The following is a 288,358-nucleotide window of genomic DNA, read 5'->3' on the forward strand; positions in this document are numbered from 1 at the left end:
GCTGTTTCCTGTCCGGACTCTTCGCTAATGAGCTCAGAGGAAAGCAGAGGTCAGACTTCTGCTGCTGCTTTTAACACAGCACTGGTCCAGACCTGTTTAAGGCCCAGCACGCCGGTGGATAACCCACTGCTGCATAGAATAAAACATGCACATGACTTAGATTTTACTGAAATTATAACTACATAAATTACACATTCCCACAAATAATCAGCTGGTCATATATTTGCCTTATTTCTACTCAGAACTGCCCAAACGCAGACGTCAGCCTGTCAGATTTAGAGATTAGGAGCTTCTTTCTACAGTCAGAAGAGATTCCAGCATCTTCAACAACAGCCTCAGTAGATCAGAATTCACTGCAGCTACAGGAGGTTGTGAGATGAAAAGGAAATTAAATGGGCTGCATTGGGCCAAAGATTTATCTAACCTGATTTGAGGAAGGGATATATATGCCTTGTTATTTCTAACCTGCAATGCAATCAGTCTCCAGGAAACTGAAATAAATATACAAATATTCTGGCCCATTAATAAGGATGAGATGCTGATGCAACATTAAACATCCACTCACGTATGAAGTGATGATGTGGGCTTTTAAAGAGTTGACAGTCGTCTTGATATCTCCACTGGACTTCCTGTTGGTTTTCTTAAATTCTATATAACTAATGGTGCCATTAAATACATGAGTATATGTCAAAATTGGATTAAGTCACCAAGTAGTACCAAGATGTTCTGATGTTCCCTCAGAAGGTCAGTTGTCAAATAGTGATGGTATCTGCAGCCCCCAAAATGTGCCCTCATGTGACCTGAAATTCAGTGAAGTCAAATAATATAAGGAGAAAATATAATATAAAAAATATGACATTTACACGAATCATGTGGTTTGTCCAGAATTACCTTTGCAGTCCGTTCTTGTGTGAGTGGAAACACTTAAATTGACTAAATAGCCCCAATTAAGGACTTAATTGACAGCTACTGGGCAGCGATGACACACCAAACAGCAAGGTGTGGTTTGTTCTGACGTCTTTGGACTTTTCCCAGAACAGCTTCAGATTCACATAATAATACAAAAGACGGAACTGAGGTGACTTCCTTCAAAATAAAAGCACAAATTTAATACTTGATCAGTGCTGGGCTGCTCTTGACCATCTGAACACTGCCTGCAGTGAAAGTGTCTAAATGTTTCTGCAAAATAACTGTCTAATGTTGTGGCTGATTTTTACAATGCTGATGCTGTAAGGATATCACACTCAGAAGAGATGCTAATCATAGGTCATATATATATTCACACTCTAGTGTTTTTTAGGCAATAACTGCACACTGGCCTATGACTGTTTTGGTTAAATTATAGCCGTAAAAATATGTTTCATAATGTGGTTGCAAACTAAAATAAACTAGTGAAAATCCTTGTCTCCTGTCTCTTTTAATTGGTTTAATGTTTCATGTTTAACAATGTTGAAGCTGATGCCATGTTCATGCGTCACTGATTATATTTAAGTTATTATACATGATTCTGCATAATGAGTATTTTTAGTTTTGGTATTTTTAAGGATATTTTGATGCAAATACTTTTGTACTTTTACTTAGACTACAAAAAGGTATTTTAACACAGTGGCATTACTACTATAATTTAAATAAAAGATCTGAGTACTTATTCCAAAAAAAAAAAAAGAAAAAAAAGAAGATTAAATCCAGGGGTAGGTTTTATTTTGAAGGTGCTGACCGGATCTTATCTGTCTTATTCTCTCCGCCTTTACAGCATTTCCCTGAACGCAGCCTGTGGCTCGGCTCCGGGCTGAAAGCTGCGGCTGACTCTTATATGACTGTGGGAACTTACTCGCTGCTCGGCCTCTCTGCAGCTCTGAGCGGCTTCACAAACTATTTATCTCACTCTCCACCGGCACGCAACACCGCAGCTGGACTTTTCATGGTCTGACTGGTGTTTCTGGAACAGGAGGTAAGAGTATCTCCATGTTTATTAATGCAACTTACTGATGTTTGCGTTGAAGGAGTCGACGTGCAGCTCTACAGGCAGGATATTAAACTGAAGTTCCGACGGTGCCGCTGATTTATTGTGAAATATTAGTAGTATGCATGCAACTGCGTGCATCCAACATCAGATCAGACTCAAACTGCGTCTTTTACTTAGACTGATTAACAGGTGACAGAATAAACTCCGACAAGAAATCATTACCCAAGTGGTGAGATATTTAAATCCAGAGTTTATTACAGGGGACTTCTTGCAGGGCTTCTTGAAGAGTTTGATGTATTTGCAAAGTGATGGCAGTGCACCATGTTGAATGTGTGCAGATAATTAATGCAGCTTATCATAATAGTGTTTCACCACGTTCAACTCCTTTAACCTCTCCTCTAATATTTCTATGCATCCACAGCCATAGTGGATGTCCATATGAATCACTGGGATTTTAGGCCCTGATTTGGGTCTGTATGCGGGCCTCTAATGTGGTCCAAGAATCAGGCTGGTGAGCCTTTTTGTAAATACTAGCCTACTTCAAAAAGTACTTATCACTGTGTAAACAAGCGGCTGCTATCAGCCAGCTGCTGTGATGCAGACAAGCTCACAGGGAGAATTCCCTTTTCCCTTGTTTGAACATGTTTCAGGGTTTTTTTTAGTTACAAAGTGCTCAGCTGATTTGGGCGTCACTGCGTTTATTACACTTATTTCACCACAACATTTTTAATTAACGCTGACAGCAAGAGTAATTTTGATGCAGTTACATCATTTGTTTGAAGACTGTTTTGACTGTGACTTTTCTTAATGTGTACAAGGTTGTAGTACGGTGCATTTTAGAGCTTTTATTGTACTAACGATGAAGGAATGAAAAGAAAATGAAGGTAACATTGCTGGAAATTAAGTTAAACCATTAACTGTGGACTTTCCTATTGGCAGAAGTTGTGCTGGGTTGACCTGACTTTTCCTCTTAGAATGTATTTGTTTGTCTGTTTATTCGTTAAGATTTTACGATCACACAACCTGGACGCTGTGTGAAACATAATTAACAACATAATGCAGTCATTTGCAAACAAAGTGTGTTCATGAGCCCATGTAGTAACATCCTTTCTACAATCATGTGTTCACAAAGTGGTAAACTTCGCTCCATCCTCGCTTGTGAACGACGGGGCCTTTCCAGGATGCTTCTCTCATACCCAATCATGATACTATCACCTGTTACCAATCAACCTGTTTACCTGTGGAATGATCCAAACAGGTGTTTTTGGAGTGTTCCCAGTCTTTTGTGGCTCCTGTCCCAACTTGTTTGAAACATGTTGCTGCATCAAATTCAGATTAATCACATATTTACTGAAATCAGTGAAGTTGAAGTAAAATATTAAATATATTTTCTCTGTGCTGTTTTCACATGAGTATATGTTAAAAAGGGAGATTTTAGGCTTTTTCACGCCTGATCTAGACAGAAATGACCAACCATCCTCTCAGTTTCTGCCAGCAAAGTGCCAGTTTAGATACTCAGTAAACGCTGCAGCTTTAACAGGCAAAATTCTTCAGGGAAATAGAAACACAATTTTTTTTTTGTTAGGAGATTTTATTTTCAAGGTTGAAACCTTCAAGATAGATGGAAAACATCTTTCTAGTCTTTTTTTAATTATTATTACCTCGACCTCCAGCTGTGTTCCAGGCCGCTGGTCGAGCTCAGTTAACACTGAGTTGTGGCATATTTTATATTCAAGGCCGCTGCTGACGTGACCGTGTCAGAGAGGTGCAGATTCAACTCTGGTCATTTTGTACAAATGTAATCACATGAACTCTTTCTCTCTCGGGGTAAAAAATTGTACTTATATGGTTGCTGTATTGGATTGCTGTAGATTGCACAGGTGTGCCTAATGAACAGGTAAATCAGTGTTTGGCATCAGGGCTGAAATATCAAGCGGTCTTTGATGCTTTCTGTTAAAGTTGAATTTTTCTTTTGAAAGTAATTGCAGTCAGTGTAAATCTTAAACCAAGCACACAAATCTCTCAGCTTTTTCTGCAGCAAGAATTCAGTGAGATTTTTCGGATTCTCCGACACTGACACTCTCCCTGGCTGTTTACAGCAAGCTGCTGCTGCTCATGCAGAGCTGCTTCACATCCGTTTCCGCCTGACTTTAGGGAGGCAGCGAGCTTTTCGGATGGGAAAACGACATGGCCTTGAGCTTTTGTGTAAAAGGCACGCACTTCTGGCTAATGACCAGGAACCACTCTATCGCTTCAGATTTAGCTTTATTTGGCTTTGACCTTTGTGGATAATTTTGGGGGAATACATGCTTTGTGCATGCGTGTGTGTTCGTGTAAATGGAGATGAGTATGAGTAAGGATGTTCCTTAGTGCCTAAAGCCAAAACACTGTGACTTCTACGGTGAAGACCAGAATCAAAATTGTTTTAGCATGAAAGATATTTTGCCATATAAATGTCTAGTGCTGTAACTGCACTCTGGCTCGTTAGCGCTAGCTAAGCAGGTAGCCTCAGCTTAAGCTAATCCACCCACTTTTTCCTGTTTCCTGCAGTTGAGAAATCCATTTTGATTCTCAGACTTCTTCTAATTGAGTTTGTACTACCACAAAAGTAACACTAGATGAACTGCTATAAGCTAACTAGCCTAGCATTGCAGAGGCTAACTGCTGCCTCAGCCTCCAACTCTTCTTCTCTTCATTGATGTGGTTGAGCTGCGTTTTCAATCACATATTTTAATGTAACATGTTTTAATTCAAATAGATAAGAGACCTGAAAAAACATATATTTTTATACATTTTATAAATGTATATATGTTTTTTCTACATCCTTGAGATTGTCCAGACAGGCTTTTTGTGATGCATGTGACACTGATTACAATCAGCCTGAACAGAGATAAAACTGAGACCCTTCAGACTCTCCTCTTCATGTTTCTACTCTCTGCCTTTGATGCACAAGAGCAAATAGTTTTTATGAGGCAGAGCTTGAAGTGCAGCCTTTATAGTGGTCATACAAAGCAGTTAGCTGGGACCACATTGTATTGTAAATAATCACAATATTAATCTGCTTATTGGCTTTCTCTGATGTTTTTTTGCCCTAATTGAGATTTTTAAGTCTCTGTCATCTCTGTTGCATGACTGAGTGAATTCAGAGATGTGCTAAAAAAGCTGCTGTATCCTTTGAAAATGACCTGACTCTGCAGGGTCGTGCATGTGGTGTGATCGCCCTGTCAGGCAGTAATGGTTCGAGACCGGATGGCCACGGAACCGCTTGTCCCAGAGTAACATTTCCCAACTGGTGTGGCGCTCTTCAGCAAGGCGTTTAATGCACAGCTGAGCCTCACACCTTCAAAGTCCATCTCCATAAAGAAACCAGGGTTTACTGTACGTGTCTTAGCATTTGTTGTCTGTGCGAGCTGGCTTTAGTGGCGGCAGGATGAGAAGCGTTGTGGAGGAGTTGGGAGGTTTTCTCTCACAATGAGCTGCCAGCTGCTGGAGACTGTGACAGTGAGGGGGTTTGAAGGCAAGGTCAGAGCTTCAAAGGAAGCTCTTCCACATCTGCTTTTTACCCTCAAAAGGTAATTAAAGAGGTATAATCTTGCCACAAAGACTTTTCTTTTCTCTTAAAGTGACTCATTTGTTTTAGGAGTCAGTCCAGGTCTGCAGAGGGAGGGTCACTGGAAACTTGGTGAAACTTGAGCTCTTTGCTGCAAAGCATGTTTGCTTTCAGCAAAATATAAGCTGAAGATTATATACAATGTCGTCAATAAAGTGTAATTAAATGCTCGTGTCTGTTTGTGCATTGTTGCACATGTTGTAATTGGGGAATTCAAGTAGAAACCGATGGGCTGGCATGCACTGTAATTAAACATGAAACAGAACAGCTCAAACTCCTTCATTTCCTGGCATGTCGTCAGTGTGGATGTCAGGTGAGAGCTGATAAACTCGTAGAAGACAGAGGTAAAGCCTTCCTCCCGCTGCCAAGACACACTCAGTGTTACCAGCCAAAAACAGATCGTTTGTCAAACCAAATGTCGTTAAAAAAAGCACAAATATTCAGCAAAGGCTGCCTCAGAGCTGTTGGAACGGCTGAGAGGAATCTGCTTTCCAAACTGTCCGCTGTGTGTTTGAAACAACACTGAGAAAAAACAATCACAGGCTAAATCACAGTCGCTATAGAGCTGAAGTGGCTAGTTGCCTTTAGCATCTTAAGATTTTCTGTTAATGATTAGAAATTCGCTTGCAAACGTGCATGAATGGATGTTTTAGCCCACTTGATATTGCAAACTTGTTAGTTAGCAGATATGGAGCAACATTAGCCTTCATTTGAAGTCCTGTTTGTGTCCACCTGATGAACGTAAATCCAGTCTTCACCCTCCTTTTACCACTAATTTGATTTTCTTTAAGTGTTAAATGCTCCACTGTCTCCAGTGTGCCTGTACATCTTGGTGTATTTTTAAAATGCAGCAGCCAAAATTTATTAAAGCTTTTTAGGACATTTGGTTGAATTCCTGGAACTTGATTTTTCATGCCGCGCCCTGCTCATGGATGAAGGCTTTTCTCTTTGTTTCACTCCTCAAAGAACGCCAGCGGTTGTAGAAACTCCACTCGTTTCTTTGTTTTTCATAGTTTTTGTCGAACAAAATTAACATTATTTGCCTTGTTTGCAGCTGTTTTATCCAACAACAGTCTCTATTTCACAGTTAAAGCCATGTGCTTATATTTACTTTGTAAAATATAAAATATAAAGACCTCACAGTAACAGAAGTACGGTTACAGGTTAAAACACCACCTGATGCATAAACACGTTAAATATAACAAATAAAAGGTCTTAAAATCAGCAGTTCTGCCCTATGACGCCCTCACCAAGCCAAAAGTTAATTTACCAAAATATATATTCTCTTAAAATCCAAATCAGATCAGTGAAATCTTACCTGAAATCTGGGATTTACAAAGAGCTAAACTCAAGGTTCTCTTACTAACTTGTTCCAGAGCTCTTGACTGTATCTGATGGAAGTTGCTAAAGACAAGAGATTATGCATGAGAGTTGGCAGACACAGCCTGAAGTCTGAGAACAAACTGAATGAAAATGCTGCAGTTCAGCGCTTCCTCTCTGGCTTTTCTCTTCCAGGTGGAAACGGTTGCCACACATCTGCGTAACGATGAGAGACTCATGGCTGGACGGAGACTGAGCGCTGAACATCCTCCTCCTCCTCCGGGCCGGATGGGCTGCGGTCCTCTGGGTCATTTCACAGCATCGACTCTCTCTGCTCGTCAAGTTGATCATGTGATGCATCCCAACGGCGTTAAATCACAGTCAGCCACAGGTTTGACTGGAGTTCTGTATCGTTCTGGGTATTTACAATGTGAGCTCATGAGTATCAGCGACTGTGGCCTGTGTAGGTAGACCTGCTCTTTAATCTGTTTCAGGGTCAGTACTTGTAGATAGTGACATTACCGGAGTGAACCCCGGACAAAAAATGACTCTGTTCTAGCTCCGTATTCCTTGTCGATGATGTGGTAAATCTAGTGATACTGAGCGCGTCCGTAGTTGCGATGGCCGTTGCCTCCTCCCCAGAGAAGGATCAGCCCCTCCTCCAGCTCCAGAAGGTGGACTCCAGCCGGGTTGGCAGTCGCGTCCTCTCCCCGATCCTCAGCTCCTCCCTGGAAACGAGCCAGCCAATCTGCATCCCCTCCCCCTACACCGACCTCGGCCACGATCTCACCGCCATACCTTTCTACAGTCCGACCATCTTCAGTTATACCAGTCCGGGCGTTTCGGACTGCTCCTCCGTCCATCAGTCACTGAGCCCGTCCTTATTCTGGCCCAGCCATGGCCACATGGGGACCTCCATACCCGTGCACCAAACTCAGGCTCGGCCTCAGCACGGACAGCCAATCCAGAGCTCGTGGCTGGAGCTGTCGCCGCTGGACAATGTGTTCACAAGCAGGTAGGATGCTCAGGAGCAAGGCTGCAGCTAATCATTTTAATTAGCACTTCAGGTTATTTTTACTATTAATTGATTAAATGTTTAGTTTAAAAACTGTCAGAAAACTACTGACTGACTTGTTTTATCTGACCAATAGTCCTAAAACTCCAAAATGTTAAATTATAATGATACAAAACTGAGACTGTGAAGGTAAAAGGACTTAATTGACTTAACATATATCTGTTAACAAATTTGCAGATTAATTGACCAATCGTTAAATCTCCAGTATTCAGTTGCATTTATATCGAAATTGTTCAACATGTGCATGAAATCATTCTCCTGGTCTCTCCAAATCTTCTGTTTTGTTTCATTATCACCTGCAGTAAATCAAAATAATGTGTCATCATACTGCTGATGTGGTGATTATTTATTAGCATGCACTGTGCAGCACGCTTAATTAAACTGATTTTCATGCCGAGGCCAGGTTGCTTAGTCCACGTGTTTTTCTCTCGGGAAGAAATGATGACTCACGCTTCTTTGTTAGTAAGAGTGCGAGGAGGCGTTCTCAGGAGAACGAGGAGGGCGTGGTGTCGTCCGGCGGGAAGGCGGACCTCCACTTCTGTGCCGTGTGCCACGACTACGCCTCGGGCTACCACTACGGCGTCTGGTCGTGTGAGGGGTGCAAGGCCTTCTTCAAGAGGAGCATCCAAAGTGAGACACAAACACATATAGTATCTCTGCATGCAACACGGGGGTGGAAACAGCCAGAGGAACACCAGTTTGGTGCAAAAATGTCTTCTTACCACAAAGACAGTTTTTTAGCCATGCTAATGCTGTAGCCCTGGAGCTAAAAGTGTCGGCCTGTGGGTTAGTCCGCTGCTTTGGTCCAGACTAAAATGTCATGAGATTTCGTACATGTGCATGTGGTCTGTAGAGGATACTGACTTTGCCACCTGCTGGTCAAAATTTCAACTTACCTGATAAAATATGTCAAAATCTGTCAGATGGGATGGCACAAAATTTAGGATAGGATCGAGTTTGAATGAAGTGTGTTTTATGGTGATTAAATTGCTGTTTCTGTGAATGGAGTCTGGTGGCTTTAGTGTGAGTGATACAGTGGCTGTTTCTGGTTTAACAAAAAGGATCTTACTCATTAGTATCTAGTGATCCTTCCAGTAATGTTGTCAGAATAACAATCTGAGCCTGTCCGGGCAGGAACAAGCACTTTTGGTGGACGTACAGTGATGGCGTGCAGCCCGTTTTCGTGGCTGCCTGCTGCAGCCTTTTCACTTAACATTGGACCAGTTTTTAAAAACTGATGTCTCCATAAGTCACTTGGACTTGGACTCACTTGAAAATGGAGTCTATAATCACATAATATGTGACTGGAATGTCTTCAGTTTGTCCAGGACATTGAAATCCTCAAGGAAACTGCACAAAACGTTACTAGGTCAAGCTGATATGAGTGAGTAATTCAACAACATGGTATGGGACATTATTTTATTTGTTTATTTTGTAATGTGTTGGTATGTAGATTTGTCAGAGTGCTCTACCGAGGTAGCTATAACGTTACATAATCCAACACTCCCACGACACAGACCCCACCGCCAGCATTGATGGTTTTCAGACTAGGTTGGACCTGGACCCTAGTTGCATGCAGCCTACCGGCAATAGCTTTTTTCAGGCTTCTGATTGGCCAAGTGCCTGTTTGGGACAGGATTTTTTTTTATTTTTTATGAGAACAAAAGAGGACAAAATACCCCTCTACATGTGGACTAGGCCTCAGTATCTTAACATTGTCACTCTTGAGGATGTTAGCGTTTAGCTGAGAGCGCTGCTTTGTCTGCATCCTCGCAGAGCTGCTAGCATGTTGATAAAATAATTAAAATAATAAATGAATGCACAAATCCATGCATGTGCATAACTCTCACCGGACACTGGGCTTTCAACACTCACACCTCATCTCACTGTCTTTTAAACCGTATTGATGAGTTGAAACACTTTTAGCTTTGGGGTTTTGTTGTTTGACATTTGCTGCAGCTGAGTCTCTGTCTGAACTGTAGTTTCAGCATGTAGCATAATCACAGTTCACTAAAGGGCTTGAAACGACCCCAAAAGGGAAAAAAACAGGAGCTTTTCATTAGCGTCCTGCAGCAGGTGCTCAGACGGTGCTTATCTGGGTCCTCAGCACAAGGATTCAGCTTTCTCTGTCTCTCTCATCCATTTATTTCTTCTTTACCTTCTGTCGTTCCTCTTCTTTTCGTTTCAGGACACAATGACTACATCTGCCCGGCAACCAATCAGTGCACTATAGATAAGAACCGGCGTAAGAGCTGCCAGGCCTGTCGCCTTCACAAATGCTACGAAGTCGGCATGACTAAGTGTGGTTAGTGTCTGTCTTAGTTTTGTCCTTCTTTTCCCATCAGAGGTTGTTTGTGTTTAATTTTTCTGCTCCCAGCGATTAAGCTCATATGTCTCGTTTCGTTATGTATATATTGTGAATATTTGATCTGCATTTAGTCACAGATATGCTCCATGCCTTCTTCACGTTTAAATAGATGAGTGCTAGTAAGTTCACTGTATCAACTTTAGCTTTAATTTTCTGTACATGCTTTTGCTGCCAAGTAGCCAAAAAATGAATAATAGTTGTTATTTTATTGCAGTTTTAAGTAGAATTTAATCCATGAAAAATAACAAAACATCGGCATATTTCACAAATATGGTTAGCAAGATATGGCTGTTTCTTTGCCTCAGGTATGCGAAAGGAACGTGGAAGCTACAAGAACCCCCAGACGAGGCGAGTGACCCGTCTGTCGTCACAGGGCAGAGCTAACGGGCCAAGCGTGTTGACTGGACCAGCGGCGGGTTCGTTAAGTGCGCCGCGCCCTCCTGCGCTGACCCCAGAGCAGCTGATTGAGCGAATAATGGAGGCAGAGCCGCCAGAGATCTACCTGATGACGGACATGAGGAGGCCGCTGACGGAAGAAAACGTCATGATGTCGCTCACCAACCTGGCTGACAAGGAGCTGGTTCACATGATCAGCTGGGCCAAGAAGATCCCAGGTGAGTGTCGGGGTGAATCCCTCAGCGACGCCTTTTTTTTTAGCTTGTTTCTTTGTTGTGCTACAATTAACTTTCTGCAGCAAAAAAAAATTGATTTTCATCCTTTTTTGCTACAAACAGTGGGACTTCTAATTTCCTGCTGTCCTGTCTTTATTCATACACTGATGATTCATAAAGTAGCATGCTAAATATGAAGCTAGAGCTAAGGTGTCATTACCTTAATTGGTTTAGCATAAAATCTGGAAGCAGGTAGAAACAGCTAGCCTAGCTCTGTCCAAAGTTAACAAAATACACTCACCAGCACTATTTAAACTGATTAGCATGTTGTGTCTTGTTAGCTTAATCCTGCAGTATTTACTCGTCACTGCACTCAAGGAATAGTTCGCAAGCAACTCGTAACTCCCCTTAAAAACAACAAGTTTATTATTTTTACATTTCTGTTTGTGCAGAGATTAAAAAACAAGATACATGTTAACATGTTAGCTGCTAAACTTCAGAGGCTATTTTTGACTTTTGGACAGAGCCAGGTTAGCTGTTTCCTGCCTCCACTGATAATGCTAAACTAGGCTGATCCACCCACAGAGAAACTTTCCACTAACACAAATCTCATGAAGCGTATCAAAAACACACAAATGAGTCCAAGGTTTTACTCTAAGATTACAGGACACATCTCCAACCTCAGGATAAAGTTGCTTTAGTGACACCCAGAATGTCGTATCTGGATTATTTTATGCCTGTCATCTTTTTGAACATCCCTGCAGAGCCGCTCAGTCGGCTGAGTTAATGACTGGCTGGACACAGCAATTGTCTCTGCTTAATTAGCATGTGAGCCGAGTCCTGCAGAACTGAGTAGCAGTGTTTTTGGAACTGGAGGTGGACAATGAGCTGTGACATAACTTTTATTAAAGTGCGTCTGCGTTCATTAGACACGCTGCTTGATTCAGACAGCTCCTCTGCACAGTGTGAGAGCTCTGAAACGATGTTGTGGACCGACGTCAGGCGGATATACTGACACAGAAACCTTTTACCTGACCCTGAAGTGATGTGTGTCCTTGACAGGGAGAGTCACTCATTACCTGGCTGAAATCAGATAACGGCACAGGCTGTACGCCACAGTGTGGACATGACCCCAGAATTAACCTGGTTGTAACTGAATTTGGGGCCTGATACATGATGTTGTGAATGAACGTTTGAATGAGGCATGCAATAGTGTGTATTTTCTTCTTATTATCACTATTGCTTTATTTTTGATCAATCGTTTAGTCTAGAAAATGTGTGAAAATAGTAATAAAGACAATCAGAGTTTCACAGAACTGAAGTAACAAAACTGAAAAAAACAACATGTTATAAATGAGAGAGTCAATCTGATAAAACATTTGCAGCAACTTTTCTGCATTTTTTCATGAAAGATGACTTAAATGATTCATCAGTTATCAATAAACTAATTGTTTCAGCACCGGTTTCAACAATAAGACAGTGATAGTTCATACTGTGAGTACTCTGAGGACAGGTTAAGGTACAGGGCAGCCACAGATTACAGTCAGGATTTTGTCTGTTGCTGTCTGTGCAGAGCAGGTCTGGCAGCTCACAGTCGTTTTCTTCTGCTCAGGGTTTGTAGAGCTCAGTCTCCTGGACCAGGTGCACCTGTTGGAGTGCTGCTGGCTGGAGGTGCTGATGATCGGCCTGATGTGGAGGTCAGTGGACCATCCGGGGAAACTTATCTTCTCCCCCGACCTCAGCCTGAGCAGGTACCACCGCCAGAAACTCTCATCCCCACTTCACAAGATTAAAGGGACAGTTTGTCGTTTGGTTCAGTGTCACCTGCATTTATAGAAGCTGTCACTGAAGTGAAGTGTTTGTTATCATAGACCTCAGATTGAACATTGTTGGAAACACAACTCAGCACAATTTAAAACATAGATCAAGTTGTTTTTAGACATTTCAATGCAGAGCTGTTACACACTACACCTTAAAGGATTACAACTTTAAGTGATCCTTATCAAAATGCTTATGTTTCATGTATGTTTAAGTTTCAGTGTCAGAATCAGCCTCCCAGTGTTAGTGTTGCTGTGCGTCTACAAGCAGTCTGCTTTGATCTGGGGCAGAGAAGCTGGCTTGTGTGAATGCTTCTCTTTCACAGCATCGTCATTGTGAAACCGCCGCCATACGAGCAGCTCTGACTACATCTGTGCTCTCGTAGATATCTGCTGGCGCTCATCTGCTTCACAAGCTGGAAGTGTCCTGACCTCTTTCATTGAGGGCACGTTTGTGCAAAGCGAAAGTTCTTTTTGTGGTGGCCTTGATCATCGTCTCATATCTTGGAAATAGTGTCGCGCACGCTGCAGTGCATCGGTCGTGGAGGATGAATCTTCCTGTGGAGGAAGAAGTGTTCAGATAATTAACCGCTGCTACAGCAAGAGTAGCACTGCCACACTGTGCACATACTCCTGTACTAATACAGGAAATACTATCAGCAAATTTAAACTACTTATAATGCTGAATGGAAATCTGAGATATGTTGTTACATTTTTGGATCATTATTATTGATGCATCAACATGTAATCAGTGGTTAAATGTTGCAGGTGGTTGAGTTTCAGCAAACTTTAACTGCTTCTTATTGTTTTAGATAGTTTAATCTTTATCAGATCAGATTATAAGATCATTATACATGTTAATCTAAAAGTGAAACGTAATTGAATTTGTCATATTAGTAGTACAGTAAAATATATATAATAAAGTAGCATAAAATGGAAAATAATGGTAAAGTTGATAGTAAAGGAAGCACAAGTACCTCAAAATTGTACTAAAGCATAGTACTTTAGTAAATGTACTTTCCAATATGCACCGAGATGCACCGATCCACTTTTTCTTCAGTGTTTTCATGTGATTCTGATCCTGAATATTTGCCGATACAAATGCTACAGGACACTGTCTTAAACATAAATAAAACAGATTGTAATAATTTGCTAATCCTCTTAGACATATAGTCAATTGAAAACAGTCCAAACTTTTACACAGAGTCTAAATTCTATGAGTCAGGGTTGAAGCAGTTGGTCGTATTGTTCTTTCACTCTTTCAATGTTGGTCTGACGCACATTACTGGGGTCTTGTTTTTCTGTGTTTTGAGACTAAAATAGCTCAGAGTTAGCTTACTGTCGCTAACCCTCTCCGGTGCACTTTCTCATGTTACGTTACAGCAGGTTCGTGGTCCAGTGCAACAGCTGCCTGTATGTCAACTCAGACTTCTAGCAAAATGTGAGGATTTTGTTTGAGTAGAAATAAATTAGTCTGTTTGTGCTACAACATCTTGGTGATGGGCTTAAAGTTGCATCATTACAAACAGTATTTACAATTCATTAAACCATCAGGCTCTGAATCTGAATCAGATGTGGATCTCCAGTGAGTGAAATATGTCAGTGGATCGTCTTCATTTCCTCTCCTTTATAATGATGCTAACTGCGACACAAGCACTGCTTCGTTGCCGTCTTTTGGATCTTCCCCGGCTGTTAAAGTCTGTGCAGAATTTTTGTAAAATGTCCCATGATTTCTGCCTGACTTGGTGAGGCCAGAACAGAGAGCGCTTCCTGCTGACCGGCTAGCTGTGCTGGTGTGTTTGTCCGGCAGAGAAGAGGGGAGCTGCGTCCAGGGCTTCGCGGAGATCTTCGACATGCTGATCGCGGCCACGTCCAGAGTCAGAGAGCTCAAGCTGCAGAGGGAGGAGTACGTCTGCCTCAAGGCCATGATCCTCCTGAACTCCAGTGAGTGAGTGAGTGTGTGTGTGTGTGTGTGAGAGAGAGAGTCTGCACAAGGCTGGCCAGGGGACCAGCTCTGTAACGTACCTAATGGGAACACTGTGTCTTACAGGCAGTACCCGTTTGAAGATGAACAGGTCCGGAGGTGGTGAGGAGCTGCACTGGGCAGTAATTAATGTCTTAACGTTTTGTTTGCCTCCAGCAGCACAGAGGAACAGGACTCGCTCATTCCTGCTTCTGTCTGTTTGAACCTTTGTGTGTTAGCAACAAGTAAGAGCCAGGCAACCTTTGACTCCCTCAGAACTTATTCAGACTTAATATTTAGCTACTGAGGGCCTGAAGCCCAGTCAAAATTGTCTTATTTGGAGCCTCTAGTGGCTGTTTGAGGATCTGCATCATGTGATTTACTTTTAAAAAGCTCTCGCTGTTCTGAGTTTTTTTTTTTTTTACTTCATGTCCCTTTAAAACACTGTCAGCTGAATTTGCGTAACAGGGCTCGAAGGGAACAAATTACCTGTTGAATGATTGAATGAATGGCTTTACTTTACAGATGTGCAGGAGCGGATATGCTAACACATGCTTACAACACGTTGAACAAAACTTCTACTTCTTCTAATCCCTTTTATTTAAGATAAATGTGTATATATATATAAGTATAAGTGGCTTTTCTTCCAGCTAGTCCTACTGTGGTGGAGTCTTACATGGGACAGATCGAACGTGTTGGTGCTAGTATCGACACTCAAAAGAAGCGATGGAATTGGCGGATTAAAACCTAAAGTATCGACTTTATTTCGTATCATTCAGGTCATCCCTGCTGGCTGCTTATTTTCATACAGCAACACGTCTGATTCGACACTGACTCACCTGGACTGTAGCTCCCATGCAAGGCAGCTCCTTGTTCCTCTAACTGCTAATGGGCCTTTTTCACAGAGACATTTTGACATGTCACAGCAGGAGAGGCACACTTGTAAATAGGTAAATTAATGATGGCTGAATTATATTTAGCTGCTTCAGTTTCTGGGTCCTGGTCTTGCGCGTGCTGGCTCACTGTGAGTCATTGTTAATGTAATTAGTTACACCTGTGCTTTCCTAAAAGTCAAAATACTCACATCGTGTAATGATTCTGTCCCTGTTTCACATTAATTCTCACCTTCTAAATAGTACTTACTGCTCATTGTGGGCCCATTTTCCACATTTTACCATTCGAGATTAATATTTTAAAGAAGAGCTGCAGTTCTCTGTGGTCACGTTGGGCGTCATTCTTCATTCACAGTCAGATTTTCCAACAATCTGAGGTGAAATGCTTTCACCAGCTGCGCAGCGCTTTCCACAACTGTGGCTTAATCCTGCTGCCTTGTGGAATTTTTCAATATTTGCTTTGAAAAATGACTAAAATAAAGGGGAAATATAGCAACTTATCATCTTATCAGCCAGAGATGAAAATCAGCAAAAGCAAACCTGTTTGTTAACTCCAAAATGTGTGTGTGCGTGCTCCCAGACATGTGCCTCAGCTCCTCGGAGGGCAGCGAGGAGCTGCAGAGTCGCTCCAAGCTGCTGCGTCTTCTGGACGCTGTGACGGACGCCCTGGTGTGGGCCATCGCCAAAACCGGCCTCACCTTCCGCCAGCAGTACACCCGCCTCGCCCACCTGCTCATGCTGCTCTCGCACATCCGCCACGTCAGGTAAAAGGACCCCACGACATGCCAGCGATGCTGGCGTGAGCTTGTTGATCTGCTCATCAGCTTTACCAAACGACTGATGTGCCCCAGAAAAACTAGCTCCTTTATTACTCTTCTCATTCTTTTCAAATGTGCAGCAACAAAGGCATGGATCATCTCCACTGCATGAAAATGAAGAACATGGTGCCTCTCTATGACCTGTTGCTGGAGATGTTGGATGCCCACATCATGCACAGCTCCCGTCTGCCTCGGCGGCCCCCCCAGCAGGAGTCCGAGGACCAGGCGGAGGCTCCCGCTCGGCCGCACAGCTCCGGCAGCGGCCCCTCAAACTCCTGGACTCCCAGCAGCAGCACCGGAGGTGGAGGTGAACTGCAGTAGTGGGACCAGAATTCAGATCGCGATTAATTTTCTAAGCTTTGCACAAAACTAGCCCACGAGTTTTACTGGAAGATTCTGCTGAATTCTGTGAACTCCCACTGCTGAAGCTTAACCTTTCACACACTGTTCAAATCTTCAACGTTGAACCTTAAGACGTTATTCTGCAGACACGGCAAACTTAAACCATTCATTGATTCACCACCACTTATTGTAAAGCCAGAGAGGAACAGGAACATCAGAATTTGGCCAGCACCACCAGCACTTGCTTAAATGTTCATATAATGTGTTGATTTCGTATCAGATATTAGAACCACTTCATGTGTTAAGGCAGGACTGTACTTCACTCATCACAGTAATCAATCAGGGCATCAGCAGACCTGACATGTTACCACAGATAATACAGCTTGAGCTGGACAGTCATCTCAGCTAAATATAAATCATTTTGTCCATGCAGTCACACATTTCCCATTGAATTGTGTGTGTAAATAATGACTGAAGGGAACCAGGCTAGCGAAAAAGTACAAAAATACTAATGTATTGTTCAGTACAGTAGTAGAATATAGACAGAAATGTTTTCAGTGGGGCCATTGTTTTTTTTGTTTTTGTTTTTTTTTTTTTACTGTCAAAGCAGGAAGTTGATCAGTTTTGTCATGTTTATCGGTCAGAAACAAGCCCAGCATTGAACGGTATCTGAAGTCTGCTCTGACGGCTGATTTGTCATTTCTGTTGCGTCACAGCAGACCTCCAGTTGACCACTAGAGGGCGTATTACACCACACACTCTCACAACTGAAGGCCTTCCTGGCTTTATTGTCCAGGACACCTCACCTGTTTCCTGTTAAGAATCAGTATTGCTCTGAACACAAACTTGCACTTTTACTTGTCAAGTTTTGCTTGAAGAAAAGGGAAATTATTTTTGTATCTTTAAACTCTTCACAGTAGCCGTCGTGTGCACAGCCGCGATGCAGCTTCGACGATCAGCATCACTGCAACAAGAGCGCGTATTGTAGAAATACTGCACACTTTGAAAACATCCCCCGTGAACTGATGAAACATGGCAAACTGTCACTGTGTACATGTCCTTCTGTATGTTCTCAGAAAGCTCGTCACAATGCACGTGGTTCAGTTCTAGTGATCACTTTCAACAGTGATGTGTAACCACGTGACCTGCTGGTCGTTCCGTCAGTTATCGAACGTTATCTGCGTCCGTCAGTTTGCAGGTGATCATTTGTTTTGGTTGTATTTTTATACATTTGCCCATTCTCTCTGGTTCACACCATGAAATAAAACCAAAATATCGTACAGACAATTCAGTGACCTCCTTCAGTTGTTAATTAAATTCCAGATTGATGAAAAAAGAACTCAGCAGTCGTGCGTTTTTATACTTAAATTATTTTATCGTAAGAAAAACACGAGTGAAATATGAACAGCAGTACGAGATTTGAATAAGAGTCCCGGTTAACAGTGTCCCTCAAATGCAACATACACTGTAACAGGAGTGCTTTCTCATTGTTTGTCTCGCGTTTTTTAGGTCACGAATGAACTTGAAAGCTCGCACCTCCGAGAAGATTTTCAGTTACCTTCATTTTTTTAGTACATTAGTAACAGACTGGGTGTGGAGCTGAGAGTTAGACGAGAAGATCGATACCACTCTTATGCTTGTGCGCTAAAGGTGGAGCTGGAGGGAGTTAGCTTAGCTTAGCACATATAGTGGAAGCGGAGGGGGAAACAGCTAGCCTGACTCTCTCAGAGGTTTCTGGTTTTAGGAGGAAATTAGATGCTGTAACTCTGACCTGGTGAACAACAAACAGGTGCATCTTTGTTTGTACATTTCTGATTGTGTTGAGATTAAACCAATGAGATACTTATTGAGTATATAGAGTCAGGCTAGCTGTTTCCCCCTGCTTCCAGTCTTTACGCTAAGCTAAGCTAATTGCCTCCAGACTGCAGCTCCGTATTTCATGAGCCATCGTTCGTGTTATTGATCTTCTCTTCAGATGAAGAACCTAAATCTTTTTATTTTGTTTAGGGCTTTAAAAGGTAATTTCACACCTAAAACATCTTCACTCTGGTTTCAGATTTTTGGTTGTAATTCTGATTTTAGGTACCCATGTAATGTATCTTTCTGTCAAAGGCATATTTAGGTGCATTTGTTCATCAGGACTTCAGGCAAAATGAAAAAATGAGCTTTGGGTAAATGGAGTTAAGACAATCAGTGTTTACTACCAGAAAATTAGGAGCAGAAATCCACTGTTTGATGTTATAAATAAGCATTATATTATTACATTCTGTACATACACATCATCCTGCTAAAGCTACAGCATTTCAACACAAATGCATAAAAACATCTATTCAAGATAAACAGCATCTAAAAAAATATGGATATGTGTAAAAAATTTGTACTGCTGGCCTTACAAAGACTACATTCAAATTTAACCAGTGTCTTCTGTTGTCAGAAATAAGCCTTTTCTTTTTAGTTCAGTCAAAAGCTTTCTTTGTGTTTAAAAGGTCAAGTCACGCAAAATGAAATGTCAACAGTTCATAACGTAACGAACGATTACGACCGCAGCAGGAGTGAAATCTGAATATAAACATGTACATAACAAGAACAACTTTTACATTTGAATAAAAAAAAAATCTGATAAAAGCAAAGCAGCGACGTATTTAGTGTCCACAGTACAGATACAGCCACTGTTATGTTTGGATGGCAACGCAGAGACCATGAAATTTAAGGGACAGTTTTACCTGTAGTGATATTTATCCTCCTACATTGTTTTGGTTTGAGCTGCAGAGTTCAGAGGAACATCAGCTGCAGAGATGTCAACCTTCTCTTCAGTATAATGGAACTAGAGACGCTAACGTTAAAGCTAAATACATTTGAAAAACTCAACAGCAGCGTCTCTTTCCAGAAATCAGGACTCAACTCTGCTTACTCAAGATAACCCACAGACCTCATTGTGAGCAGTGTCATGTAGGAACTTTCTACCAAACTACACCCACCAACCGTATCACTGCGCAGAAGGAAATGTGCATCTACTCCCTCACCCCTGGCCTGATATTGCTATCTTGCATAGCGAACTGATGCTGCCAGCTAAAGTAGCAGCCCAGCTGAGCAGGACGCCATTAATGTTTCCATCCCGAGATGCTTACGTCATTCTGCACAATGATACAGTTGGTGGGTGTAGTTTGGTAGAAAGAAAGTAGTTCCTACATGAAACTGCTCACAACAAGATCTGTGGATCATCTTGGGTCATGATTTCAGGAAGGGGAAGAGACATTGCTGCTTCTAATTTGATTATAATGACAATATATAGATGTATAAATAGAACAACAGGTAAGGGGAGAAAAGGTGTGTTTTGATTGTGGGGTGAACTGTCCCTTTATTGTTATCTAATCATCATACTTGGTTTCGACCTCTCAGTTATTATCCAATAAACTCACAGGAATATGTCAGCTGGCTTCTGCAGTAGCTGTTAAAACGATCCTGCCTGTGACTGCACGCCTCTCTGCTCTGTAAGAGTCACGCTGTCACCTGACCCCTGAAGGGGAAATGTTCAGGAGGCTGCAGTGACTGATTTCTGGGCGAGATGTTTGCATTATTAAACTAAAAATATCTGTTTTGTTTTTTTAAATGTAGACAAATGGGTTTGTTAATGGAATAAATACAATCAGATTTTTTAAAATAGACACTTAAATACATTTCTGCACTTTGGACTTTTTTTTGGGACCATCGTTTCATTATTTTACATGTCAGTCAGTTTGTTCACGTGTGTCAGTGTGATAAAAAGGTGACGTGTGTTTTCTCAGTGTGCTACCAAAAAAAAATGTCTTCTTTTCCAAGTGCGTTTCCATCAGGTGGGCGGTGGGCCGTTGGTGTAGCGTAACATGGGGTAGAGGGACCAGGCGAAGTTGTTGGCCCCTGTGCAGCCGGGGTCGCTCTCTGACAGGGGAATCAGGCAGGGGAGGAGCAGGACGAACAGGAGCAGGAGGTGGAGGGGGAAGGCGGCGCGAAGGACCCGGTAGAAGAAGGACCGAGGAGGTGACGCGTCCCTCTTCTCTCTGCGCGAGACACGTGGAAAAAGTTTATTACATCAAATACGCTGCAGTCAATAGAGCTTTTCATCCACAGGTCACTTTAAACACAGTTAAATAGTACTGTATTAATGAAATAGCGATGTCTTCTGCAGACCTTTGAGTAGAGGGACCTTGCTTTGAGTTTGTGGCCTCCTGAGAAGCCTCTGCAGAGGCACTTTGGCTGTTGACGTCCGATGCAGATTCACCATCCTGAATTAAAGACAAAGGAATGTTTAACGTCTCCTATTTCAGAGAACAGAATCTGACATTTTGCTGGAACTATTTTCTTGTGCTTGCTAAAGGATAAAGTCAGTAAGGTGCACGTCGTACCAGACGGTGCTGCAGGGTGTTGAGGTCCTGTTCCACCTGCCTCAGCAGCAGCTTCAGCTTGCTGCCCGTCACGTGCAGCTTCTCCTGGGCATCGTTGCTCTCCTCGGCCGCCTCCTCAGGCCGGAGCTGGGACCACAGAGCCTGGATGGAGGCTTGCTGAGTCTGCCTGCCCCGCAGCTCCTCCTGCAGACCCTGCAAACCACAAACATTAGAGATGGTGACAGTGCGTCCCAGCGGGACAGCGAGTACTCGACTATACGTGGTTGTATGTGCTTACCGTGAGCGTGCTGCGGTGCTGTTGCAGAGCTCTGACAGGTGTGTCTGGGTCACTGATGTCCACTGCATAGCGTCTGCTCTCAGCGTGGGCCAGCCACAGCAGCAGAGAATGGAGGGTTTCATGGAACTCCTGCATGGAGGATGAAGAGACAGAGTCGTTTTTGTTACCGTGCATAACATGAGTTACAATAAATTGATCGTATGAGTATTTCCTCTCACCTTGCAGCGCATCAGCGTCTTCCTCAGACTGGTGTCCCACTGATGGAGGCCTGTCGACGCTCGGCTCCAGTCTCGGTTCACACCCGCCATTCTCTCCTGGAGCTCTGGAGCCTCCTGAGCTCGCAGGTTCGCCGACAGCATGATCGACTTGTAGCGAGTAAACCTCTTCTGCATCTCCTGCAAGAGAAGATCCATGAATACGAACAGAAAACCAGAATATTTAGCGTCTGATCTGTCGTATTGGTCCTTGAGTTTCACCTTCAGTTCTTTGGCTCTGGCTGCCATGTCCTCAATGCTGGCTGCAGGGTCGGACTGCAGGTGGCGTTCCAGCTCCGGCATCACGTTTCCTAACCAGGAAGTGATGTCGTCGAGGTCAGACGTGAGCTGCTGTGGCTCCTGAGAGCCGGCGTGCTGGTCACTCCTGGACTGAGCCTGCAGCAGCTCCCAGCGTTCAATCACACCTGAGAGAGCACAAACATTTACTGATGGCCAACTTCAGTGAATCACCATTATTAGACACTGACCATTAGCATTAGCATTAGCCATGTAGCCTGTGGAGGCAGATATCCTATTTGAGCTTACAGCTTGTCAAACAGCTGGACTACAGATGCGGTGTCTGGTGTTGCACTTCATCACCGTGAACGTCAAGCCATTAATCATGTGACGCTACAAGCGTCTCTCACCCGACTGTTTGTCCGAGGCGCCCAGTCCCGTCAGGCCGAGCTCCTCCGGCTGCTCCTCATCATCCAGGATCAGCGAGACTCTTTTAATGTCCTCGATGCTGCCGCTGCACTGAGACATGAGACGCAACTGGAGACACAACAGACACACTGTTAGCGCTGACAGCTGCACTCCTTCAGAGATCACTGGTATTAACTGTCATTGGTTTGGTTGCATCCATCGTGGGGGATGTATCTGAAACGTACATAGCCCTGCTTTAGAGGGGTACTGGTGAGGGTGGGTGGGGCTTTGATGTGGCCTTCTGAGTCCAGCTGCAGAGACCGGGTTTCTGCGTCCTCTCCCTGTGATCGCCATCTTGGAGACTCGTGCGCTGCCAAAGACCTGCTTGAAACTGAAAAACAAAAGACACAGGCATGAATGCACGACACCTTCAGCTATGGCAAAGTCACTTCACCTGATGGTATTTTACTACCACAAACATCTAAGTTTGATAGACTGAGTCAATTCTGAATGCTTCCTGGTTGGAGTTTGTGGTTTTAGCAATTAAATTCTACACATTTCTCTCAAATCCTTTTTAATTTTATCTCTCTTTTGAAAATTATAGCTCACTCACTGTTTACCAGGATATGACTTGTGGCACAAATATACTATTAACTTAATTAATGCCTCTGAGGGGAAACAGAGACAAGCTGTAAAACTTAATACTAAATTCCAGCCAAAACTTGGCTCTAAATAAAGAAGTAAAGATGCCACCCAAGCGTAAATCAAAGCACCTCCTGTGTTTTACTTGTTTGAGCAGCAGGAGAGAGAGAGATCGTGACCCAAGCAGGGAAAGCTGCAGCAGGAAACATCAAAACCGGTTCACACCGGTCCTTAAATGATTAAATAAATGATGCTGTGTTATGATACCTTGTTGCAATGACTGTGAACAGATAAAGGTGAAGAAAAAGGCTGAGCTCTTGTTCTGTGCAGTAAAACAATAACTCAGATTGCCCTCAAAATGCCACCAGAGGCACAAAGTCAGCAGCCAGCGAAGTTGGCCGATCATCTCAGAGAGCTGGGTTTGTGTATGTAAGTTAGTGGCGGATTGAAGTGGACAAACAGAACAAAGTTTGTGTCCAAAGGATTTTCCAAACCACACATTCAGGAAGTCTCAGCACGACAAGCAGTAAGATGCAAGCGATGCTGGAAACGTCTTCCACCATGAAGAGCTGAGAGTGGATTTATTAAGCTGAAGACGTTCTGTTGCCTACCCGGCGAGGAGGCCCAAAGGGCCTCTGGGGCCTCGACAAATTCCTCCTGGCTCTCAGTCCACTCCATCTCTGGGAGGAGAGAGGAGTCAGACTGGAGGTGTATGGATGTCTGTGACTGTGTGTGTGTGTGAAATGGGTGGGAGAGACTCAGAAGCCGAGGGTCTCAAGTTGTGGTCTTGTCTTGGTTTTTCGACCTTGTAATGTTTAAAACCCTTATGGCATTTAAAAAAAACGTTGCTGTATATATGACGCTGTAAATCTACCTGAGAGTGCACTGAAGTAAGCTCTCTCCTCATCTTCCTCCTCCTCTTCCTCCTCGTCATCCTCATGGGACGACGACCCTCCTACATCGCCGGTGTGGTCCCACTCCAGAGGCAGGGAGTCCACGCTCACCGGGGTCTCCCTGCCCGAACGCTCCAGCGGAGAGGCCAGCAGGTGTGTGGGTGTGGCCGGGAGGCTTCCGTGGCTCCGCCCCAGCCACGGCCGGCCAATCAGCTCCAAGCTCGACTCCAGTGAAAAGGTGGTGTCAGAGAGGTCCGGTTCTTCTTTGATCTAGTTGCAGAGCGAGATATTGTCATCGCACTGGAGAGTACACATCGATACACACTCACACTAATTTTGAATTACAGTTCGAGTTAAAAAAAGGGAGATTTGCCTGGTTTGAAATTGCATAAATCAAGTGAATGGATGCGGTGTTTGTGTGCGCTCCAGCTCACCGGGGGCTGGCTGAGGCGCTGGTGGAAGCGGACCAGTCTGCTGAAAACCTCCTGGCAGTAGGTGTGCAGCTCCTCCAGCTCGTCCTCTATCAGTCCTGCGTCCTGCGGCGAGCTCTTCTGGATCAGACCCTCTCCGAACACGATCAGGCCGTCGATGCGCTCCGTGTTCAGGGTGATCTCCTTCTGGAAACTCTGCGGCAGTCGGGAAAATGAATGAATGTTGAAAACCAAAAGGAACCAAAACACGACCGCTAATAGCATCTATAAAAGGGCTTCATCATTCTTCAATGATGACGCCACCTGACTGGTCTGTCCAGGTCAAACAAAGGTTGTTAAAAGACGACTGCGTCCTCACATTGAGCTGTTGGATCTTGTGATGGACGTCGCTCTCTGAAAAGTGTTCGACGTTGGTGAGCTGCAGGTCCAGCTCGGTCAGCCACACCAGCATGCTCTCCCTGGTGCCTTCAAACTCCTCCCTCTGGCTGGTGAAATGCTGAGAGAAAGGTGAAGGGGAAACAGGTTATGCATATTTTTCATGACTTGTAGCAAACAGGGATGACAGGAAAGGAGGAGAGGGCGAGAGAGAGATTGGTAATGACATGCAACAACGAAGGTAAACTGCAGGTAAAATACAGGCTTTTTTCTAAATAAAATGTTTTAATGTAACAGAAAAAGTTGTCAGTTCATGGGCTTGATAAATAAGACAAAAAGGCAGATACAGATACAGTTTCTGTCAGAATCCATCATTCCACTGTTCCTTTGGTGAACATTAATTTGTCTGTCTTTTTAGCGTCGTGTTGGAAATCTTGGATTGTTGTGTTTTGTAGTCCTCTATATGAATCATATAACAAATGAAAAGGTAAGAGGAAACATGAGACATCAAAACAGTTTCATTATGTCAAAATAATTCACTCAAATTAACATATTTCCTTCTGAGTTGTTGGGTTAGGGTTCATATGTTAAGTGTGTGTGCACACAGACTATGTGTGCACAGCAGCAGTGTGTCAGGCTCTCCGTCCTGCACTGTACCTTCAGTCTGCGGAGGATGGCGGCCACTCTGCGGTGCAGCGTGTCCCAGCGCCGGTTGCCTTCGTGGACCATGGCTTTGAGCTGGCTGGCTCGGTCGGTGCGGTTCTCCCTGGCCAGCCGGCGGTACTGGTTATTGACCAGTTCCAGCTGGGTCAGCCGCTCATGAACCTGCCTTTGGAAACCCTAAAAAGAACATGGAGGATGGGATGAATCGTGGAGTTGGAGCGATAAAAAGAGATGACGGCTCCAAATATTGGAAACATCTTTGTGAACACTTTGCACTCGTTTCTGAAACAACTGGCTGATTAATGAATCACACAGCTGCTTAAACTCTGCTCCACCTGACGACCTCACGACTCACCTCGAACTTCTTGAGCTCCTCCTTGGCGACCGTATAAAGGACGTCTGCAGAGTTGGGGCTGGCCGCGGTGCGCTCGGCCATCTTGAGCCAATCCTCGAACCGCGAGTAGTCATCGAGGAACTTGCACCAGAGTCTCCACGTCTCCTCGATCCTACAAGGAGGCATCAGGAGTTACAGTCTGCTGTGAGGTTATTCCGGGACTCTGGCGAAGGCTTTTCTGACCAACAGGTGGAGGTTTTTTAGTTTTAACAAGTAAGCACTGCCTGGATCTTAGCACTATTAGACTTTAAATTTAACTATTTGATTAAAGGATTAATTTGATTACAAATTGACTAAATGGAGCAGGATTCTTGACTGCAGTGATGCAAACTCACTAAAAGTAACTGACAAGTTAAGATTTCCTAATGTGAAGCATCACATGTTTGCACTGATCTGCTAATCTAATTGATATGTGGTGGAAAGGTGTGATGACACCGTACAGCTCATGTGTTTCAGTTCCTACCTGAGCCTCCTGTCCAGGGCCATGGCACAGATGGTCCTCCAGCGCTGGTCCAGGCTGCGGCTGGTCTCCTGCAGGGAGTCGCTCTCCGCCTCGGCGCCGCCGGCGGCGTCTTCGTCCCGCAGCAAAACGTCGCACAGGCTGAGCACTGACGCTACGCCCTCCGTATGCTGCTCAATGTCCCTCTGCAGCTCCTGGACGGACACGAACACAGACATCGCATCAGCCCATAGAAACCATTTGTTCAACATCGATCCACAGGCGGAGACAGAGGACAGAGGCTCACTGCATGAGACCACTACTCCCAAAATTAAACAAAGGACAGATATGAATTATTAACTATGAAGAGAGACAAAGAGAGGGAGTCACAGTGAGCCAGAGAAACAAAAAAGGAAATTAACACAACACAGTTAGAAAAATATCACAAAATAGAAGTTTGAAATCAAACAAAAGGAAGAGGACAATTTTAAAAGAACTAACCTGAAGAACAAAAGTCCACACTCAGTTTAAGCCACTGCTGTGCTGTCTGAGCAGCAGCAGCAGAGTGACCAGTGTGACCTGACAGGTGTGGTTGTGTGTGGTTCTGCGTACCTGCTGCTCCGCCAGCCTCCTCTGGATCTCCTGGTGGTGACAGACGCTGTAGGTGATGGGTCTGGACAGCTCGGCCTCCATGCGAGAAAGCCACGAGCGGAGGTTGCTCATGTTCTTATCCAGCTGCTGCACCGTCACCAGAGTCTCCTTCAGCTTCTTCACCCTGAGCACACACAGTTAGGCAGCATATTTTTAATAATTGCGTGGATTAACCAACATCTAACCACGTGGTTCTCAGCCCTTTTCAAATGAAGTGATGTCTGCTTGATGCTCATTGCCAACAGTTGCATGTGTGTATGAGAGTATTGTACATTTGCAACATTTTTCATATGTTGTCAATTTGTGCTTCTTGACGTGCAGTTCTTGCTTTCATCTGTCTTTCTTCTTGTACTATTGTTATGCACCAAAGTACAAAGTATGTATGTAATAAACCTGATTCTTAGCAAGTGAATTAAAGTTACTGAGTAATTTTCCAGTAATTAACAAGAAGACATAAGCAAGCAAATACTCAAGGAATATTTAAATGAATAAATCAATTTGAGTGGCAGATACTCTTTTTTTTCCGTTTTTTCCGCACTTTAGATGTTGTGATCCAGGTCTGAGTCTGAGACATTAAAAGACTGAAAGAAAGAGAAGAACAAAAGAAAATCCAGTGTTTCTAATATTTCTTCTTGTACATGATCTGACAAATAAATGTGATGAAACAAAGAAAATAAAGAAAAAACACGAAGAAGGAGAAAAACAAAGAGAAAGAAGGAAAAGAGAATAAAGGACAAACAGAAAGAAAAAACGAGAGAAAGATAAAAGATAAAGAAGAGAAAAATCAACCGGTAGACAAAAAACGGAAAGACAAAGACAGGCAGAAAGATGGAAAAGAAGAAGAGAAAAAGAAAAACCGAAAGACAGAAAAATAGATGGACAAAGACAGGAAAAGACGAAAAAGAAAAAAGACAGAAAGAATAAACAAAGGAAGAATGAAAGACTGAAAAACAAAGACAGAAAGAAAAATAAACTAAATAAGAAAGACAGACAAAGTGAGTTTATCTGTTCACTAACCTGCAACATTCTCAGGTATCTTATACTCGAACTTCCAGTCACCATGGCAACTGACCCCCTTGTTAGTGCACACACACACACACACACACAGCGCCCCAGTGACTGGTGTCATAGCAACGCCTGGGACAATACAAGCTCTCTTCTGAGGCTTTAAAGCCTGAAGTGTGCCCCATTCGGGAGTCTGAGTTAATTTCCCCATTTGATCCGTCCTCTCCTGTCGAGGTCCTGCAGGGCCCGTCGGGGCTGAGACGGAGACGCTCTCCACCGAAACAATCGGCTCTGGAAACAGCCGTGGGTGTAAGTGGCAGGATGGAGAACGCATGAAAGGGCCCCATCACATGCCGCACTTTGGGACGACCATAGATAAGACGAGTGTGTGAAAGCAATTTAGATCTGGTCCTGTGAAGACCGCTTTGAGCTGCAGACCTCCAGAGTTTGGACTATTTGTTTTGTTGGATGGTTCTTCAAGAGCTTAGTTTAGACTTAAGAGCAGAATTATAAAATAAGTTTAGTGACAGCGACAACTAACATCCTGGTGTGTAGCAGGTTTTAGCACAATCCTAGTTTAGCATGGCAGCATGCTAACATTTGCTAATTGGTATGAAACAGGAAGTACAGTGGAGGTCAACGGGAATGAGGTCAACTTTGCAGGTATTTGGGTCAAAGTAGAACAAAGTACTGGACGACCAACCTTTCCATCCATGTAGCCATGCTAGCAGCATGAGTTCTGCAGGAAGACAGATTTATTCCTCATAATCAGGTATCAATGAAGTAATGTTTTGGTACTTAATATCAAACAATGTGACGTCCTGAAGGTTAGCATCAGTACTGACAATGCTGGCGATTGGTCTCCACCGCTGGGTCATTCTTTCTTGACCAGATATTTCCTGATTTGAATGACCTGCTAAGTTAACACTATTTAATATAGATGCAGCTCTTATATGGCAGCCAGTGCTGAGGCAACATTAATCAATCATGCACTAAGCACTTTGTCATATTTTGTATATGTAAAAAAAAAGATTCCTTGAAATTAAACTGTGTGTTGATCGTGTTTGTACCAAAACTCATGACTTGGATTCACACCAGAAAATGTATTTGATTCCAAACCCTGGTCAAAGTTCAGGCATAATGTGCCCTATATATCTATGGCTAAAAATGAAGCCAATGCAGAAGTGCCAAAAAACTGCAGTTCCTCGAATGGCCACTTGAGATTGGCTCCAAAAGTGAGTCACTCCCCATAGACCCCCATATTAAAATTCTCAAATTTACAGCAGAAATAAGCATGCTTACAGACTGGTATAGAAAGCAGTTTTGGTCTCTGTAACTAATTTTCTGCAACTCTGCAACTCCACCCAAGCTCCACCTCTTTGCCCATTTTAGACTTAGCCGATAGTTCGGAAGAGTCAGGCGCTGCCAAGACGGTGACAGCTGGAGCTGCTGTCACTGAGCTTCATAATGGCTCTTCAGAAACCTGGTGACGTCAGGGAGACCACGTCCATGTTTTATACAACCTGAGTATATACAGTGTTCATGTGGCTTCAGGTTTATGGCCGTGTAATGAAGACATAATAGAGTCAGCATAAATTCTGTCCAGAAAATACCCCACCCCCTCCTCTGCAGATGCAACCATCCTGGTCAACTACATTCCCTCTTTCACCCCCTCTCTACCTCTGACAGCCTAACAAAGACCAGCAGCTTCATGCGGAGCCCCAACAAAGAGACAAAACCCGGGCAGGGGTCCCCGATGAGGAAGAGGACAAGAGCAGAATGGATGGAGAAAACGGAGCAGAAAAGAGCTGAAGGATGAGAGAGGATATATGGTTGGAGGATGAATTTAACAAAGTGCAGCTGACCACAGGAGGGCTCAGAGCTACTCAGACTAAACTCCAACTGACATTTACTCTCATCATGGTAATTATGCAGCTCTTCACTGCACATGTGCCTTTTCAGGTTTTTTTTTTAATCCATCACGTTATTCTCATGCTATTGCTACCATCAGCAACTGGTTTCCAGTAACACGAAGCACATTAAACAAGTTCGCAACTAGCTTCTGCAGAAAGTAGCATCTGGCAGCTGAACAAGCTCGTGTTTTCTCAGGAGGCGGTGGAGCCCAAAACAGAGCTAAAAGCAGAGTTGGAATTGGGTTTTCTTCAGTTAGCCAGATTCATGACTCCAACAGGATGATAGCGTTGTTCCAGCTCTGTGCCCCCTTGTGGCCAAAAATCAATGAATTCAGCTTTAATTATTGTGAATTTGTACTTTAACAGGGCTACTTATGTATAACTTACCAGTAATTATTAATGTTGTATAGCTGAACTGTGTAATGTATTGAAATAAATAATATTTTTAGTTGGATGATTCCTCACATTATTTTGGGCTGTAATTACTGTTCTTGCATTATTGCTCATATTATTATGAATTATTACTCCATGAAGAACTCAGGGTTATAATATTCCACGTCTTGCCTGCATGGGTTGAATCTTTAAGGGGACCTCGCTGTGAGAATCATGGATTAATGCATGCCGACAGACCCAGCCCCTCCCATTTTAACCCACCCTCCCTCATGCCGTCCCGCTCTGACACAGTAGAGCAGGGGTGGGGGAGTCAGTGTGGACACTGGGACATATGGTACTGTCTGAGAATTAAGCGCAGCTTTTTTTTGTGGTGGTTGGGTAGGTTGGGTTTGCAGGTTTCGGAGTCTAGCCCCAGTTCTTCTACGGGACTCTCCATCTGTCTGAGGAGGAGGGGGGCTAACACAGGGGCTTGACCTACAGTCTGTACATTAGAAGCCATGTATTCCTGACAGCTGCAGAGCACGAAGAACAACAGCAGGTGGATGGATTCACGCTGGAGCTCTTGTTTAATTACAGACTCCCAATTAAAGCCATTCACTCCTTGAAGATGCTCTTTAATGTAGAGTGGCATCGCTGGGAAAGGTGCTTGTGTGGAAGGCTAATAATTAATGTGAATAATGAATTTCATTATTGAAGTGAACTGAAGTGAACTGAAGTGTGTGTTACTCAGCAAACCTGAAAAGCCATCCCCTCTCACACACACCTACACACATACACACATGATTTTTAATCCAGCAACCCTTTTAGCTTTGGAAAGTGCTTCCTCAGTGACACCCACACACTATTTAATAATTTCCCATATCATTACCTTCCTTTTGGGTGGTCTAGAAAGTGTCTGACTGACACAAACACACACACACACACACACACGTAAATGAGTAGCTAAATCAGACCTGCACAGCTGGGGCTGCCCTCACCTGGCTTCGATGTGGTGGAAGAGGTTGTGCCAGCGCTGGTTGATCTCCATCAGCGAGCCGCGGACCTGGGTCTGCTTGGCCTCGTCACTGGCCAGCAGCAGCTGCTCACCCAGCTGCTTCAGGTGGCTCTTATTCTCACTGAACAGGTTGATTTCCTCCATGCAGTCCTGTAGAAGATATTAACACTCAATTATCATGAAGCACAACATTGCTAATGTGTTTGTTTTCTGTTCACCATTTAACTGTGATCAGTTTAGAGCCAATCACGTCAAAAGGACGAGAAGTTACAGAGTTAAACAAAAGCAAAGCACCAAAACGTGGATTTCAGTTCAGTTTAAAATACAGCAGGATGCTTCAAGTCGTCAGCGTCCCATTCATCCAACATGCCAAACACCTGTTTTCAAGCCCCGGAGCGGTTATGACCAGGAGGTGCCATCGTTAGCGACCCAAACAATTCAAAGGCACTATCATGTGCCTCTAATTTCCTCATCTCATCTAACAGCCCAAAACAGCGATCCTGCGCCGTTCAAACCAATCATTATCTCTTTGACTAAATGAGCATGCTTCGTGATGAGACGGGAAGCTACAAAAGGCTTTCAGTCGCAGAAAGGACAACTGTTGTGTATGAACAAAGAGCATGCAGCCATTCCGTTCCAGGCCGCCATCTGTCATAAACGGCATAATGCATGTTGCTCATGTGTGGAGTTTAGCCCACAGAAGCCATGTTTCTAAACTATGGGCTGTTTCTGGGCTTCACAGAATGTGATACTGATGAAGAATAGTGTGCAAAATCCAGAGGTCATATTAGAAACTCATAGAACCGACCAGTTTAATGCAAATTCATGGAAAACAATCTGTCTTTAATCTGTTGTGCCCTGATGCAGTGTTGTGTGGACAGTTGTACGAATACACTCACATCTATCTCTTAAAGTAGAAATTCTTATGTCTTATGTGTCTGTTTTGGAGTCCTGTCACATGCAAACACCTGCTCTTCCATGTGTTTGGGTACGAAGGTCTTAATAACTCTTAGGTCTTGTACCTTCTTCAGCTTCTCCACCATTTCCTCGATGCTCAGCTCCCCGCTGTGGCACACCTTGTTCTCCATCTGAGTCAGCCAATCGCAGAACTCCTTGTTTTTGTCGTTGAAGATGGTCCAGGCGTTGAGACGGTCTGCGACTTCCTGCCTGCGCAAGGACACCTGGGAAGAGCGATAAAAGTGGCGTTAAGCACACTGTTGCACAGATTTTAAAGCATCATCGCTCAGATAATCGCCATTTTATGATTTCACGCTGAGCCGACAGGTGGTAAAACCTGCATGATGCCATTTCAAGAGCCATTGAAGCACTTGATTTGTAAGAAATAAAAACCTGTATTGTGCTGGTAGGACGTCCGATGTGTTGGTTAAGCTGCAGTTAGAGTACGTTCTGCAGCATTTAGGTATGAGATGAGTATTTAATGTTAACACTAGCGACTTTTGATGCCACTATTCTGCTTTAGAGGGTCTTTCTGGGACAAACCGGCAATGAAAGTGACAACATTTACATCAGCACAGCAGCAGCGTCTCAGTTAGAAAAAACAGGCACTTTGTTTAGAAAAACTAAAACAGACAAGCATGCGAAAAGGTTTTCACCTAAAAGAAGCACACTTGTCTCTGGTACATAGATTACAACAGATCACATGAATCAGAATAAAAACAGTGAAATTTATTAAAAATTTAAAGTTTTCTTTTATTGCATTGAAGCTCTAATCTCTGTCAGAGTCTGTATCAGCTGAATTGGGAGAATTCCCCAAGAGACTCTCCCTGTTTGATAAATTAACAAGGTCCACTTTCCTAATGACAGCTTAATGCCATGAAAACAGGCCATTACACAGCCGAGGAGGGGGCTGCTGATCTTTTTGAGGGTGAAGGGCTTAGTGAGCCCACGGGGCATGTTTGAACCAGCTATATTTTACAGCTCTGTGGCATTTATTTGATTTAAATGAGCCCTGCTTTGGGTTTTAATGTACTAACACTGCTGGGACTTCTGGACTCTGGAGAATTTAGGGCGCATTGTGAGCTGCTGTCACCCCGCGAGGACTTTGTGCTGCCCCCCGAACAATAGAGCCTGTCCCCTGAACCCTGAATCCCTTTAGCCCAGCCAGGCCATCTGCTCATTGGGCCCATTCCAGCGGCTTCCCCCACCTACAACCTGTTAGCTCTGCAGAGGAAACTGTTGTGGCCCCCCCATGTCAGGAATTAATAAGGATGAAAAATCTTGTGTGTTTTAACAGCTGAAATTAGTCTGTGCTTTCTCAAATAACTTAAGTTTCATTATTTAGCAAAAATTATAATAAAAATGTTCATTTTATCGTAACTTTGTGCTAAAAAAAACGATTCATGCAGGCTTTTACATTTGTTATTCTAAACACTACTAATCAGTGACTGGTACATCTTTTCTTCAAGACATCAAATGGCTTTCAGGGAATATTTCAGGTTTGTTTTGCTACAAACAAGCGTTAAACAGCGAAGATGAGCAGCTAGCATGGCTGCACAGATAACAGAAGAGACTACAGCATACAGGACACTGAACATCAACGGAAAACTTCACGACTGGACGAACTGGCTGCTGCTGCTGCATCTGCGCGTCCCAGCAGCTCCTGCCAAGACGGGGGCAGGTGGACGCTGCCGGCCTAACTGGACGGCCAATTAGCACGAATGCAAATTATGCCACAACCCTAATAACTGACAGAAATGCCCCGAGCGTGTCATGACCGTTGGTTTGCAGAACAAGACTGCGTTTGTGTTTAAGCCAAAAGACTTAACTATAGGAATTTGAGCCCGCGTGCAACAGAGCTACTTTCACATATAATGCAGTTATTGGTGAAAGTGGAATGAACAGCCTGTTCTGTCTGAGGGTTTCATGTGATTGTTCATATAGCACACCGAGTCCAAGCCAGGAGCTAATTGTAGCCTGGAAAGCTGTCAAGTGACTATTTCCAAACATCTGAATTAACCGCAGAAGGCTTCACTTTTCTTTACGCTGATGAAAGCAGAAAAGAAAAGACTTGGAAGCCCCACACAGCATTCATCCAGCCCGAGCAGAAAGCCGGAGTTTTGGCACTTTTGCACGAGAAATGTTGAGAAAACAAATGAATTTGAGCTGTGGGGAGGAAAGTTGCGCAAGTGTTAACAAGGAGACACGACGTTGTAGTTTTCCCTCCATAAACCTGCACATGGTGGCTCTTTTCTCAAACAAATGAGTGTGTATGTGTGTGCGTGTGTGTGTGCAGAAGCTTTGTGCTGCTGGTCACCGCCAAGACACCGCTGGTAGCAACTCCTTCTCTCCCTCTCAGTCCTCCCTCTCCACCTGCACCACCTACAACCTCTCACCTGCTTCAGTTTCTGGCCTCTCTCTCTCTCTCCTTCTCTACTTTCTTTCTTTTTTTTTTTTTTTTGGTCAGCTCTCACCTTCATACACAGCTCTTCCCATTGGCCGTGGAGTTGTTCCAGCTGCTGCTCCAGCAGCGCCGAGTCACCGGCGGCGACATACTGGGATAAGTCCGTCTTCATGGTGGCCAGTTCCTTCAATCCACTGGCCAAACGCTGCAGAGAGAGCTCCGTCTCCTGCATAACACACACACACACTTTAACACCCGGTCAGACAGCCATGTACGAGCCGCGAGCTCACGCTTCTCTCCCTCTTTCTCGCTCTGACTGTCCAGATTAAAGGGCTGTGGACGGGACGGGGGAGGGTAGAAGGGGCAGAAAGGGGGAGGGGAGTGAAAGCATGGGGGTATTAAATAAGGGAAAGGGGGGGAACTCAGAGGCGCTCTGGTGGGATGGGGGGTGGCTACTGATGGAGTTGACTGGTAGAGGAACTTTGGCCAGTTTTCAGATCAGAAAGATTCATGCTGCTGATTTATCGGGACTTTACTGGGATACTTTATATAATGAAAACTCATTTTTAGCAGAATAACTACAACAAAACTGTTATTATTATTATTATTATATCAGGTTATGCAAGTACCACATCTGCCTGTTTTTCTGCAAAATCAAGCATGGAAGCAGAGAACTACTTTAGGCTTTAGATGGTGGTTTGGGCTTTTTCAGAAAATGTATCCTAACATTTTGGGATTTATGAGTCTCCAGCTGTGGTGAAATGGACTCACACTCTAGTCCTTGGAATAATGCACCTGAATTTTTATTTTTTTCTGTTCAGTTAAGTAGCTGTGGACTCAAAATGCAAAGTCTTCTCCACATGGCCAAAACAAACTTTTTTGGAAATACTGCGTCTTTTAATCATCTTCTTCTTATTGACCTAACAGTAGTAAACTGTTATATGACCTCAGTATCCTCAGTGGTGGCCACTAACATTATTTTAAACATGAGGAAACTGGAGGTACTTTTGAGGCAGTTTTGTGTAGAATTGATTTGTACAAAATGTATTAACTGTTGAAATAAAGAAAGTAGCTCAAAACTGTTTTTTTAAATAGTAAGCAAAGTTTGAAAAAATAAATACAATTGTTGATTCTCTTTAAAAATGGCTGTGAAACAACTTTTTTTCCTTCCATTAGGAGTGAGTGGTGGCAGAAACACCCAAAGTCTGTGATTTAATTAGTTCCAGTAGTTAGGACTAGAAAGACAGTCGAGCTTATACACAGACCTGTTTGCTAAATACCTGAATGTGTTTCTCGTCCTCAGAGTCCTCTGTTCTTTCAGGTAGCGGCTGTTTCAGCTCTCTTTCCAGCTCATCCAGTTCAGACACGAGGCTGGTTATCCCATCCTGACACTGAGACCACTTCTAAAAACCAGCAGAACACAAAGGAAGGAGTCACATTAATACGTATCTGACACATTATCTGTAATATGTAACCACAGAGGCCTGGGCTGCTGGTGATGTAGGAACAACATAAATCACTGCAGAGTGTTCCTGAGCCCATGTAGGAACATCTTTATCCAATCATGTGATCAGAAAGTGGTGAACCTCGCTCCATCCTTTCCAGGATGCTCCTTTCATACCCAATGATGATACTCTTACCTGTTACCAATCAACCTGTTTACCTGTGGAACGATCCAAACAGGTGTTTTTGGAGCGTTCCACAACTTTCCCAGTCTTTTGTTGCTCCTGTCACAACTTGTTCTTTAAATACTGCACTGTTTTTTGACTATATTTATTTATTTTATTTATTTTATTCACTCTAGTAATCCCAAACTGGGAAATTAGTCTCTGCATTTCACCCATCGCTGATTTACTGAAACACACACATGCACATGCAACATGCAGTGAGACACACAGGAGCAGTGGGCTGCCGCATCAGGCGCCCGGGGAGCATATTGGGGGGTTAAGTGCCTTGCTCAAGGGCACATCAGCCGGCTAATGGAGGGGGGGAGTGAATACTCCACCACACCCAAGTTTCTCTGCCAGTCCGGTGGGGGGAATCAAACTGGCGACAAATTATCTTTTATCTATGTTTTACGAAGTGTCCCAACTTTTTTGGAATCGTGGTCGTATGAGGACCAAGTTGGTCTCCCGCTGTCAGTTCTGCTTTGTGCATGAGTGCAGCTCTCTGTGATCTCTCACATGTTGCTCTCAGGGATTTCCATCCCTGTTGGGTGGATCCTGTTTAGCCGAAAGGGGTTAACATAACTTCCCCTGACCCCCCTGAGCCGGGCACCAAAACATTCAAATCCTCTAATTACCACGGCTCATGAGGACGGGATAGCAACACTGATCAGTCGCACCACTTTAACTAATATATCAGCAATGTCATTTAAAGTATTAACCATTAATCAGTATTAGTCCAATATTTATACCTGACAGCTGGGCAAAACAAAAAAAAAAAGTGGTATGCTTTGCTCCTGTACATTGTATGTGTGTGCACTTTACTCTTACAGTATTTCATGAGATTGTAGGCATGTCAGTGCCCTGCTGTATGAAATATGAGCACTGCAGTATAACAGTGGTGGCATGAAAGCGACAGTCAGTGGTAACCAGCTGTCTCTGGATGTGGATCATAGATAGATTTGAGCTTCTCTTTGATCCCTCTTGGCTGGAGGTCTGCGGCAGGGCAACACACCAGCTCCTGTGTGTGAGAGTGTGTGTGTGTGTGTGTGTGTGTGTGTGTGTGTGTGTGTGTCGGGGCAGGATCAGATCATGGATATGGGTCATGCAAAGCTGACACCTCCTACTCCCTTGTTAATACTGTAGCACATGCTGTTCTTTTGGATTTGGTCAGTCCATAGCTGCACTCCTCCGTACGCTGAAGTTTCACTGGATTCTGCTTCCTGTTAAGGAAAGCTAACTGGTTTTCAACCACATCCGCAGCAGAGGAGTGTTAGTATTTCTGCACAGAATTAACAAAACAATTTCTGAACATGTGCATATTCTGATTTGGCATAATAAGCCATTAAGTTAAGAAGAGGAAGTTGAATCCATGCACATATTAGGAAATGAGTGAGCATGTAGTCAAGAGCGATTTTGTATCCTGTTGCTCCATGATTTGGTTAAATTTATAGAAAGATATAAGGTATGACAACCATGTTTGATATTTATTAGCATTATTTTTCTCTTATTTAGTCGGCTGATTGCATGAAATTATCAAGTTTTCTTGATACATTAACATATTCTGTTAAAAAAATATAATATAACTTGAACAATTAAAATACTGCATGAGTGTTTGTGTGTTTAGTGGAAATACGTTACCTGAACAGTTGTGCGGACCAGCTCTCTTCTCCTCTCCAGCAGTGCGGTGGCTCGTTCCCAGGCCTCCTTCACAGCCTGGAGCTCTGACTGCAGTCGGCTCTGACACTCGGACTCGGTCACGGTCTCGCATAAATGTCTGCCAGCCTGCAGCGTCTGCGTGTACACGGCGGAGTGCACAACCAGAGCGTCTCCGACACACTTGCAAAGATGTGGAGAGACATAGCGCCTGGTTTCAGCATGTTACACACAACTTTATTATTGTGCTGCCACAAAAGATTTTCATTCATTAATAAGAAGCTGGCACACATAATTAGGAGTACAGCACACTTCCACCGGCATGCACACATACTAACCTGGTAATCATCTACACAGCTCCGGAGCTGATGCAGTGCACAGACAGCAGGTCCAGCAGGGGGCAGGAAGGGGTCAACGTCCCTCAACAGCTTCTGCAGAAGTCCCAGGCCACGATGGAAGACTCTCCACTGGCCCACTTGTTCTTTCATCAAGGACCTGCGCTGGCCAACCAGAGCCAGAGAGCTGAACCAGCTCTCCCTCACACAGGTCACTTGTGCCATGAGTTCAGATCTGCAAGAAGAAACACACGAGTTTCAGCTTTGATATATTTGGAGAAAAATATCTGCTGGCAAACGCGCTGACATCCCTCCAAAGACATGAAATGAATTCAATATAAAATGGAGGGTGAGTGGAAAAATTCAGTGATCTCTGTGGAGATATTAGATTTAGTGAAATGGAGTTTAGAATAAAAACACATGAAACGGTGGAGGTAATAAAACAAAAGCAGCATTACAAATGGGTCTGTCGTAGTTCATTTACGGGCAACTGCTGAATAAACAGAAAATCAGCAGGATTTTAAGACCGTCGTAAAGTCGAAAGTACTCTTCTCAGGAAGAGTAGGAGAAGACATTTTTAAAAGGAACTAAAGGAAAGTTCAAGAGCTTTCCAAAGGCTGCCAAAGACGATTTAGGAAGTACCGAGCAAAGAGATGTACAGCAACTCTGGCAGGCAGGAAACACCTGAACACACCACATTTTGTCGTGTGTCAGCGTTCACCTGATATGTGTGATTCTCACAAGCTGGGAAAGGAATGCAACCGCAAAATCTCAAATCTAATTACTTTATCAGGTGACAGGGTCTGTGAAGAATACAAGACCAGAAATCAGCACGGCTGGACTCAGGTTACTACCACAGTTCCTCAGAGCTGACGGCTAAATGCTGGTCCCTGATAGCTTCAGTCCAAATACAAGAAATTACTTGATGTAGCACATATCCTGTCATGATTGTAATATTCAGTGAATATAAAGCTTTACCCAACGGTGGAATGTAAATCAGTACATTTACTCAAGTACTGTACATAATACATAACAAATACTTTTACTTTTTTGATACTTTCGGTCATTTTTGCTGATAATACCTGCATACTTTAGGACTTTAATGTGACTTGTACGAGTATTTTCACAGTGTGGCATTAGCACTTCTTATTTCAGTAAAGGATCTGTGTACTTTTTCACCACCAGCCCTCCTTAAAACCATCTTTATCAGTCATAGCTCCGCTTTTCCTACTGACACGCTCCACTCAAACCACTGTCATGATCACATGACTGTCATTGTACTGCTAATTGGTTACTGAACGTCTTATCAAAAATCACAGTTGGGAGAAAGCTGCGAAGTAATGAGAAGCTCCTTTTGTTGAGGCTGTGATGGACAATGAATAATAGTATTTTGGTGTAGTATTTGTACCATATTCTGAAACCAACAAAGCTGCGAGTGCAGCAGAGGATAGCGTGTAAGTAGCCGCTAAAGCTGTGAGACTTTGACACAACAGGAAATGATTTCTCCAGTACTTGGGCCTTGACACAACTAAGACGAAAATACATCTTCTTAGTCTTTCAATATTTCAACGTGCAATCATAAACGCTTTAATAACTGAGAATTATGGGAGCCAAAATGGTGCAAAACACCTGCTGTCCCAGTGAATTAGACTGAGCAATCAAACCGAGGAGTAAGCCGAACTGAACATACTCCTGACACTGATCCACTGTGGATTTATTAACCCCACTCTGCCTTGAAAGGAGATGTTTTTTTCTTTAAGAACCAGAGAAAACTGGGGCTTACAGGAGGATGCTGTACAGGCAGGTTTAGTTTGGACTAAACACTCATTAAGCTCGATTCATGTGTATATATGTGCATTTCTGTATTAAACTGTCATTTAATGTCTTCCCAGACTCTTCCATCACTTGCCTCCTCTCTCCCGTTTCTTTTTCCATGGACTCGACTGCATGTCTGAGGAGGTCCTGCAGGAGCTGGTGTCCAATAGTGATTTCAGCCTCAAGCCGCTGTGGTAGTGACAGACACCAGCAGGAGAGGGATCACAAAGAGATTCATGCATCAAATATCTCATCTGATTCGTTACTCAGCAGTGACACCAGACAAAATAACATTCACTAACAAGCCTCTTCAAGTCCTGCTATAATCACAGTGATATATTAAAACAAGGGTTTGTCCTGATGAGGCACAGTCATTCAAATACCTCAAGCTGTAATTACCAAATATTACAGCCGTTCATCAGACTACTCTGCAGGTGCAGTGGAGGGAAAGCCTTTATTGACAAGCAATTTATCAATGAAGCATTTAACACACTGTGTTTCAGAACAAATGAGAATATCTGGAGAGTAGACTTAACAGGAAGGAAGACTAAACATCATTTTCAGTCATTTAAATTGAAGTTATTTGTTATTTCTGACCATAATTCTCAGGGAGTTTTAGAATTAGGCCCATAACAATGTTATATTTGAAGCCTCTACTGATGTTTCCAATGGAGGTGATGCAAAGCGGCACACAGTGCAGCACAAGTGTCTTCGCTAGTTTCAGACTGACGCGGTCGTCATTTTCATGCCCAGCGCCCACGCTGTGTCAGCAACAAATGTAATCGCACCAATCTGTGCACCCTTGGACGTCTTAAAATGAGGTGTGGTCAGCTGCACATTGTCGGGGCATTGCTATGATGTGGCAGCAGAAAGCGACTGCGACCTTTGTGAGCAGCGAGCGGGAGAGCAAACAGCCTTTCGACCACCATGAAAATGCTGTTTTTGAAAGGCGAAACGCAAACAAATAGACAGAAGCAGAATATTTTATCAGATACAAACATGTTGTGAATTTTTGTCTCTTTCTCATTAAATTTAAACTTTTGGACGCTCTCGAGTTATTGGAAAATTGGATCTCACAGTCAGAAACATTCCCACGCAGCCACCGCTGGAGTCTAACTTTACAAATAGTATAATACTAATAATGTTAGTGTAGCCTGGGCTTCATCTGTAACTGTGCAGAAATACCAGCTTTAAACAGAACGAAAAGACATGCAAATAGTTTTGATTTTTGATAAAGAATTTGAATGTAAGTAAAGACTTAAAGCTGGTTACAGATTGGTCCCAGTTAGTAATTAATGTCTCTGACATGAAAGATTTGTAGAGAGTCTGAAGTGTGTTGTACCTGGTGGACAGTCAGCATCTCTTGAAGGCTGGAACAACCCTGAGGATTTTTGGATGCTGATTCGTCCTCAAGCTTCTTCTGGATTGACGTCAGGTTCTCACACTTCTCCTGAAAGCTCAGGGAGCGCTGACGCTCAGCCTGCAGCTCTCTGGAAATAAGAAATATGTCACTTTATACCGGACAAGCACAGTTACACTATAACTGGAAGCTTCTTTGAAAATGCAAATACCTCCACTGGGTTCCATCAGAAAAATAGGCACAAACATCACACTAGACTAAAAACAAAAAATAACTCTTCATCTTAAAGGACAGCTGGTTCACGTCATTAAAACAAGAGAAAAGAAACTTTGGATTCAGCTCCAGCGGTAAAAACACACAACACGAATGCACACTATGGATTTTTATTTGCGCATCTTTTCGAGCCGAGCTTTCTCACCTTCTCTTGTCAAACATGCGAGTCGTGCTTTCAGCCCACTGCCGGCTGAGCATGCGCAGTCTCTCGGCCTCGTGGTCGTTAAGGGTCACGCGGCCGCTCATGTCCCTGATGTCAACCAGAGACGCAAACAGAGCACTCAGCTCCAAAAGAATCTAACACAGCCAAGAAAAGAAAAAAACATATAGCACATTTTCAGTTCGTGAGCAAAAGGTCTCAAATGATCCAACTGGCCCCAACACCCCACCACCATGGTGACCGGACACTCTGAGCCAAAAGCATTGACAGCACAACATGATTAAAGTTCATAATAATGGATTTAGTCACTTCTATTGTCATTCTTCATCTAACCTCTATTTGGAGCTGATTGTGCTCTAACTTTTGGAATACAGCTCCCATAATTTGGGGGTTTTGGGAAATGTAAACAGGAGGTATCATGTTGCCATGGAGTCAGGTAGCTAACTGTGGGCTGCAATGTGAGCGCTGTTTTTGGCCTTTAGCCAATGTATGAACAGACAACTGTCACTGGTGTGCTTTGATACTGAAGAAAACCTAAAAATGTCATGATTTTAAGGCAAGTTCTGGAGTTATAAGAAGCGTCTTATTTCTATGATTTCTAAGTGGATTTAAGTGCCAAAAACTGCAGTTCCTCAAACGGCCACTTGGGGCTGGTTCTAAAAACAAGTCACTCCACATGAACCTCAGTATTAAAATGTCCATCTTTACAGCAGAAATAAATATGCTCACAGCCTGGTAGAAAAAACTGTCTTGGTTTCTTGAGCTATTTTCCCTGTGCATGACAACCAGTGAATTTTTATATAACTCACTCATTTAAACTATCTTAAGGCTTAAAGTTATGCTTGGTTATGGGCAGGGCTGCTTTGAGTGACAGCTAGCCACTAGGTTTCAGCAACCAGGCTTCATTAAGCCACCTCAGCTCCAGCCATGCGCTACCTCTCTGCTCATTTTTGGATTAGGCAGGGTTTGGTGGAGTCAGGCAATGCCAAGATGGCGACAGCTGGAGCCACTGTAACTGAGCTTTACAATGGGTCAGCAGAAACCCATGGCTGACATCAGGGAGACTACGTCCATGTTTTATACAGTCTATCCTTGGGAAATATAGGTTATGCTGAATCTAAAAAATTATGTATCATGTGCATGATGCATAGAAGTAATGAATTTATGGGATAATAACAAGGATTGTGACCAACCTTCACAGAGTCTGTGTCAGTCAAGCTGGTCTTGAGTTTATTCTGTATGTTCTGTGTCTGCTTTTCAACGGCCTCCAATCGAGTGTCAAACAGTTGCTGTTGCTCCAAACCTTCCTGCAAACAGAGACAAATGTGATGCTATTCTTAGTCTGGATTTGTAAAATTTGACAGTTTTGCATGAAACTTCAGGGAAACTGGTCTCTGAGTCCCTACTATTCAGATATATTTGCTATTGTTGTGGAATTGCAGTGATATTTATGCTAATTTCCTCACCTGAAGACTTTTCTTTTTTCCTGACATTGCCTTGCTCAGCAGCAGGACATCACGTGACAGCAGTCTGGTCTCTGATTGGATCAGCTTTGCAGCCAGTGGCTCTAACCGTCCAATAAGAGGCTTGGAAGCTGCAAGTACATCTCCCACACTGCTTTGCAAATCCTGAGCAGCATCCAGCAACTGCTGATAATGAGTTGGAGAAAAAACAGTTAGATGGAGGAATGAGAAGGACAACAATGGAGAACAAAGCAACGGCCCCAGCTTTGTTCATTGCGGGTCAGCCAGTCACAATCAAGAACCGGAGCAATTCATTTAGAAATGTTGCTCATGCTGTGACCTTTATTTCATGTACCAAACATGAAAGAACATTGCTGCTTTTTTCCACTTGAAAAATGGAAATCTTGTTTTCCACGAATGGTTCTGACTCAAGTACTCTAAAATACACCTTTCAGTGTACTTTTGAAGGGGACGCAATGGAAAAAAATGACATGAATGGAGGCCACGAGTAGCTGTTTATTTCCTGCACAAATGTGCAAAACAACATATAATTCAGCATCTGTACTAAGTAAGAGATGAGATGAATGAACACAGAACAGACCATGGCTGATATTTCAGTCTATAAGTGCATGTTGTTTGTTCCTTTCCAAGAATAGGAGACACAAAACATTAAATTGTGAACATGCCTGTGAATATTCTCATTCATCCAGGTCATTGTAAGCTTTAGGGCATTCAATCGTTCGCAACTGGACCTCGTCAGTTTGTCTTAGAAGACGTTTCGCCTCTCATCCGAGCAGGCTTCATCAGTTCGTACGCAACCAGACTAGATAGGACAGCTCTAGTCCAATGCAATGATGTTAGGTTCAAGTATTTATCCCCTGAGTGAGACCAACCCACAAAAACAAGAATGGTATCACTCTATTGTGAGGACTATGCCCTGAATGCCCTAAAACATTAAATTGTGAATGTAATGCATAGAGACTCTCAATCTGCACCAGGTTTCAGGATGAGTCAAGCAGGAAATCTGATGGTTATAAAAAAAAAGGCCTAATAAGCGTGTTGCCAGACTGCCTGCTCGCTGTGGCCTTCAACAACAATAAGGACAAGAAATGAGTTTCAATTCAACTGCTTAAAAGACATCAAATTGTAAAACGTTTGTTTACCCAAAATAAACCGACTCTTGTTGACATGAATGTACGAAGACGTGGAAAGTTTTGATCATCCTCATATAAGCAGCGGTATAAGTTTTTCAGGGAACCTAAACCACAGTCATTCTGTTTGATGCTACTTTTAGATGCAATATGGAAATAAATGCACCACCAACTCATAATTGTTTCTGCATGAGTGTTAGATGTGTCAACATGTACTTCAAAAGAAAAAATGTCTTTAAGTAGTTAAATGCTAACCGATAGCAAATTGTGTCTTACTGTAAAATGTCTCACTCTGTTTCTTCACTTCTGCTGGGTCTGCATATTCAAATTCTGCTGAAAGGACCCTGAACTCACCTCCACTGAGTGAACCACAGCCTGTGCGTCCCGTTGAGGTGTAGCTCTCGCCAGCTCCTCCCACTGACGCCACAGTTCTTGCAGGTGAAGGGAGCATTGATTAGAGAGATTGGCGTACTCCTGCCAGAGGGACAGCGTCTCTCCTGTCTTCATGTGCTCGTCCTTTAGCTCCTGCACCACGACCCTCCACCTGACACACAACACATTAGTCCTCTATGACTCCATAAAGTCGGGCTACAACTGTGTGATTATGCTGGAGGACAGGATGTGATCATGTGGCCCATCTGAACACATGTCAGGATGATGTGTATATCTGATCTGACTGATCTCACAATCCATAAATGTGTGATTACACTTTAGTGCAAGTAAAACCATAATGGAATCAGGTCCGTGACAGCACACAGTATTTTGTCTTTGAAGATAATTTTTTACCATTTTTAGTTTACTGATCTGTTCATGGAGAAAAGGCTGATTTAAGGGAAATAGCAATACACTATTTCTAACAGATGTTATGTATGAATATAACAACATATTTAATTGCTATTGTCTGAAAACCATGCATCTCCTAAACTTAAACTTTTCTTGAGCTGAGCAAACAGGCCAGTTTTCAGCCTAGTGACAATGCATTTGGGTTTTAAAATGTTTTCATTAAGCTTAACAGAAGGATATTTTTTCAGTGATTGATTGACTGATTGAATTTGATCCGCTGATTCTGTTTCAGTAATTTCAGGCCACTGACCGTTTCCGCTCCTCTTCCAGTTGATCATGCAGAGCCTGAGCTGTTCCACGATGAAGTGTCTTCACAAGACTCTGATAGGATTTGTCCACAGATGCCCAAACCTCTTCCCCTTTTCCAGCCTGCTCCTGAAGTAGCTGCACATGAAAAACAACTTTCACATTTCCACTTCAGAGGTGCATTTCCAAAACTTGAGTCTAGTGCCTGGAAAGAATGGAGAACTTGACGTTCACGAACGCCACACCTTTACTGAATCTGTCAAAACTAGATGGAAGGGCTTTCAACGTCATACATTCACCACTGGCTCTCTCAGAGTAACTTTCTGGCTTTCTTAAATTGTAGCTTGTAGATCATTATGACAAAATACAACATGTGATCATTTATTCTTGTAGCTGGAGAGCAGTTATGTGCACATGTGTTCAGGATATAATGATCAGTGCTTTTGCTCACCTGGACGAGGTCCATGTATCCTTCTGCCTGCTTTAGTGAGAGCAGAGGCTGATGCTGCAGAGCACATTGCACCCTAGTGGTGTGCAGAGAAACCTCCCTCAGATCTCTCTCAAAGCGTCCCCACTCCTCCACAGTCTGTTGCAGAGCTGGTCTCAGAGCTCCCATCTGCAAATTACCACAAAAGAAGGCATCCCTGACACTTGGATTTACTGCTTGTTTTAAAGAAATGGATGACTGTCCTGTACCTTTGCTTTAATATTAAGAACACTGACCAAAAAAATCACAAAGCACTTGACACTTTATCGAGCACTTTATGCACTTTACTCCTCAAAACGAAACTCTTATGGTCTCCCTACCGGTGGGCAAGCTCTCAACCCACAGTCAACCTGCATTGCAAATTATTTGTATATTATGGTTTGTGTTCCACAATGTGTTTTTTTTTTCTTCCCACTGTTAGTACTTGTTTTATGTTGCAACTGCTCCTTTTTTCTTACTGTGAAATGTTGTACTGTCTTAATTTGATTTTTATGTATATGGGACTGCGGATGGAAATTAGTGTCAAGCTACAATCAGGCATCTTTACATGTTTTAACATGTTCATCAATATGCACTGTCCCATTCAAATAAACAAATAAATAAATAATAAATAAATAAATCCTGCAAGTAATTCTGGTAGATCGCTGGCTCTGGTGTTATCAAAAGCATGAGGACTATACTTGAGTTAGAGGGTATGAGTGGTTTGTATTTGGCATTGAGAGCTATAAAGGCTTAAAGGTTTTGGAGTATTTCAGCTGAGGCGATGCATATTTGCTGATTTGAGCTCTACACATACAAAAACTGGCAACCCATTTGCTTTTATTTGTGCTCCATTTTGTGTGAATTTTACCAAATAAGCTGCAAAACATGGACAGAAATAAGCTTTACTGAAGTGTGCTATTTTGCTGCTTCAGCTTTTAATTTCCTCCATTTTCAGATAATTTTGTTCACTCACTGTCACGTTATGCTTAAAGCAGCTGAGGGTTTTTTAGCCACTTGGAGGCAAAACTAGAAAACAAGCCGAACACCACCTGATGTTTGACATATTATAGTTGCATAAAGTTGATATGGCTAACGTGTTAGCAAACAGTTGCCATGGCTAATGTGTTGGCAAATAGTACTACATACTAATGTTTCCATGTCTTTGATTGCCTTAACAGACGTATTTTTACCTGCTGACCCAGATCAAGACAAGCATGATAAACAGTCTCCGCCTGGCCAGAGAAGGCGATATCACAGGGGTGACCCTCTTCCTTTCCAACATGCACTCGCATGGCTTTCAACTCCTGCAAAGCTGCAGCCACCTCCCTCACTCTGCCCACAACGTCCTGGAAGAGAAACAAAGCAGTCTCAGATCAGAGGACAGCAGCAAGAGAGACAGTTCAAACATTCACCTGCTTGCATCGTGTTATTGTACCTCCAGCTCCAGCAGAGCCTTCCGAGCCAGAGTTTGACCGGTGGGACGTTTCCTCTGACTCAGCTGCTTTTTGTGCTGCTCTATCCAGCCATGAAGACGCTGTAACTGTTTCTCTCTGTCTGCACAAGTGTGATGCATCTGTTCAGCCTCACGAATCTGGGGGGACAAAGCCAAACAGTGGCTGATTTATGTGCAGGAATAAAAGTCATTAATGAAAAGTTACGTTTCTTTTAGTCTGTTTGGAGATTCACGCAGCGCAGGCTTTTTCCATCGCTGTTGGCATAAACTGAATTAGATTTATGGTTTGATTAATGGATGCCAGTGATTATATAAATCATTAGTAGTTTTAATAAAAATATTACACCAGAAAATACAGAGAAGGTTTGTTGGATCATTTCATTTCAGACTTTACTGTACATTGGTAGCTGAAGAACAGACCTGGCTCTCCAGCTCTCTCTGAAGGTGCAGCCACCACAGTCTGAGGGCGCCAAGTTTCTCTGCAAACTCTGTATGCTCGGAGCGAAGAGCCTGGACGTCCACTCCAATCACCTGAGGCCCAGGCTGGCACAGGAAATCAAGAAGGCGCTGCCCACTGACCACGCCTGCCTTTAACTCCTGAGAAAGAGCATTACATATCAAGAAATTAAAACAAATGCTCATATAAAAGACGGGAAAACAGAGCAGGTTGCTAGTTTTTTGTTGCTCTGTTTGCTTTATTGGTATTTCTTTTCATGTCCAGTGTGTTTTTCACACATTTCCTTACTGTTGCACTGTAAATCATTAGTTTTGCTTTTATTGCATTCATGGAAATTAATTTTTTCCTTTATTATTGGCTTTAAAAGTAAACTTATTTTGATCAAACTGTCAGCTTTAACTTAGTTTCCTTGTGCAGAAAATGGTTGGCTGATTTCTCTTGTTTGCTAAATGTAACTGCAGAGTTTGTTTGTATCTTAGTTGCACAGAAACAAGTGGACAGTGGGGGTATTAGTACCTTGTGCTGCTGCAGGATTTCATTGGTCTGAGCAGCATCTTTGACCTTGAGGACTGTTTCTTTGTTCTGGCTCAGCTGAGTCTCCAGCTTCTTCAGCCAGTCCTCCAGGTCAGACAGCAGCTTCACCGGTGGCCATGCTCCCAGCAGCCGCTAATGCGCACAACGCAACAGAGAAGAAAGTGACGTTAACTCCACCTGAAAGCTTGAACCCTTCATTTCCATCTTTTGCATTACATCAGTTGTTTTATGTGACTTGTGTGCCCGTCCAAATGATTAGGTCTTTGGTAGATAAGATCTTTTAATACTCTCCAGGGGTTATTGCCAAATTGTAAGACATCAAAATGAACCGTCTGCCAGACAAACCTGTAATCATTATGATGTAGAATATCTGGTTCCATTCACTGGTGATAAATGGTGAGGAATAATTAAAAAGTGTCCTTCAAGTCCTCCCAAATTCCCTGTCCTCAATCACCCCGAGGCTGATTTCAACAGGGTTTCCACTCCCCTTCACTGGAGGGGATTTCTCATTGTCTAATTATTTTTGAAAACCAACAGCACTTGGATGGAATTTGGATCATTGCATTTTAATTCAGTGGAGGACTGGAAAACAGCAAAGTTTATAAGACATGTGGTCCAAAATTTGGCAGCCACTAACAATATATGTGATAAAGGTTGGAGATCACTTTGACCATTTCATCATTTATTTAAGATAATTTTCAACAGTGCAATCACTGGTTTTGTTCTCCAGCAGATGGTGAAAGCTCTTTGCAGACACTGTACCTGCTGCAGCCGCTCTTGTTTCTCGGACAGGTCAGAGGTCAGCCGGTTCCAGTCGACCTCCAGCTGGGCGAGCTGAGCTCTCAGCCCGGGACAATCACCTTCCCTCAGGTGGAGCAGCTGACTGGCTCCTCTGGATGCGGACTCCCTCTTCGCTGACATGGCTTCAGTCTCCATGGAGAAGTCCTGGGGGAAGAGGTCAGAACTGGTGTCAGAAAACACATCTGTCAGGTGTGATTGATGCTTTTTAAACTGCTGCCTGTGCCATTTCAGAGTCAACCAGCTGGTGAAGTCCATATGAAATTTCTCTGTTTTCAACATTTAGATCCTGAACTCAGTTTGTAACATGTTGAGATGTTATTTTTACTTCATGTCAATAAAGTTGGATTGGTGCACTTTAGGAGTCTAATTTAAGACTAGAATGCATTTCTGAAACTTAAGAAAAACGTATTTACTGACTTACAAAAACATAGTTTTGTTCTTAAGCAGACAGCTTATGTTTCTCGAGGCTTTGATATGTTAATCTGAGGCTACATGCTATAAGCAACATCCCCATGTTTCTCCTGCAGATTTATGTTGCTTTCAGGGACTCAAATCACCAAAAGGTTTGAGAAAGCATGTTTTTTTCCTGGGTGAGGAGGACATAGAGCACAATAGTCAGCTTCTGTTGATGATGCATGAACATGCAGAGCAGACGAGAGAGCCTTACCAACAGCCTGATCAGATTGTTGTGAATACACTCCTGGTTCAGGTCAGGGGTGTCGGCCAGGTTAGACCAAGTCTTCAGGTGTTTGCTCGCACCAATCAGCCATTCACTGACCGAGGCAAAGTCGGTCTGGAACCTGTGGGGAGGATGAGAAAGATAGACCATGTGAGCAAAGAGCGACTCAGGTGTGGGTCTAACACTGCTGAACAACACAGCAGACGGCATGTGTTTTGTTTGTTTCTGTGTCATGGATTTACATTATAGTGTAATTTAGGAATTCATCCCATGTGCTTTTCAGGAATACTTGTGTAAAAATATAAATCCAGATATTTGAGATGCAAATTATTACTCTCACAGTATGAATATATATTAGAGGAGAAGAAGGCAACACACACACACACTACTTGCTTTGTCTCTTTTGTGGTGCAGGAAATCAAATCCCCCCCAAAAAATCTCCAAAAGTTGCACACTCATAACCTCTGCATTGATTTATTAAAACCAAATTGAGCCATTAATAATAAATCAATGCAGTGTTGATACACGTGTGCAGGAACTGACATTGCTCAGTATCTATTAGCAAATTCACAGATGTGATTGTTCCATGCAATCAAATTTGTCAAACAGCTCAAGCAGCAATCAAAACCTGCTGTCCTTCACCGATAGATAAAGTCTTCTACTGCAGAAGGAGCTTTTTTTTAACATTAGTTTGGTATTTCTGAGCCTGGCCCACCTGGCCCAGCTGTCCTGGACAGCTCTGCAGCGCTGAATCTCCTGCTCTGTCCGCCTGTAGGCGCTCTGCCATCGCAGCTCCAGGGCGCCTCCTGCATGACTGACTGTGGCAGCAAACTCTGGCTCGGTCTGCAGCGCCTTCCTCTGATCCAGGAGCAGTCCTAAAGCAGCTCTGCTCTCATCCAGCTGGACCAACGTTCGCTGGGTGAAAAGGAGAAGCAACAGTGCTTACGCTGAGTTTACATCAATCTCAGCGAGATTCCTCGTGACAAGCCAATTTCACAATAACATTTGAAGCGACAGCGTGGAGCAGCTGTGACGTAATGTAAAGAAAGTTGCAAGTTAAGGAGTGTGAGTCTGTGAAATGTCGCTCAAATGGCAGAAATGTGTAAAGAGAAAAGACAGCGGGAATAAGAAACTCTTTACAAAAACTCTTTACAAACACACAACAATCTGCCTGATCCCATCTGAGAAACTATAGACACCATTAAAGGAAAGAGAGGAGTTTAAAAAAAACAAAATGGTCCAAAAGGTAAGTGTAGGATTCATGGCTGGGTCATCATCAATCTGCCCACCACCACAATCCTCAGTCTGGCTTTCATTACTTGTTCAGGCAGAACACATCCATTATTCTTTTTATTCCTTTCAGAAAGAAGACTGCACCAAAACAATGTCACACTAAAGTTTTTTGGCATTAATTCTCCTGCCATACTCTTTATTTGATGTTTTTATTAAGTAAAGTACCTCAAACATTAACAGCAAACTTTAAATCTGTCAGTCTCTCACAATGGAAAAATGGCAGAGGCTCGTTTTTAGCCCAAAAAACACCAAAACATTCAAACTAAGCTCATTGGAGCTGTGGCAGAAAAATCAGCTTCTACACAAAAGACTTGGCAGCAACAGGATGAGTTTCAAATAATTCTCTCTACAGTTTCAGAGTGGTAAAACAATCCTGCATTTTGGCTGCAACATTATATTGCAAATATACACAGCAGCGTTTATAGTAGGTATAGAGACATAAGCAAAGCAAACCTGTGAGAGAATGTGATTAAAGGAGGTAAAATAAAGCTGAGGAGGTGCAACAAGTAAAAAACAAAACTTAAACTAAAAGAAGGGATGACATGAGCAGAAGTTTGATCAGAAAGCAGTTAAAGTTCAGCCCATTTGTTTGCTGTGTGATAGAGTTTACCTGGCAGCCATCATGTCGGCGCAGGGCTGACTTCTCATCGTCTCCCTCTGGTTCCGCGCTGCTGATGAAGGCTTCAAGATCATCCAACAGCCCGCTCAGCCGACCACAATTATCCTCCCACCGGGTCCATTCCTGCAGCAGGTCCAACCATAAACCCACTCATCAGTTTCAACTTTTGATGTGTCAGCACAAACGGCCAATGCACGAAATTGTTCCACTAGAAAATTTCCTTTTGTTTATGTATGAGTTCATATGGCCCTCAGCAAGAGTGCACTACAAACCTGGATCCTCCTTTGAGAAGCCACTTCCTGTTCCAGAGCCTGTTGCTGCAAAGCTTTGGCTCTGACTTCCAGCTGTACCCGCTCATCCTCTTGACACCTGAGCGCTTCTGGCTCACGCTGGAACAGATGCTGCACAAAGGCCAACTGAGACCTGAGGAGCTGCAGGAGCTTCTGGATCGCCAAGAGAGCAGAAGAGGAAGGAACTAATTGCAAAGCAGGACTGACAAATAAAGAACAGTTTAATATCGTCATGCAAAGTCTAATCATTTGTTTTTTCAAGTTGTTTTAGCACTAGACGTCTTTGAAAATGATCAAGAAGCTTCTACACACTCTTGGGAAAGCGCCTCGCTTAAATCCGGTCTTTGCCTGGCTGTTGAAGAACTTGTTGAAAGCACAGTGAGATACCTTGTGTCTGCAGAGAGCTGCTTGAAGTCGGCTGCCGCTGTGAACCTGGCTCATCTGCCCTTCTGTTATGCATTCTTCACCCAGTTCCAGGAGGCGAGTTATCCCCTGAAGCAAGGACCGGGAGGTTTGCTGTAGCTTGGCTTTTTCCCCTGGACTCTCCCTCAGATGTCTGTCCAGCACACACTGCTGAGAGATGCAGGAAAAGCACAAAGTTTAAAGAAAACACTATTAACTTCTGAACGCAGATCCTGCATCGGCCCTGTTTTGATACGAGTCTGTAATTAGGACTGTTGAATTGCAGGGGGGGTTAATGCTCAATGTGTAATCAAAGCCATATTTTAGAGCAGGCATCTCAAACCGATTCCATAAAGGGCCGCGTGGCTGCAGGCTTTCATTCCAACCCAGGAGGAGCACATCAGGCCAACCAATCAACATCAATGGATCATTTAGTTATCAGCTGAAGACTGAGATCAGCTGATTAATTGATTCCAGCCTGATGTGCTCCTCCTGGGTTGGAATGAAAACTTGCAGCCACGCGGCCCTTTATGGAATCGGTTTGAGATGCCTGTTTTAGAGGGTATTATTAGTTTTTTCAATTTTCTTAGGAAAGCTGAAATGTTGGCTAGTACGTTACAATGCAAAAAGCACATTCTAAGTAAAATAAAATATCTTAATTCAAGGCAATATATGTCTGTATGTCTGTCTTTTTTGTCCTTAATTATCTTCATAAGATATTCAAACCTCCTACTGAGATTTTACTACTAGTTCTGAGTAATTTAATGCTTTAAACTGCAATTTCCAGTGTTTTAAGCTGTTGATTGACACTGAAAAGAACAAAACAGACTTTCTCTGTGCCCAGACAAATGTGCTTGTTTTTAGTTTTATTAAAATCAATGCACATATACATACATAGGAAAACATGCACAAATACACACACACAAAAAAAACACAGCACAGGTTACCTCCAGACTGGGAGCATCCTTTATACTGGGGAACATCTCACTTCGTCCCAGTTCAAACTCATCCAAAATACACAGCTGGTTGGAGGAGAACAACTGTTTCAGAACAGTGGTGGAAAGAAGTACTATATATATTATAAGTAAAAGTCCTGCATTCAACATTTTACTTTAGCAAAAATGAAGAAATACTATCACCAAAATGTTTAAAATTAAATTAGAACAAGTAATTGTCACTGCACAGCAGAAGTCACTTTTACTATTTATTTTTGCATTACTATTACTTGTACGCAAGCAGCATTATTGGTGTAGGTGGTCGAGAAGGAGCCAATTTTAATGACCTTCTGTGCTGTTAAGATAGTTTAACCTATAGTGAAGCATCATATTTCATTAACTGACTGCAGATTCAGATTTTACACATAAAACATACAAAGAAACTTGTAGCTGTATCTGTGAAATAAATGTATTACGAGTAAAAACTACATTTATTCTTTCTGAAATGTAGTGGAATAGAAGGATGAGGTAGTAAAAATACAATGGAAGAATGGAAGAACTTCAAATTTCTACAGCTATTAACCATAATAAATCACATCCAAAGCTGCAAAAGTTTTTTAAAAGCTGGTTGATTTGATTAACGGTAATATGGTGGTATATATATTGAACTGCGTGACTGATTTGTATTTCAAACCTGAGGTTGACATGTGATGCCCTGACGTTCAGTGAGCTGATTGTGGGATGAGGTGAAGACCAGCTGGACCGTGTGTAGACAGTCCTGAAGGGAGGTCAAACAGCGGAGAGCCTCTGGTTCTTCCCTCGAGGACGCAGATCTGGTCTCTGACTCCACTTTACTCAACAGCTCAGCCAGAGTCACCAGCTCAGCCGATACACACTACAAAGGAAGTCAGCCAGAAACACAGAGAAGGGAAAAACGAAGAGGGAGAAAGGGTTTAAAGGTGGACAAATTCAATGCTTTCTCAGTCTGCCTGCACCTTTTTTTTAATACAGTAGATTAAATAATGCAGAGCCACCAAAATGTGCAGTTATGTTGGTTATGCTGGTCGATCACCTCCTGCTGCAGCAGCCTCAGCTCAGGGTCATGTTCAGCAGCACCACCAGGAGTCAACAGAAGGTCCGTCAAGGCGTCCAGACAGAGGAGGACCCTCCGGGCTGCCTGGTACAGCTCCTCATTCACACCTGGATGTGAACCCTCTGCAGAGCTCACCTGGGGAACAACCAAACACACGGTGATCACTGTCACCCAATGCGCTGCTTAACAAAGTAAAAAAAGCTAATTTTCTCTAGTGGCCTAAATTTGCTTCTGTACGTACTGTTTGCCTCAGCATGGTGATGGACTTGTGTGTGCGCTGCAGAACGGCAGAGGCAGGTCCGGTTGATGCCAGTTCCCTTTCTGGAGCCTAAAAAAAAAAAAAAAAGTAGTTTCACAGTGAAGGAAAAAAGAGAGGATACATGGAGGGAATTATTGGTCAGGGAACAATCATTCATTTTCCCTCAAGGTCAAATCTTTTTTTACCTAAGCACCATAATTGTCCTTAATTTTAGCCAACAACACTATAGATCTTTTATAGTTCTTGCTTTTGCTCCCTCTAATTATATCACGGAAAACTAGGAAATAATAAACTACAGGGGAAAGGACCAAAGACAAAACCAGCTCTTCCTCCTCCTCCTCCTTTACTGCAGTACCTGCTTGCCCACGGTTGCCCTGGAAACAGATGTAATGGTGGAGATGGTAGCCTAGCATCCACTTGTTAGAAATAATTTTAATCTATTGTGGCCCCATCTCACTGCTCATCCACCTCATGTCTCCTACAATGCTCAACTTAAAAAAAAAAAAGAACAGAGTCAATCTTCACCATCCTAATCTTTTTTTCTGCTTTTTCCCACCTTTTCACGAGTCCCTCCATCCTCTGAGCTGATCAGGGCTTGTTGCTCCTCCTTAACTTTTTGCAGTGTGGTCAGTTTCTGAGAGATCTGGGTGTAAAGTCGGCTCCACATCGGCTGCTCGTCATCTTCTTCGTGTCCAGTCAAGCTAGGGGAGCACACAATATGCACGAGTCTATGGTAAGCTAATTGTTTGTGAGTTAGTCATCAATATCTATGACTGGAAGGGTGTCTTTTACCTGATTATCACCTCAGGAAACTCCTGGGATTCTTCCAAACTACTCTGGCTGGTGCCGACTTCATTTTGCTCCTTTAACACGTTTAGAACATCCTGGACATGAAAAAGAAGCAACAGAAAACAGATTAATCAAACACCGTTTTCTTATTGTTCCTATTGTGGTTTATTTGAGGCATCTGATTAGACATGATCTCTTCAGTTAAAACTGGATGTCAGTGACAAAAAGTTTAACATTTGTAGGAAAAGTTGGACAGTTGAGGCATCCTTCACAAGGCAATATTATCTTCATACTTATATTTTATGCATTCTATTTTTACTTATATTTCATTATTTTATTCTGTCTTTATTTTTATTTTCATCCTCATCATCATTATCAGGTGGGTTTTATTGTCTACCTTATCTTACTTTAGTCATTTTTAATCTGTTTTTATGTCCATTCTGTCTTTTCTATGTAAAGCACTCACTTGGTGCATGCAATTTCTTTCTTGTTCAGCACTTTGACCTACTGTTCCTGTATGAAATAAAGTTTGTTATTATTATTATTGATGTTATTTTGTATCTTTTTTACTGTCTATTCGTTGTTCTTCTACCTCTCCTTTTTATTCTTGCAGTCTGTACCAACAACATTTCCTCAGACTCGAATAATTTAAGTTTTATCTGATCTTAACTTATCTTATCTTAAAGGGCGCCTCTTTTCTTTCTCAGTAACGTACCAGGTCTTGAGGTGGAGTTGTGGACAAAGCCAGCTCTTTGTCTCCCTCTTCTATAGACTCAGCTGATGTTCCCGTGGCAGTGATTGGAGTTATAGGTCTTGCAGGAACCAGTCTTGTGTCTTCCACTGCAGCTGCCGCCTGAAGGGTTGTTGTATGAGGGTCGGTGACGAGGTTTTCATGTGCTGGTGATCCTTGTTGGTCCAGTGGAGGTGCAGCAGCAGCAGCAAACTGGTCTTCAGCAGCAGCCAGGACTGACCCAGCTGTCGCAATTTCAGGGCTAAATGCTTTGCTAACATGATCTTGGGAATCCACTGTTGTTAATCCAGTTTCAACATCGTCTGACTCTTCTGTACTAAGTCCAGGCTTCACAGATAAAAGCTCAGATTCAGCAACGTTTGAGCTCAACTCCATCCCAGAAGACAACTGTCCAGCCAAACTGTGCAGGGGCTGAAAGACAATTAAGATTCATTTTACTGACAATGATCAATCTCTGTCAGAGAATTAAGACAAGGGTGGACACCTCTTTGAGTTCAAAATATATGAATTTATCCATATTAATTTATCTGAATAGGCTTGTGCTTTAGCCCTGAGGAAATAAACATGTTTATTAGAAAGACTTTACAAACACAGCAAAAAATTGAAGGTTAATGATTCAAAGCAAATGTGCTAAATGTCCAAAGTGCTCATTAAATAAACCCAATCTCTGAAACGAAACATAGATTTTACCTTAGCCTCTGTTAGTGGCTTAATTTCAGCAATATCCTCACTTCGCACATCAGAAGAGCTGAGTGTCTCCTCTGGGTCCTAACAAATTAATCCAAGAAATATACGAATGCAAATGTGATAGGCATACATGCCATTCTCAGTGTGTGTGTGCGCAACATATTTCAAGCAGCTGCTTGTGACAGCGCCAGAGTAGATTCATCAGGCAACAGGACAGCCTGCATGACACGGCTTCATCCAAACATGCAAAAATCTGCTAAAATCTTCCACAACGCAGGAAAAAGAAGCAATATTACAGCTGAAAATTATGAAGTGAGTCAAAATATGAACAAAGGAGGAAAAGCACAAGAAGAAAGACCCCAAGAAATGTTGAGTTTCACTCCAAAACTCTTAAAATTAGTTTGTGTTTTTTTTTAATTTCTAATATGTATCTATTAGTGAGGATTTGCATGTTAAATTCAGTCATTTTTAATAGTCAAGCTTGAATGAAATCAGCTTTCACACTGTTTCATGTAACATTTTGGAATGAAACCCACAATAAAGGAGGAACCCAGAAACATGCGCTCCTGAACTGTAATTATATTTTCAGATTTACCTCCGGAACACTGCATGTTAGTGTGTCAGAGGACGACGAGTGACAACTCTCGTTCTCCTCATCCTCCTCTTCCTCTGAATTAGACACCTCAAAAGCCTCCTGCTTTTAGTGATAAGGGTGAATGTTATGATCAAATCTGTGATTTCAAGGAAAATGGAACAGCACAGTGTCTTTCTGTTGACTCCTCGTACCTCAGTTTACCTTTTCCTTAATGTAATGCTCAGGCAACGTGGTGAGGAGGAGGGTTTCCTGCACGCCACCATGGCTCCATTAGCAGTCACCCATTTATTTCTGCTGTATTTACCACCTTTCATGTTTTTATTTAATTAGGAACCTGATTAATATGATTTTTAAGCACATTCAAGTAATTTCACTGTTTAAAACTATACTGAATGACCAGAAAAAGGCTCGACCAATGGAGTCTACTGGAGGAATGCATCCTAATTTACTGAACACGTATTTGCGTAAAAGGATTGTTAATTTTTGGGGGGAAGATTCATAAGAAACAGAATCTTTACATTAATTAACAAATATTTTGTTAATTGCTTTTTGCAGTCTTAACCTAGAAACCAAAAGTTGTGCTAAAAAGAGCTAAAGTGAGTCCAGATGATTGTTCCGAACTTGGGTATGTACAGTAGGGCAATAATAGAATAATTCCCCCAAAAACAACAACAATCAGTTTCAAGGATTTGGCTGTAGCCTGCCTCACAGCCCGGCAGCACTGAAGCTGTTTTCAGGTGATGCTTTTGGAAACAGGACTGTACCAGGCAGGTTCACCAATTCCAGATAACAAGGGAATAAATAAAAGCCACCAAGCCAGACATCCGTTCAACCATTTTAATTGATGTTTCTTATTAAAAATATACCTTTCAACATCTGTGGGAGTCCTGGACTTGGCAGCTGTCATTTTTATTTCCCAAAACAATTTAATTTAAAAAATGTGTCTCAAATGGTCATCATGATCAGCACAGCGAAAATGATTAGATAGGGCGTGTTTAATTGGTTTAATTCCAAAAATCATCCAAACATCACACCGGTGTTATTGTTTTAGCTGACGGTGAATTGTACCGTGTTATGATCGTTATTACCTGGACGAAACGTGCAGATCTGTCTAGCTGCTGTATTTCTCCAGGAGCGTCACAGACTGTGGCGATGCACAGCTCTTCACTAATCTTGTTCTACGCATCAAAAAGAGAAGAGAAACAGAGAGAGAATGTAAAAAGTGACAAAAACTGATAAAAAAAAACCATATTGTCCTGCGTCGATCAGCATGATCAGCACAGTAACTCCACTAACAAAGATACAGAAAACCTTGGGTGTGAAAAAAAAAACAAAACAGAAAGATACAAACTTTCTTATGATAACAAGAAACATAACTGACTTTATTTAATTCACAGTTCAATGTAAAGCCAACAAAATGAGAGCACTTCATGCTGTACCTCCAGCAGTGTGGCTTGTTGCTGTGTGAGCTGTTCCAGCTCCTCCAGTGGCTGCAGGAGCAGTCTGGCTCTGGAGAACACCAACAGGTTCTCCTCTGCTCCCTGAAGGAGGTGAAGCTCTCCTTTGCATCTTTCCATCTCCTCCAGTGTCCTCCGCATCGACTGCATGTTGGCCAGGATCACCTTCAGGTTGAAACACAAAAACTGGTTAAACTGAGTAACTTTCTCTGAGGTTTGGTCCTGAAACCTTCAATGTACAGTATTAAGATATCAAGCAGCCATATTGTTGTTGAAATGATACATCTGAGCCAGATTCCTTCTCAATATTTAAAATTGGAGGGATAAAATATATAACCAATCATTTTATAGGTGTGACTGACACATTTTCAACTGTTTTCACAGGATAAGTAGGACTCTGCATGACTAGTGAACGTCATCATGTGTGAAATTACCAGGGCTCATAGGTCTTCTTTTCATTTTTGAGCACAGTGCTTTATATTAGTGAATGTAGATAAAGAAGTTGTTGGATGTCATATTATGCTTAAACAACTAGATGCTTCCTTCCTTAATGAAACAGTCCTGTTTCATATCTAAAACATTTGCACGAAAGTCATAAATAAGAATTATAAATGCTCTGTGTCACCTGTCGGTTGTGAAGGTGCTCCGTCAGAGTGATGTCCGGGTTGTCCACGGAAGATAAAATGGCTCTGATCTTCGGGACGTTCTTCTCCAGTGTCTTCAGCTCCGCTTCCATCGCCTCCACCACCTGCCGTGAAGATTTCCAGCAGCTTTTTCAGCGACATGACGTGTGTAACTTTGATACACGCTGCATGTACAAGAATATAAAAACTGTCTTGTCGACCAAAGGCAAAGCATTTTCAAGATGCTAGTGATTGCATTTCTCTCTCTTTATGTAAAGTAAAAATATATCAAACTGAGGCCTCCTCCATGCAAACCACACTATAACAATATCCTTGGTTCATTTCTGGCCAGGGACCATTTTCTTTGCACCTTTTTCATGTTTCCAGTCCCACTCTCTATTTCTGGTCTGTCGGCCCTGAATCTCAAAATGTGGCTACAACAAAGGAGATCATCCCATCCACTGAAAGACTGCACAGATTTTGTTAATCTTGCCAAAAGGAAGTCAGGTGTTACGTCTGGTCACTGAAGGAAAATCCTCTACACAAAGGAAGTGGGAGAAACTAAAATGTTGGGAAAAGAAAAGATCCCAGCAGCTTCCTCCCGCCGCCTTTTAGGGTCACAAAAATTCTTACGATAACAGCCTGCAGCAGCTGCTCCAGCGGCTCTACGATCGTGAGTTGCATTTTGTGGACTTGTTGGTCATTCTGGTCCAGCATCTCCTCCTGAGTGCTCATGTCACACACTGCAGAAATCTCATCCAGGACCGGCCTGAAGTCCTGCAGGGCGTGTCTGATCCTCTCAGAGTCGTCCAGCACCAGCTGCAGTTCAGGATGTCAAACGTAATTTATCATTAACATGAAATCAGTCCTGAATCAAATGAGATACATTAAAGCAAGCGGCCTATTTAACCACATAAATTAATCATAATGGTTCTTCAAAAGCTACAGAGGTTTTTTTTGTGTTTGCTTGCTTGTTACATGTTATCTCTGACCTGCAGGGAGCTTGCATGATTCTGGAGGCTTCTGGCAGTTGTGAAGGAGCAGGAAGCGCTGAGCCACGACTGGGCCTCGTCTAACCAGCAGGTGGAGCTGTACACAATGCCTTCGAACTCCTGAAGACAGGTGGGGATCTGACAAAGGAGGGTAAAAAAATAGTTTTCTAAAAAAAAAATGTAGACGTCACTTTCAAAATTGATGTACCTGTGATGTGGAGCATTTTCAAGAGACAACCCATGGCTCCTCTCCCATGGTGTTACAATACAGTCCAGTACATTGTGAATATGACAAAGCGGGCCTGACCTTGCCGAGGAAGGCGGTGCGTTGCTCGGCCATCTGCGCTGCATTTTGGTAGAGCTGCAGTGGTTGGGTGAGTCGGTCCATGAGTAGCTGGGCTCGATCCGGATGCTCCTCCGCAAGATCCTGCACCTCGTTTTCCAGGAGCATCAAGGAGCTGTGCCATGCATCCAGCTCATCCCACACATGCTGCAGCACGAACAATGCAAAGTGTGTAGTAGCGTCAATGTGATTCTGGATTGTCTTCAGCGCTTAGGAAACAGTGACTATTTTATAAACTGGTAGAAAAAGGAGTGATTGACTTGAAAGATGAATACACTGAGTTTAAAGCAAATTTACAAGGCATTATTGAAGAATATGGAATATATCCAATAATATATCCAGAAGCCTCTCAGTCCTAGCAAAAACAAAACACATGTTGGATCAAAAATCACTTTACATTCTTTGTAGTTCACTAGTGTTACCCTACTTAAATTACTGTGTTGAGGTATGGGGAAATACATACACAAGCTCTTTTTATTTTACAAAAGAGAGCAATGAGAATTGTTAACAATGTGGGCTTTCGTGAACACACTGAGCCATTATTTTTAAAAACTAAAACGTTAAAATTCTTTAACATTGTTGAGTTCAAAACTTACTGCCAGGTAATGAGAGGGATGTTATAAATTAAGGGGTGAGTTTTCACTACATTGAAAAGTTTTTGTGTTACGTTCTGTGGAGTAAAATTATGGAACAAATTGTGTGTAGAGATAAAACAAATATCTAACATAATTCAGTTTAAAAAAAGGTCTAAGGAATTGATTCTCGCAAGATATAGTCATAGACTAATAGGTATTTGGGTGTGTTTTGTGAAAGTTATTTATCGTAATTGCTGAATATACGGATCATGTACAAGTTGAAGATGAATCATAATGTTTCAGTCATGAGTTTTTGTTTTTTGTTGTTTTGTTTTTTTCTTGATAAAACTGTAATAGTACTTTCGGGGTAGGGTTTAATAAGTTTACACTTCTTCCTACTCCCTTTCGCTCATGTAATCTGAGATCAGCATATACTGAAGAAGGTGATTTTTTTTTTCTCTTTCTTTTCTTCTTTATTATTATCACTTATGTCTGTTTGCTCTGTCTTTCTTGGTTTTTTTACATGTTCGAAATAAAGGAATCAATCAATCAATCAATCAATCAATCAATCGAAACAACACACACCTTGAGTGCATTTTGCGCTTCATTCACTGTTGGACTCCTTTGCTCCAGTAACACTTTCACTTTCTCCAGACCAGAAGCCAACTCCACCACTTGATTATCCAGCTTCTGAACTGGGTTGCTCTTCTCCATGAGCTGTAGAATGACCACACACAGACAAACACGTAGAAAAATGTAAGAAGTTTTGGTGGGACATAGTTCATGTGACAGTGAGGATGGATTCAGTTCTCCTTCCAGTTACCTTCTCCTCTTCTCTTTGTAGAGACAGCTGAACGTCTTGTAACCTTCTGCTGATATCAGCTGGTATCTCAGAATACCGGCTCTGCACTCCGTCCATGATGCACTTGAGTTTGGCTTTTTGGGAGGACAAATCCTTTCTGAGCTCCTGTAGGTGTGGAAAAGCATGAACAGGAAATATGAAAGACTGATGCAAGATGTGGTCAAACATTGAGCTCTTCACAAAGTTTCCAGTTAAAGGTTGGCAGTGAGTTTACAGCAGCCCCTCACAAGTTCAATATGCTTTAAACGAGAGGGATGACTGGTGGTAAACCATTTATTATACTGCTGATTTTTCACATGAGGCCGACTTGAAAAGACCACTTAGTGTCTAATTATTGAAGCTACATCTGGTCTGTAGCTGCAAAAACCAGCCTGTCAGCACAATTTACATTTCTCACTGCCACTGTGAATAAAGATTTTTTTAAATTATACCTCACTTAAACTTAAAAACATAATTTGATCTTTGGTAAATAACAAAACATATACAAGTAAACCAGATTGAAGGACACTAGTTTTTGTCTGTATCATGATTTTGCTCATGTATGTCATCTTCAGCTGCCTTCTTACAAATCTTAAGCTCAGACCATAAACCACAGAAAAGGAGGCTGACCTTTTGTTTGCAGGGATCTGAACAGACTTCCAGCGAGGGAAGAATGGCGGACATGTGTTGCTCCACCTCTCCTATCACCTCTTGGACTTGCTGTCTCTCTTTCTCCTCCGCCTGGGCTGCTGCTACCACCAGCAGGTTTCTCTCTCTCAGGCTGTGGAGAACAATATCATCTCAGCATCTCTGACATTAATGAGTAACCACTTTCCACATGTATATTAATCAAATCCTACCTCCTGACATTCTCTTGGATCTTCACTAGTGTTTTGCCAACAGGTCCAGGACTGGTGGGATCCTGGGAGTTAGATAAGCTCAGGGCGTGCTCCAGTCGATGCTCCAGGGAGGCTAAAGCCTGCTGCTCCTGCTCCAGCCCAGCCTGGTGCATCTCAGCCTGAGCCAGGAGCTCCTGGGGTTCGTCCTGAGTGAAGCTCACGGTGGAGGAGTCAGGAACATCAGCCTGAAGACTGGCTAGACAGCTGCAACACTGCTCCATCTAAACAAAGTGGAATCATTGTATTTATTAATAAAAAATTTTTTTTTTTCTTTTTACAGCACTTTTCAAAGCAAAGTCTCACGGTTGAACCAGGATTAAAACAGCTGAGGACTGATTAAAAATAAAACAATGTATGTCCATCACGTCTGATCTGTTTTATTATTGTTGAATTTGTCTTTGCTGTAGAGTATTTTATTCCTTTTCATTTTTAGATTATTTAAAGCGTCTGATGACGGTGAGCTGGGACTTAGGAACCTGCCTGAGGATCCGAGGCTGCTCTCTGGCTGGTAGGAGAGCAGCAAATTAGCAATATAACTAATTAATCCTCAATTTCTCTACATATTACTCTTTTACTCTGTCCTTTATGTTTGAGTCAGAAGCAATAAAAGTCATTTAACACAGTAAATCTTTCCTAAGAAAAAGGCTCTGATGGTAACCTTGCACACAATACTGTTTGATGAGCTAATTTTGCATTAATTTGTTTGAATTGAACAAAACATTTTAATGTTTATCAGGGCGTGTTCATATGCAAAAGGATTAGCTATTGGTAAAACTCACACTTGTAGTAATGTCCTTCCATTCCTCTCCTCTCTGCTCTGTGTGCGCCATCAGCAAGCCGATACCACGCCGCAATGATGCCCACCGCCTCCAGAGGGCGCCCAGCTCGCCGTCCTTTCCGACCCCACAGCCCTGCATCGGACATCCAGCTCTCAGTTCTTCTATCTTTCCAGCGATGCTGCGAAGATCTTCCATCAGAAGCTTTACGAAGAGACGAAATAAAGTTCATACGTTGATGTAAATGTCCAGTGCGTTCCTGTAACAGTGGTACAGGTGTGGTACACCAAACAGGTCAAAACAAGGCTATGTCTGCAGCCATGCTAGCAGCTCTGTCAGGCTGTACATAGGCGAAGAGGTGTTTCAATAGCTAAATTCTAATGTCAGCATGCTAACTTAAAATGGCAGTGCTAACATGCTAATGTTTAGTTGCTTACCATGTTCACCATTTGCTAATTAAGACAAAGTAGAGCCGATGCTGATGAAAATGTCATTTCTTTTTGTAGGTATTTGGTCGTAAAAAGTGTCCAATTGGGTTAATTGATATTTTGAATTGATGATGATGCCAAATGAAAAGTAAAGGGATCACGAAACTGATTACATTTCATATTGAGGGAGAAATTAATGTCAGATTTCATTGCAATCCATCCAACATTTATAGAGACATTTCACCCAAAACCCATGACATACCATGGTGGTACTAGAGAAAGTCAGGGGATCAAAGTCAGTGGGATGCACCCTCTGGTGCCCAAGTAAATTTTAATGGAAAACCATCCTGTAGTAGCTGAGATATCTCAGCCTGGACCAAAGTGGTGGTCAGACCAACAGACCAGACGATTCATTAGAGCCCCTCCATAAGCATGGCTAAAAACCTCATAATTATAACTTGTCATAATCTATGACATGCAAGGTTCAAGTAGATCCATCCTGTGTAGACAACCGCATGTTGAAACATTTCTAATCATCAGCAAAATAATGCTGTATCGAACCTACCTCAGCTCTTTTTTGTTGAGCGACACACCGGTCATATGACGTCACTTGTTCTGCAGCACATTTTGAAAGCTTGGCTTCAAGCCCCGAAAGACGCTGACATAAGTCTTCATGATACTTCCTGTGGCTTTGCTGTCTTATTTCACACCTGTGAAAAATTTGTCTTTTAAGTGTTTTTAATTTATTAAAATTCTGAACAAGAAAGACCATAAATAATGTATTATCCATAAAGCTATACAGAAATACTTAAATGAGACAAGAACAGCCAGTACCTCTGCAAGGTCTCCAGTCTGAGCTGGGCTTGGGCCTCCAGTGTGGCTCTTCCCACCAACAACTGACTGAGGATGGTGATGTGGAGCTGCTCAGTGTTCGGGCGGGACAGGCAGGGCTGTTGGGGCAACAGCTCCGCAAGGTGGCTGATATGAGCCTGAAATCCATCTTCAAGAGCTTCTAGAGCCTGCTGAGTCTGTCTTTGTTCTTCCGTGCAGTCCAAAAACCCTCCAGGAGCTGATAAGAAGGTGGCTTCAGCATTATGAAGGAAGCCTATTGCTCCCTGAGCTGCCCACTGGTAATCTTTCAAGGCTTCTCTAGCCTGGGATAAACTCTCCTGTTAAATACACATTACATGATCAAGCATAGTTTAGAGAAACAACACACAAAAGTATTAATTACAAAGTTAAATATCATCAAAAGTAGTCTCGATTAGCCTTAAACATTTAAGCTTACCATTCGTAAATGGCACTGTTGCTTGGTTGCATCCCTGAGAGAGTGAAGTTCCTTGTAGTTTTTGAGGTTAATTTTTTCCTTCTGTCCCAGACCTTCCAACACTCTCATCCCAGACTCCATATTTCTCCAAATAACCCAGTACCTTCGTAGTGCAATATCTACTGCTTTTTCATCTGGATTTACTGGTTCAGCTCCCTCCAGCTCCACTCTTGTTTTTTGGAAAAGCTCCATTAAGGCAGGAAGCTCAGAGGAAAAACGCAGACATAACAGAAGCTTGGCCTCAAGGTTTTTGATATCATCTGTGACAGAATACTCCCAGGAGACCAAAGTTTCCACAGTGCGGCGAATCCTTTGCCTCTCTGAATTAAGCTCAGATGGGTACAACTCCTGAGCTATGGCCTCCAGCTGGTCCGCTGCTTCTTGACATTGTGTCTTTACCAAAGGAAGTTCAACCAAGAGTGTTTGGCACAGTCTGAACCTCTCACCTAAACTGATTGTTTTAACTTTGACACGCTGGATTTGCTCTTTGGCAATGTCCCTAGATTCCTCCATTTGTCTCCTCAGGTGCAGATATTTATCTTGTTCAAAGGCATTAACACTAAGAGCTTTGCACTGGTCTTGCAGTTCCCCAATGGTGCACAGCAGGGCGCTTCTCTTGGCCTCCTGGCAGTGCTGAAGCTCTTGTACTTCACACTGATGCTCCATTAACATGTGCTTCAAATGATCAATTGTTGAAAGGGTTTCCTGTGTTAAAGGGAACCTTTGCTGCTTCAAATCAGTGGAAATTTGCTGCAAACTAGCCCGGATGGTTGATAACTCGGCATCTAAAGAGGTTCTCTCATGAATCAACTCCTCTAATTCCCAGCTGGTTGCTTTCTCATGAGCTAGCAACCCATCTAACTCTGTCCAAAGGCCTGACAGTCTGTTGACCAGGTAGCGGCTCTCTCCTGGACTCAACCCTACAGCTATTTCCCTGCAACTTTCTGTCATTGCTTCCGCCAGTTTCAGTTGTCTCTCTATCGCCACTGTGGCTAATTTATGACTTTTCAGCTCGCTCTCCAGCTTTCTGACGTCAGCTTTTGAAACATTGTCAACATGGGCGCAGGGGTCTCTGTTAGCATGTGTTTCTGCTAGCCAGGCATCCATGCTAGCAAGCTGGCATAACAGTTTCTCCCTATCTTTCAGATTTTTCTTCATGGTGTCAAGAACATGATCCAAGCTGTCAGCAATGACTTCATACAGGTCTTCTATTGTCTTCAGTACTTGGTCACTTTCCTCCTTTTCCATATCAGGGGCTATATCTTTCATCTGCTCCACTTCTGCTTGCATCTTGGACCTTCGTGACCAAATATCAGTCTTAAATTTCTTCATCTCAGCAATCTGAATGCGAGCCTCCTCTGGGAAAAGAGCCAACTTTCTCCCAACAGAGATGTGGTTTTCAGCCTGCTTCGCCCATACGATCAAGTCTTGTAATTTGTTGTTGATCTTAGCTGAAGAAATGCCTCCACAGCTCTGCATGGAAGTGTCAAGCTCGCTCTTGGTGACATTTAGAAAGGACGCAAGCTCCTGAAAACTACGCTTGATCTCATCCTTCTCTTTCTGACCCAGAGAGAAATTTACAAGAGCGTCTGCCTGCGACTGCAAGTGCAGATAAAGCTGGTTGTACAGTTTTAGGTCTGTCGTTAGACAAAAAAGTTCTAGAGCGCTTTTGCTGTCATGGCTTTGAAGATTGGATTTCTGAAGAGCTTCAAGCTTGGCCTCAAGCTGTTTGGCCTCTTGAATCAGAAGAGAGGACTGAGAGGTGGAGCTTGAGGCGTGCTGCAGAGCTCTTTTGATACTTCCTTCTAAAAGCCTCCACTCCTCCTGGACGTCTCCAAGCTGGGCAAGAAGAGCACCTGAGCTTTCAGCGTCGCTCAGGTGGACTGACAGCTGGCTACTCAAGTGAAGGAGTTCTTCCATCATGTGTTTTTTCTGTACCATGGTTTTCAGCAGGGCGTGGAGTTTGTCAGCTTGAAGGGAACTGCTTCCCAAAGTATTTCTGGCAAACACATTACAAAAGAATAATAATGTACAGTGCATAAGGTACACAAACACGATTAAGTGGCAATTATGTTCACCAGATCAAAGGGTTACTCACAAGCTCATTTTGTCCTTCTCAGCAGCGAGAACCTCTAAGAAAGCTCTGATGATCTTCATCTGTTTGTGATACTGTTTGACCTGATCCAGCTGTGCAGCTTTGACCTGCACTGTGGCGGAGGCATCCAGCAGCGCAGCACTCCACTGTCCCTCAACACTTTTTAAGAGATTTGGGTCACAAATCCTGGCAGCGCTCGTGCTTTTCATGGTAGCCACTTGCTCCTGCACACAGCACCTGTAGTCCTGCAGTTGACAGAACGGACATCAGCCAAAAGATGGGACATTTTTGCACAAATATTGATTGTTGCAATGATAGGTCAGATGTTTTATTTCATTGTTAAAAGAGGTCATTTACACCAAAATGAAGCTCTTGCGAAACAGAAGTTGGTACAAAGTGCATCTGCCATGATGGAGTAATAGTGATAAACAGAAGCACATACAGTACCTCTGCCTCTTGCAGTTGTTTGGCCATTGCAGCGACATCGAGTTGTGCTGCTTGATAGCGACATGCCAGAACCTTTTGGACAGTTCGTATTAGTCGAATCTCTGGTTCGCCAGGAGAGGACTTCAGGTACCAGTTCAAATCAACGTGTGGTGTCCGCTGTGACATAACAAACAAAATAAAAATAAGAAACAGGTAAACTATTTAGGAAAAAACTTGTTAAAGCACTGCATGTCAAATAATCTGATGATTATTTTCAATGTTAGTTGATTAATAAAGCCGTAAAGCCGTAAAGTTTGGCCATAAAAAACATAAATAAAACAGAATATGATAATTTGCTATCCTAATTCCTATTTCTAATTCCTTTCTTTCAAGATTCGTTTCCATCTTTTAATGTTCTTTCTCAAGGTTATACTTGTCGACATGATGAATAGCCTTTCCATAAATAAACAACAACAAATTTGGATGTGCAAGTCACAGACTGCATACTTTGAGTAATTAGACCCACTAATGACCCTGCAGGAAATCATTGTGTCTCATAGGTCCTTCCTGTGGACCTTCCTGTCAGCAGCATCATGGGAATAAACAAACATCAATCAAAACACTGCTACTCTTCACTCTTCTCTGTTCACTGTTTATTGCAATTAAAACTCACCTCTTGCCCTTTCTGGACACTTGAAGCTATACAGTTACATTTAAAATAATCTAAAATCTAAAACATAATGTGCGCAACTAGAGATAGCACACCAGTGTCACAAACAGTGAATTAATAACATCTTTTTTATTTAATTCCCCCAAGCAGTTCAGAATTTGATCTTTTGTACACACACACTAGAGTTCAACTTTAAATATCAGTTTATCAACCCACAGCGGCGTTTTGCAGCAAGCCTACAGTAAATCCAACTCTTGAGAGAGCTGTCTTAAAGCCAGCTGATACTCACATTTATTATGTTACTTCTTTCCACCGAGCTCTGGATCTCAGACAAAATATCCTGCATGCTGCACTCGTGCTCACAGGACTCTGGTGATCCACCTGTCGTCTCCCCGGCCTGCAGATCAGCTGCCAAACCCGCCGCTGTCCTCTCAGGCTCCATGCTTTCTTGGATCTGATGCTGCTCACACAGAAGACAGGGGTGGTGTCACATTTTAGCCCCCTTCTCCTCCTTGTTTGTCCACAGATAATAACAGAGCTTCCTGTTCTTTCCTCACTCCAGACTGCTAAATATTACTAAGTTCGTGGCAGCCTGGCGAGTCACTGCAGTTAACACAAGAATGTGCCCGAGTAGGGAGCAGTCTGCCCTGAGGGGAGGAAGGACTCAAGTCTATTCGTCTAGAAAGGGCTGCCTCACTTGCTTCTTTAAAGAAATAATTGATCTGTCATAACTCGGTTAGACAGGGTAACACCAAAACATGACATGAACTGCTAGGCTACTAGACTACAAACAGGGGAGGAGGCTTTTGAAATACTTTGGACATGAGCAAAGGTGTGTCTTAGAGCAGCATGCAGGTGGAGCGTGTGGAGGATTTAAGGAATCTGATTTGCTGTAGGAAAAAACAGTGCTAAGAAGAAGAATATCTTTTACAGTTTAAGTCGAGTTTGACTCACAAATAGTTGCAGCTGCAAACATTCAGATGCTGGAGTATTAGCATTAGCGTATAACATCTCATACATCTGAATACTTGATCACAGGTTGGGTACCCTGTGCACTTTGTATTGAAGGTGTCTGAGCACTATATTAGTTTTCTAAAATCTCAAACTAAAATTGGAAAATAAACAAAGAAATAGGAATGTGAACTCAAATATCTGTATTTGTTTTAATTCTTTAATTCTAAATTTATTGCAACTGTCCCCTGAATCAAGATCAAAGTCACAAAAAAAAACTCAAAGTCAAATTAAGAGTCAGAAAGCCAGTTACTGGTTTCTTAAATAGAAATATTTCGGTATTTGGAGAAACACTTTAGGACACTCGGCTATCATCCTTGGAAACAAACGTGTGCTGTTTACAGAGAGAAGGTACGCTGTCATTACTCATAATAATGACAGGTTATCTGTGTGAGAAATTCCTCACTTCCTTTGAGGACTGTGGCTTGTACGATCAAAATACGCTGAGGAGCTCTACATGAAAACATTCTTCTGCTACGAGGCAGGTAGAGTCTGGTTTTCAGTGGTCCCCTGATAATAAAAATGCCGAAGTAAGGCAAAGTACTGTACTGTACTGTCTCTGCAGATATTGACAGTCACCAGGCAGGAGGCTAACATTAGGAGTATTAACAAGTATTACCAGCAGTAAGGCAGTGACGGTGTTCCTTTGCTCTCCTTCAGTAAACTCAAGCTTTGATTTTTTTCCATCTGGCAGTGACTGCAGGTACTTCCTTGATTTTTGTGAAATTTGCGTGTTGTAGCATACTTTTGATGAAGATCGCGTCATTTTATTTGTGATATGCAGTTTATAATCCGTTCTGTGCAATAAACAAGCCAACATGCAACATGGATTTCATCCATTGGTCATGAGAAAAATACTCTTCTTTTCTTCTGGATGAAAGTTTCATCATCTTCTTCAAAAGATGGATGCTAAAACTGTATGACTGAACTTTGGCAAATGCTAGGACATTCAAATGCCAAATGGTGGGAGGAATAAATACACTAAAAGCAAATGCAGGATTGAATTTAGGTTAAAATCACACATGCAAAATGTCAGAAATACCCAAGTTTCACTGAACATTTAACCTCTCGATCACAAAAAGTAAGAGAAGAGAAACAGAACAGTTTGCAAATGTCAAAAAGGACGGCTTGATGAGGATAATTTAGGAAAGCAAGGACTGTGGATTTAACTTGGACATTTGGACAACGTTTGGCCCATCATTTAAATTCAAGATATAAATTAGTTTAATTGACTTTTTTAGGCCGTAATGGTTTTAAAAACTGGAGAGCAGCCATCAGTAATGCCTGTTTGAAACTCCAAACTTGATTTCCAGGTTTTTATTATGTCATAAGATCTTTTATTGGATGTCCTGGTGGACTTTAGTCCAGCTAGGACTTCTGTTGCATGTCCTTCCACTGTCTCTCTGCCTTCTAATTTCCTATTAGCTCTGATGTAGCCTAAAAATACCCCAAAAATGCTTAAAAACAGATTTGTATCTAAAAGAGCCAAATAGTGTAGATCAAATGTTTCACAGCAATCCTGTCATTGTTGTTGTCGTCGTCTGTTATTCTTATTACTACAATTCTGCATGGTTGAAGTAAATCATTAAACAAAACGCATCATACTGGAGGTTAGCCCACACCTGGTTTAACTTAATTGACAGGTATATGTAATCACTGCCAACCCCAAATACAAACACGTGGAGTCACTTTCCAGTGCTGAGAGGAGCTGTGTGTCACGCAGCGTGCCACACTGACAATTAAGTACATTCTCACAATAGTTCCCAGCCTGGTGGGTAACGAGATAAACTGCTTTCTTTAGACGGGTCATAATCCAAAAATTAACATCTACCTGTGTGTCCTCCGGCGATGCTGACACCTTCAGTTCACTTTCTGGTACTGGCAGCGTCTTTTTGTCTCGTTTTTCTGGTACTTTTGAAAGTTTGGTGCATTCAGGGTCACCTTCTTCTTCTGCGTTTTCTCCCTCTGCCATCTCAGCATGCCCTGTGCTCTGTGCAGTGTCAGCAACAGTCAGCTGTTTATTGTCACCAGCAGGTATTTTTGGTTCAGTCAAGGCATCTCCCTCCACGGAGAAGAAGACTGAGCTCATTGTTGGCTCTTCACCGTGACAGCGATCTGTCATCTCTTGCTTGACATCCGGAAATGCTGTTTCTGCTGCATGTGCAAAGGTGAGCTGCCACTCAGCGACGCTGCCACAGGATTTAGAGGAATTCAACACGCCACTGTGCATTAACTCGCAGGATTCTGAGTTTTCTTTGCATGATAATTTGGCACTTGAAGATTTTACCTCCTCTAATTCAGTAAGTGCAGATTTCTTCTCAGGAAACCCTAAACGTGAAACTTGTGTGAGCTCTACGTCACTGAGCTCTGCTGCCTGTGAACATGTGAGGAGATCTTGACTGCTGGTGCCAACATTTTCCTTCGGCTGCATGCCCTGGGGATGAAACTCAGGCAGCTCCACGTCCAGCACTATTGTAAACACTTTCTTTGGAGTCACACTGATGTCCTCAGAGTGTTTCTCTTGCTCTTGAGCATCTATAACTGTTTTAAACATCTCAGAATGTGCTGCTAGAAGTTCAGACACATTTTCAGGGGTAGAAAGAGGGAAGCTGTCTGGCCTCGTTGCTGAGGCTCTAACCAGGGCTGTGGCACAGTGGGCTGAAGTGATTTCTTTGGTATTGTCTGTGCCTATAGCTGAAAGCTTCAAGTCGTGGGTTGAGGGAGCGTTTTCCTGCAATGATTCGGTAATCTCTTGCCGAGCCAATAAACACTTGTTGAGAGTAGAAAGCGTATCTGACATTAAAGGCTCTGTGCTGTTTCCAGAAAGCGCTCTGTGCACGCTGCTTAAAGGATTGCTATCAGTATCATCCTTTGGCCTGAGACACATCGTCATGTTTATATTTGGTGGAGCTGATGTTAACTGTTTGGATTCTTGTGGAGTTTTTGATTTGAAAAGATCGGGGATTTCTGCACATGGGAACTGATGAGGGTCAAAAGCATCTTCTATGACTGTTTCCAGAGTGCTTTTAATTTCAATTTGGTCATTTTGATCAATGTCAGAGTTTTTCTTGTTGTCTGTCGCAGAAAGGGAAGGTGAAGCAGGGGGACACACGGCCGTGGTTTCATCAGGTGAAGCTAAATGTGATGCAGCTTCTTCAACATCTTTGTCAAGATGATCGTGACTGACCTGTGACACCTAACGAATTGAACAAAAATATCATCTACAGAACCCTTATATCATCATCAATGGCACAATTCCATGACTGAGGAGAAACTCACCAGGCATTTAGATAAGGTTTCAAGTGCAGGTGTGCTTTCATTAAGTGCATCTGAAGCACTTTTCTCCAGTTTCTCCGTCACTTCTGTTCCCAGACACTTTAGAAGAAAGTCTCGTTGTGAGAGCACTTCACGAAGAGCTTGTTGAAGCCACAAACCCTCATCCAGAGCCACCTATGAAAGCACAAATAAATATATAAACTCAAAAACTCTTTTCACAGACAAACTTTCAAAAGCGTTCAAAGTTTATTGAGATCATCTATTGCATTATTTCCCAAACTTAATTTGCTTTGCTTGTCTTTGCTGTAATTTGGTGCCCTGAGAGATGACAACCATGCCAGCAGCTCTGTGAGGCTGCACAGAATGCTAACGTAAGCATGCTAACATGCTCACAACGACAATGTTAACATGCTGATTTTCAGCAGGCATGATGTTTTCAAGTTGTTGCCGTCTTAGTTTAGTGTGTTCGTGAGCTAGATTTACTAATGAGCACAAAACACAAAGTAAAGCTGAACCTGAACCTACTTCAAATTTTGGGATCATGTCGGTGCTCGATGAAAAGCTAACAGATTAACAAAGTTTTATCCTGTGGGGAACATGAATGTCTATACAGAATTTGGCTAGTGGTAGCCAATCCAGTAGTTGAAATATCAGTCATGAAGTTATGTCATGTTATCAGTTATGAATTCTCTGACCTACCTAGTTGACACGATGGTTAGGTTTACAAGCTGAAAATTTTTTTCGATTTTACCATCATTAAATGCCATGTCATTATTTCATAGTCAGTATAATTACCACACTTGAACAAACAAAAGACCATCACTAAGAAAACTGGAAAAACAGGATGAGCACTGTTGGAGGTTTTGGCAGTGGCAGATGTGGCAGGAAAAATGAGTCACAACATGTTCATGATCTTTTGTAAGGCCAAAGAGCAAACCTGAAAGAAATTCAGCCACATCCTCCCTGTGAGGACTTTAACGTTCACTCCTTTCCCCTCGGTGTGTGATTTAGAGGAACTGCAGAATTTTAAGAGCTGCTAGAGAAATAAAAGTCCTGCTGGGTCGACGAATCGTGGGTTTTTGTCTAAGACAGATAGCAAAAGGTAATAGTCTTGGTATTTGGAAGTGCAGGTGCAATGATGTTGGATTGAGATTTATTGCAACTACTCACTGTCTTGAAATTATGTTCCACAAGTATGAGGCAACAGACGGCATCATCGAGCACACTTACCTTTTTGTTTTAAGCTCGCAACATAAGTGTGCATATTTGTTAATATTTTGAGTTTGAATCAGTGGATCAATAGACACATGTATGGACACATTGGGGTATTTTACCTGGCTGGGTGATGATGGTTCAGCTTGTACTGTTTGGCTCCACTTCTGCAGCTGGCTGATGACCTGTCTCACCCTGTTAGCAGTGTTTTCTCCACACTTCTGCTTCTTTTGTAGGAAAATGGACCTGAGGCTACAGAGAGAGGGAGAGAGATGGTGATGATTATACGTATCCATCCATCTTGTGACTAAACATTTGGATGATTCATTATTCTGAATGTGACTTTTCTGTTTTGAAATGAGAAATGAGGTGAAGTACCTGTCACGGTCTTCAGCAACAGCATCAACAGTCAAAACGACACCTGCAGGTAGCGTTTCTTGTGTTTTGTTCAACTCTTCAGCCTTCTGCAGGTCGGTAACTCTTGCAGCCAAATCTGTCAGCCTGGTATCACAATCCTGAGAGAGAGAGAGATAAATGCTTCTTTGATGTTACTGTCTTTGTGTGAGAGTGTTTATCATAGGTGTGTGGACAGATGGGCAAATCCATGAACTTAATCAGGGATAAAGAATCATTTTACCGGATCTTTAACAATACCTGTATTGTATGCCACTCCTGTTTGAGCTTGCTTATATCAGGCAACACTCCACAGTTCTCGCACAGATTTCCCAAAGTTTCAGCCAAGTCTTTCAGTGCTGTTTGCACACAGGAGACCTCTTCCTCCACATGTTGAGCCCTCTGGTTGGCGTTTTCTGTGAGGGATGCTAGATTTTGTCTGATGCTACTCTCTAGTGCCCTCTGGTGGTTCTGGAGGTTGCCGACTTGCTGGGAGAGGCTGGCCAGGGCCTCCGCTGTGGAGCTGGCTGTGATAGAGTCCTTGAGTGTTACAATCCGTAAAACGTCTTTTTCTATGTTTGTCGCTTCTTGTAGCAAAGCCTGAAAAGTGGAGAGAGTGACAGATAAACATGTTATGTGTTCTCACACACAGAAAGATAATACATGTGGCTGAATGTTAGGAAATTTTCCATCCCCGTCGTAAAAATGTCTTCTTTTCATTCATGCAGAATGAATCTGAAATAAAAAATGTAAGCAATCTTGTACATGGTTCACCGGGTCAGTTTACTTAATGGACCTCACCTCCAGAGCTGGTAGATCTGAAATCAGTCCAGTTGAGCTTTCTTTCTGGGCTTGACAGGCTGACATCCTGTGCTGCAGGGACGTCAATTTATGGTGGCAGGCCTGCAGTAACTGGCCAAACTGTTCCTCATTACACACACCTTCCTCGAGGCGGGAACACACACCCTGTGGACATTTCAGGCACACCAAGTCACTGTCAGACAGCTTTTCATTTCACAGTTATTGTAATTATATAAATCCAAGGGTTCTCAACATTTTTTAGTCCGACGTTCCCCTACATCCCTATCAGGTGAGGTGAGTATCCCTTCATAGACTCGACTTGCCATGTTCCAAATGTGTTAATTTCAACTGATTTTAAAGTGGGTGTTAAAGGTCCTGTTTGTAGGATTTAGTGGGACCTATTAGCAGAAATGGAATATAACATTGCTAAGTATGTTTTCATTCGTGTATAATTACCTAAATATAAGAATTGTTGTGATTTCATTACCTGAGAATGAGTGAGGCGAGGGGTTTTCAGGAGGCTACAATCTGCTATCTCACCACTAGAGGTCACTAAATCGAGCACACTGGTCCTTTAATTCTACATAAAGTGAATATTAGTTGAAAATTGTTTCATACAACTGAATTATCAGTTTAGTCAAGTTTGAAATCCTACTAATACCACCTTGAGATGCACATGTGTGACTGTTTAACCAACCATTTAACTACTATTGTCAGCTAATACACTTCAACTTAAGTTTAGCTAACCATTTCACATCACTTTATCTGTTTACTTTCAGCTAACCATTTATCCTTATATTTAACAACTGACTCAACTGTTTATCCATTTCTTTTAGTAAAACATTTCACCTGTTCATCTATTCTGACCACGTGGATTCATTTCCTGAGACATCCAGGTTGTAAACTGTTTAAAAAAGTTTATCAGAATCACTGGACAACTTAAAGAACAATCGCAAAGATGTTTCTTTGTTCATCCAAACACCATCATCAGTTGTAAAGTGACAGGAAGTAACTGGCAAAAAATACACACAAAGAAGTCACATGATCAGCACATGACTTGAGATATAAAAGTAACAGGAACTATTGAAATGTCACTGAAGTGTGCCTCCCAGAGGAGATGGTATTCCCAGCAGCTAATGGTAGCACAACTCCTCCCTCTTCTGAGGTGAAGCAAGCAGTTTTTATCACAGCGTTGTACGCTGGCGACAGGTGGTGTCTCAAACCTCCTCCGCTGTTTAATGAGACCTTCTCCTCTTTCACATAGATGGACTCCTTGACATCCCTTTTCAAACCACCTGTCTGTACATCATGATCATTAAAACCATGTTAACTATGCGCATCTATTACTTGTATCCACCTGTTTTTACGGTAATTATTTCAGGTGTGCTAAACCACGATTATCAGTAGAACATGAAAACTTTTACCTTCAGCTCTGCCATTAGCGATGAAAAGCGGGTCTCCAGCTCATCCGAGGAGGAATCTTTGCAGACGGTGTCGCCGGTTCGTTCAGCCAGCTCCCTCCTCTGTTCAGCCAGGCCGGTTACAGTTAATTTCAGGGATTCAGCCTCATCCTGCAGCCGACGGGCTCGAAGGCAGATTTGTCTGCGCTCAGTCGTGCCGGGCCAGGTGAATAAAGTAGGGAGCTGAGCAGCTCTGCGCTGCAGCTCCTCCACTCTGTGGCAGGCCTGCTGTCTTTGGGCCACGTAGGAGGAGGTGGGCTCCGGTTCAGCTTGGAGAACACTGAGGCACCAAGAGAAACAAAAAGGGAAGAAGTATATGTACTAAACTATATATAGTTTTTATCACAGCAATGGAGGTTATTATAAGGGCATCTAAGTGGGTCACGGGAGCAGAGAGGCTGCAGGGAGGGCAGCACTGACCACCTTTAATGGAGTACATGCATTACAGAGAAAACCCCTGAGTAATCAAGAACTATTGAAATTGTGAAGGGTTTACTTTTATATGGACGAGGAGGTAATTCCAACAGTGTAAGAGGAGCCAGTTAAAAGTTCAGGCGGGTGGTGTGATAGGGAGCAGATCCTGGGGTGGAGACAGCAGGTGGTGGATGGCATTAAGAGCATAGCACAGCAGTATAGCAGTCTGCTCAGCTGCCATGTTTGCTGTGGCCACTGACAGTGTAGGATGCACCCATTTCAAAGATAGAGAGGCTGGAGAGAAAGATTAGCTCTTGCATTAGAAGGTGAGACCCAACGCTGCCTCAGCATTGTTGTGCTATATGGAAAAAGGGATTTTGGAATGTAAATGTGCGAAAGCGAGGCTGGAGATGATGCTGTTAGACTGTAAGGATGTGGTAGCATGAAGTACAGTGCCAGCAGTCTCAGCAGGGAGGAAGTGGAACCCAAGGGAGGCAGTTTTACAAGCTCAGGTAGCACTTAGACACTGGTATATTGTAGGGAATATACTGCGTGGGCGTGGGGGGTTTGGACTGCAATGGAGCAAAGCAACAGCAGTGGGCAGGAGGAAACTGGTTGGAGAGGAATTTCAGACACATGAGTTGGGAAAGTGCAAACTGGAAGAAACTTTGCTGGAAGCAGGCAGGATTAGATTCATGCTAGGAGCAATTTCTGATGTGCTGCCATCTCGCCAAAATCTGAGCAAATGGAGACGAGGAACCAGCAGGCACTTTTTAAGTTCGGGTAGAGCTTCACTTTAGCGCCTTTAAAACCAAGTGCTGCTCAAGTGTCGAGCAGCAGCCGCTGAGGGTACGAGCTTAGAAGTGAACTCTCTAGATGCAGAAAGGGAACAAGATGGGATTTCGTTTGTTTGTGAGAATGAATAAGTGAAGCAGCAGGTGTTTTTTTTGAATAGGCTTAATGTAGGGCGGTTAAAGTCAGGGAGGGGCTGAAAAATGTAGGGGAAATACACTGCAGGGCCTTGTGATAGGCCAAAAGTCATTTAATGTGAATACATGGCTTAACTTAAGGCACTTTCACTGTGTGTTGAACTCCTGCCTCAAACTGACTCCAGAAAAATCAGCATTTCCAAACCTAAAATCAACAGTTCTTCAAACTTCTCTCTTTAAATTAAGCTTACAGTTTATGTTTTAGCAGTCATCACAAAGGAAAAGTCAAACGCTGGCTCCACTCACCTGTGAAGAGGCGGAAATGACTGGAGACGGCCCCTCCGCTGCTCCTCTGTTTCCTGAATGTCCTGTTTCAGATCGTCTCCATCACAACGTCTGCGGCTCAGACTATTTCCAGCAACTCTGACCTTTTCAAGGCCAGCCTCTCCCTCTGCCGCTGCACTTATCACAACCTGAGCAAATATTTTCACAGATTAGCTTCAACCCTTTATGCTGCAATCGCACCGATATGTTGAGTGACGAGCGTGTTGCTGATTGCATTTTTTAATCTGTGCTTACAAATGAGCCGTTCCAAAATGTTCTCAACAGCGAAAAATGGACACTCCTTGTTGGAGAACAAGTAGAAACAAATGGAGATGGAAAGAAACAACAGATCTGTGTGACCACACCCTCATATGACAATACACATCACTGTAACAACTGCCATTTTAACAGTGGTGGAGAAAGTATGCAGATCCTTTACTTAAGTGCTAATACTGCACTGTAAAAACACTCTGCTACAAGTCCTGCACTGAAAATGGTAAAAGTATGTAAGAACAAACTGGAAAATGTACTTTAAAAAGCAAAAGTACTCAATGCAGAAAAGTGACTGTTGCACTATTATATAATTATATCACTGGATTATTATGACTCATGCATTAATGTGAGAGCAGGGTTTTACTGTTGCAGCTGGTTGAGGTGGAGCTCATAAAAATTCTAAAAAATAGTGAGAAATGTTGTCACAGCTACCCAAAGTGACACATTCAAAATGTTTGTTTAGTCCAACCAATAGAAAACAACCCATTTATTATCCGAAAAGTAAATTAATTAAAAGGAAAAGAAGCAAATCTTGAATGGATTTTGAATGACTTATTATCAGAACATATGCTAATTAATTATCTGTCAATCGACTGATTAGCTAATCTACTAATCTTTTCATCATATTAACTGTTGTTTAATTTATGACAAAACATCATATCTTATAAGGAGTTCACATGTTTTGTATGCAAGATTTTAATTTCTAATGTGCCCAGTGACTAAAGCTGGAGTAAAAACACAATATTTTCCCTCTGGAGTACAAGTGGAAAGTAGCATGAAAGGAAAGACTCAAGTAAAGCACCTTAAATTTGTGCTTAAGTACAGTACTTGAGGAAATGGACACGTTCCACATTCAACCGCTGCATTTTCATAACACAAAATATATATAAAAAAATAAATCTAGGAACAGTATTAATTATTCTTTATGGGAGAATGTCCAGACAGGTACTCGGCTCGCATGTGATTCAGACTGAAGTTAACGAGTTTACAGCCTAAGAAAACACCTCAATTGTGTCTGAATGTTATGGAATATAATTTGCCAGACATGCAGAGAAACTGAGCATGTTTTCTTACTCGAGCACTCTGAGGTCTCCGCTCTACAGGGCTCTGGATACCGAGGTCTTCACCAGGTGGAGAGTCAACAACTGGTCTCAGGTCTCTGACCCAGGACTGAGCGGACTTTGAAAGGGTCTGAAACACCTCGATGTCCCTGCTCAGAGGGCTCCGCCTCTCCTTGGAGCTGCGCAGTACGTTGGTTTGAAGGTCGTTGTATCGTTGCAGCAGTTTGCCGCACTCTTCCACCAGAGCAGACTGCTGAAGTGAGCTGGTTTGTAAGGAAGACACAAGCTGATTGAGGGTCTCTGTCCGCAGCCTGCAGGGAAAAAAATATGGGCAGTTCCTCATTATTCCCACTTTCATATGTTCGTGAAGGGGAACTAACTAAACTGAGCTTTGTCAGTTTACCAAAGGGGACTAACACGTTAAATGAGTCGCGTAGCTGTCACACTCTGCAGCTTCTTCAGTGTGCATTCATCTACGTTTCACTTTAAAACAGTGTGTTTCAGAGGGAGTTTCTGCATCAGCCACACTTACAGCTGTGCTGCAGCATGTGTGATATGATGCTTAACATTAGTAAAAGCTTTAGTTGTAGCACTATGCTACACACCTTATCTCTCTAAACTGTGTGTTTAATCAGGGCTATATGATTGTATTTTATTTATACAACCATTGATGGAAAAAAAACAACTGGGATAAATAAGTTGTCAGTAATTATATCTCCGTCTACAGTTTCCCAGCCTTTTATTTGCTTGATTAAACTACCTACTGCAGACTTTACTCTCTTTCTTTTACTCTCTTCTGCAATCTTCTAGTTCACATTTTCCTCTTGCAATATTTTGGAAAATGCTATTATTTAGTGAGAATATAAACTGTAGCCCACTTTAAACTAAATATACAGAATATATCCCCCCGCACGCTGCCTGGTAACAGCTCATAAATTGTCTTGACTTCAGCACCTTTGTAAGATTTGCCGATATCCAGCACGTCTGAAATCTGAAAACAGTTTACCTTTGTTGAAGTGCTTCCTCTTGCAGGAGACTAAGATCCTCCTCCTTCGCTGCTTTTTCCTCAATGGCTTGTAGCCATAGTGCCAAATGCTCGCTCTCTCTTTGCAGCCTACGACACACACACATGCACAGAACGGACAATGCACTGTAGATTTAAGCGTATCCATTCACAGTGAGAAAATGGTTCTGCTGCAGAATACAGGACGGACTGCTGAAAACACGTTCAACTGGTCCACTGTTTTTTTTATGCATCTGAAAGACTGTTTGTACTCAGAGGTTGTGTCTATTACACACAGTTTGAAGGTAAGTCTGGCCTGTATAGCCTTGTCTTGTATATTCCTTCGTGCCACAGAGCTCCATTGTTGTCTTTTCATGGGATTTGTTGACAAAAACAAAAACATAGAATATCACCAATGTTTTCCTTTAAATCAAGTTGTGGTATAGATTCATCGAGCTGTGCACACCAAATGTAGATTCTGCATTTGTGGTTAGATCATAGATTATACAAGTGCTGTCTAACATTTGTCGTCTTGATTTCCTGAAACTCCAAAATCACTCTTGAAAACAAGATAATTCAGGCACTGGAATCACAAATGATGTCTAAAGCATTACAGCTGATTATTCTAATGTTTACAGTCTAACACAGCTGGCCCTTCTCATGCAGCTCTCATACTTTCAGACTCGTCAGTTTCTATGTTCAGTCAGGTTAAGTCTGGTTTTGCCTGCTTTCTCTCTTTGTACAGATAGCCTGATGACAACTTTTGAAACACAGCGAAGAGATCAAACAACTATTAGACAAAAATAAAGCATCTAAACTCTAGAAATACCTGCCAAGCAGCTCTCGTATGCTCTTACTGTGTAAATGCTGCATTTAATGTTGGCGTGTGTTTGCAGGCTACACGGCTCAGAAGAGACATTAATCCACATTCCACTGCAGATGTTTGAATTTGCACACAGAACATGACAACTGAATAGACACGTCTAAGCATGATGTGTTACCTGTCGAGAGCCTGGATATTCCTCTCAGTCTGTTCCTCCACCTCAGAGAAGAGCCGATGGGTGTTTCTGACTTTATCCTGCAGCTGAATCCCGTCCGCAGACAGACTCTGTAGGCTGGAAGAACTCGATATTGAGGCCATAACGCGCAGATCCTCCTGCAGACTCTCCGCCTGCTCGTCCTGCGTCTGGAGCTCAAAAAGTAGACCCTGTGGAGGAGAATAAGTTAGTGATTAGCAGTTTACAGCGTCAGCTAGCAATATCTATTCTAATGTGGCCAACACAAACCTTTACATGAGCATAGTTAGCTGTTAAACTTTAGAGCCACTATGTGTAGATTTTTTATGTGAATATAGCTTCTCAACATTAAGTCCAAATAAATGTATTGTAACAAAAACAAAACAAACATTTGTTATATGAACGACTTTGGTGAAAATGGTGCAGCGCATGCAGCTTTCAGCTCATTTTTTTTAGTGTTGGTTCATCACTGTCTACCAGTTTTGTTTTTTAAATAAACAATCATTCAGAGGAGGAGCAGAATTTTCAAATTCAACATAGTGGCATTACACTACTCTTATCTACAGTTTGCAGATTCACTTCACTGACCAAATTGAGCTGTTTTCATAGAAATCTTCTCCAAAACAAACCAACATACCTAAATACAAACCATTTCTAAAGCAACAAGTGTGCCCCATCAACAGGAGCCAGGACTCAAACATGGGTGACACTATATCCCACCACTCAAGGCCTCATTAAGGTTTGAAGACAATTCCAGTTGCTTTCATTTTTCTGTTACTAGAAACTGTTTGTATTGCAGGACATTACATATATTTACTTGTGCAATATGACACCTTGTAAAAATGTCTGAGAAATGAATGCACAAACTGCTGGTAGTTGAATCCATTTTATTGATCGTTTGCCATTTTTACATGTGTATTGCTGTTGGTGGTGGCTCTGCAGACACCGTAGCAACCACAGCAGTGCTAACAGGGCGCCTGGCCTGGAAGAGAAACATGTGAGTTTAGCTAGTTTGTTATCACATGTGTTTCACTGTTGGTAACAAATGACACAAATAACTTAGATGAATGATTTCATGCTTGTAGGAAAAAATAAAAACACAATATCTTTGCTCAGTCACACTCACCTTTGCTGTCAAGTCTCATCTCTGCTCTCTAGGTTGTTCAGGTAAAAGAGTCCCCAGGTTGTACAAACACCAAGTTGAAGGTTCCAGAATGAACCAAGTGATAAGACAGTGAGGGGTGTTTTTTTATTTCTCACTTTAAGCAGATGTTTGGATACTATTGTTTTCTATTTAAAGTGCTCAAAAATGTTCAGGCTATCTAAGGACACCCTGTCGTATAATGAGAATGTAGCTACTGTTGTTGTGTGTTGTTGTTTTACAGTTTGAATGTTGTAAAGGGACAGTCTCCCCCATGTTGTGGTAGGGTCCACATCAGTCCCAGTAGCAGTTTCCATCTGACTCTGCTGCTGATAGGACCACAAGCTCCTGTGTGTTTTAATAGAAAAATGTTTGCTTTCCTTTGTATTTCCGTCATGTTGGTGAATATGTTGCATTTGGAACCAAGTTTTCAGTAAACACAGCAATCACAGCAACACACACGAAGCAGCCAACAGCAGGGAGTCCAGCTTCACTTCCTGTGTAAATGTAAAGATTTCCCACGTGTTTCCCTACCTGACACCATAATACAAGCAAATCAACCCAATGAACAGTGTCTAAATCAGGTAAGATAGGAAGCAATTTTATGTTACAGCTTCTCTTCATGATTTAGGTTGATCCAGATTTATTTTATATGTATTTATGAATACAAATTTAGAATTTAAGCGCTCACCTTAAGTTTTGCAAGGACTGATGCAACATCTGAACCACTCAGAGTGAGGAGGGAGTCCTGGATCTTCTGGAGGGAGTTAAAGCATTCAGCCATCCTGGTAGTAATTTGTCCCTTAGCAGCCACCATCTGCCTGTAAACATCTTCAGCTTCAGACACAAGCTCCCTCAGCTGCTCTATCTTCTTCATCATCTGGGTCTCCACAACCTAAACAAAACAAAATCAATCAAGAGACATGTTGTAAGCCCTTCTGACCCACCACTGACAGGATACGCTGTGAACTGTGAACAGCAAAGTGCTACTTAAATGCCTCAAAGGTTAGCCATAATGCACTGAAGCAAGGTGCCAAAGCCGGGAAAAATAAAATGTTGACTGTTTCTGTGTTAGAAAAAGAAAATAGGTCTCCAAATAGCATTGTTATACACCTGAAAAGCTGACATTGACATTATATACCATATCTGTCAATCCCAGCAGTTTTAGTTCAGCTTGAAACACCCACATCCTAAACTGAAAACTGAATCACATGTACCTGCAGCTCCAGAGGAGGCTCTGTGCTTTGAAGCAGCGCCTGAATCTCAGTGGCTCTTCGGTGGAAACGCTCCATATTCTCCTCCTGGGCCACAATCTCATGCTGGAGACCGTCAGATGATATGATTATTGTTTAAAGTAGAGATCTAGAGAACATTTACCATCCCGTAACATGGCCCAGAAACAGGATCAAGGTTTTACCTGCAAGGTCCTGATGTCTTCCTCTGTCTGAAAGGACGGAGACTGAGCAAATACAGCTAGTTTATCGGCAGTCCAGCTCTCCACCTCTGCTCCCAGCAGGAGGACCCCATCCCACAGAGTCAGGCCGAGGTGTAGGCCTTCAATGTGGGAATCTGTTCTTTCTGATATCTGCAAGTTTTCGAGTTGCAATGAATGCTACTGTAGCACCCATCTCTCAACACACAGCCCAACTCAACATTAGACCATAGAAATTAGATATTTGCAATGATAACGCTCTGTGTAGTAAATCCTGCTTTAATAACAGTGGGGGAAAGAGGTAAGAAATACACTCTCAATACAATAAGAAAACAAGAAATCTACAAGAAAACCAGAAAGATGTCACCTTAAAGATGGGGTTAAAGATGGGGCGAGTTGAAACTTTAACACTCACATCCAGCCAGCGGTCCATGAGAGCATCCGCTTCACCCTCAAATGGGATGATGGTGCATCCTGGGATCTGACGGAGATGAGTGTGAAGCTGCCTGCAGACACTGCGGACCTCCTCTATGTCGTCCCCGAGGCCATTCAGCTCTGCTTTTATTTCCTGGACCTGAAGAACACGCACAATGCACATAAAGCACACGCGATCAAACTCTGTCATGATGAGAAGCAGAGCCAATGATCTACCAGCGATCCGCACAGGATTTTCATTGGGTCTATGTTGTATTCCTTCACCATCTTCTTTAAACAGTGTGCTTTACCTTAGTGTGCAGTCTGTGCAGGTTGTCTTTGCCCATGTAGGAGGCTTGTTCACTGATGGTGCTTTCTGCCCTCTGCAGCGTCCCGCTCAGCTCACCACGAATGCTCTGAAACCTCTTGAGCAGCTCTGTGAGGATGCCACACTGCTCCAGCCTGCACGTGATCCATAACACAACGCACACAAACTCAGCAAAGGACAGGAACTCACAGCAGCAGATCGCGAAGGAGTGAAACTGCTCTCTTTACCGTTCAGCTACAGCTTTTGTCGCCTCCTCCCAGGCTTCCTGCGCCTCTCTGGTTTGACTCATGTCGGGGATTCCTGATGGTGAAGCTGCATCTTGCATGTTCCGCAGCTCAGCGAGGTGACCAGCGAGACGACTTTCCAGCTCAGTCAAGGCACGTGTCCTGCAGCAGGTGACACAATCATTACTGGACGAGGGGAACATAAGAGGGTGTGAATGCTGACATTGGAGTTATTACTGTTTTATCACACTTACAAAACCAGCCAGGAAAAGCTTACACTATAGAATAATGTATAAAACAACTGGAATAACATTGTGGTACAGCAATAAAAAAAATGTTGGGTTGTAATATTTCCAAAGCTTTAAGCATCATACAGCTACAATGAAGTGCCGCAACAAGCAGATGCAGAAATACATTAGCTGTGTGTCTGTGAAAAAATAATGTAGAAAAAATATCTGTTGCAAGGAATTTAAGGGAGAAATCATGATTCATAGGTTTATTATGATGGACTGAACTCTAAACTGTCCTGTTTCAATGCAAACAGCATGTGGATCATAATGTTTCAATTATGATAATACAGCAATTACCGAAAGGTTTACACAATCACAGTAGACACAACTCCGTTTATTTACATAATGCAATCTCCATTGGCCTGATGTAGTAAACTACAACCAATCAGGAATCCCAGGAGAGGATAACACTAAGAACCCAGGTCAGTGTTGTACCTCTGTTGCAGAGCAGGCAGGGTGGGCTCCTGCAACCCCAGCTGCTCAGCTGCTCCCTTTATCTCCCTCAGTGTGCCTAACAAGGCGACGCTCCTCTGGACGAAACTCTCCTCCTCTTCGCCCTCTTTCTTAACCTGGCTGCTTCTTCTTCTTCTCTGGCCTTTGGCTTCTAGGACATCCTCTCCAGACTTGCACGTTTGAGCCTTGTGCACCTCCTCCCTCTGTGTATCATTATCTCCTTCCAGCCTACTCCTTTTGGCCTCCATCCCTGACTCCCCCTCCATCCCCTTTGGAGTGGGATGCTCATGCTCCCGTGGTGACTCACCCCCAGCCTTTGCCTGACACATCTCTTTAGGGTTCAGCACTTCATTCTCCTGGATTTGCTCCTTTCCCGTTGGAAACAGCTCATCTTTTCTCTTTCTGGCTCTCATCAGCTCTTTCCCCGCGTCCACAGCTTGCTGTGATAATGATGTCACCACATCCCGACATGTCGCTGTTGCACCATCCATGGTCAGAGTCATCCCCACCGCCTTTAAAGTGCTGTCAACGCTGTCAGATTGTTCCACAGCAGTCTGCAACTTCTGCCTCATTGCTGCCTGCCAGGACTGTCTCTCCTGCTCCCAGTTTGCCTCATTCTGCTGTCTGCTGGGGTCCTGCTTTGCCAGCAGCGATGGGATCTCAGCCTTGACTTCCCTCGCCGTGGCCAGGAAGTGATCCAGAGCTCGTGCAGCTGACTGAACCCTCTCCAGCTGCTGTCTGAGCTGCTCGAGATGATGGACACTGCTGTGGAGAGCCTGGCAGCGGTGTGAAGGGGATGTGGCCTCCAGCCCTTGTCTTTCCTCTTTAGCACCTCGTTCTGATATCTTTCTCATTTCAGACTGCAGTCGGTCGTCCATCTCCTGAGTAACGCAAGGAGGATTAATAATATTATCTGCATATTTCATTGTCAGAATTAAAGTGTCAATTGTTTGAAAAAAGTATAGTTGTACCTTCAAATCAAATACGAGTTTATGATCAGCCAAGGTGAAGGAGGAGATGTCCACAGACTCTCTGAGGATCCGGTCCAGTTTTTCTGCAATCACTGTCAACTGGTCATCTGCAGACTCCATCAGGTCTGCAGTGTTCTCTAGGGATGTCATCCTAACACAAACCAAGTAAAAGCAACTTTACTTGTTAGAATAATTTTGTTACGATGTAGAGTACTAAAATATGGTTATTAGTTAACTCCATCTGCGGAAAAAGATTATTCAATATGATTTTAAGTCAAGCAAAGTAAAGTAATATTCTCACATTTTCACTTCAGTAAATGTCTTTTAAGTAACACTCTATCACCAAATGAATTAACACGAGGCTGACTGGCCGACTGATGAAAGCCCTCGCATTTGCAGTATTATTAACTGGGTGTTGGTGACAACATAAGTTAGTTACTCCTACTGCAAACCCAGCATTTCCTGCTGCAGCTTCACATTAAAAGCATTTGACTTTATTTGTGAAGTGACAGGAAATGCAATGTGTTTGCCAGCGAGCAAACACATTCACGTTCATCAAAAATACATCTACAAAACAGCACAAACGCGATTTTCAGTTTGAAAAATTGCACGGAGTGTTGGAACACGAAGTAGCAGCCGCATTGAGCTGCTTGATAAAGAGCTGCAGGCCACAGGCTGCACACCTGCAACTTCTCCGAGAGGAAACCACCTCCTCTCACTTCCACTGTGCCCTGCTGTTTGGAGACTCATGCTATGTGCTCCATGAAATCAGATAGCTCACAGAATAATGGAAAAATACCAATTATTGTCTTCTTCTTTCTGTAACTGTTAAACTTATTAACCTCATTATGTGGCCAGACACTGATGTACCTTTCTGTCAACAATGTACACAACAAGGAAAAGTGTTGCTCACATATGCCCTGATTAACCCGAGAGGTGTACTGTACCTGCGCTGTAGGCACATTTGTTGGCCTCTCCACTGCTGAGTCAGCTGCTGCCGGTCCCTTTCCACTTCACCCTTCTCTTCCCTGGTCATCAGCTGGGAGCACTGGGATAGCTGGGCATACTGGAGCTCAAACTCAAACCACAGTGCCTCTGTCTCCTGTTTAAAAGTCTGTCGAGAAGAGATGAGCACAAAGAATCACAGCAACAATTTGATATTGTGACGTTTGATCTTGCAAGCAAATTACTGCCTAACAACTGTTTGGTTTTTGGTGAAGAAATGCACCAAGAAGCAGAGAAACACCAGAGATACACAACTTAGTCTGCAGTAAGAGCATGATTTGAAGAATGTTGTCTAAAATGATTATGAATGTAAAGCAAGTGATGCTTCAGTTTGCCTGTAGTTGCTGCTCTTGGTTCTGCAGGGCAGAGATGGAGACTGGGTCTGGGATGAAGTCCTCCAAATGTTTCTTGTTCTTCTGGAGTTGAGACTGAAATACCAAGCAGGACTTCCTGTACCTGCAGTGAAAGATTCACACTCTGTTTCAATACAACATATTCTGAGAGTGAAAGGCTACAGAGCCTGCTGCAAAATCTGTCACATGAAGTTCATCTCATTAGTGTCTTTTCATGCTAAAATGTAAATGTGTAAAAAAAACCAATAAACTGTAACTGTCAGATCCATCTTAAAGCCAAAGAAATGGTAGATTTCAATTCTGAATAATTTTCTACTGTCCTAATCTGTCAGGTCTATTGAAACTTTATTTCACATGCTATCAGTTCTTCAAACACACACGGACATGTAAAAAAAAGAGATATTAACCCACACCTTTCAAGTACTTCCTGTTCGGAGGAGAGCTCTTCCTGTGGTGGGGCGGCTGACTCTGCGATGACGGTCCACTCTGCCTCCTGCTTGGTCTCCACAGTGTTGCCCCTGACAACTGCCTGAGAGATGGGAGAGTCACAGAGTAACAACCCAGCGGAGAAAAGAGGAAAAGATGGAGCGGCAAGCCTATCCAATTACTAGGGATTAGTGCCCTGCAGCTGGTGCTGTGTCATGTACAGGTCAGTCCCAGCCAATGAAACGGCTGAGTTCTTCTCTGACCAGGAAGACTTAAGGAAAGTGCACTTTAAATGGAATGCATAAAGTAAATGAGATTCATTTAAGGTAATTAATATGAGCAATATAAAATTTGCTTTATACCACAAATCACATCATCACCGTTTCACTGGAATGGCAACACACAGCAAAACACCAAAACACATTCAAAGCTGCATAAGCAAAATGTTTAAGAAAAGAAAAGCTGAAGAACTAAATGAAAATGCACCTTTATTCTAAAAGGGTTCTGGCTTGCAGGTAGAAATCAAAGAAAGAGGCGAAAAGCAACATATTCATAAGTTAAACTCTGCACCAGCATCCTGAAGATGGCAAAATGTGCTGAAATGTGCATGTCCAGGATTTCAAACAAAAAGACCGCATCCAAGTCACCACTATAAAGCTTTCTGCTTCTTTCTTTGATGCATGCCATGTTATATGTCTTATTACTTTGGTTGCAACAAAGGAGTGTGACTGCCTGACTGGCCCAAATTATAATCTACTGTTGAGTTTGTACACTGGTGGATAATTATATGCACATAGGAAATCACAGACCATAAAACACAGCACAAAATGTAAATGCATGTAGCTGAAGTGGCAAAAAAACAAATGAAGTGTGGAATCTAAACTTCTTCTGAAACGTGGTGCGCGTGTGCTTCATCACTGAAACCACCTCTATCCTGACCACAAAGAACCTTTTTACTTCACATTCATGTTATCTGATTCGGAGACTGGCAAAATAAAATTCTTCTAATGTTCAACAATGCAAATAGCTGCAACTCAGAGCTCACAAAGTGCTAAAATAGCTAGCGGAGCTGAGAAAATCGAGAATCTCCTCATACCTGAATATGAGTTCGTGTTTGCTGATTGCTCTCTGTGACGTGCAGCAGACGAGCTTTCAGCAGCTGCTCTTTGGCTCGAAGTGAAGGCTTCAGATGTTTGCCCAAACCGCAGGCTCTATGCTGCATCGGGTGATCGTCGCTCTCTGCTGGGACATCCTGAGCTCGCAGCTGGAGGGTATCACCGCGAGGCTGCACCGACGCAGCACTGCCCACAGGTTGCTGCGGTCCGTCCACGCTTTGTTTCTGTGGGACACTGTTGCTCTGCTGTGTGTCGGCCAACACGCCAGTCGCTCTCAGCGGGGCGTTTCCACGGAGCTGCCGTCCCCTGCAGAGTTAAGAAGTGTTGGTCAGTGGGAGGCCGGGGCCGGTCAGTTAGAACCACTCAGTCCTACAAGCACCTCATTAAGATTAATAGACATGAAGGATTACAGAGTGACGACTGTTAATAAATAAGCTGTCTGCTTCGGTTAAGTTCAACTTCAACTCAATTCACAGTTTATAGATTACATTTAATGTTAATGTTAATGTAAATTCTAACACCACAAAACTCCAATTCTGTCCAACTTTAGCCGACTAAAATGAACCTCTCTTGAACTAAAACCTAGCATTCTTCCTAATGTTTAATCTGCTGTTCCTGTTCTGAAAAAAGTTTTACAACTTGAATTGGGTTTTTATTTGAAATATGAGCTGAAACGTATGTTTTCCTGCACCAGACAACTGTCAACAGACTTCATGAGAGCTAATTCAAGGACTTATCAATGATTACACGGCCCTGTTAGGTGAAAATCAAGCACTAAGACTCGCCTTGAGGTACTACATGATATCTGTCAAAATAAGACACAGGCTTCTTTACACATGATCTTCTCGAGTGAAGGAAGGTTTGTGAAATGATTCAATTTAAAACCATTGCTTTATCAACACTAATGTTCATCATGCAGTTTTCTTCAGGGTGTGTACAATTAATCCAATTAATCAGACTTCTAAAAAATTTAACTACTTAAAATGGACATTAGATCCAGTGAAATCCAAATGGGACATGTGTGACAATACATTTAAAAGATGCTGATCTTATAATTTCCTTTTTTAATGTTTAATATATTAAACCTTCCGATGCGTGTCTTTATATCATCTCACCAGTCAGATAGGAACACTGGGTCACCGGCTTGTGTTTCCTGCGTCTCATCCGACTCCCTCAGTTGATCTGTTGCCAGGCAGGAGGATTCTCTTGGTGTTAGGGTTTCACACAGTTCTTGGAGCGATTCAACACGTTCCTCAACTGATGCAGACGCGTCATCCATGACGGCCTGCAAGAAACGTGAACATCTGAGAAACTAGAAGTAGCTTTTTTTCTGACTATCTGATCGTTTCCCAAACTTCTACAGTTTGCCACACAAGACAGCTAGAATGTTAAAGCAAACGTTGCAGAGTTACTATAAATGTACCTGTTGTTGCAGCAAAGAGTCAAGGTCAGTCTGGTCAGTGGCGTCGTGCAGAGCGTTAGTTTGCGTTTCACACTGCACAACAGAATAAGACTGCTCTCCCTCTCTGATTTTAGACCATAAGATGGGAACAAAGGCGGCCATTTCTCTGCGTACATCCTGAGTTTGACACAAATAAGCATAAACTTAAATGCTTAAAGAAAGTTTGCAAGAAAAATAAAGTGGTGCCAAGTTAGCACGGTGTATTACAGCTGTGAAAACTGAAGGGAACCAGTGAAATACTGAATTAAATAGGCTCTTTAGTTATGAATAGAGTGTTACAGGTGGGATAACGCAAAAATTAAATATTGTAAGTAAAACTGTTAAATGAAACCACATTGACATTTTGGGTTAGATCAACCCCACTCTCACATTTGTCCATTTAATATGAAGCTATAGCCAAGAGATAGCTAGCTTAGCTTAGCATGAAGACTGGAAATCACCATCTTTATACTTTGTTTTTTGTACAGATTAAATAATAATGGTATAACGTGTTAATCAGTGAGCTTTATAGGTGCTTTGGACAGAGCCAGGCTAACTGGTTCCCCCTGTTTCCAGTCTTTATGCTAAGCTAAGCTAACTTTCTCCTGGCTGAGGTTCATTTTTCACGGACAGATATGAGACTGGTGTCAATCTTCTCCTCTAACTCTCAAATCAATATTGTAATATGGCCACTGTTATAATTCGTATTAAAACTGATAAGAAAACAGGAAAATCCAGTAAACTTAAGGTGTGTTTATGAAAACACTGCATGCTTAAAGTCTTGAGACAATTAAACCCTTTCTTTATGCAAGGAAGTGGATCAGCCCTCTCTAGCCTAGTCTTTTGTGTGCAGTCCCTGTCATACCTCCCACTGCTTTCTGACTGTATCAGAGAGGAGCACCAAGTCCTGGAGTTGGGGCCCAGTGCAAAAGGCCCCCAAACCCTCCACCGCAGCCAGGAACTCCTCGAGGATGGCAGGCTGCAGACTCTTTAAAGCTCTCTGCACAGAAAGACATAAAGCTGGACAAACATGCACAGACGAAACTGGCAGCAGTGCAACATGAAACACCACAGACCTTTAAAGAATGTGTCCTAATTCAGAAATTACATTTTGAGTTTCCAAGGTCTGGATGTTTCAGCATGAAAAGCATTTGCTCTGTTTTAAGCAACTGATAAGCAACAAGTAGCTGGAAGTAAGGACTTTTAAAGCTACAATTAAAAATAAGAAAAGTAAATCACTATTGATTAATTTACTTTGTTTGATTTTCTGTTGAAAGACTTTTCACAGGATGAATAAAGGACACCAAATAATTTTTTTCTGCAGTTATAAAAAAATCAGTCTGGGTTAGTGTAATATTTAAAATTGTACCTGTTTCCGTTTGGCTTGTGACTCTGAAATGTCTCTTCCACCAAATAACTTGATGGCCTGCTGGATGCGTCCTTGTAGACGAAACCTGGCCTTCTCCAGTCTGCTCCTCGCCATTGACTGAGCTTTTGAATGAACTTCACTGCGGACCATAACCGGAGGCTGTGGACATGTTTTATTACTCTGTAGACTCTTTGGCTGCCCTCTTATTCTGGATGTCTGACTTTGTGAGGGAGATGAGCTTCCCTTTCCCTCAGAGACTGGACTTGTTATGTGTTTAAACAGAACTGGACTTTGTGGACGCTTTGGTCCAACAGGAGCTTCGGTCAAAGCTGGTCCGAGTTTATCATTTTGACTGGGACTTGAAGCTTGAGCGTGGGATTTGGAAACTGACTCTGGTTGGATCATGAGCTCAGGCTGAGCTTCTTCTACAGTTTGAGCAACAGGAGTGTGAGGTCCTGGTTCCACCAAAGGCTGAGGCAGAATGTGGACTGGGACATGGGGCGTAACAATGGTTGGTTCATCCTGTGTGTTCATGTGCTGGTTTTCAGGCCCACCCTGGAGCTCTCTTGTTCTTTGTTGAGTCTGAGATGGACTCTCAGGTGAAACCTGAGCTGGGTCCCGGGTCTGCTGCTTAATGCTCTCAACCTGGTCGACGTTTTTGGTTCTGGCCACAACAAATAACCCTGCCTGTGGCTGCCTGTGTGTCTGATGAGCTGCTTCAACATGTTGCAGAAACCCAAGGGAACCAAACATCCCAAGAATCTCCTAGAAATATGAAACACATACAAAACACATAGTCTCATAAAAATGTGAGTAAAGAACTGAAAGAGGTTATTTACACTGCTTTAACTCACCTGGCATTGAGAAACTGCCTCTGAGATCCTGTCCTGCAAGGCAGAAGTACTGAGGTGCTGCAGAGGAGAAGTTTTCTCTACTTGTGCCACAAAGTCCTGCAGATCCTCTCCCTCAGTCACAACCTGACTCTCCAGCTGCAAGCCTCTGGAAACCAGGACCTAGAAAGGATGATACAGCCAGTGTTTTATTATCTGTTTTCTTTGAAGGACCAAAACTAAACAGTGGCACAGTTTTGCAGCCTTACAACACACATGTATGCTTTCTATTTGGCACATAATTCACACCAAAGGCACACTGGCCTTGGCCCAAGTGCACACACCTCACATGTTGCATATCTGGCAACATTAACTTGAAAATTCCTGGAAATTACAACAACCACACAATTTACAAGTATTACTTTAGATCCATGATAAGTGAGAGGCTTTTACTGCAGGCTGTAATGCAGCTATCATTTGCATGTTGACAGTGTTCACAAATTGCTTTTGTGAAGAGGGCTCCAGGATCATTTGTAATGACTTTAACATAAAAACCAAAACAATGCCTAATGAGAGGCTGTACAAAGCTTTAGTTTGCTGACTTTGGCTGTAGGTTCCAATGCAGAGCGTCCTTTGTGCTTTTTCTCTTTTAGGCGCTGGTGACAGTCCAGGGCCTCTGTGCTCCAGTGGTCCAGCTCAGCCAGACGGCCCTCCAGCTTGGACGCAGCCCTCTGCAGCTCTCCACAGGTCCTCTCTGCTTCAGCAAGCATCTATTGTATGGGTACAAGCAATTAGGAATGAAAGCCCATGCTTAGTTTGTCATACTACAACACAGGAGAACAACTCTATGTACACATGATAATCAATAAGAAATCATATAAAACTGTTGTGACAAATTCTAGTCTTATATAAGCATGGGACATCACTGGATGTATGTTCACCTGTACACTGGTTTAATAAAGCTCAGCTTCAGAGTGGGTTTAGTGAAAACTGGAAGAGGGAATGATGCCTGTTGGAATGCATCACAGTTAGTTAGAGCATTTCTGCAGCCAATTACCTGTGGGAGAGTTTGCAGGAGTTTCTCTATGTGGCTTGTTTGAAAGTCTGGGGATGAGCTAAGAGATGAAAGGTCCACGTCGGCCATCTTTTTACACAGTAGCTGATGAAGTGAAAGTGAAAAAGTATTTAAGAAAAAAAAAGAGACTAGCTCAGGAATGGAAAGATTCAAAATTCAGGTCGATGTTTTTCATTTACCCATCCATCCATTCATTTGTAACTTTGCGCACCTGTAGTTTATGTCTGGTAGCCTTCAGTGGGACTGAGGCCACATCCAGAGGCTGCCTCAGTAGCCGGCTGGCCTCCTGGGTCAGTGAATGCACCATTTGAAGACACAGGGGACTGACGCTGGGCTCCGATGACACTTCCTGAGAAATACATGCTTCATGACTAGCAACCTTTACTGATCTGTATGTCCTGTTATTCCTGTGCATAAAGTTTAAACTACCTGTCGCATTCAAAGAAAGCATTTGCATTCATTAAATCTTAACTGTACCTTCATGTAAAGCCTGTGCCACTGTGGGAAGAGCAGTGAGGACGAACTTGCAAACTTACAAACATCGTCCTCTTCACGCATTCAGCCCACTGCATGTTGACCTTGCTGAGCTGCTCGGCCAGAGCGAGGCTGGTTGACGACTCTGTCACTTCAATGAGCAAGTTCCCCGCCTCGTTTAACTTAGCCTGACATGACGTCCACTCACTCATATCCTTCGATGACCAAACCAGACATAAAAAAAGAAGGAGAATCTAAAGCTTCCTTCTGCAGCCTTCATTTGTGATTTACTGCAAGGGGAATTACAGTAATTAACACATTAACACAGGAATCGTCTGGAGTTAGTTGAGGTTACCTGAGTCCCCGCAGCAGGACACTGGGTGTGTGACTCTATCCTCTGTGCCAGCCACGTCTGTAGAGAAGCTAGGCAGTTGTTGTAAGTCGCCCATGCAGACACGACTCTCTCCATCGTCCCTCTAACAGCCGTCACAGCCTGTGCGACCAGTTCAGCCTCGCTTTCTGCTTCCTTCACCTGACGAGTAACACGCTGGAGACCTTCACCTGGGGAGTGTGCGGAGGTCAACACCGGCCTTTTTGAAATGTATCGTCTACAAAGTTAGAGCTCGGATTTTGTGCTTGCAGACTTCTTGTCACAGACACACATTCAGCTCGTTTACCTAGCGCTGCCTTGCTGGTGTATACATTCGCCCTCTCCTTCAGGTTTGGGAGCCCGTCCATCAGAATCAAAACCAGGCCTTGGCGTTCCACCGTTTCCTACACAGCAAACCAACAGGCGTCGTCACTTTTGCCGTTTTTTCAGGACGCAAAATTTGTCATTGTTTCTCCTGAATACTTTCCAAGATAGTTGATACGTGATACGTAGATACGTACATGCCAGTCCTGCAGAAGCACAAATACTGCCTCCAGGGATCTGTAGGGACCTTTCCAGGTCTGAATCTTAGCACGGATGTGATCCACGAGATCCAGCACAGTGTGACGGGCTTCCTGGTATTCCAGCTTTATCCCTTGATACTTGGCCGTGACTCGGATATTGGTTAAACTGTTTTCAAATAAAGACAATGTTACAGCCTTATTTCATTGTTTTAGAGAACCAAGCTGTAGATGCTTTCAATTCAAGAGACTTACAGATTTATAGCTTTAAACGTCCATATGGGAATATCTTTAAGAAAATTTGGTAGATAGAGAAGTTGAACAATTATGTCACGTACCGTCTTTTTATCTCATCAAACTTTTCACGAGGCACTTCTAATGTCCCTGAGTAAACCATGTGGTGGCAGGTGTCTAGTACACTGACGTAATGGCTCATCTCTTTTATTAAAGTCTGAAAAATACAGCAAAAAGATTAGTACATAACACAATTAGATGATGACATGGGGTGTCTCGTGTGTTGTTTTAGATTTATTTTGGTATTTTTTAGACTTTATTTGGGATATTAAGAAAAGATTAAATTTGCTCTAGAAAGAACCTTCAATGTGTCTTGTTGAGCTCTTGCGTCTTTAGCAGCATCTGTGTGATCCTTCTCTTTTCCTCCGTCTTCTGCTAATGCTGCCTCCGCACGCTGCAGCCACACAACAACTGAGTCCAGAGGAGGAGGAAGGCTCGAGTCCAGGTCCGCTTTACATTTCTGCAGCTGAGGAACGACATGCAATGGACACAACCAGGCGTAAGCACAAAACCTCACTGTAACATTGTCTAATTCACCTGCAGAGAGACAGTGCAAGTGACTGAGCAGGAGCAAATGTTTGTCTCATTTGTCCTCACAAATAACATATTGCAAAAAGATAAATAAGGCACTCACAGATGCACAAACACCAAAAACTTATAAACACAACAACAGTTGTGACTAAAACCCTGCTGATGGTTGAGAGCGTGACCCTGACCTCCTCTTCCAGACGGTCCCATGCTGTCCTGAGAGCCCGCTGCTCCTGGCTCAGCTCAGGACGGCGTCTTATGGCAGCAAGGAGGGTCATCACTGGTCTCCTTTGCTCAGTGAAGGAGTCGGTGAGGTTCTGGAACACCTGGTGAACACAGTAACAACTTACAATTGCAGTACAACAACACAAAATAATACTCTCAGCTCTTGATCTTTGTCTTACCTGGCATTTTTCTGCAAAGCTTGAGTTCTCTGTTGCTGTCCGTGCATCTGACAGTTCCTGGTAGGCTTGCTGCAGCCAGCAAGTCACCTCTAGCGCTCGCTCACTTGGAGAGAGCTAAATTTTCAAAATACACACGTCAGCAACAACACTTCTGTTCTAACTGAGATGAAACGGGATTTTTGAGCTGCAGAATAGGTGGACAATTGTGAGACGTGTGTTCCACACTCGAACAGACCTACATACTAACAGTTAACCTCTACTTTATTTCAGCTCTATGAGAAAAAGCAGCACAAAACTACTTCTCGAATGCAGAAAAGACCTCTGCAGGAATAGCCAATTATAGTGCAAGTTACAGCGTGAAAGAAAGACTGACAAATATTAACTGAAGGGCTCCTTTGCTTGGTGTATGGCTACCTGACGTAAGGGTGAGACAGCAACTGCTGGAGGGAAGTGGGAAGTCATGTTGACAGGCGAGAGAGAAGAGGGCTGGACCAGAGGAAAGAGCTGCACCAACGCCACCAGGAGGAGAACAGGGAAAAGAATTAACACCCTTCAGTTTCATGCACGAGATTGGGGGTTCAAGCTCTGAACGGCAGCAGGGGCAGAAACAGTCATGCTATAACTCTGCAATTTAAACTTTCAAGAGGGGAGATGCTGATTTGGCTGAGGTCAAGGTTTGATTTCGTACCTGCAGATGGTCATCAGGTGCTGGCATGTCATTGGAGTACTGTAGGAACTGGGCCACATACGTCATAATGGACTTCTCATCAGGCTCTTTAACATCAACATCTGAGGTGCAGGAGAATACATCGAAAGGCTTTAATAAGAAATAATACACTTCTTTTTCTCAGTGCTCCCTCTGAGCAGGTATTTGTCAGTTTGCTTATCCTTACACAGTTATGTCTGTGGTAAAATGCGTGAACAAAGAAACATTTGTTGAAAAAGCATAAATAACCAATATTATCAAAAAAGTCTCACCCTGGGGCTCCAGCAGGCGGGGGATGTGGAGCTCCCTCTCGGCCAGGCGAAACGCCTCCTCCAGGTTCTGCTGGTTGCTCCTGGACCGGACCAGTGAGAGATCCACCAGCTGTGGCCTGAGAGAGCACAGGATGGCCAAGAAGGCCTCTCCGCTTCTCCAGCTCGACTTAAAGTCCCTCATACTGACAGAGCAGCCAACCCTGGAGAGAGGAAGACGGATGGAGGAACAAAAAAACAAAAGCACCAACGTGCAGTCTGAGCCAGTCTGTCACGTAGCAACAGCAAAACTTCAATCATCGTTCAGTTATTGCTTTGAGTCTAATCCTTTCTACATCTGTTTTGCATGTGTTTGAACTGTGGGACGACAAAGGCTGATAAAGAGGGAAGTCATGCAAACTCAGGCACAAAATGCAAACCCAACAAAGAAAGATGTAGCACTAGTTTTCATCCCTCCTGTGATGAAACAGAGCCAACGGCGCCGACCTTCCGGCTGCAAGCGCTCTTACAGCCTTTATTTTCAGATAACCCACCTTTGGCATTGGTCCCTCACCCACATGAGCAAGGCCTTCTTGGCGGATACTCGGAAGCGTCTGTGGAGAGGCGACGTCCGGCCTGCAGGGACCGGACTAGCTGGGACTGGGCTGCCAGACCAGGAGTCCAGGCTGGCCAGAGAGTCGAGGGAGGAATGACAAGAGCTGAAGGAGAGAGTGCTGGCCAGCTCCTCAATCTAAACCAGAGAAACAATATGGTGAATATCGAATGATCTGTATTTTTCAAATGGTTCACACATACATGAAATCTGACCAATATTTGCATTTTACAGTCAAAGTACTCTTTAAATTATTGCTGATTGATCAAAAGATGCTGCTGCTTCAGTTTCTTCTGCTGTCTCTCCTTCTTCTCCCTTTCTCACAATAGCAGAAGCAGGTTAATATGTGGGGGCATTAGTTCATCACTGTAGAGGGCTGCATTGGGAACACAAATCTCGCGGGAGCGGGCGGTATGAATTTTGCTGCGGGCGGGAACGGGCGGCTAAAAAAAAACACTGCGCGAGTGACAGGATGATGGAGTCAACAACTGAAATCGAAAAAAAGCTAAAACAAGGTCTCTACCAGTGCATCATAGACACGCAGCCCAGGGAAACGAATCAAACATCCCCATGAGTATCTATTAATAGCCTATAAAATGATGTGTTTTCTCCTGTGGGACAGGAGAAAACACAAAATCAATTCATTTCTATTATTGTGCGGGCATAAATTCTCAGAGTTTTGCTGGTGCGGGCGGGAGTGTAACACACATGTTGTGGGTGCGGGCGGTAATGGTCAGAAATTCAGCGGGAGCGGGCAGGAGCGGGATTAAGAAAACAGTCCTGCGCAGGGCTCTACATTACTGGTACTCACATGACAGTGGAGGATGACACTCCATATGAGTCCGAGGATGATGGAGGGCCGTCCATCCATGATATCTGAGATGTTTATGTTCACCAGTTTGATCTACGCAAACCAAACAGAACAAATGTTCATAACGGCAGGTTCTAATGTCATCTTTTGTTGGTTTTTTGGAAACTTACTGATTTTTTCTTGAGAAAGTTGAGTGCTGTCTCGATGTTCGCCCTCTGCTGGAAAACCCCCCGGCCCCTTTGTCTTTTCTGTGGAGACAAATGACAAAATCAGCTTTACTGTCTGATAATATTCATTTTAGCATGTTTTTTGAGTTGTTCTGGATCTTGGGAATCGATTCAGAAGCACATTGTGGTTACTCACCATAGTTTGGCCACTCATCACCTCCAGCAGGTCGAGCAGCCGTGACCCATCTCTGAGGTCAGAGAAGAGGTCTAACACAAATGACGGAGGGCATCCCTGTAACAATGCACACAATCATGTCCTAGTGATTTATCTGTCCAGCTGCACAGTACATCGAAATAAAGTCACGCCTGTTTCATTGACTACAATCACAAAGGATTCATACGGTAAGTTTCAGAGGGTATCATGTTACTGATATACCTCAGCAGATAAACCTTATGCACAATAACTGTTTTCAATTTGCACTGAAACCTCAAAACAGGAAGTAGAAGAGCTTCCAAAGACATCTGAGCTGTGCTATTGAATCTCAGCCATGAAAGTGGTGTCCAATCACATTCAATCAGTGATAACAAACTAGACAGCTGTGTATAAATAAATGAATATAAATAGCCCACTGTGGGCCACTGGGTCATATTTGGTGGGAAATTTGCTGCATCATTTTATACAAAACAGGAAGTTGTTCAGGGTTTCCTCGTGTCATGTGGCAAAAAAAAAAAAAAAAAAGTGAAAGGCAGATGGAAAAAATAATTCCAGAAATGTTTATCTTTTTGCAAACCCCAAAAGAAAAAAGTGCAACAGGAAGCAAAAGAGTTTATGGGAAATGTGATCTACTTTGTGGGAAACACGAGCCTCAACATTTATTTTACAGTGAACAGCCACTTTACAAACATATCCCATACGGCAAAAAGGTCAGAGCCTACAACTGCACCCAAAGCTGAACTGACAGCTTTAGTCCATCATAACATTAACCGTTTACATAAAGGCAGTCTGTCCTGCTGGGGGTCTTCAGTGGACAGAGCGGCGTGACAGAGGGCAGGTTATGAACCAGTGATTTTCGTGTGCAGTCACGGCGGATGGATTCAGATTACGTGCTGCTCTGCTTCACTGAAGCACTATTTATACTCCAGGCGAGAGTCACGAGCAGCTCAAGGTCTCTTTACAACGAGATCCGCGGCGAGCAGCTTTGCTGCAACGTGTCGGCCGTGAGTCAGCATGTCTGCAGCTCGCTTCATATCGCTTACAGCCCTGCCACGCCATGACATCACGCCATTTTTCAGCAAATATTTTAGAAGAAGGCAACTTTTAACTGAATTATCAACAGGTACGATGTTTCAAATACTAGTAAAAGTAAAGCCATGCCATACATGCACCTTTCCTACATGTGAACTGATGCTGCATACAGACCTGCAGCCTTGTGTTTCATCAGCCTCTTTCTGCATTCTCTCTCTGATACACTCACTGATAAAATCCAACTGTTATAAAGGTAATCTCCTAAAGATACATCCTATTTGTAAACTTTTGTTTGCTCAAGCACCACTTCTTTATTTAGTTAAAAATACCAGCAATCTGTTACTACTCATAGTAGAAATACTGCTTTGAGAAGCATACAAGAGATTTAGCGTTTTCTTCAACAAATTATACACAAACAAGATATCTCATCATACCTTAGAGAGCTGAGCATTTATCCAGTTGGTGAATGTCCTTTTCTGAATCTGTTCATGCTCCACTGTAGAGGAAACAGACAAAAAACTGTAATGTACACACATTCAGAACAAGATGTAATGATCTCCGGCATCAATATGAAGTGCTGGATCCCCTTTGTCAGATGACAATAAACACATAAATCTGAATGAAACTGAAAATGAATTATAATTCTTTATGGGTTTGAGCACATTTGCGTTAGCTGCAAGTAGCTAAAAGGTTAAACTGGGTTGTCTCCTTGTCCCCTCCTTTTACCACTCCTCATGTTGGGGTACACTGGGCACAGCCACATGAATGCAATCATGTTTTGCAAACCATGAATGCGTTAAAATTAAACACACTTTACTACGATAATGAACACAAAGAGCAATGCTTTTATGTTCATCATACACAGTAGGCTGACTTATATGAAATGTCCACTCATTCACAATCAAAATGTGGCAAAACAATTGATGTAAAATGCTTGTTTTCCCAATTCAATCTCATTTCAACTCCAGCTGGACTGAAAACGCCAACGAATGCAAACAAATGCACACTTGTCGAACAGCCTGACTTTCACTGACCTTCCCTTTCTGGAATATTCTGATGTAAAGTCCACAATAATCCAGACGTTTCATAACAGCAGTGGGAGCTATGACCCGAGCTGCAGGCAGGTCATAAGATACTCACCAACATCAGAGTACTGAAGAACTTTTCGACCCTCCATGCTTAAAACTAATATTAGATAAATCCATGAATAATGACTGAAGAGGAGACTTTAACCTTCATAAAACTGCCTTCGCACTCACAGGATGACCCAGTGGAAGACTTCCTCTTTAAGCTGAAGTAAGGCTATCGGCCGGGATCTGGCTACAAGACGGGACGGCTTCCAAGACAGCGACAGACATAGATACCGACGCTCACACAAGTATATGCAGAGACACACTCCAAGACAGACATGGGCACATACACACGGAGTGGATTTTGATCATACATGGTTCTTGAGACATACTAGACCAGATCCTAAGCTTCTGTTGCCAAAACATGAACCTCTACTATATATAACGACATAAAGACTTTCCTTGTTACAGTATAATGGAAGTGTGAGAAAGCTTAAAGACATATGCAAGCTGCTGGAAAATTGCCTTTTTTTTTGTCTGCTTTAGGATATTGAGGATATTGATGCTTTGATTAAGTGGAGCCAATGATCACCCTGGAGCATGTGGGGAATTTGGTGTCCACATAATGGAATCAAAGTATTTTACTATTTTAATTAAAATTGTTTGCTGAATATCAATAACTGCTTCCACCACGAAAAGCTGGACGTTGTCCATAAACAGAGGAATCTGAATGCATCACTTTCATTAACCTTTAACCAAGAATTTCTGTATCTATGTGCGACGTTGCTCTCAAGAGTTTTACACCTCAAAAACTGAGCAAGAAAAAGCAATAAAATGGGGTAAATATCACTAATAAGCAATTATATCTGGATACAAAGACTTTCTGACTTAAGTGATGATTGAACAGGTTCAGACTTGTGTAAAAGTCTAGTTTCAAACATTAAGTTACTCAGAATAAGTAATAAAAGGAGTTCTTATATCTACTGCCTTGATTTAAGATATTTCTTCTTTCTTAGGTTTCGCTTTTTGTGTTAAAACTGCTAAATTGCACATCTGAGTCTCTTTTCCTGCACACTAAACTATGATTACAAACAATCTGCAGAGACTATTTTATGACTCAGTCTGTAGAAAACGAAGGAGCTCAATGTTTTGTCTGAGCGAATCAGAAAAGCACACAGTCACTTTCAGATTCATGAATTCAGGCTTGTAGCTCAGATTAGCTCTGAATCATTTTCAGTGAGTCGGCTGTTTGTTTAGGAGCCTGCTGAGGCAGGCAGCTCCTGAACGCATTAATTCACTCGTCTCCACCCAGCTCACCTGACATGTCCTATACAAACAGAGGCAAGAGGCTTCAACATGTTAATAATAACTTCCTGCTTCAGGCTGTTGTAAGACCCCATCAGCAGAATATGTTTCCTCAGGTCAAACTACAGCCACAGATCTTTAAACATGTTTACAATAAACATAATGCTGACATGACTTACTGCTGTGAGAGGATGTACATGTGGAAAATAAAATCAATCTTTTTATATCAGTTAAGTTTAGTTACCGTGTGAACTCATTTAACCTTTACTCTGTATTTTGGTGCACTGCCAAACTGTTTATGTCTTATATTTTAAAAAACATGTGTAAAGTACATAAGTGGCACTGGACGCTGATGAAGCTACAGCCATATTTAAAACAACACCTTCCTACATCACATAATGATAAAATTCTGCACTTCATACCATCAGAATGAATATTTTCAGCTCCTGTAAAACGATTTATTCTCTTCGTAATACGTGCACAGCTTATAGAGATGCAACAGATTTGCATTGTTTTCAATGGTGAGATACCAAAAACCAGGGGGGCAGCATATTTCGTGACTAAATATCTGAATAATGAATCAATGTGGTGACTTTCAAGGTTATTTTCAGAGACTACAGCCATCATTACTCATTTACTGTACAGTAGTTCTTCAATCTGCAGTAACAAGAACAATTCCTGTGGTCATCAAACTCAATGATGTGACGTGATTAAAGACCAGTTTGACCAGGAAATTAAAGGTGTCATCTAATTGATGGAGTAACTTTTCGAGCTTGTGTGCGTCTCAGGTTTTCCTATTTCAGCATGAAGGAACAACATAATCATTCAGCGTCTCTCCAAAAAAATAAGACATTATTCTATGCAAACATGCTTAAGGATGAAGGCTGATATGTATTATTTCTGTGCGTTAGAATTTATCATTTTAGACCAAACACAAGCCATGATTCTCCTCAAAAAAGTAGCGGTGAATTTAATAGAATCTGCAAAAATCCCCTTATTAGCGCGCTGTATTTTATAAACTGGGATGTGACAAGTTCACACAGGGGCACAGCTGTTAACTGGATTTCTTCAAATGTCAGAAAATTCCAAAATGTCTGATCCTCACACATACGAACCCATCCAGTTATCTTTCTCACCATTGCATTTTTTCAGGTTATGAATTCATAGTGCTTATTTTCTGCCATATAAGAGTGATGCAAGACACGTTGAAATAGTATCCTGAACACAATTCATAGTTTGGCCACCACTGTGATTCCCCACCACAGTACATCACATGTCACAACATCTACACAAGCACAGGAATAGACTGACCTTGGAGGAGCATGTGCACGTTGTCAATGTCCAATGGAATGCCTCCATCGTCTTCCTCTGCTCCACCTGAGGCCATGTAGTCGCCACGAGATCAATCTCAGAGAGATCCAGGAGACGTAGGTTAGTACACCGTCCACAAGTGAAATCCACAATGCAACGAAGGAAAAAGTTTCTTTTTTCACAAAACATTTAAGTCAGCAGCCTCCACTGCCTGATTAGTCATGTAACAGTAAGAACGCACCCACCCACACCCTCACATTACCACAGACACACACACACCGATGCAAGTAGACACATGCAAACACTTACACAAAGAGCTCAAAGAGGAGGAATAACAGTGCTGTATGGAAAGCGGCTGCACCACCCTGCCATAATGTAGATCACTAAAATAGATGACCTGCGCACAGATCTTCAACATACCTGTAGCAGGGCTGTAGTCACTGAAGACAGCTAGTGTGGCATATTGCATTGCAATGTGGAACCCAATAGAATGTGTCCAGTAAACGTCCTCAGCTGTGTCCTTTGATATTGGCACAACTCTGCGTGGATTCACTGTGTTGAGTCCCTTCAAATAGGACTTGGCCTTTAGGTGCTCATAAATGAAACAAGGTGCCTCTTGCCTATTGGAGCGTGAGGACAAAAAAAGTGTGGAAAACCCCGCCCACGCTCACTGCAGGCCCAATCACTCCTGCAGGCTCGCATACAAACTTACTGCCATTTGGCTAAAAAGAATCCCAGAGTCAATTAGTTTGTGTTTTGACTTCGCTTGTTGCTGATATTTCAGGAAATAAAAACACAAATGTCTCCACTTCTCTGTCTTTCTTTTCTTCTATTTACTTGTGAGCAGTGCAATAATGTAATGGCTGAGAAACAGTGAGAGCGGGAGGCTGATGCATTAAAACAAAACTGTTTCAGGTTCCTTTTAGGGGTCATTCCTACTCATTAATTTGTAATATACAGTACTTAATAAAAAATCAGTTAATCTAAACTTTCTCAGTTGGTTTCATATTGAGTTAGAGTCATATTTTCCAATTTGATTTAATACTGGAGCTGAAAAGGGTACTCATTTAAGCTAAATTCAGAGCCAAAACACCTCTATTTTTAATCTTATTATGTGTTTCACCTGAAGAGAAAGAGTTGCACAAAAAGTAGAGCATGTCACACAATGGCATCTTTACCCTTGGGAGCAGTGCCAGTGTTTTATTTGTTGTTTCACTATGGTGAGCAGACAAAGCTGGTGGACAGTCTGTGTGCCACATGGCAGCTGCACCCTCACCCCAAATTCCCTTCTGCGATGGTGGCGGCACAGGCTAATAAAAGCAGAACAGGATATTAGATTGCTGAATTGTTCCTTTCGTAGGTATAAAACAAACACCTAAAAAAAAAAATCCCATCAAAATAACAGCGTGATTGAAATTGAAAGTGAGACACAAGGTTTTTCACATTAAAGGGTTATTATAGTATATGACCACTGACAATGCAGATTACAAAAGCATAAATTAGAGGAAGTCAGCAGTCATCAAACTGTTGTTCAAAAACATGAAACCCAGAAACTCTGACTGACCAGCTGTTGGCCTCTGACCACCAATCCATCTCATCTGACACAGCGGCCATCAGAATTGTTTTGAAAACTGTTGGCTTTGTGCTGTAATCATCATCATTAATAGAAGGAATCTCTACCTAAATGACCTTCATACTCTTGATTCTTCTTCTCATCATTTTTTCAGAACTATGGCTAGAATCATGCTTCCATTGCCAGATGGACATTGTCATTTTATTGGTGTAGGTTATATGATATCTTTTTTATATGTATTTTTATTCATTGACTAAGAGTCTATGACTATATAAATGATGGCGTAAAGCAGTGCATAATGCCCCGATTTCATATAAAACAGGCAAAGATTACGCAGATATGGTCAAGTCCTCAAGGTGGAGCCAAGAGATCAAAAAAGTTAACCGCATACCTCCATTTGGTGTCGCTACACACCAAAACATGAATGACATGCTACACAGTTGAGCGTAGAAGAAGACTTCCTCCCCACGACTTTGACGTTTAGCAGCAGCGCCTGTCCTGACCTTCCCTCTGTAGCGAGACAAACTAAAAGGTAAAAGAAGAGCTTGCTCAAGTTTACTAAAGTCGCTGTTATCATAACAGAAAAATAGTTTTTCCTCACCTCAGCAATTTAAAAAGGAGCTAACATCTGTATTGACTACGGTTGTGTGTGCGAATACTGCTGGTGTACTCATCTAGCTAGCTAGCTTCTCGCTAAGGGTAGTTAGCGTCTTGCTAAGGCTAGTTAGCGTTCTTTGCAGAGAAGATACTTGTCAGGACTCATTCATTGACTGCAGTAGTTGGTTACGAAGTTAAAGTTAAATGAATGCAATATATATATATATCAGCTATATGACCCCTTGTTAATGTTCTCTTTCTTTGTGTAACCTTTGTGACTTGTGTATGTTTAACGCCAACGCTGACTTTGTTAGATTCCGAGTTTGTAATTGCAACAAACATTAGCTTTAGTCCGGCAGTTTATTATTATCTTCGGCTATATTTTGTAAAAGTAAGTCATTCAATAAAACAATGAAAAACGGTGACTCTGACCCCACTAACAGGGATTAACTGTAGATAAATGCAATGGTGCTTTTTACCTCTTCTTTTGATCAGTATTTCCCGGGTGGCTAAAGTCAGTAGCTAGGCCTGCCGCTGCTGAGGGTCATGACAGCACTCAGCGACCAGTCGATGTTGAGTAACAACATTGTGTGAACGAAGGAATCAATTTCTAAAATTTATCTTAACTCAGCATTAGTGTAGTAATTGGATTATGCTTAAATTGTGACTATATCGCTCTTCTGACCGAGACAGTATGCACACGTAGTTGTGCCAGACATGTTTAAGATCTACACATCAGTAAAATGATGGAATTGTGAGCGAAGTTTGGCGTGGTCTTCCTCCTTATAGACAATGCATGGCACTATGGGACAGGTCTTCTGATGTTCAGTTGTGCTTCTACTGAAATAAACATTTATTGGAGGTTGTCATCATTCTGACTGAATACATGAGCGCTGTTTTGAGTGTATGCTTTTGCTGTGTCTTACAGATGGCTGGTCAGTTTTTTACAGCTTGGTGGGGCAAGATGAGGCCTTACTACACAAAGGCATACCAGGAGATCTGGGTTGGAGTCGGCCTCATGACGTACGCGTACTACAAAATCTCCTATGGGGGTGAGTTCAATACTTTCTGCTTTTTACTGTGTGTTGAAAAGGCGGCTGCACTCCATAATGCAACCTGCCGTGAAATAATGTAGCTGTAATAGTAATGTACTGTACATACTGTCATTTAAGAATATTTAAGTTGTGAACAGGTGTGAAATAAATTTGGCTTTCATACCATTGAATAATTAAATATGAGTGTAAGCAGCTGTGGTTACTTAAATGTATTTTAAATGCACGGTGTCTCATATTTCAATGTGGCTAATGAAACATCTGTTTCTTTCCATTCCAGGCAAGAAGGCTGTAAAGGACAGTAAGTAACCTTTTTTTTCTTACTCTGTATTATATATAGATAAATGTTAGTACTGTAATTTACTATATATGACCCCCTGATCTCTGGGTGTTAACATATATACGATATAGTAATTTTATCCATAGATGGATAGAAAAATAGACATGTAGATGTACATCTGTATACATACAGAGGAATATAGTGACATAAATATAAGATTATGTATATCATGATAGAGAATTTCATCTATATTGGCCACTCCTGGCCACATATATATGAGTATAATACCTGGGTTAAATACAAAGATTAGTCTTTCACAGTGTAGTCATCTGGATCTTGTCCTGTCCTTACCAGTTGTTGAACAAACATTAGCAGTAACACCAAGCATGGGAACTTATTTTAGATATTTTGTCCACAATCTACTGTATGTTGCTTATATTGGCCAATAAAATTGGAGGTAAGGGTGCGTTTTAAACATAGGTGTTAGAATGGTTAGATAAGCCATCAGTCATTACCCTCTACGTTGATTGATTCTGCAGTGTTTGTGGGTATTGGTTGTAGCCGTGAACATGAGCTGTGCTGCAGGAAAAAAGGTCAGAGAATCTTGTGTCAGATGTGCAACTACAGATGTTTTCCTCTAGATGTCACTGACAGATGGCTTATCCAGCCTTGACAAGCCAATTCACCACATTCTACCCATGCTTGGTTGGAGAGGGATTATTTAATCATTTTTTTTGTCATTAAATGTGTGCTTTGTTTTATTTATTTATCTATTTTGTGCTCTTTTTTGCAGAGCCTGCCCACTGAGTATTCCACCATGCTGACCACCCCTCCACCTGCTGTGAAATAATGCCCCATTCGTTTGTCCGGAAGTCCAGCTTCATATTAGAATTTATGTTAATATGGAACAAATAAAGTTTCTATCCAAAACTTAAATTTGTGTTTGTTACTTTACTCTATATAATAATGCCACATGAGTGACCACATGCAAAGGTGACTGTAGACAAAAAAAGGAGAGTGAGAATTAAAATTAGGCCCTTCTTTAAACAACAGTGAGCAGATTATAGTGTCGCCACAGTGAATGTATACACGTTTAATATGAATATTTTGCATGATTACACCTTTTTGATGCTTTTACAGTGAGGATAAGTGGTATACATTTGCTCTAATGTTTTGACACCTAATTATCAAAAACATAATAGTTCACATCAGGGACTAATGATAATTCTGTTATGATTGAAAAAAATGTTTTAGGACCGACTGCATCCCAATTTTCTGTTATAATCAATGGTACATCTAATGTAAGATAAGGATAAGCAATACTGAATACCAATAAATCCATTCTGTAATGGGTTATTAAAGCTCTTTGGTTGGTTCAGTCTGGTTTATGTGTCGTTCGGATGTTTTTACACTCTTTTTTCAGTGTTTGCCATATCCAGATGAGTGAGCTATTAATAGCCAATGAATCACAGTTTGGGTTTACATTTTAACTAATTGAGCAGACAGCATAAACGCCAGCGCTGCCATATTTGGTGTTCCATAAGTGCGAGTGTGGTTGGTTGTTCTGGGCCAGACATCACAAATTTAACCAAGTATTTGTGACGCGATGAGCCCATGAGATAATGCTAACCTGCATTTGCACACTCAACCTTATAAACATTTAATTTGATATTTTGAATAGAACTTTAATTTACGTTGGTATTTTTAACTCTTTTATATAATTTCACTGAACTGCTCACTGGGTTGTAGCACAAAGGACTGTGGCATCGCAACTGGTTTGTTGACAAAAATCAATGGCAGATGAATTAGTTTCTGTTTACAGTTTGGTTCACTGAACTGTGACTGAGTTGACCGGAGTCCTGCCTGGGGCCAGAGGTTTAGTGCTGGGTGAAGAGGTGGATAAACTGATTCCACTTTCACTGCATCACTGCTATCTATGTACGAATGCTAGTGACTGATATGAATAGTGTCAATACTTCATATACACCTGCACAACTGGTGTGTAGAAGACATTATTACCTCTCTTATCAAGGCAATGTCAAATTCTATACTCTTGTAGAAAACTTGTCTAGTTTCAAAACATTAAGTTAGGAATCATCTAGCAGATTGATCTCTGTGGCATCTCATTAGTGGAGTTATAGCTAAACATAAATCCCCAAAACAGCCTTAGGTGCCTCCAAAAATATCAACATTTTTATTACTCTTCCACATGTAGAAATCTACAACTTTGTGTATTGATTACATCATAGATGCAGTAGTCTTTTGTAGAGTTACCCTCTTGGGACTGAGATGAATCGATTGCTTTTGACGGCAGGAATGAGATACTGGTCTGATGTGTAGGCGTTGGTGAACTTGTTCTTCTGTAATGCTACATCATTAAATAAATGTCTGGTCTGAGTGCCTGGGTGAGCTGTCATGGCTGCTTCCTGCTCCTTGTGCCAAGGTCATCATGCCATGGATGCCTAGATATACAAAGTACAACCCCCAGAGGAAATGTTTTGACCTGTAAGTGAGATTTTTCTATATAAAATCTTAATAATTGAAGCACATTTTGCTCATTTAATGAAGTATTTAAGTATTGTATGTGAGTACTGATACTTCAGTCCTATTCACTGGTGTGATGAAGTGGATTTTGTTAAGCTACGCTAAGCTGTGGTAGCATTTTAATGTCGTCGCTGGCTAAGGTGGAGACAATTTCAACAATTGCAAACTGTGACTCAGTGGTTCCCAACCTGTCTAGTTAATAACCACTGAAAATAAAGCGATGCCTACTTTAAAATCCCTCATCACATGCTGAAAAGTCAAAGAATTATGAGTAGTTCCACCAAAGAGAAATCTGTTTCCTTCTCAGTTTGTTTCATTTGAATAATTTCAGGCAGCTTGAGGAGGTGAAAGTATCAGATTTTCCACCAGTAACGAGCAAAGATTAGAGGGAAGTCAAGAAAAATGGAGGCGTCTCGATCCAAAGGTTGGGAACTGCTGTGGTGATACACATTTTAGCTCAATACTGGTTTTACGTGTGAAACAAATGTCTTGCTGTTAAAAGTACATTCATTGCCTTTCAAATGTAGTGAATTGGAGGCCTAAAGCATCACACCACACTGTGAAGTACTGCACCTCAAAACTGCACTTGGTTACATGATTTGAGACACATTCCAGCCCGAAAACCAAATCCACACTACTTGCACATTATCTCTCAAATTGCTGGGCTCATGAAAATGCTGGAATCTTACAGGGATCCCACAGCAGGACAGAAAAGGTTGGGAAATCCTGCCCAAAAACTCCCTTCATCCATCCAGGCAGGTGCGTAGGTGGCTACACGCCTCTGTGGACAAAGCGCTGCGATAGCACAAGAGCACGAGCCAGGTTTTTTAAAGTATAAGCTGGTAAAGATAAGCGGGATATGTTTCAGATTTAACCTCCATCATAATGACAAACTCTAGACAATTAAAGTTTGACTGACTTTGCTGTTTTGTTCTCGCGTGTGTGTGTGTGTGTGTGGGTGGTGGACAAACACTGACTGACAGAGAGGGAGAAAGAGAGAGGGCTCGCGCTCCCTCCCACCGCTCGTGCGCACCGACTGTGACTGCGCTCCCTCTTTTCCCACATTCAAACATGGCGAAACTCTTTGACATTACACCTCCACCATCACCCTCACCCTCCTCCGCTTCATCGTCGCCGTCGCCGCTCACACCGCCGTCGTCATCTTCGCCATCATCATCATCATCATCACCATTATCTGCGGTACCGTGATGACCCGGGAGGATGGAGAAGTTGTCGGCGAGCCTGTCGGAGATCTCCTGGAGCCCGTTGGCGCTGCCGTTGGACGCGGTGGTCAGCAAGTTCCGTCTGCCCACTCTGGTCCGCCTGGCCCACGGTAAGAGACAACTTCTACCAGGTGCCTCGACTTTCCAGCACGGCTCTTCAAAACTTTTAGCATTATTTCGACAACTGCTAGCTAACTCTAACGCTCCTCCGTCGTTTCATGTCACCAGTGAGTTGAGATAGTCATCACAGCAATGATGATAAGTAACGACAAATCTGGTTTTCCAGCCAAGAAAGGAGAAAACACTTAAACCTCCATCGAGGAATTGTGGTTTTAAAGGGGTTTTGTGAGTATAACGACGCTGGGATGGAAGAACGACTGTAGCAATTTAGTTTGAATCTGTGGGGTATTTTAACCGTGTCAAGATTGGCAGGAAAGAGTGCGGCTTCCGGTCAAACATTTCAAAATAAATCCTTAATTTTGTCATCATTATGTACAGAGAAGAGAAAAACTTTAGAAGTTAATTCAAATGTATTATAATAAAACAAATAAGTATAATCAGTTACAAGTAGTTTAGAAGGTAACCGTGTATAAACAGAAAAAAACAGCCACAATTAGCAAAACAGAAATTAAACTACCCTATAATTTAGGCAATTTAAGATGTCCGAGTGTTCTTGCTTTACTGACATCCCAAAATCACTAAGAGTAACCTGTGTAACACTATCTAAAAATTGTTATTCAACTCTGAACATCATCGTGACAAGTTGGAATTCCACCACCCAGAATTCCTGCAGAACATTTGACTAAACTGCACATGATGTGTTTACTAACCAGTGAGGCCGGTTTAATACCCAATGACACCTAAATATTAGAGACTCTCGCTGCTGTTTATAAGCCTGTATTACACTCTGAGTAATTAATTAATCGGTTCATGGACACCCTCCTCAAGTGACAGAGAGCAGAAACCACTTTCTTCAAAGATGTGAATCCATGACGTCTCAGTCTCAGATATGCTTTGCTGTAGTAGCACTACTTTTTAATTCTGGTTTAATAAAGATGTAGCTCAGATTTGCTTTTAATTCAGATTGCTTTAGAGTGCATACATTACACATTTCTTTACATCTAAAATGAGCCGTGCTGTCAAAATATAAAAGACAGATTTGCTTTATTGAGTTGTATAATTTGTGGTTTTGTTCAACATGTGCAACATTATTGACATAACATGAGAATACATCACATAGGACACTATACTGTACTTTTTGGGGGACATGTATGCATTATATAGTCCCCAAAAAAAGTTTAAGCGATTACCTGGGCATGTTCGGTGCTCTTATTTTGAAACCAATATCGCCTTATTTCCGTTATCATTTCGGTTAAATCTCGCTACCTTGATGCAGCTGCAGCGTGTATTCACGGAGGCTGACTTTACTAGTTCACACCAACACACCGACGTGCATTAGAGACTCATTATGTAACATTTGTGTTCGGTTTTCTATTTATGTGTTTGGTGTTTTGCCGCCATCAACATGATTATCTGATTGACCAGATTTGGTGTCTTTACTTTGGGAACGGTCGACGGGTGTCATGGCCAAAGTTGTTCCAGTCCAGCCAGGCCCGGAAAGCCACAAAGTGTCTGTTGTGCTGCTGAAGTGCTGCTCAATTCTTTTCATATGTAAATGCTGTAATCTGTCGATGAATGTGGTGAATACTAACGAGCAGCGACGAGGAGGAAAACCTCCAACTTTCTATCGTGGACAGAAGCGCGCCCCCGAGCCGCTTCATGGTCCCCGAAAATTACGCACCTTACCGGCGGTGGCGCGCCTGTGTGTATTGTACAGAGGGACAGTAGGTGTGTTATTAACCGCGCTGCAGTTACCCCACAGATGCCAGTTTGTTTGCACAGCCAGCAAACCCAGATGGTGGTTAGTTATTTACAACAGGGCTGTGATGTAAGCGTTTTGTTTAAGCCCCCCCTTCTCATTTCATATTAACAACATCAAACAACAACAGTGTGTTGTGCGGAGAGACTGTGGCTCAGTGGTATGTGAGTGTGGGGGTGTAATTCAGTTTGATGGGGGATTTTTTTGAACAATATGAGTCCACACTGCGTGCTCTCAAATGAAAATCCCAGATGAATTACAGCCATGATTGCAACGAAGGCAATGCTCAGTGTACATGTCAGTACGTTAAGTGGAAGTTCACCTGAATCACACAAAAACAATATTTCCTCACGTGACCCAAGTGAAATTAGCTGTGTCTGGAACCAGTGATGAAAGCAACTAGTGCATACAGTCATACTGTAAATGTACTTGAGGTACTCTACTTGAGTATTCCCTTTATTTTATACTTCTTCTCCACTGCATTTCAAAGGTAAATATTGTCCTTTTTACCCCACTTTGTTTCTTCGACAGCTGCAGTTACTATTTACTTTGCAGAAACTTAAGAAAACATATGATCAGTTTAAAAGATATGATTCATTGTTATAGATGAAATTACCCAAGTAGGTTTAAATGATCTCCATGTTATTCTTTACATAATAATATATGTAATACTACAGCACTACAAGTACTTTCACTTTTTATACCTGAGGTATATTTTGCTGATAATAGTTGCATATAGTATTTTTTTTAACTTGTGTGAAATAAATCGAGTTAAAAAATAAAGCAAACCTTCCACACACTTTTTTCCACCACAAACACTCAATGTACCGTCGAAGCTTTCTGTCAGGCATTTGTCAGAGCTTCGATAATAAATTGGGTGCGTGCAGTGGAGACAAGTGTGCAGCTGACTTCCTTTTATTGACTCTTTTTACATCCTGAACCTTTTTAACTGGCAGCATTTTGCGGTAACTGCTAGGAAATAATGAAAGCTTTTGACAAGGACATCTGTGAGTTATCCAGCAACCACTTTGCTTGCATTGCTTTTATGTACAATTTTTACTGTGAGCGCAACAAAGAATGCACGTCTCAATAAACTTGTAAGATAATAGGGAAATCTGTCTTTTTGTGATTTGGATGAACTGACCTTTTTTCGGCATGTTCGCTGGCCAGAATGATCTGAGACAAACAGATGTTAGAGTTTGGTATGAAGCCGAACGTGAGAATCATTCAAACACCCAAAGGAAGCGAGGTTGTCTGCTGATAATTCTATTTTCCGAGGGAGGTGTACAGCGCAGAACAGAACCCTTTCAAATTTTCCACATTTTGTTATGTTTCAGGCTCATCTTTAAATAGATTCATTTTTTCTCATGAAAACAGGCTTTTGGAGTGTTTTGTACATTTATTAAAAATAAAACTGAAATATCCTTTTACATGAGTATTCAGACCCCTCACTTATTACTTGGTTAAAGCACCTTTGGCAGCAATGACAGCCTCTTGTCCTTGGAAATGATCCTACAAGCTTGGCACTCCTCTGCTAGTTTCTCCCGTTCTTCTTGGCAGAATCACGTTGGATGGGGAGCGTAGATGCAGAGCCATTTTCAGATCTCTCCAGAGATGCTCTGTTGGGTTCATGTCCGGACTCTGGCTGGGCCACTCCAGGCACAGAGTTTTCCCGAAGCCAGTCCTGTGTTTTCTTGGCAGTATGCTTCGTCATTGTCTTGTTGAAATTTAAATCTTCGCCCCTGCCTGAGATCCTGAGCACTCTGGAAAAGGGTTTCACTCTGTATTTTTTTTGCATCCATCCTTCCTTCTATCCTGACTAGTCTCCCAGTCCCTGTCATATAAAACACCCCCACAGCATGAGGCTGCCACCAGCGTGTGGGACTGTATGGTGGTGGTGTTAATGAGGTGATGCTCAGTCCGTTGGGAATTGTGGCCACAGAGTTCAGTCATCTTGTCATCAGATCAGAGGGTTTTGCGTCTCATGGTCTGAGAGTCGTTCAGTTCCCTTTTGGCAAACTCCCAGCAGGCTGTCATGTGCCTTTTAGTGAAGGATGACTTCTGCACCGATGGCTGTCCTTCTGTAAGGTTCACTCATCTCCATAAAGATTTCTGGATCTCATTCACAGTGACTATTGGTTTCTTGGTTATCTGTCTCACCAAGACCCTTCACCCCCAGTTGCTCAATTTGGCTGGGAACTGGGCGGATGTTTTTCGATTTGAGAGTGATGGAGGCTGCGGTGCTCTTGGGCACTTTCAATGCGGCAGAAAGTTCCTTGTATCCTTCCCCAGAGCTGTGCCTTGACACAAAGATGAATGAGAAAGAACGTGAAACTGAAAACTTTGCGTATGCACTGTACATTTCCACTAACAGTCATCATCTTTCTTTTGTTTCTATTCGATCAATCAACATGATTGTAACATAAAAGGATCGGTTGTAACAGCCATCCATCGGCAGCAAGAACAAAAAGATGTGCATCCATGTGAGCTGTGTGTGTGAGTCTGTGAGAGCGAGCTGTGTGTGTGTGTGTGTTGTGATTGAATTGTACCACTGTGCTATCAGCAGAAATCAATGCTGTTGTGCGACATGATGGCTCTAGTGAAAGCTAGAGAGCAGTGTGTGCGTGTGTGTGTGTATGGGGGCTGTGTAATAGTGGGTTGCCAGTTGCATAGCAGGGTCCTGATGAGTGGGTTGGGGTGGTGAACTGTCACTGATGGCGGTAATTATGGAGACTGAATTCTGAATGTGTGTGTGTGTGTGTGTGCAGGCGTGTGTGGGGAGTGTTTTAGTGTGTTCCAACACTGAGCTACTTAGTGTGACCTTACAAATTAAAAACGTGTAGTTTTTCTGTTGGTAGACTATTTGTTTATTCCTAATCCACTTCTTTGTGTTGATTTGTGTGTGTGTGTGTGTGTGTGTTCCAGGTGAATGTGTGGAGGGTCTGTCGGAGGAGGATGTGGTGCTGTTACACTCCTGTCGTCAGTGGACCACAGTGACTGCCCACAGCTTAGAGGAGGGACACTACGTCATCGGACCCAAGATAGACATCCCTCTGCAATACCAGGGTGAGCGCACACGCACACACACACACATACACACACTGCATTTCTACAGGAGCTTGCACAAAATGTCATAAGACTTAAACGTCAACCTCACCCTAAAAATACCAATTTTCCCTAAAGTGTCCGTGTCCTCTGGGAAGACACACTTTTGTCACAAGGACAACATTTTCCACTTGCTCTATTTTTGTTGGGGGAAAAACAATATACAAAAAAAAAAAATACACTGGGTCACTATGTCCTTAAGATAAATTCCAAAGATGAAATACAGTAAATTTAAGTTCAACACTTGAACAAAGTTGCTAAGAATTTGTCGTAGTCCAGCTCAGATAAAACAGGAACACACATTTCCAATAGAAGCGGAACAGTCTCCCATTCCTTCGTATCTGGTGACTCATCATGAACTTGGCAGACAACATTCAAAAGCTTAGACCCTTCACGTCTGACATAACGCAGAGCCAGATTATAAACGCCCAGAATCAAGGCGGATCTCTTCAGGGAGAAGGTGGATGAGTTTCTCATGATCGTCCCAGCTGCAGTGCGTGATTTCAGGGTAATTTCGACGGTGGAACGGCACATGTGCATTGCATGTTGCAGGGTCGCCGGCTCGAACCCCACTAAGATCAACTGGAACTTTTCTTTGCAGAGTTTGCATGTTATTTCCATGTTCGTGTGACCTCCCACTGCCATTTATCTTGTTTAAGCGTTTATCTTGAGCCAGTCAGTGCAAACTCATGCTCTGCAGCCAAACTTTGTTCCATCCTACGGAAAGTTGAAATTCTAAGGAAGATCTGAATTTTGGGCATTTGTGTATAAAATGATGCACAAGACATCTTGAATATTTCAATTTGATGGAATAGCACAGACATAAAATGGCATCTTGGGTATGTATGTTTCACTCACAAACATTACATACAGTAGCTTCAAAGAAGACCTGCTGATACTGAATATATGTCCAGGATATGATGCTGTCCAACACTGGATCAAGATGATTTTAACTACCTGACAGCTACTTCGGATGAACAAGAGGGGAAAACTGTACAGTAGACACAAAAATTGTGAAACCTGTGATTTGCATGAAATCGTAAAAATTAGATATTAAAACTTGAAGCACGTACTGTCAATGACCACATTTAACGATGCTTAAAAAAATCAGACCCTAACTTCACAGACAAATACACTCACTACAGCCTACATCCACACAACCAACCAGCTCCTGTAGCTGTGACCTTCCCTGACTCCCCCTGTCCATTGACCTGTCGTCTTCCTGCTGAATGAGTCTAGTCATTATGACCTCACCGGAGCTCAATCCCCACAATCCCATTGTTGCGACTGTCCGACCAGTCACATTATTCCGTGTGTAACTGGATCCTAATGCCTCCTCTTCATTGTTTCCTTCACTGATGGACTGCTGATGTCACCCCACACTACTGACGCCTCTCAGGCTCCTTTTCGGAAGAAAGAGGGAACATTCGGGTGGGAGGGGGGTATGCTGAGATCATTGTCATTTAAGACATTTCAGCATTTCACATCGGAAGCATGTGGCCGCCAACAGTGGCAACAGTAGCAGCTCAAAGTGTTCAGACAGTCGTTACCAAATAAGAAATATAAACGCAACAGAGACGCATTGAGTAAACAGGAGCTGTCTTAGTTTCACTATAGTCAAAGGACTTTGCTGTCTTAGTGTATCAATGGGCTGTACAAGGTTTTCTCAAAGGGATATTCAGTCAGACACATTACAAGAGACACACTAAAAAACAACGGCTAAAGGAGACGCAGCAGAAGCTACGATAGACTAAGATTTATAGTCTCATGACTGGGTCAGACAGACTGATGCAACTCAATAGTGTCATTCATTGGCAAGATGGTACTTTTTTCATACCTTTGGAAAGCTCCCTCCAGAGCCACTAAAGACATTAAATATCTGTTTTCACAGGCTGAGTAGTGCAATGTTTTTGCCTTTCCATCACACCACAGCAGCTGCAGACAATAATCACATTGGGAATAGCTGATAGGAAAAGCAAAGGTATTGTGGATTATAATCTCTCACCATCAGGCCACGTTAATATCAGAAAAATATAAAGAAAGCTTTTGATAGCTTTGTCTGTAACTCCAGCATTCTCAGTCAAATCTCGAGCAGACACTGTGAGAAATAAGCTTGACTTTTACCCCAAATGGTTCCACCCCAACTAATTTTAGAATCTGGCTGAATTCCTGTCAGATTGGTTGTTCCTGATTAATTGTCTGTGCGACCAACCATGTAGTGATCGAACAATCAGATGGATTTCTGGCTTGTCAGAAATTTTGATTGGCCGTCTTGCAGTTTTAACAGTTCTGTGGTCCAATTTCCCACATGGCTGCTGTCAAAAGATCTGTTACTGTGCTTTCCTTTCACTGGAAAGAAAGAAATAGAATTGCACGAAGTAACACTGCATTTCTGTCTTCTACCCAACGTTGTTGAGGACAGTTTTCTTTGACTAGACTTCATTAGAACTGACAATAGACAAAACCACTTGGGGTTTGGTCCTTACTGGTCAGTTCATTGATGTGTATAGTGTTAGGACTTTTTTAGGCAGAAGTAACTGTAGACAAGGAACGAAAGTTATTGGAAAAGGAGCTTTACTGGAACAGAGTTCAGCAGGTTTTAGGAACAGCCTTGTAAGGGCCAATCTCGGAACCTGTCGGCCATCGTCTGACGACGATTTAGCCTCTGGGGGCAACGGCCAGTGTATTGGGATGTAGCCAGCGGACATCCGGATAACAGATATCAGGGCCAAGACTTCCTGTTCTGTGTGTTGGTCATTGTTTACAGTCCGATTAGCAATTTGAGACACTCTCTGACATTTCGGCTAATCTCTATAAAGAGATATCTGCAAATGAATGCAGCCAAAAAAATAAGCTAATAACAAGCAAAATTGTTAGATGATAACCATTGCTCTCCACACCGACTGTTTACCTGCATGCAGCCAAAGCTCGCTCAAACGTGATGGGTCAATAGTACCTGGACTACAACCGGACTATAGACGGAAACCAGAACACTTCCGACACCAGAATCCTGTCCCTTGACTGCATATATCTGCGTATGAATGCAGATATGTGTTGTCAGAGATTACATAAGGGCTGCCATGGGGTGTTTTCAGGTTGGGATTTTTTCCTGCAAAGTAATGCAGGGTTTGCATTGTTGGGGACATGTCTGTTGCTGGACCCTGCAGCATTGCACCAACCAGCCAACAAAGCCACTTAAAATTTATGCATACTTTCAAGGACTACCTCTGTGTCTCTTTAAATATGACAGGTGAGATGCTGTTGAATCAGAGGCCATCGCCAGCGATGAGCTAATGTCTGTGTGATGACTTCATACAGGAAGTCTAAATAAGCTTAGGAGGAGAGTAATATAGGTTTCCCCCTAGGGACGGACAACAGGATGCTCCCTCCTGCTAATCCTCTCTCTCAGTCTGTATCGTCCTCTGTCCATCAGTGAAAGGCAAGGATGACTGAAAGGTGGAGGATGGAAAAGCTGAATGAACAGGTTTTGTTTTGGGATCTAGCTGCCGAAGCCTCATGTGCGGGGATTTAAAAGCCTCAGATTCCATTTCTATTTCTTGGGACAACATTTTCTCACAGAGTAATAGCACCTTGATAATATGTTGTCACATCTCAGTTCTGCTAGTTTCACCTTCAGCTAAATAGCTTCTCTTGCTTGTTTCCGGGATGTAGCTGGGGTTTAGTTTGGTGAACCTCATCCTCAGTCTGTCACTTTTTAAGAAGGGGGTTGGTGGGTTGTGTTGAAAAGTAGCACTTGCTGGTATTGTTCGGTGGGTGGAAGCTCCTTATCCTGGGGGCTCTGTTTGAATTGGAAGGTGGGGGAGGCGAAAGAGGGGGAGAGGAGAAGAGGGATGTGCTGGCGAAGAGCATGGCGGAGTTTGGTATTCTGCTCTGCCTCCCAGACACAAAAACTTTCTCATCTCTCTTTGCCTCACACGCACAAACACTTTGACTCTGTGAGAAAGAGAAAGGATCCTTCGAGGGTTGGAGTAGTTAAATGCAACCCGATAAACCTGCAAAACAGAGTAAAGGATAATGTGAGTTTAACGAGGCTGATTTGGAGTCTGTTGTGCAACCCTGGAATGGTTCTTTACGACATCAAAAAAGTGGCACAAACCAAAAACATTTACAGTTTAAAGAACCCAGAACACAAACACAGTTACTGGACCCACAGGCGGAGGAGGGGATGAGCGAGGGAAAGACTGGGTGAAAGAGAGAGAGGGAGAGAGTTGTGTGTGTGTGTGTGAGTGTATGTGTGAGTGTCTCCATGGTGATGTGTCTCTGCTCTGCGTGAGAATGGGGGTCCTTTATTGGTTGCCATGCCAACACTGTCGGCTGTTGATTGGCCAGGAGCTGGTGCCAGGTCATAGGTCACGGAGGTGTCTTTGTATTCTTCTCGTCCAAACAGTGTCTGCTGCAGATGTGTGTGTGTGTGCGTGTGTGTGTGTGTGTGTGTGTCTTTGCAATAACACTGTGGGGAGTCAAAAAAAAAGGAAAGAAAGGACAGAACAAAAACAACTTTTCATCTCTGGTTTGTTCCTTCCTTTCCTTCCTTCTCTTCTCTCCACCATGTTCCTCCCTTCTTTTTTCCCCTCCTCTCTCCTTGTCCTCCTTCATTCCTTCCCCCTCTATTCTCGTCTTCTTTGCTTTCCTTCACTTCCTTTTCCAACTGACTTCCTCTTCCTCCTCCCTTCTTCACCTCCTTCACCCTCCTCTTCTCTTTGTCCTGTCCTGCCTCCATCTTCTCTGTAGGGAAGTTCAAGTTGTTGGATGAAGACCGAGACGTCAGGGATCCGGTCCAGTATTTTTCCAGTGTGGAGGAAGTTGCTGGAGTCTTCCCTGACCGGGTCTTCGTCATGGAGATGATCACTTTTAGCGTCAAGGTTTATGTTTCTTACAGACGCACCACATCTGCTTATTTAGCTGTTATTTTTGTACACTGCATTGCATTTTGTCTGCAATATCACGTCCACATGTCCGCACGTGTGTGTGCTGCAGGTGGTTTCAGGGGAGTTCAGTGAGGACAGTGAGCCCTACAGCTTCACTCTGCAGGCTGGAGATGAGCTGTCACTCATGGGGAAGGCGGAGCTTCTCTGTGCCACGCCCTCTAAGGAAAAGACGGGACTGAGCGCGCTCCTGAGACGCCTGGGCAAGACTCCTAGAAGTAAGTAAGCCCAAACTGTCTCTTTGTCAGCACTGTCTGGGATAAGAAGTTCATTGTTCCTTGACTGTGGATATGTGTTGTCTATTTTTGAGGTTTTTGTCCTGAGGTCATCCTTGCCGTCTACTTTAAGAAGAATTTCAGTATTTCCGAATATTGTGATGACATTTTGGGGGGTTTTTTTGGCTCTTGTTTCACTTCCAGTGGATTGATGCACTCTATTAATCCACCTGTCTGGCTCTTCTTCCTCAGGTAAAACTCCCTGCCTGGTTTGCATGAACCATCGCACCAATCAGAGTGTCAGCCTTCCCTTTGGCTGCCGTGGACGCTTTTGCACGCGATCCCCTCTGGAGCAAGGCATGCTGGGAGGGGAGCACACGGTACGCAGCATCATCGAGAGGGTTCGCCTCCCTGTCAATGTGTCCGTGCCTTCACGACCGCCACGAAACCCCTACGATCGCCATGCGGTCAGAGAGGGCCACCGCTACAAGCTGCTCAACATCGTCAGCAAGACGGTGGTGCTCTGCATGGTGCTCCGCCGACAGGAAGTCTCGCCCTCCCACTTCCTGCTGCTGCGTTGCATGCCGCGGTTTAACGTGGCCGAGGCCTCCGTCCACACGGCGGCGCTAGAGAGCCTCCTACTGCGACACGCATTTGACCCAGATGCCTACTCTCGTGCTGTTAGAGAGACCCGGCCGGAGCTGGAGTGTATGACAGAGGAGTGTGTGAGCCCGCGGCGCTCTCGGATGTGTGTGTCGGGTCAGGACTCCTTGGCACCGGCACTGCAGCGCCTCTCCATGTGCGGGTATGGGGGCGGGGTTTCGGACAGCCTATCACAGCGCTTCAGGGACTCTATTGGCGAGCGGCTGGGGGAGGGGCCAGGTGAGGAGCGGGAGTATGTGACTCCTGAGTGGACTGAGGCTGAAATGAGGACCAGTGAGGAAATCCCTTATGAGGAACTCTGGACCAATCAGAGCGCAGAGGGCTTGGGGAAGGAGCCAAACCTCATCTCCTTTCACTCGTCTTCCTCATTGGACGGTTCTCTTGGTACCGTGCTGACAAGAGTGTCCACCCCGCCACCTGTACCTCCAAAATCTGATGCTGTGAGTTGTCTTCACCTCCTGTCCTCTTTTTGTCCTTCTGTCTCTCATCCTTCTAATCTGTCCACAGCAGCATCCGGCTGTTAGAAGTCAGGATGCCAGGCTTGAATTATTCATACATTACAGCTTTTAAACCTCACTGACCACATTTACACACACTCACTCACACACACACAGACTTCCTGGAAAGGCTGCCATACACTCACAGCACATGAATAAATACATGTGTCATCACCAAGGATGTAGGTACATGATTACTGTATGCTGCAATACAGTAATTCAGTAATTAGCACAGAGGCAGTTCAGTCTCATGGTGGAGTATAATACTGATGGAGCCTTTGGTCTTAAGAATGACTAAATTATTATCGATTTCATGATAAAAGGTGGCCACAAAGTGACATGATCGACCCATTTCTGATGATAAGAACGGAAAACAAAAGCAATAATAATAATTTCAGTTTGTTGTAAAAGTGCCAATCCAGGTTATTTTGAGTCAGTGCTGCACTTCCTCAAAGTCACCTGTCAGTCAAACAGGGTGGGCAGTCTTTTTTCTTTAAAGTTTAAAATGTAGATTTAGTTTCTGTAGGTGACACCAGGTGTAGTGCCAGCTGGTCCCCCACATGTTCAGGTTACTCTGCATGAATATTTGGAACTAGAGTTTAGACCCACAATTCATGTGTTTGCTGCTTCAGATATTTGATTGAATGTCAGTGATGAGCTGGAGGTTAGGTTTTGTGGTAACCAGCCTCCTCTTCTTCTATTGATCGAAAATGATCTGGAAATGTTCTTTTCCACAACATGCTGTAGCAGCCAGGAAAAAAGGCCAGGCTTTTATAAACAGCATATGGTCATAACATTGCAGCGGTACATGATAGAAAGACCGCCTCTTTTTTTTTTTTTTTTTTACATTGGAAAGTTGTGGAATATAGTAGAATATAGTATAATATGTGACTAAATCTTCTCTGTCGGACTGCTGTGGCCTGGCTTTTCCGATCTGGTTTACTGTTTTTTTGACTTGTAAGTTCAGGGTTGTGTGTGGACTGACTCAGTCGACACATCCTGCTCTAACCACACTGTGTTTCATGCTTCTCATGTTCAACTGAAGGCGCTTATCTTCCTCCTCTATTAGATGACCGCTACTCGCATGTACAGTAAGAAACCATCTCAAAAGCCATAAAATGGTGCGTCGTGCTGAATACGAGGTTGTTTTCATAGCCGAGCTGTTCTTATTTTGGAGTCATCAGGTTGTTCGCCAACATTAGTCTTCATATGTCAGTCTGTTCGTGTTTGTAAGGGGAAATTATCGCGTTTGTTTGGCTTAATGAACTTTTTTTCTTTCAAAGTGATGGCAGCTAGCAGCGGTACAGAGGGAGTGTGGGTGTTGATGACTGCTATGCAGCTGGATTATAGCCTGTCACACACAGTGTTCTTCATTCCCTGATATTTAGCCTGCCAAGACACTGTGTGTGTGTGTGTGTGTGAGTTTGCTACTGTGTGTGAGGGAGTTTGTTTGAGGTGTAAAGGTCACCAAGTTTGACATTTACCAAGCAGAACACTGAAACAAGCCACACACACACACACACACACACACACACACACATCCCCATAAAGCCTCCTGAGAAGTCAAGTTTGAGGAGTTAACTTTTGTGCTGCTGTAGCTCTCATTTTCTGTGTGTGTGTGTGTGTTTGTGTGTAGGTAAGAGAGGAGTGTCGTTACTTGATCGCCCCGCCGGTTCCCCCTCGCTGCTCTAAAGGAGGCTCCATCTCCAGTCCGGCCCCCAGCCCTCCCGTCCCACCTCGCTTCCCCAAAACCTCCACCTCCCCGCGACCCAACCTCTCCTTCTACTCCTCTGGGCTTCAGGACAGGTATGGTGTGGATGATTTGTTTCCACTCTGAAACATGACATCACATTTATCTGGAATTATTAGTGTGATTACTGAGGGGGTTGGCAGCCTTTCCTGGCTTCAACACTGCTTTACTTTGGACGTGCATCACAAACAGGCAAAATCTCTCACACTGAGTTAATGTAACGACTGTTTCTTAATCAAAAGATGTCACTTAATCTCATCCTTCCTGCCATTTAGAGCAGATGATATATGGCATATACTGTAGACAAGTGGCAACTTCCTCTTAAGAAATTATGTTTATTGTTAAGATAAGAGGCCACCTTTGGATCCCAGGTATACCACATGTAAGACTTATATTACTTGTACTTGTGTGACATTGTCAGAGTCATGATGGACAGTTAAAAAAAAGGATTTAAAAATTGATGAGATGTCTTCTTTTTCATTTCATCCCTCTTCCTTGTCAAGACCTGCTGCCTACATTACCCACAATGCAATTTGACCTGTTGATATTGGAATATAACTATAGACCACATAAAATGTCAGTTTTCACATGTATTTATTGGTGTTTTGAGTCGTTTTTTCTGCCGTTCTGTCCCAGCTGCTCGCCCTCTCCAGACGCTTCCCTCTACTGCTACCCGTGCTCCTGGGCGGACTGTCCCGCCCCTAACCCGGCCAGTCCTGAGCCAGTCTCTGCCATCCCTGCAGACAACACGGCCAATCCTCAGCCAGCACAGGCCACCTGGGCAGAACCATGGGTAGATTCCTTCACCCCCTCTGGACCCCGACTGAGGCCGCCACCTCCACAGAGTCGATTTGCTCCTTTTGGGGCGTTGAACCCCTTCAACCGCCAGTCCCCTTGCCCCTCGCCTGAGCCCGCTGCCAATCCCACAACAGATTCCTCCAGAGGTGCAGAGGGCGGTGGGACATCCACTGGGGTCACAGAAGGGTTGTCCCCACCCCCTGACCCCACCTGGCGACCTCCCGCCGACCTGTCCGTGCTGTCATTGGAGGAAGTGTCATCCTGCCTTCGGTTCATCGGCCTATCAGAGGCAGCGGTGGCCGTGTTCCAGAGGGAGCGAATTGACGGCAGCCTCCTGGTGCAGCTGACTGAGGACATCCTGTCACATGACTTCCACCTGAGTCGACTTCATGTCACCAAGATCACACAGTTCATACAGGGATGGAGGCCCAAGATCTAGCATATGCACACACACACACACACACACACACACTGTCCTGATAATGTGCCTGTTGGCTGCTGAGCCGTCCTGAATGTGCCTTCCACTGTGACCAACCGGCTGCTGAGCCCCACTGACTCAAACTGAGACTTTGCTGAAAGAAACCACGCCACCTTGTGGTCAAACTGTAGAACTGACACTTGACTGGCTCTCATGCCAGGAGTCTGACAGACTGACTGCATACTTCCTGTCTGAATCACAGACTGGGACTAGTTTACTAACAAATGGCTACGACAGAGAGCTACATGATGAAAGTGCCCTGTTTGAAATTATCTTTGGGGCAGATAGTCAACCTCAATACGCCATCATGCTCGGAGAAAGCGAAAGGTTTTGGGTATTACTCGGATTTGTGTGGCCTGTGCTGTGGTCCCACATAAAACTTGATTTTAGGGGAAAACATGGCTTCATTTTACATAAAAAATATTTTCACAAGTGAACAGAATTTTTGCAGTTTTTACATATTTCATTATTCACTCCACAGTGAAGATTTAAAGGCCAGTGTGTAGGATTTATTGGCAGAAATGTAATATAATATTCAGAATTATCCTGTCATCAGTGTATAATCACCTGAAAATAAAAACTGTTGATACTTTAGAATGAGCTTTTTATATCTACAGAGTCCACCATGGTTCTACAAACTGCTCTAGTGAGCACCTTTCCCGTTTTAGAGACCACCGCAGGGAGGTGAGGCGAGGGGTCTTCAGTTGGTTGCAACTTAGATACCACTAAATCCAACACACTGGTCCTTCAATGTGAGTTTTTGCAATATAAGGGGCATTAAGGAATTTACAGCCTCTATTGTTGACCAGTAGGACATGTAACAACACAGATGTAACACTGAACCTGTTCCCAGATGTTTAAAAAGTGTTGTAACTGTCCAGTTATTAAATAATAAAAAGGAATCATGTCATAGGAAATTAGGCCTTTCAAAGTTCACTCTCCAAAGTGAGCTGAGGGAAATGTGCATGTTTCACCATTTTCTTAAATTTCATACACCAAATGATTGACTAACTGAAGATCAATCGATGATATCCATCATTATGAGTTGCAGCCTACATCTGAATCCTACCTAAAGTAATTAAAATAGGTACAAAATAAAAAACATTGTGAACATTTAATGCTACAGATTTGATTTGTTGTGGCTGAAAATACAAAAACTACAAAATCATAACAAGCCTGAGTGAAAATGACCAGAATGATTCAACAGTGTTGTTTCAGATTGAATCCAGGCGTCAGCAGAAAGAAGTTTTCCTGCCTGCATCATGAATTTAACACGTATATCCCGCTTTAATCAGACTATAGACTATTTCTTCATAAAGGTACTGATGATAGTAACCTTATGTAAGCCGGGACTGTAGCCTTCAACAAGCAAGAGCATCCAAGTTTGCCAGATAACTGTGAAAATGCAATTTATGTTGATGTAAATGTCAAAGAAAACTTGTGTGTTAGTTCTTGTGATTATTTTGTTGCCATACGAGCTGCTGTTCTCTCACATCATCTGAAATAATCTTCCATAATATTCCTCAAACTTGATAAAGCGGCAAACCGATTGTCACGACACCTCAGAAACTCCACAAATCCTCTCTGTCTCTGTGATCATGTAACTGCAAGGCCACTGTAAGAAGAGCGCTGAAGAAATGAATAAGAGAATACAAAATAAATAGAAATGTAATGACCTCTGAGAAGCTAGTTATCCTCTTGTTTAGCCTTGTGGTTGTGGGGAGCTGGAGCCGTAACGCGCAGACAGGAGCCTGTGGGGTTTACAGCAGATAAGGCCGGATTCAGCACCGCTGGCCTCCGGGACCAGACCGTTATCAGACACACGGGCAGAGCGACAGGCTGTTTAGTCATGTGCAGCTGCAGACATAACAGCGCGGTTTGAAGTATAAATACAACTCTCGAGTAGATATGTAAGTATAAATAAACATCTTATTCCAGGTACAAACACAACAAGCGCAGCTCAAACATTTCACTGCAAAGGTTGTGGGTTCAGACGTAAACTGGCCTTCATGTTCAACAGGATATGAAGAGTTTTACACTTTGAACTGAACCCGGAAGTTACAGGATGAATCCAGAGCTCACGACAGATTCATGAACAGATGTGAAACACCGCGACCGTTGACTCGTTGATCCAGATTCTCTTTTGCTGATTTCTGTAATCTTACAAATGGTGGAAAGGTGATGCTGCAGAGCTAAGCAACACCAACACAACATGCGTAAAAATAATAAGCAAACAAAAGTACAGAAGTATTCATGGTAGAATGTACTTCAAGTATCAAGTACTCCTCCAGCAGAGGAACGTAACTGACTGGATTCAAAGGTTAGAAGTGACATTATTAGATTCATCATACTGTAATGTAAGTATATGAGTTGCATTTATTATTGCAGCTGGTCTGGGTGGAGCTGGTTTTGACCACTTCTGTCACAGACTGTATACAAAGAGCTTCACGAACAGTTAATGTGGTTTCCAACCTCAGGGTCAGGCCCCTCCAAAAGGTCACCAGATAAATGTGACGGGTCCTGAGATGATTAGCGGGGGAAAAAACTTACTTTCATTCTATTTCCTCGTCTTTGCTTTTCTTTGAAACATTTAATCATTTTACCTTTTGGAGCCTTGACTGAAAGCATGTGAAGTTTAGAGGAGAAACGTTTCTTTGATGGAACTGCTAACAACTCATAAATATCTGTAACCGAGGCCTCAGTCAGACCCGTCTTTTTTGTGAGAGGTCACAAGGTTACAAACAACTGGTTCTATTTTTTTATTTCATAATCTTATCATGAGGATTTTTCTATGTAATCTTAATCTGAGAAGTAACCAGTGACTATAGACAGCATTTCTGAAATGTTGTAGATAGAAGAACAAAGTAGCATAAAACTACAATACTTGAGTTAAGCACCACTGATGTTACAAGTGGCCTCTGCAGCGAACGTGTCCACAAACCTGAAGGGACCTGAACGGAAACGGCAGTAAAAAAGCTGGGTTAGGGTTAGGGTTACTGGATCTGGTTCAGGATGTGTGTGTGAGTATGAGACTGACCACCACAGCAGGGAGGTCCGAACACACACTTCACTAAAGCACACGTTTCTGCTGTTATTAGCAATAAATCCTTGCTGTCTGCAGCTACTTACTTTACTTCCTTCTCTGGGGTCCTAAAGCGGTTCTTCTTACAAGTCACCTGACCATGATGAAGGCCAATCAGAGCTTTGGACTCTGTCATCGCCAGCTTTCCGAAGTTCTGTGTAAAAAGCAAAAAAAGACAATTCAATATCACAACTAGTCTTTGGTATAAGAGTCAGGACCATGATTACAGACTGAACCGCTAGAAGCCTCCCAGTCACTGTTTTTGGATAAAATATATTTTAATTGATGTCAAGTTACTTTTCTACACATTTCTGTGATCAGTGACTGTTTTGGCCGATTAATTACAATAAATCGCAGTAGATTGAGGGTTTTCAGAGTGACACTTGGCTCATGCTCACATACTCTACCTTTACATTTATCAGTCTATACGTTTACACACATGTAAACAGGAAGAGCTGCTATGGATTCGATGGGCGATGCTTCTTTTAAGCCTGCATTTGTTTACTTTCTGGCCTAGTGGCACCATTAAAACCATGCTGAATTAGCTATTAGCAGTTCCTGCTGGACTAAAAACTAAAAACTTTAAGACTGAAAAAAACTTAAAATGTGATGATTCTCAGGGAAGTTCTGCAGAAGCATCGTTTTCTCTCATTTCTAAGCAGATTTATGGACATTTATTCACACTGGACATCAAATATAATGATGAAGAGTCGGTTGCTGAATGAAAATAAGCGCATCATGTCTGTGTGTTAAGACTTGACCGAGCTATGACTCAGAGGAGTGCAACGTTCACCCTCCGTGCCTCCTCTGGGCAGGTGCGCCTCAGTGAGAAAACCCCTGCTGTAGAGAAATGCAGAAGATACCGTAAGACTGCTGGGATTTAGAAACTGTGTTGCCATTATATGGTTTGTCCAGCAGAGAGCACTGACCACTTCCTGGTTTGTACATATCTTAAGTGATCCATAAATAAAAAACAAATATTAGCCAATGTATCATCATCAGATCTTCAGTCCAGTATCAGTCGCAGTCTAGTACTGATATTTTTCTCTGTGTAAAATATTGCGTGTTTTGCAATTTCCAACCTTTGCTGGTCGTGTCTTGTTGTGGCAAAGAGTTTTTGTCATTGGTTGTGGAAATGAGAGGTTTAAAGACGTTTTCAAGAAGAAGAGAGGCTGATTGGCTGATTAGGTGCACGATTGTGAGAAGCAACAAAAAGTTTTATTTGCAGTTTTTTATAGAACAAATTCTTTCTAATTTCAGTCTAAATGCGCTTGTTGTGTCCTCCTGTCCATTTTGAGTCTGGTGGAAGAAGGACTCAGATCTATTACCTCAGAAAAAGTTACAGTACCACCGTGCAGAAACACTCTCAGGTAAAAGTTCTGCATTCAAAATTTTCCTTCAGTAAAAGCACAAAATATACTTCACATACAAAAAGCAACTCGTTATGCAGAATGTTGCACTACAGAATAATGTATGTTGGATTATAATTATTGATGCATTCATGTGCATTATATTTTGCGTTATTACTCTGCACCTGTCAAGTAAGTAGTAACTAAAGAAAATCAGTGAATGTAGTGCAGTGAAAAGTAGAATATTCACCACCAAATTACACTGAAGTACACTACTTGAGTAAATGCACTTAGTCTGTTTGTGTTATTAAAAGTCGCAAATGCTCTCCAGCATTTCTCTCTTGCTTCTGTGTTTGCTGCACATCTGTTGCAGGATAAAACTTAAGACATACGATTTGCCGACTGGCTCCACATCGCTTCCTGTCAGTCATTCAAAGTCTGCGCACAGCTACAAGTGAGCCACGAGATCTGGCGAGATTTAGTGTGAACCAGGCGTCACTCACTCTGCATGAGGCTCTTCTGTTTTTGTGTGGGGAGCCTTCTTGTTGGCGATTCCCTCGGCCACGCCCGCCGCAACCTCCTAAAGGTATTCAAAAGTCCTCGTCTCAGCAGGCTTCACACCAGGACCTGGAGTAAACACACACACAGGAGTCTAATCCCCGCCCACCTTCGCCTGGAGGAGCAAACCGCAGACGATTCCAGCAAGAAAACAGCACTATCCTCCTTATGAAGTGCAGCGATGAGGAAATGCCACACGTAGAACATACCCAGAGGGTCCACAAGCTGGTGCACTACACCCATCTTCATGGCTTTATCTGCCCCGATGTTCCCGCCTGTCAGCATCATGTCAAACGCTCCAGGGAGACCCACCTACACACACACACACCCACACACACACACAAAGGCATGCGACAAGTGGGTTTCAGATACTGTGAGCAGATATCCCCCCAAGTGAGGCTCTTGACCTTAATATACTCCAGTGTAACTGAGTAGCCACTAGCACAAGACTGTGGCAGTGCTTTCAAGCCATTAAGTGAATAACTGATTAATATGAGTGTGTGTATGTATACCATTTTAGGCAGTCTCTGAGTGCCGCCTGCTCCGGGCAGCAGTCCCAGCACGACCTCCGGCGTCCCCAGGACCGTCTCTCTGCTCTTTGTGGCGATTCCGCACTGGCAGGCCATCGCTAACTACAGAGAAGACACAACATCGGGACTTAGGGGTCAAATCTTCAGTGTTTTTCACACCTAATCTTGCTCTTGCTGTCAGGCACACACACACACGGGCGCACCTCGAGGCCTCCATCCAGGCAGTGGACATGGACAGACTGGTGACTCACTCCGCACTGCTCTTATAGGGTTTAACATACATGAAGCACAGGAGACATTTTTCATTTGACTGACTTTTGTTGTGAAGTGAGTCATGTGACTTTCTTTCTGTGGAAATCCTCGTTCAAGCTCTAATAAACCTACATGATTTCTGCCCCGGCGATGAAGCAGCCGGGCTCGCTGGAGATGAAGACGCCACTTCTCAGCTCCGCTCGACCAGATCTCCCCCATCACCTCCATCACCTCCGTCAGCTCGGGCCCCAACAGTGTGTTCACCTGCAAACACACACACGCACAAATGCACACACGCCGATTAGTCTCGTCACATCTGTCAGTGAGAGTCAGAGGCAGGTAGTCAAGACTGTCACAAACACAACCTCTCTCTCTCTCTGACATGTATGTACTGTCTCACACTCGGTACGTCGTATAACTGCCACATCTTCCTCAAGCTTGACGTGTGCTCGAGCTTGATGGAGAGAGCAGCACAAAATAGGAGAGAACGTCCATGTTGTTTTATGCTAATTTCAGCTGCTTAACCATTATCCCTGGAGAACATTAGCATAAATAGCACAAACGCACTTGAATGTCGTCCTTGCTCAAGGACACCTGGCCATACAGGGAACTGAGAGCATCCCACGAACCAGCCTGTCAGCAGCTGGAACACAACTGCATCAACATTTAATGTTTTTAAAGAGTACCGGTAAATAAACCCCAAGATCAAATCTGAGTGTGGCCAGAAAGCTAATAGTGAAAAGCAGATACTGAACTCTCAAACTGCTGTTGGCTGGTCTGCAAAGTCAGGTGACACACTCTCTGACAGATAGACCAATGATGATGTTCACAACTGTCAGCTTCTTGTTTGGAGAAACCAACACACTTCACAAAACTCTACTGACCAACAGGTGGCGGTAACATGCCACTATATGCAGAAATGTACCAACAAAGATAGAGAAGAAGAAGACTGCAAGTTTGTAAGCATAGATATCAACCATACAGCTTTGAAAATGTATGTCCTTCAGCTCCATCTGTTAGACCGCAAGGATACACACAGTGTGTTTTGACATGTCAACACTGCATGTAAAAATAATGTTGGATTGTTTACAGGAAAACTCCACTGGGCCCCTCTAAGTCAATTTAAGAAACACTTTGGCACCTGGTCACTTCCTTTTTATAAAGGCTCAACTTCACCTGCACGCTGTTATTGGCTGGCAGCTGTACACCAACTGTCCAAAGACTGAGGTAGCACCTCACATCAGAGCAGATTGTGTCAATGACAAAACCCTCTTTACATTAGTACCAAAGTCTTTTTTGCAGAGCTGAAAGAAACAATTATTTATAATGATTAAGATGTCCTTTTTTTCAATGAAACGATTCATTGTTTGACCCATAAAATGGGTACACATTCTGACCGATGGGGGCGCAAGAGTGCCTAATAGTAAACAGGACAAGGACCTCAAAACACACTGAAATATTGCCGTAGCCTAAATGTTATTGTACTCAAAACGTTTCAGAACATTACATTATATTTATAAGGAGCAATATTTTCACGGTGTCGGTATTATGATATATAGTCAAAAGATCTTTTAATCACAAGCAGGTATATAACTATTTTTGGTTGCCCGTGTGTTTTCTTCAGGCATTATTTTAGTCAGCTAGCATGTCGGAGGGTCCTTGAAAGCGTAGTCCTGCAGTTCTCCTGAGTCTGGAGAAGCGTTTGACAGGGAAGCGGTGTTGGCAAAGACAGACCACAACTACAGGTGAGCGTCAACTTACCCATCAATACTGTTAATGAAATTAGACTGAGAAAAAATATGGGATGAACTCTGCAAACGCGTTTCTTCGTCCCAAGCATAGAGGAATCGATCACAACTGAGTGGAAACTTTAGCTAACAAGTAGCTGGCTACCTAACGCTAGCTTTATTAGCTTGCATCTAGTTAGAGCTTCATCGTTTTGCCTCTTAGATTGTTTCAGTAATGAGTTTTATGATTGACGTAAACGTTACTTTAACGACCCAAACACTTCGTCGACCTGTAAACATCGCTGACCCTGAATGAGTCCCGTGATTCTGTATTTTCTGTCCCTGTCATTCTCTAGGGTAGGAATCTAGGTGAAAGGTCAGAACCAGGGTAGGGGGGTTGGGCCGGATGACCGTCAATGATATTTCATTTTGTTCCCACATAATAAAACATAGAACAAGATATACATATCTGTGTCTATCTCTACCTATTAACATATATATAGATATATCCATATAAATTTAGATCTATATATGTAGGTGAATCTATTTATATCTACCTATCTCTATATTTAAAAAAACATGAATTCCTAGCCGACAGACCTTTTCTTTAAATATAAATCTGTTCAAAATGAAACGTGAAAGGTTTTCAGGTTTAGTTAGTAACGGTATGTGTGCCTACTGATGAGCATGATAATACTGCACTAACACTGAATGATTTATTTTACTTTCACCTCAAACCACTTCATCTGCGTAGTCATACATCAGAGTTGCCTTGCCATATGTCAGTCGAACAGGTACAGGACTCACGGACGGTTTATTGTGTCTGGTGCGATTCAGACACTCAAATCACAGGTTGACCTTTTGCCTACATTTGTATATCTGAGTATTACCTGGGGGCCTATATTCTGAGGACCATGGGAACTGGTCATTGTACAGGAATGGAAGAGCATATGTACTCATTTGCCAGTTTATTACATTCATTTGCTAAATCAAATGTTGTGTAATACAGCAGTCCTGCTATAAGTCCTATAAGTCACATAGGTTATACTGTTCAGTCTTTGTTGAAACTGTTCTAAAGAGGTGTTGATTCAACTTAATGATCATTTCATACAGAGAGGTGATTCTGTTAATTGGGCCACCCTCATTGATATAAATGGGGTTTTCTACATATTGTATTTATTGCATTAGCTGATAGTTTGGAGTCCAGTTTTAAGGAGAAATCAGTTTTTGTTTCTGTCCTGCTGAAAGCAACACTGTTGGAGCCCTGATTAGAACAATCTAACAACAGTTATTACTGCTTTCTCTGTAGAACATAATGGCTTCCATGTTGCTGAACACGATGCGGAGCTGCTCTGTCAGCCCTTCCTGGGCGATGCGGTTTGGTAAGCTGTCTACATATTTACTTTTTTTTTTTTTAACAAGAAAAACATTCCACCAAACAAGAGAGTAGAATCAGAAATGCAAGATGCAACAACAGCTGATTTTTATGAATTATGAATATATGCAGTATACCGGCAGTTATAAAATCTGATCTTTGGCCACTGTCACTTTTGTTTATTTAGCCTTTACATTTGCATGTTTGTTGGTGATCTAATCTAAAATATAGACGTTTTCTTTAAAACCAAGCAGCTGCACCGTCATCAGCTCACGTTGTTGTGCGGTATATACTGTACATCATTTGAGATGTTTGAGCCAGCTATGGTTTAGTGAAGTATTTTAAATTATTTATTGAGGATGATAAAGAGGATTTGTTCTCTGTGTCTCAGGGGCACGCTCTCTCAGTACGACGGCACAACTTCAGGCTCAGGGTAAGTCATTATTCTAACTGATATCATTTACATACACATAAAAAACAGATTATAGTTTTGTGGCGATCCCACAGTTTCAATTGTAAGTTAACCACCGTGAGGCTCTATTGATTCATTTATTTACCTGGAATGGTTGAAAATACATGCTATTGAGATGCTACCCAAACGTATTCCTCAGGTCAGCTCACAGCTGTCAGTGTTGATCCACCTGTTACTGTCTTTATTTTCTTTCAGTTCAGACAAAGAGCAAAAAGACACTGGCTCGGCCTGGCGTGAAGAACATAGTTCTGGTGGAAGGAGTCCGAACCCCGTTCCTGATGTCTGGAACCACGTACGTCTCTGCTCTTTTCTTATGGCCAAGTTCACTGGCTGCAGCCTGCAGCCAGCAGAAGTTTATGGTGCTTTGATAAAGGCTTTGCAGAGATAGCCTTGACTTGACAGTAAAACCTTTCTGGTTTGTGTTTACAGATATGCTGACCTAATGCCCCATGACTTGGCCAGAGCAGCTCTGCAGTAAGTGTGTCCTGGGGTTGTCTCTTTTCTCCACCATTAGAGTTTTTAGTAACACCATAAATTGAGGTAAAGTTTGCTGTCATAGTGTATAGTTGTTCTGTAAATTATAGGTAGCCTTCTGAAACACATCTATTTGGACAGCAGGAAAGGTAGAAGAATGTTGGAACAACAGCCTGACAGAGCTGTGGCCGGCCAGATGGGAGTGTTTTGTTGAAAACAAGAGTTTACTTTTGTCCCTTTTTTCTATCTGTCTTTTTCTATCTATTTTGTGTTTCTCAATTTTTCAGAATCTTAAAGTACGACAGAAAGGTCTTTCTTGTTTTAGTGCTGCTGTGATTTAAAATATTTCATTTGGGTTCCTGCAGGGGTCTGCTGCACAAGACCAGTATACCCAAAGATGCTGTGGACTACATCATCTATGGAACAGTCATTATGGAGGTTAAAACCAGCAATGTCGCCAGAGAGGTATTATCACCCACAAAATGCTTATCGTGTCTGGAGCTTCAGGTGCCTTGCATAGGTTTCACGTGCTCTCCTTAAAGGTACAATGTGTAAGATATGGCCAGGAGGATTGTTCAGTTAGCATGCTAACGCTGCAGCTTTACTGTCAATTCTGCAGTATGTAAAAGACAAACAGAGAATCGAAATTTCGTTACTCTGAACCTCTGTGACAGGACATATATTAAAAAAGAAATAAATAAAAACTGTACATAATATAGATGTACACAAGTTTGCTATGTTTCACAAGCTCTTAGCTTTTTTTTAGTCTAATAAACAAAATAAACTCACAAAATGTCATGAAAGGAATATATTCTCACACCTGTTTTCCTTATTAAACAGAATAATACAACCGTGCACCTTCTGAAATCAAGTTTCTCTCTTTTACCGAGCGAAGACAAGCTTAATCTCTAGGTATCTCCTCATAAAAGACAAACAGGGACAAACTAAAACTCACCAAAACCTGCTTGTTTTTCAACTGTTCCAATAGTCGGCAACTCTGGTTTGATTGAAATAAATCCTTCATTCTCTGAGTTTGGTGTGAAAATATATGTGATATATGACCCACCATCCTCGCGCTCCTCTCCCACTTGACGCCTCCCCTGCCTCAGCCAGCCGCATCTTCAGAGTCAGAGTCCTGCTTGTTCTTGGAGGCTGTGTACGGTCCTGATACAGCCGTGGTCACTGGGAGACTGCTGAACCTGGTTCCGTTGCCCATGGTGCTTCAGCTAACTCGCTAACGGCAGCTAATAGCTACAGTCAATGACAGCCTCAGCAAAGACTATAGTGAGCAGCGGTTTGGCAGTTGCTCTGGTGAAATGCCACCACCTTTTGTCTGGAATGACCTTCGACAGGTGGCCGATTCTTACACACTGTACCTTTAAGCCTCGATCTGAAGCATTAGAAGAGACTTAACGTTAACCAAAGGAGCATTTTTGTTCTGTTGTGCCTCTCCTTCATTTTTTTTTACTGTGATTTCAGGCCGCCTTGGGTGCAGGCTTCTCTGACAAGATCCCAGCTCATACCGTCACCATGGCTTGCATCTCCTCCAACCAGGCAATGACCTCAGGTACCAAGAAATCTCCACACCAAGCCTCCACCACCTGACATGTGCTGTATATTTCAGGCTGGGTGATAATTCTCCTCATACACGCTGTCACCATTCATGGACTCTAAGAGGAAACTGAACTACGCAGTCCTACATTGTGGCTTCAAAAAATGATATTACTTGATGTTTTTAAACTATAAGCTGCTGTTGTGAGAATCAATGAAGTCGTGAAGGGGGATCACAGCAGGAGACCAGATGTGTCTTCTTGTCATTACGGTAGGTTTGCTTGTCTTCCTCTTTGTTTGACCGTTGTCTCTTCCTCCACCCTCCTCCTCTGCAGCCGTTGGTCTGATTGCCGCAGGCCAGTGTGACGCTGTTGTGGCGGGAGGGGTGGAGTTCATGTCCGATGTTCCAATCCGTCACAGCCGTAAGATGAGGAAGACCATGCTGTCCCTCAACAAGGCAAAGACCCTCGGCCAGAGGCTCAGTCTGATCGGCAGCATCCGGCTGGCGCACCTCTCCCCAGAGGTATATTCTGTTCACTTAAAGTCTCCAAGAGTCTCCTGTAACAAGTTCCTCCTGTAACCCTTGATCATACGTATGTGTGTGTGTGTAGCTTCCTGCTGTGGCTGAGTTCTCCACAGCTGAAACGATGGGCCACAGCGCCGATCGTCTGGCTGCTGCGTTTGGGGTCTCCAGAGTGGAGCAGGATGAGTTTGCACTACGATCACACACTCTGGCCAAAAAGGCTCAGGACGCCGGCCTGCTGCAGGATGTCATCTCCTTCAAAGTGCCGGGTAAACGCTGCTGAGACATCACACACTCAAGGGTTGTGGATGGTTGTGTGTTCTGTGTTAGTTTTCAAGAATTTTATGGTCGGTAGTAGACGTTATTTGCATCGTTTTGTGCATTATTTGCATTGAATTTGTTTTTAGATGATCGTATAAACCACTTCTTGATAGCGTTAATGGTTGTGTGCAGAGCTGAAACAGTTAATTGATTAGTTCTGTGTTTCATATCACTGTAAAGTGAATCCCTTTGGGTTTTGGGCTGCTCATCTTGGGCCCTCTGACATTTTAGAGGTCTAAAGATTAATGGAGAAAATAAAAAAATAAAAAAATAAATTGAAGTTTTATATGCACCAAGTGGTTCATGTCAAAAAAAAGACAAAATGCAGAATAAAAACAAAGAATCAATGTAAAAATAAGATGACTCAACAATAGTAACAAGATAAAAATAAGACTAAAAAAGTATGCATGATGCCCTGATTGTGTGTTTTTATCGATTTGCTTATGTTAAATCTAAATATTTGTTTCTTTGGTTTGAATCTTTTCTCCATCATCACTTTAGTGTTTTCTACATTTTCATTCATGCTAACACGTAATGCAAAAGGCAGAAAGAAAACAGACCGGAGTCTTACTACATTTATATTTACAGAATACATTATAGCCGATTAGCTCAAAGGGTGATTGCAGGAGCGATGCATGGGATTGCATGCTGTTGCAACATTGCATTGTTATTATTTTTTTTACTTTAACTCTTGATGTTAAGCTGAAATAACACATGGTTGTATTCTGTTGTCGATCACAAATTTTCGCTGCATAGAGAACATCACTTACTCTGAATTTTTTTGTGTATTTTTGTCTGTACCAGGTCGTGATATTGTTTCCAAGGACAACGGCATTCGCCCATCCTCCATGGCACAGATGAGCAAACTAAAGCCCGCCTTCATTAAACCTCACGGCACAGTCACCGCTGCCAACTCCTCTTTCCTGGTAAACACACACACGCACGCACACCGGACCCTGCAGCACTCTCAGTGTTCTTAATTCCTCCTTCCTGGTTCAGAAACACCTTCAGCGCGGCATCTGTCTCTGTGTGTAAAACAAACACACAAAGCTACACACACTTCAGGCTGCGAATTACCTGAAGCAAAGCACTGTTAAGCAACTTTGGCTTTGTTTTTTTTTTAATCATCTTATTTGCTCTACATAATAACATTTTCTGGTGACATTTTGGGCGCGCCTATGAAACACATCATATAGCCGTGCCCAAACTACGTCTTCTGGTTCTCTTTCAACTGATTTCACTCACAAATGGAAACACTGCCACCAGTCAAACTCGTTTGTTTGTGTCCACAGACTGACGGTGCCTCTGCTGTGCTTATCATGTCGGAGGAGAAAGCTTTGGCTATGGGTTACAAGCCTAAAGCCTACCTCAGGTATCTGCTCCCTCTCTGTTTCTGCTAGAGCTGCCTCCTATTTCAGCTGAGGTGCTGCTAACATTCTGTTCTCATCCTGGCAGAGACTTTGTCTACGTGTCTCAGGACCCCAAAGATCAGCTGCTTTTGGGGTGAGTCTCTCGGCAGAAATGCCAACTGATGGTGCTTTTCCATATTTTACTTTAAAGCTTGTGTGTTTTTCTCAAATTAGCTTAGCTGAAAAACCTACAAACATTTGCAAAACTCTACCGTTTGTGATGGAACTGTGGCAGCTAAAAGTGTCTGTGTTTTAACCTACTGTACATTTGTGCTGGTATGTAAAGACACCTTTGACAGTTTGACATAAAAAAAGTGATTCTTCTTCTTTTTTAACTCTTCCAGGCCAACGTACGGCACACCAAAGGTCCTGGAGCGAGCTGGCTTGTCCATGAGTGACATTGACGTCTTTGAGTTCCACGAGGCGTTCGCAGTGAGTTACCACATTTGAAGGAAGGAATTCGTGCACTGGTGGATGATTGTGTACAGTGATCTGTTAATATCCCGTCAACCTCATAGATGTTTTTAAGTTACAGACACATTTCTTGAGTGGTTAAACTAGAATCTCTCAATTTCTCTGCCTGCATTAATCCACTCCTGTGTTATTCATGGTCGTCGAAGTTGGAGTGAGATTTGACCGGTCTAGTTCACATCCTGCACTGTTAAATCAGTAGAAATCAATGTGTTTTCTGTCTGGTATCTATGGTAACTCAGTGGATATATTTGTGTTTTCCAGGGCCAGATAATGGCAAATCTGAAGGCTATGGACTCAGATTGGTTCGGCCAGACATACATGGGCAGGAAATCGAAGGTGAGATAGCTAATGCTCAGCTGTTGGCTTTTTCTCAGAATGGATCTATACAGTACATCTGGATGCTTACAACATACTGCAAGAGATGGACACTGAATAAAGATTTGGTATTGGTGTAATCATATTTTTATATAGATGTACTGCCGGGCTGGAACTAACGATTATTTTCATCATAGATAAATCCGGCAATCATTTTCACGATTAATTGTTTAGTCAATAAAATGTGAAACATGCTCAGCACAGTTTCCCTGAGCTCAAAGTGATGTCATCATGTTGCTTCTTTTGTCCAAGCAACAGGCTCTTCATTTACTCTCATCAGAAATGACCAAGAAAAGTAGCAAATTCTCACATTTAGGAAGCTGCAGCCAGCAAATATTTGACTTTTTGTCTGAAAAAATGACGGAAACAACTACTCGATTATCAAAACAGCTGGTTGTTAATTTTCTTTCAACTAATTGAATAATGGACTTATCATTGCAGCTCTAATGTACTGTAATACAAAAACAGTAGGTAATAAACATTTTAGACCTTGGTTTGCTAGTTTGGTTTGATTTTGTGTCAAATGTGACCATAATCAGTGAACAGAAATTAGAAATGAGATGTTTTTGCTTAGTTTCAAATTAATTGCCTATGATGATAATAGTAATAATAATACATTTCTGTGCCTTCTTTTCCTTTTTAACTGCATTCCAGTAACATGGAAGACTGTAAATTTGGGGTTTCGGGCTGTAAATGACTCACTGGGGCCTTTTTGTAGCCTCCACCTCTCTGATTGTTGAAATACTGATGTAAATATGAGTCCTGACCAGACGTCTGGTGTGTGTGTGTGTGTGTAGGTGGGAACTCCTCCCATGGAGAAGTTCAACCTGTGGGGGGGCTCTCTGTCTCTGGGTCACCCGTTCGGTGCCACAGGCTGCAGGCTGGTAACCACAGTGGCCCACCGGCTGCAGAAGGAGGGAGGACAGTACGGACTGGTGGCGGCTTGTGCAGCCGGAGGACAGGTAATTAATGGCCGGCATGTGAACTACAGTTTTAGTTGAATTAAAATTTTTAAAAAGTTTGGTTTTATTAAAGTCTTAAAGGTTTGGGATATGTTTGTATGGTGTGAACCCCATTCAACAGCAGTCTCAAGGTGTGACAGCTGTGATTGTTTTTGTGGGTAACTCAGATTTTCTTTGCATTTCCTGTTTGATAAACTGATTGTACTCTTGTTTTCTGCAGGGTCATGCCATGGTGATCGAGGCCTACCCCCAGTAAAGCAAAACGCACCTGTAACCCCATCGTAAAGTTCACCATGACGGCTGCGCTAACAACAGAGTGTACATACAAGCACCACTTTGCCTTGATCAGGAGGAGTCAGAGTATGTGAGTGTGTGTGAGGAATGTTTTTGTAAATTCAGCTTTGCTTAGAGGCTGTTAAATTATAGCAGGATGTCGTCGAGGAACGTTGCCTAAGATTTTGAGGACTTCATGTCAGCGTTGTCATTGAGTCGAATGTAACATAGTCAAACTGAAGCACTCAGAGGAGCTGGAGTGATTCTAATGTTTATAGACGCTGTAATATTTTTTTTTTTCTTACCAACTGTTGGAATTAAATGGTGTGACGATAACCACACTGACATTCATTTCTGGGTTTGTGTTTCTTTTTTTGCCTTTTTCACAGCAGACATTTTGATTTGTCACAGGAAGAAAAGGACATGAGTTCTACACAAGTGTCCCAGTAAAATGTATCATTAGCTGCACATGCACAGTGATTATCAGGAGCTGAAATGCCAGAAATTCACCGGTTCCAGCTTCTGAAATGAGAAAATTCGATGGTTTTCTTCTAGCCTTATATGGCATTTACATTTATCCATTTCATTGAATTTTCAAGCAGTTCCTTGAAGTAAGACTTCAGTGAGACATGAGAAAGTATTTTTTTATAAGATCGGGAAAGACAACATTAATTTGATGGCCATTTTACAGACAAAATTATTAATCGAGTAAATTATTGGCAGATACAATAATGAAAATACTCATTTGCTGCAGCTCTAATCTGTCAGAAAAAATACTAATGCACATGAAAAAAGTATTTTCCTATAACAAAAAATATTTGGGACTAAATAAGCAACAATAACATTGAAAAAGGAATCTGCTTCACTGGTGTGTGGGTGTGTTTTGATCAGATCTGACTAACAGTGGCCCGGCAATCTGAACAAACAACCACACAGCAACACATTGTGATTCAAACGTGGCTAAATCCTTATCAGTGACCACACTTTTCTTTCTATCTACTTCAGACCAGTGAGATGAACACTAATCTGTCATGTGAAATAACCAAAACTGTTTGAACTTCAGCAGAATAGCTTGTCTTCAGGTTGGACACCATTGCTCGTATGAGGAAACTGACTGAAAAACAGGTTTTCACAATGATATTACAGCGTTTATGTGTAATTTAAGTAGTCATGTTTCCAGTAACCAGGCTGAGATTGAAATATTAGTGTACAAAACATAGGCCAGTAATTCACTGCATCTTCTCTCCACTTCTTTACACTGTGTGCTGACTGAAGGCCTTGATGCCTGGACACCAACTTCAAGCAGTGCTGATGGCTTATGTTTAATTCAGCAGGGACTGGAACTGGTTGCAAGGAAAAAGATCAACGTATAGACAGCTTTGTGCTGCAGATAACAACAACAAGAGCGAATTTGGGGAAAGGATGTCTGCTCTTAAAGAGCAGATTTAAAAATTTGCATTGCCCAATTTTTTTTTTCTCGTTTTGTTTTTGCATTTGCATCCTGTATCAAGATGTGTCAGCAGTCGACTGGCTTTGGATTCCTCTGCGCTTAATTGATGGTGAATAACGCTGTCTGCTCCTGACGCGACGACTGATGTTGATGAGGAGGTAAAGAGGGATGCTCGGGCTTCCTGGTTATTTAAAACAACATGGGTGTGGAAAATTGGGAATATGGCTGGCAGGTTACTTAAAAGTTCAGGTTGCACTGCTTCCTGATATTTGGTGTTCGCATTGTGGAAAACCCGAACTTTTACACCCGGTAAAGTGTTTGTCTAATTGACAGCGGATGGGTAAATTTATATCAACACATTGCCTCCTCTCTGCTTTGGTGCCTGCGATCCCCTCAGCGCTCACGGGGGAATCTGCTCTACTCATCACACACACCTCAGGTTGGGGGCTTGTTAACATAACTTCAGTCAGACACTTCCGTTTAAAATGTATTTAAAGATTTAATTCTTCCAGCTTAAGAAATCTTTGACTGTGAGCGGGAGGAGTTGATTAATGCAGCCGAGCCTGTCACACGGGCTACAGGCGGAGGGAATAAAACCAATGTTTTACTGCCAAGGAAAAACGGAGCTCGAATGTAAATAGCAGGGAGAGAGACAGAGAGGTTTTTTTTTCTGTGTTTTTAAAGCTTCAAAACCGCCTCAACCCTGCGAGACACCGGAGACACGCAGACACACACCGACACACGCCGACATAGCGGGCCGCCTCCCTGCCTCTCCCTGCCTCAGCGGGGCTTTGATCAGACGGAACCTTTTATGGGGAATGACTGGCGAATGCACCCGCTGCTGTCACTACAAATCTACCTCACCGAGCGCGCGGGGGAGCGGGGAGGGAGGGGGGTCGGGGTGTTCGTGGGGAGGGTGGGGGGGAGGAGGGGAGCGAGTCGACGTGCAGCGGTGTCTTTCATCTCGTCCTAGCCGGCTCACGCGGGGCGGCACCTGCTGAAAGCTGCACTTAACTCGCGCTTCCTCCACCTGCTCGTGCGCTCAGCGTGTGTGCGCGTGCACGTGTGCGTGTGTGTGTGATGTTAAACAAGTTTCAGTGCACTGTACTATAACACACTGAAATGCGTGTTATGAATATAGTGGAGTCAAGGGTCAGGGTTTGACCGATTTTTTTTAGAAAACACAAATCAATGGAAATACCTTTAAAGACAAAAATAGAATTATGGCTACATCATAAAAAAATCAGCTCGCTGTGTTTGCATGTGCACAGCTATGCAGTCAGCTAAACAAACAAAAAGCTGGCCTTTAAGCAATGAATGGCACATTAAGCACATTATCGCTCATGCATTATGGCAATGGTACAAAGTTGTGGTAAATAAGCTTATGGCCGCTTTTGCTGAGTTAGATGAGATCAATCCCACCGTCATACATTAAATACAGTTTAAAGCCAGCAGAATAAAGACTGGAAAAGACTACAGAGTCCACCAACTAGCACGTCTACAGCTCAGTATAACATCTTATATCTGGTTTGTATAATAAGTACAAAAAAAAAAACAATATACAGTTTTATCAGGGCTTGTGCACCAAACTATTTCTTGGCAGGAGCAGTAACTTTCTGGAATCTCCACAGGTTGCCATGACTACAAGGAAGCAAAAATGCCAAACTATTCCTTTAAGTTCCCACAGCAGATGTATAACATAATAGTTACTGTAGTAAAAGTAGACATACAGTATAGTCCACAAGAGTAACAGTAAAATACATAACAAGAAGCAATTGGACCTACTTAGAATGTTGCATTAGCAACACATTAGGCTCAGACAGCTAAAGCTAGCTTGGTCAGCAGTAAACTCTGTACAATCAGCATTCACAAATCACCTATAATAAGAGGAGGACCTACAGATCAAGCTCCAATAAGGCATTTAGATGTAGGTAAAAGTTACCTGTAAATATTTGCTATTTGCTATCTCACAAATGGCAAAGACCTGCAGTCTTTCTCATGGCCAGCAGGGGGCGACTCCACTGGTTGCAAAAAGAAGTCTAATTGTATGTAAGATTATGAGGCAATGACACTACTTCTCACTTGATCTATAAGCTAAGTAAACACTTTTCTAATGAGTTTATGGTCTCAGTCACTAGTTTCAAGTCTTAATCAATGCAGCATGATGTTCATTTTTTAAAATTACACAGAACACATTGAACACTGCGTTTGAAGAAAATAACATAAATGTTTCGTGCCAGGTACAATAATTCAGGTCAATTGTATTGAATTACAAAATTTTGACAAGAAAACAAAAGAGCGATGCAACTGTGCAGGAGAGGGCTGAGTGACATCACTCCAACCTGTTTCTAATTGGGGGAATTTGCAGTTTAACAACAGCTCTGTCCCAACACGCTCCCATTTGAGCAGAACTCCATCTGTTTGTGTGACTGTATACATGACACTATAATGTTCAACTCTACCAATCTGCTCTTTCCTCATCTCTAATTCAAATAAGAGTTGCTGGCATGACCATAATTGGCAGTATTGCCAAATCAAAATTTACAGTGCAGTGGTTCAGCATGAAGCCTTCATAAATGTGGCATGTGTCTCATTGACAAAGCACCAATAATTGGAACTGGATTTAAACTTTTATTGACAGTTTACCAGCCACTTTCGCAGAGGAATGTCTATTGGGTGAAAATGAAAGCAGAAAAATAGATTATAAAAGTAGATATTTTACTGCAGTGTTATGCTACTTATTCTATTAGATTTATGCTGACCTGATATGTAACTTTGTGATTTGTAAACAGTCTTCAGTGGCATTGTACCCTCATACATCAGCTGATAAAGCACTTTTTTTTAATGGAATTTGGCTTGTTGTGTTCTCTGAGGAGCCCACCATGCCAAATGCCATTTGAAATATTTCTCTTGTTATCAGTAAATGCACACATCTAACAGCTTCTAAAACACGACAACTTACAATTCAGCACGAAATACTTGGAAATTCGGCGTGTGCCCTTTGGACAAAACTATTGTTATTTAGACAAAATTGAAACTTTCATGGCCTTTGTGCTTTATATCACGCTGATGAAAAGTGGTCCTGGCCACAACAGGCAGGCCGATTACAAAAGCTGAGATTTTATTGTTGTAATACATCTTTTATGGGGTTTATGCAAAACTTGTATAAGAATTGTGTAGAAGTGTAGCTTTTCAGTTAAAGGTGTTGTCAAAAGTCGCCATGTTTCTGTCACTTCTGGAAACCCTCTCCTACACAAACATAAGCATAAAGAATATATTCATTCCTACCAGAGAGAAATCAGAGTAAGAATATTCATGGTTATTAGACAGTAATATTGTCCTATTGAACGGCTTATTAAAGGTTTACACCACCTCTCTCAACCAGGTTAAAAATTCCTTCCATCGAGCCAGGCTCTTCTGATTTAGGTGGTTGCATTTTCATTCTCATTGGGCAAATTATTCTGATAATTAGTGGAGCATTAGGGTCCATGTAAACGCAGCTAGTGAGATTGTGAGTGATGATTAACAGGTTTCCATGTAGCCTACCAACTGTACAAGTGTCAAAATGAATGTGAGTGGGTGGGTGTGGTGTTAAAAGCTTTGGTATCTCTACTGTACAAGCTGACAGAGCTCTGACAGAGTTTGTTAAGGAGAGAGAGAGAGAGAGAGAGAGAGAGAGAGAGAGAGAGTGTGTGTGTGTGTGTGTAATACAACCAGTTTGATTAGTCTACTAGTCAGAACTCCAGTCCGAGTAGACAGGAAAAGACAGTTATGGCAGTTACACAGGACTTACAAGCAAATGGCCAACATAAGCAAGCTCTGTGTACCATGAACACAGACAAACTTTGTGTGGAGTCTATATGTTGTAGGCTGGAGGGGGACACTGTACCTGCACAGAGAAGTTTCAAAAAAAGTATTTGTCTCGTTGCACTTTCTGGCCTGGTAAATGCTGTCTGAAACTTCTGAGTTAAAGATGTCAGAAGACATCAATGTGCAGGAAGAGGACTGAACTGGCTTCAGGAAGAGTTTTAAAATCGATATCCAAAATCATTTCGATCAGGATTTATGTGAGTAGCAGGTGATGTGCATGTAAGTCTCAAGAAACCCTGATGACGCAGGATTGAAAGGTTATTGCATGCCACTGATATTTACTGCTTGCTCTGATGCACTTCCATATGGTGACCAGGCTGCTGTTACCATGTGGAAGCTGGTGCTGGGCTCAGTTATTACATTTAGGTCAGGAAGTGAGTCTTTGAATTATTTTTTAGGCTAATGATTTATAAAAACCAGTCTGTAAAACATCAGAAATTGTTAGAAATCCCTGGAACAACGTCCTCGAGAGCAACGAGATGTCGTCATTTTCCTGTTTTGTCTGACCAACTCCAAAGACATTAATTTTTTAGTGATGTAAAACAGAGAAAAGCAACAAATCCTCACATTTGAGAGGCTAGAACCAGCACTGACTATGATATAATATGCAAGACTCCTCGGTGATCTTATATCCAAACTTTGCTGCAAAGAGTCATGGACATTCACACACCTTTAGTGTGCATCTTGAGATTAAATCAACTGCTCTGTTCAATATCAGATGGATATGGGTGTTGTTACATGAATGTGTTGAAATGGATCTGGTCTCAAAATGTTGTCTATAGACATGTGTGGTCTCTTGTCATTGTGCATGCTCTACTTTTTTAATCAATACTATTTGCTAATAGCCTTGAATTTACATGTGACGTGCCAACAATGACGCTCCTTCTGTTACGTGTGTGTATGACATGAAAATGCTTGAGAACTCCTGGTATGTTTGATTAGCTCAGCTCCAAAGTTAAGAGCTTTTGCCTGGTGCCTCTTTGGCCTGTGTATCTTTTTGGTTCTTTTTTAAAGGATATTTATAATAATTTATTAATGTTTTTTAACCCGATGCTGTCCATCACTGCTTCCTGTAATTAAAAAAAACGGCTGATTTTGTTTTCTCTGCGTGCACAATTTTGCCACATCTTTTCTTGCTCGCCGGGCTTCTATCCTTCCTCTGGAAATGCCCAAGCTAATTCTAATTCACACTTTGAAGCACAATATAAACACAACTTTTCCCACCTTCAACAGATTCCGCAGTGTTTGTCCCTGCAGGTACGACCCAATAAAATCCGGAGACATTAACTAGATGGTTCAGTTCCTAACAGGTGCAGCCAGTGCAGTGAAATGTGGTAAACTACCAGCGTTGATCTGATCGGGGGCCTGTGTGCCTAAGACGGTATATCTTTGTGGATTCTGGAGGGAACTTTGGCATCCTCAGCAACCAACACACACACACATTAACACACTCACAAATACATCTAGACGTCTGTCGGTTGTACACCGGCTATACACAGGTGGATGGCAGAGGCTGTGTGTGGAGCAAGTGGATTATGAGGAACGGTAATTGGCTGTCCAGAGAAGCTGCCCATATGTATGTGTGTGTGTGTGTGTGTGTGCGCTCTGTCCGGAGTTCATCATGTTCTCATAACGGTCAGTTAGGGTTGTCCGCCAGGCTCGATCTCCTGTCGGGATTGTAAATGTTATTGATCAGACGCATACGCCGCATCCATAACGAGAGCTGAGACACTGTTTTCTCTCACACACACACACACACACACTTGCTCTCACACTCTCTCTCTCTCTCTCTCTCTCACACACACACATGCACACTACAGTACAACTCATTAGGAGCCATACACACTCATAGACATATCCTCATTAACAATCCCGAGTCATACACACTAAACATCCATACACATCTAGTTGTCAGACAACACACACACACTCTCACACACACTGACTGATTTAGTTGAGTGAGATGGGGGGAGAGTGAAGGATGGGGGGCACAAAATGTGGACATGAATGGTGTGTGTGTGTGTGTGCAGCATGTCAGTGTGTGTGAGTGTGCACGCACGCGTGTGTTTGTGTCAGTATCGAGCGTGACATTTGTGTCAGTGTACGGCTGCGCGCAGCAGTGCGTATCTCAAGGAGTGTGTGAGCGCGAGTGTGTGAGCGCGAGTGTGTGTGTGTGTGTGTGTGTGTGTGTGTGTATGGCGCGTGTCAGAGTCTGTCAGCCCCGGCGTCTCGTGTCAGGGCGAGAGGCGAGACATTAACAACTTCTGTCATTCTGCTGACAAAATGGTGGCAGAAGATTTCCCATGGTGCCCTGATGACTGCTGGCGTTTGTCAACAAGCCCTGTCACCGCGGCGATGAGGGGAGGGTGGGGTGGTGAGGGGAGGGAGGGTTGGGGGAGGGTTAGTGACAGGCCCCGGACCTGTTCCCATGAGCACCAGGGAAAGAGAGTGTGTGTGTGTATATGTCAGAGTGTGTATGTGTTTGTGTGTATGTGTGTGTTGTAAGGGGGAGAGGGAAACGGGGGAGGCAGGGGGGAGGGAAGGGTTGTCTCTCAGCAGCTTTCATACATAGACTGCGAAAAAACCAAAATGAGCTGTCACTGCAATTCCCAGGATGCCTTGCTGTTTAGCATAGCAGCAACAGCAGCAGCAGCAGCAGCATGAACTGTGTGTGTGAGTGTGTGTGGGCTGGTAAAGCTTATAAGCTAACTCTCTCTCTCTCTCTTTCTCACACACACACACACACACACAGATAATTAAGCAGAGCAGAAGCTCCCCCTGACGCGAGGCAGAGCTCATCTGCATTTTGGCCTCCGGCGCGCAGTTAGGAGCAACGCCTGATGGAGGGAGAGAGAGAGGGCAAGAGAGGGAGGGAGGGATGGAGGGAGGCAGAGAGAGTGAGTGAGGGAAAAAGAGGGAGAGAGAAAGAGAGAGAGACAGAGAGAGAGAGGGTAAGGAGCCAATTAGCCAGCTGGATGGATGAGTGACTGACAGCACTCTTGACACACTGCTATCCGGGCTTTTCTGTTGCACACACACACACACACACACACACACACACACACACACACACACACACACACAGACACACACACACACACACCTTCCTCCCTGTCTCTCCTTCCATCCATCCATCTCTCTCTCGTCTCAGCCTCCTTCTCTCTTTCGATGTGTCTCATGCTGTGTTGGTGTCTCTTGTTCTCGGCCGCATCCTGCGCTCTGCATAAGGCTCGAGCTCCAATCACGTCCCCCCACTGGGCTCAAAATGTCCAACGACCTTGTCCAATGAGAGTGCCCGCTGGGCCGCGGGCCCCGCCTCTTAGGCGCTGAAATCTAAAGGGGTCAAAGGTTGCCGTCCCGCCATTTTGCAGACAAAAACTCCCGTTTGTCAGGGGCTTGTTTTCACCCCTCCTTTCACAAAAAAAGGCATTTGACGTGACTGAAACGTGGGCTCCATTGCTGATTTCTGGGTGTGTGTCCTTGTCCTTCTATCCTCTTTGAGTTTTTGATCTTTGGAATGGGATATTTTTTGCAAAGTGAGTTGTCTCACCCTTCTTTTGGCACTCTTTTCAAGGCCTTACAAGCATTAAATTAGAATTAGCATGAGCTAAGGTGAGGTTACAAGAAGGCATAGCTTGTGGTAAAATAGTAGGGCTGAGGTGTAGGTTAAGGTTTGCAAATGAATGTTACGCATGTAAAGTCCTTCTGAGGGTGTGTGAGTCCCTCATCAGGGAGTTTATAGAATATCCTGTTTGATAACATAGTGAAGGATTGGGATTGGAAGTTTAGAGTTTCTTCTTCTTCTTCAGGCTTCACCTACACAGACGGTAATTTAAATTCCATTATCAGGTCAAACAAGCTGAAAAACTAATAAAGTCCTCCCCCACTAAAAAATACATAATTTTCTTCTTATTCCTTCATATAAAAGTATGTGCAGAGTTTGACACTAGACATTTATCTGCTGAAAGTGGAAAGTTTCTCTGCACTGGCTGAAAATCCACTTCTTCTAAGGGGCGGCGCCTACAACCACAATTAGTGGCATCACTAGTGGTTTTAAAAGTCTGGTCCAATTTACACAAGTGTGATGTGGACCTGAAACACTGAGAACGGACTTAACAATGAAGCAGGAGGCATCTTTTGTCCGGCAGTTAAACTTCTGAAATGAAACGTATTTACATATTCAGCAGATTCTGCATCTTTTTAAAGAGGGAGAAGGAGTAGATGTTGTTTTAAGGATTTTAACAAGATAATTTAATTTGTTTTGTGGAAAAACTCCATCAGAGACAAATTATTATTCAAAGACGAGTATCTCACATACATCTTAAAACATGTCTGCAGGGGATCCTTAAAATGGCCATCAGCCCAGCACCAGTCAGCACCGTGGGAAGGGACGGGCAGCAGGTGGGAGGTGACATGACAGACTGCTGACCATGCACAAATCATCAAGGTCCTTCAGGAATCTGGAAAGTTTTCTGGAGTCTGACAGTTTTCTTTTTTCATTTAAATTTGCACAGAATATGACACAAAACAAGTGTGCCAGAACACAAAGTTATACATATAACACCCAGCACCATAATCCAACGCTAGCAGTCATCCAGAGACCAGTTCAGAGTCAAGGTGAATTAGATGCTACTGTGCAAATTATTACCACCAAGTTCAGGCTGTGCTGGTATAAATCTGTTAGAAGTATAAATTACAAATCACTGATTCAGATAATTCAGCTCAGTTCAAAGATTTGTCTTCAGCTCAGTCTTTTTCTATCTCAAACTGTTTCACTCAGCTTAGTACAAAACTACATTTCTAGAAACACATTTTTAAGGTTTTGCCTCTCTTCAGTCGGTAACTGGGGATTCAGTACACTCACTAAAGCTTAAGGTGTTTAAGATTTATTTATACCTGTTAGATTAACAAATCTAATTATCTGAAAATCTATAGCAGTGTAAAAACCGGTGGCCACATTCTCATCTACTCCATCTCCCCCGAAACCTACTGCTGTAGGCTGCTGTAAACCAGTAAAACCTGATAATACCTCGTAAAATGATTTAAGACCTGCTGCATGAATGAGCAGGGGCGACTTTCACTCTTTCCACAGGAAGAGAAGTCAGCTCTGGTGCCTCTGCAGACTTTTGTAAACGTCCTGACAGACAGATACTTTGGAGCAATCACGCAGCACAAATGTGTACCAGCACACTGTACTGAAACAACGATGTCTTGATCCAACACAGATCTTCCTCAGGTCTGAGCCAAATGCTTAGGATGGTGTATCAGTCCTGAACCCACAGTTTTTAGTTAGTAGTTTTAAAGTTGTTTTCTGCCACTGATTGTCACCTAAACCCCAGAATCTGACAGAAACATTGTTTTGTAGGTATTTTTATCTGTATTTTTTTTGTTTCTAGGGGGTGGGCTTCACTGATTACTATATAAAAACACAACTTTATAACTGTATTCACTGATTTGGGTGAAACTGGGTAGTTTTTCCCTCTGATGTCCTCCAGCTGCTCTGCCTCAACTCTGTGATTTAGCGTTTTCAGATGGACAGATAGCTTTACACGTTGCTAAAGTAACTGCTAACTGTAGCTGCTGTTAGCTTGTTAGCCAAGCAGGTAGCAGTCCCATCAGCTGCCGCAGCTGCTGGGTGCGAGGAGCCAAACCCGGCAAGAAAACCACCTCGGTGCTGCACCAACTGTTGTCAAACTGGCCTCCATCGGCCTCAGAGGCTGCGTTCGGTCCACTGGCAGCATGGTGGGGCAGCAGAACGCACATCAGTGCTACTGGCTGCTGTAAACGACACTCAGTGTGTGCAAAAATAGCGCTAGCTGCCTGTTTTTACTGTTCTTTCAGCCTGACAGGTTTGTTACGTTTGGAAACTTTGGGATCTCAACTGGAATTTAAAATAAAGTTTTGTGTGTTTGAACGTTCCTTTGCACTGCGTGACTTCATGATGACTGTCCCACTGGCCCACTTGCAGGGTTGTATGCAGACTGAAATATTCAACAAATTCAATATTCTCATTCAAACTGTTGAACATTCTTGACTTATATCATTTGTTCACTAGAAATGACTTCACTCCACTGTATGCCAGTAATATTGAGTTACTGATACTTATTTTAATGTATTAGTCCAACATCAAAACACACAAGTTCTCATTGTTTTTTACAATTTGTAAATACAGACATCTATTTTCATTCATCAGAGCCATCAACTTAGATGGTTAATCTTTATGTTTTGTATTCTCTTTATCACATAAATACTGGAAACTGAAGGTTGCTACAGACTCACAGAATCATTGTGTTCTGTATTCTTTTAGCACAAAGTCATAGATTATATCGTGGATGTGCATGCTGTCTCATGGCCAACAGGGGGCGACTCCACCGGTCACAAAAACAATTCCAATAGTTTGTTTGGGGCCCTCAGTCAGATTCATCCCTTGCTCCACCCCAGCTCCACCCTCTCACCCAAATATGGTCATTTCCAGGTTCAAAATACCAAGATGACAAAGGGCAAACTCGCGGATCTATGTTTGTGGCCATGTTCCAGGGCAAGAACATTTTAATCTACCTAATTAGCATGCAAAGGATCGCAATGTGATCAGTTTTACACTGACTAGTTTCCTCTGCCAATCGCAGGATACTTAAGAACAGCGGAAACGAGGAAGAAATCGTGGTTTGTGTTGAAGGTTTTCACTCAGGAAATGAACCTCAATCTCCTGTCATACAACGTGCCTTCATCCTTGCTTACTTACATACGTATCTTAATTTATTATTGTAAATATTTTAAGCCCACACTTATGTGACACACGTGAGCTCTGCAAACGCAGCGATACACAGGTGAATGTGCCTGCAGCGTCTTCTCAACAGATCTTCCTCAACTTGAGTCTTTAGATGGGTGGTGCACAAACCAACAGGTGAGGTCATGCTCAAGGTTTTATTTCCTGCAATCTCTCACATTTTTACAGTGACTTTGGCGGTGCAGCGTAGTAGTTTAGAGAAAGAGTCTGTGAGAAAAGCCGACACCAAAGTTCCTCTGAGATGCTTTTCTTCTTTGTCTGATGTGTGCGGTGATCAAACATGCTATCTTCATGCTGCTTCCTCCCATCATTATATGTGAAAGAACAGAAGGTGCTCTTTTTAGAAGCTGCTCTTTTCTGTCTAGTTATTTCACTGACTTCCTTAGGAAAATCAGTGAGAAAGAAAGTGCATAGTGAAGCGAGGAGAATTTATATTTTCATTGAAACCCCAGGATTTAAAAGCCATCTATTAGTGATGCAGGTATTTCACACTGTGCTCCAGCATTCTGAAGCAGAAAACATCAGACTTTCTAACGTCTTATGAAGATTTACTGAGCTGGTTTCTTGCAAGGAACAAATAATTCCATTAGATTTGCAAAGATTTAAATAATATTCATCGGAGTTAACCTGAATTCTGTGTGATTATTAACTAAACTTAAAATCCTAAAATCTTAAAAGCAGATTAGATGTTTGCACACCAGGCAGACACATAACTGTCCATGAGATCTGATTAAATGCAATCTATACAAAAGGCATAAATGCAGAGAATTTATTTCATTTGAAACAAGGCTTAATCCAGGGAGAGGCCCTGATTATCATATATATATATATATATATATATATATATATATATATATATATATATATATATCAACATCAGCTCACATAAAGTCACAGAGAGACACTATAAAAAATAGTGTAAAATTCCTTCCATCAAAAGAGGGAATTTCATCCCAAAAAGGTTCATGATCTGCTTGATTTGACGAACTCAGACTCATTAACTTCAAATAAACTTTGCATTACATTTTTGCAAGGACTGTGGATTTTGTCCCCTAACTCCTCCACAGGAAGTACAATAAAAGGGGATCTTTTAATAGCCAGTGTGAACAGGAGGAATGATTACAGCAAGCAGAAAGTGTTCCAGTATTCACACGGGCATGAGAGTATTGTTTTAAGATTTTTCCAGTGGAAACAGTTGTGATGTGACCTTTTAAACTTCTTTTTGTATGTGTTAAAACAGACACACACACTTATTGAAGCATGTGCTCTTTTATAGGAGATAAATTGCGTATTTAGAGTATAATTCTTTGGGCCTTCTCAGCCCAATCATAGATTTTTATGTAAGTGAGCATTAGTCCAGAATCTTTTTGTTATGGTGCTATTTGCTACTAGATGTTAGCATCATACCTCCTTAAATCCGTAAATGTTTGTGGTTTAAGGTTGAGTCCCGCTCGTATTACAGGACATTCATATTCCTATAACTGCGTGGGCTTTGCATTAGCGCAGGTTAAACAACTGGCCAAACAAAATCATGTCAAAACGGTGAAAATGTACTCGTGGTGTCTTCGTTCCATCGGAGGGATCAGACTAAAGCGAGGAGACATTTCACCTCGTCGTTCCAGTTCCAGCCAGGGAACAGACAAGGGGAGAGGATGTGCAGAAAAGACGAGACAAGGAATCGCATGCAAATATGCAAGAAGAAGACGCGGATGTAGATACGTGTGGGTGGAAGTGGATGTTTGGAGAAGGGAAGTATCGCTGTCGGTTGACAGGAACACGGTTGGCGGGGCTGGAACAGGAGGCCTCATGACAAGCCGCGCTGTAGCTTCCTGTTTGCCCACAGAAAGACGCCAGAGGAGCACGAGCGGGAAAGACGGAGGGAGGAGAAAACTACTGGAAGAGTCACAGCTGGAGTGAGCGAGCAGACACGCACCTGCCTGACAGGGAGGGCGAGAGGGAGGGAGGGAGGGATGATGGGAGGAGGACAAGAAAATGAGGGTCAGATCAGAGTCGAACTGGCCAGTAATGATCTCTGAGTTCCTTAAAGGGAGTCCATGTTGCAGTAATATTCCACTCTTGACCTTTATTTTCTCTTTATATTCAATATTCAACAAATAGTAGAAAATTTGTTTTTGTACAGTGTGAAAAACTAATATTTTAAAAAGTAAATCAGACGCTTTATAAATGAGTTATTTCTTAACAGCTTTTCAACAAGGTTGTAAAAGTAAAATGTTTTTTTTATAATTTTGCAAAATATTCCTTTCATAAGGTATAAAAATGAATGAAGTTTTAGGTGCAATCAGCATTTTAAACTTTTAATTACAGTCATATTTGACATTTCTTTATGCTTTGCTTCAGGTATTTTATCTGCATTTTTTGCTTGTGCACTGTTGTGTATTCAATACTGAAGAATATGTCGGAATATGTGTTGTTTTATATGTCGCATGTTCTCGTGCTGCTTACTATTGTTTTGCTGAGCCAGAGACAATTTTCCACTCTGGTGGACAATAAAGTTTTATTTTATTCTTCTATTCTGATGATAGTTGTTGGGGGACAGAAGTGAGAGTGATCAGAATCCGTCCATTTTTGCAACGTGGGCTGCGTGAGTCAACGTGTTTAAAAAAAGAAAACATACAAAACAAAATAATCGTGCTACTGAGAATATTTATATATGATATTTTTCTCTATCAAAATGAATCATAGACAGAACATTATTTGTCTATAAACTCTTAATGTCAAGAATAAGGAAATGAAGCTGATTGCCTGATTTTTTTTAATGAACAAATGGTGTTGAGATCTGTTCCAAAGCCTGTTTTACTGAATTTAGCACAGACACATGCAGTTTAGCATTATTCTCCCACCAAAAATTAGCCTCACACTCTTAAAGCATGTGTCGTTTTCATCATTTTGCAGAAAAATACTGTCACAATTTCCTGATAAGAGGCGCAGTAAACCACAGACAACGTGCGCTTTACATATTTCTGCTGTGATGTGCACATAAGGAAAATACACCACCCTCGGTAAAAGGAAACCCTTTTGATAACATTACAAAACTGCACAGCCTTCAAGCTAAAACCGAACCTACTCCTCACAGTTTGTAAAATAAATGTTGACATGTGGAAGATGTGAGGCTGTCAGCAGACAGTGGTGCTACTGTACAGTGTATTAGAGGGAAACAAAGAGGAACAAAGCTGCAGAGTGAGAGGGAGACAGACTCAGATGAACCCTACGAAAAACTCTTTATCACCTTAAAAGTCCTTTTTTTACCTGTTGGCCTCACAGTTCCTGGTAAGCATCCTACCCACAAGGACACCTGTCATCTAATCATTTAGAATAAAGTGGATAAACAAATAATAAAACAGGAAAATTATCACGTTAACGTGCACAATATTGGTACATCAATTCAAACTGTGCAGCACTCTGACAAGTATTTAACACGCTTAACAACTCCCAAACAACTTGGGGAGGAACTTGATTGAACTTGTGTTGAAGCATTTTTCTTTTAGCCTGACATTATTTCCGTTTAACTCTCACACAACGTCCATGGCAGTGGACAGGCTCAAATGTTCTTGCCCCTTAGGTCGAGCGTTTGCACTACAGCGACATGTTAATGCCTCTGTCATCGCCGTTTTTCATAAATCTGTCAACTCTTCGTTACGTAAAACTGCTGTTTACTCTGCTTGCTGTGCGCTGAATGAAAAATCTTCCGTTGTCCTAAACCGGTTTAGGGAACGAGGACAGGACTGGAAGACGAGAGGAGGAAGGAGAGGGGGAGATGGACAGGGGATGAGGGAGAGGGGGGTGAAGGAAGAGAGGTGAGGGGCTGAGTGACGGGTGGAGACGTGGTGGTGTGTGTCTTAGACGAAGGGATGGAGGGAGTAAATCCTTTTCTTCATCATTACCTCGTCTCTGCCACTGCCCTCACCTTAATTAGTCTCAGAGCAGCTCGCCCGGCCAGAAGTCTGCCTCATCCCTCCATCCATCCCTCTACCCCCTTCAAACCCCACCGCCATCCCTCCCTCCTCATCCCTTTCACCTCCTTCTCTTTCTTCCTCTGCTCTCTCTTTTTCCTCCAGCGATTTCCACACTTCCTCTGTCTCTCTCACGTTGCGCTTCATCTTCGTCTCTGTGGAAATTGACTGAAATACCAAACCCCTAACCCCACAATATCAACAGCTGTGCAGCTACACACACACACACACACACACAGCACAAAGAGTTTAATGTTGGTAAATACCGCAGACACACACACACACACACACGCACATAGAGACATACGTGGCTGCTCCAGGCTTGGCAGCTATAAATACAGAGGATTGCAAAGAGGAGGAAACTCGGTTAAAAAGTTAAGTGGGGAAAAAAGCGGCGCAGTGAGATTGACACCCCGACGTCTCAGCTCTCTAGAGGCTAAATTAGGAGATCCACAGCTCCTCGCGCACACACACACACCTTGAGAACGCACAGTCACACAAACTCACACGATTTTGTAAGGTGCATACACACACACACAGGCATGTATGAACGTGTGTGTGTGTCATGTCAGTCTCCTCCACAGTCAGACACTGCAGGCCCATCCAGTGTCCCTGTTTTCCCTTCACCAGCTGAATGTTGATGGCCACTGGGACGTTAATGTGGTGGGAGATATCGCACATCAGATACAACACTCAACTGTGTTCTCTCTATGTTGTCTTATTCTATGAACCTGTTTATTTTAGTTATTTAGTCTGTAATAAATTATCATTATTTATTTTTAATTAGTCTTTTATTTCACTAAATTATACTTTGTTTCTCTTTGTGATCCAACCTATGAGACATCCACGCCATGAAAGCTTATATAGAGATAAATACATCCGGCTTATACAGCATAGCAGTTCATTCTATCTGTTTTAAATACTCAGATAGATAGAAAAATGGAAAAAATACTACAGAACAATACTTTGACAGTTACATGTTTAGTTAGACTCCAGTTTGACTGGAAGAAAAAGAAAAACAATGGTGGCTGTTATTTTCTGTAACCATGAGAGTCGATCGCGACTGTGGCTAAACAGGCAGAAGAAGAAGTCAGCAGCAACTGCAGAAACTCACAATTCATCAAGACAGCAGCTCAGGAAAGACAGAAACGAAAGGCAGCATCATAGGGTGTCCAGAGCCCTTCACTCAAGGCTTAAATTGATAAAACTGTGTATTTTAATATATAAAGAAATACGGTCAAACAGTCGAGAGGCTCATTCTGGTCTGGTCAGTTATGTCAGTGTTCTCACACTGTGCACCTGTTCCAGCTGAGGTCAACAATCACTGTGGCAGTTCTGAAACTGTCTTCAAGTTTATGCGCTGTGTCACACGCAGGGAGAAAATTATGAAGTTGTTTGTATTGTTGCCATCATCAGTTTGGTTGTGTGAAGTAGCTGCTTGCTGCCGTAAACTGAGCTGTAAGCTGGATCATTTGACTCAAACCACTAATGCATCAGTTCTTGTCTAAAAGCTCCACTGCTTCATTTCAGGTGCTGTACAGTATTTTCTGCATACAGAAATTAAACCTGCATGTATTGCAGCTCAACAGATGTTGCACCTGCCTGTTGCCTAGAAAAGTAATCAACTGAAGAAAATAATGGGCAGTTGCTGTCCAAGTTTTTGCAAGAATTTCACTTTTCCCTCATGTGCATCTCATATGAGTGCATGAGCTCAAATTCTACTTAATGCAGCAAACATTTAACCAATCTGCATTATGAAAAATCAAGATTTCCATCTATGTCAAACAGAAAATGCAAGAACTAAAGCTGATCTTCTGTGTGGAAAAAGGAGTGTGAGCTTCAGCCTGCAGGGGGTGCTGTTGACATTGACGTTGCTCCATGTGTGACCTCTGATCCTGATGCTGTATGCACTGTTTCTGCATGGCCTCCTGCTGCAGCCACTAGATGGCATTCAGGCTCTTTACAGACCGAGACCAAAGCAAATGAAAAGCCTGCCTTCTTATATTGATATCTTTAGATCAACTTTGAAACCTAAGCCGTAAGTAGTAATAAACTCTTGTGAGTCACATGAAGGTAGGTTCTATTAAAGAAACTTCACATTTTATGAGAAAATTGGTGATTTGTGTTAATGATTGTGCTTGTGATGCCCTGTAATCAAAATCTCACGCAGGAAAACTCACCTAAAACTTGCTGTATTGTCATGTTTACGACACAAGTCACACTAGACATGACAAAAGAAGCATCAATGGCATTGAAATCATTTAAAGAAAATGAAAAAAAAAAGTCATTTTCTGAAAATAAATTCAGTTATTTGTTTAAAATCGGGGCAACGATGCAGTTTTAAAAAGTGCACAATACATCTGTGCACTAGATTATCTCTACAGCACTCTACTGTTGTGAAGGAAAGAAGAAAGAAATGGAGTAAGCAAGGACAGAAAGAAGACATCAAACCATCTCTTAAATTCTACAGCTAGAGGATGAGCCTTGCAGTTGTGTGTTGGAGTATTTCATTTAAATACATCACTTGAGTGCCCACACACAGACTCAAACACACTCACACACACACACATTTGCACACACTCGTGCACACACATGCAGAAAGAGACAGTAACTATTCAGCCCATTCTTGCGTAAATCACTTGGCCTCAGGGCTCTCTTAACCCTTTCTCTCTCTCTCTGTGTGTGTGTGTGCATGTGTGAGAGTGTGTGTGTGTGAGTGTGTGTTAGATGTCCCTTTGAAAACAGTAATGCTGCTGGACAGTATAAGTGGCTGCTGTGGTGATGCTGCATACGCTTCCAGTGCGTCTGTATGAAATCCAATGCGCAAGCAAAACACATAACAAATAACCATCAGAGGGAAGTTAGTTCACAGTTATAACAAACTCATTTTAAACTCGGCCTCATACCACAAGTTCACATTTAGTCTAGAATATAAAATAAAGTGTTTTTAATGAGAAATAGCCTCACTAGTCTTGAGTATTAAATATCGCAGGGTCTACTTTGAACAGAGCATGTTTGAATAAGTCAAATCTAAATAATCTACATGAACTCATCGGCCTGTTCAGCTTGACAGAAATCTCTGAGAACTGAAGTACATTAGGTTCATTTGGCAGAAGCGACTCATAATGAGCGTGTTAAAACTCAGAAGGAACAAGAACTACATGTCATCAAGAAGTGGAAGCGCGGCCGCCCCGAAAAAACAGCTAGAAGTGTGTTAGAGAACTTTTTTTTTCAGTATAATCAAACTGATGTGTGGATACTGTCAAGGGAAGAGAAAAGCAACCCTGTAAATGGAAATTTATTTCCCTTAAATCGATGTTTGTTTGCCGTATGACGATCACCTTTTTTCTTTTTGTGGCACTTAATCATTGCTCATAAAACTTTACTTGGATCTATCAAGAAAATGTTTTCACATTCTTGTATGAATTCTGTGTTCGTCAGACATGCAGCTGCACTACATGTTAACTTGATGTTTGTGACCTGAATTGATCACATGTTGGATCAAACTGATATCTGATATGATGACAGTGTCTTTTAGGGGTAGGGGGGCTATATATTAATGTATTTTGACGTTTAATATGCAACGTTTTTTAAAATGTTCCTCATGTTAGTGCTTCTTTGTCCTCTGACAGTATATTTTTTATTATTACTGCTGGCAAAACCACAATTTACAGAGAAAATAATGAAATATTTCCAGATTTATACATTTACCTTCCTGATCAACAAATATATTTAACCTGCTGTATAAACATGGTGTAGACATTCTCAAACAATATGTGACAAAGATCTAAATGTTTTCTGATTGCTGAATCTTATCTTGGTAACTTCCACGTGTCGGATATGTCACCTGAACTTTCCGCGGTTTAAAGCAGAAGGTGGATCGACCTCCCACCTACAATTCAAACGACCAGACTGATTATCAAATTAAATCAAAATCACATTCAATTTAAAAGCCACTTCAGAATGTAATCCTCTTATACTTTTTTTAACTTACCCTATTGTGTAAAAAGTGTCTGTCTCACAAACTGATGATATCACTCAGTGTTGCAGGTCTGTCTCAAAATGTGTATTACATGTTTTAATACACTTTAAATTGAGGTACACATATTTACCATTAACTAGTTGCTTATTAGCATGCACATTAGTAGCATATTGATCTTTATTAGTTGTTATAAAGCACTTATTATTGCCTTATTCTAGAGGTTAAGGTTGTAGAAAAACTTCCTTATTTACAATCAATGAGCAGTAATTAGGTTATTGAGGGGTAATTCTTAGTTAATAGTGTAGTCTTTGTAGAATTATGGTCATGCAGAATAAAGCATTAATAAATGCTTATAATATGGGGACAATATGCCACTAATATGCATGTTAATAAGCAAGAAGATATTGAATATGTATGTCTTAATATAGTTTTACCAAATTTTGCAAGTACATTTGTACACAACAGGTCATTTTACATCATACATATTACACACCTGCTTGCTGTTTATATTCCATATCACATAACTGGACCTATTCTACAGTATATAATATTCATTGGCTCTGTTCATGCTGTTTATATTATAATTACACTACCGACATATAGCCGCATTCGACTGTACAGTACATCTTTTATTGTGTTCATTTTGTATACACCACAGTATCTGTACAGCCCTTCCTACTATCACTGCCTCACTGATTTATTGTTCATTCTGTACATTAATTTATCTGCATTTATATTCATATGTATTTCGCCTGCATCTGCTAAAATGGCAGTTTGTTGCACTGGCACTTCCTGTGCACAATGACAGCAAAGTTGATGCGGATCTAATCTAATTTAATGAGTTATCTAATGTTCACCTTGAGCAATAAAATCCCCCAAAACTTTAAAGAAACACAAACAAAGTGCGACCACAACGCGCTGAGAGGTTCAAAAACCATCTAGATGAAGCTGAAAGTTTCTTTTAACACCATCATCTCACATGAGCACTGACAAGCGAATGTCTCGTGGAGTAATTAATAAGCGGGGTCGACGGAGCAGCTGTTGTGACGGGGTGGAGGAGGAAAACAAAAATCTACATTGACCCAGTCAGTGTGGAGTCAGATATAAGATATGTTGGCTGTTGGCGCCAAGAGATCTCATATAAAAGGAGGCGAAAAGTACGTCGGCGTCGGCACTACACACACGCTCGCACACACTCACACGCAGACTTCACTATCAGCAAGTTGTCTCGGGCTTGCTGAACCCCCGTAATGCTCCTATTAGCAGCTTCAGTTAAAATGGCATTTCATCAGGCAGCTGACAAGTGAATTATCTCTCCCTTTTTCCTCCCTATTTCCCTGCCTCTCTCCCTCTCCCTCCCTGCCTCTCTCTCTCTCTCTCTCTCCCTCTGTCTGTCTGCCTCGGTCTCCCACTCTCCCCCCGGCTCAGTGACAGTAGCCTTAGGCCTGAGATAAAGAGGAGGCGCGCGGCGCTCGGCGCTCTCACACACACTCGGCAGAACTGAAGTGACATCCTGTCAAAACAATAGTTTACTACAACAGGAACTTGTGTGTTCTGTCAGACGGAGGCTGAACTTCAACTTTGGGACATATAGATTCCTCTTTCATATTGATCTCCCCCCACTTTGTGTGTGTGTGTGTGTGTGTCTGTGTGTGTGTGTGTGTGTGTGAGCATGTGTTTCATTTGGGCCAGTATGCTTGGATCCCAGCCCAGAATCAGAGAGTGTATGTGTGGATTAAAAACTCAGAGGACAGTTTAGATACTGTTCATCATACAAGCGTCTGTAGTGCTCCAGGGAGGAATTGCCATCGTTGACAAATCTCCTCCAGAGCTCATCGGTGAAGATTTTCTCTGCCGTTTCTTTTTCTCGCTTTTAAAAATACGACTTCCCGTTCCTGCTTTATACCCAGTCGTGCAGCTGGAGGTAGCTGAATGCGGCTGTGTGGAGCAGAGCAGCGACTCTCAGGCTTTTCGGCTTCTGGCTCGTTTAAAGTGACCGACTGTCACATGTTGCACATGTCCTCGAGCTGAGTGTTTTCTCCGGTCCTGGATGGTTTCATGTAAAGAATTAGAGGTCTAAAGAGGAGAAACTATCCAGTATTTCACAGGAAAAAAAACAAAGATTATAAAAAAGTGTATAAAAATAAAACACTTTAATGGCAGAAGTACACATTTTGTCATGACCCCCAGGTTGGGAAGCACTACAATCAATCTCCACAAGAGGAGACTGATTAATGATACATCACATCTCCTTTTCATGATACAGAAGTAATATATTTAAAAAAAGCCTTGAGATCACGTGTACAGGATGGGATTCCCCATATTTCCAAAGCGGAGTCCAACCGCAGCCTTTCGTTTCGAAGCCTCTCTGGAAGTTGCCCCACTTGCTCCACAAAGACAGACAAGTCTGATCTGTAGCCACCAAGGGGCGCTGCAGAACGGGGTGCAGAAGGGTGGATGCACCCCGCTATGCACCCCTCGGCCTGGAGAGAAGAAAGAGCATGGCCCTAAAGGATGACCTCTGGGGGCTGATCAGGCCTCTCTGCCGACAGAAGAAAAGCTTGATTTTATTTTGAAGAAATAACACGATTGTCCCCTCACAACTGATATCTGAAGCACTACGAAACGAGCCACTAATCTGAGTTTAACCGTGTTTCACACCACAGCTTCTCCCTTCTCCACCCTCTCACTTGTTATATTTTAGTCTGAGCCATTTATAATGAGTGAACTGGCAGGCATTCAAGGACGCTGTGACAGGACACATGGATGCTGCAAGGAATGACTGAGTACCGCTCAGCTGCACTGCTGCCCCATTATAGAACCTACTGAACCTGCGATCATTTACAGCATATGGCGGTAGCCTAACATATCACATTTGCCCTTTGGTCTATGCAGCGATGAGGCCTAGAAACCGTGTCTGGAGCTGCAACAACAATATCTCTTCTGGTGGTGAGTTCAGGGACGGCACGAGCTCCGATTTCTCAACACTTTTTCCTCAGGAACATTCGGGCCACCTGTTCCTCGCGCCTTCTAATCAGAGGAGAGGTTTGGAAGCAAAGATGGAGGCGGGAAATCGAAGTTGGAGACGGTGGTTCATGACAAGTCGAGTGGATGGTGAATCAACAGTGCACCTTCAACAACAATGGGCGAGAGGAGGTGTGTTTTAGGGGTTTGTGTGTGCAATATTGTGTGATTTGGAGGGTATAATTGTGTGCTGGTCAGATGGTGAAACCACACACACACACACACACACACACACACACACACACACACACACACACACACACACAAAAAGAGCACAAAGAAAGACCCCCACACATGGACAGACAGGAACAGACAGAGAGACGGACACATGGATCCATATATAATATATTCGTGCGTGTGTGTTTGTGTGTGTGTGTGTGTGTGCGCGCAGGCTGAAATATATGATGTGTGTGTATATGTGTGCTATGTGTGTTACGTGTGTGTGCGCTACCTGGCCAGCAGTGGTAACAGGCTCTGAGGCCTTTAATGGGATTTAGCCCGAGGCTGTTTTATTAAGATGTCGGCTTTCCCTGCTGCCTCTGCAGCTGACACCATTCCCCACTGATACCCCCCTCTCCACCAACCCTCACCCCCACCGCACACCAGCCTCCAAGCTGCACCCCCCCATCACACCCAGCCTTCACCCCACGCAAATCCCCTCAACTGTCACCCCCACCATCCCTCCTCCTTGCCCCGATGCCCCCTCTTCCACACTGTTCTACACCCTATAATGACCCTGCCATCGCCAAATACCCCTACCCCACCTAACCCCCTCCCCGTTCCTCACACAGTGCATGGTCTCACTGCTGTTTTATTAATTTTATTTTTGATGCGAGGACTAATTATTGCTAACTGTCGTAAAAAAAAAAAAAAAAAAAATCTGCACGGGGAAAAAAGTAAAGCGAAAAAATCTATCCATTTTTTTTTTCTGTTGATGCTCTGAAACTTACATTTTTGTATTTACTTGTTGGCGTCTTCACATGTGATGTAACAGAAAGTGGGAGAAAAGTCAAGATCTAAGAAGGGTCAACAACCCAGCGAGACCCACAGGCAAACCGAAGAGCGATGGAGTCGACACCTCAAACAAACCATCTAATCGTCTGTCGGTGAGCTCCACCTGAGCTGTGGCTGGATGCTTTCGACTGCTCACAGATTCACACATCTCCGGCTCACCGGTCACGATTTGATCATTTTCCCAGCAAGTAGCTCCAGTTATGCAACGTGAGGGCCGAAGCCACAGTGTACAACTGGCCTTCCCTCTGGTGTCTGTGTGTGTGTGGTGGGTGGCATTTCATCACAGGGCAGTTTTCAGGGTGTCTCTGAGTTTACAGACAAGTGGGGAGGTTCAAAACAAAGTCACACAGCTGAGAGCAAAGCTGGTTCGACTCTTTACTGTCAGACTTGATGCTCTTCTTGCTGTATTTCTACAGTTTGCCATCCTGGCGTTCCTGGATTCTGATCCTTAGCTACAGGAAAAGTAGCAGAGTACCCTCCGTTAGTTCTTTATTATTACACATTTTATTATTTGATGATATGACTGATGCAAAAGTATGTTAACGGCATTTTAATGTTGCAGCTGGTCGAGGTGGAACTCACTTTAACTACTTAAATCTTAATAATTCATCATATTCTACTGGCTGATCGTATGTTTTACATGTCAAATCTTACTGCTAACTACAGATAAACACGGTGGAGTAAAAAGCACAATACTTTCCTCTGTGCAGTACAAGTATGAAGATGCATAAAAAAGAAATATTCAATTAAAATTAATACCTCATATTTGTACTTAAAATCCAGTATCTGAGTAAATGTACTTAAGCAATAATGCTTTGTTGATTGATCGATAGCATATTTCTAATAAGCAGTCAAATTATGAGAGAATGAGCAAATTACTTCTTAATTTGCCTATTTTAATTCCATTTTATCTTACATATATCTATATTTATATAACTGTGATATGACTTTGGCTTTTGGGCTGTTGGTCAGAGAAAACATTTGTGAACTTGTAATGTGATATTTTTCATGATTTGTTGATATTTTATAGACTAAACAATTAATAAAATAGATAAAACTTTTCATAGATTAATAATATAAATACATTAAAAAAAACAGTTGCAAGTAGAACTTCACCTTCTCCTTGTTGTAACGAAACTGTTTGAATTTTATTTCTTTTTCTTTTTTGTTATTTCAACTCAAAATCTTTTGAATGTGACCACCGGTCCTTGCAGGCCACCGTACCAGTAAGTGACTGAGCTCCCTCATGCATGTATTTAAAGAAACGGATCAGTCTTGATGAGAAACAAATAGTGTGAATTAATGGAAAACATCTTTGAGCTGTTTGTGTGTATGTGTGGTGTGGTATATTATTTTGACGCAGACGTCTCATAGCTCGACTAACCCGGCAACAAAAAGGCCCCCGAACAATCCTCTAAAAAGCAGATCAGGGGAACAACAAATGCCTCGTGAGACAAAGTGAAATTCTTCCGCTGACACACACTCACCACCTCTTAACTCTATTTTGCGTGTCATCTTTTTCCTCTTCATGGCGGTTTGGTTTTCACGGTTTCATCCTCCTAACAACATCTCCTCCACTGTTACACTTCCCCTGGAAACACTTAGCCCCGATCCTTCCCCCTTAACAGAGCCGATAGCGGTGACTCTGTCTTCCCTGGGCCCTGGACCTCTAGGCACTTCCCCTGACTGCTGCCTCCCAGGTACTTACTTCCTGTGCCCCATACCCCCTAGCTCCCACCCTAAGGTCCCACCCCCCGCAGGCACTGGTGCAACTCTAAGAACATCGACGGCTCGGCTCGGCTTTGTACTCCCTTGTACTGCTGATAGCATCTAGCTGCTGATATTTTGGCGATTGATGAATCTCATAATGCTGAAGATGATGAAGATTAAGATTAAGTGGATTCAGACCTCATAACGCTGTAAAACATTCAACCGGCGCTTGGGGTGTGTATCTGCTGAAGCGTTTCTTTGTCTGGATGGATGCTTGCTTGGAGGGAGTTTTGGTGCACGCAGGAGTACGGGAGTGTGTGTTTTATAGGTTCCTGTGCCTGTTCGTGTGTGTGTGTGTTTGTTTATGTGTGTGTGTGTTTTCCTCTGGCCGGTCTTGAGTGCTTTTGCTGTTTTTCCCTGGCAGGTTGTTCTGATTGGCTGGCCCTGGGGAAAGGAGATATCATGTTTAGCCCCAAACCAACATGCATCCCTCATCCTCCATCCACTGCTGCCACGATCGTGAGTGAATGTGTGTGTGTGTGTGTGTGTGTGTGAGGGAAAGAAAGCAAGAGAGAAAGTGTCAGAGGGAGGTCTGTGCGTTCAGGCGATCACACACTCGGCTCTTTCTGCTAAAGTGCTTCTCGTCTCCTTGGCGAAGGCTGATGAGGTATGACATCACAGCACTTTGTTTTATCTTTTAAAGATGAGCAGGGAGCCCTTCACTTCCCCTTAATGAGGCCGAGGTGCCCACAGAATATATGGAAGGTCTTACTGCGTGTGTGTGTGTGTGTGTGTGTGTCCGTGCTCGCTCACATTCCTGCTTCTTATGTCTTTGCGTGCGAGCGATGTGCATAGGTGTGGGTGTGCATCTGGTTTTCTGCACACTCTCGCTAACACCCATTTTACCCATAACCCCTGGCATTTCCTGTCCTGAAGCCATGTGTCAGACCTCATTGGCTACCGCATCAATAACACCGCACTCACTCAGCTCCCAACACCACATCGGCAACATATCACGTACCGCCGCTTTGACCGGTTATCTCTTTCTTTTCATTTCTGCCGCCGCGGTGATTGGGGTTGATTTGGGTTTTGTTTACACGCTGTTGATCCAGCAGGGCTCAGGGTCGGACCACGTTTCACATGTGGGTGACTTTTCGAGAATTTCAGGTTGAATTAAGATTATATACCAGTGTGTTATTATGATGTCTGATATTTTTGGATGAGTCAATACTTAATGCAGATAATCAATATGTTTTGATCATTTTCAGGCATACACACCTTTTTTTAATGCAAATGAAGCACTGAACCTGAAGGAGACTGTACTGCACGTGGTCAAAAGATCGTCTGTCATGTCTACTTCAAATTTTCACTTCAAAGAGTTTATTATTTTTTTCATCTGTCATGCTCATAAAAATGATCAGAACACATTGAATATTTGCACAAGATACTGGTTAATATCAGGGATCACTTAAAAACCCATGTGGAAGCAGCTTTTAAAGAGAAATCATGTAGTGATGAATATGATCTGATGCTGAGTTTTATGGTACTGTTTTTATAACATTGTGTTTTGTGCATATTTCTATTCCTTTTAAGTCCGATCTAGTGATCCAGGGCTTTACAGACTACTTCAGGCTACGCAGAAATGCTGTCATATGTGGTATTGGTCCACGCTACACGTATACTTCCTATGAAAATAAACATTACAGAAATAAATAATTCAAAAATATCAGCATTACATCAAACATCAAAAACCTGGAGGTCTATAACCCTAATATATTATTGCCACCCATTATTCACAGCATATAATGAGACATCAAAACTTTCCATTGTTACTGAGGATACTGCAGTAACTGGTAGTGCTACTATTACAAAGACTCCCTCCAAGAAAATTAAATAAACAGCCATATTTGTGGGAAAACCTGATCAGATTGTTGCCTAAGCTTTAATTCAGTGTATTCAGTCAGAACAAACAGCATCATATCAGAGGTGAGCCACACCACCTGGACCAGATCAGATTTTCAGTAAAAGGCTGTTTTACTGTCACATGCTGTAAATATTAATTTGTGTTTGTTTCAAAAAGTTTTTTTCCCCCCGCAGCCACATGCTGTTTCCAACATTCATATTTATCTCCTGATTTGTTGTCTGTGATGAAATAAACAATGAGCAGGGGGTCGTCTGAGGCAGGATGCATGCAGACAGTGTTCACCTCGCAAAGCAAATTAAGTCAAACCATTCCCATGGCCTCATAACGATAGCATGTTGCGGCGTACTCTCCTGAAAATATATTCATGTAGTGGAGATAGTTGTTCATTCTCATTGATTTGATTACTTGACTGTGCAGCAAAGTTCCTCAGCGTAGAAGCACAATTTATTCCTATAGGAAGAAATTATACAGGAGTGTGGAGCCTTGTTTGGGTTGGATAAAAGGAAACGTCCACATGTCACTCTCCTTGTTAAACTAGGAGAACGCAAAGAAAACTTTTAAACTGAGTCAAAAACTTATGAGAGGATATTTAAGGTAGGCTTTTAAGCAACCTGCCACCTTTCTGCTTCTGAAACATAGAAACACTCACTGCCATATGAGCCCCTTCCTTGTGCGACTCTTGCTTCAACATCTTCAAAATCCTCTTTTCGCAGCACAGAACCCCTCTTACATCAATAAGAAGTAAAAACAACCTAAATCTAACGGCTGAAAATCATAAAAACAATGTGATTTAAGTGTTTAAAATGTTTCCAATTAAGAGAAATAAACCAAACATATGCAACAGAAGTTGATAAAAAATAGATAACCTTGCCAAAAAAAAAAAAAAAAAAAAAGTATGCTATTGGCAAAAGATGTGTGGTCCCAACATGTCTTGTTCCTAATCCTCATGGGAAGCTAGTGTACGCTGGCTTCCCCGATGTGTGTGCCATGTTGCCAGACGTGGCGGTAGCTGGCTAAAGCGGCTGTGTGTGTGATTAACCAGCGTTAGCCGTCATTAGCCTCTGCGCACCAACGCAGCAGCAGAGTGCAATTAACCCGCTAATCCGGCTAATCCGCTAATGGAGCTAATCTGATAGACTGGAGAGGGGCTTTTCAATAGGCTCCTTTCTTTGGGAACACACACATACACACACACACACACACACACACACACACACACACACACACACACACAGGAGCACAGATTCTCGCTCTCTTTCCAGCTTTCAAACACATTTACACACACTGCTTCAAACACACACTCACAGTCAGTCCGGGTTAAATCCAGTGTGTCCACCACCAGTGAATTAGAGGGGTAGATCCGTCTCCCAGACATCTCGCCCACAGCCATTAGTCAGCCCGGGGCCTCTGTCACACACTGACCACAGAGAACAAGAGGAAGAGGAGGAGGGGAACGGACGGATAACGAGAGGGAGGCTGCTGGAGAGGAAGACAAGTCTACCCTCACCCTAATTTTGGGTTAAAGCTTGGTTTTAACAAATGCCGTCTCCTCATTCTGAAATCCACGATATTATGATAGCCAGAATACACACATACTGCACTTCAGAGCAGCTAAGAGGCCTTTTCAGTGCTGCTGCTGCTGCTCTGGTTAACAACATCTCAAGAGCTCTGTTTCATGTGACCTGTTTCCCTTTCAACTTTAACATTTCTGATTGTGAAATGATAAACAACAGGGCAGAAGTACACATTGAAGGATGCGCTCCCTCCTCTGGGCCAACCACTAACCATGTCACCATGTTTTTGAAGTAAAAAGAGCCATTGATAGCAAGACAGACCTTATCAAACAATAAACACGATACAGACATAAACAGGCGAAGACAAGCGTTTCCAAAAGAGTAGAACTACAGACCAGTTAATCTGGTTTATTACGTGTGTCTGATTGTATCTGCAGTTTCAATTTGTGCATCAAAACTTAAGAAGAGGTGCAACAAATTCAACATGTCAACAAAAATGGCTTATTAAAAAAAGACAAGATGCCATAGAGGTTGGCGGATACAATACAGTTCCTACTTCTTCTTGTTCTGCTTTAAACCCAGTGGCTCCCAACCTGGGGGTTTTGACAAGGGGTCACAAGATAACAATGCAATTAACAAAGCCATATATTTCTGTTATATAGATTATGTTTATCTTCCTGACTTTTCTTAATGTGAATTTCAGACACTTTTACCTTCCTGGGACCTGCGATGAGGGGTCAGAAGTAAAAATTACTTCATTTTAAGGGGCCACAAAAACAAAATAAATAAAAATTGAAGCTACCTTCATGGACAACATTAAGCATCCCTGTCATGCTGCCACTCACATGCCTCCTCTCCAACAGGAAGGCCAAATAGTGATGCTGAAGAAAACTAGCCTTTCAGCTAACTTACATCTACATTTGTTTGAATGTTGATTAATGCACACTGTTGCTTTTCAAATAAATAAATAAAAAGTAAAGAATAAAAACAGCTCCCAGTCGACCCCTCTTGATCACCATAGATGCTGATAAAACCACCACAAGGCACAGGGTTAAAAGAGACAAAGTCCTTTATATATTTTATTAATTGATTAACTAACACTTGATTATTAAAAAAAAAATCTAAATCAAAATGCAGCTCATTTCCTCCCTCAGTCGACCAGATCCAAAAAATAAAGAGAAGCCTGCACTCTTAGTTATTAACTTGCAGTGATACTGAGTTTACCACGACGATACACTGGCCAAACTTTGCCTTATATCATTAATTCCGTTGCAGACAAGCATGCAGATTTTAAGTACAGGAACAATCCTCGGTTCTGTCCAGAAATTGCGGATATGTTATATTCTACAGATGCTGCCTGGTGCAAAGTGTGTGTAATCAGCTGCTGATTAGCTGATCAACAGCGCAACAGGTGTCTCACTGTTACTCAAAATGGGAAGTCAGAATTTTATGTCTCTGCACTGTCTGAAAGCCAAAGAAACCCAGCTAAGTTTTGGTAATCAGTTAAATCATTATCACATAATTTTGCTTCATCCTTACCCAGTTAAACTGTCCAAGGTTCCACTGTCTCAGCTGCAAAGAGTATACGTGATGCATTCAATGCACATTACATTTCTCCAGGTTATACATTTGAAAAGGCCGGATCTCCTCCCTCTGGCTCTAATCATGGTGCACCTTGCTGGGCAAACAAACCTGACAGACCTTTTCATTGAAGCGTTTTACAGATCTTGAAGTGTTTACTGCTCTTGTAGATCCTAAAAAGGCCCAGTAAGAGCCAAGGCTGTTATGATTAGCAGCATCTTTAGTTGAATATTTTATATTTTTAATCTGACTGTGGAAACAGAAAGAATCCCTGACCCGACTGTCCCACCTTTGCATAAAGGGCATCAAGTGAGATAATTATCAACCAATTTCCAAGCTTTGTGTCCAGCTGAAGTGTTAGAGAAAATGGTAAACAATCAGGTGAGAGCATTTTTATCTAAAAACTCCAATATAAAATCTTATCCAGGCGTGTGGGAAGATGTTTTAAGTAAGGGGTGCTGCCAACTGAATATACAAACGTGACGATATGCATTTTTAGTGCAGGATATGGGCTCTGTGGCCATGTCACTCACCACTGTAACAATGACAAAAGCGACAACACACGCAAGTATGCACTAGGCTAGCAGCCATCCACCACACAAACACACACACACACATCACAAACAACAACAACAAAGATGGTGTTCTCATTTGGAAAGTCCATGTAACCTCACCAGTCTGTGTGGGTTTCTGCTACACTCAAGTCCCACAGCAAATATAAACAACTGACAAATTATTTCCTGTGAGCCAGTGGTTCAAAGCAAAGCAATATAGTTGAGATGCACACTTCTCCCGCTTAGTTTTAATAATGTAGTCATATTATAGGCATATTCAATGAAACACATACACCCATTAATCTATTCAAGCTAGCCAGCCTGCTCTAACTAGCTTTGTTCCAACGGTCCGCGCACAGGCCTTCGGAAAAGCTGTTGGTTACCGTTCCTCCTGTTTATTGACATAAACGCTACGTTCACGTTTATACAACACTGTATCATACAGCGTTAGAACGGTAATATTAATGTGAAACGCTGGATGCAAATTATTTCAAGATAGACTCACAACAGGAAAAGCAGACGAACAACCGTTTTCAAAACAAACAACATTGAGGCAACTCACCACTCAGGTCTCTGGTAATCCACAGGTTGATAACACGCGACACAATCAGTCTGGTAACATCGGCAGAGGTCCAGACGATCCATTGCAGTAAAAATATTTAGTCCAAAGCATGATAATAATCCACAGAAAGCCGTTTTCTCCTTTCAAATTAGCAAGCAATGCGCTCATCTGCCGCTTGTCTTCTTCCTTCCCAGCTACAATTTACGATAGTTATTCCGACGAGTCTCAGGTTTGAAATGACAGCTCACTTGACCAATCACGATCTGGCATTTTGAAGCCTAGCAACCAAAGAAACCAATAACAGTCTGAGCAGATCAGAAGGGCCTCCTTCTCTTCGTGTGAAGATCGAGCAAATTGCTTGAACATGCCAACAAACCATTTCAGTAGATTATTTATCACTACATCAATTTAGCATCTCAGTGATAGTAGCAATATAACGCACAATGTGTTGTGTTAAATATAGTAAATGGACTCAAAAAAAAGATGTATAGCCAAGTTATAGCTACAAATACCTTAAACCTGAATATAGATGGCCAAAATGTAGATAGATTTAGATTAATGTGATTATAGCTATTTATGTAGATGAATAGTTATCTTTTTTTTTTCTTTTTTTTTTTTTGCAGGACACTGAGGTATTCCACTAGAGAGACACGACAGTATTCAATTTCTGTATTGTTATCAGTTTTTATTGAACTTGGACTAGGGTATGGCTTCATGTTGTGACCGCATTGTATTTCCAGCCAATAAGTCATTCGCAAGAATCTATTTGCAAAAAATGCCTTTGATCACATCAGTCAGATTTTAGAGAGGGGCATAGTTCTGTGACTGCAACATTGAAAGTCTTGAATAACATTGCTGGTTCATTAGATAATATGCAGGATTGTATCGCCCTTCTTATTGATTTATCTAAGGCTCTTGATACTGTTGGATTTGATGAAAGACGTGAAATTGGTTCGCAGTGGTAGAACACAAGCTGTTGTGGCTATTAGTCCAATTTTATGATCGTTAACAAAGGTGTGCCGCAGGGCTCTATTCTTGGACCTCTTGTATTCACAATTTTTAGAAATGAATTAGGTGAAAAAGTTAGAAACAGTACAATTCATCTGTACGCAGACCACACCATTCTGAATAAAACAGCGCCCTCTGTTGCCCATGCGGTTCAAAATTTGCATTTTGATTTCTGTAGTGTACAGCAAACTTTGATTTACCTCAAATTGCTGTTAAAGCTAGATAAAAACAAAATGAATGTTCTCCAGAAAACCGAGTAACAGCCCCAGTGAATATAAAATTAATATTACTACTCTTAATGGAACTCCAATTTAAACAGTATCCTTTACCATGTTTTTAAGCTGTGTTTTAAAAATATACTAATGAACTAAGTCCTTAAAAGGAAAACTTGCATTTTGTTATACAAACAACACTTACATCAGCGAAAAACTACAGAAAGCAAATTGTTCAGTCAACCTTTTTACCCTTGGAGATGTAATTTATTCTTCTGCCTCCACTCTTAAAGCTCTGGATGCAGTCTATCATTCTGCCCTCAGGTTCATAACTGGGGATGGTTTTCACTGTTCACTATATCAGGAAGTTGCATAGCAGTCGTTAGCAGTCAGAAGAGCACAGTGCTGCATTCTGTTTATCTATAAAGCATTTCTTGGCAAACTACCTGAGTATCTCTCATGTCTTCTTGAGGATAAAACAAGCGCTGCATTGGTTCCCAAGACTATGTGGTCCTGGAGGATCACCATGTTAGGACTGAGACTGAGGAACTGGCTCTAAAATACGGTTCACCACACGAATGGAACAACCTGCAGAAACACTTAAAACTGGACAAGCTGATCACTTTAAAAACCCCTTTAACTGAGCAAAGGCAGTGCACAACACATGTATTGTACCAGATATAGCTCAAGGCTTATTTTCTGTATCCTTTGTGTACCTCTATTGTTTTCTATGTATTGTAATTCAGTTTTTATTGTTTTATATGAGTTGTATTTTTTAGATGTGTTGCATTTTATATGTGTTGTTATTAGAGTTTCATTGCAACAGAGAGCTTGCTCTCACTGACTTTCTCTGGTTAAATTAAGGTAATATATAATATATAAGAGAAAAACTAAAGAAACTAAGTGCTATCTTTGTTGTGAAGCAGCAATGAGATGCTTTGATGTATCAGAGGTCCTAGTGTTTAATTATGTAATCCTGTCACATCCTCTGCAACATATCTATATTAAAATTGTTGTTTATGTTGGTGAAATTGCAGACATTTGATCAAAAATTGTGCAACCTTTAAATTGAAATCGATTCCACTGTCTTAAATGTAGCTCTGACCCGAGAATCGGTACTGAAGATATTATATACGAGTAGAAAATTATTTAACAATTCACATTCATCAGCCATTCAATGAATGTCAGCAAACATGAAAAACTCCTCCGAAGAGTCACCACATAGACCGAGACTGATGTTATCAAGAGGTAAATGGGAGGCTGAATAATCCACGAGGGGGTGACATCTTTTTTCATCTTTTTAATTAATTCTCAGTGGAGTTGTGGCAAATCACATGTGAACTTTTCTCTCTCTTTGCCGGCAAAGAAAGATGGTGGGAAACGTTCGCTTCTAAAAACCTGGAAAGCTAAAGGGCAGAAAGGGCAAAGCGTAGATGTTTTTTTTCTCCCTTTACCCAACTATATTGTCTCAGTTTACACTTTGTCTTTCCTTTCCTTTCCTTTCCTTTCCTTTCGCTTTTCTTCTGGCCTAATTGTAGCTGTGTAACTTTGGAGCTGTTAAAGTAGCCAGGAGACATTTTGAAAGGCTGGTTGAAGGAAGATGGAGGTCGCTCGTCTGTCTCTCGCTTCAAACACTGACCTTGGCTGCTAATGATGCTAATGATGCTAACAGGGCTAATGACAGCTCTGTGTGTGTGTGTGTGTGTGTGTGTGTGTGGAAGCAAGAGAGACAGCGTCAGTGAGCTGGCAAGTGTGTATGTGCAGGAGTGTGTGAGGGGAGCATGTGAAAGTATCATAATCAGAGCCGCTAACGCTAATGAGCTAGCCCTTTGAAGAGAACCGCCCGGCGAGGGCCCCACTCCTGCCAACTCATTAGCTGACCTGAGGAGCGCCTGATTAGAATGCTTTTGATGAAAATTTCAAGGATTTTCCTTAAAAAAAAAAGAAAAAAACTTTAAAATTTTGTGAAGTGAGATAAATATTGCACTAGTCTTTTTTTTGCGGGGGTGTGGGGGGTTGCGCTTGATGGGGAAAGTGGGAGGTCATTTACTAAGAAGACTTCAAAGGGCCCTCTGAAGAGTGCTGGATGAGATTGATTTGCTGTTTTTATTGGCGATGAAATGTACAAATATGTTTAATGGGAGGAGAGAGCGGGAGAATGTTTCCTTTCACTCTTCAAACGCCCACGCGTCATCCCTGTCTCTATTTCTCTCTCTCAAACACACACACACACACACACACACACACACACACACACACACACACACACACACACACACACACTTCCTGACAAGCGCACACATGCACACCTTCCTGCCTCTGTGGAAGTCAACAACTCCTTTGCTGCGGTGTAGGAGTGGCACAGACATGAGAGGCAGCGTGGGTAAATTAGTCTTCAGGAGAAAGCGAACAGGACAGGTTGCTCAGCGCTGAAACGCACTCCTTTAAAGCTGAGAGACAAACTACACACGCGGCGTGCGGCGGCGCAGTCACATCACCTCTCATTTCACAGCGTGAGGAGAGCGCGTGGATCAAAGTGAGAAGATGCCAGGCCTTCACGCGAGAGGAGGGAAATTATCTGCCGTACACCGCAGTGACAGTAAAGTATTACAGCCTTTGGTATATTGACCAAAGGAATCTGTTACCATCATGTATTGTTCACTTTGCATTAAACGCTGCGAGCAAAACTGCAGCTTTTATCACCTTAAGCACCTGTTGCCTGAGTGTGGTGAAGAAGACAATGAAAATAACAGCTTGCTCTAATGTCTACATGCAGCATGCATGGCCGATTATCTGAGCTTCACACTACTACAATACATCATGTGAAAAAGGAAAACATGTCCCCTCTTCATCCCTTTCTGGGCCACATATCAGATGGAAATTATGAATTTTTATGATGAAATTATGAAACTTCAGTTCAGTTCAAAGATTATGCCTCTTGTAACACTTCAGAAGGTTAAAAACTTAGCAACCACCTGTCTGAGATATCATGTCATGATAATTTTGGAACTTTTAACTATAAAATACTGCATGCATATCATGCTCAAAGAGACTCTGTACTCTGATTCTGTACGCTCAGCTCAGCTCAGCTCAGCTCAAGCATCCAGCATTAAAGATTTTTTCATTCATGTACTTAGAATCTCTTCCACATCTATGCATTTCCTCAGACAGGACGAGCCAACTTTTGGCTTAGATAAGACAGTGAGGTTCCAGGCTAAAATCAGTTCAATTAAACGGAATTGCAGTGCAAACATAGTTATAAATATAGTGATAGCAAGTGATTTTACACTGCATTTTCACATTTGTTTGCTTGACTTTGGCACACTTTAAATTTGCAGCACTGAGCAACTGCAAACGTCTTCGCAGTGTTGACCTTGAAGAGACCAGGAGAGTCCAAAATGGAAGAAACAGTCATATTAACTCTATTGCAACATCTAATTCTACACAACCCTGTTCGGCTGAATGAAACATCAAGCTACAACAAACTGTGGTCACTGTACAACCCTGAAGTACCCAACAGGTCACTAAGTTTCAGCACAACTTGCCTTTTCAGGTAAAGATTATGCAACAATAACAGCAGTTTTCCACTGGTGGCCATTGTCTGGCTACATAATTCTACAATTTTTAATTAGATTTCCATTAAAACCTTAAAAACAGAGCTGTCGATGCGTCCTTATCAGTCTCAATCCATTTTTACAGACCAAAAGCTTCATAAAGAAGTGTACAAAACACAGAGGCCACAGGAGACTCCACAGCTAATGCAGCGAAGACAATTCAATTATATGACTCTTCATCAAAACATTCAAACTGGAGTGCAGTTTGATGTTGGGATGATTTCCTTCAAATATGACTCAAGCTTTCCCTATGATATAGACGTGATGGACACCATTAAAAATAAAAAGCTGATAGCAGATAGGAGGCCACGTGGCCCAGATCTTATTAGGTGAATATTAGTTATCAAGCAACATGCTTTTCTGTTTTTCAGAAATGACAGTATATCTGGATTCTGCAGATATTGTTGCTGCTTCTTTAGACTTGAAAACACGGTAGAATCCATAATGGTCCTGTAAACAACAACTGGTAAATACCTGGCTGATAAATGATCTCCTAAATAATTTCCTACCTGAAGTTTTGGGTGAGAATGTTTGATGTTTGACTCCAGGTAGAAACCAAAACCACTTTCCAAGAACTTCTGCAGGAAGCTAAGGTGCAGCGATTTGGAGAGTGTTTCCTTCAGTGCGTGTGTGTGTGTGCGTGCGCTTCAGTGCATGTGTTTGCCTGTCCGTCTGTCTTTGGGTTATGTATGTGCATGTGTTTCTTTCTTTGTGTGTGTTTGAGTTGCAGTAGTTGAGGCAGGCATGGAGCTGGATCCCTCATAGTGAATTTGGACAGACTGGAGTCTGAGAGGCAGTTCAAAGACCACAGGCCCACAGGCAACAACCAACACTCAGACCGCTGCCTCTGTCTGTCTGTATGTGTGTGTGTGTGTGTGTGTGTGTGTGTGTGTGTGAGTGAGAGTGAGAGTGAGCGTTTGGTCCATGTGTGCATGTTTTTTTCTTGACATGTGCGTTGAGTTGCTTGTGTGTGGTTTTTCTTGACACTGCGTATGCTGATGTGCTTTTATTTTGAAATAGTTTCACTCCATATCCTCACACACACATAACATTAGCAGCTTAGCGCAGACAAACATATACACGCATTAGCATGGGCACGCCATTTACTACAGACACCCGCAACAGCTGTCCTGGGCTCTGACCCCACTATAAGTTATGCACGAACGCTGGCGCCAAAGAAACACCAAATAATTAATTATAAAAATATTTCCTGCTAATTGTTGGGCTGTAATTAATGAGCTAACCTTTGGAGAGAGAGAGAGAGGAAGGTGGAGAGGGAAATTATTCATGTTGTGTTTGCATATATGAATATGCAAAAGTTAATTATCCCCTCCGAGGAGGGACAAAAAATGGCCCAATGTCTCTATCTGAAGCTGACTTACCGCCATGCACACACACACACACTCATGAACACACACCTCGCTCTTTTTCTATCTCCAATCTCTCTCTTCCTGTTTGCCCCTCTGCATCTCTTTCTTTACTCTTCAACACACTCTGATGACGGGTGGCTCTGAGCGATGCACAATATTAAATGGATGAGTCTTTTTATTTTGACGAGTAGAACAAATGGGGATATAACCTCTGGCGATTTGCTACTGGAAACAGCTCTGCTTTGTCAAGACTTTATCCCCAAAGTGATGTGGAGGCTGACATCGGTTACATGCTGACACACAGGTCAGTGTCAGAGCGCTGGTGTGTTCGCTCCACATAAGCCTTTGCTGAACAGATTTTGCTCTAAAGTTAAAAAGCTGTGGGAGGAGGGGTTTTTTTTTTTTTAATAACCTGGTAAAATAACAAGTTTTGTCCTGTTGCCACACCAGAATCCATCATTGCTTCCTCACTGGCTGCAGCCGTGAGTTCTAACTGAAATGGGTTTATATTTGGAATGATTTCTCGCCCACGCATTCATCCGCTGAGCCATCACTTCATTACGCAAACAGAGAAAGTAAGCCGAGTCCCTGCTGGCTCAACACAGCAACTTATCATTACCCGTACAGCTTATGGGAAGTTAGTCTAACATCACTTACCGAACAGCCACTTAGCCTTTCCGTTTTCTCCAATTTGAGAGGCGAACTCTGTTATTTTTATGCTTTATAAAGACTGACAGGGCTTTAACACAAAATCTTGTCACCTGACACGCTCATATCCTGACCTGCATGATGCATTTTTGACAGAAATATACAAATATGTCAATTTTTGTGATGCCACACACAACCTCCATAACTGTTGTGTACAGTGTGGTCGGGTACTTTAAAGTTAACAAAATAACGTGAGACTGTATCATCAGTTGTGACTCGTTCACATGTCTTGCCTACATGCTATGAGGCCTTTTTGCTGTGGGAAGGTGATTAAACAAGATACTGGTATTCAAGTCTTGAAACACTGTTAAGGCATGCAGGGAAAAAAATGGATGTTAGCTTGTTCCCTTTTTGAAAGCAAATTAAAAATTGTGTTGTGTTTGATGCATATCAGCATTAAAAAATCAAATTAAAGATCTTTCATGGGCATTTTTAACAAATTCTCAACTATTTCTAAATTTTCATGAACACATGAACTCATGAACACGGATCTTCTTGAAAGCACCATCTCTTCAAACCTGCACATTTTCATGTATGTATTCCTTTGCTTATCAATAAGTAAGGGTTGGGGTTAGCATTCCTACAAAGAAAAAGGAGAAGCCGTCAGCCCCAAAAATGTTTTTAACGATGCAATGTGCCGACCTTCAAGGTCTTTGTCAGGCAAACCTCCATGTGGACAGAACGCAGGCCTCATATTGAGACAGAAATGACCACAGTTAGCAGAATGGAACAAGGCAGCAGTGCAAAACTCATCACGTTTGTGTCTTTGTGCTCACAGCAGTATAAATGCAGGCAGGTGTGTGACATATTGTATGATAGCAGGGTTTGGCTGACATGAGTTTTTGAAGACTGCTATTGAGCTAATAAGCTAATAACTGCTATTTTTAGCCAAAACAGACTCTCATTATTTAATTCTTTAACCTGCTGGAATCACATTTAGAATATAAGTCACTCAAATTCCTGAAACCCCGAAACGTGCATATAGGTTATTGGTTTACAGTCAGACCTCGTCTTTGTGTGTCTTGTGTGTGTTTTCTGCACGTTAAAGTATTTGTTAGTGCATGCGTGTGTGTGTGTGTGAGGATCTATGTTGCCGGCCTGCTGGTCTGGTCTGTGGTTTCAGGTTGGAGACTTGATTGCAAATTCCGATCACGGTCTGACTGACCTCTCCCTGTGCGAGTGTGTGAGTGTGTGTGTGTGTGTGTCAGAAGACGGACTGTGCATATCATATCCGTTGCTCACATTGATTCTTTAGGTTGGCTGAGGAGAACAGTAGCTAATTGAATAGATGAATAATATATTTCTGAATAATAAATGAATGTTTTGTTCTGGTGCCTCTCAGCAAGAGAAAGAAATTACCTCTCAGGTGGGATGAACGCTGTGTGTGTGTGTGTGTGTGTGTGTGTGTGTGTGCGGTCTCATTAGCTTCAATGCATTACCATACAGAATAGATAAGATACGATGTGATCAATGCTCTTCATGAGCAGCAGACCATCGGACACCAAAAGTATTGATTTCTGTAGGCAGACACACACACTGTTGTAAGGACACACGAGCACACACATGCACACACACACATGCACACACACACACAGTGAACAGACCGTGCTGACCTGCAGCTACCATGGTGGTTTTGCATGCAGACAAAGTTGGCATATTCAGATGAAAGCCCTCGTGCCTTTGGGCATGCTAACCGATCTGAATGGTTGCATATGGTCCTCAGGATGCCTTCATCTCCTGATCCGCTCCTTTCCTCTTCTTCTGTGGTGCTGCCACCACACCGCAGACTCCGCCCATCTGCTACCAGCCGCTCATCAATAAGAAATAGACCTGCATACCTCACTGACCACGGCTCACAGCCTTTCCATGCATGCACACTTCACACGCACGCACACACACACAAGCAGTCATTGTTATGGAGGTGCCCATCCCAGGTGGGGCTGATTAAGTTTTCATGGATGTCCTCAGGGCGAAACACTTAAGGGTTAACCAGCTTCCTCCAGCAGAATTAAAAGAGTTAAAAATCTGCCCTGTTTTTCCACACGTCCCTTTATCCTAACCTGTCTACCCTGTCTGCCTCTCTGCTCATTGGCCGGCTGCTAAATCAGTGGAGGATGAACCAGAACAATTGCTGGCAGGATGTGCCGAACATGTACAGTGAAGGATGTGAAATCAATCTGGTCTGTGGATGATATTTTATAGGCGATGTGGACATCAGCAGCACTTTTGTCACAGCTATGACGTTTAACATAATGTGACACTGTGTCGACACCGTCGAAATGCCATTCAGATAATTGCTGAATCGCTGTCTGAATTATGTTCACAGCGTTCGTTTTTGCTTTGCAAGGTTGGAAACTTTGGTGGAAAACAAATGAAATGCAATGTTTTTGCAAATTGCCAAATGCAAAACTTTTTAATGAGCAACATTTCTTCACAATTTTGCTGGAAATATAATTTAGCTGGCATTAATTTTCTTTTAAAACTTACTTTCTGTCGCAAATTACAGCAATTGCAGCTTAGATAGAAGTCAATTCTGGGAGACGGGGTTGCTTATGTTCCCAAAGCTGTATGTAGACGTGTTTAAAAGCACGAGACTTCCTGATTAGCATTAAGCAGAATAACACTTACAGAAGCAAAGGTGCCACAGAGCAACAGAGATGCAGTGCAGACTTTCCCTCCGTGACCTGATGTTGCAGAGACAACATGCTTTCTAACATTTTATTTATCAATTCTAAAGCTTCTGGATATATAAAATGGTCCTAATAGAATGCACAATTGTGTAAATAAATATATAAATACATACACTTATAAAGCTATTTAGCGAGCCCAAAACTTTAATCTTTCGACCCAGTATCTGTGGTTATAAACCTCACAGTGCATGCATATGTATTCCTGTATATGTTCTGGGATGTATATATCCATCAAAAGTTAAAAACCCACATAACCCACATGTACCGTAACGCCTGCAGTATTTATGGCGGCTGGCCTGTTATTCACTAAGCTATTGTCCCATTTTCCTCTTACACTCAGTCGTGTTCAGTAGCTGCGATGTCCGTGTAACACTGAGACAAGGCCCGAGATGGTCACGGCGGTTTTTCCACGCATACAAATGCAAATCAGCCGAAACACAATAATGTATCGGGGATCCTTGTAGGTCACAGAGGCAAACACGATTAATATTCTGTGGCAGATCGTGTTAGCACGTGCAGGCCGCCGAACACGCTTTTAAATGTAAGATTCATCTCATCACATCACAGATAATCTCATCATTTTATTACCAAGAATGTAACCAGTACTGGAGTATCGAGGTGCATGCTTAAACAAGTCCATTTCTAGCCTCCAGTATATTTTGATTTATTGAACTGAAGGCATTTTTCATGCTAAAATTCTGTGAATGCTAAGTTTAACGTTGGGTTTAGACGTTAGAGCGAGTCACGAGTTTCTAGTTTCAAAAGCTGTAAGGATCTAAAATTATATCATGAATATGTTTATAAAACAGCGTCAATTAATCACCCAAATTACTCAGTCCTTTGATATCTATTATTCCTTCCTGCTGAAAACAGAATATGAAAATTTCTGTAAAATTTCCTAATCACTCTCACAACAAAAACAGGTGAAAATGCCCGAGAAGCTGCTGCTTTGTTTTGAATTGAACAAGAGAGACATTTCACTTCCAGAGCTTGTCAGGGGGAAGCTGACAGCGGCGTGTCGGAGGTGACACGGCTGGGTTTCGAGGGCCGATTCGGCTTTAACACATCTGTCAGTTGTGGGAAACCTCCTCGCGCTGCTCTGACGTGCCGAATCCAGCCAGACATCCCAGACAGACGGCAGCAGACACACAACCACAACCCCACATCAGTCAACCGATGCTCTCGCTGACGATGAAAACGGCCCGGCGTCTGTCAGTCTGGTGGTATTTTTAATTCGAGCCGTCCTATCTGAGCAGAGGCTCTCTCATGTTTTCATGTCACAAGTTTTCAAATAAACACGGCTCAGTTTGGGGCTGGATCTCATCCCACAGAGTCATATGGGGACATTTGGTTTTGTTGATGGTTGAATGGGAGAACTGGCTGTAGTGGGAGAATTACATTCAGGCTGAAATTAATAATTAGTCATAATCTATAATTCTGATGAATATTTTTCCGTTTAATTCAACTTCAACTTATAAGCAATAATATCTATTCATGCTACTGTTAATGCTGTTAAACTTGAACTTATTACAATAATTATATGGAGCTTGATCTTGAGTCTTATTGTCAGAATGTTATGGACGTGTATTGATGTAGTTTCTGCTACTGAAGCATTTATTTGATTATGTTCATCATCACAGTAAAGATCAGTAAAGGAAGTTAATTAAATGACATCTACCAGTTTATCTTAATTGTCACCCGTCAGCAAAAGTCACACAGATGATCTTAAATCAGCATTAATCCCACAAAACTGGCAAAAACGCTCATTATAAACTCAATGTCTCACCTCTCTGTGTTAATCCATAACTCAAATGCATTAATTCACAGTGACATAAAACACAGAAAAGCAACAAAAACCTTTTATTTGAGCAGCTGGAATTAGAGAACTTCAGGCATTCTGCAGGTTCTCACTACAGACTAGCTAAGATGATCAATGCTGCTCTTATGTCTGTGCACAAGTATGGAGTATGGAGGCTGATTGTCTTAGCATACAACAGCTGCCAACACCTCTAAAACTCACTGTTTCATCTGCAGGCTGCACAAACAGAAACATTAAGACAACATTTTGTTTGAGTTTGCTTGTTTTGTTGTGGTTTTAGAGGGAATTCAACATAGGTGTAGTTACAGTAGCTGTTTGGATTAAACAAACCAGAAACAATGTGTTTAGGTCTTTAGGTGTATTTTGTTTTTACCTTTGACAGCGCTAGGCTAGCCGTTTCCCCTTGCTTTCAGTCTCCATGCTAACGCATGCTAATTGCCTTCCAGCTCCAACTCCATATTTAAGGTGCGGGCATCAGATTGATATCAATCTTTTCATCTCGCAGCATGAAAGCGTACGTTGCTGAAATGTTAAACTGCGATAAGGCTTCATTGATCCCCACAGTAAACAAGAAAGAAACCTCCAGAACATACTTCATTAATAAATCACTTAATGATTAATGCATCATCAAAATTGCTGGTTAGTCTTCTGTTGATCAACTAACTGACATTACTGAGGTCAGAGTGGGTGGTGGTGTTAAACTGGAGTGCATCATATTAAAAAGTGTTTCGAATACTCTGCCCCTCTCACGTGGGTGGACAAAATATTAGGAACACCTCTCCAGGTGATGCAGTCCAGTTGAACAACCCCAGTAATAAACATGGAGTTCAGTTAAAACCTCTCTGGCAGCGTCACTCAAACTGAACGTTAGTATCTCTGTAAAGGCAGAAGTCACAGCAGAGCTGCTGCACTGGACCACATTCGACTGATGCTCCTTTGAAAACACTGCTAACTGCAAAGCTGCCACCCGCTCCGTCTTCCTGGCTTATTGACGCCTTGGTTACCCCCGGAAACCAACGAACTGGCCAATGAGGGCCTGGTGACACAGAGAGAGAGAGAGAGGGAGAGAGAGACAATGTGGCGTGGCAGCTTTAAGCAGCTGACAGAGACCAGAAGTGACACACACACACACACTCACACAAACTTGCACACTGGCACAGAAACACACACAAATGGAAAAGCACAAAAACACAAATATGTGCACATTTACAATGTTGATATGCACATTGACACACACACACACACATTTCATAGACTTACATTAATTTCCTAGAGACTTACTCTAACCATAACCACTACTTGGCTAACGCTAATCTAAACCCGACCTTAACCCACATCTACAACCTAAAATTCAATGATTTGCATTATGGGGACCTGCATTTTGTCCCCACAAGGAAGGCGAGTCCCCACAATGTGACTGTGTAAACAGATTTATGTCCCTACAACATGAGTAATACATGGCCACACACACACACACACAGTCAGAGTGACACAGACGCGTAGTGACAGCCTCTCTCCTCTGGCAGGGAGTGGCAGGGCTGAAGCCCCCCAGGCAATGCTGCTGCTACTGGAGTGAAAAAAAGAGGCAGACAATGCCCCCCCCCCCCCCCCCCCCCCCCACACCCCCCCACCAAACCTCTCTCTATGTCTTCTTTGACCCCCCCGCACCCCCCACCCCTGTCTGTCAACACTGAGTTTGTGTGTGCGTGGTTTCCGTTGGAACGATGCTAAATGGCCGATGCCTTCTGCCTCTGAGGCTGCATGTGTCTGGTGTCAACTGTACTTCTGTAGTTTATGTGTGTGTGTGTGTGAGTGTGTGTGCGTATGTGTGTTTGGGGGCGGGGGTGGGGGGTGGCGAGCTGGTCAAGGGCCTGAGGCGAACGTCCCCAACGCTCACTGGAGGGGAGTCAATAATCATTAGTTTTCCAGGTGAGAGGTGCTCGGAGCGTGAACCATCGACCTCTTTCTCCCTCCTTCATGTTCGATTGCCTGCTGCTCCATCACGTATTTACAGTACACGCGTGTGTTTGTGTGCACAGTACATGCTAACACAGCTGCTACGTCATCCGACGCTTGACAAGGCCACAAGCATTTAAAGAATGAAGACCTGCAAGTTTCTTTTTAGAGGGAAATTTCTTTTTTTTAACTTTACAGATATGAGAACATACAACCCTGATGGGACTCAAACGTAAACAAAAACAGAATCAATCATTAACAAACAAACTGTGTTTACACATCCTTTATCCAATCATGTGTTCACAAAGTGGTGAACCTTCTCCATCCTAGCTTGTGAACGACTGAGCCTTTCAAGGATGCTCCTTTCATACCCAATCATGATACTATCACCTGTTACCAATCAACCTGTTTACCTGTGGAATGATCCAAACAGGTGTTTTTGTAGCGTTCCACATCTTTCCCAGCCTTTTGTTGCTCCTGTCCCAACCTGTTTGAAACATGTTGCTGCATCAAATTCAGAATAAGCAGATATTTACAAAAAAAAAATGAAGCTGATGAGGTCAAACATTAAATATATCGTCTTTGTGCTGTTTTCAGTTGAGTATATGTTCAAAAGGAGAGATTATCACAATCTGCGTTATTTATGTTTTACACAGCACCCCAGCTTTTATTGGAATCGGTGTTGCATCATGCAGTAACTTCATTGCTGCCACATCATGACAATGACGTCCAACAAGGCAAACACGGCGAACTCAAGATCATGAACAAGATCATATCTGACAGGGATGATGGAAAACACTGCTGTATTTTTGTTGAGTCCTAACAGGCTGATAAACATGCAGAATGAAGACCAGCCGCTCAAATGCGGGTTACCTGCTTCAAAAGGAAGCACTTAACGTCTTACTTTAATGAGAGAACAGGCTTCGAGGACTGACTCATCCTTGGACTAATAGTATGTTGGGGAAACTTTCCCAACAGGACCAGAAGTGCTTCTTATAATCAGGGTTACTTATAATATTCAGACCAATACAGTAATTTAGGTCTATTTGCTTTGTAGTTGTTCACTTTTGATTGTTGACAGCACTCCATGGATAATATATGTGGAGTTATTGTTTTTCATGTCATCAATTCATTTGATGTAGAACCAAATGCAATATTATTTAATTGTTTCGTCAATATACAGATTTATTAGACACTTGTGTGTGATGTGTTTAAGGATCAAAGACTAACTTTATACAGTGTGTGTGTGTGTGTGTGTGTGTGTGTGTGCCTCCCTGTGTATTTAGCTGCAGGTTAGTGGCCACTGCATGCCTCTATTACTCACAATACTTCCTTATGGCAGCCTCAAGGATCCCTGGCTATGCACCCTGAGGCTACTGTTACGTCCACACCTCAAGCAACTAGCCGGTGGAAACCTGCTGATTTTCAACGAACCGAGGCAAGTCCGCTGATTACTGATTGTTTCTTCATTTGTCTCTTCATTTGCGGGGTGAACTTCAGGTCTCACGCGTGCACCCGACATGGATTTCCTGCAGACGGCCTGTTCGCCGTGTTGTCAGGAAGTGGAAAAGCAACGCGCAGATGAGGATGTTAGAGTATTGACAGCTTTCAGTAGTCAAGTTTATATCTGGTGTATTAAATCCTCAAGGAAAGGCATTGAACCGGAGTTAGACTAATGTATTGAGCTGATGATGGCTTTTAATTAAAAATCAGATATGCATACAGGCTGTAGATGCAGTTTGAACACATGTATTCTGTAATTTGTCAATGCTACACACAACGCCACACAGTCATGAAGATTTCAATGAGGATTTAGGGTCCCATGGTCTAAAAAATCTATTTTTTCAACACTGGTTTGGCGCATAAAGAACCAAAATTACTCAAATCACCTACGGGCAGCCGCAGTGCAGAAATATTGGTGTCCAGGCCAATCCAGAACTCTCCTCCTCACATCAAGCTGCAGGGTTGCCATTGTTGCTGTCACATGACACTTGACACATGCAAAACATGCAGCAACAAATCGTAGAAAATGTCTCTTTTTTTGCGACCTGGGTATAATGTTTGTAATTTTGAGGCTTTATTTCTATTTGTTCTAAGGTTTTTAACTAGAGCTGTCCAGATTAAACAACACATACACATGCAAGCACTGGTTTGGTTGGGTTTGGACACAATTGCAGCAGGTTGGAGGTAAGAGAATGATCATGGTGTGCAAGAATAAACACTTCGTTATGGTTATGAAACGAGGGTCTTGGTTAAAACAAACCAACGCAGACCTTGTTAAAGTCCGGTATTGAGGGTTTTGTCACGTAAAAACCTGTTTCGGGGCATCCGCCGAAACAACTGATTCTCTCGCTCTTCTTGGGAAGACGGTCTCGAGATTCTACACTGCTGCCAAGATGTGAGGATGCGCCGACATTTCCGGCGAGGGACAGGTGCGGTCAAGCAGTCTTACATGCTGTAAACAACCTCGCCCCTTATACTCAATTTTTTAGAAGGGAAAACAGAGTCAAACTTTTTTGCTTTTATTCGACGGTTTACAGTGGAGATGGAGAGAGGTGGGAGTATGATATAGAACAAAGGTCCCTGGCTGGAATCGAACCAGGGGCGTTCAGTTTTTGCGGTGCTACATGCGCCAACGAAGTCAAACTTATTATTTAATCTGTGTGTAAACCGTAATTCAGCTTTGCAGGCCGACGCCCTGGGTCAAACCTAGCCTAAAGCACCGAAAATAGGTGCAATGACTTTTCTGTGCAATGAGAGACTAAAGCCAACATTTCAGGTGAGCTTGCTCTCAGTGTCATATCCAAACTATTAGTTTAGATAATACGGCAAAATGAGAAGATCTTAGCAACCAATCCTTTCCCCGCTGGACTCGCTTTGTGATGTCGCCGTGCCCTCTGCTGCTATTGGGGGTCAAATTTAGAGCAGCACACTTCCCAGTTTGCCTCTATGTGATATGAATTAGTCGAGCATGGAGACATTACTCTGCATTACTTTTACCACCATGATTATACATTTACTCAGCGGGTGATTGGTTCAATTTGACCACAGGCAGGCGCATCGATTTCTTCTCCTTGACGACTGTAAGACGTACAGTTAAAAAGCTTAAGGGGACGTATTGAATCATCCCTGCATCCTTCTTCATTCCCAAATCGAGCCTGTCCTGTTGTTTATTCGCACGCATTCAAGGTTTAATTTACTCCTCGCCACAGTCACTACATCTAATCAGACTGTAACCACCATGACTCTGAGTTCATGTTCTGTTTGGAGAATTAACAAGCTGAGAGTGTGTCTGAGTGTGTGTGTGTGGGAGCTTAAGTGTGACTCGCATGGGGGTGGGCTTGTGTGTGTGTGTAAGTGTCCATGAGAGTATGAGGTTGATTAGTCCAGGTTTTAATGTGGTGTGGTCGGCATAGCCTCGGGTCATGCAACAGGCCTATTGTGGGAGGCAGAGAGAGAGAGAGAGAGACAGAGAGGATGAGGATGAAGTGAGAGAGTGAAGAAGTGTGTGTGTGTGTGTGTGTGTATTTCTGTCTGCGTGTACTGTGTGTGTGTGCGTGTATGTTAATGTGTCTAATTAAAGGCGTAGGGGATCATGCTCCGGCACTGAGCTCTAGCAGCCGCCTGACGCAGATATGACCTCAGGCCATGGTCTCTCTCTCTCTTTCACACACACACACACACACACACAGAAACACACACAGACATAGCGGCACTTGCAAACAAAGTAATATACATCCATGCATGCAAGGTTTTTTTTTTTCAACTGAATAAATCTCTCAGTCGATATGTCGCGTCCGCGGATTCGAGGCACAACAGTTCCTGTTGCTCTGACCGCCGTCTGAGCGCTAAAATTACATTTCCCAAATTGCCTTGTTTGTACAGGCAGAGGTGAGAAGACGAGTGAAAAGCAGCGCAGCGCCTCATGCTAGGCTGACACTGGAGCTGACCTGAGCTTTACAGTAAAATGATAATTACAGCTAACATACACGTCTCACTATGCTAATATCTACAGTCACAGATCACAGGCAGACTGTAAAAGAACAATTCATTGTGTGTTAAAGGACTAAATAGAGGAAACAAGTCTTATATTAAGCTTCAAAGGAACATTAAGTGACATTAAAAAAGGAAATTTGTTTGTGCAGCTGCAGTGAAAACTCCAACAGACGCAGACACTACCCTTTAGCATCTGAATGAGATGCACCGGGCTTTCCACCAACTCCGATGAAAACCCATCTGCAACAACTTCAGACACTCAGAGCGAGGTGACGTAGTATAAAGAGCAAAAAAGTCCATGCATGGAGGAGGTCAGGGTAGACGAATGGTGGTAGTAACGTACGACAATAACGTCATGTACATAAATGTTGGTATTTGAACCCAAACCACGATCTTATCTATGAGAGCAGATGGGTGAGACAAGCTGAGTGGCTGTCGGCTCATAATAATAATAATAATATAAACTGTATTTGTACAGCACCTTTCATACATGAATTGCAGCTTAAAGTGCTTTACAAGAAATAATGTGCTGTTTTTGTCTCTCGTATCAGTTGGTCCCACCAGCATCTGACTGAAGAGTTTAACCCTCTGTTATGATCATATGGGAACATTTTTGTGCAAACTTTTGTGTTAATTTTTGTGAGTATTTCTGAAGCGTCAAGATGATTTGATTTAACCCAACAAACCCAGAGTTACACGACATAGCAATTTTTCTTACAATATAAAGACACGTGTTGTGATTGTACATGCTGATGACATGTAAACACCTGTATGAGGCCAGCTGCAGACGCCCAGGTGATGCAGGAAACAGATCTCAGGAGAGGACGGTGCTCCTCTGGAAGCAGGGCACACTGTCTGAGACGGAGACGTTAAAAACACAGAGGCTGAGCAGGAGTTCGGAGCTCGATGTGCCGTGACAGTCTGCATGTGTGTGTGTTTCAGGAAGGCGGTGTTGGTGGTGGGCGGGCGGGCTTGGCGAGGGGAGGGTGCGGCGGGGTGAGCTGGAGGGGAGGAGTGGGGGAGTTATATGGGTGTCAGGGTGCTAGCAGTCTGTCGCCCAAGGCTGTGACATTACCGCACTTCTGCTCCGCTTCAAAAGAACCAAATCTAACTGACGACTGCTGTGATGGCTCAGAGTGTGTGTGTGTGTGTGTGTGTGTGTGTGTGTGTGTAAGCAGTACATACTGTATGTGTGTGTCTAAATGACGCTCACTGTGATCTGAAATTGGGATAATGCGCTGTGACACACTGCCGAGCGAAAGGCTTGAGACTGTATTACCCTACTAAACCGGCACCCAGGGCTGTGTGTGTGCATGTGTGTGTGTGTGTGTGTGTGTGTTAGGGAGGACTAACACAGATTGATAGATTGATTGGCAGATAGATAAACAGGTTGTGTATAGAAACCATGAGTGGATTCTCTATTGAGTTTTCAGTGTGAGTAATCGGAGCAGTTTTTAGCGTCAATTGACAGACTGAGTGTTATTGAACGTTCAAAATCAGTTAGCAGCTGAGCTAACGGAAAACCTTTAGTCAACCGGAGCCCAGGATAACTGGCTGGAGATTTGCTCTGCCAGCAGAAATACATGGCTTCTAATGAATTCACTGTATGCAACATCAGTCAGACGCACACAAACTGTAGAATGCAAACTTTGTTGAAGGCTTCAGGAGATGAATTCAGGGACAGTATTTGAGTTGTCAAGCGAAGAGACTCCTGTTCTCCAGATCACAGAATTCACTTCCTCTCTTTTTGGGAGACGGGAGCATCAGAGCGAGCGAGCTCGTCCTCTGATTGCAGCCCAAATTGTGTTGATGTGAAGCTATTCTGCATTAAAGATTGACGTTAAGTGGGAGCTGCAGTGAAACTTTAATACAGTGCAGTGAAAAGTGAGCATGTGGTGGCTGGCTGGTGGAGGTGTGTTTGTCTTTAACGCTGGCGGTCTGGGTTCTTGTTTGTCTCATATGCAGTAGCAGCCATCGTTATGACTTTGATATTTTCTAACCTTAACCAAGATGTTTTAGTGATATGGGCTTAAATGCATGCTAGGTTAGGGTTATATCTGCAGAGAAACAATAACAGCATCTGTCAGCAACACGCATCCAAGAGGAAGCTACAAAAATGGTGGATGCAGCGCCGAAAAAGCAAATATAGCGAGATGAGACGGCAAGCTTGCTCCAAAGCGAGAGGGAATCCGGGGTTTCACCCTCTGGCGAGCACTGATGGAGAGATACGTGCTAGTGATTAGCATGGTTGGCTTGCTAAATCACTGTTTTCTCCATCACATCAAACATTGCGTTCTGACAGTTGTAGCTTGCAGAGTTGAACTTCATGCACTCTGAGTCCTACTATAAACCAATCTTACAATACAATGCATTTACAATAATACAATACATTTGTTCAATATGATGCGTAGTTTGATGCACCAGGTGTGAACTGTGGGTATAAGCCGTTACACTTACATCTGTGTGTTACCGTAGCGAGCTAGCAGCCTACAGACTGATCTATGCTGAAAATGGCAAGTTACCATAACCTGGTTGCTAATTGTATGAACGTGAACAAGCTAGCTGCCTTTTCTTTTGCAGGGACAGAGCCTTTTTAATTCCAGTGCTCCACCAAAACAAGTTCCCCCAGACACTTTTTTGCAAAGGTGCCATCACTGCATCCTGGGCTTTGCTCCGCCCATTTCTGCAAACCAACTGTGATTGGTTTACAGAAATACAAACAGGCTATAACGTTTTTTTTTTTCCCCCAGTAGCAGAGAGATAATTGGTGCAACCAGACCTTTCTCCAATACTGTGGTGATCTCATGCAAGGCACAGGATCGACTGGCCTGTTTTTTGTTGTTGCTCATGTAACTACACATGAGCAGCAGAGAAGACAGGATGCTGCGTGGCTGCAGTCAGTGAAAGCACAGTGTTTGATAAGAAGCTGTATAATTAGCCATGCTAGCTCCTGCAGGTTGTGTCATGACAGTTTGACAGTGAGCTAGCATGCACAATCCCAGGACCCTGAAACTGAAACAGCTAAATTGAATTCAGCCACCATTGATTTTATCATTTACACCTGTAGCTATTCTTGTGAGCTTCAGCCGGGCTCTCTGAGTTAGAAATTTTAATGGAAATTTGGTTCATTTGATATTTTATCTGATAAACTGGCCATGTTTTTTATGTTATTTTTATGTTATTGTATCATGTCCTTTTATTTTCTTTCCATCTGCTTGCTACTGTGTGTAAATAAAGATATTCAAAATGTTAATACAGTCCAGAAATGACTTGAAACACACACACACACACACACACACACACACACACACACACACACACACACGTTATGGCAGTGGCAGGTCTATTAGCACTTCTAAGGCTCTTCCGTGTCACCATGCCATGTTAGCACATGACATGCTTTCTTCACACGCTTTAATCGTGTGTGTGTGTGTGTCTGCTTGTCTATTACAGGTGTGCAGATACTGTACGTACAGTATTTTTGTGAATGTGGGAATGTCCAGGTGCAATTGTGTGTGTGTGTATGTGTGTGGTTTACACTCATGAAAGGGTGGTAATTTCACGCGTGGTCAGACGGTTGCATTTCAGCTTTAGCCTGGAGTGTAGCAGGAACTCCTTAACTGTTCAATGACTTTAGCTTGAGGCAAGGTCCGCCTACACACACACACACACACACACACTCAAGCACACGCACCTATGAAATTACACCCATCTACTTGTTCTGCTTCCATACCCACACACACACACACACACACACACACACACACACACACACGCAGGCGTTTGTTGCTGTAAGGTGTATGTAGTTGCTTTACGCCGGAAGGGAAGATCACTGCTTTGTCTGTTTGATAAAGCTACAACGTCCATCTCCTTCAAAGAGCACGGTGCTGATCTGATGTGAGGCGAGTGTGTTGATGGATTTGACGATTACGCCGCCCAGGGCGCTGAGCAAGAAACAGTGATGGTGCCACGCTGTAAAACACAAAAAGGAAAGGAACATGAACAACTTGATTAAAGAAGTTAAAAGGCGGGAAACATCCTATCATGGAAGTCTGCAGCTGCTGATACAATCTCTCAACCAGCTTCTAATATGAAGCCATGACAGGAAGCAGTTTCACAGCACTAAATATATGCATTCAGTAACTGTAGTAGGAAACATTGTTAAGTTTAAAATAGGTCTGTTTGAACCTTAATTTATTTACTGGAGCTAAATATTCCCATCATGTTTCCTGTGAGGAATCAAAATACAAAGTGTCATGTAACCCATTCAGAACCTGCTATAAAAACTGTAGAAATTAAGAGTTTCTTTACAAAATGTTCACTCAAAAGCACAGATTACTTTAATTATCTTCACATTTTTGTGACAGGAATCATGATTTAACTGTTTTGTCTCATTCTAAAAGAGAAGAATTTGAAGACTAAATCTGCCGTCTTTTTAGATTCTGACCACATTTTGTACCTTTTATGGTTCCTCTTTTCATACTGTGTGTAAATGCTCAGTTTAATCTCCATGAGTGACATAAAAAAAATCATTTTACATGGTTCACAGCAATTATGCCAAGGGGTATCTCTCCTCGCGGGTAGTTTTCATTTTATAGGTGCAGGTTTTGAGATTTCTGTCACAGAGAGATTTCAGGGAATTTTCTGCCTCTGCTTTCAATGGAAGTCAATGGAATTTTGTTTGAAAACAAGGTTCTGGTTAATCTGGATAATCTTTAGACCTCAATGCCAACAGTTTTTATTGGAACTGCTCTATACTGAAGAAATTAATGTCTGAAAACAAACATGCAGAGCAGGTGTACCTTTATAGACCTGCTCCTGAGCTTATGTTCATATACCTTCATGAAGTGAAGCTAAAACGTGAACTCTGGTAACAAGAAGCTGCAAAAACAAGTGAATCTGACCGATAAATCAGAACAGAGCTGATATGAAACACAGCTGTGCTCACTTGGATCAGCTCTATGTTAAAATCTAGTGAAAATAGAAAAATAAAAAAACGTATTACTGCTCTGAATGCATGAACTACCACCCAAAAAGTGAGAGAACTATTCTGTAATACAATGAGTGTACAAAGCAAAGCAAGGCAGGTTTACACGAGACATAAAAGGCTTTACGGCAACATATGAAAGAAACACAGGACCCCTCGGTGCCACACCTGTGCTGCTGCTCTCTCCTCGCAGCCAGCTAATAACATTCACCTGCTGTCCCCGCTGCAAATCCATCCCCTCTGTCACCGCCGCTGCACCCGTCACTCATCTTGATGGGCTGTCTGATGAACTCTGTGGGATAATCCCGCGCCACCAGCTCTCTACATGGAAAACCCAGCAAAGTGGCAGTCGTGCGGCATGTGACCTGAAGCTAACTCCGCGTCGCCCCTCAGCCCTTTGCTTCACTTGCCTCTGTCGCCGTTGCGGCGGGCCTCGCCTTCGCCGCCACATCTGGAGCACCGCTGGCCACACTCACATGGGAGAGTGTGTTCCAGCAGCACCGGAAGTCAGGCACAAAGCCTCCTGATGGTTTTGAGTCAGGGCCACAGCTGCTGGTTATTTTTTTTTTTTTTTGAAGATCAATCAATTGTCTCATATATAAAAGGATAAACAACAGAAATCAGTTTGTTATGATGTGAGATTGAGAAAAGCTTCAAATTCTCACACTGGAGAAGAAAAAAATACCCGTTTTCTTAAAATAAATCACCTGATGCAATTAATTGCTTTGTTTCCTGTTGGTCAGCTGCTCAATTTAATTGACCAGCTGTTTCATTGCTTTCATTATAAAGCCTGTTTTGGTGTGTTCACCCTGACTGACGAAAGATGCCAAAATATATCCCATCATTTTTGAATACAGCAACAGCAGCAACAACAACAACAATAAAACTGCTGTTGAAGATCTCGCTAGCTGGGCTGATAACTTGTGTTTAAAGGAAAAATTAAGGTTTATGACAACTTCGGGTCTTCTTTTCCTGGTTTTGATCCTCAGTGATCTGCGATAAAGGCAACATCCTTACAGGTTAGTCTGACGGGACGCCTTCTTAGCGATGTTGCTACATCCCCAAGCCTCAGCAATTAACTTGGCAACTACAAACTGATCATACATGACAGAACTAAAAGCTAGAACTATGAAAATAAAGCCCGTCTGAAGCCAGGATTTGCTTTTGAGTCTTCGGTTTGTTTGTTATTACTTATTTGTTGGTTTATTTAACAGGGACAGTGCACATTAATACACGCTGCTGTAAATGCGCCGGAGTTAGCCAAGAGGCTGTTTTTCATCTGCAGTCCCTGGACAGATGTTACAAAGTCACCCTAAACACAGAAACATTGCCTCTGCTGCACTCGTAACTGCATTACCTCAATCCTGAAAAATGTTCTTCCTAATATGACGCAGCTCAGATTTTTTTCTATATTTTATGCAAACACATGCAGAAATTATGCAGAGCTGAAAGCTCCAGTTTGGATCTTTCTTTATTTGTGAGGTTTTTATTCTTAAAAATAGTTTATAGGAGTTCCAAACATGCACGTGCATGTTTGTGCATTGACCACACTGTGAACATGAATCCATACAGTGAGAGTAATACTGTGTTGCATGGGACTGGGATACAGACAAAGACTGGTCACGTGGAAGACAGTATATCTTATTGATTTGTTCAAATTTGAAATAAAGTTACAAATTGCATCGCAGGTTTAACATGAGGCTGGATGCTGCTGCGTCCTCCTTGTTTCTAAAGTGCGTGTTTAAGTTAATTCCAGAGCCTAAGCTACTTCCTGTGCTTGACAAGCTGCTGTACATTTGCTAAGCTGGAGAGACTGTCAGCAGGTCTGTAGACGGGTCCAACGCTACTTAGCAAGAGGAAGAGGAGCCCTTCTGATCTCCCAGGATTACCCAGCGTGTGTGTATGTAAGTGTGTGCGTGCATGTGTGCGTGAGTTCAGGCCCTGGATGGCTTAAGATGGACTGTATATTAGAGGGGAATATTAAGAGTCTCCGGAGTTTCACACCTTCCTCCCCTCTAAAACGCACCCGGCTAATGAGAGAGAGGGAGAGAGAGAGACAGATGTGGAGAGGGCGAAAGAGAAGGAGATGGAAAACACAGACAGCCTGTCTCCCCATCTCTGACGTATTGACATGCAGGTCATGTATGTGTGTGAGAGTGTGTGTGTGTGTGAGTGCATTCGTGCAGTAGTAGGCTGCTGGGTTAGAGGATAATTGCCAAACCGTTGGGACCTGAGCTCTGCCCGGCCTGTCAAAGCAGGCGTGACAAAACCTCCAATCAACCCTGCAGCAACCGGGATGGGGGAGAAAGAGAGAGGGGGAGAGAGAGGGAGAGAGCGAGAGAGAGAGGGAGAGAGGGAGAGAAAGAGAGGGAGAGAGAAAGGGAGAGAGGGGGAGGGCGAGAGGAAGAGAGAGAGAGGGGGAGAGAGAGGGAGGGAGAGAGGGAGAGAGAGAGGGAGGGAGAGAGAGAGGGAGAGAGAAAGGGAGAGAACGAGAGGGAGAGAGATGGAGAAAGGGAGAGAAAGAGAGGGAGAGAGGGAGAGAGAGAGGGGGAGACAGAGAGAGAGGAGAGAGAGAGTGTGTGGGGGGGGCAATTGAAGGCAGGCTCATTTCATTCCTCCTTTTTGAAATGATATCATTCACATTCTCTGCATATATTTAGTGCCAAATTATTTTGTATGCAGATGTAGGAAGCACTTTCTCTCTCTTCCTCTTCCTCTCTCTGCCTGTCTGTCTATCTATCTGTCTCTCTGTCTGTCTGCCTGTCTTTTTATCCATCCGTCTGTCTAGCTCTCTGTCTGTCTGCCTTTCTATCTATCTGTCTGTCTGTCACTCTGTCTGTCTCTCTGCCTGCCTGCCTCTCTGTCTTTCTGTCTGTCACTCTGTCTGTCTCTCTGTCTATCCGTCGTGTCTGTCTTTCTGTCTGTCTGTAGTGACCTTGTGCGATGGTTTTGGACCTTTCGACCAGTCGCTGTCGAGGTTGGATTGACAGACGCAGGGCTGAAGAACTGCGCCGTGATTGGACTACAGGCTTCTAAATGAGACACTCACGCACACACACCTGGATGCATGCTGTACACACATGCACACACAGGCATACACACACAATACACATGCATTTGTGTGAGTGTGTGTACAGCAGCACGCAATCTGTTTTTGCACAGACTTGCAACACTGGTAGAAATTATAATATAGAAAGCAAGGATACAACTGCACGCACACACACACACACAAGTAGATCAATATACTCATGACCACATGGGCAAACACACATATAGAGACCTACAGTGCACACACACACACACACACACACACACACACACACACACACACACACACACACACACACACACACACACATTGCCTGTGGTAGTGACTGAGTCCTGTGGTTATTACTGTAGTGCCGCTAGGCTGATGGTTTAGGGCTAGCCACAGCTCTCTCTCTCTCTCTCTCTCTCAAAAATGCAAACACGCACCTCCACACACACACACAGTGATACATGTGTGTGCGTGTACACATGTACTGTACACACACACGGGTTGAGGATGTCACCCACTGTCAGGGGAGGCAGGCGGTTTGCCTGACGCTGGGTTTCTTCCCAAAGCGCTGCAGGGGAAACCTAAGGAGAGAGAGAGAGAGAGAGAGAGAGAGAAAGAGGAGGAGGAGGAGAAATGAGAACGTAGGATTAGTTTGGAGGTTTGGAACAGACACCTGTGAATTAGCTGTTGAATTGGGTGTTTTTGCAGCCTGCTGTCAACGACTTTTCGCTCTTTTCTGTGTAATTGAGTCTAAAACAATGTACATAGAAACAGTTTTCTATGTAAGTATGATCTTCTATCATACTGACTCAGCTCCTCTCGACTGCCTGCACTCAAGCATTGATGAAGGGGTTTGTTGTTAAGTCATCGATGAGGTCGTTCATCTCTGACAGGTGGATTTGACGTTGTAAGTCAGTGGCGGCCTGTGTTGTGCTGCACAGCATCAGATGGTGCGGTGATGAATCTTAGTGTTTTGAGAATTGCAACAGAAGTTCAGAAAATGTGCTGAAGCAAGAAAAACTGGAGAAAAAGTAGATCAGGCCAGTCTCTCTCTGAAGCGACAGCTATTCCAGCTGTGAGGAATTAGCTTAAAGGTACGTTCAGGTCATTTTCCAGCTGGGTCTTAACTCTGACTGCAGGGGTCATGCTAGCTTTGCACGAACCACTTTGAGGAAACTCTGACTCCGACAAAACAACATATGTTGAGGCAAAGGGTGCAATCCTCCCAGAGCTTCCCAGATACACGTACATTTAAAAATGATTCATTCTGGTTCTGCCTGTTTATCCATTTCTAAATTTAAAACTTCTCTGTGATGTATGACTTAGTTTAAATCAAACCCGACCTTCCTCCTTCACACCCGTCATAATTACTACAGCCACAAAACAACATAATGTAAGTAAATATCCGTCGTAATAAGCTGCTTGCGAGCTGCATGGACGATGCATCCAAACCACATGAGGGACAGATGAAGTGAAACAAACTCGGCTCAGCAGCACTCAGGTCAGTTTAGACTCATTTTAAGAACAGCACAACCAACTTCTGATGTCTTCAGCCTGAGCTCAAGGGCAGGGATGAACAGACCCAAAGCGTGGGCGGAGACTCGCTTCCTGGTCGGCTTCTTCAGACGCTTCAGGACACGACAGGATTCTTTAGGTTGTCTGGAAAAGTCTTCCACGTTCAGGTCTTGGTTCAGCTCTGCGGGGACGACCTCAGAGAGCTGATATGACGAGCTTTCTGGCGGACACGGAGCAACATTGGGATCTATCTGGACTCGTGTTTCCGGACGCACGTATTTTTTTTTATTTAACCTTAATTTAACCAGGTAAAAGACCCATTGAGATCATGATCTCTTTTACAATATGTCCAATATTCGCTCCCCTTTTAGCTCTGTTTGTGGCTCTGAGGGAAATATTCAGATTAGCTTAACATTAAGACCGAACCACAACAGAGCTGTGCCTGTCAAACCAAAACAATGAACTGTGTGAAGGACTGAACTGCGGACATCAAACACCCACATACATCTCAGAAAAATCAAAGTTACTGGGCTACCTTGTAGAAACACCTAGGAGAAAAACTATTTTAACTTTACATAGTTACATAGTTTTAATACTTATTTCTATTTGTATTTAAAGCCACTTTGGTTTTAACACACCCGATTATTGATACATCAGCTTGGTGTGTGTTTTTTTTTTCTTCTACCTGTTTCAGGTACGCAAAGTCAGGCCTTCAGCTCTCATCTCGTACTGTAACTAAACCAAATAACTGAAGCTGTCACCTGAGGATCGGCGGCCGCTGGAGACAGCTCGACGTGTCAGACGAGAAGACGCAGAATCGAACACAGTTAAAACTCCAGGAAAGAATTTCAGCCATTTGAATGTAGTGAATTTGTTTTTGTCGGACTGAGAGCGTGACGGTGTCTGAGTGTGTGTGTGTGTGTGTGTGTGTGGGTGTGTGGACCGAGGTCACCTTCCCCCGCTCTCCACCTGGGAGTGTGTGTTCGCAGGGTGTCTGTGTTGAGGGGATCCGGGGTGAATACAGAGTGGAGCCACACTGGGAATAAGCTGTCAGATGAAACACTGAGGAGCTACTGAGAGACACTAAAAGAGAGAGTGTGTGTGTGTGTATATGAGTGTGTGTGTGTGTGTGTCTGTGTCTGTGTACATGCCCCTGTGTGTGTGTGTATGTGTGTCTGGGTGTGTTGCGATATCCTGTGTGTGCTTTTGTCTGTGCATGTCCCCCGTGTGTGTGTGTGTTTTTTTTTTGCTTGTCTGTGCATGGATCTGCGTACAAGACAGTGTATCTGTGTGTGTGTGTGTGTGTGTGTGTGTGTGTGTGTGTGTGTGTGCAGAGTCCAGGGGAGCTCTAGTTGAAAGGGAAAGCCCTCGCTCTCTACAGACTGACTTAGGATTCTCTCTGCCTTCCCAAGAGTTCACTGCATCGGCCTGCACACTGGACTTTCTATCCACACACACACACGCACACACACACACATACACATTTACACAGTCATGTAATATCTACCTCTTAAGCATCTCCATCTCACACACACTTTCAGCCTCTCCAGTTGAACTGTGCACTCCTGAACCTTGTTACTTTGAGCTTGTGCGAGTTCAGTTGGTTTCGAGGATGGAGGAGCTTTTATATGCAGCGTACACACACACACACACGACTTCTAGAAGTCCTAGAAGACCAACACAGACCAGCACATTAAAGCGGTATGAGGAGGAGGATGAAGAGGAGGAGGAGGTCCAGACACTCGGTGATTAATACAGCATTGCTTTGACTTCGAGGTTCTTCAGATGAGGACTTTAATTAGATTTCTGCTCCGGAGTGTCGCGTCAGATCAGCTGGAGCAGCAGATAGAAAAACACTGCAACTGCACGACGCTGGACTTTACTGTTCTTCTGTGTCTGAAATCAGATCAAAAACCCCTCACAGTCTGAAAACTGTCTCTTTCAGTGAGAAACTTCATTCGAACTTTAAATCTTTGACATGATAAGATTTGCACTTCATCCCCCGTAAAATAACATGTGGGTGTAATGACATGAGAAGTCATTATAATCCAGATCCACACTGGCGCTGCCTCGGATTGGTGCTACATTTTAGATCTGGTTTGGTTCTGGTTGCACTTTCCAAGCTTTTCTTAGCAATGGGCATTGTAGAAAATAAGGAATCCATCTTTAAATTGTTTATAAAGCCATTCTGGGCAAAATCTCTGCAAACATATTTCACCGTGTGTCCAAATCCAGATTACATGCTAAATATATGTGCTATGTGCTAGCCCTCAAAGTATGCATTTTTTGCAGCTGACGCATTTGATGCTAACAGGAAATGGTACTTTAGGACGACATCACCAAACAGAAACATTTAATACTTTCTCATGTCGTTTGAGGTGTTCCTGGTGTTCATTAATCACCATCCACCATCACATTCTTTCTCCGGCTCCATTTCCGGTTGTGCATTGCATTATGGGAGATGTTTTTTGTCTGCACGGTTTTGAGTTCTCCTCACTTTTCGGTGTGAACACACTACAAACTCAAAACAGCTCAGATCTAAAATCTGATTGGTTCACTGGGATTTTAAACTGATGAATCAGATATCTCTCAGAATCCCACACTGGTGTCAGTTACTACTCATTTGTTTTAGCACAGCTTGAGTAGCTTTCAACTTAAAATAGATATCCTAAATATATTTTTGAAGGATGCAATATGCTGCAAAATGCTCCTGCACCCCAGCTATAAATCAGTATGTGTTACTCTGCTATTATCACCTCTGACATTTTATAGATTCTCTAACATCTTCTAGTATTATTTCATTACCGATGCAACTGTTTGTTTGCTTTCACGTTTCTTAAAGTGTTTATCAGGAGATGAAAAGGTGAGTAGACATCAACACAGAGCTCCTAACTGATGCTTTTCCTCTCCTACAAGATGTTTGCAAAGGTTTACATGTGCATTTACGTCATCTCTGCAAAATAAAGTTGTGTCATCAAAGTTGTTTCCCGTGCATGAGTGAGACGCTCCATCATTCCCTGTGTCCTGTCAGTTTTGCACGCAGCGTGAGGACGCTCGCCGTCTCCTCGGCACCGCGGCCTCGGTGTGCACTGCGGTGCTGCGAGCGCACAGCTCGAACTGCGCCGTCAGGAAGTTGTTGGTTGTTATCGGCGCACAGATGTGAGAGAAAAGGGGAGCAGCGTGGTAATGTAACGCGCGCATGTGTCCCTCAGGTAAAAACAGGGGAACATGGAATCAAATCTGAGCCAACATCCTGAGATTGTTCCTGTTGATAAATTGATATCATTAAATATAAATGCCGAGTGTTTCATTCCCTGACGCCGCGGGCTTGGAGCGCCGAACAGGAATGCTTTGAATCCAAGGCTGGAAATTTCCCCCAAATCATCAAATCTGACAACAAAGGAAAACTCAAATAGACTCCCTTAATGAGTTAAACACACATGCGCACACTCACACGCCTACACACACTGGTGTTCTTGATCTAATGAGTCTTTAAACCGTCTTCCTTATCCATCTGTCTCCTCCCGACACACACAACACAGTCACACACACACTTTTTGTATGATCAATCCACATCAAACAGTAACTCATTTAAATATTCATATAAGGTGTTAGAAGATGGTTGGTCGCCCCCCGTCTCTCTTTCTCTCTCCAGGTATATTAATAATTCCCCCTGTCTCTCCACCACACAGAGTTGGTTTTTCCCTTCAGACAAAGTTTCTAGAAGTTTCTATAAATTAATAAGAGTGTGTTCTCTGTGAAGCCGGCAGCTTTGAACCCGGCGTATTGATCTTGCAGGTGAGTCGGCCGTGCCGGATCACGACTTCAAACAGAATCCAATGTTCCTGTGAAGAGGCCGGCCCAGCCCAGAACAATACCCATATTACCCCGTAACATGACTGGTCCAATCTGAGGGTGGAGGGGGGTGGAGGGGGTGGGACAGGCAGGAAGTACCTGCGCGTGGTCGAGGAGGTTAAGACGGCTGAGGTGGGATTTTGATCATAGAGATTTGGAGGGGAGCGGCGGAGAGCGAGATCAGCTGTGGATATTGGATGTGATTGAGATGTTGAATTAATCACAGGGAACTGATACCGAGGCCGGATGTTGTCCTTTTCCTCGCAGATCACATGTGCTCCACCTCCGCCTGAATGGATGTGACGCCCATCACACCTGCCTGATGCTACACGTGTCACAATTTAGTATACGCATAAATACGCTTTGAGTTATTCATGTTATTCGTCGCTTCAAGGGAAATTTCTGTGGGCAGTTGAGGAAGTTTCCAGGCAATAAAATTTGGAGTAAAAAAATCTGCATTTAAATTATATTAATAGAGGTGGTAATATGTTCTGTATCAGCACCTTCAGCACCACTTCCACTGTGAAACTGAGCCATTCTCACAAGGCAATATTATTTTTTTTATACTCATTTGTGAATAATGCACATATATAGTTTGATTTTATTTTGCATTCTATTTGTTCTTTTTCTAATTCTCCTTTTTATTGTAACAAGTAAATTTGGCAGGCGTGGGATCAATAAAGTTTTATCTTCTTGCAGCTTATATTACATGTGTGAGTAAGTTGGTGGTCACACTGTGCTGCCTTCAGGTTTTGTGCAACTTGCCTGCAAAAAAAGCAATAATGCAATTTTTAAATTGCTAAAAAAAGTTATTGAATAAAATGTAAACATAATTAAAAATATGATTATGAATTGAAGTGTAAAATCAAGTGTTTCAACACATAAATAAAACAAAGGAGACTAATTCAGAGATGAAACATAACAGCAATGTCAGATTTCTTTTCATCTGTATATTTTGTTTCATTATAGAAAAGACTGTAAATAAGGATAAAAGGGAGCAGTGGAAGAAAATGCATATTAATCTGCATCCCGTGATCTGAGCATGTAACATCTGAGCAGCCCTGACGGTGCGACTCCATCAAGAGCTAAGTAGCAGTTTGTAGTCTGACCCGGATCAAACAGGGAGCCACTGACGTCCAGGACAGAAGTGGTTTTATGGGTTAAACTGTGGTTCTGGCACAGCTGTTCACTTAAAGGAAATCATTCATTTTCTCTAATCTAGCTACATTATAAGAATTTGCAACTTTGCAAAAGTTCTGCAAAAATTAAGAGCTGGAAATTTAAAGTAATGTAATGAAAACTAGTGACAGTGTGTTGTTTTACTTCAGTAGTTAAGTTTTGTTTTTGATATGCATGAATTTACCTGTGATTCAGCTTCTGTGCAGGTTTCAGAATGTATTCCTCTGCAGCTGTTAGCCTTGTCATCAATAAAGTAGGCAGTGTTTCATTTTAATTGTAAGAATCCCCCTTTAGCTTTAGCAGGTCTACCACAGACTGTATAAAGGTTATGATAAATACGCATGTGCATAATAGCAGCACCCCAGAACGATCACAGACTGTATTACCTAAATGATACTGTAATTTCAAACTGTTTGCATGTGCCGGGTGTTTGATGTGGGTTTCTCCAACCTGAGGAGACTGAGGAAAGACGTCTTTGACATTAGCTGTTTTAGGTTTGGGATGCTCCTGTTTCTGGTGAGCGCATTTCAAATAAACAGAATTCAGGCCCGTCTGAGAAGCTCGTTTCCTGATCGACGACGGGATGAAATTGCAGCTAAGTAATTGAAGCAGCGTGTTCCGGCTGCTTGTAGCTGCTGGATTTATATGAAATATTCAAGATCTGAAAGTGTAGAACAGAAAAAGTGAAAAATTAAAAAGTTAAAGATTTCATCTTTGCACACAAACATGCAGCAGCCTAACAGCAGGACGTGGATAGTGTCACGACTCAACCTGTGTGTGTGTGTGAGTCAGACACAGGCTGTGTAAGTGCTGATTAGCGATTAGCAGGTCTTGAGGCTGACGGCAGAGCTGATCAGTATTTCCTCTGTGTCAGAGCTTTAGGGAACAAATCCCAACATTAACCCGGCTCTCATCTGCCTGGCAGAGCGCTAGCAGCAGCCTGCCAGCCATAGGCCGTACATCCAGCAACAACCGCAAGCTAAAGCATGTGAATCCTCCTCTGACGGCGCCTCATTGTTGTCTCGTTTCAAATCAAACCCACATTTGATCATTATAGAGCTTCTAATGTTGCTCTCAACATCAAGGTTGATGAGCTGTGACACGCGATGTTTAACGCAGAAGTCTAAAGTTTGTCATAATCTGCTTGACAAAAATGACATTTAAGTAGTACCCCTTGAGGGAGAAGTAAGTGAATTCCTATAGTTCTATAAAAAGCGTAATCCCCTTGAAGAGCAATAACTGGAGCAAAATGTTCCTTTTAAGAGCTGAGGTGTCTCTCACAAGACACTGCAGGAATACTGACACGTAATTGTTCCGACTTTGGCTTTAATTCATATAGAGAGCACATCAGGCGTCACCGCTGAATGTCAACGGGCGTCGAGCGGAGACCTGAGATCGCCTCCGGAGTGCTCAAATGAGGCCAGCAACCCCGCCGCCATCATAGCTTTCCGCTGATAGCGGTCAGCTCATCAGACATCATTTGCAATGCAAATTTTCTTATTGAAGTACAGAAGACAGAGAAAGCCGACCACTGGAGGACTGCTCTGCAAAGTTTTAACAGGGTCTTTGGCGGGTTAGAGACCATCAGTCCGGTCCGCATGGGATAAATTAAGTGCAAGTAATGAAGTGACCGTCTGACCTCAGCCTGTGTGCCAGAAACATTTGCTAATGAAATTCACTGAAAACACATAGATTACAGGACAGTTTCAAATGGAGTTAAACTGACATATTATTGCTTCATATGGGAGTAAAAGAGACATATTACTGGTATATTACTGACTGCCTGATGGTGTGAACACTCACTATGAATATATATAAACCTCATTTCACTGCAACTCTCCCGGTGCTTCATTGTAACCCCGGCGCCGTTTATCGCCTCCCGCTGGCTAATAGAGCAGTGCCGCCACCTGTGCGTGCTCGTGATGCTCACGTTAATCTGACAAGGTGCTCAGCCTCACATGTCCATGCAATGTTTTCTTTGCAAGTCACAGTGTGCAGATGGTTCGGCAGTGCTCACGCTGTGAAGGCTGCGCTCAGTGTTCATCCACTGACGGGTGAAAATAACAGCACAAAAATGATGCTGGTTGCAGTTTCATATGTTTTGCACCTTTGGTCACTTATATTTCTCTTGTAAAATTTCTGTATCCACTGGGAGTAAATACAATACAGATCAATGGACTGTATATATTGTAAGGAAACTGGAATCTGCCTCCCTGTGTTTTTGTGTCCTTTTTTTTTTGGATAATAAAGTTGTACTTGCATGTGAATGTCATGGAAATTCCAGTGTTTCCTGCTCTGTCAGGTTTTGCTAAGATGCTGGCTTGCACTCGGCTCCCCTCGGGATAAATAAAGTCTTATCTTGTGATGGATCTCAGGAAATTAAATGCTTGCTCGGTAACTCTCGAGTCCTTCTGCAAAACCCTTCACATAAAATGTCTGAATTTATTATAACCCCTGCTGTCCAAACTTTTTTCCACAGATGTTAAGAGTGTTGGAAACATTTCATTAGAGTTCTGGATTTTACTTAAAATGTACTTTAATCTTTTTTTTTGTGCAGTTTTCAAATAATTTAGTTTGCGTTGATTATATTCTGTTTGTAAATGCTCCACTGATAACCTTTTGATTAGAATTTTTTTTTTCTTTTTCCCAGAGGCTGCGAGCCCGCCCGGCGTGGTTTGACAGCTGACGGGCTGGAGTCTTATTGGTGGTGACATGTGTCAATCTTGGGATGAAGTCCCGCCCACTGTGGCCAGGCCGAGCCTAGCCAGTCGAGCTGCTGTCAGACGCTCATCACCCAGTCCTTTTCATGTTTGCCTTTTTTCTGTGTTTGTGTGTGTGAACAAGAAGAGAGTGTATGCCAGTATGGTTCGCGCACGCACACACACACATACACCGACACACACACCTACACACACATATGTAGACACCAATGAGGCTCCTTCGTCTTATAGCTGCTGTGCACGTGTGATTTTTTTTCTTTTTAGTGTTTGTGCATGTGTGCACAAGTGTATTTGCTCTCTCCACACACACACACACACACACACACACACACACACACACACACACACACACACACAGAGCAATCCATCCACCAACCCCTATGTTGTCTGCCAGGAGAGCAACATCAAAGAGACTCTAGCTGTGGGCATGAGGAGCCTGGAGACTAGTGAGGGCCTGTGGAGTGAAGACTGGGCTTGCAGAGGCAGCTGGAAAGTCAAGTGGCCACGGGGAGTCTGGAGAACGAGGCGGGCCCGGAGAACGAGGTGGGCCCGGAGAACAAGGTGGGCCTGGAGAACGAGGTGAGCCTGGGAATCAAGGTGCAGTGTACTGTAGAGAGAGGTACGGGTCCATCAAAAGAGGCTGAAGGTGGTCCTGGAGATGGAGAGGTGAAAAAGAAGAGTTTATTGGTGGAGGTGGGAAGAAAAGTGAGGCTGGAGAAGGAGGTGCAGCAGCGGCGTGAAGCCTCTCAGTGCAGGAGGGTTTGGTGGAGTTTCTCGGAGCTTTCCAGATGTTGCTCTGTCGTTCTTGAATGCAGCTGTTGCTCTTGTTGACAAGGTTTGGTATGTTGCGCTTCCTCGTCCCGCCTTGATGTTTTAACAATAGCCAGTCAGGCAGAAAGAGAGAGCGCCCCGGTCCCTGTAAACAACACATTTCCTCCATGAGACGATGTCCACTTTTTATTGGCTGCGGGCGGAGGAGGGAGGAGGGCCTGCAGGAGGCGGTGGGAGGCGGGCAGGAGAGCAGGAGGAGGTGGTGGGAGGTGGGCAGGAGAACACAGGACTGCCGCTGTTGCCTCTGAGGCAGAGATCGGCTTCTTGCTCTCATCTGCCCGTCAGAGCCCTCCTCTGAGCTGCCAGTCAAAATGACGGACAGCTGCCGGTGGATGGAGGAGAGCGGTTTGAAGGGACCGGCTCGTTTGCACGCCGCTATCTGTGATTTCTCTCCGCTTGTGTGTGAGGGTGGCGACGAGCCGCCTGTAAGCGTGACTTCTGCCAGCACGCGTTTGACAGGCGGGTCGTGAAGCGCTCTGATTGCATCACTGTGGGTCATGTTTTCACGGCGCTGAAGCACAAACATACACGAATGTGTTTGAAAGACCTTTTGCATGAAAAGCAGCTGTCACGTCCACAAAGCCTGAGCCATGCTCTCGCGCTGGAGGAACATATTAGACACATATTTAAAGCAAAACATTTCATTTGTGACTCAAAAAGGAAATAAAATATTAGACAATTCACCTTTTCACTATGTTGCTCAACCTTTGATGTTTCTGGATGCATTTTAACGGAATTTCTCACAACATTGTCAAAACAAGCCATATTCTTCAACATTATTTATTAGATATCCACAATACTGACACTCAGTACCCTCCTAAGTGTCTTGAGATTTCAGTTTTTGCAGTGTAAATGCACGCTTCCAAATTAACATGTATTTTTAGAATGCATTTTCCTGAAAAACAATCAATGTTAATGTTAAAACGAGTAATTTGACCTTCACCCTGCAGCTGTTGGACGCACATGCACAGTTTTGTGTGTTTAAATGAACGCTGGCGTGAGTGTCAAGACTGACGCTGTACCGGCGTCAGCTTCACCAGGATTCCCCTCAACATGCAGACACAAACCGGAGGCGAGGGAACAAAAAGACGCCAAAATCATTAAAGGTGTGACATTGAAAATAGCTTCTGTGGGAGGTGCTGCATGCTGGCAGTGTTTTCAGTGTCTGTTCAGTTCTGGTAGCCATCAGTGCTCATGCTAACTGTCTCCCTTTGTTAATCAGAGAGATTAAACGCCCCTCCTCTGCAGCAGGACAGACCCACCACACGACTGCAGTGGCAGACATCGCTGTGAGATGAGAGCCATAAAACAAATATCTGACTTTTCACTGTGTTTCACTTTGAGTTTCACTATTCCGAACACAAAGACGCACCTTTTCGTCACGCCGCAGCGCTGTCACAAGACTAGTTTGACGTCCGTGTTGGCACACGTGAGGTTTTTCATGTTCGGAGGACCAATAAATTACGTTTTGACCATCGGAAACGTGTAAATCGGGTTTGTCTGAGCTACGTGTCCAAAGCGTTCAAGCCTGGGTTCGTGTTTCCATTTAATAAATGAGATTCCTGAAGAAAAACAACAAGCAGTTCACTGTACTCGTCTAAGTGTGTGAGCAGAAGCAGGTTCCTTGTCCAGATGGAGGTTGATGCTCGACAGTTCATGAAGCCCTTTGAGGTAAAATTACATCACATTTATATTACAGATTTTATTTTATGTCAGAAATTATTCCTGTTTCCTGTTTTTATTTTCAAATTCCTTTGTTTACCATCTGGCTAGCATCGACTAATGATACTGCAATTAGAGAACAGAGTGTGTGTGTGTGTGTGTGTGTGTGTGCAGGATCAGTATTCTAATGAGGACAGACAAAAGAAGTCTGTAGCTCAGAGCCAATTGGACAGAGAGGAGCAGAGCATCAGAGGAAGAAAGCCGGAGAGGGGAGTGAGCTAGTTGGGGGTTAGGGAGGGTTCAGGCTGGTGGCAGTCAGTGCCTCAGGCAGGGTTTTGGGGTCAGGCCCCCCCAGACGGCCACACCGGCCCCCCGGGCCCCGAGAGGGGGGACACCAGGACCACGCCGACCATGGGAGGGGCACTCAATTAGGGCAGCGTTCAAAATTTTAGCCTGGTGCTTCAGAGGAGACGGCCACCTGATATCTATACACCTCAAAGATCCTCCTCCACCCGGCTGGATGCACCGACTGCTGATCGACACACTCGAGGATCTGAATGCTTTCTGAAGGCTGAAAATGATGCTCATATTTAAAGTTATGTAACATCATCTGTTTAACCTTTGTCGAAGTCAAATTCTTTCCCCCAGAATTTAAATACTGCCGAGAAGGAAAAAAAGAGGACAATAAATGTCTCTTGCAGAATTTTCCTCATATTACAAATAATGTAAAATTGAATATATTATTTTAATCTATATAACTATATAACAGAGAATGTCGCAGACAATCATGCTGACACCAAAAAATCAGGGATTTATTCAAGAACTAGCACATTAGCTCCCCGCGATCAGTCAGTCAGCCAACAGTTTATTCAAGAGACGGACTCGTACCATCAACACCTGTCTAATGACCTTCTGTAAACTATTCCTTTATTCCTGAGTTTCAACTCAGGCAATGCAAAGTTGTAGAAAATGATGCAAAACAGCGAAGTTCAGACGGTTTGATCGTGGTCAGTACGCATGTGGTAAGCTAACCAATGCTTGACGCTAAAGAGTCCCGCTGATGACCACGACGACCCTTTGTAGCAAGCTAACTTTGCTGTTAAGTTTAGACCTTTTAGATGCTGATATGATGACGCCAATTAAACACTTTAAGGGTTGCAGCTGAAATATTTCCAGCACATAAGTTACATCTTCAATCTTAGCCCTAAACTCCAAAACTGCTGACTTATCTAAATCTGACATTAGACACTAACGTTTTCGTGTTGGCGAGCACATCTAAAGGTAAGATAGCATTTTAATTAACAACTACTCATTTATAACAGTTTGCTGCCCAGTAATAGAGTGCCATTTTTTTTTACTCTATTTTGTAGTGTTATTTATTTAGTTATTATTTTGCCCTTGCTGAAGATTGAGGTTGAATAGTCATCACCTCATTTTGTCTTTGTCTTAGTTCACATACCTTTCTGTTGTTGTTTGGTGATTCATGCTAGCTATTTTTAGCTGTTAGCTATTGCGTAGAAAAGGCTATTGCGTGTGAGAGACAACGTGTTAATAATCGCTGCTTTCCGTCATTTTGTGTGACAGTATTTTGGTTAGTTTGGACTTTAGGACAGACTAGTTAAGACGAACTTTATGTCTTTGCGGTGCGACCAAACATCGACACCGCTTTAGCACCAAGCTAGTTAGAGTCAAGGTGTCGTTTAGTGGAGAGTTTGCACCCGAACTTAAGAAAGAAGATGAAAAACCAGTTTCAACAGTTGCATAATTAGCAGTAGCATTAGCATGGCTAACATCTCAGGTGCATCACAATACTCTCTCAATACTGTCAGGCTCTCTCTCACACACATACACTTTCTATGTCTCTTTATCTCTCTGTGTGTGTGTGTGTGTGTTTGTGCAACATTAGCTGGAAAATGCACCGACTTGCCAAACATTTAAACTCTTGTGTTTTTTCTCATTTATCATCTCTCCCTTTATTCAAATAGATAAGTGGAAACGTCTTCGCTGTGTGTGTGTGTGTTGGGGGGGTCCAGGCATTCCTCGCTGATCTGCCACAGTCGAGCTGTTAGGAGTTTCACTGTTGCAGGAGATTTTGTGTAATTAATTGGTTCTTCTGGGGGTCAAGTGGTTTCATCTCATTTCAGTCGCCTTGTACATCAAGCAGCCATGTCTGCACCTGTTTCCTGCTCTCAGCAGCTGCCAACTGGGCCTCCCAAACCTACTATTGATCCCATCAGATCACGCACACACACACACCCTCATACACACACGTTTGAAACGCTTTATTTGTATCTGCTAATTAAATTTGCCAGAGCTAGCCTTGAATATGAGAGAAGTTCAGCAGGGTTTATTCTTAATTTGTTATTCGGAGATGCAGCAGCTACTGCCTCAGCGACCACTAGACTTTAGAGCACATTTAACATCACAAGTCAGATTAAAAGATAACTGGACATACAAGATACAGTAACACTGGGGAAATCTGATGCATGGAGGCTTTTTTTGCAAGAATATTTAGTGTGAATAAATGTGTCTGGTTACCTGCAAGGCTCTCTCAGGTGCCATATTTATTGTGCAAAACATAAATTCACAAGCAGAAGCTGGAGTATGTATTTACCTCATCTGCAGAGAGAAGCAGGCCTTTGTTTGAGACTGGAGAGGCTTGTTTCTCATTTCTCTCATTGTACATATGCTTTTATGTTTGTATTTTTAATCCATTTTGCATTTTTTTCATTGTGACAGTAGAAATGTGGCATGAGAGAAAGGACGCAGAACAAAGGTCCAAGGCTGGACTCAACCGAGGGATGCTGCGATCACATGGTCCACATCTCAAAATCCACCAGGACACATTTTTAAAATTGCTTTGCTCTGTTTTCTGTTCTGTCAATTTCATTGGTCAGAATCCTTCAAGAGGTTCAGGGGGAACAATCCCTTCAGTTCTTTGAAAGGCTTTTATTGTAAAACATCTGCAGGAAGTGTGAAGTTTTATCAATAGTAACTTTATAATGACAGAAGCAGAATTGTTGGAATTACTATTATTAAATCAAGACAGGGAGTGAGAGCACCAAAGCAATGACTGTTTTATTATAGTGATAGACTTGATGCAGTTTATTGTAGATTATGCAGAATTCAATATATGCATGGACATGTATAATGCATTTTTTTTTACCAAGCACCACATAGGCAGCTATTAAGAAGCTATTAGCTGAAAATTTACCGTCAACTGAGCAGATGAAGAGTCTGATGAAATTTGTTTAAGGACACTTCAGGATAAAAAAACACACACTCTCACACCCTACATCCATATGCATACAAGTACGCTCAAGAAAAGGGGGAGGCGGGGGAGGGAGGGGGTCGGGCGTCCCTCAGCCGACACCGAAGCTCAGGAACTCTTCCTTTTGTGGAGCACTTGACAAAAGGTCTCACTCTGGAGGTCAAAGGTTAAGAGAGGCCACTTCCGAGCCACCCTCCACTTCCCAGCATTCCACAGTTTGCAGACATTCCTCCACGATTGATCCAGGACTTAAACGATTCATTTTTAAAGCATCTGTGGAAGTTCATTTCCACTCTGACATTTAAATATACTCTAAAATAAGTGACGAGAGGAGATGAGCATGAGGCTGCCCCTTTAAAAACATCAGTTTCATCTCTGCATATGTCAATGAGAACATTTTAATGCATTATAGTAAATGTTTTTTCACTATCACACTGCACAAGTAATGAGGAGGCTCCACGATGCAGAATTTCCTCTGAGTGAAATATTGCCCTCAAAGTCGACTCACACCATCTCAACACCATGAGAACCAGCTCACATTAAGAGGAATAACATGTTGTAGAGCGTGCACAGACATCAGGTAAAGACTTCCTGAACACCAGATCTGGTTTTCAGTCTTAAAATCCAGCTGAACATTTCTATGCTTCTCCGAGTTTCTGCTTCTGAAAGTTTTTCCACCAAAAAGATCTTGATTAAAATTCCTGAGACATTTTCTGGTTTCCATCCAGCAGCAATGATGAGGATATTTTAGTAATCAGTGTGTGTATATTTACCTATTCACCTGCTACACAAGAAATTCAGCCTGTGGCCAGTGTATGAAGAGTCTGCTGTCCTAAACACTCAGATATTATTGCTTACTGTGCAAACTGTGAGGAATTATTGTGGGTAACAAGTCAATGCACAGAAACGTGAAAATGAGTGAAATAGTGAGTCATTAAATGAAGGAAGCTAAAGAGATGGAATGACCTTGCACAGTCTCAGTGAAGAAGGAGCTGTATCTGAAGGAAAGCTATGCTATAGAGGGGGTACAGCGATGCATTTTACATGTTTGGTTTGCAGTAAAAGAATTTGAGAGTTATTACGGAGCAGTGATCGCCAGCATGGATCAAGAGGCAAATGGCACCACTGACAGAGCTTGAACATCCTTGAGAGTCCTGGTTATGATTGAATATCAGGTTTATATGTTTTGCATGTAAACATCATATCCTGAACATGAAATATGAATTTGAAACCAGGAATGAGAACAAGAACCGTGACAACAACTGGAAATATATTGATTTAAAAATCGTTCGAACTCTATAACAACAACAACTGTGGCAAATAATATCCTTGGGATATGGATGATGATAGAAACACTGACAGCCAATCAAAATCCAAACCAATTGACGAGGTGTCATGATCAACATGGCAGATGACATTGCAGAGAGACTCATCATCAGTGAGGTTAAAAAAAAACTGGTTTGATTAATCAAAGTCGTTGACGCAGTGAAGAAGAAGACATCTGGGATACGGTCGGGCTCACCCTCAACATCAGTGAATGTGGACAGAGGGGGAGACTTGGCTGTTGTGGTACGGAGCTTATTAAAGGGTTATATAACTTAATATTAGGCTGCAAATTACACATAAAAATACGAAAGATGGAATAAAATATGTTTTCAAAAGGCGTCGGGAGTTGTAACAGAGTTGGATTCCTCTTGTCTTAGAAGAATTTCACCAACTCGTATCCTTCTGCTTTACTTTTTGTCTCTCTGTGCGACGTACAGCAGCAACAGGTCGTCAATGTCCGTTTTCCTAAGCCGCCGACACGGCTGGAGCGTGCAGCGCAGTGCACACCTTCATCAGTGTGCACACTCGTCATTATCCTCATCGCTAAAGTTTTCTTTCCCGGTGTGGGCAGCCTTTTGGACTCAAAGCTGGGATACTAATGTGCATGTTAACGTCCTGAGTGGGAACTCAAAGGAAACGTTGGACACGCTGATTTTTAAAAAGTGCCGATGAAGAAGAGTTCGAGATGTCGCTGAAACACCGAGGACGCCGTGAAAACTTCAGGTTAACTCAGGTTAACACAGCAACTGTGGGGATAAAAGAAAGGCTTCAATCTGTGGGCTTTTGCACTTTTGGGGAGCGCTGCTGCACCTGAATGCCCTGCAATGGGCCTGTGAGTTCAAGTGCAAAGCATGCTGGGATGCCATGCGAGTCTCTCTGAGGAGAAACTCTTAAATTAGAGATTTTCAGGACACAGACACACACACACACACACACACACACACAAACACGCAGGCATGGGAAACAGCGCAACACGTTTTAAAGCTCATCTGCAAACTGATTCTGTCAGGGAGACTTAGTGACGTGCGGCTGCCTCCTACAGCTTTCCTCCATAACGGCGCCGGTTGGCATCGGCGTTGTGCGGTCCACCAGGGAGGAGGAGAGGCGGCAGGCTCTAAATAGAGCCTCCCTCAGTTAAATATTAACACTCGCCTTCCTCTGACAGAGAGCAGCCCGCCATGTCGCCTTCCATCTCCACCACGGGGAGATGCAACACAGTATAGCACTCAACGACACACACACACACACACACACACACACACAGAGGAACACAACACAAGAGGACGGACACAACACATACACAAAAATAAAGTTATGTACGTGCTTCGAAAGGCTGATTCTGTTTTTCTAACATTATAGATGACCTTATTTTTCATCAACCAAGCAACAAAAATCCTTAGATTTTAGCTTTTGAGGTCAAAAAATGTCTTTGTACCATCGTTTTCCGCCTTCTTTTGCTGTATTTTCATGCAGATTTTCCACAGAGAAATGAGGAGATCTTCTGAAGCAGCCGTCAAAGCATCACGCGACAAAACATCTCTGTTAAAAAAAAAGCCTGACTCATCAAAAGTGATGGGTTAGCAGCAGGGTGAGGCTCGTGCCACTGCAGGTGTTCAGTCACCTGCGGTATCAGGTCGGGTCACACACACTTAGCACGAGCGGTGAGGCGGCCTTGGAGGAAGCAGAATGTGACAGACGGTCGTCCTCATTAGCGGAAGGGTGACGGAGGGGATAAGAAAGAGGAGGGATTGACTTATCTGACGAGTCAAAGAGAAGCTGTGTGTGCCTCCTGCACACCAGAGACCAGTCGAATACTTTTTTTCTTTTTTTTACATGATGAAGAGCCGCTGTGATGAGATATGAATCCCGAGGACACATCTTCTCAATTGAATGACTCTGCTAGGCTGCACGAGAGCGGCTGAAAGCAAGGGTGGAGGTCAAAGTGGAGGTGGTGGATGGGCACGTAGAACATCCAGTTTCATGTGCAGGACTGGAACTCACATCCTGTCACAATCCAACAGCAACTTGTCCTTTAAAAAACCCAAATATTAGCCAGTCCCAGTGTTTTAATGGTCTAACCTTAACTTATAACCTTATTACCTTATTTGATATGACAATGACCTTTACCCGACCCCAACCGGGTCATCAATGCTATGCAAAATAAATAAATAATAGAAAAATTAGTTGTTGGCATTGGACATAATCCAGGCTTTTGCAAAGTCATCCAGTATCAATATTCTGTCTTTTGATATTTTTGCAATGTGTTGTGGGAAATGTCAATTTCAGATTTAAGCACACTTGTGAAACGCTGGAAAATGTGGAAATGCAGCTCTAAATTAAATTTGGCCTGACACCTGGAGTTATTCACAGCTTGAATCTGCATCTATTCGCTCAATCCAGACCTAAATATCCTCCTAAAATCAATCAATATTGCAGCCTGACTGAAAATTTTGTGCATGAATTGACTTTTGGCGGATTGCTTTGCACCCCCGTCAAAGGTTTTCTTTAACTTCTTGAGATATTAACTTTTTAAAATCAACTTATCTGCACATTTTGATGCATCAGGAGCTTCTAGTATCTGTTTGCAATGAAAGGTTTTCAAATGCCCATTAGTCCCATTGGCTGAAAAACAATTATTTTCAAATAAGGGTATCAATATGATGAAAATGGGAGAGAAAATAATAAAAAATGTAAAAATGATTATCAAGATTGTTTTAAGTGTGTTTCTATTTGCTGATGAAGCTCCAGAACAGCTGCTAAATGGACCTTGCTGTGAGATTGTGTTGTTTCAAAGGTCAAAAGGTGAATATTTTAAACCAGCATGTGCATGTGCATGAGCTCCATCACAACCAGCCTCACTCCGTCTGCTGATGAAGACCATGCGATACAATGGAAAGCCCAGAGCGGCTGCTAAATGGACCTCGTGGTGAGATTGTTTTGCCAACTGAAATTGTTCTTCAGGACCAAAAAATGCAGATCAGCGTCCCACCACGGGAGGACTGAACTGAAAACAACCTGTTACATGAAACAGGACTCGCATGTTTACGCAACCTGTTAGCGTTAGCGGTCGGTAAGACACAGAAAGTAAGACTGAGAGTGTTAAAGCAGCCTGACGAGGATCCAGGTGAGGCAGAGAGGAGATTCATAAAGAAAGCAGACTTCAAAAAGCATTGTTTAAACCATCAGCATACACACACACACACACATTTGAGCAGCGAGGTATGGATTTGGCAGAGGTATTGCGCCCGCATGTTTAATTCATAACTGTTTTCCTTCTTTCTGATCAGAAACATGAAAGAGAGAGTTTTGCCCGGAGAAAAAACAAAATGGCTGAACTCATCAATACCCCGACAACAAGTCGGCTGCCTGTTCATCAGGTAGACGCAGGGAGAGCAGACACAAACCACAAGCTTCATCAGGACGTTTCAGCCTCATGTTGTTGCGCTGATTTTATTTGCATTGTTTTATTCTTTTATGCGGATTTTACGACTCTGTTATTTTTATGTTCCGCCCGGAGCAGAAAAAAACACCAAATGAAGAAGCTTTTCACACATGTGGATCCTCTGAAAAAAAAAAAAAAGAAAGAACAAGACGAGCAGAAACAAATGATGGAATGATGCATGAGCAACGTTTTGACTGATCTACTCCTAACGAGTACAGGATCCATCGGTTTCCTCTTGATCAGGATTCTAAACACCAAAGATCCACCATTCAACACTGACCATCAGTCAGCTGTAGCCTCTTCAGCCCACCACTGTAAATGCAACACAAACATCATTCGGCATAATAAACACTCAGTTTCAGGTTGTTAGAGGCAGCGAGCTAGAACTGATCTGTCTAATGGAACAGTCCTGCAGTAAACCCTGCTGTCATGGAGGTTTCAGAGTGGTGCTGATTCACCTGGATGATCATTCCAGGAAGGCTGGTTGCTGAGTACAACATAGATAAAACAGAAGGTGATCATCTACTCAACTGGAAACAGCACAAAGACTATTAATTAAATGTTTGACCTCATCAACGTCATTAATTTTTGTAAATATCTGCTTATTCTGAATTTGATGCAGCAGCACGTTTCAAACAAGTCGGGACAGGAGCAACTAAAGACTGGGAAAGATGTGGAACGCTCCAAAAACACCTGTTTGGAACATTCCACAGGTGAACAGGTTGATTGGTAACAGGTGATAGTATCATGATTGGGTATGAAAGGAGCATCCTGGAAAGACTCAGTGGTTCACAGCGAGGATGGAGCGAAGTTCATCACTTTGTGAACACATGATTGGATAAAGGATGTTACTACATGGGCTCAGGAACACTTCAGGAAACTGTTGTCAGTAAACTCAGTTTGTCATCAGCTTGTTAAACTCTCAAATCCCCAAATAAGACGCCTCAGACTTCTGCCTCTGAGCATGTGGGCAGGAAGTGGGTCACTCCCGGTACCACAGGTGGAGAGCATGCCACATCCATTTGTCCGTGTGCTAAAGCACGTGGCGGGTCTGCGGTGGTGTAACGGCGCTTCCTGTTCCCACTGACCAATTTTAGCTCTCTGCTCACGCTGACCGCCCTCAAACTTTCCTCCCACCCCCTCAGTCAGCTCCGGTTTCCCTCTCTGGCGTTCGTCACATCGCAGGAATATTACAAAGCACTTGATTGCTTCCCGCCAATCGTACGCTTAGATCCAGCGCATGAATACATGATGGCTGTTTTTAAGGGTTCCAGCCTCTCCATAACAGAATGGCCAACCTGTCAGAGTCTCAAAATAGGTCTGAAGTCACGTCCCAAGTCATTCGAGACAAGTCCCAAGTCTCTGAAAGTGAGTCTCAAGTCAACTCTCAGGTTATGCGAGACACGTTCGTGGTAGAGGGTTGAGTCTTTCAAAGTTTAAAGCCAACTTTCGAGTCATTTAAGCGAAATCCAAGTCAGGTCTATAGTCATTCAAGACAAGCGCAATGCAATCAAGTCTTTAGAGTAAGTCTCAAGTCTAGATTCATCAGAGACAAGTCTGAGCAAAGTCTCAAACCTCAAGTCCAAGAATTGTTTTGTGTCTGTCAGGTTAAACCAAGTCAGAATGTCGAGTCATCAATCTGCCACGTCAAGTCTCAAGTTCATCAGAAAAAGTCTCAAATCCAGGCTATAATAAATAAGTCCAGGCCGAGTTTCGAGTCTGTGTCGAGTTACAGTCTCATGTAACTGGCGACAAATGCAAAATTAAAGGTCTCAGCCTTGAGTCAAGTCTCAAGTGTTTGAAACGACTGCGAGTTAAGTCTTGAGTCATTGGTGACATGTCCAAGTAAAGTCTGAGACAAGTCCAAGTCAAGTCTCAGGCTATCTGAGACAAGTCTAGGTCCAGTCTTGAGATTTCCGTTCTCCCTCGAACCAGTCGAGCTCCAACAGCACTGGATCATACACTTCTCCTCATCTGTCATCCTTCAAACTCCACACATGCTCATAACGAAGCCTTCCTGTTTATAATCTGCCGTCTCCACACCTGAGTGATGTCACTCAGGTGACATCCTCCAGAGCCACGGCAGACATTATACAGCTGCTTTTACAGGCTGTGTAGAGATTTATAAACTGATTTCAGCCCGTAAAACTGATGCTGTGCCCCTTTACATCCACGCCTCATATTTAAAATCTTAAAATTCACGTCAGCGCGAGCAGGAATGAGCTGTGAAAGATCTATTAGAGCTTAGATTCTCACCCATGATCACAGTTAAGATGAGGCAACTCCATGAGCACTGTTGCCCACCACCCTCCGCTCAACCGAGGGCACGAAAAAACAACAAGCTCCCCTGCATTTCACCAGGCTGTAACTCGCCATCCCGTCCGATCGCTCCCATGTATCGCTTCCATTACAGGCTATTAGCCCGGCCGAGCCAGAGTGCAAACTTCTCGGTCGATTCATCTCACCGCTGGCCGGCGTCTCCAGCCGGCGTCGGCCTCCGTGTGTGTGTCTGGCTGTTATAGTGGAGTCATAAAAAGTTAATCAGAGATGCACCATTGCAGCAGAGTGGGGAAGAATTGCCTCTGTCAGTGGCTCCGGGCACAGGAAATCATACCAGAGAGAGAGAGAGAGGCAGTGATAGAGACAGAAAAAGACGAGGAGGCAGACAGGCTGAAAGAGAGAGAGAGAGAGATTCTTATACTAATGAACCATCACTTCCTTGTCTCAACCGATGCCCTCCGAATCCCAACATCTGTCCCACCAAACCAAGCCTCATTATGGCGCCCCTCGGCTAACCCCACCCCACCGCGGCTGCACACACACACACACACGTTCATACATTCGTGGTCACATCCCGTCGAAACGCAGGCTGATGGTGGGAAAGTCTGCCCCACTGTAGTTGTCACATCAGATCTACAGCACGACGGCCGAGGGCATATGCATGTGGTGTGTGTGTGTGTGTGTGTGTGTGTGTGTGTGAGAGAGATGTGGATGTGTGGGTGGGTGGTGGTGGTGGGGGGATCTAGGTCTGGGGCTGTGCCTGAGGGCCTCGCCTGCGCTACAAAAGACTCCACTCAACTCCGGTTAGTCCCCCTCACTAGCATATCAGCACTGACGGACTGCACACGCACGCACACACACACACACACTGCACTTTAGCTAAAGTCACTCTGATTAACACTTTCCCCCTAACTGATAAACAGCTTCGTGCTGGCGTGGACAGGAAGCCGCAGCCACGCCGCCGTGTGCGATCACCAGCGGATAAAGCGAGGAATTATCTTTGCATTAGCTTTACTTTGCATGTGTCAGTGCGTTGTGTGCCTCTCACGAGCACATGGGAAACCGGTGATTGATGAATGTGTGTAAATGTTTGGTGCTGTGTGTGTGTGTGTGTGTGCGTGCTGCGTGCTATCACTCTCTTGCTAGGGGTGACAGGTTGGTTGGGGACTAATGCAGCGCGACGGAACTGAATGTGGCCTCGAGCAAAGCAGCTGCCTGCAGCCAGTCCTCATCTGAGCTGTCAGACACACACACACACACACACACACACACACACACACACACACACACACACACACGCACACACTAGAACCCATTCCAATGGAGAGATAGTTTAGGATCCACACACACACACACACACTTATAAACACACTCATGAGCATTATAACCCCCGTCGCCCCTACTTTTCTGCCTGTGTGGCTTCCAGACGATAATGGCTCTGCCTGGATGAGGTGGTGGACATGACATGCTGTCTTCGGCGGGTTTTGACTCGACACTCGTCTGTTTGTTTTCTGGGGAACCACAGAACAGGATTTTCTTTTTTTAGGAAAAAAAAACAAACAAACTCTCGTCATAAGCCGTTGATGAAAGAGTGAAATGAATTCACGTGGTTAGGTGATGCACGCTGTAGTTTTGTTTTAAACGCCGTCATCTGTGCACATAGATTGATAAAGCTTCTCTGTACGCAGTGCTAATGCTATGCTATGCTACGCTATAATGTGATGCTATAATAAATGTTGGACAAATTACCCTGAAAATGTAATTGATTACTGATTTTCTCTTTACTGCTACTGTTAATTAGCTAAGTAATTAATTAGATTACTAACTTCAGGCTGTTGCTGAATAATGATATCATATGATATTTGCACTATGTATAATATTACATTTGCACTTGGTTTAATTGTTCACCGTATTTATATTGGTCTTGATACGGCATGTAAATATAGCATTTTTATTGCATTTTATTTCAGTGTTTCTTTTAATATTTCTATTCTATTTTATTTTTATTCTTATTATTTGTGCAGCAGCACTGCAGCTGTGTACTATTCACATGGACGATATGATATGATATGACCAATAAAAAATAATGCAGATACAACACTGAGCAACAGCTTGCGACTACTTCTAATGCAGCAATGTCTAATTATGACCCTGAATTGCTGATTGCATACTTGTTGTCACCCGTTAAACCATGGAGGGCAAAAAAATATATTTAAAAAAATGCATATAATTGTATAGCAGAAATAGTTTTTTCACACCTTTTCACCCAGTAAACCACTTTGCAACCTAACTTGCAGTGCCTTGTGAGTCTGATTCGACACCACCCAACGCCGGTGTGGTGGAAACGGTACGACAAACGGTAGAAAACGGGACGGTATATTACAAATGTGCCGGAATAGTATAATCATGTACAATTTAACTGAATGTGATAGTGTGATAAGAACAGATGACACAACAGCATACAATATTTATTTACCTCTTTCCTCCAGAAGAGAACTGATGCTACTATTCTCCTGCAGGAGGACTCATTTGCACTTAAAGATGCTGCATGTTGTAGTTGAAAATACATCTCAGAGAAGCAAACGCGAGCGAAAATGTGAAAATTGATGGCCTTCATCCGTCTCACGATGACGAACCTGCAACTGATCTGCATTCGACAGCGATTTGAGAGCTGCTAAATGCAGGTTGTCGTGGACACGACTCAAATAAGAGCTGTCTGGCTCAGACGGCCTCTAGCTCGGACCAAACTGCAGTAATTCGTTGCAGTGGTGAGTTGATCAACACAGCGTTTAACGATGTATTTTTCATGACGTGCAGGCAGCTTTGTGTGGTAACAGCCGTGGACTGTGTTCCCTTCAGCTGAGTGAAAATGGGACAGATTCAGTGTGATTATTGCTGAACAGCGGGCTCCAAGGAAAAGAGGCATAATGAAAAACACACTGTTGGTCACAGTTGCCCTGCAACATCGCCTGAAAATGTTGCCCGTGGCCACCAGTACCTACTCCTCTCTTAGCTTAGATTCTCTGCTTCTGGTCGACCTATATTTAGCCCCGGTGGGACTCCAGTGATTATACTAATCTCTCCAGAAATCCACCGCTCTCTCTGCAGGCTGCCAAAAGTTGGCAGCCGTCTACATTGTATAACGAAGCAGGGTTCCCTCTGATGTTAACCAGGAAGTGAGTGGCTTTGTCTGGGTTTTTACATCCAAGATTAAAGATTGAGGTTCTCGGGATGCTGCGAGCAAACTTTCAGTCAACTGGGCCGAGATTAGAAGAAGAATGAATCTGTTTACAAGAGGATTGTTTCGCCAAAACGCCTCTCAGATTCATTTTTTGTGTTCGCAGAGCTTGAAAATGAGGAGAAACTTTTACTCATGAAGAGAAAAATACAGCTTTCACAGAAACGCCCGCCTGACCTTCGTTTTACCCACAGTGGCCTCACGCCGCCGCCGTGTTTCCACACTTTGGTTTGTCATCATCGTCTTTTATTGTGTGTAATTTGGGGGGCAAATCTTCCACTTTATTGGGGTTGACGTTCAACTACCCCCATGTTTACATCAGAGCCGGGGTGGTTGCCATGGAGATGGAGTGCCCCTCTTAACTGGTGCACTCAGGAATAATGCATTGTTGAACAGTGCCTGAGGCTACGCACACACACAGACCCATACACACACACACACACTAATCCTTAACATCTGCTATAGCGTATGTGTATATGTGTGTGTGTGTGCGTATGAGAGAGTGCATGTGTGTGTTTGTGCACGTGAATAAAATGCACATCAGTGCTTCACCCGGCAAATTCATTGATAATCAGAGGTAAGGTGGACTCCATTAGGTTCATTGGTATTTGCCTACAGCAGTATGTACATATACTGTACTGTGTGTGTGTGTGTGTGATGGTCAAAGTGATGGATGGGGTGAGTGAGGACTGACATATGTGAGGCTTTTCCACACTACTGCTGCTCCCTCTAGTGGCTGGCGTCCCTCACTGCCCATACGCACACACATGCACGCACACACACAGACAAAACACCTGAAAGATGGTTTTTTTAAAAAAAAAAAAAAAACAGAGCAGCAATGGATAATAGGTGACCATTTTTTAAGCATTTTTATATTCAGAGCAGAGATTGTACTTGTAGGAGCAGCAGATTCGGCAGGGGACAAGAAAACAGAGCTTCCTGTGGTGAAGATCTAGCTGCTGACTGGCAGTTTGGAGAAGATCTCAATATGGGCTTATTCAGGAGTCCAGACAGATCCTGTTGGGAATCAGGTACTCGTCCTGAGGCGTTGTACCTGCAATAATTACCCTGCTCTGGAAATAAGTTCATAAGGGACTCACAGCCCAGCTACAAAAAGCACCCATAGTATGGGCAGGCTCCGAGGAGAGAACCAACACCATTAGTAAGTTTCAACTTGCTTCTGAGGAAGTTTATCTGCACTGACTGCAGACTTACGAGCTGCAGTGTGGAACGGGACAAATCCGAGCAATAAAAACCCTGTTAAAGCACAGTGAGATGTTTTAAAAGTATAAATTGGGGCATCTTGAGATGTAGAAGTGTGAGGTGTGTGTGTGGCAGATGAAATTAGAAACCTGGCTCAACCTCGTCTGATGGAAGCAGACAAAAGCAGAGGATTCCTGCACAACACAAGCTGTTTAACAAGGATAATTGCTGCTCGGAATTTGCAAAAATCCGATCTTTTATGCATGCACGCTGCATTTAGGTGATACATTCCTTGTTTGCAGCCTCCCAGAATCAACAAAACTATTTTCTTTTGTGTGTTGCTGCTGCTTTGCCAACATTAGGTTGCTCCTTTCATGGCAATGAACCTTGTTTAAATTTGAATGTGAATTTGAATTTTAGAGGATAAATGAGGGAGGGGATGAGGGGTGAGAGAAAAGGAAAGTGGGGAGAGAGAGAGAGAGGTTGTCAGTTGCCTGTCTGTGTTTAATGGAGGTCCCTGGTGTCGCCCTCAGGCTCCTTCACTTCACAATTAATGGAGGATCTCTCAGGGGAGAGCCATGCTTCTCAATAACACCTACACACACACACACACACACACACACGCACACACCTAGCAATAAACCTTCTGGTTTAGCTGAACTCTGCACCGGAGCGCTGCCTCGACGTGAGCCCCATCCCAGAGTTTGTGCTGTGGGTCCTGAGCCGGTTTTGTCTATTCACACCCTGAACCGGGTCTGTTTGGCACCACCAGCCGCCGTACGAGCTCCACGCGAGGGGGGGTGGAGGAGGGAGCGGTGGTGGTGGGAGATGGTGTTGAGATGAGAGGAGGTAAAGGAGGACTGGAAGGAAGGAGCGAAATGCTTTTTCCTCAGAACTCACGGTTGATTATATCTCTGCTCTGATCTGTCCGCTTTGGTTTTTCTCCCAGATCTGCAGCGTAGCAGCTCCCGGTGTGGCTTCGTGTGTGTGTGTGTGTGTGTGTGTGTGTGTGCGATTGTATGTTTGAACCACTCGAAACAGCAAAAACACTTTCATATGATAGTGTACTAACAAGACACATGCTCTTGCAGGGCTAGCAGCCTACATTCACTGATAAATATTCCTGAACTGAACCGCCAACAATTAAGCATGGCTGCTTTAAAGCAAGCAGAGGCTGAAACCAGCTCTGTGCGAGCCCATAGACCTCAGTCCTGTCCCCTCAGTTCTTTACAGCGATTTTCTCTTCTGAGAACGACCCCTGAGGACTCCAAATCAAACCTCAGCTTCTCTTATTTTTTTAGTTTGGCAAAAAAACAAATATCTCCGAATGGTTGAACTTCTAGATCAGGATCTGACTCGACTGTGTGCTGCATCGTCCACCAAATCCTATTTAAGTCTGTTTCCTGCTTACACACAGTCAAACAGAGTCAAGCTGATAGAGAGAGACCAGAAAAGAGTCAGACCTCTACTGGATTTTGCAAGCCAACACTAATATTGATATTTGAGACTTTATAAAAGCTGATATTCCCTTTTGAAACGTCTGAAATATCTTATTGCTCTTGTCTTTATTAGGATTTTCTCAGGTATTTCTGAGCCACAGTGTCTTCCTACTTGTCACTGAGATACGTTGATCAGATAATATCGGCTGATTTATCGGCTCCACCAATTTATCGGCCCAATCTTTACATCTTTATGTACAGTTCAGCATCTGAGAATAAAAGAGCAGCTGTGGTTTGAAAGGAAATCCATTCAGCGATGACACGTTTGTTGACTTATTTAGTTTTTATCTACTCATGTGCCTTCGTGGCACAATCATAATTTATATAGGTTTTTCTACTTAAAAACAACATTTTATAAAAAAAGTCTTTAGCAAGATTAAGATGAAGGTTATGGTTAAAGTGAAGTTTCAAGTCAAATTAATTTACAGTCAAAGAAATTAAGATTAAGAATAAGGAAAAGAATAGAATCCATGAGAAAGGGTAGGATCAGGGTAAATGCTGGATTTACGGGTCAAGAAGTTATAATGCATGCTATGATCAGTTAGAATAAGACCATGTTTAAAGTTAAAATTATGTTCATAATGCTGAGGTTAAAGTCTGATTTATATGAGGTTAAAAGATTAGCATTAAGTATGCTATTATCCTCCAATTAGAGTTAAATGTAGATTACAAAAAGGGGGAGTTTATTATTGGGATTTTAAGACTAACATCAGTAAATTGAGCCTCAGATTTGATATAATTTGTGATATTAAGGTCAGTCTTAATTTGGATCTCAGTGTTTATCATCAAGATTTCGTGCATGAATTAAAATCACACTCGTGATGAGTTGCCTTTGATGCCCTGAGATTCCTTTCCTTGCCACGTCTCCCACCCCTGGATGTCGAGTGCGCACGGCAGCCTCTGATTGGTGAGCTGCAGTCGTTCACCTGGACACCGCCGCTTTCCCCGCATTTGCATATTCATCAGATGGCTCATGAATATTGATGAGCTGGCTGCGGGCGCAGTGGGTGCCCAGTGGCTGCAGGGCATTGTGGGAAATTAGCACCATCACTAATTGTGATCCGCCGCCCCTCGAGTGTGTCAATCAAAATCAGGAAGGATGATACTTTTGGGGGCACCTGTAGCTCCGAATATGTATGCATGAAGAGATGGAGAGAGATCGAGGGAGAGAGGAAGAGTGGATGCCTGTGTGCGTACATCCAGGGCCACAAGACCACTCCGTTGCCATGGTAACCTCTACCATCAGAGCACATGAGGCTAAGGCCTCAGGATCGCAGAGAGAGTGATGGAGTGAGACAGAGGAATGAAATGAGCTATAGAGACGACATGATACACATCCATCCGTCTCTCTCTCCATCCATCCATCCATCCAGCTATCTGCTGTGCACTGTTGCTCTGAAACAAAGACTGACTGCCTGTGATGAAGGTGAAGGACATGCCTGCTTCCTCACGTATATCCATTTTTCGGCCAGTCGACGCCGTCCTCTTCCTTTAACGAAGGTTTCTTCCTGACCTTGGCTACAGGACACATTCCAGTGTGGTGTTGAGGAAAGAGTTCTGAACACTTCCTGTCTCAGACCGCCAACAGCTTCACTACTAACACACACCATTCTCTGGAAGCAACAATCAACTGGTGGTGATGTCTAGATTTTCTGCGGGCGTGCCAACGTTGAAATGTTTAGACGTGAAATTGACCACCTAGTATTACAGCAGGATCGTAGCTTTAAGGCCGGATCGCAGCAGAAAGTGGCACAACAAATTTCAGGAGCTTGGCGACGTACTTGCACGGCTAGTTGGTAATTGCTGTGGCCGTCGAGCTAGCTGCTAACATGCTAGTTAGCTGGGAATGTGCTCGCCTGTCGCAAAACCTCCCTGAACATCGTTGGATTGACATTTTGCTCATCAGTTAATTCTTGAAGAGTTAGTGAGCTTGTTAGCTCGGTCGCTACCAGGACAACTATTTAAAATAGACCATTCCTCTTTAGTGCAGCAGCTCGTGCTCCGACAGAGGAGGTTTAACAGGAGTGCAACGCAGCTAAGAAGCTACGTCAGCTTCCTCTGTTCTCCGCCTCCCTGATCAGCGCTGTCACGATGGCTTGCTATTGGTCAACGGCACAAACAGGCGCGTTAAAGCTCATCACAGTTGAACTCGACTTCGACTGAATTCGTGAGCAAATCCGCTCGCAATTCCATCGGATTTTATTGATTTTGTTGCAAAATTTGAGTTTTGAATGCTGCTGATGGAGCCTTTGGGAAATTATTTGACCTGTTTTGAAGTATTCGAGTTTGAGGATTTACGTCTTCAGTAATTTTTAGGTTTTTGTCTTTTCTACTGATAAAAACAAAAATATAGATCACCACCATCTTCATCCTTTAATGTATTAGCCTAACTACCGCCTAGCCTGTTTAAACCTCCTGCGTTGTGAAGAGGAACCTGCTCCTTCATTGACTGACGCTCCTGGTGTGAGGATGCACAGGAGTTCACATGGGGGGCAGCACGTCGGTCAAACGTAGACATGCTACAATAAACAGCACACTTACAAATACAAATGCATGTGATTAATCCAACATGCATTCAAACGCTATGACATATTTATACCTCATGTTCATCCTCATCTTCATCGCTGCCTCAGTAGTTTCTTGCATGTGAAGACTTCACCGTCCTATTTACTCCTGAATGAAACCATCTGATTTGCGACTGCACCATCCAAAATTCACCTAAAAACACACACACATATCCCAAAGTGCCAAAAACAACATGACGTGCTAAAGAAGCGCTACAATTACGCGCCATCTTGCATTTTTACCGCTTGATGTGACGCTTTTCAACGCGCCCGTGTGTGTTCAGAGTCAAAGCATTCAGTGTTATTTCACCACCTTTTTTTTTTTTTTTTTGAGTGGAAGTTTCCAGAACTGCGTCTTGATGAATTGCATGGCCCGGTGTTGGAAGTGCACAGAAGTGCAAGATACAACAGTGTATTGCAGGTGAGTGAAGTCATTAATATTTCCTCTGTATCAATATCACTGGTGGAATGGTGTGTGCAGAGTGTGTGTGTGTGTGTGTGCTTCAGATTGACAGGTGGATGATCTCAGTGAGTAGCGCACCCTGGGATCGACTGCATAATCAGGGAGACAAAGGAGCAGAGGAAGAGACGAAGAGCGAGTGAGAGAGAGAGAGTGTGTGAGTGAGTGTGTGTGTGTGTGTGAGTGAGAGAGAGAGAGAGAGGGATGAGAGAAGCAGAGAAGTGCAGAATAGTAAAATTCCCAGAGGGGTGAAGGGGTTGTGTGCTCTCGTCTCTGTTTATTTCCCTGCATTCGTTTGAAATGGTTTTTGTGTGTATGTGTGTTTCTCTAGGCCTGTGTCTGTGTGTGTGTGTGTGTGTGTGTGTGCTGGTATATGTAAACCATCAGCCTCTGAGTGCGTGTGTGTGTGTGTGTGAGAGAGAGAGAGAGAGTGTGTGTGTGTTTGGCAGGTGTTTGATGGTTTGCAGCGGTAAATGGGTTCATTGTGAGAACAGCAAAGGTTCCACATCAGGAGACTTCCCTGGTAATTATACAGGAGAAGTCACACACACACACACACACACACACACTAACAGCCCCCCCTGCCCAATATGCTTATATGAGTGTTGTTGTGGTGTGTTTCCTGTGTACAGCGGTGTGTGAGTGTGTAATGTGGGTGTTTGTCTTGCCATAAAGCAGCAGGCCTGTGATCTCAGGTGCATGCGTATGCGCTGCGGTTGACATCCACGCTGGTTGTTACACGGTAAACAGGATTTCTCCGGCGGCGGACGACTTAAGAAAACAGCGTACGAGCTTATGGCCGACCAAAAGCTCAAAGCTGGAGGAGTCTGCTATAATTGACCAACTCCGCTTTCAACTTCCGCAGCGTCGACTCGGGCGTCGTTTCATCTGCACGTTTCCCTGCTTCAGATCCGCCTCTGTGGCGTTTTGAGGATAAACAAAAGCATTAGAGGCTAAAAAGACGACGCTGTGAGACAGTTGAGTTTGGCAGGAGGGGGGAAATCAATAGTGCTAATGGCGGCCTGTGAGGGACAAAATGGAAATCCTTGGTCATGCTGAAACAAAGGGGGGGGGGGGCTTTCTAATTTTGGGATTTGACCGTTTTGTCACTGTGTTGATGATGTTGCGTTCACCGTCAAGCTTTCTACCCAACAGGCCATGACAGCAGGAAGTGTGAAAGCTAGAAATACTCTCTGTTTGGGAGATCCTGTGTTTCATCAAGCACTGCCTGTTTGATGAGATTCACCATCTTTCCTTGAGTTAAATGAGAAGATCACCACCACTGTCATATCTGTATGATGAATATGTAGCCACAACCAGCAGCCGGTTAGCTTAGCTTAGCATAAATACTAGAAACAGGGGAAAAAGCTAGCCTGGCTCCATCAAACTTCGCCTAGCCGCCACGCTAAAGCTCACAAATGAAAACACTGTTTGATGCGTGCAAAAACTGGAGTTTTAATCCGTTCTGTGCTGTTTCTCGCCCAGGATCCCCTGTTAGCAGCCGCTGTGCTAAGCTTAAACTGAACAGCTGTAGGAAGCATGGAAGGGTTTTAAATCTTCTCATCTGACTCTTGCCTGGAAAACGACTCGTCCTTTAAATACGTGAGAGTAAAAAAACATTTTGGGAGCGCTCCTGCAGCCTGATGATTAAGGCGTACACCACATGACCGTGTCTACAGGCCCTTTGTTGCATGTCATCAACCCCCACCCTTCACGTTTCCTGTGTCTCCACACTCTTGAATGTCAAATAAGTGCAAAATGCCTAAAAGCCATGTATAGATTTTGGAAGGACGATCCCTTTGAATATCAAACCTTCACCCCCTGCAGATATTTATAAAGTGGCTGTAAGAAGATCGAAGGTTTGCTCTTCACAGAGTCAACTGTGGCCCGCTTGTCAATGCTCTGGATTCAAATAGAGAAATATGGGTCAAAATGGAAATAGAAACCACTCAAAGCTCTCCTGCAGCACTATTCTCTCTTTGCTTTGTCCGAAGGGATCGCTCGTCATGCTCCAACAGTAATCTCTTTGCTAAACCAGCGAAATGACTTCTGATCCTCACGCTTTAGTTAGATGGCGCACGCTGGAGCTCCTCCATTGGTCAGAACAGCCGCCGCTTTGCTCTTTGGCTAACGACATGTTTAGCTTGTTGGCCATGATCTCTGCTGTAGTTTAATTGGCTCCTTCTGTGGGAGGATGGCAACATAATGATGGAAGACATGTAAGATGTGATGCTTTTTACCTTATAATGTGCATAAGGCTTACGCTCTTACAGAGAACGAGCTCAGACAGTTTTATCTATGGTGGAAGCTGCTCATGATGCGCTCTATGAAGGACAAAACTTAATTTCTGTTGCAGCCACTCTTCACGTTTTCATAAAACGACAGTCAAAAAAAGATGGAGTATCTGTGCGAGTCACATAAATGAGCTTTTAATATCAATAACCAGCGTTTGATAGGCTTCAGCAGACGGTGGCTTGTGTTTCCCATCACAGGGTTACAATAAGATACTATTTAATCACAGCCTGCAGTCAATCACAATACAAGAGCAACACTTTTTACTTTATGCTAACTTGATAAAAGTGGACTTTTTTGGACATTTTTGTTCATGGATGCAGTTCATCAAAACAGACAGACAACACACTAAGTTCTTGTGATTTATTTTGCATTTATTTCATATAAACATGAACACATGATGTGTTCATTTTGTTGTTTTGTGACAAATAGAAACATCAGCGGCGTACGTCGGATGGAGCTTAATGATAGTAAAAAAGGTGAAAGCGTGCCCTCGTGGCACCTGCAGCTGTCCTCCAGGTGAGTCTGAAGTCTGCGGTGTCTCCAGGAGCCTCCACACTCAGCTTAAGCTCCAGCTCAGACTGTGTGGCACACACATGGTCCAGACCCTTCCAACAGCTTCACAGCACAAAACAGGACCGGACTGAACCACTGACGGTTAGACTGTTAAAGATCCTCTTTCCGGTGGCCCCGGCCTCGGCTCCCTCTTGTTAATCCGATGTACATTATGCACATTGTCACTCACACACACTCACACACATACAACATACATTCAAACAGCTCTGCTTTAAAAGATTACAGAGATTACACAGGAATTACACGATCAAAGTCATTGAACCTGCGTCACCGCCCCCCTTGCATGTGTGTACTCGCTAGCTTTGAAAGTGAGAGAGGGTGTGAATCTGTGTGTGTGTGTGTGTGTGTGTTCCCCTTCCTTGTCTCAGAGACCTGCAGGTTAATCTCCCCTCAGGCTGCACTGCCAAAGCGGCGCGCTCTGCTGGCCGGGAAAAGAACAGCAAAAAAAAAAAAAAAAAAAAAAAAGGGAAACACTCTTTCAAAATGCATCAAAACAACAACAAAACACTCAGCAGAAGAGCACGATTTGACGTTTCACACAGCATCGTTGGAGATCGTTAGAACGCCTTAAATATGAGGAGCTCAGTTCTGGGCTAATGAAACAAAGACTGTGATGAAACTGAAAAGTTTTTTTTTTTTTGCTCTTTTCTTGCCTGGTTCCCCACTAACAGCTGATCTTTTCTCGGTTTCAGCACAAATATGTGGTTAGGATGCACCAGCAGTCAACGCATGCTAGTTGTTAACAGGTGTTGGGTTGTGCAGTAGCAAAACCATCAACAGAGGGAGAGAAGAAGATGGAAATCACTGGGGGGGGAGTCAAGGAGACGAAGTCTGCATGGTGAAATGTCCGAGCTAAGGATGGCTTGCAGGTCTGAACGTCCTTTGCTTCTGTTTTTTGGCCTGCACATGCGCCCAGCTAGGGTTAGATGTGCACACTGTCCACATTTTTTGCTTTAATTAGATAGAAAAGATGATTTCAGGTCAATAAATTGCCAGCTTTTTATGTGCAAAAAAAAAAAAAAAGGCAATGGATTTACTTGACCATTTTAATATTTGCAGATCAGAGCAACCTTGATAAGACGCCCCTAAAAGGCCGAGGTTCAAGGGGTCACAGATAAACCCGAGCAGTCTGAGGATGACTGAGAGGGCAGAGAAGCTCCACAAAATCACATCTGTCCTCTAATCTTAAAGACTTGACTCACTTTCTCTTAAAAAAGAAAAAAAGCCATGCAATAAGGCCTTGCAGTATGATTCCTCATTAAAGTTCCTGAAGGATGTGAAATTCAGAAGGTTGTGTGGAAGTGGTGGATGATAAGTCAATAGTTCCACTCGGGGATCAGCTCCAGAAAAGTCAATATGGAGCAACATTGTGACAAGGACTGAATTAATACATGCAAGCTGTCTGAATGATCGCAGGCCTGTTGGCTGTACTTGGATGTGTTGATGTGCCCCAGCTTCCTGCAGAGGTTAGCTTGTTTTCCCGCTGAAAATCACATCCAGAAACAACACTGAAGCAAGCAAGAAGCTGCATTCACTGCCAAACCAAACCAGCTGCGCTCGTTTGGTAACTTTCCCTTCACGTGTAGATGCTTGTTTCACGTCTAAAACTGTACATACAGTATATGACAGTCTTCCATTGGAGAGTAAAGTCTGACATCAATTGAAACTGGCTGCAGTGAGAACGGAGCCAAAAGGTCAGAGACCCACTTGGCTCTTGTGGCATTGAACTCACCATGCAGAAGAAAGCCTCCATTAGAGCCTGGAGCCATATCTAAAGCAATCACACATGCAATTGACCATTATTCTGTCTTTTCTAACATTGGCATGGATTTACATAATATTTGAAATCCCACAGACACAACTGAGATACATCATCCGTCCGAACAACCAGAACCCAGTGAGATAATTGATTAATTTGTACGTAATAAAAGTATATTTTTTTTACCCCTTTTTTATTTGTACTGCCTGTTGCATCTGATGTAGCTGCTGGATCGAAAAGCTGCAGCATCTCAAAAGGAAACACAGCGAGGAAGCAGAGGAGGAAAAACAGATGATGAAAATCTGAACGTGCATTTTGCTCTTTCCTCCCATCTGTGCGTTACCGAAAAAAAAAGATGGTCAAAAGACTTTTAGCTTTCGTGTGATCTTCAGGAGCACTTCAGAAACTCTTGAAAAGAGAAGTTAATGAACATCGATCGACGCACATGCACGCGCGCGCACACACACACTAGGCCTTCTGATCCAACAGCTGCTGAAGTTAAGTTGCAGAGATCAATTTTGTAGCATCGGTTATGGCCGAGCGATGGCTGTAATCGTCTGTTTAATATACTGTTAATCATTCACCCATTAATTGATCGTCTGAATCGAGAAGAAAACCCTCAACAGACGCTCCAACAGCCACCCTGTGCGCGCGCTTTATTTTATGCTGTTTTCAGTTCAACCTTTTCTCCGGTTCTTTTCAAATGAAAGAACATTTAAAAGGAGAGTTTAGAGATTAGACATGCGAAACCCGGAAGTGGAAGAATATAGGGCACGTTTGAGCACGCATGATGCGAGGAGTTGTTTGTAATTATCATGTCCAGGTCTGAGGATTAAATGTCTCCAATATGCTGCTGAGGGGCTGTCCGTTGGCAGCAGATTGGCCTTTTCTTCGCCGTTTTCGCAGCAGCTGACACGTGTCTGCCCCGAATTGGACTTCTGCATTGACTTCAGGAGTAATTACAGCAACAAAGAACAACAATTAAACACGCTAATTGACAACACAAACCGGCGATGATACCCGGTGGCTGCCTCTGGTGACGCGGAGCCTTTGCGCCCATGTTGCTCTAGCCTTTCTGGACTTTTTCCTTTAAAAAAAAGCATAATTTCCTGGGGAGCTGGTGGGGTCCTTGAAGTAGCCTTAACGTCCCGCGGCTCTGTGTGAGAGTGGCTGGGGCGAGGAGGGGGTGTCACCCAGGGGGGAGGCTAAAATTAATATGATGCCTTCACAAGACGTAGATTTATTTTTTCTATATTTGTTTTAATCCCTGAGAATAAACAGGAAATGGGGAGAAAGAAAAGAAAAAGATTTGGGTGTTTTTTTTTCTTCCAGTCTGGACTATTTACTGGTCTGACTGTCCATTTAACAGCGACCACCTGTTTCCTGCCTCCTCCGCTATCCTCACCTCACGCACTGCATGGGGAGAAATTAATTTGCTGCAGATCTTGTAGGCTTAAACAAGGCAGTGACGCCCCGGCCCCTCCCCTCCGCAAACCGACAAGTAAATCCCCCACAATTAGCAGATCCATATTAGCATATTAACCTGTGCTTCCTTCCGAGGCGCATCCTTTATGTAGGTCAGACACCATTTTCTTAATTACTTTTGCTGCTGATGGAGGACAAACATCTTCTGGGCCGTTTGTTATGGTTCGCCTTCATTATGCCAGTCGTTAGTTTGGCTGGAAAGGTGCAGGCCTACACACACACACACACACACACACACAGGCTGCAGGACCGAGCTAACGTACGCTCATGGCCATATGAGGCCGGTGTCTGACCGGGTCTGATTAAAACCACAACAGACTCATAAACAAGGCCAACACATGTGCGCATGGACGCAGACAGCACAGCGAGTTCTTCCTCTAACTGCTCCAACTTCACGTGACTGGACACTGATGGAAAATACAAACATCCTCTTGCACAACACGCTTTGTTTATATGAGCCCCGCATAACGTGGAGAGGAAATAATCATTAGCCTGTAGCGCCTATAGGCCCATTATAACTCAGCATGGATTCCTACACCCACTAAACGCACCATCACTAGCTGTAAGTGTTACTATCTGACACAACATACTTGAAGAAGCCTTAAAGCCTATAAGAGGATTACAGTTTACTGTGGTAGCAGTAGGCTAAATGACTGCAGGCTATAGTGATCTATTATAAATAAGTTGTGGCCCGTTAAACCATTTAAACCAATCAGGGCTCATAGTAAATCCAAGAGGGGCAGCAGCAAGAGGGGCGACATCCTGCTTTGTAGAGCAATGATATTCTGTTTTTTACTTAATGTTCATTATTAACTAACTGGTGAATTTTGAAAAAATAACATGTTGGACTGAAGATTGAATTAAGGTGAATTCTTTAAAGCTGCATTTAAGTCCTTTTGTTTTCATATTATGTGTCGTCAAAAGTGCCCAAAACTGAGAAACAGTTGCATCTTTCTCTTAGTGAGGTTCATTTTTGACATGACTGTTTGGACATTTCTGTCTGATTTATGCTCTTGAATTGCATTAACAAAAGTCACAAGGCTCAACAGCAAGTGAGCAAACGGCAAATCTTAATCTCCTGCCTCTCCGCTGAGCTGACGCTCTGAAAACACGACATCAGAGCCAGCGGTCCATCCGCAAACCTCGGGGCTGAGCTAAATTCTCGCCTCTGGGCTGTGCTGTGCGGGGTTTCGGGCCTGTCCCTGCCTCGTCAGGCGGCAGATGGACTGGCTCCTGTCCGGAGATCAGTGCGCATCTGGTGCGGCGCTCCCAGCCCCCGGTAAAGCGGGGCCACTCGTCGGCATTAAGCCCCATTAGGACCGTCTACCGTGCAACTGGTGCCTCGGATTGTCGGCGGCGATGCTGGCCGCGCACCCTGCAGACACACCTACTAGCTATCACCACCTTTCAGCTGCATCGCTCCTGGTTGCAGGGAGCTCACCTCAGTGGCTTTCACCTCACAGACCGACAGGCTTCACGCGTTAATGGACGCTGATTGCGTCGGGCTCTGCATAGCTGGGCTGCATTCTCAGGTAAACCTGAGTCTTTTGATCCAGCCTTGATGATGATATGAGAGGAAACAGGTTAAGCTGCTTCTCTTCCGCTGAAGGCCTTGCCGAGTGTCAGCATGATTTCCTGCCCAGACTTGAAATCAAACCACGCGCCCCTCTTGGTCATAAGAGCTGACTTAACCTGCAAACCTTATTTTACTCCGTTTTTCTTCATATTTTTGTCCAAAATCATGATCATATGATCACATTTAGAATCACATAATGCACCTTAATTGACACCAAAGCTCTCTCCATCTCTCTTTGCCTGGTGGCCTTCCCATTCATCCCTCCTCCTCCTCCTCTCACCCCCCCCCCCCCCCCCCTCCTTTCAATACCTGGCGTGCGACAACCGGCCTTCACCGGTCTGGTCGTGCAGAGGTTTCACGTCGAGCCCCGAGGCAAAACAATCGGTAACGGTTAATTAAAATATAAAAGGCCTTGAGAACTTTTTAAAGGAGGCTATTTAAGGCGGCCCCCGCACCGCCCGTGTCTCCGCCCGGGCCGTTTGTGTTCGTTATGAGGACTTTTTTTTTTCACGTGTGACTGCAGGACTATGGGCTGTAATAGTCTTGATAAAAAAGGGAAGATCTTGCAGAATATTTAAGCTGGTTTGGGGGCATTTTCTGAGCTATGAGACCAGCGATAAAATGGAAAATATATATTCTAGTTGGGGAGCTGGCACCATAAGAAGAAAAATCAATAAGAACTGCTATCAAAGCAGCAAAAATGCCTACCTTTTTACAAACGCATTATTATCATTATTGTTATTATTGTTATTATTGTTATTATTATTGTTATAAGTGATTAGGGCAGAGAGGGACGCATGCAGTAACAGATGGGAAGGGAAATAGTTGCTTAATTAAAGTGCAGAGTCAATCCCGGCGTCCCAGCGTCAGCTCGGTCACAGTCTGCACTTTAATAATATCAGGGAGTCGCTTTGGGTACAGTTACAGCTGAGCAGGAAAAAAAAAACATCCAAAACAAGACTGATTAGGGCTCATGGGTTACATCTCTCTCTCTCTCTCTGGTTTGTTTTGAATGGCAGGAAATCTGACAGACTCTTCTCTCCTCCTTCAGTTTCCTCTCCTCCCCTCTCCTTTATTTCCCCTTCGCTCCTCTTCAGGCTGCGACCACAAGCTTTGGGCTTCAGCATCTACGTTTTGTATTCCTGTTGCTTCCCGGGTGGCCTAAGGGCAAGGCAGCAATAGATTGTGCTGTATGTTCTTTCTAGTACAATACAGGCTACAGAATCCACACTCCGAGGCTCTGCACACCTGTGACTATTTCGATGCTTTGTTATTATCCTATAAAACGCCAGCAAAAGAATTTAAGAGTGTATCATCTAATTTTTCAAAAGAAAAACAAGCCAAGAAAAAAAATTAAATCAAAAATCATCTTCCTCTACAACACCACAACGAAACGCTTCAACTGGGCAGGACCACCCCGAGGGCGCGTGCTCAGGTGAGTTACAGCACGAGGAGAAAGAGGGAGAGAGGGAGAGCCAGAGAGGGAGGGAGGTAGGGAGAGGGAGGGAGAGAGAGAGAGAGAGAGAGAGAGAGGAGGTCACGAGGCTGACCGACTGACCGAAAAAAAAAACTCCAGTTCTGATCTGCCAATAATAATAATAATAATAATAATAATAATAATAATAATAATAATAATAATAATAATAATAATAATAATAATAATAATAGCATAAATAAATAAACAAACGAGCACAATGAAAGCATCACTCGCCATCATCCATTCTTCGACTCAACCATGCACGCGCCTCTGGTCACACATACACACTCAGCGCTGAAAAGAGAAAAAGGTCTCGTGCTTCTGTCGATTCTTCACAAAGGCAGCACTCACAGTAACCCCCCCCCCCCCCCCCCCCCCCCCCCCCCCACACCCCCCCTCTCCCTCCCCGCCATACCGAGAAAAAATAAATAAATAATGTTCGGCAAAAGCTGTTTTCCATGAATGAGTGAAAAGAAGTGAAAAAGGAATAAATGCACAGTGCTGCAGATTCACTTCAGCACACATGCACCAAAAAAAATAACATTTTCAGCCATAATTATTACCATGACTGATTTATTTCTAAAAATGAAGCCATTTAATTCATAAACTCTCTAAAGGATAATATTTTCGAATGAATCTCCGCTGAAAAACGTGTCCTAATATGTGATTGTTTCATTTTTAAATCAGCACACACCCCAGTATTAAAAATGCCTAAAACCAGTAATAATGGAAATTCATCTTAATCCATGTGAGGCATGCAGAGAGCACCGAAAACAGCCCGTTTCCAAACGAAATTCCTCGTCGAAGCTGAGCAAATTCACGACAGGCTCGTTCGAGAAACAAACGAAAATCCATTTTTATCCCGCTGGTAATCGTCGAAATTAGCTTGAAAATATTTCAAAGCGAACTTACATTTCCGTTGAAAATCCGCACATTTTTGTAAAAACGACTTAGCTGGCGTGAGCAAAAATATTAAAAAAGGAAAGAAAGCGAGAATAATAATAATAACGCGACGAAAGCGAGCAGGAGACCTCGTGAAAATACAAACGGGTCAAAAAGGAAAATGTCCACAAAAAGCGTAGAAAATGTTGAAAGAAGCACTTGGTTCCTTATTAAGGCGAAGATACAATATTTATTCCTTGTCTCCTGGGATGCTCCGCTCCGTCTATTGTCCTCCCATTCCTCAGTGCTGATGCTTAATTTTCAAAACTTCTATATTACCAAGGGACCTACGACATCAGCCGAGAAATACCCTGCAAGTACAAAATCCGTGAGCCAGCCCCGTCCGTGCAGAGGGGAGACGCTCGCGTTCCGCCAGCTTTCTGCCGCTACCGAGAGCGCGCGAGGGGGGACTTTTCCATTTCTCTGCCTTTTTGAGGATTTTAACGCTTTTTTTATTATTATTGTTATTATTCGATCGGGCCAGAGAGTGGAGAGGGAAAAAAAGAAGAAAAAAAAGAAACACGGGTTACTTTGGAGAAAGCACAATGTCAGCGACCTTCCCCGGACTTGTCCACGACGCAGAGGTAGGCTAATTTATTTACTCAGCATCCTTTAATTCATGAAATTACAGTCGGTGTGCAGAAGGATGAATCATGTTTGGTTTAGACTGAGTTGCGGAGGCATTTCGAGAGCGCATCCGCTCTCCAGAAAGCTGAATATGCTGTGGATTAAAATATATATACACACACATGGAGGGAGAGGTGTCGTGAGTCCGACTGCAGCTGCCGGTAAAAACTGCGCTTTTTTATTGTGTGTGGAAGAGAGTGAGGCTCGTGTGTGAGCCGCTAACACCGTGATTAGAGCGTTTCAGGGCGGATCGCTCCGCTGTTCTCACTCCGCTTGCCTCCCCATCCGGAATGAGCCACAGAGCCGGGACAGTAGATTTGCCAGCAGCTCGGTAATAATAATAATATATAACAGCACGACTTTTAAATCGCTGCAAAGAGAGTGACAGGCACGCCGAAGGGAGGGGGGAGGGGGGTACCGATGGCTCCTGTTGCCGTGCGCTCGTTCCCCTCCCGGGCGCGTGGAAGTGACATCTCCTTCAGGTGGTTTAAAGTGGGAAAAAAAAAACCGCTTTGAGTGTGTGAGTTGTGTTTTTGGGAGTGTTTGGGAGGCAGAGAGAGGAGACACCGGCTGATGCTAAATGACACGGCTCATATATTTCCCCGTCTCTTTATTATCCTGCAGATACGTCACGACGGATCAAACAGCTACCGGCTCATGCAGCTCGGTTGCCTGGAGTCCGTGGCCAACTCCTCGGTCGCCTACTCCTCCTCCTCCCCGCTCACCTACCCGGCGCCGGCGGGGACTGAGTTCGCCTCGCCCTACTTCTCGGCCAACCACCAGTACACGCCCCTCCACCACCAGTCCTTCCACTACGAGTTCCAGCACTCCCACCCGGCCGTGGCCCCGGAGGCCTACGGGCTCAACTCGCTGCACTCGGGCCAGTACTACCAGCAGATCCACCACGGAGAGCCCGCCGACTTCATCAACCTGCACAACGCGCGCTCGGCTCTCAAGTCCTCCTGTCTGGACGAGCAGCAGCGGCGCGAGCTCGGCTGCCTCGACGCTTACCGGCGCCATGACCTGTCGCTGATGACGTCACACGGCTCCCAGGCCTACGGCGTCGGTATGCACCACCCGGACCAGAGGCTGCTGCCCGGCGCCGGCCTGGGGCTCCCCACGCCCGCGTCAGACGACCTGCAGGTACCGGCGGCCTCCATCACCCCCCCCCCCCCCGCCCTCCCCATCCACTATACATCACAGTCTCACACCAGCTCAAGGCCTGAGATCCAGCACCTCATGGCCCCCCTTTCCTCTACCTCGGCTCCTTATCTCTGGTTTATTAACACTGCTCCATAAGATAGGATGACAGAGCCTTAAAGCTGCCACAGGGCCCAGCACCCCTGCCCCACTGGCCTACTCTTGAACCCCCCCTCCCTCCCCCTCTATTGTACCGGCAACACAGCAATTCCAAAATATTGAAGAGAAAGACAGCGCCAGATGTCTGTCTGTCTGCCCGCCTGTCTGCCTGTCTGCTGTCTCTGACAGTGACGGGGCTGCGGTACAGTTGGCCTGTAGGTTACCCCCAGCCGCTGACTCTGGCCCACTTTGGAGTGAATAATATTGGAGATCATCTTGAGATGATTCCGGTGCCAAACCAAACGTGACCGTACAACAGACTGAGTAAATGTCAAGTCCACGCGGCGCCGCGCCTCCGAAAGGCAGGCCCGCTTCTAAAGGTTAATTGACTGGCAGTCTATACGAGCCTATTGTGAAATCCGCCCTTTATTTTTCCCAGAAACACACGTGACCCATAGTTTGCATAATTCTTTTCGATGTAAAGAAATGGTCGAGATGAAAACGGATTCGCACGGCTCTGGAGTGTGTGTGTGTGTGTGTGTGTGTGTGTGTGTGTGTGTGTGTCCGGCTGTCTGCTGAGGCAAAGAAAAGCCGCTGGTAGCTCCATTCTCCGGTAAAGGGCGGATTAACGGATCGGGGTTCAGGACACAAAGCCCGGCTGCAGCGCCACAAAGCACCATAGTTTATCCAATTACCGACTTAACGTCAATCAACGTTGTTCCTTACGCAGCGACATCTGAGCTGGTTACAACGCGACTCTGGTTAAACACAATTAAAGACGGCGACACATCATTTCTGCCATGTTAACAGTTTACCAACTCAGCTCGGGAATAAGTGTTTATCCACATTTTTAGATCCAATTACACTCTTTATTTTTGAAAAATAATGTAATGTGAGTTAAATGAACGGCGATAGATAATTATACCTGAAGAGCAATCCGATTTTTTTTAACAATAATGCAGCTTTATTTTAATGAATTTATTTGACTTTATTTAAAGCATGTGGATGATAAAGAATATTACATTAAAAATAACCCGAATTGTGCTTAAATATTACAGCAATTTTACTGAATTATAATTACGCTGCATTATTTTTTATTTATTATTTTTTATATTTATTTAGCAATTTCTGCGCAAATTGTAATAATTTGAATGCAGTTATAATGACAATAATGTGCAGTTTATTACACCTAGCGCGTGTTGTTGTGAACGGCTGCCCTTCTGTTATTTTTCAAAGCTTTGGGCTCATAGTTGGTCATTGTTGGAGCAAATGCTATATTTATCTAAAGCTGCTGGCACATAAAGAGAGCACAGGTTTGACCCTTTCTTGGGGGGGAGAAGAAAGAAACGGCTCGTGAACCTGAGCTCGCACGCGGCGGATGCGTGAACCGAACAGATGCGCCCATGGTCTCGTGCAGCCCGGTCGCATCTTTGAGCGCGCTAAAGAGATTTTCATGCTGAACAAAAGCAGCTGCCACACCTTTCTCCCGTCACTAAGCTAATTCATGCAAGACCTCTGCGTTTTGTATATTGATTTTATAATCACTTTAGCTTCGGAGTAGAAGAAAAGGAACAGAGCAGGAGCTGGTTAAGAAGTAGCTGCAACAAGCTCCCCCTTTTTTTCAGGTTTATTTTAATCAGGGGGTTCCGCGCGGGCCTGGCCTCGAGGCTCGCACGGGGGATTAAGTGTTTTCTGAATAAAATAAAAAGCGCGTGTTCTCCTTTCTTGATGACATTGTTGATAGCACGCGAGTGTGATCTGGAGCAAAATGGCGGCGGTAACAGGTTTCCACGCACGCAGGCCTGCAGGTCGCTGCGCAGTGATCCCCAACAGGTTGGTGGCTGCAACAAACTCCGGACACTCGCGGCTCATTTCTCAGTCTGCGCGAGCGCCGCTGTCCTCGCATGATAGCCCGGAGCCTTTCAAATTAAACTCGTTTGTGGGTGAGCCGTGAGCTGCATCCTTTATTCCGCCCTGCACTCAGTTTTACTCAAAGCCCGCTAAGCGACACACACTTTCGAACAAAAAGGCTTCCACCGCTGGAAAATTACTCGAGGAGGGTGCATCAGGGCCAGTTTCTGGAGGCTGGAAGGCGAACTGTGCTAAACTTTGCAGTGCTGCAAAGAAAGCCTACAAAGGGGCTCCAGGATACAGCTGAGGGGTCATGAGATGATTCGCCTATTTGCATTCAAGAGAATAAAAAAAACGTGTTCAACTACACAGGAATGTTTATTTTTAAGACTTTCTGTAATGTTTTCTTGGGAAATAAGGATTTAAATCCCTTCAGGGTTCTAGCAATTATTTGAATTAAACAACCTGACAGGGGCAAATCATTCACACTGAATTTAATCCATAACAAAGGGTCAAAATTGCTGCGTTTTGAGTGGAGTTGATGAGGAATCTTTAATATTTACACTACAGATCAGCAACATTGCCACTGTTAGTGTGAAATAAGGACAGCGATCTTTCATTATTCTGACACTGAATAGCCTGCATTACTCCATCACATTTTTGAAAAAGTTTGGTTTTCTGTGTGTGCTGTCTGACAAACGCCTCCACTGGACCAGCTCCCATGTAAAGCTTCCAGCCGCTTGTGGAGGCTGACAGCTGGGTAAAGTGCGCTCCAGCAGCGCGAGAAATGCGGGTGAAGCGCCCTCACCTCCCCGCTCGTGCTAATGAGTGCGTGTCTCCGCAGGGCTCCGTGGAGGCGCAGTGTGGGCTGGTGCTCAACGGCCAAGGGGGCGTCATCCGGAGAGGTAAGGCCCCGTTTCTTCTCTGTTGTTGCACCAACCGGAGGCCGTGAACAGCTCGCGGCTCGACGCGACAAGGCAGCGAGCGGGCAGGCGAACACGCGGTGCGCTCCTCTCTTGTCTGCCGTCAGCGCGTTGCAGCGGCAGCGGCCGCGGCCGCGGTTTCTCGCCTGTTTAAACGCGCACACGCTGAAGACGCGGCGCTTCCCGTTTCCGCAGCAAAACGGGCTGTCACTCAACACCTGCGAGGTTTTTATCTTTTTTACCATTCACTCTAAACACTTTCTTTTAAAAAAGAGAATTAACACGTCAATAAAGTCATGAATTAATAAGCCACTGGTTTGATGGCGCAGGCCTGACGCCGCTCGCAAGCTGACATGTTCAAGTGTCACAGCAGTTAAACGCTTCCTTTTTGAAGTCAAACCTGTAGGCTCCATTTTCACAGCGACGGCTTGTGTTTGCTTCCATGAAATAAGCACTGCATTTTAATCCAAAATTCATCTTTATTTTAAAATCATAACCCCCAAACATTGCTGTTAACGATATTATTTCACTTTATAATAAGCTTAAGTAGGAATTATTTATTTCTAATGGCCCATATATAAACCACAACTTGGCAGACTTTAAAATATTTTACAATGTAACAACATGACTATAGTGTACAATTATAATAGTCTGAGAATTAATTTAATAAAGTAATTGCCTATAATAGAGGTCTGTAATGTCAGTTTTAAATTAATAAATTAAATTCGATTGATATGACAGGAAATGAGGTTCATATTAGAAAATGACATAAAATTAAAGCGGAAATCAAGAATATAATTTTTATTCAGGCTGAATTATTATAATTTCTTCTGGATAATTTAATTTTATTCATGTTATTTTTCCTGCAGTATTTATTTGTGGGCTGTGATGTAAAGCTCATGGATGATGAGCACGTGTTTCCTCTCGCAGTAGCTGCACCTGCGTGTTGAACCACAGACAGCGTTTTAAAAAGCCGGGCCGTGGAGCCGACTCAAGCGGACTCTGCAGGGCGCGGATGTGGATGTAGACTCGGCCCCTGCATCCATCCACACGCGCCAGACCAGCCAATTTCCTCACGAGCCGTGGGCCTTAACGCGCCGTGGATCTGCTCCCGGTCCGTCAAAGCCTGCTGCTGTTTTCCAGCCGGGACTGAGCGCAGTTCTCCACACAGAGAGGAAGGCCGTGTCTCGAGTTTAATTTTTCATCAGCTCTGCCTAGGTGTTGGGGCTTTTCTCTCGGATTGACGCGGGAATCCCTTCGCTATCACTTTCGGTTAATGGTGCGCCGTATTTGGCCCTGAGCTCAGCCGCTGCAACCATCACAACCAATAATCTTTGCTTTACCTCCCGCTCCCGTATCGATAGCTTCTCTCGCCTCGGGCGCACGCTTTGATATGCTAATGCCGAGCGGGGCCCCGGATTCAGCCGAGATCATATTAATGTTGTTCTTTCTGACTGCGGCTTTGGCGGCATGAATATTCACATAACCTTTTTCAAAAGAAAATCACTCAAGAAACGCGGATCCTACTTAGGAGGAGTCGTCTGTGTTTTTAATCACCCTGCTACCCCTTTTCCACTTCAGCTCCAGCTCCAGCAGCCGCGCACATCAAGATGATCTGTCAGGCGCGCGCCGCCGCCACCACAGCCCGTGCACGCGCCTCCCTCTTTGCTGTCAAGACATTGGCGGGCCTTTTTTTTTTTTTTTTTTTTTTTTTTTTTTGGAGCTATAAACATTGTTGTTAAAATATGAGGAGAATGACATTTGGCCCGTGTCTCTTTTTCTTTAATTTTCGTGGCAAACTCGTAAAAGCCGCTTGATTCCGCGTGTGATCCCGCCCGCCGCTCGCGCCGCAGCCCGAGGCTACTCTCCGTTGCTTAAATACCGTTATCGCCTCTGGGCCCGCGCGCTCCACTGACTGCACTACCGGCAATAGCTCTTTTCGATTGCCCTTGGCAACATAAAATACAAACTACTTTGAATCAAAACATTTTTAGGGGAATTAATATGATGTGAACCCGCGGCTTTCACAGACGCGCGCCCCTGTCAGAGCGCGTGAGTCTGACAGACAGGTCTGCCCGGTTTGTGTCACATACAGAGGCACAGACGAGCCGGACTTCACACGCGCACAGCACGCGCGCGCACACACATACACACAGGAGTCCAAGCTTAACCAATAATATCAATCAAATCCCCTTCGACCTGCAATGGTCCACTTTTGACAGGCAGAGTAAAACACAAGTCCCGCACGGCCTCGCACAAAGCGCCGCCCGCTGGAGTACAACAGCACACCGTCATGATGTCACAGTGCTGCGGGCACGAGCCGCTGTCCAGGTGCTGAAATGAAAGGTGGACGCCGCTGTCCGTGGTGCTCGTGCTTTTTTTTTTTTTTTTTTTTTGTCCCCTGCGGCCACACACGCACGCACGCGCATTTCTGCTGATTGTGAATAATAGATCCTCAGAGCCAAAAAAAAAAAAACATATATAGGTTACAGTTAGTTTGACATATTAAGGCTTAGCTGGTGGCCAGATTGTCCACATTGCCTCGAAAAGATTGGCGTGTGCAGCCGAACTTCGCCTGCAGCGTTGTTCTATTCGGCCTAAATGGCATCCTTTTCTTCATTCCACCATTTCCAGCGCGGCCTAATAACAAAGCGACACACCCTGCTGTTAGATTTGATAATGAGGCGGATGAATAATAGAATATAGCCTACAGTACATCAGACAGAAACCTTGCGTTTCAGCTGCTTGGGACGTTAGTTCAAGTGAAAGTTTAATAATAATAGGCCTACACAGAGCAGTCGATATATTCCAGGAGGACCCAGCAACACTGATTCAGATGCAATTAATAATGTGAAAGAGCCTTCACCATCACAACCACGATCATTTATTCACACATTCAGGAGCCTCAAGTCCACAATGAAGCCAACTTGGCGGTTAGTGGAAGGTGATTAATGGGAGGTTTTGTTTTCCACTCCTGGGATTACAGCCGGCGTTTCTTATACACAGACAAATATTGAGCTGAAACAGGAATATAAATATATGTACATAGAAGAAAACTAAATGTAATATTTAACTGGAATAAAGGAGTCTGATGTGAAACACATTGATCTTGCCGGTGCTGATTGAAGATACTTGATCATATGCGTTTCTATGGACTGAGTGTGCATTTAATATCACAATCTGGCCTCATTTAAATTATACTGCAGCATGTGTTATGTTTACAGCTATACCGAGTGGAGGATACATTATGATAAAGGCTATGGGCCATGCAGTGAAAAAAACAAGTTTTGGTGATTTTGAACGTTTCAGACAAATTGAAGGATTAAGTGTTCTTTGAGGGATTAATAAAATTCTCCCACTTTTTATGATAAATTAAGCCATTCCAAAATGTGTTGGATTATCGTCACAAAGCTGATTTTTAGTTTTTCTCGGCTCGTTAAAGATGTGACATTTAGGAGATGTGTGGTTTTTATAACAAAGAAGGTAGTTCATATGAAAATACCAACTTTAATAAATGATTTTGATTTTATAACACAAGCTGAGCATCTTTCCTGCACACAGTAAATTTCCTTTCACTGTGACTAGTAGATACTTGTGCAAATTATTGCACCTACTTCCTGATTGCTCTGCTCACAGACATGCGATTTACAACTGGCATCATGTCCTGATGCGTGTGACTGTTTCAAATAAGAAAAGTTTGTACACAGCTGAAGCAACCAACAACAAAACAAAGGTGCAAAATAGTGCAAAAAACGACTGACAAATTAGTGTTTTCTGCAAAACTGTTTTGAGAAAGCAGACCTGAAAGCACCTGCACTAAACGATAAGAAACGGGCACAATCCCCTTATTACTGGCAGCAGCAGTTGCAAAACGAATCATTATATCATACAGGCTCCATAATACTTTTCAGTGTTTTTGGCTGCACAGTTTTTTTCTTCCTCTCATCATCATCATCCCTGGATCGAACAATTCTAACCACTGTGCATGACTGTATATTGTACATACAGGTGAAGGCAAGAGAAATGTAAGGTGTACAGGTTTGATGCATTGGTGTGTGCATGTTTAAATGCAAAATCAGTGGAAGTGAACATCCAGAATACCTGTTTTTATTTTGGTGTACTTTTAAATCAGTCATACAGAGGTGTTATTGGTATAATGCTACTGAATATTTATATATATATATATATATATATATATATATATATATATATATATATATATATAAACAAAATTGTTGCATTATAATCAATTTTGACAATTATCAATACACTGTAAACTGTGGCAAAAGTTAGGTCAGCATTTGTATGGAAGCCCTGCACTCAAGTTAAATGTTGTTTTGGCATCATTAGACCCTGCAGTAGTAGACAGAAGTACAAATGGTGCTTGTACCTGAACTTAGATAAATAAATCTGACATGCAGCTTTATTAGAGGAATAGTTTGCCCGTTGTGTACTCATGCCTGTATCAGCTGAAACACAGGTAGAGTTTGTCTGTTCAAATAACAGTTATCCAGCAGTTATCAGAACTATTTGTATACTGTTCTGTGAAACATTAAGATGAATAATCCATTTAAAAGATTTGGATTATGTGAAAATGTTCTTCTAATTCAAGAAAAGGTGACATTTGGAGATACGTGTTTTTTATAGGACAAAAATAGGCTGCATCTTTAATTTGCATTAGCTTTAATTTGCATTGGTCAGTAAAATTCCACCGAAGCTGCTCTACTGAAGGCTGACATGGAGTGTGCTAGCTCACTGTGACTTATGTGGACATACAAGCTTTACCAGTGCCTCAGCTAAAGGCGGTGGACCAGCGACAGCGCTGTTCGTCCATGCCGAACCTCGTAACAGGACTGTTGTGTTTGTGTGCAGGGGGGACATGCGTGGTGAATCCCACAGACTTGTTCTGCTCGGTACCGGGCCGACTGTCGCTGCTCAGCTCCACCTCCAAGTACAAAGTGACCATCGCCGAGGTGAAAAGAAGACTGTCCCCACCAGAGTGCCTCAACGCCTCCCTACTGGGCGGAATACTGCGCAGGTCAGTGCAAACACACACAGGTCCAAAATGTGACTGAACACCAGGAAATATCTGCGTATTCTGAATTTGATGCAGCAACACGTTTCAAACAAGTTGGTACGGGAGCAACAAAATACTGGGACAGTTGTGGAACGCTCCAAAAAACACCTGTTTGGATCAATCCACAGGTAAACAGGTTGATTGGTAACAGGTGATAGTATCATGATTGGGTATGTAAGGAGCATCCTGGAAAGGCTCAGTGGTTCACAAGCCAGGATAGAGCGAGGTTCAACACTTTGTGAACACATGATTGGATAAAGGACCTGACTACATGGGCTCAGGAACACTTCACAAACTGTTTGTTTGCAGATGACTGCGTTCTGTTTGTTTTTAAGTTTTAAGCCCCAAGTTTTTGGGAATCGGGATTGTTAAGTCATGACATGCTGAGTTTTTTAATTGATTCTCATCTCACTGCAGCATCATGGCTCCATGTTGAAGCATGTGTCGGTGCAGAGAACTTTCCTGAAATGTTCACGCTCATTTTCATCCCTGGAGAATGAGAGATACAAAACTTCAAAAGCACTGAGTATAGGTGGAAACAGGGGGGGGGGGACACCTGGTGGGATACAATGATAACAAAATACATCCTCATAAATCAGGAAATTGTGGGCGAGGCCATGACGAACACAGTACGATTGAGAGATGAAGATTTTCTGCTGATTGTTTTATCAAGTGTACAATAATACTCAAGTAAAGAGGCGAGTGTGATAGAGAGAAAACATTGTTTTTAAAGTGTAAATCTGGCTGGTGAACATTGGCGAGCGCTGCCCGAGTCTCTGTAGCCCTCAGATGAAACAGAGGATGTACAGTAGCATCCACAAAGACTATTGTAGGCGAACGAGGGGCCGAGGCTGCACGCGCCGCCATGCCCAGGGAGCCAGAGGGAGGCGAGACCGGGCCAAAGCATGCCAGGATCAGAGGAACCAGGGGGAAGCAAGAGTTGCCAGCGCTGTATTATTGATGAGGCGGAGAGAAAGGGAAGGGGGGAAGAGGAGAGAGAGCAGAGAGAATATGGCTGGTCCTACAAGATGAGGCCTCAACAAAGCGGGAAAAAAAACAAGTGCAAATCGAGGTGCTGATCCTCATCTGGAGCAGAATAAATCACACCTGCAGCATCAGATCCTGAGCTGTGTTTTCACCTGTGTGTGTGTGTGTGTGTGTGTGTGTTGGTATTGTGTCACCATCACTTCAGCGTGCAGAACTTTAGAGAAAGGGACCCCTGGTTTGTTCCAGAACGGTAGAAACCCCTCAGTCAGTTCACTCCAAACATCCCAATAGGACCTTGAAAGTTTCATCGGACAGGAAGTGAGCATGTAGGTTTTTAAAATTTCACATTAAAGACGAAGACATGACAGCGTGCATCGTTCCTGCTTTCCAAAATAGAACTTCTCACTTTGGGCGTAGAAACAGACTAACGACAGAGGAAACTCAAGGGGACATGCAACCATATCTGCGTGTAAAGAAAGCAGATTAAATATCTAATGAATTGACATGTTTTAATTTTATACCCTTTGATTTTATGCTTTTGTCAAATCAAAGCAAATCTATATTCCTCCATCCTTAACTGCAGCTTAATTAAACACACGTTCGTTTGTACAATAAGGAGGCCACGCTGCTTTACTTGTGTTTTGGTTCAGTGAAAAATGATCAGTGATGATGATCTAAAATGTAAAGAGTGATGTTGAAAGAGTGATTTTCTTTCCCACAGAGCGAAGTCTAAGAACGGAGGCCGGTGTCTTCGTGAGAAATTAGACCGTCTAGGCCTCAACCTGCCGGCAGGACGGAGGAAAGCTGCCAACGTCACGCTGCTCACCTCCCTGGTGGAAGGTGAGGCACAAATTACACCCAAAAAACCCTACATTTAATAGTCTGGTTTTCACGTTTAAGCCCTGCTTCACCTGTCTTTTTCCTGGCTTTTTGCTCAGGTGAGGCGCTCCACCTGGCGAGGGACTTTGGCTACACCTGTGAGACAGAGTTTCCCAGCAAGGCAGTGGGGGAACATTTGGCGAGGCAGCACAGCGAGCCGAAAGAAACCAGCGCACGCAAGAAAATGGTCCTGGCTACAAAGTGAGACTCAAAAACACACACACACGAATAAAGTAACACACACGTGCTGCAACCGTTTCGAGCTCAAATTGTTTTCCGAACGTCTGGGCAGGATACGATGCATTTTATTCTGAAACTCTCCTGACGTCAGCGTTTTCACTTCCTGGCCGCGATGGACCCGTCGGGTCAAAAGGTCCAGATTTCAATCCTCAGGGCCGCAGGTGCAGGTGAAACTCACGATCAATTCCAGAGGCGCAAAAAGGCCGAAAAAATCGATCGTTTTGAAACTTATTCTTCGATAAAAAGTGGTGAACCGACAGGAAGCTGGTGGTTGTTTTGAGAGCGTGAGAGTCAGACGACAGGAAGAGTAATGTTTACAAGAAGGTTCAATAAAAATCTACACTTCAACATGAATTTTAAGATTTGCGCCCATCATTAGGCCATCAGGAGTCCATTTGAGCTGCGTTTACACTCAATTCTTACACTGTTGCACATGCAGCACTGATGTGCTGAAGGGAAGCAGCTCCCACACTTGTTTTTTCCAATAAAATCCCCCCATCAATGATTTCAACACTGAATCAAACCCAGACAGATGAGTCTGAACCAGCGCTGAAAGTCTGACTCTTCTACACTTGCAGAATTTAGTGTTTCGTCTGTTTTTTTCACGTGTGGGTCGACCCACGGCAATGAGGGTGGATGCATGAAAAAAAATAATTAAAAAGAAAAAAGGCACAAATTGCGACGGTTGTGTTGCAGACAGATGGTAAACCCTCTTCCCCTCCCTCCTTCTGTCCGTCAGGCAAATCTGTAAGGAGTTCCAGGACTTATTGAGCCAAGATCGTTCTCCTCTGGGCTCCTCCAGACCGACCCCCATCCTGGACCTGGACATCCAGAGACACCTCACACACTTCAGGTAACACACACGTGCTCATGCAGGCCTTTTACGCATTATTTCCAATCTGGAGCGTCTGGAACCATTAAGGCGAGCGAGTGGAGGCGGTTTTCTTGCAGAGCTCGGCTGCTCTCCGTTTTGGCTCGGACCGCTTTGCCATTTTCGAAAGATGCAGCTGTGCAGTTTGTTATTTGGCACAAATGACAGAGGGGGAGGGAACAGCGGCTTGTTAGCAGAAATGTCACATCTGTGGCGTCATCCTCTTGCAGAGTACACAAAGTTTTATCAAACCTCCAAAGGCAGAGACGAGCTGCAGAGTGCTGGGCAGAGAAATAAGACGTATAAACTCAGCTGCGACAGACTGAACAGCCGCAGATTAAAGGTCTGAGCCGAGAGCTGACTACACATTTCTCCCTGAGACGTCCTGCCCGAGGATCTGATCATATTGTAAATTGAACTGATCTCTCTCGTGTGGTTCTGCTGCAGTCTTGTGCTGCTTTTTTAGTGTTTGCTGGCTTTAATTAACGTCACGATCCTGACATGTGTCAGCACTGGATTGAAATAATAGAATTAAAAGAGCATTTTGATAGAGGAGATCTGCAATATGAGCTGCAACTGAGGGTTATTTTCTTTATTAGTTCATAAAATGTCAGAAAATAGTGAAAAATGTTCATCACAATTTCGAGAAGCCCAAGTGGAAGCCTTCAAATGTCCTGAACCTCAAAATATGCAGTTTATTATCACATTAAACAAAGAAAAGCAGCAAATCTTTACACCTGAGAAGGTAAAACAGGGGAATATTTGGTGTTTCTGCTTGAAAAATGACTATAAAATCAATTATCTTAATAGTTGCTGGTTATTTTCAACTAATCAATGAATCATTCAGATCTAATCTGTGTGGAATTTGTTCACATTTGGCAATATTCCTGCCTAGAACTTGCTCAATCAGTTGAGGTATTCAGTGTTTGCCTGTAAATGACTGCAGGAACAGGGTGGAAGCAGCTTTCGGACAGCACAGGACATGAAAACTCTGCTCTGACAGAACTGAAGCAGCTCTTTCAGGAGGGTTAGAAGCTGCAGACAGATGCAAGCAGCACAACCTGAACCACTGATTTCTTCCTTCTCTGCACCTGAATGAAACAAAGCCCTGTCGTTGCTCTCATGCTTGTCTCCGACAGCCTGATCACTCATGGTTTCGGCACGCCGGCGGTCTGCGCGGCTCTCAGCACCTTCCAGACGGTCCTGAGCGAGATGCTCAACTACCTGGACAAAAACTCGAGCGGGAAGACGAGCGGAGCCGCCGACCAACAGATCAACAACAGCTCAGAAAAGACGCAGCTACGGAAAACGGCCGAGCCCCAGAGCAAAGACGGGAAAACGGAAAAGACTGAGTAGCCCCCACCCACCGGTCCCCGTGCCTTGGAGCGCTGCATTTAGGAGTGTGTGTGCGTGTGTGTGTGTATGCATTCAGAAAGGATTTGTTCATTCACATGCATTACTGTTTCTTCTTTGGGACAATTCCTATTTATTGTCATTTATTTATCTTATGTTGAAACACTAACCTGAACTGTCCCAAACAAGACAAGCTGGTGTGTGTGTGTGTGTGTGTGTGTGTGTGTGTGTGTGTGTGTGTGATGACAAGGAGGAGCCTCATCATGTGACTCATTCAAGACTTTTGTTTATTTATTAATTCTGAAAACACGGACATGCTGACATCAGTTTTCCAGGACAGGGGTGGTCTAGCACAAACACACACACACACACACACATATACACTTGGGCAATTTGATCTCAATCCAGCTGATTCAGGTGTGGATTTTCTGCAAGAATTCAAAACCTGAAACACTTTTTTTGTCCTCTAAGGGTTCATTTAATCTGTTTGTGTTAAATTATTGAGAGAAATCAGTCATACCCAACCAAACGTCTAGTTTTGCTTCAATTCTCAGTGGAACAGATCAAATTGGAAAAAAAAAAAGACCCTGACCCAAAACTTGATCCATGCAAACACTCAAAAACAGAGTTTTGCTGCCCCTCTCTGTACCTGTGAGAGCACCTGAACCCCACCAGGCAGACTTACTTCAACCTTTACGTCGTACAATCAGTGCCATAATGCTGCATCTCCTGTGTTTACCATGTGGGCGACGGAGAAAAAGAGTGTTTCTGGATGTGAGAGTGACGCCTGGGGTGGGCTACACAATGTGGTGTGTGTGTGTGTGTGTGTGAGAGAGTGTGTGTGAGAGTGAGAGAGAGATAAAAAGAGAGAGAGAGAGAGGGTCCAACTCAGCCATTTTGTAAAAGGTGACTTTGCGGTTGCCGTCGTTCCTCTTCCCTGTGCATGTCTCTTTGTACACTCCCCAGATCGCAAGTTTAGCCGACACAAGCTCTCTGACTCGCTCATGAACATTTGTAAAGATATATATAAATATTTAAATTACTTTTCTTGTAGGCTTTCAACTATATATATGTTAAATCCCTACCTTCTAAAATGCTGGTGTTCAATAAAGACAGTTGCTACGTGTTCTACTATTTGCTCTGGTTTTAAGATGCTGCACACACACACACACACACACACATATATACATAACCCTACATACAGAAGGAGGCAGACTGAAGAGAGGCAGTCGCAGCGGATCAAAGCCAGCGAGGGTGAATTATCCATATGAGTTCACAGTGTTAAAATGAGAAAAAGTCAGAGTTCCCCTCTAATGTTGTGAAAAGAGGCGATATCTACAGAAAAGTTCAAAAGCCTCCTTTGTGTGCGTGAGCATGTGTGTTTTCTTTCAGCCTGAGCGACTTCTGTCAGGTTTCTCCGCTTATTTATATTTCAAAATCTGATGATAAAACAGAGAAAGGAGCAGCTGCCTGCTGGCGTCTCCATCCGGGCTCTGCAGGTTCTGTTCGCTCTTTAATATTCCAGTCATTTGAAAGGAGGTCACGTTCACGGCGTAACACGAAAATACACAATCAGACAGGATGCATTTACAGTGACGCCTGCGCCCGTTTGTCACCGTGAATCAAGGCGAGTGAAGCCTCAGGTGGAGAAATAATAGTGGTAGAAAGGGAGGAAGTGACACGGGTGCAGGATTCCAGCATATTCCCAGTCTTGCTGTTGTTGTTGGGTCTGGTTTGACAGATGGTGTTATCCCCCAAACACGCACACCTGCAGTCAATGTTTCATGACGCTGGGACAAAACTGAACCACCGATGATGCGCCGCAAAATGTCAAAAAGAATGCATGATGACAAACGGTAAATTACAGTCTCACCTCGTGTGTTTATTCAGCTTTTCCAGCAATGCATATTCAGAGCAACACTCTGCTGCCTGCACTGTGCAGCGGTTTGGGTTTCTCACACCTGCAGTCAACACACGTCCATGACAGTGTTTCTGTCATAAATCTGCAACAGCTGGAGCCAAAAAATGATTAAAACCTATCCTGTGCAATGCAACCAAACTTCTACATAACTGCCAATAATTATTCAGATGTATGATTAGCCAACTGACAGATTATAAAGCACAAATCTGACACAGCTTCTCTGTTTGCAGCTTATCAGACGTGTGGATTTGCTGCTCTCCTCTCAGTGCAAACTGAATATGTTTGAGATGTGGACGAGCAGTGTGAAGATGTCACCTCTGCTCTTGGAAAACAGTGATTTTTTACTATTTTCTAACATTTCCGCCACTCAAAGACCAAATCCAGTGATGAACTGATGCTTCTAACCGTCATTTCACGTGTATAAAAACCCAGTCTTGCTTATGTGCTTCTGCACTCTGTGTCTGTCGAACACGCTCAGGCTCTTGTCACCAGAAGCAGAAGAAGTGCTGCTCATTGCTGCAGGGTTTCACTCATTAGAGCATCATGATCCAAGCTCATCTCTCAAAACCAAAAGCAAACTTCAGCACGAGTTTCGGGTCCATTATAACATCAGGAGCTATCACGCTGATATTTAAGCCCTTTTTTTTTTTGCTTGTGGCTGGTTTCCTGCTCATATTTGCTGCAACGCTCCATGAAGCCACATTGAAGAAAATGGAGCCTGACAAACATCCACACACATCCTGCTTCTTATCAACCGGAGGCTGATTGACATATTTAAACTCAAGAAGTCCAAGATTTCAGATGGAAAAATGAGCTCATAACAGCTAAACTAACATCTAAATTGAATTGTATGCATTTTCTGGCAGTTGCTAGGCTACAGAGCTATAGAGAAGCAGCTGATTCTCTTATTTTGCTTTTGTTTTTAAAGTTGCACATTTCAGCCTCAGCTGCTGTGATTATGGAAGAATCAGCCCGACATGTAATCAAACTCGTGCATCTGAACCACTGAAGATGTCACAGAGTGATGTGCATGAGGCAGAGCAGCTTTCTAAATTGGCTCTTTGATGGTTGCTGCATCTCACTGGAGGGTATGAGCGGCAAAAAAAAAAAAAAAAAAACAAGCATGAACGTACATACTGTACACACACCCACCCACACACACACATATGCAAACATACGCTCAGAGAAAGTAACTCAATCACACTTTGGTTTGTTATTACTTGCGTGATGAACACGGAAACCCTGCGAAAGGCGTCCCGGCTGACCCCGCATCAGAATAATGAGCAGCTTGATATAAAATGAGCTGGAAAATGAAATCGATTCATTGCCTGTGCAGGAGTTTCTGTAAATTGACAAACGGACAAGAATGAATCACAGGTTTGACATCAGCAGCGCATAATGTGATGGGGCGGCCGATGCATTATTCACACGGGGCTATTGATTGTATTACAATGTGGCGCTCTGTTATCGCCACATTAAGCAGATTTTCAGTTCCACCATTCTCCAATCCAGACTACAGCATGCAATATTGTGCATTTATGATTGAATCTAATTAAATCCAGGAATCATTTCTGTGCGGTGCAGGTATTTGGATATGTGGAAGTGCGGCTTAACATGCTCAACCCAAAAATGCATGCAATGAATACTGCCATTTATATAGAATTGAATTAAACAGTCTGAGGTCTCAGAGGGACTTTAACTCCTGCTGACTGAGCCCCACAGTCACGAATACCAAATTCTGCTAACTTCTAAGCCCCATCCCTCCAGTCTGTCTCCTCTGAAGCGGTAACCCTCCTCCTCCTCCCCTGCTTCTCTGCTAAAACCTCTTCCTCTTCTGTCCTGATCCCGTTCAGTCCCGGGAACATTCGAGGCCTTTTCTCCTCAGCAGCCGTCCTGCCTGTCCCCGTCACTCTCAGCCAACACACACACACACACACACACACACACACACACACACACACACACACACACACACACACACACACACACACACACACACACACACACACACACACACACACACACACACACACACACACACACACACACACACACACACACACACACACACACACACACACACACAAGCTACAGCAATTCACTCAAAGCTGCGAGACTCTCCAACATCCAGGAAGGCATGAACGCCCTGCTCTACATTTAGCTGATCAACCTCTGCTGCTTCCATTCCTTAAATCCTGAGAGGGAATCTGAGGTGGACGCTTTAGTTCATTTACTAATGCAGCATAATTTGGTTTAGTGCAGCTCTTATCTCAGGCTTTATTGATGCCACACAAAGCTAAGATTCAGTCTTTTTACCTTCTTTCCTCTTCAGAAATACAGCAATCACTCCAGAATTCATGTGGACATCAGATGGTCACTGGTGGCACAGGTGTTTTATTTAATTGTCCCAGTAAGCCACGATAGTGGGAACCAGCATGCACGAAGCCAAGAACCTGAATCTGAAGCAGCTGAATGGAATTCAGCCATCATTCATTCATTGCACAACTGTGATTTTCCTACAGTGTCAAAATAAAATTTAAAAACATTTATCCTAAATCGGATAACAATTTGGATCTTGCAGATATTTGCTGTTGCTGTTGCTTCAGTCAGGATCCATCGCTCACATTTACAGACACTTTCGTGCTGATGGTTCATGAAATCGAGGCTGAACTCTGCATGTTGCTGCCTCGTTTCTCGGCCTTCATCTCTTTTCTGCGGTGTTCTAGTGCGACCTAGTGGCCAACAGCCGAACTGCAGCTTGAGTCTGAGCAATTTCAGCACAGGATGCGACTGGAGAAGGTTAGAAAATGAAGTCCCGATGAACATAAAAAGGGAAGGATGATGTAATGAATGGTGAGTAAGTGATTGAAGTGTTTATTACTGTGTTGGGCATCAAACAAAGTCATATAAACTAGATAAAAATGGCTGCAAACTGCATGTATTTTTAAAAAATATTTTTTTTAAAAGGTTCACAACCTCATTTTTCATGTCCACAACAAAATGTAACATGAGATACCAGAATAAATACTAATTATTAATTAACACCTTCTTCTCCGGGCTTTAAGGCAGTTAGTGACCAAACACATAACCTGAGCAGCTTTTCTAATTTTCTGTTCCAGAGTTTCGTTGAGCCGTGATAATCATTGATGCTACAATAAACAGAGCACATGACACTACACCACATCTTATTACTGGTACTGCTAATAGCATTGCACGAATACACTGCAGCTCCGTTTGCAAAGACAGAAGCAACAGCACTAAGGTTAAAGCAGAAAATCTAAATCAGGGTCATTTTCCTCTGCTTTCAATCTGCAGCATCACATGCAAGACACTGTTATTCAGCCTTATATTTAATCATCGACCACAGTTACTAGGCTACTTTTACCTCAATGACAGTATGTGGTTGCATGAATGTGAATTAAAACGTTATGGCTCAAAGATATCAGACTCCTCACACTTGAGCCTGAACAAACCTAAAGGCTGAAACACAAGGATCTTTGCAGACGTGCTGCGTCATGTGGCCGAAGGTGCCAGAGCAGGTGGAATCAATAACACAAGCAGCCTCCTCCCAGAATGAAATCCCAGAGAAAGAGAAGATGAACGTGGCTCTTTTGTGGTGATGGTTGCAAACAAAAGGCAGGGAGCAGATAGAGCAGCATTAGTGCCGCATGTGTGTAATGTATGCTGATACATCGTGTGTCAAAGCCCTGCAGGACAACAACCACAACCATGCCTCCAGACTTCCAGACTGTCAGGACATCTGTCATTGCTGACAGTCATATGCCCGGCCGTGCGTGTGCGTGTGTGTGTGTGAGAAGAGGATGGGTGAATCTTTGGCAGCGGGTCATTCCAGAGAACATGGGAACAGCCGTGCTTCTTAAACATTCATGTCTGGTGTCCTCGGTGGTACTTTCTTTTTCTTTTCTTTCTGCATCAAACATCAAGGAGTTTAATCATGGCAGCCACGTCAGAGAGGACACACACACATACAGGCGTGTGCACACACATACAGACAATATGAGAGCTCTAATCAGGATTTATACACCTGAACTCGGCTCAGACCTCCAAAACTTTGCCACCTGGGCTAAAGCTACGAATTTTCTGCTCTGCATTTCAAGTCCTGACTCAAGTGCCCACACACACAACACACACACACACACACACACACACACATACACATGCATATTTCCTCCTAAAGAGATAAATTATGTTGTTTACAGAGAGAAAATTATCAGTTTTGTCTTGTTGAGCGTGAAATCATCTGAACAAACTGTTAGTGATTTGACTTTAAAATGTAATTTGTTCATTTGCTTAAATCTATGGAGCCAAATCATTAAAATAATCGACTTTAATGAGGCCTTTTGAATTAGAAACAAGAGGACGTTTCTTTCACAGAGGACAGCTCTGAGGGGTGGATGGATGGCGGTACACTCTTGTGACACTAGGGGGAGCAGTTTACACACACTTGGACAAATTCTCACAGCTCTGATGACTGTTTTTTTTTTTAATTTATGTTTGTTGTTCATTTTGTTTTATCGGTGCACTTCAAGAAGTGATGCAGATCACAATAATTAATGATCAAGCCTTGAAAAAAAGGGTCCTGTTGAAAAATGGGTGCAACTCAGTAAAAGGAATAAGAGTTGACCTCCTGTAGTGTATCTCTGTAAATGTGGTGAATGCAAGAAGCCTAATTCAAAGGGAAAGCAAACAGTTTTCTATGTCTTGGTGGAAGAAGTACTCAGATCAGTAGCAAAAGTGGCAGTACTGCAGAGTAAAAATACTTAATTATATGTAAAAAAAAATCCTTCATTCAAGTAAAGGTTCAAAAGCATCAGCATCAAAATATGCTTTAAGCACCACAAGTACATATTATGCAGAGTGTCTCATTTCTGAAGCATGTGTATTATATTACTGGATTATAATTCATGATGCATTAATGTGCACATTGCTTTAATGTTGCAGGAGGTAAAGATGGAGCTCATAACTTTATATACTGCTGGCTAGCTCGCCAGCAGTATATATCATAACATCATAACTCATTAGTTGATTTATATTACTCTGTTCATCATCGCTGCAAAGTAAATTGTAACTAAATTCATCAAATAGATGTCGTGGAGTAAAAAGTGCAATATTTGCCTCTGAAATGTTCTGAAGCAGAAGTATAAACTTAACTATGTACTTAACAATACACATTCCTGCACTGTGTGTATGATTTGCATTGTAACTGATGTAAATCTCTTCTCCAGATGAAGACAATATAAATATTTGACAGTTTTTCTCAGTGTGAGATCCTGAATATTTGAGAGTGTACATTTCTGAATAATAGACTTTAAAATACATTTTAAAACATTTATGCCTTCAATTATTGGGATAAACAGGTGTTTCAAATACGCTCTCATGTTAACATTGAGATAATACTTCTTGCAATATTTTGTCTGTATCACACACACACCTGATGACAAATTAATGATGTGTTTTAAACACACACACATCAACAGAGCGATATGCTTTATATCTTGGTGATATAAGTCAGTGCTACGTCTGGTGATACTGACGGTAACCCCACCATCCTGCTAATTAAGACAAGAAATCAATAAATTATTACTCCATTAATCCAGCTGCTGGTGACAAGGCTGCACTGCTGCCTGTAAGAGTGTGCAAACAAATCATCCTCCATCTGCAGGGTGGTGGCTACACCTCTTCCCCCCTTAAATAAGGGCTATATATGGAGAGGTTTACACACTTCCTGAGTCCTGTGGTGTAACTGTGTGGTAGCAGTGCAAGTCGACATGGACTTAGCATATAGGCCTGTCATTCCAAAGCTACCAAATATACAAAAAGGTGACGTTCAATACATTTGTATCATGCAGCATATCAGACTGTGTCAAGAATGTAATTAAGTTGTTGTTCCTGGTGTTTACACAGTTGTCCCAACCTTTACCAAGACAGACGCCCAATGTCTGACAGTGAGAAATACTAGTTCAGTTTGCTGGTTTATTTTACCACAGAGCGAAATGAAACAGGCGTTTTTTTTTTCCACATGAAACGCTGGCAGTGATGGACAGGTGTTCACAGAGAGGGGACTGATATTACAAAGTGATGCTCTCTGTACTTTTGTCTGATAGTTTTGTGATAAAAGGGAAGATGAATAACTTTTGCTTGATATGAATGGGCACCAGAGCTCATTAAAAACAAGCTGCACTTTTAAAATGCACATTTAACACATAAAGACTCATGTTTGATAGATTTTAATGTTGGAATTGGATGACAAATTTAATTTCACGAATGGGGAAGCTGATGTTTAATGGTGATTTGATGCCATGGTCAATCTAAAATGAGTTTTTGAAGGGATTACAGATACATGCAGACCCAGACCATGTTACAGTATGATATGCATGGATTCACTTGAGTGTTAGAAGACAGGATTAAATCACGAGTGAGCAAACTTCTAATGAAGACTTCATGTTAGCATCTTACTAGTATCCTCTTCTGGATAACGTTTGTCTCTGAAAATGATAAAATTGGATTTTTTGACACTCAGGGAAGGTTTGTTAATCTGGAACCACTTTGCAGCATCACTGGCTTCTCCGATGAAGGGTTATGACAGTATTGTATCAACAGCGAACAGAATGGGCAGTGCAGAATCAGACATCCAAGCAACAAATCTATAGAGACAAAAAGTGGCCCAAGAACAGACCCTTGAGGTACTCCACAATATAGCTTGATTCTGTGAGAAATACAACAATTTATAGATACATATTGATCTCTACTTGAATATCCAATTACAAACTTGTTGTCCAAAGGTGTGGAGATTATGTCTATAAATTGTAAGAGAGCAGTGCATGTTGAGGGAGTTTGTAAAACTCTCTCTCTCTATATATATATATATATATATATATATATATATATATATATATATATATATATATATATATATATATATATATATATATATATATATATATATATATATATATATATATATATATATATATATATCACACACACAGGCTCGGATCCTGTATCTTAAACAACCGTTAGACCTTTGCAGCCTTCAGGTCTTTCAGGACGATCCTGGTTTTCAAAGAGACAGATAGGAGGCAAGTTAGCGGCTCACTAAATGACGGTGTTACTTCCTTTAAAGGCTTGGCCTTGATTCCACATAAGGTGGGAAAGTGACCAGTAATCTTAATGTATGGGACATTCATCGGAATGATTTTACATGAGTGCTACCCACACTGACAAAGAAGTCACTGGATCCACTTGTTATATCAGAGGGGTTAGTAAATAAAATGCCACCATCAGTGCACTGAGATCAGTTAACATGCAGGGATGTGGTCTGAAATGTCTGTATTGTATGTCGTATTGTCAGTTAGGGTGGTAAAACACATTTTAAATAATCAGCTGCACTGGAAGACATAAACAGCCATCAACATGAATTAAAAATACGAAATTGGACTCAGTTTTTTGTTTGTCACCTATGTAGAAAACATACAGTATATACATTAACATCTGTAGTAGCTAAATAAAATAAATATAAATAAATAAGCATTGTATACATTCAATCATTTTAACTTCAATCACATCAGAACGTTGCTCCAAAAATCTCAAACATTTTAAGAAAAAAAATGCCATACATCTGGTATTGGTGGCTTCTAGTCTGTGTACACTACGTGCTTTTATTTTGGAAATTATAGTGACACAGGATAAATAAAACATGCATTCTTTGCACTGATGTGCCCACTTCTCATGCTCATACATGGAGCAGCCTGCTGCTGTCAACCTGCCCTATAGCTCCTCTCAACAGTAGTGGAGTGTTTGCAGGGGTTCCCCATTCACAAAGCCTGTCTGACTATACAGAGGGCGGGGGGAGGGAGGGAGAGAGAGAGAGGGAGATGAAGAGAGTGAGAGAGAGTGAGAGAGAGAGAGAGAGAGATGAGACATCCCTTCCTCACTTGGCTGCATTCGGTTTACCGACACCGGAGAAGCGACCATGCTGTGGAAACTAGTTGAGAATGTCAAGTATGAAGATATTTATGAGGTAACGTCGCCGTCTGTGTTTGTGTCTTGAGGAAATAGACTTATTAGACATGCTTTTACAGAGAATAATGAAGTGTTGGTGCGGGAGTGAGTGAGGTGTTCTGCAGGAGGCTTTAGGCCTGTTAATCTGTGATGATGTGACTGTGAATAGGAATTAGAGGACATTTCACTACAATTTTGCTCAAAAACTCATTTGCGCTCAGATGTGTTCAGATTATTTCATGTGATATTTGTGGCTATAATGCAGGTACATTCACTTTTTGGACCATGACCTAAAATGGAAAAAAATATATATTGGACATTGGGTTAAGATAATTTGTGTTTCACCTTTGTTTGAATTTCCACATGCTTTAAATATGACTGCGTGTTTTTCAGCAAATTCATTTAAAACCAAACTGCAACTTTGTAGAATAATTTAGCTCTGAAAATATCTCTAAAAAAGATATTTAGAAATGGTGATGCTGCAAAAAATATGGATTCAACTGTAGTGGAATAACAAATGAATGGCTTATTTTTTTTTAAATTCTAAATGAGAGCACATGAAAAATAAGTTGGAGAAACGCCGGGTCAGAGGACGCTGATGATGTGTGAGAAGTATGTAAATCACTTGGCTTTCATCCCAGAACGATCATTTTTAGAAACGAGCGAGGGGAAGGGGAGAAAATACCGCCGCGCGCGGGGGCGAAGCGCTGCCCCGGCTCGCGCTGAATGGGCTCGAGCACAAAGCGCACGAAGAAAGGGCAGCTCGCGAGGCCCCTCGGCTCAGCCCGGTGGGAAACCCTCGTCTCGTGCCGCACATGGCTGTTCTCCCACGGCGCGAGGGAGGGGAGGCTCTAATGTTGTTAAACAAGTCATCCAAGAGGGCAAAGAGGGGGCCGCTGTCGTTTCCATATAAACTTTAATCGCTTCTTTTGACTCGTGACACCATTCACGCGAGCCCCTCGCGCGCCCTGTGGTGTCTCGGGTGCGTTTTTCAGGAGGATAATAAAAGGCAGCTGCGACACAACATGAGTCACGCGCTATTTTTCAGGAGCGTACTGCTGGCTGGATGAAGTTTAGGTTAATGAGACTTTGCGCAGATATTTTGTGTCTGTGCGTAAAAGTACGCTGAATTTTACGGTGGTGGAAGCCTCCTCTGCACCGTCGCGCCCTGGCCCGAGGCTGGGGGTTTGTGCCTGGAACAGAACCCTTGACCCAGGTGGTGTGAGTGCCATGTTTGAGCCGGCGAGCTTCACAGCAGCCCCAGTTTGTGCTGCTATCCGCCAGCTTGACTCATTGTTTTTTTATAACGTCTACGTCTTTTTACGCAGAAATTATTTGCGCAAAAGTGTCTCCAAACTGTGCGTTTCCTGCGTCAGCCTTTGCTCATAAAACGCCCCAAAAAGGGCGCAGTTTTTGGTGATGGGGATTCCTCGCGGGTCTGGCCGCCCTGTTCGCTTCCTCCAGCCTGAGAGAGTCCTCTTTCTATCTCCTGCTGTTCGCGCGTCGTTTCGGCTCTCCACGGAATTTAAACGTCACTCACGGTTGCGCGAGAGGCTTCACGCTCCGTGTGTCGCCAGTCCCCTGCCTCGCGCACATTAATATTCCTGTAAGTCTCAGTCATGAATAACAATTACACCGCGTACCGGGGGTAGAGGCGGGCGCTCGGTGCTCACACTCAGAGCGGCGGCAGCTCCGGGCGGAGGAAGGTTCTGCGTGGAGCTGTAGACCGGGCCGTGCCCGCAGACACACGCGCGTTGCTTTCACCTGGAATGAGTTTGTCTATCTCGGCCCAGCTCGGTCTTCACTAGCCTGCTGTTTCACCGTGAGCTCGCTCGTGACACCAGAGGCTTCACAGATGTTAGTTCATTCCTACACCGCCGCGGTGAGTTGTCCTCTCTCGCAGTGCAGCTCAGAATTGGGCTGATGGGGAATCCTCAGATATCGTTTGGTTTTCTTTGTGAGACATTTGAAATGAGGCTGTAACATTTTTCCTCCAGGCTCTTCTGTGCTTTTTGTTCAGGAGATTCAGTGCGAGTGAGGCTACATCACCAGAGGCAATAAAAGCATCATGATCCGAGGCCTCCATGTGGTTTCTTTTTGTTAAAATGTGTTTCTAATTCTGCAAGAAGTTGATTTCTTTCTGTTCTGCTCTGCACCCCCTTCAAGGACCGTCATGACGGTGTCTCGAGCCACAGCTCGCGCCTGTCCCAGCTGGGCTCTGTGTCGCATGCGGGACCCTACTCCAGCGCGCCGCCGCTGTCTCATGCGCCCTCGTCGGACTTCCAGCCCCCGTATTTTCCGCCGCCGTACCAGCCGCTCGCTCACTACCAGAGCCAGGACCCGTACTCCCACGTCAGCGACCCGTACTCGCTGAACTCCCTGCACCAGAGCCAGCAGGGCGCATGGGGGGCGCGGCAGCGGCAAGACGTCGCCGGAGACCGGATGGACAGCTCCGCTCTGCTTGCGCAGCCTCGGGCCTCGCTGCCACAGCTGTCCGGGCTGGACCCACGGCGGGACTACGGTGGCGTGCGGCGGCCGGATGTGGTGCTGCATTCCGCTCACCCGGGACTGGAGCCCGGCATGGGCGACGGACTGCTGCACGGGCTGCATGGCATGGAGGATGTTCAGGTGAGTCAGAGATTTACGCACAGCTGCGGTTTACGGAGGTTGAAATGGCTATTACGTATTTTACACTTCCAATTAGGATCTGTTGTTTATTTTTAAATGTATTTGATTGATATTGGGATCATTATATCCGCGAAAAATAAAACTGCAGATCGGCTGCAAGCCAGGGACAAAATTGGGAATATGAACTATTACAATTTATTGTATATTATAATGGATAATAGATTTAACGGTTTAAACAGCAAATGCAGTTTTATGTTTAACTAAAAGAAACATTTTAAACCTTAACCAAAATATAATTAGTGGGCAGCTTTTTCCTGGTTTGGATGGCAGTCATGAAACATTACAAATAAATTAAATTCAGCCGAATAAATAAATAAAGCGGCATTGGAAGAAGCGGATTGGTAATTGTTGACAGTTGTCTTCTTCATTGTCTCCGCATGTTCCCCGTGCCTTTAGAGTTAAGGTCAGTGAACTCAGAGCAGCTCCCTGAGGGCCGGACTCTCACGGCAGCTGCAGCCTAAACGCAAGTGGCCCACAGCTAAACAATCTTCAGAGACCTGAGACGTCTTTGATGAGAAGATGCTGATACGTGGAATGAATGAGCTTCACAGAAAGCGCTCCAGTGTTTCTGGTGTGAATCGGAATTCACCTGCCTTTGCTGCCATAACGATCAATGCATATTTAAATGCAGAAACGTCTGAAGATGCAGCAATATTTCATTGATACGTAGACAAATAGCTGTTTTAGCTATCAAATTTTGTGAAAGTGCAAATATTTTATTAAGTGTATTATTATCATTATTATTATGTCCATGCCCGCAATATTGTTTTGAAGGCTTTCACTTTTTAAAAAAATATAGTTTTTTTTTCTTTAGCACTGTTGCTGCTAAGCATCACAAATACTTGAAATAGACTTCATGGTCAACTGTGCAGGATTTCATCTTCCCTCGCCCCCCCCCTCAGGGCACAACCATCACGAATTGTTTGCCATTTAACCTTCACAATAGACTAATTTCTGGCTTTTCGTATTCGTGCCATGCATTTATTAACCCCATTCAAATTTGTTTGGGCCAATTCTTTGTTTTTTCGCCTTGCACGAGCAGTGCTGCAACACCAGCTCTGTTTAACGGGGAATTTATCACGCGGGATGATGAATGAGTTTGATGAATGATGCTTTAAATTTGTGAGAATAACCTCTATATGAGCCACGTCAGAATGAATAAAAGAGAGGATGGATTATGAACCAGAATTGTTTGCTCTGTGGAAACGAACAACTTAAAGACGTTTCTTTCCCTGAAATTAACCCTGCAGGATTTTGATTTACTTATCTTGATTTTTTTTTTTTTTTTTTTTTTTTTTGAGTGAAAAATCAGAAACAAGCTTCACGTGCTCGTTAAATTACAGTACTACATCATGGATCCTCTTGCATAAAGCAGACTGTAATGATTTTGGATTTATGTTGGTTCTAACAGACTATTGAGGACACCAACGGAACGAACATCCTGGATCAATCAGTAATTAAGAAAGGTAGACACACACACGCACACACACACACACCTCTGTCTGTGCTATGAGTAACGTTGGCTATCGATGCAAAACTGCATGTAAGACTTGATACAAATATAAAATATATAGATTTTTCCACACATTTAAATCGTTTTTAAGAGTTTTGCTATGAGCTTGTATCTTAAAGGGCTAAATAAGCAGAGCTGCCACCTTATCTTGAGATTCATTTAATCCCTGCACAGTTATATAATTTATTTCCTTACGTGTGCTGTAAATTATGATTTATGGGATGTGGAACTACAGGCTCGCTCGTAAAAAGGGAGATTCTGGCTCGGCCTGCAGGGCTTGGATGTGAACCGGACCAGGAGCTCCAGCTCTCCATGTTTTAGGCTGTTAAAGGCGCTTGTTCGTGAGCAGCTAGCCCGGGTTAGAGATCCCGGCGTATTGACTGGCAGGCGGCGTGTCGCTGACAGGCTGCCGCTCTGATGATGTGCGGTGATTTAGTTACGGGATGTTGAGTGACTGAGCTCCCCGCGGGGCATTTAAGCCGCTGATGTAATAAATGGCACCGCTCATGGAGATCTCGTGAGCTCGTTTAGAGCTAATCTGCGGTATTATCCCCCGTGGAGCCATCAAAACCCCCTCGCACTGGCCCCTACGCGCGCATGCACGCGGCTGGCTGGCTCCCTCTTCTCATCCTTTCTTTTTTCCCCTTTTTTTTTTTACGCCATTAGCGCGAGCATTAACACGCGGGATGAAGGAGCACCCGGTGCTGCTGGTGGGAGTTAAACCGGCCGTGGAAAAAAGACTGGGAGGTGGTTAATGCGATTTGAGAGTGCGAGCCAATCAACGATCGATAATATTGTAATGAGAATGTCGCGCGACATTAAATAACAGCAAATGCCCGGCGCGTGGGCGCTTCATTAGGCCGCGGCCGCCCTCTGCGCGCTCCCATCTCACGCACCGAACCAAGTTCGACAGCGGGAGGAGATTTAAGGGTCTGAAACTTGTGTCAGTGTTTTAACACCTTGTTATGTAAGAGAAGTGCTCACATGGCGTCTAACCCTCCTCTTTCAGTCCCCATGCCCCCCAAGAACATGGGCTCGCTGATGCTCGGGAAGGACGGGCTGATCGGCGGGGTGACAGTCAACATAAACGAGGTGTTCTGCTCGGTGCCGGGCCGCCTGTCGCTGCTCAGCTCCACCTCCAAGTACAAAGTGACCGTAGGGGAGGTGCAGAGGAGACTGTCCCCGCCCGAGTGCCTCAACGCCTCCCTGTTGGGGGGCGTGTTGAGAAGGTACGGCTGCAGCCTCAGAGCACGTGAACTCTTGGTGCTCAGGAATAACTCTATAAAAGCTTGTGTCTCGTTAAATATGCAGGGACATCTCTTAATTAAGCGTATGAGAGGCTCTCTGTTTCTGTGCCATTTACCACCCAGATTCTACTTAATGTTAGCACAGTCTCTGGGGACAAACTGGAGCACAAGTTACGCTGGTTAATAAGGTTTCTGCAGGAATATTGGTCATTTATTAATATAATGCTCTGTCAGAGGATTTTTTTTTCATATTCTAAAAATACTACAAAATATCTGCACTTCATCAAATATGCAATTTCACATGTCTTTTGTTTCTGCAGAGCAAAGTCCAAAAACGGTGGGAAGTGTCTGAGAGAAAAGCTGGAGAAGATTGGACTCAATTTACCTGCTGGAAGGCGCAAAGCTGCCAATGTCACATTACTAACATCTCTCGTAGAAGGTGATTCATTTACTGGCCTTAACTGCAAAAATCTGCTCTCTACTCAGACAATATGGGGAAATTGTGGCCACTTACTTTAAAAACTGAACGTTTTATTTGCATTTTACACTCTTTCGACATCCAAATTGTAGGAATAAAATAGTCTCCAGTTTCAACGTAGCTAAAAATGAAAAAAAAATAGACTGCAAAGGTCGTGACCTTGCAGGCTTGACAAATGACAACGACCCTGCATTCATAAAACGTCAGGAAAATAAATGCTCAGTATTGAGCGAGAGGAGAGATGTGGGTCGAGGTTACCACATTAAATGAAATAATGCATTAATTGATCGAAGGCTGCAGTTTGGGCCTCTCCGGTCGTATGCAAACATTCTGACTTCCCGTACAGGCCTCGCTTCCCACACACACTGTAATATCCCCCCATACATCTGCTCAGCTGCTCATTTCAATTAAAGCAACATTATTCTGCAAACAGGCAATTAGCCTATATAAAATTATAATTAAAAAATTATTAAAAAAACAGAATTTGCTCATTTGTTCAGAAAGTCATAAAGCTGCTTAAAACAAGTAACCGATCAGACATTTGACTGTCCCGTCTCCACATTTACACACCTAAATGTGAGTGTTGGTCCACTCTCGCCTGTAGAAAGCAAAATGAAATACCTCTCTACATTTTAATAATCATGAAAACAAGATAATTGGCACAAATTAATTTTCACAATAAAATAATGGGAATTTTATCACTTTCTATTGTGTTTGCGTTACAGCAGAGGGAAACTAATGCATGAAACATCTCATTTTTAATAATTTTCTGTATGTCCTGAGACAACCAGGAAATATGCGATTAAAGCACATTAATTAATAATGAATAAAAACAGAAGAGTGTACATGAAGGTTTTTGTTGGGCGGAAGCTGACATTTGTTGCTGTCAGATATTTACATTCGCTCCTGCTTATTGTTTATTTATATTTACATTCACTATACCCCCCCTCCAGGTGAAGCGGTCCACCTGGCCCGGGATTTTGGTTACATCTGCGAGACGGAGTTTCCCACCAAAGCTGTGAGCGAGTACCTCAACCGGCAGCACGCGGACCCCAACGAGCTGCACACGAGGAAAAACATGCTGCTGGCGACAAAGTGAGTTTGATGGGGCGTTTGATTAGATTCTGTTCCCTCACAGTCTTTACAGGGCGTCATAGAATATATAATACTTGTGCAGCATATGGGGAGATACCGGTGGTAATGAGATCACACCCTGTGACTGGCTGTTGTTGAATCATGAAAATGAAGGAGTGCAAAGATCAAAGATCAGGGCCATGATGCACATGCAACGCTTAAAACACTGAGGTTTGGAAAAGGAAAACATGCAGACACACACACAAACACACACACAGAAGGCTGAAGATATTTGCAGTTCAGTCTTAAAACATCAGATGTTCTTCCCAATTATCCAAAACAGTCATTTCTGGCTCAGATTCTGCCCATTTGACCAGGTTTGTGGTTCCAGGTGCCATTTGAGCAGGTTTTAGTTGCTGTTTATTTGAATTACATAACTGTTACACACACACACTAAAAATAGGGCGTTCTTCTTCTGCAAGGAGGTGCATTTCTGATGAAAGAAATTATGGTGAAATTAAACTCTCATTTTCCTGAGGCCTCTGTGGTCCCTCTTTAAGAGCCCCTGAGGGTGCAAACCTCTCCTCTCCTCTGTGCTTTACTCTATATCACACCCAGCCCATTCGCCCACAGTGAACATGGCATTAACATTTGTACAGGCGAGTGAGATTTTCTTTATGAAACGCATTGAACTCGGTATGAATCTAACCTTTAATGAAACGGCTGATTGAAAAATTGCCACACTGAAAAATAAGGGCGGTTAAATTCAGGCATTTCAGAAAATGAGCAGAAACGACTAAACAAAGCAGCGAGACATTAATGTTCAACTTTGAATTTTTTTTTAAATAAACATGTGACACATGCAATTCAATGACTCTGCACAAGCTGAACGACCTTTAGCTTGAGTACAGATGAAACTGTGACGCTGGACTCTTTAGTGTGGCCTGTGCAGCGCGCACACACACACACACACACACACACATTATAAAATACGAGCTTGGAGGTTGCAGGAGTGTGTTTGACCTCTGCTTCTGGTCTTTGAGGCGATTCTTTTTACTGGTCCTCCTCGTAAAGTTACTCACATGAATCCATTTTTATGGCCGTTAAGCTGTGGAATTGAATCATCCTGATTACTTTAAGTAGCACAGATTCCTTTAAAGAAAGCAGCAGAGGTGATGCGGATTTATGAATTTGGGTTGAATCGCAGAATTACTTCGGATTTATTATTATTGATCGCCAATTAATGAGCAATCCTATTCTGCGTCCACTTATTCCCCTGAATGTGCCTTCTCTATAGAGGAAAAGGTTGCAAGCAGAGCTGTAAACCATCTCACAAAGATCCCTTCAGGAAGATTGTATTTTTAGCTTTGCATAAAGAGTGCTGTCTGCTGGCCTGCACTGCATAAACCATCTGCCTGCGTGTGTGCTCGTGTGCATCCCAATGTACTCAGTATGTACTGTGTGTCGGTGGTGGATGTTTGATGCTCAGATTCAAACCTGTTCCAATACTGTGTGTCGGTGCTGCCTGTTAGAAATTCATTATTTAGCAGTGAAGTGTTTCAAGTCGTCAGAAAACAACAGCGAGGGCCTTGAGTGTAGCCCCGGGTGGCGGCTTCTCCTCTCTACTCCCCTAACCCCAGCTGGGCTCGGCCTGCACAGCCTGTCACTCATTTGCTGGAGCTCTGCCCTTAGGCCGCTGAGTGTCTGTGTGTGTGTGTGTGTGTGTGTGTGTGCCTGTGTGTGAGTACAAATCTGAGAGAGGGAGGAGAAAGAGAGAGAAAGAGGTCTCCTGAATATAAAATGTGGGCCTAAAACCAGAGGATGATTTGCTGAGATTTAACAAGGAGAACAAGCTGAAGATGTGATTTTCTTTCAACCTGCAAGTTTTTTGTTTTTTTTTTTTGCATCAAATTTTAAGTAAAGATCCATTTTATGACCTTGCCTCAAATTACACGTTAACAGTTGAACGTTTGCTCTTAATGTCGAGGCCTCAGACCATAAAACTTTCTCGCTCTGGCTTCAGTTTCACTCCATTTCCCATGAGCTGGTGTTTCGGTACAATGCTCAAATTCTTGTTCGTATTTTTCTTGGTGCATTTTTTGCTGTTATTTTTTTTTCATTCTTGCGGATAATTTGTCGAACATAAATGGTATTATATCATACTGAGGAGGTGTTAAAGGTTGAGAAGGTGTCCAACAGAGCAGAAAAACTTCCCCTCACCTGAAGCATCAACAATCAACAGTTAGCGTCAGACATTCAGAATGGAAGAAAGAGCTTTGTTTTACATTCTGAAGGAAGTTTTAGCAGCAAAACAACACAGAATACAGTTCAGTTCAGGAATTAAATACTCTCTAAACTTGAAAACTCATTCAGTGCAGGTAAAGGTATACTGTAACAGCTGATTGCATTACGCTCAAGCCTTTTCTTTGCTTCCTAAAGAGGAAACACAAGTTCCTAAATTGAGACTTGGGGTGCACTGAACATCACGTAGAAGGGTTAAAAATAGGAAAATACCAGGAGGAAATTTTCCATATGGGATAGATTATGTCATAAAGAGACAGTGAAGGTAGATTTTTCTCTTTCTTTGCATCAAAATTTGATGCATTTAACTCTTTTCTGTAATGGGTTTTGAATACTTTCCAAGCAGCTTTGCAGGACAATAAAGTAAAACATTCCTGTTCTGTTGCAAACATGCTGATTTGGAGACATTTAGTTTTAGGATCAGTCCGAGCAGAGGAAAAGAATTTAACCTGGTTTAACGTCTTAAATCCTGCCATGATTAGCTCAGCGCTGATGCGCCTTTTGCTTTAGTTTCCCCTCCTCCTGGATGGCAGGGTGGGGTCACGCTGAGCCATCTGCAAGAATTTCATCAGCTTCAGCGATGGTCGTAACGCTGTTTCATGCTCATTCCCACCTGAACAAGAACACTTTTCTGGGTGAATCACCTCTTTTCGCGTGTTGATCCGCTGAACTACTACAACCAGATTTCTGCATGTGCTGTGCACACACAGTTAGTCAAGAGGGATTTGTGAACATGTTTCGTGAGTTGAGTTGTTTTTCCACAGGATACAAAAATTCAAAAAATAAGAGAAACACTGAAATGCAGCTTAAAGTTAATGTGCCTCTTCTTCCTCAGTGCAGTTAAAGCACCATGTGAGATTATGACACATGTTTCTCTGCTCTGGAAGTTTTTTTTTTTATCAATAAGTTTACTTTCAGGTAGCTTTGCAGGAACATCTGCAACTAATACTGCGAAACACCCTCCCTGTCATCCCTTGGCACTGTTTCACCGCAGATGCATCTCAGCACTGTGCTGGTTGTGGCTGATCTGGGTGCATTTCATGAGGTTTTCAGCTGGGTTTGCACATATTGTGCTGTTTTCTACACAGGGTCAGGATTTGTAGGCATTTTAATACTAACTGTAAATTGGCTACTGATCCTGCAACAACATAATTAGATGCTTTGATCATATTCCGTACAGGTATGCATGGTTTTGTTGCATTAATGTGTGCAGCAGCAGTGGCAAGAACAAAATCATTGGTTTTCAGGGGGTTTTAGGATCCTACTGTGACAATTCTGAGCCAGACCTTCCATCTAATTTAGAGGGAAACAATGCATAAAGCATTTGTCATCACTAAAATGTCAGAACCTGAATACTGCCACCGAATGTCCACTATCAGCTGTTTTGGGGAAACCCTAAGATGACGTCTTGCTGTCTCTCCCCCTGCAGACAGCTGTGTAAGGAGTTCACAGACCTGCTGGCCCAGGACAGGACTCCCCTGGGCAACTCGAGGCCCAGCCCCATCCTGGAGCCCGGCATCCAGAGCTGCCTCTCCCACTTCTCCTTCATCACGCACGGCTTCGGCTCGCCCGCCATCTGCGCCGCTCTCACCACCCTCCAGAACTACCTCACCGAGGCTCTCAAAGGACTCGACAAGATGTTTCTCAACAACCCTCCCAACAACCGGCACGGGGACGGCGGCAACAAGGGCGGCGACAAAGAGGAGAAGCAGCGGAAATGAAGCGCTGGGAGAAGGGGAGCGATGGCGGAGAGCCGAACGGGAGGCAGACACACAGACAGAGGCGTTACACCGTTACTTCTAGCTTTACACCACTGCCACTGACCTGCCACACACAGGGCTGAGGTGGAGGAGGAGGAGGAGGAGGAAGGCTTGGTAGAGAGAAAAAGGCAGAGGAAGACACCCGTGGGCCAGTGTCAGAGAGCACAGAGGGATTTTTCATCTGTGTTACGTTCTTTTCATTCCCCTGAGGACATGGTGGTTACTGTGTTACATCCATTTCGCTCCCCCTGCCTGCATCCTGTGAGACTGAGACGCTGTGAGCAGCCAACAAACAACATTGTGTGTGTGTGTGTGTATGAAGATTGGGTGATGAGCATTCTATCTGTGAAACAGGTTTGTCTGGTTCCTTAACACTAGTGCGAGGAGGGAGGTGTTAATTTATGTGTGTAAATATTTATTTATATTAATTTAAATGGATGGTTGTGTAAATAGGTGCACCAGCTATTTTGGAGTAGGCCTATTTATCTGTGATTCGACCTTTGTGAGCCAGCGGGTGGGGGGGGGGCAGGACTCATCCAGTGTTTTTCTGTTCTTATAGAGCTGTTGTCATGGTGCTGATGATGGGTAGACATGCTTCTAATTGTCCAGTGATTTCATTTCTATCACATTGATAATAAACCATGTGTTTTATTATGCGAGGTGTGCAGCCTGCGCCTTTTCTCCGGGGACGTTCGCCACTGTGGAGTCCCGCGAAGGGTTGTGGGTCAGAGTCAGTTCAATCCACAGAAAACATGATATTCATCTGATGATGTCGGGCCGTTTACCTTTACTCGTTTCATGAAATATTAATGAACAGCTGCAAGTGAAAAAGTTGGGGGTTCAAAAGACAATGCAACTTTCTAACTGACGGCAATATGGAGCTGGATTGACACCATTTGTCCTGTTATGATGTTCAGTGTGATGGCTGCAGTTCACAGGCCAGCCGTTTTTGCTAATCATTCTGATTTAACTGATGTGTGAGTTAGTGTTTTAACAGCTTACGTCTGTTCATAGCAACATACTATAAATGTTCTCGTAAATCTTTCTGGTTAAGGTGCCAGTGAAAAATAAACCCTCTGAGATCTAATTAATGGGCCGATGACAACGTTAAACCATTAAATTTAATTTCAGCTTTTCATTTGAACTAATTCTAATTATTCGCTGCAGCAGACAGTAAATTTCTGATCCTTGTGAAGATGTGGACAATAAAAAAAAAGACAGCCAAAAATTAGTATTCTTTTTTTTTTTTTTTTTTTTTTAAAAAAGCAGCTTAACCATCAGCCTGCTTAGGCTGCAGTGAAGTAGATGGGAGGAAATAATCTCGCCCCTCATCTTCCTGCAGGGAGTAAAACATGTGGAAGCTGCTGGAAATCGTGATATTGAGGCACAATCTTTGCTTTGAATGTAAATAAAAAAGCAACACCCCTCTTAAAAAAAACTGAAAACACAGAACACACATTGTAAAGAGTTAATACATGAAGTGGAGTTATATCTGATGCTGTTATGGCTCATTTTTCTTCATGATATTTGTAAAAACAAGTGTATTTAAGTTTTCAGTTGCATACTTCACCACACTTGTATAGTTTAGATGGTTAAAAAAATGCTAAATGGTCCTTTAAATATGACAATATTTTGTTTTTGTATATATACTGGAAATATGAACTAGTCCAAGATTAACATTTGAAATGATTATAAACACAAAATAATAATAAAAATAGTTGAATAGGTTTGTCAGGTTTAAAGTAGCATGGGGTCAGTATCATGCAAAGTCTCTGAAATGAACACACACACACCATGATGGATACCATCTTATTCCAGGGAAATAATTGGCTGTATTTTCCGGCCAGTGAGGCTTCTCTCGCTCTCGCACGCGCGCAGGGGGAATAGAATCGTGCCTCGCGGGCCCGCTTCTGCGGTGGGGATCCACCGCCAGTGCGCTAATGACGGCAGAGCGCGAGAGACACAGAGGAAAGTAGAGAGAGAGAGAGACAGGGAAAGAAAGCTAATGAGAAAGAGAGACGGAGGGAAAGAAAACAGCGAGCTGGGGAGAAGGAGAGGGAGAGAAAGTGTCCCGCGGGCTCAGTGTGACCCGCGGAGTGGAACGCCGCGTGACGCAGGTGCGGAGTTCAGCACCCGCATGTCCGCGAGCGATTCCCGCTCAACAAAGACAGGAAGCTGCTGAGCATCAGTGGCTGCAACAACGACAGGTTGGCTGGAAAAATAAACAAACAAGGCGAGGAAAGCAAAACGAGAGAGAAGCAAAACGTTTCAGTGAATCAGGAAATCACGCAGCGTCAGTCCGGCACGAGGACAGGTGACACTGCCGGTTCAAACCTTTAAAGGCTCAGTCTAAAGCAAACGAAAGGAACTTTGATGTTCACTCAGCTCTGCTTTGGATTAATAAATTCACTGAAGACAGAACACGTGGTGGTCTGTGTTGCCATGTGCTGCTTTTCCGGTTTTTTAGGAATTAATACATTAAAAACAATAGGTAGATCTTTGTCACTGAGCTGCAGCGTCAGCAAAAACTGATAAACTGACGTCAAAGAAATTGGCAAAACAATGTAATGATTAAATTGATTATACTGAACTGGTGGATTCAATTTGAGAAATTATGGGTGATGTTTGTTCAGGATTTACTTTTTCCAGCTCAAAACAGCAAGAACGAAACAGCTTATCATCTAATTTCAATTCAAACACAATCAAAATCTTAACTAAATTGTAGTATAATACCTAACAATAACAAAAATGCAGTGAATTTGTGGTTAAAATCATGTCATCAGTTTGTATTTGTCTCCTCAAAATGAGGATCCAGAGTAAGAAGCTGTGGTTGGTGTAAGAATTTTAAACATTGGCAGCAAAGCATTGAGCCTCAGGCCTCCTGAAAATTCTCCAGTCAAGGCTCCGTATACAAAAACTACCTGCTGCTCAAAACCAAGTCTGCGAGGTCATGCAAACATAATTTACGGTGCTCTTGTTTTGATAGCATACATTTTAATGACTGAGGTAAATTAAAAGTTTCCTCTTTTTAAAAAAAAAAAAATGCCTAAAAGACCAAAAGCTGCAGGAAAATGCTGCAAAAACTCTTTATTCCTCTAAAATGTAGGAAATTATTAAGGATTTAATGTTACGATTTTTTAAATTGTGTTGCATTGATTTTTTTTAATAGTTCATCCATCCACTGCCTGCAGTCGAGCATCGTAGCATCACTGTAGCTGCTGCCTGGCTTCTCCTTCAGTTTGTAGTTGCTTGTGATTTGTAAAGCTTTCTAAATATTATGTGCAATATATAAAACACAGTACTTTATCACATACTCAGCATAAAATATCCTACAGAGACATCATGCAAATGTCAGCACTGGTTTATAATGACAGCTGATGTTCTGAGTTCACTTTTACTTTACAGCTTCCCACTCGTTTTAAACAGTTGGCTGCACCTGTAGTCAGTGTGGGATATAGTTTAAAAAGGCCCATAAGCTTGAGCAGCAGAATTTGGCGGATTTAAAGGGTTTTTTTTCCCCACGTGACGAATATAAAACAACAAGAAATCCCACAAAGCTAGAGCTCCATAATATTCTGATCCCAGAAATAAATGCAAGCTACAAGAAGTTTCAATCCTCCAGTAAAAGTACTGAAAACAAAAAAACTGCTCCCCACACACAATCTTGCAAACTATCATTTCAACAAATAGATGAATGCACAGGCTAAACTGAAAATATAGAATTCCAGGGGAACGCAGGAGTCAGAGGAACTTCATCATCCGATGCCCCCTCTTATGTTCTAATAGCAAGACACTAACTCACAGCCTTCTGGGAGTTTGACATGGAGAAATAATTCAAAGATTTCCTGATGAGACCAACAATAAAACTTCAATGCTGATAAAAGGTGCATCATGACGCTGTGACGTTCATCACAGAGAGGAGCTCCGACCAAAATCAAGCCACCACAAGTCTCCGGCAAAATAAGCAGAAAAGGTTCAGGACTCTGGAGGTCCCCTGACTTCAGCTTTAGTACGGCCTCTCTAGACTGGAACAGTGAGCCATGATGGAACATCTACCTCTGGACTGTTACAGGCCTGCTTTTTAGGGTGGTGTTACGTAATTTCCTCTTCTTTTGTGCAAAGTGTTATCGCCTGTAAAAGTGAGTTTTTGGAGGTCCAATATGGCCGATCGTCACTTCCTGTGCAGCAGGGGAAGATCCACCAGCCGCAGACTGTTGAAATGAGCATTCAGGAGGATGTGATATGAATCACTTGTGTTTGATTAATTGGTGATAATGGGAAGCAAAATTTATTTTTATGAAAACGTCACAGGCTGTTACTGTAATGAGAGGACCGGTGGAAGGTAATCCAGTTATGAACATGGACTGAGCTCATGAAGCTGTTGGTAATATTTGATGCACGAAGTGTGAGAGCAGCACTGACAGTCTCTTCTATATGCAGTTATGTCTGCAGTCAGTCTGTCTGTCGTTTTGCCAGGAAGTGAGAGAGCAGGCCCCCATCAGCAAAGCCCCTCGGCGTTCTGTCACGCAATGGGCTGTAAAAATGCTTATCCAACACACACACACACACACACACACACACACACACACACACACACACACACACACACACACACACACACACACACACACACACACACACACACACACACACACACACAGGTTATCCAGCATGCAGACAGCCGAGTGCCGGCTGGGAGTAATTCCTGCTCGGGGCACTGTGCTCCAGGCAAGGCAGGCGCGTGCTGGATATTTCATTATTCATTAATTTACTGTTTAACAAATCCTGTCATTACTGAGCCCGAGCCGAGTTCACACACATACACACGCACGCACACACGCAGAAAAAACACACACTCGCAGCAGTGGGTGTCAGGCGTGGCAAATCGGCCTGTTTGATCCCGGCCTCCTCAACAAACGGGGAGAGAGCCATGAATAATAAGAAACGCGAAGCCTCGCCGGAACGAGGGAGCGTGACACTGTCTCACAAAAAGCCCTTTAGCATGGAGCAAAGCTCCGCCGGGGCCTCACCGAGGGCCCAGGGTTCATTATATGAAAAGACAAAACAAACAGTTGGCACAACCGTGATCGATATGAAAGGCAAAGCTCCCACACACACAAAAGGCGAAAGTGAATCAGTCATGTTTGACAAAAGACGCCGCGCTGTTTCTTTTCTGCACACGGAGGAGCTGAGCATGGCTGCTGTTTACTATTTCCACTACTGAGTCCATTAATGGGATAAGGATTAAAGCTGAGACTATGTTTCTGGCTCATCCGTGCCTGTTTTTGGCTCAAATCCCGACAAAAACAATGCTCGAGTTTGCCGTGAAGCAGTTGAATATATGCGGAATGATGAACTCAGACACTAGACTTTTACTTTCCCTTTTCAGTCTACTTCACTTAATTAATTAACAGAGGAAGCCTCCAGGCTACAAATATTCATTATTTCACAGGAAGAAAAACATGTATCATAAATATTATAATGATATATGTGTGTCGTACAAATACATTTCACTCTGAATCCAAACCAAACCCGCGTCAGGCTGCGTGAATTGTGGGCTGGAGAAGGTGGAGAAAGGTGACCAGAGACTCGACAGCAGACCTGCAGGATGGCAAAGGGTTAAAGCCCTCGAGTCCTGGCACTGAATGCCACGGCGAGAGGATAAGACTGGCGTTCCAAGGAGAAACGACTTTATTTCTCAATCTGCTGCCCCCAAGTGCGGCGCGGTCTGAGGGTGGCCGCAGACCTGATGTCATTAACATGTGACATATGTAGAGCTGACTGGAAGTGGCTGCGGGCCAGTGTTTGTCTGCACCGCTGTGCTTGTGTCTACGGGGCCGGGCGGGCTGAGGCCGGGCTTTGTCAGCAGCCACGCAGCCAGACCGCTGTCTGCTGAGGTTGATAGTGAACACGTTTATCAGTATGCATGACGGACAGAGTGCACGAATGTGTGTTTGCTGGTAGCTCAGGGCGGAAGGGGTGGTGGAGGTGGTGTGTGTGTGTGTGGGGGGGGGGGGGGGGGGGGGGGGGGGGGTGTCTGGCTGGTTGTTCTATCGGGGGCCCTCGGATGTGTGGGCAGGGACACGGGCAGTCCGGCTCCCTTAAGGTTGGACCGAAGACGCTGAGTTGAAGTGACACAGCTGCTGCTGCTGCTGCTGCTGCTGAGGCAAAGCTGCCTCTCCAGACGGGTCAAGGTCACACCGAGGAGAAAACACTTCTGCAACATAGCTTCTCGCGCTCGCTTACACACAGACACAAACTCAGGACCACAAAGCGACGCTCCATGAGCCACCAAGGTCAAAAAACATCCAGCTACTTCTTCCTATTCTTAGGCGAGAGCTCCGTGTTTTTATACACTGGGCTTTAGCATCTGAACAGGTTATAGTCTGGTGTCTTCAGATGTTAAAAGTGTGTTAAAAAGCTGAATTATGATGTCATCAAGTTATTGTTGATTGATGCTTCCGTGCTATTGGCTGACGCATGCCTGCACTGTTGTCACAAGCAGTCATGTGGCGTCTTGCACGTGTCTTGCTCAAGCTTGACTGTGACATTACTGCAGCCAAACTTTATAAGATTCGATCAATACCACTCTCGTATGTGTCCGTTAAATGTGAAGCTACGGGTACAGGCTAGCTTAGCTAAGCATAAAGACTGGAAAGAGGCTGAAACCACTAGCCTGGCTTTATCTACAGGTAAATCCACCTGGAAACATCTCTAATGCACACTCATTAACACGTTAACCAAACAAGTTGTGGTGTTATGGGGTGCCGTAAAGAATGCCGTTTTTTCTCTACACCATCAGGACAATGATCTTTCACCAGACTTAACCAGGCAGAGTTCATTGCCCTGATGTAACCCAGCCTTTATTTAAATGAGAAACCGTTATTGATCCTCCAGAGGACAAGGAGAGACACGCTACGGATAAGAACAGACAGTAACTAATTCACCACAACCACAAGCTTTCCCTAAACGTAGAGTTTCAGTTGCTAAAACCTGAAAGAAAGCACTGCTGGTGTGTCTTCATCCTGCTGACGGGGATGTCGGACCAGCAAAATGCTCACACCAGTCAACCAAACACAACAGCGGTGGATTTTACCACCTCACCTCCAGCTCCTCACATACTGATGCTTGGTCAGGACTTTTTAAGGTACTGGGTACCCCTTTATCCTCATTTGAGCGATCGTTTCAGAACATTAACCACGTCTTTATTGCTTTATTTTGAAAGTCTAATCAAACGTTGCATATTTATTCTTGCTAGCTTGACCACATTGCCCTGCATGTTGGAAAATGACACTACCCAGTGCATTAGAAAATGATGCCAAGGAATTCTGACCAAGAGTCCTCATGTGGAAGAACTTGGTCACACCAGTGAATAGGCCATCCACCTGAATCTTTCTGTGACATCAGGACTTAAAAATGTTTCTGAAAATAGTTCAAAACAGTTTAAAAAATCACGTTTCATCATTCCATGATGTCATATTGTCAAAATGTTGTGCTTGCTAGGGTTTACCTTGAACTGCACCCCCTTGGCCCTCCATCATGGGTATGTGATAATCATTGAAATCAGCTGTTGCAGCGATTAGCTGCAGAGAAAAGCTGCATGATCACGAAACCATGCAGATATTAATTATGGAGAAACAAGAGTTTGAAGTCATTGGTGTGATGGTTTGAGGATTACTATACATACCCCACGACCACTGAACTGCATTATTAACTCCCCGTTTGCTCAACCCCCCCAACACATACCAATAACTACACAGTCCCCTGAGAACCAGCTGTTATTAGCTTTGTTTATTGTTGGAGGCATGTTTGGGTCATATCACTTACAGACAAACAGGAAGGACCTGTGGATGTCACAGCAGGTCAGACATGAGCATTGACTGCAGAGATAAAGAAATTTCCAGGAGACGAGAGAGATGAACACTTTGACCAAAGCGCCATTTTGGATAGGATGGAGCTGATCGCTACGTGCAATTCCACCAGGCGCGCAGTGTCTCCAGAAGTGTATCTACGCTCTGTTCTGCAGAAAATATGCACTGAGCCTATCGAGCCAAACAGGAAGTCAAACAAAAGAACAGCGTAGGGAATCTGCTGAATTTTCAGAATAAGACACGCTGTGAAGACTCCTGATCATACATCAACAATAAAAAAAACAAACATTAAACTACGAAGTCTACTTACTTGGTAGAAGCACAAAAACCAAGGGAAAGTGACCAAATAAACACGATCTGAGCAAGTCAACAAAGCTTAGCAGGTAAAATGCAACCAGTGCGGATTGGAGACGCATGTAGGATGGAGTAAATAGGCCACACACGACATCGGATACACACCTGGTGGAATTTCGAGGTTAGACATTGAATGCCAAAGAAGCTAAACTAACCCAGGAGTGCGAGCTAGATCGCTAATAGCTGTTTATCAAGGTATTAATATGCTCAAAGGGGAAAATCCAAAAAGAAGCAGCAAAAACAAAGCGCAAAAAAAAATTATTTGATTTGTGCTCTTGAGGTTTTAAGTCTAATACCTAATGTCTAAGAGACACTTCAAGATCTGGCCAAGACTCCAGAGTCCAGTCCACTGTTCAAAGACTGCAGCACAGCACACAGTGCACCCAAGCATCCAAAAGACAAGTATTAAACCACCTGTTTCAGCATTATTCAGCAATAGCTTCAGTCTCCTTGAGTCTGTGCGCCTTCCCAATTGTGTGAGGTGCCTGGACGCCTGGACGCCTGCTCGCAGGTCTAGTTTAGTAATGAGTAACCTCGTGCTAAATTCTCATCCTGATGTGTGTCTACGTGATGTAAATGCACCGCAAAGACAAAACGGTGGCATCACGGATAAAATGAGGGAGTGTTTCACGGGAGGGTGGTGAGGGAAAAAACTGCATTGTGTGTTTGTTACAGATGTAACAGAGACTCTGCTTTGGCTCGGAGACAGCGAGGGAGAAACAGAGGGGGAGAGGCAGACAGGGAGGGGGAGCGAGAAAGAGAGAGGGGGTCTGGTGGCCTCAGGGCGATCGAGGTCTCTGTTCAGTGTCTGAACAAAATGCCCAGTCTGATGGAGTGCGCAGGGCCATGAACCAACCTCCAGCCCCCTATAGCACCCAGCCCACCCCCATAACACTTCTAACACTGTGTGGAGAGAGAGCAAGAGAGAGAGAGAGTGTGTGTGTGTGTGTGTGAGATGGCTGCACAGATACAGCCATCATTTCTGTGACAGTTCACTGCAGATTTGACGTTTATAGCTTAGCTTGTTTGAATGCGTGTTTAATGTGGAATGCTAACACCTGCCGTCTGTTGAAGCAGATGGTTTTCTTGTGTAAATACAGACAGGGCTCATTTTATATTAAAAAGGTCTAAATTCCTTTGGCAACTCAGACTCTTCATTTTATTTATTTATTCATTTTTAAACGTATCGTCATAAACTTTTGAGATCTACTCCAGGTTTTAAACTTAAGTCCTGCGGATGTGAAAAATGTTTGGCCACATTGCAAAATTAGTGAGTTTTTAAGAACAGAAGAGCGTAAGGTGTCGAGTGAATGTTTTAGACATTTTGGGAAAGCACACTTCTTGGATTTAGGTGGAAAATGGGAGAGTTCGGTGGGAGAATTTACACCTTTCTCCCTCTGTATGGTAAATGAGGCTTGAGTGAGCAGCTGGTTAGCTTAGCTTAGCATAAAGACTGGACACAGAGGGAAGCAGCCACAAATAAAAACAAAAAGCAGATTTAGTGGTTAAAGGTGCCTGATTTTTGTCACATGTGGACAGAGACATGCACACTGTTTGCAGTCTTGATGCTAAGCTAAGCTAATCAGCTGCTGGCAGTAGCTTTATGTTTACCTTACAGGCATGAGTGTGACATCAATCTTCTCATCCAACGCTCAGCAAAATAAGCAAATTTACCAAAATGTTGAACTATAAACTACATAACCAGCAGCTTGGTTTTATTACTAGAATAATTTTGTGTGCCATAGTTTTCTTTCAGAACCGTCTTTACAACAAACCGTGGTGACCAATGTCTTCTTGCAACAGGAGACTTAAATATGTCTGGATTCTTGGCATCTTAAACTCTGGATGAAAGTCTGTCTTAATCTTTTAAAAATCTGCGTTTTTAGTCAAAAAAAATAGGTAAAAACTAAAACTTAACAATCAAATATGAGTGCAAGCTATCAGCCGCTTCATCCCAGAAACACAGTTTGGCTCTTGAATGCCCAGTTGAACCAAGTGAGTGTGTGCTAGTAAGTGTATTTGAGAAAGGGGACAAGGAGACAAAGGGGACACTGGTGTGGCCGACAGGCTGCTTGGGTTGGCTTGGACAGCAGCAGCAGGGCTTTTCTTGATGCTGAACCAAGAGGACAGGAGGAGGCCCGGCCATGACGCTCATCGCATCTGAAGCCCCCATCTGTACTGGTGTCTCCCCACCAGTCAACTAGCCAACACACACACACACCAATGCGCATGGCTCTAATCTCTTCTGACAGTGCTCACATTCAGTTAGGCCCCACAGTGCTTGTGCATGTCACTGACCATAAACAAAACATACACTCCTCCACAGGAGACACACCACAGGACACGGGCCGCGGATACCCGAGAAATACCAAAAGACAGGGGTGTGGGGAGTGTGCGTTGCGGAAGTGTGTGTGATGCCTATGATGGGTGTGCGCATGGAGCTTCTAGGGAAGGAGAGCAGAAGCCTGCAGGTCATGTCATATCTCTGACATTAGGGCAAAGTCAACGGCAGCCAAGCCAATGGGAAACAAAGAGGCGGCAGTTAGCAAGCAGCCAGGAAGGGGGCTGGATGAAGCCAAAACATCACGTTAGCCTGTATTCCTGCATTTCTTTTTCATATTTGGCGGTGGTTTGTGTCTCCAGATCAGATAACTTCATGTAAAAGTCTTGAACGTGTGTTGAATCTCAAAGGGTGGAGTCAAGAAAGTTGTTTTTCAGGAAGTAATGTTACCCCGAGGCTCAGGAAGAGGTATCTAAGCAATGTTTGTATATTTGCAGTATTACAAATTGGGTGTCTGTCTGCACATTCGCTTAAAAAAAAGCAGTTTTAAGTCACTGCTACTGCAAACCCAACATTTCCTGCAGCTGCAGCTTCACATTAAAAGCATTTGCCTCACAAAACACCAGCTGACTTTTATTATGAAGCAGTCACAGGAAATTGAATGTGTTTAGCACTGAGCTTCACACTTACAGTTCATCAAAAATGCATCTGCAAAACAAGACGACGGCCACTTTCATCATTTTTTGACAGCGGATGAGTTTGTGGTGCAGTGATGAGGAGCTGCAGTGATGAGGAGCTGCAGTGATGAGGAGCTGCAGGCGACGGGCTGCAAACCTTCAACTTCTCAGCATCACGGTTGCTCAGAGAATGATGGAAAAAGGTCAATTATCGTCTGACTTTTTTGATTAAAATGACAATAGTTGTAGAAGTATCTTTGAGCAAGATGCTGAGCCCCAAGTTGCTCGCGATGCCATCAGTGTGTGTGAATGGTTAAAAGCTTGTAATGAGCAGGTGGCCAAGCTGCCACTGTGTGAATGGGTGAGAGAGGTAGAGGCAGTTGTCGTTCAGGCTAGAAAAGCACGTTATAAAAACACCACTACCAGCAACTCCAGGTGTGGCCGAATGAACCAGGACTGAATCCTTCAAGACCGTCTCTTCAAACTTAACACACTGTTCACTCACTGGAAATATGATCCAGCCTGAATTTATTTAGTTAAGTTGGCCATGAGTAATTACTGGCATTAAATTATTCAATGACATTTCTTATATAGTATATTTTACCGTCTTTGACATTCAAACATATCAGTTATTGATGCATATTTGCCTAAAATGTGCCTTAAATGCAGGAATTACAGTGCCCCACATACATAATTATATGTACATACAATGCACAATGTTTTCCTAACCTTAACCCAGTGTTTCAGATGCCTAGCCTTAACGATTTGCCATGACAACAATATTCCTCAAACTGCCTTGTATTGGCTGCCTGTGGACAGGAAACATGACTTGAAAGGGAATCAAGCGGTGAAAATGACAGACTGAGATACGGAAGTTCACCTCTTGTTGTTTCAGCAGACGACCGTATTAAAGGCTCAGAATCTGAATTATTGTACAATAGCAGCAAAGGCTCGTTCTGATGTCGGCTCGCTAGGCCATAATGTTAGGCACCAACTCCATCTGCACATCACTGCTTCCACGGGGAAGTGAGAATAAACAGGAGGATGCCAAACACTGGCTCCAATGTTCCCACATGTTTATTCAGCCATTTCACATCTCAAGGCCCTCAGATGTCTGCGTTCATGATTGCAAGCTGCA

The 288,358-nt window shown here is 43.1% G+C and overlaps 7 protein-coding genes across 19 annotated transcripts; 6 read left to right on the forward strand and 1 right to left on the reverse strand.

Moving 5' to 3' along the window:
* The first annotated feature begins 7,404 nt into the window (after nt 1-7,404).
* On the forward strand, nt 7,405-18,386 carry esr2a (estrogen receptor 2a). Of its 8 annotated transcripts, XM_041958116.1 has the most exons (9): nt 7,405-7,899; nt 8,149-8,163; nt 8,435-8,601; nt 10,160-10,276; nt 10,645-10,953; nt 12,563-12,701; nt 14,578-14,711; nt 16,204-16,387; nt 16,522-18,386. In XM_041958116.1, the coding sequence occupies exons 1-9, from the start codon at nt 7,517-7,519 to the stop codon at nt 16,760-16,762; spliced, it is 1,689 nt and encodes a 562-aa protein (XP_041814050.1). In that variant the 5' UTR covers nt 7,405-7,516; the 3' UTR covers nt 16,763-18,386. The 8 variants fall into 8 exon arrangements, with proteins under 8 accessions (XP_041814050.1, XP_041814043.1, XP_041814045.1 ...); XM_041958109.1 differs by lacking the exon at nt 8,149-8,163 and having other exon boundaries at nt 7,405-7,911; nt 8,408-8,601; XM_041958111.1 differs by lacking the exon at nt 8,149-8,163 and having other exon boundaries at nt 7,405-7,911.
* On the reverse strand, nt 18,124-105,203 carry LOC121621611 (nesprin-2). The gene is made up of 114 exons (XM_041958108.1): nt 105,128-105,203; nt 101,876-101,937; nt 100,392-100,487; nt 100,199-100,276; nt 100,029-100,121; nt 99,159-99,355; nt 98,629-98,828; nt 98,339-98,439; nt 98,065-98,154; nt 97,651-97,764; nt 97,435-97,572; nt 97,020-97,184; nt 96,763-96,875; nt 96,425-96,593; nt 96,211-96,307; nt 95,889-96,094; nt 95,596-95,748; nt 95,271-95,408; nt 95,042-95,143; nt 94,587-94,754; nt 94,009-94,167; nt 93,155-93,919; nt 92,651-92,785; nt 91,768-91,923; nt 91,460-91,629; nt 90,326-90,650; nt 89,217-89,332; nt 88,786-88,906; nt 88,393-88,559; nt 87,446-87,596; nt 86,457-87,355; nt 85,735-85,893; nt 85,491-85,641; nt 85,181-85,339; nt 84,751-84,918; nt 84,551-84,652; nt 84,025-84,228; nt 82,178-82,383; nt 81,180-81,287; nt 80,187-80,484; nt 78,822-78,988; nt 77,137-77,452; nt 75,713-75,877; nt 75,173-75,511; nt 74,897-75,033; nt 74,641-74,770; nt 73,310-73,480; nt 71,862-73,217; nt 69,309-69,479; nt 68,371-68,526; nt 67,927-68,168; nt 65,790-67,827; nt 65,336-65,670; nt 65,067-65,211; nt 64,077-64,277; nt 63,259-63,518; nt 63,029-63,179; nt 62,381-62,524; nt 62,143-62,274; nt 60,947-61,129; nt 60,640-60,777; nt 60,281-60,466; nt 59,650-59,772; nt 59,007-59,189; nt 58,656-58,745; nt 57,568-57,669; nt 56,976-57,053; nt 56,250-56,696; nt 55,538-55,629; nt 55,302-55,446; nt 54,728-54,814; nt 54,466-54,621; nt 54,088-54,288; nt 53,406-53,480; nt 52,444-52,629; nt 52,039-52,209; nt 51,758-51,889; nt 50,570-50,769; nt 49,843-49,975; nt 49,137-49,319; nt 48,357-48,506; nt 47,804-47,980; nt 47,366-47,521; nt 47,121-47,276; nt 45,913-46,077; nt 45,466-45,599; nt 44,727-44,916; nt 43,225-43,407; nt 42,952-43,065; nt 41,744-41,895; nt 41,308-41,455; nt 40,060-40,154; nt 38,154-38,385; nt 37,801-37,998; nt 35,776-35,898; nt 34,566-34,721; nt 32,157-32,315; nt 31,118-31,284; nt 26,791-26,953; nt 26,203-26,393; nt 25,701-25,851; nt 25,340-25,522; nt 24,666-24,803; nt 24,311-24,502; nt 23,858-24,146; nt 23,595-23,663; nt 22,587-22,732; nt 22,344-22,470; nt 21,919-22,121; nt 21,661-21,837; nt 21,443-21,571; nt 21,166-21,357; nt 20,951-21,045; nt 18,124-20,820 (listed from the first exon to the last, which is right to left on the reverse strand). The coding sequence occupies exons 1-114, from the start codon at nt 105,201-105,203 to the stop codon at nt 20,613-20,615; spliced, it is 22,830 nt and encodes a 7,609-aa protein (XP_041814042.1). The 3' UTR covers nt 18,124-20,612.
* A 1,918-nt stretch (nt 105,204-107,121) lies between these two features.
* On the forward strand, nt 107,122-109,923 carry atp5mj (ATP synthase membrane subunit j). The gene is made up of 4 exons (XM_041959152.1): nt 107,122-107,232; nt 108,226-108,349; nt 108,630-108,650; nt 109,423-109,923. The coding sequence occupies exons 2-4, from the start codon at nt 108,226-108,228 to the stop codon at nt 109,434-109,436; spliced, it is 159 nt and encodes a 52-aa protein (XP_041815086.1). The 5' UTR covers nt 107,122-107,232; the 3' UTR covers nt 109,437-109,923.
* A 2,354-nt stretch (nt 109,924-112,277) lies between these two features.
* Nucleotides 112,278-127,783, forward strand: gareml (GRB2 associated, regulator of MAPK1-like). Its single transcript, XM_041959066.1, has 7 exons — nt 112,278-112,506; nt 117,201-117,341; nt 122,133-122,263; nt 122,379-122,544; nt 122,794-123,644; nt 125,338-125,507; nt 126,088-127,783. Exons 1-7 carry the CDS (start codon nt 112,395-112,397, stop codon nt 126,686-126,688), a joined length of 2,172 nt encoding a protein of 723 aa, XP_041815000.1. The 5' UTR covers nt 112,278-112,394; the 3' UTR covers nt 126,689-127,783.
* Nucleotides 127,784-134,175: 6,392 nt separating this feature from the next.
* Nucleotides 134,176-142,785, forward strand: hadhb (hydroxyacyl-CoA dehydrogenase trifunctional multienzyme complex subunit beta). Its single transcript, XM_041958685.1, has 16 exons — nt 134,176-134,243; nt 135,535-135,607; nt 135,992-136,033; nt 136,268-136,364; nt 136,502-136,546; nt 136,912-137,011; nt 138,026-138,113; nt 138,433-138,620; nt 138,709-138,889; nt 139,746-139,867; nt 140,234-140,313; nt 140,397-140,444; nt 140,695-140,782; nt 141,086-141,160; nt 141,997-142,161; nt 142,382-142,785. The coding sequence occupies exons 2-16, from the start codon at nt 135,541-135,543 to the stop codon at nt 142,415-142,417; spliced, it is 1,422 nt and encodes a 473-aa protein (XP_041814619.1). The 5' UTR covers nt 134,176-134,243; nt 135,535-135,540; the 3' UTR covers nt 142,418-142,785.
* A 98,686-nt stretch (nt 142,786-241,471) lies between these two features.
* tfap2d (transcription factor AP-2 delta (activating enhancer binding protein 2 delta)) lies at nt 241,472-255,036 on the forward strand. Its single transcript, XM_041959163.1, has 8 exons — nt 241,472-241,510; nt 242,178-242,696; nt 245,548-245,608; nt 250,499-250,664; nt 252,412-252,530; nt 252,629-252,770; nt 253,549-253,662; nt 254,820-255,036. Exons 1-8 carry the CDS (start codon nt 241,472-241,474, stop codon nt 255,034-255,036), a joined length of 1,377 nt encoding a protein of 458 aa, XP_041815097.1.
* A 9,883-nt stretch (nt 255,037-264,919) lies between these two features.
* On the forward strand, nt 264,920-275,998 carry tfap2b (transcription factor AP-2 beta). Of its 6 annotated transcripts, none has more exons than XM_041958527.1 (8): nt 264,948-264,995; nt 267,143-267,604; nt 269,076-269,130; nt 269,565-269,599; nt 270,204-270,406; nt 270,745-270,863; nt 271,856-271,997; nt 275,707-275,998. In XM_041958527.1, exons 1-8 carry the CDS (start codon nt 264,948-264,950, stop codon nt 275,996-275,998), a joined length of 1,356 nt encoding a protein of 451 aa, XP_041814461.1. The 6 variants fall into 6 exon arrangements, with proteins under 6 accessions (XP_041814466.1, XP_041814461.1, XP_041814460.1 ...); XM_041958531.1 differs by lacking the exon at nt 264,948-264,995 and adding an exon at nt 266,832-266,858; XM_041958532.1 differs by lacking the exon at nt 269,565-269,599 and having other exon boundaries at nt 264,920-264,995; nt 270,187-270,406.
* Nucleotides 275,999-288,358: the final 12,360 nt, after the last annotated feature.

The sequence above is a fragment of the Chelmon rostratus genome, chromosome 18, assembly GCF_017976325.1.
Source record: "Chelmon rostratus isolate fCheRos1 chromosome 18, fCheRos1.pri, whole genome shotgun sequence".
NCBI lineage: Eukaryota > Metazoa > Chordata > Actinopteri > Chaetodontiformes > Chaetodontidae > Chelmon > Chelmon rostratus.

Bases quoted from the DNA above. Each gene is read 5' to 3' on its own strand.
- gareml (XM_041959066.1), top strand. From the start codon at position 112,395: ATGGAGAAGTTGTCGGCGAGCCTGTCGGAGATCTCCTGGAGCCCGTTG. The intron at 122,264-122,378 runs GTTTATGTTTCT...TGTGTGCTGCAG, and splicing joins TGATCACTTTTAGCGTCAAG to GTGGTTTCAGGGGAGTTCAG. The intron at 122,545-122,793 runs GTAAGTAAGCCC...CTTCTTCCTCAG, and splicing joins CCTGGGCAAGACTCCTAGAA to GTAAAACTCCCTGCCTGGTT.
- tfap2b (XM_041958527.1), top strand. From the start codon at position 264,948: ATGCTGTGGAAACTAGTTGAGAATGTCAAGTATGAAGATATTTATGAG. The intron at 270,407-270,744 runs GTACGGCTGCAG...TTGTTTCTGCAG, and splicing joins TTGGGGGGCGTGTTGAGAAG to AGCAAAGTCCAAAAACGGTG. The intron at 270,864-271,855 runs GTGATTCATTTA...CCCCCCCTCCAG, and splicing joins ACTAACATCTCTCGTAGAAG to GTGAAGCGGTCCACCTGGCC.
- LOC121621611 (XM_041958108.1), bottom strand. From the start codon at position 105,203: ATGGCCTCAGGTGGAGCAGAGGAAGACGATGGAGGCATTCCATTGGAC. The intron at 84,653-84,750 runs GTAAAACCTTGA...GACGGTCTCCAG, and splicing joins AAGACATCAGGACCTTGCAG to CATGAGATTGTGGCCCAGGA. The intron at 60,467-60,639 runs GTCAGAGATAAC...CCTGAACTGCAG, and splicing joins ATCATGCAAGCTCCCTGCAG to CTGGTGCTGGACGACTCTGA.
- tfap2d (XM_041959163.1), top strand. From the start codon at position 241,472: ATGTCAGCGACCTTCCCCGGACTTGTCCACGACGCAGAG. The intron at 242,697-245,547 runs GTACCGGCGGCC...GTGTCTCCGCAG, and splicing joins CCGCGTCAGACGACCTGCAG to GGCTCCGTGGAGGCGCAGTG. The intron at 252,771-253,548 runs GTGAGACTCAAA...TCTGTCCGTCAG, and splicing joins AAAATGGTCCTGGCTACAAA to GCAAATCTGTAAGGAGTTCC.
- atp5mj (XM_041959152.1), top strand. From the start codon at position 108,226: ATGGCTGGTCAGTTTTTTACAGCTTGGTGGGGCAAGATGAGGCCTTAC. The intron at 108,350-108,629 runs GTGAGTTCAATA...TTTCCATTCCAG, and splicing joins CTACAAAATCTCCTATGGGG to GCAAGAAGGCTGTAAAGGAC.
- esr2a (XM_041958109.1), top strand. From the start codon at position 7,517: ATGGCCGTTGCCTCCTCCCCAGAGAAGGATCAGCCCCTCCTCCAGCTC. The intron at 12,702-14,577 runs GTACCACCGCCA...TTTGTCCGGCAG, and splicing joins CCCGACCTCAGCCTGAGCAG to AGAAGAGGGGAGCTGCGTCC. The intron at 14,712-16,203 runs GTGAGTGAGTGA...GCGTGCTCCCAG, and splicing joins CATGATCCTCCTGAACTCCA to ACATGTGCCTCAGCTCCTCG.
- hadhb (XM_041958685.1), top strand. From the start codon at position 135,541: ATGGCTTCCATGTTGCTGAACACGATGCGGAGCTGCTCTGTCAGCCCT. The intron at 136,547-136,911 runs GTAAGTGTGTCC...GGGTTCCTGCAG, and splicing joins TTGGCCAGAGCAGCTCTGCA to GGGTCTGCTGCACAAGACCA. The intron at 142,162-142,381 runs GTAATTAATGGC...TGTTTTCTGCAG, and splicing joins CTTGTGCAGCCGGAGGACAG to GGTCATGCCATGGTGATCGA.